This window comes from Corvus cornix, chromosome 5, assembly GCF_000738735.6.
Source record: "Corvus cornix cornix isolate S_Up_H32 chromosome 5, ASM73873v5, whole genome shotgun sequence".
Classification (NCBI taxonomy): domain Eukaryota; kingdom Metazoa; phylum Chordata; class Aves; order Passeriformes; family Corvidae; genus Corvus; species Corvus cornix.
Window position 1 is genome coordinate 34,828,261 of NC_046335.1, and position 223,688 is coordinate 35,051,948.

At 42.1% G+C, this 223,688-nt stretch overlaps 6 protein-coding genes across 9 annotated transcripts; 1 reads left to right on the top strand and 5 right to left on the bottom strand.

Annotated features, from left to right (window-relative positions):
* Window positions 1-2,804: 2,804 nt before the first annotated feature.
* On the bottom strand, window positions 2,805-49,090 carry LOC104683500 (cytochrome c oxidase assembly protein COX16 homolog, mitochondrial). 2 transcript variants are annotated; one of them, XM_039553432.1, is made up of 4 exons: window positions 48,986-49,090; window positions 36,506-36,583; window positions 18,235-18,297; window positions 2,805-4,327 (listed from the first exon to the last, which is right to left on the bottom strand). In XM_039553432.1, the coding sequence occupies exons 1-4, from the start codon at window positions 49,043-49,045 to the stop codon at window positions 4,211-4,213; spliced, it is 318 nt and encodes a 105-aa protein (XP_039409366.1). In that variant the 5' UTR covers window positions 49,046-49,090; the 3' UTR covers window positions 2,805-4,210. The 2 variants fall into 2 exon arrangements, with proteins under 2 accessions (XP_039409366.1, XP_019136846.1); XM_019281301.1 differs by lacking the exon at window positions 48,986-49,090 and adding an exon at window positions 39,269-39,332.
* A 4,069-nt stretch (window positions 49,091-53,159) lies between these two features.
* LOC104683512 (deubiquitinase DESI2-like) lies at window positions 53,160-143,741 on the bottom strand. Of its 3 annotated transcripts, XM_039553430.1 has the most exons (6): window positions 143,656-143,741; window positions 128,543-128,698; window positions 72,835-72,907; window positions 71,416-71,509; window positions 70,350-70,491; window positions 53,160-54,053 (listed from the first exon to the last, which is right to left on the bottom strand). In XM_039553430.1, the coding sequence occupies exons 2-6, from the start codon at window positions 128,657-128,659 to the stop codon at window positions 53,811-53,813; spliced, it is 669 nt and encodes a 222-aa protein (XP_039409364.1). In that variant the 5' UTR covers window positions 128,660-128,698; window positions 143,656-143,741; the 3' UTR covers window positions 53,160-53,810. The 3 variants fall into 3 exon arrangements, with proteins under 3 accessions (XP_039409364.1, XP_010388720.1, XP_019136830.1); XM_010390418.3 differs by lacking the exons at window positions 128,543-128,698; window positions 143,656-143,741 and adding an exon at window positions 105,431-106,966; XM_019281285.3 differs by lacking the exons at window positions 128,543-128,698; window positions 143,656-143,741 and adding an exon at window positions 73,946-79,553.
* On the bottom strand, window positions 135,099-143,831 carry LOC104688303 (synaptojanin 2 binding protein). The gene is made up of 4 exons (XM_039553431.1): window positions 143,656-143,831; window positions 139,589-139,725; window positions 137,962-138,057; window positions 135,099-136,548 (listed from the first exon to the last, which is right to left on the bottom strand). The coding sequence occupies exons 1-4, from the start codon at window positions 143,726-143,728 to the stop codon at window positions 136,408-136,410; spliced, it is 447 nt and encodes a 148-aa protein (XP_039409365.1). The 5' UTR covers window positions 143,729-143,831; the 3' UTR covers window positions 135,099-136,407.
* A 4,461-nt stretch (window positions 143,832-148,292) lies between these two features.
* LOC104688294 (disintegrin and metalloproteinase domain-containing protein 20-like) lies at window positions 148,293-150,911 on the bottom strand. Its single transcript, XM_010397733.4, has one exon. It carries the CDS (start codon window positions 150,909-150,911, stop codon window positions 148,479-148,481), a length of 2,433 nt encoding a protein of 810 aa, XP_010396035.3. The 3' UTR covers window positions 148,293-148,478.
* Window positions 150,912-155,033: 4,122 nt separating this feature from the next.
* On the bottom strand, window positions 155,034-168,767 carry MED6 (mediator complex subunit 6). Its single transcript, XM_010390390.3, has 8 exons — window positions 168,667-168,767; window positions 163,200-163,359; window positions 162,095-162,186; window positions 159,786-159,868; window positions 158,971-159,079; window positions 158,398-158,513; window positions 157,620-157,647; window positions 155,034-157,242 (listed from the first exon to the last, which is right to left on the bottom strand). The coding sequence occupies exons 1-8, from the start codon at window positions 168,686-168,688 to the stop codon at window positions 157,115-157,117; spliced, it is 738 nt and encodes a 245-aa protein (XP_010388692.1). The 5' UTR covers window positions 168,689-168,767; the 3' UTR covers window positions 155,034-157,114.
* Window positions 168,768-185,582: 16,815 nt separating this feature from the next.
* On the top strand, window positions 185,583-214,393 carry TTC9 (tetratricopeptide repeat domain 9). The gene is made up of 3 exons (XM_039552907.1): window positions 185,583-185,955; window positions 207,537-207,719; window positions 213,240-214,393. Exons 1-3 carry the CDS (start codon window positions 185,586-185,588, stop codon window positions 213,317-213,319), a joined length of 633 nt encoding a protein of 210 aa, XP_039408841.1. The 5' UTR covers window positions 185,583-185,585; the 3' UTR covers window positions 213,320-214,393.
* The last annotated feature ends 9,295 nt before the right edge of the window (window positions 214,394-223,688 follow it).

A 223,688-nucleotide genomic window follows, 5' to 3' on the forward strand; every position in this document is an offset into this window, starting at 1 on the left:
AATATAAAATGAAACTTGCCCTGGCTTCAAGCTGGAAATGCAAACACAGCAAGTCAGAGCAAATGCAAGATCATCAAGAATTACAAGGGTGTGTGTAGTTAATTCACAAGGTGAAAACTACTGTTTTGAGTTTCACCTATACACAGGCAAGCACAGTGAAACACGAAATGTCCATGTAAAACATCCAATGAACACTGACCTTTAAATCTCCCTAAGTTACTGTTTCTCTGTGAAGAAATGGATTTCTTCCTCTGCTTTTTGGGACTGGTCCCCAGCTGATGATGCAATAGATTTAAATTGCTTTTCATAAGTTTCTGCATTCTATATTCTGGTCTAAAACTCCCATCACTCATGTCTTATTACACCACAACCTATCTTTTTTGGGGTACTGGACCCTTTTTCAAGACCTTGGAAGATCACTATGAGCAATATTGCTCGTTGCATTCTGATTCTGTAAGTTTTTAACGTCCAACTACCCATCCAGATGTATTTAGGAACTTTGAAATTCAACTGCTGAGCTATTCAGTAGTTTTGAAAGCTTTTTTTGCAACACAGTAGCTACAGCTTTTGCTAAGGCTCTCCTTCATCTGCTACAGCTGAATTGAGGTATTGAGCATTTTGGGTCACCCATGTGTCTGCACATTCAAAGTGCTGTAGGAAAACCACACTCAATAAGCAGGATCCACAGGGCAGATCTCACACAGAGGTCTGGGCAGCATATTGAGCTGCAGACAGCTGCCACTGGAACCATCCAGGCAGACACCCATGTATCTGTGGTGCTGTGCTGACCTCTCCCTGACCCTGGAGACAGGTGCCCCAGATTTCCTCCAATTCTATGTCCTACTGCTTTTCTTGTTATGGAAGAGCCCAAAGGCCAACCTTGCTACAGTTCCTTTGAGAGATAAACGCCTTCTCCTTTTCTGTCAGAACACGGATTTTCAACTGATTTTTCAGCCCACACAGACACCTAGCCAGACTTCCTTCTTTTACTTCTAATTTCAGCAACACTGATTAGAAGATCTGGCTTCTTCAGTTCTCTCTTCTACCTTTGTAATACTGAACACCTCTCACTAAAGCCTTGCGTTCGCTCCCCTCAGACCTGTGTATCCCAGTTACCAAAGAGGATGCAAAAATGTCAATCAGTGTCTCAGACTGACAATTGTATTTAATTACCTCTGACCCCCTCCACTCACAGATGTTTAGAATTATGATTCAGGAGCTGAACAAAGTTGTCTTCAGGAGCCTTAGAGATAACTAGAAGTGCTCTAACTGGTTTTCAAAAGGATAGTTCAAATAAGCAGCCAAACTAAGCAAGAATTCTGAACTAATTAAAGTTCGCCTCTCCTGCTACTGCTATGAACTATAATTCTCCACATTTCAGGAGTGCCTTCTACTTCAGGTTGCATGACAACTTAAGAGACTTAATTGGCTCTCAACACACCTTTCAAAAGTATTATTTCCAATTCAATGGGTAAGAAAAGCACAGCATAAAACATCAAGCCATTGTTCAAATGCATAGCAATAAAGATGAATTGCTGAAATGGCTCTTCCCATTTTATGAAAAGTACAGCTTCTGTATCAGCTATTGTTGGTTCGGGGGTTTTTTTAATTCATAAATGAGTCAACATTAAAAAAATTATTAAAATAAGTCAGCAATAAAAAACATGGTGGGTTTTTATTTTAGTGGACATTCAGTAGATACAGCCTTCTAAGATGGAAATTGAAGAGAAAGGCAAGTTGGAAAGTTTTCCAACTGCACATAATTTTTTCTCAGAGATGCTAAGATAAATCCATTACTTTCCAGAGAGGCCACTTCAGAGGCAGTTACAAATATGGCCTCAGAAACAACAGGATTTAGTGCCTAAGAAAAAGGGAAGGGTGGGGGGACCCCACAACCAGCAAACAATCAACTAAGACTGGGTCCTAAGTTAGGACCCCAGTTATTGCTCCATATAAATAATTATTTACAACTACATTCCAAACCTGCTGAAATAAGATGACCATTCCCAAAACGGTCTTTGCAGAATATCAAATTATTAAAAATACACAGGCTATATCAGTGAGTGTTTTGTTCATCAAGAAAACTGGTAAGCTTAAGGGCTTCATGCAAGAGAAATATCTTTGCTTCTTCCCCTGGGGGAAAGGGCTGCTTCTCCTACACACACTGTTCTTAGAAAGCCATGTGTTTATTTCAGGAGCAGTGCTGGTCCATATTGTGAGCCATCGTGCAAGCCTGGCAGCTGAGCACGCCTCTCCATATGCAAAGCAATGGCAGCTTCCCATGTCCTTCAATCAAAGCAGGGAAAAGGAAGATGTGCATCCTCTCAAAAAGGCAGTGAATTTGCAGAGTCCACACCAGTGGGGAATGTAAAGATACATTTCCAATGCTCTCACTGTAACATCAGCCGTGATGCTGCAAGAGTCCCAACTGAGAGAACACTTGTCAGTGTAGCCAAAGCTCTGATGTCCTTCAAGTGATCAATATTGCAGTCAGTGGAACTGCACCTGAACTCGAATTTAAGAGTTGAAAAGGTGCTTAACAAGTTATGCAGTATTACTTACTCCTTATTTGTCATGTTTATATTTTATTTGCCTAATGACAAAACAAACCAATTTCCTCCTTGTCTAGGTCTAGCACAGTTTAATGCCTCTGTATTCTACTTTTTCACTGGTTTCCCTACAGCATTTATTATTACCTACTCTTGTATTGCTCCTTTTATTTGTCTCCTGGATGGTTTAATTTGTTCATACTTTGATTTAGAAGCAGAGATATCTGTGACATTGAACAGGGAAACACACAAACACACAGCTCCAACTTTGTTCCAGATTTCATCCACCACTTTCTGATGGTTTTCACAACTCGATCAAGAAGAAAACATGCACAAAACATGCCTAAGATATTTCATGTGATGCTTTATGAATTCCTTTATAAGTCCCTAAAAATCAGTGTTAATTCTTCCTGAGTGAAAGACTGGGCCTCACCATTGAGATACTAAAGAAAATTAAGTGCTGAGAGAAGATTTACATGAGGGCAAGGAGGCTGCCCTAAAAAAGTGTCCAAAAGGACATTCAGATTGCATTTGACACATCCTGCAGAGGGAAGTAAGGCCACACCTTTTCCAAAGACAGTTCCAAATAGATTTTATAGGTGTCACTGAGAGTTTTGAAACTAGAATCTACTGTTAATGTGTGCTCTACTGCTCCATCCCTCTGATGAGGAGTTTCACAAGTCTGTTGAAACACCTTATCAAAAGCATCATTTCATTTGAAAAACTGAGTAGATGCTTCTTCTTTGAACTCTCTCGGCAGAAGGGTCCTGAACGTTAGCACAATGTCCTCTAACAGCAAGTGTTTAGCACACAAAGATAAATATAAAAAGAGAAGCATTTCAGAAGAACTGATTGCAACATAAAAAATTTCAGTGCACATGCACAAATATACATGTAGTAATACATGTAAGATGAGCTTTGCCACTATAGTGGTTCAAGAAGATTCTGCTACAATATTTACTCACAGAGAAGCAGCACAGCTCTTTGCAAGAAAGGTTCTTCCAATTTAAACTGAGAGGTTCCAGTGCAGAGGTCCTGCCTGCATGAAGGTATCCATAAACTAATTACAGAAATTTAAACACAGCTAAACAAATGTTATTTGACCAATTATCAGCTGACAGTATATGCCTTTATACAGTCCCTGGAAATGAAACACAAGAGTATTATTAAGCCAAAACTGGAGTCACTGTTCTGAACAGCTCATATGCCTGCAGAGTCCCTTCCAAGCTAAAGAGCCTGAAGTCATGCAGGGGCTCCCTGAAGCAGCATTTATCTGGTCACACACATCTAGATGACAGCACTGTTGTTCTCATTAGGATGACAACTTCTGGTACTGACAAGTGACTCTTAAAATGTTATTCCTTGCTAAAGCAGTTTTGAATGTTAGAGATTGAAAAATAATGGGATATTCTCAATAGAAGAATCAGCTTTTTTAATTGAAAATTAACATATACAGCCTGTGGTACTCTACGCAAATGGATGCAAACAAAGAGCTTCATATAATGCAGCGCCTTCTGGGCTGATCTCACAGTTACTTATATATACAACAGCTGAATTGTTCAGTGCAACTGCTCCCATGTCTGTTCCTGACACTGGATTAAAAATTAAGACAGTCCAGCCTGAGACTTTTTTCCCAGATGCACCAAATTAGGCTTGCTCAGTCACTCTGTCTTGAGACGGAGAGCCTCCCGCCGTTGCTTCTGAACCGTCCTGGAATCTTCCCACAGACTGGGTCCTCTGATGTTCTCCCAGTTATCCAAGTTAGATTTTTCCAGCTTCTGCAGACAAACAGCAAAAATAACAGTGTCACTTTGACAGATCCATGATTTAAAGTATGTATGATTTCAAACTGAATTCTTTTTTCACAACAAACTCAGTATCACCATTGAGTTCATGAACTTTCATCTACCCTGCATGAGAAATTCAACAAGAAGGAAAAAAACCCAGGAGTTACCCATATAGCTGCATAAATGACTAAGATAGGCATTACTGCATGTGCTTGTCAGCAGGTAAGTAACATTTAAGGACAGGAAGCACTGCAGCATCTGAACATGACTGAAGACACCTTGTATTCACTTTTTCTCCTCTCACCTTGTTTTCCAGATCTGTTCTTCAACTGCAAGCCTGCCAAGCACTGAAGTAGTAGGAGTGACAAGCATTGGTATAGCTCAAACAGAAGTATTAGTAATTAGTGACCTGAAGTATCCTGTCAGCACAAATACAAAGCATGTTGGATTCATTATCTAGCACAAGGAGAGACAGCAACGGTGCAAACCCCTTCAATCCATATGGTTTTAACTTGAGAGAGGTATGCAATGCTTTCTGCTGACTAGTTTCCCATGGCACCCAGCCACCACAGATAGGCCTCTTACTAAGTCATACATGAGATATGTTAACTGACTGAACTGTCAGGTAGTGAAAAACTAGATTTAATTACCTTCTTGCCTACTCCTATCATCCCCCCTCAGACCTACCAATGACTGAAATATTTATCTAGACTTAGAGGCAACAAATATGAAGCACAGACACCCTTCTGACCTCACCTACCATGTGCTGCCATCAAAGAACACAAACATGTGTTGCATCTTCACCGTCCTGTTGGCAGAGGCATATCTGTCCCTCCCCAGAACATAGACAAGTCTCACATGCCAGCTGTGGAACAGCACATTGGATATGATGGGGAGACTGAGGAGAGGGTCTGCACCACTGCCAGAATAAGGTCACACTGACTGTTCTAGTAGTCCTAGATGCTACTGAACAGGGCAACACTGCGTACCAGTAATGAATGATATGTACTGCAGTGGGACTTAAACCTGATCTGTGATCAGGGCCTCATCTCAGCAAATGCTGTAAAAATACACCAGAAAATACTTAACCCTGCCCTGAGCCTGTGGCCTAATTTGTCTACTATCAATCATTCAAATAAATGACAAACACCCAGGCACTTGAATAATAGTTGCAGAAAAATTCAACAGCTGTAACAGAATAGACCTGCTGCTATTAGTTCATGTTATGTAAAAGTTTCCTGACTCTTCTACAATTGAGGAAATTGCAATGAGGTTTGTCAGATATCAAAAGAAATTAGGCAACACTCTACAGAAGATATATCAGAACACATGCACAAACATAGACTTTCACAAGGTAGGAGCAACTGAATTTTTTGTACAGTAGAGTTGGCATAGGTCTTTCTGAAGAATTGTCTTTACTACTGTATACGTCTTATGCTTAGCTGGTACTTCATTTCAAACAGAAGGGATTTGAGCTGACATGGAAGGAGAGAGAAGGAGGAAAGGTACTCATCATCCCACACAACACAGACTATCCCCTCTGATTGCAAATTCAGAATTTAACATCTGATTCTAACGGAAGCTTCAAGGAAACTACACTGAAAATAACCTTGTGCTTTAACAGAAAGGATGCGTGCTGATTTAATTAAACACAAAGGTATCACACAGCTGTGAGGATCTCAGCTATTCCCAAAGTTGTTTGGCTCCCAAAGTCTGAACATGAATCAACTTTTAAAATAAGTACAACAAAACTTGTGGTATTTAAAGATAGGCTACATAAAGAAGTCTATCAAAAGAGACATGCATACTGAAGATCTTCACCAAAAAGTTCATATTAATTTGCCCCTGAAACTTCACAAAGGCTTTACAGAGAGGAGGTTTGTCAAAAAGAGGAAGTATTTCAAAACTGTAATACCCAAACAAACCAGTACCACAAAGTATCTTGGCAGTTTCCAATAGAAATCATAAAGGTACCTAGAAAACACACTGTGATACACTGACAAAATAAAACAACCAAGGGTTACACGCAGTGAATGGCACTGCCCAAGATGACAGATAAGATCTGTTGATCAATTAAAATTTAAAGAAATAAGGATTCTAATGCATACATAGGAAGACTGTATTTTTATTTTTTATTGTCATTATAGAGATCATTAACATTTTGTGTCATGTATAAACACCGTGTAGTATCTTACTGCAATTCAAGAAGAAAGCAAATTCCTTAATACCATGGCACAGTATCTGCAAGATTTAGTTTATGGGATAGCTATCAGTCATCAGAAGGCAGAACGATTAAACATTTCAACTTTCTGAACTGATACGATGCATTTTGGAATAAGAGAGCACTCCTGTTGCATGTGGATAGGCATAAAAAGGAGTACCACCACTGAAAGGGGATGTGAAAATCTGTTCTGCAATGCTTTGCTATTGTATAGCTATTTTCACATATATCTGTCCTGGTTCTGGGTGGGGTAGAGTTAAATTTTTTAATAGCAGCCAGTATAGGGCCATGTTTTGGATTTGTGTTAAAAACAGTGTTGGTAACACAGGGACGTTTTCATTACTCTTGAGCAGCTTACACAGTGCCAAGGCCTTCTCTGCTTCCCACACCACCCCACCTGCCAGTGAGCTGAGGGTGCACAGGAGGGGACACGGCTGGGGCAGGTGACCCCAGCTGACCACAGGGATATCCCACACCATATGGCACCATGCTCAGCATGTTAAGCTGGGGGAAGAAGGAGGAACAGGGGGACATTCAGAGAGATGGAGTTTTCTTTCAAACCACCTTTACATGTGATGGCACCCTGCTCTCCTGGGAATGGCTGAACACGTGCTGCCCATGGGAAGTGGTGAATGAATTCTGTGTTTTGCTTTGCTTACACCAGCACCTTATGCTTTAGCTATTAAACAGTTTTTATCTTAATCTGAGTTTCCTCACTTCTACTGTTCCAATTCTCTCCCCCAACCCATCACGGGGTGGCGAGCGAGCGGCTGTGTGGGGCTTGGCTGCTGGGCTTAAACCAGGACAGCACCTCACATACAATTGAGTAAAACCCTACCCTTGTTGCTTGATCACTGACATGAAAATTCTTACAACAGTATCACCCCAGAATAAATGGCTACATTAGATGTAGGCTAAAGACATGCACATAGCTACATTTAAAATTCATCTTAGTGATGAGAATAAGACCAGACTGACAGTCCTTCTCTTAATTAGGTGCAGCACAAGCTGCAAAGTTACACATCTCCTTCAGATTGCCTGAGCTGTACAGTGCGAATTCAGGTAAGCATCTAGTTCTGCTCTCAGATCAAGTTGAAGTCAATATCTTTCATTCCATCTGGCTAGGTCTTCTTAATTTCTTATTTTTTTCATTTTAGCCACTTGGACTCTGCCTACCTAACTTTATGAAGACATCACATCACATGTTAAACTACTTCCAGCTTTTACTAAACTGAAATTCATATGAACTGGAAGGCTAAAAACCAAAAGACTTCTTCTCCCAATTCAAATGTGATAAACAGTCAATCATTGGAGACTACAATGAAATGTAATTAGATCAGATCAGCAGCACTTTTCCTGCTTGTCTAAAATAGCCCAAAGGATATTGAAAATTAGCTGTTTAAAGTAAGATCAGTATAGTCCATTAAATCTACTGATTCACTCCCTAAATCAGCTAAACTGCCTCTTAAGAGTACAGGACTGACAGAAGCTGTAAATTCAAGGAAAAAATTGCAGTTATTCAGACAGGCACAGTGAAAAAGAAAAATATGTTCAACTGTTTGCCACACTTGACTTTTAAGACTTGTTAAACAGCTTGACTGGTGCAAAGGTACCCAAAAGGACATAAAAAGACCTTCTTAAGGTCTAAAAGACTTCTTAATTGCTGGTTCAAATGCCTGGCTTAAGCAGAACTCATAAGCCTCTGTCAGCCTTAAAATAAAATAAAATTTTGAGAAGAGTTTGAATTCTACTCTTGCAGGATAGTCTTCATGCCACAATACACAAACTGAAGTCTGCAGAAATTAATTTAGAGCTATTAATGTTCAGGCTGAGTGAATTCAAGGTGGCCGCTTGCAAAAAATGTTTGGCTTTAGTCTCAGTTTCTCACATGTGAAAGGAGGGATAAGGGAATCCTGTTTACTTTACAGCTTGATGAAATAAATTCTGTGAGGAGCACCACAGAAAGAAATAGCTCTGATACAGAGAGAAAATTATTTCCCATCATTATAGTAAGCAAATCCATTTGCAGACAAAAGATGAGCCAGGGAAAAATATCCTCATGGCTGCAAGAGGCAATGAAAGAATTAAACCAATTGAACAGTCTGTTTTTTAAAGGTGTCAAAAAAGCTTGAAGAGACAAAAGGTACATTGAGGAGCTCTGTAATGACATATAGATGAGGAGGTACAGAATTACAGCTAACACTGAATCTGCTGTCTTGTGCATGACTGAAAATCCTAACTTCATCATCACACTGATACGGCTTTAGCGGGGTTTTTTTATAACTCTTTCCCAGAGCCATCTTTTTGATATCTCATTTTCTTAATATAAACTGGGTGTTACTTACTTTGCTTAGGAATTAGGAATTTAATATCTGCAATTAGTGATTTAATAATCCGGGATTTAATAGCCCATGATTAGTCATTTAATCCTCAGCTTAAAAAAAAGTATTTTTTCCAATTAGAGACTGTTTAGTTTTTATGATATTAGTAAACAAACAAGTTATCAAGCAGCAAACTATGGCCAGAATAAGATTTTTTTGTTGTTCATTAAGGGAAGAATTGGTGTGGGTGAAGGGCAGACTGGCATGTAAGCATCCAGATAGCTGCTTCTCCTTTTGGCTTTGCTGAAGACTGGCAAAAACCAATAGAGGCTTTGTTGCTTACTTCAGTGGCATCCAATAGCATTCATCTATGGCACAATTAATTAACCTATGGTGAACTGGTTTAAGACAGTCTTTCCCCATGTGCTATTTTCCCTTTAATTATGCCAATTCAACTACATGGGGCTGTGCTCTGACCAGAAAAAAAAAATAGTTTAGTAAAATAAACTCATACTGCTTATGAACAAATCCTATCTAAGCATAGGACTATGCAAACACTTGAACTAGCATAGCTGAAGAAAACATTGGGTGGAGAGAGAAGAGAAACATCTTTGAGTGACTATGTGTAAAAGATGTATATTGAGGAACTATACCATCAGTTTGTCTGTGCAACCTTTTCCTGATCCAAAGCATGCAAACAGAACTTGCCTCCACCTCAGAGGTGTCCCAGAGTTTAATTACTGTTCACAGAGTACTCTCATAGTTTTGTGTGAAGGTGTTACAGTGATACAAAGTGCTTAGTAAACTAAACAATTATATCTCTGAGTTAAAACTACATGATTACACAGCCTTGAATTTTTAACATAACAGAAAACAACACGAGACAGACTTGCATCAGGAATTAGGCCTTGCCACAATTTCCTCCTAATTTATAAACAGTTTTCCTTCTTAAAATTCAGAATCTCTTAAAAACCACATTAAATCTGAGAGGATAATGCAGTGCTATTTATGCATTACACCTGTAGCTCACCCAAGATGGACTTCTCAGTCCAAAAGATTTATGATAAAGTCAAGAGAACGCATGCATGGGTCATTTACTTTCAGCGTATCTTCTTTTCTTAAGCAAAAACGAAGCTCAGAAAGGTCCAACATAAATAATAGCATGAGTGCAGCAGTACAACTTCAAGATCAAACATCCCAAATTCAGCAAATTCCACTTTTAATTAAGCAATTAAGTACATTTAGGATAGTTTTCATTTCTCTCGTATAGAAGCTATGGTTATTCTGCCCCAGAAAGAGAGGTGCTGCTTACTAAGATTTATCCCTACATTTACAACTTGGGAGACCTAGCCAAGTCAACAGGACCACGGAATTTCCCAAATCTGACTGCTTGATCTTGCTAACTTTATATCATACTAAACTTCGTAAAGGGATGTCCTAGTTACTGCAGCACAAGTCTCTAAAATAGGAGCAGCCCGGGAGAGACTTTTGGGATGTTTGCAGCAACTTTTTCAGCTAAATAAAGGTGAACTTGACTGAAGGCAGTATGTGATCTTTAACAGTGCAGGAGACCAGTAAGAGTAAAAAACGACAGTTCTGCTGCTGCTAAGAAGAGCAGACAGATTTCTACAGCACGTCCCTATCTGGAGCCCAGAAAGCCCTCCTGACACCACAGAAATGGGTTCTTTCAAACAACTTCCTAAGACTATGAATGCTTGGAAGTGTGGAATATTTTTTCACTTTCTGTATATAAAATCTGGCACAGTCTGTCCTTCTAATAAAGATAAAAAGATACTCTAATAAAAAAAGGATGAGGTGTACCAGGATAAAAAAATATGAGACCCATGAGTCACACATGGTGTTTTTCCTTCTGAAGAGGTATGAAAAACAAGGTTTCTTACGTGAGAGGAAAAAGCTGCAATCAATACCACAGCAAAGGGCTACAAGATTACCACAACAAGAAGTGATCAGTTACCACTATGAAACTAACAGAAGTGTGTGGGCATAAGAAAAGAAACAACTAGAGAAGGTTTACAACAACAGTGTCAAATTAAACTTAAATCCAGGCCGTTAAGTAACTACTTTAAAGTAACCACACTCCTTCAAATCAGCGGTCAACTTTACCAAACAGTCGACTCTTCCGAACTGGTGGGCACAATCTTCTGCCTCTCACATGCTCCTTGTCTATCCTGGTCTCAGTTAGTTCAGGTAACATTCACACAGTTAGTGTAGTTTAGGACTTCTGCTTCTCATCTACAATGCCCTCCTGATTTTCCACTCACTTCTCTTCCAGAACTTGCTTATCAATTCATATGCTGAAACAGAATGCTTTTCTCCGTGGGGAAACTATGATTTGGGCTAAATGTTAACATGACAATTTCAAATCTTTCAGCCATAAATAGTTTTTCAGTAACATCAATAGCTACGGTTGATTTGTGCTGTTGGTCAATTTCTCATAGGGAAAAAAAAATCCTCCTGTTCCTTCTCTGTGGCTAACACCCCCTGTCTAATTGATGTGGACAGTAATAGGAGTGTTATTCCCCCACTATACTGCCAGTGACAGTAAAGCTGCTTCTCAGCAATACTGCTGAGACACACAATGAAGTCATGGGTTAAACTTGGGAACTTTTCTATTCAATTTTTAGAAGTTTGATTATTTAGCTAAGAAATGTGCAAATTCCATGGTCAGCTTCCACCAGAATCTTGCATCTCATTTTTCTGTTTGATCAGTAAGCCTGTTAGGACAAGCTGTGACCCATTCCCTGACAGTAACTTGCTAAAGCAGACTACATTTTTATAGTATAGTTTGAACATTAAATAATAACAATAATTTGAGAAGCAAAGAACATGCAAGAATTGTCTAATAATCTTTTAAAGTATTTCACATTTAGACTTGATTGTCCATGTGGACATCATCTAGAAGTACACCGACAATCACAAAATATTCCAGATAATGTTTTTGAAATTGGCCAAAATAGGAGAAAAAAATCTAAGAAAAACAAACAGGAGGATATTCTTGCAAAAAGTCACTTTGCTGGCTGCTGAGACAGGAACTTCCTTCAAAATTATCTGTTTTGCTGTATCATCTTCAGAAGCAGACAATGAGAGAAACATACACGGCCTCAGCTGTGTAGCTAAATTCCCACACACTACACTAAAGTTACTTCAGAGATATTTCATACCAAAGATCCAACAATTCCCCACTGAGAGCCCATTATTATGGCAGAAGTGCTTAACATTTCCACCTAGCCAGCTGCACAAGAAAGTGTTCCCTATACTGGCTGCCTGGCAGAAGCTAGCAGCATTCCTTAACACAATAAATTAAAGAATTCAGCCATGATGTGTGGATACAACTTTCCCTACCCAAACTTTTGGGGGTTTTTTGTGACTGAGACAACACACAGTGTTGGCCCTAGCATGGTAAGAGTTGGTCAATTCACGTGGCATTAAAAACCAAGGAAACAAGCATGGAATGCAAGCTGGTACTAAGGATTCTATTTTGGAGAGAGGAGAAAGGGTGATGAGATTATTTATAACAGTCCCAACCATGTTTGCTGTCTGACTGTTAATCACTCACCTTGTTTTCCATCTATGAGACATCAGTGTCTTCTTATTGGATAAGGAAAGTGCAAATGCAACATAACTGAAAGAAACAGCTCTCAGTTAAGGAAAATCCTGTGCTAAGAGATGACCAGGAAAGAATTTACAGGACTATTAAATAGAGATGCATTCCAGAAATAACACCAGATAAAAGTGATACCCTATGAACTTTACTCTGCAGGCTGTCCTTCTTCCTGCAAGAGGCTTTTCTACTAGGATTCTTCCTGTGCCATACCCATCACCAAATTCCACCTTCTTGTGTTTCTCTGCAAAAAACTATGAACATAGTTTATAGTTTGAACACATTGAACTATGGTACAGGAAACTACTAAGATGTCAAGAAGAAAAGGTCAAAGCTATAGGTGGCTATGGACTGCACATCCACTCAGAATAAAATGCCTAACACAAACTATTTGAACTAAAATCCTTTCCCATGGCAGTTTCTATTGATGATAAAATAACACAACTTTGTACTTCTCTACAAAACATTGTGTTGAAGACTCATAATGAAATAAAAACATAAAAGACCATTTCACATGTGAAAAAACTGAAATGCAAGAAACTCAACTCGTCCCAGACAACCTGGAGGGCAGTCAGAATCTAATGGCTAGGTTGGACAATGCACTAAGAAAGAAGAGAGCATGGAAGGAACACAGTGATTAAAGGGGTAAGAAAAGTATCTCAACCTCTTTATTTATCTCAACCTATTTACTGTCATAACAGTCACTAAGGGGGGATATTTTCCCAACATCTTTGTCAGCTCTCAAACAGCTCAAGGCATTTAGCCACTAGTATCTTCACAGACACTGAAGCGTATCAATTCAGCACACTGATCTGTTAATTCTTAAACAGCAACAAAATCAGTAATCCTCTGGTACTGATAATGACAGCAACAAGATACTTGCAGATTTCAATGACTGGCATCATCCTGATGTCCACATACTTGGATGCAATTACCATGTTACTACACTGTCACTCCCTGAAAAAAAGTTTCATCCACTCTGCTGGCACCACAATCCCTGAAGTTAAGTCAAATGAGCATTAAGTGGCCTGAATCTTTTTCAGAAGAGCTTATTCAAATTCTTCTTTTAAGACAGTAAATATATAGGTTATATTCCCAAAATGCCTCTCCATATACCTACTCTTAATTTTTGAACTGTCCTCAATATACATTTTAATACTGCAATTACCAGACTTCTGCTGTAATTGTTAGGGCAAACAATTAAAAAACTTCTGTCCAGAGCTAATGTTGACTTTTTGTGATTTATCAAATTATAAGGAACAAAACCTGCTCAATATTCATACTCTTTAAGTCAAGAAAACAGCATTTTCTACTCTGACCATTTGCAGACCAGCATATTACATCAATTATGTCATCCTTGAAAGCAGTTGAAGGAAAACTTTACAAAGTTTTACAGTTGTGATATTCTGAAACACAAAGGACTCATTTTTCTTGCTGTTGTGTTCAAATGATGTTCCCATCTCCTAATAATGGATCTTACTTCTAATTTTACTATATTTTCTGCAATGAAAAAATGTTCAATAGCTATCACCTTCTTCTTATGAAAGTATTTATATGGAAGTAACATTCTTCTCAGTACCTTTAATATTATTTAAATCTTCAAGTTTCTTTTAAGGCATTTTTAGAGCCCTAAGCCGGTATAGTCAGCCTGTTCTGCAACCTAATCCATTCTTAAAGGCCTGTTCAAAATGCAGTTACCAAAAGAAGAATCAGAATTTCAATCCCAGCCTCATCAGTGCCATACTCAGAAGTAAAATCACCTGGTCATCTACCATTCCTGTTTATATTCATACACTGAATTAGCTCTTTGTGCCACAAGATCACACTAGAAGATTCAGCTGAATTATTTATTCACTGACTCCTAAATCTTTTCCAGAATGCAGTCCACTCTGGCCTGCATCTTCAGTTTTTTAAATAAATAACTTTGGCTACTCTAAAAGGTACTTTTCACTTTTAATGGGCCCATCTTCCCAAGTAATATGAACAGCTCTCTGTCCCTGCCTTGCCATGCTTTTACTACTGCAATAGTTTCGTATCACTTGCACATTAGTAATTTCACAATTTCTTCACGTCACTGAAAAAAATACACAACATTGCCTATATGTCCAAAATCTCACAGAACTCTTTCAATAGCATCACCTTCCTGCCCAGTGATGATTCCCAGAGAACCATCAATCCCAGACTGACATTTTCAGCAGCCACTGAAGTCTTCAAAGCCCATTCTTAGAACATGGCTATAAACTACCAGAGTCTAGAAGGTATTAAAAAACATCTCATTTGATTATTAAGGGGTTTGGAAGCACATCTGATTCTAATACAAAGGACTTTTTTCCCTAAAAAAAAATACAGATATGTTTTTCGAATGTTGCTACTTTGCCAACATGGTTAATCATGATTTTACATCCTCATTATTTTATTCTTGGTTTGCTGCAACACCATCCTGTTACTGATATCCTTGTCAGCTTACTTATCAGACAGCTCTGATGCCCTTAGCATCTTTTATCAGTCTTCTCTGCTTTATAAATTACTCATTTACTGTTTCCATAGCAACCCTTCATGTTTTTATTTATTGTGATATTTTTTCCTCTACTTTCAATTGCTATTGATTCCCACTGAATATCACATATTTGATTCAAACTCCAGTGATTTTTTCCATTGCAAAATGTTAGTCAATTCTTAAGAAAGCTTTTATTTGCTAGAAAAACCCTTAACAACAATTCTATATTTTGGGGTCTGATGTAACTGAGGCCAGCTTTTTTAGTGTTTATTAGACCATTAATTTTGCAGAAGTGTAGAAACCAAGTGCTAGAATAAGGAATGTTATTTTTAGACTGCATTAAACACATGAAGAGGAATGTACTATGATTGTTAAACAACCACAAGAATGTTTTTCACTCATCGTAAGAATGAGTTTTTTTATCTTCTTTTTTTAAACAGTATTTTTGTCCTTTCAAATAAAATACTCTAGGCTTTTCTCACAGGTCAAACACTTGACATTTTTTACAGTGTGTTCTACAAGGCCCAGCTCAGCAGCAGAACTACATTCACATTATTAGTACCAGCATCACTAGTGGACAGAGCTGTGATTTATTAGGCTAAGGGGAACAGCAGGGACTAATTGGTCATATGAGGACAAAAAAGTGTGTGAGAGGAATGCATGAACAATGGAGAGTGTAGGCAAAGGTAGCTTGCTCCTTTGGCATGTCCCAAGGCACAAGATAAATGCCATTATTAACAGATCTGAGATACAAGAAATGCAGTATGAATTATACATGTAAATTCTTCCTTCCTCAAAATAGTATCCTGACCAGAAACACTCCTGTATGAAATAAACTTTTTATAGTTTGAGAAGATATAATTTAGTAAATTAGAAGGTAAGAAAAAGTCTTTATGTTAATTTCCTCACAATAAATCAGGTCTGTGATTATAACTTTTTACATCACCACCACCACCACCACCACATCAGAGACAAAATGCAGACTTCAACATGTTTGAAATATTGGAAATGTCTTTATTTTTTGCAATATGTCCATACGGGCATATATGTGTGCTTATAGGAGAAATTATGACATTCTAGAAGAATTCAGTATATATTCAATATGTACATTTCTGTAAGGACAGTAAGATATTTTTAAAAGTCTTGGGGAGGACCAAAGGACATTTGCATGTATCAGGCAGCCACGCTTCAAAAGAGCTGGCATGGTATCCTCAGTAACAGCTGCAGATATAATGCCAATAATATTGTAAAATAAGGCTTCACATATTAAAACAGTAACTTTTTTTTAACTGCCCTTGATCTCTTATCACACCATATTTAGTAACAGCCACCAGTGTAATCCTTCAATGTGACCTATATATTGAATTAGAAGGTGTTCCTAAGAGCTGTATTTTGGACAAGTCAAAAAATAAAGGAAGGAGAAAAATGTCCACCCAAACTCCTCTAGTCTGGAACAGCTGGGGTCCACAGAAAACTACTCTCCTAAATGTCAGCTGTAACTTGGTGATTGGTTAGATTTTGTCCACCAGAATACAGAGGTAACAGTGACTTAAAATTGTCACACACTCAGTGTGGAGCCTGCAAAGTATGTGCATGACTGCTGGTAGTTTCACAAGTTTCACTGAAGCAAGAAATTAATATGTGCTTTCAAGCTGGTGCCCATAGTAAAGTATATATTGATATTAGAGTTCAAAACAACAATCTAAATCTACTTTCATTATGCAAATCCATTTGTTTTGTTGAACTGATCTGCCCTCTATAACACCCAAGCACTACTCTGGAAAAATTTCAGTCTGGGAACTCTCTACAGTTTAGATTAAGAAAACAGTAAGATGGCTTCTGCCATTTCTGTCCATCAGAAAAGAGCCTCATTACCCAAGTAGGCTTGTAATATATTATTATACCAGATGTATTTTATTACCATTGACTTATCCATAAAGATAATGCAGTTATGGCTATTTAAATAATGTCCTTCAACTATTTACTCATCTTCTGAAGAAAAAGTAAGGCATGTCTGAATACAGATTGGTTGATATTGAGGTTTGGTATTGAGTTTGAGATGTGGTTCTTTTCACTGCTTGTGGTTCTTTTTACTTTTTCTTCCACATAAATAAATCAGAGCAGCCTTACAGTATATTGAATGGAAACGGAGAGACAGCAATCCCAGAGGCAATCAGAACTTAATGGATTTGTAAGTTTTGAGTCTCCATTGGAACTTTCCATCTTTTTATTCCCTGCACCAGAAATCACAATTCTTTATAGCAGGGGAGAGCCCAAAACTATTTGCAATAATGTTAAAAACTAGCAGATATTTTGTGAAATTAGGCCTGTGAAAATACAAAAGGTAAGTTTTATTTTTATTTCAAACAAATCACGAAAGAGTAATAGAATAGTAAAGTTTTATTATCAAGACCATGTACTGCCATTTGGACACCTATGAGAGTACGAGAGCAATGGGTGCAATCGAGATTCTTCAAAGGCATGTGAGAGAAATGTGCTATGGGAAGAAAACAAATACCTGTGTTCATTATAAAGGCTGCAAAGACAGATGAAGTATTAGTTGGACATTTGATTCAATTAATTTTAAAACATTAGGAACAATCTTAAATAGCTTTATTCTTTGTTTCTGGTCACAGAGAGACTTTTTCCAGTTTTTCTAACACGGTTTTTTGTAGGCCTGAAAATCTATGAAACTCTGGGTATTAAGCTGGTTAAAACACATTTTAGAGCTCACTAGTATTTGAAGAAAATGCAATGCTGAGGGAAGAGTGAACTATTTCTCTATAAAATTTTCTGAAACCATGTGAAAGGAATGACAGTTGTTTCATAAATTTCAGAAGCAAGAAATAACATAAAAGCACATCATGCACATTGTTCTGTAATTTGGTCTGAAGATCATCAAAACTCATGCAGTAGAAGTGTTGACTTACATTCACACACACTCCATCCAAGGCCAACATCAGCTCTACATTTATAAACTAGGTTTAACCACAGAAATACTGAATTTATTTGTACCACTGTACTTAATGCCTGGACATCAAAGTAAAGCTGTGTTCAGAAAGAAGCACTCTGTGTTCAAAAACCTTTCTTTACATAAAACCTTGTTTTTATTGGACATCAGTGAGTCAAAGGCAGATGGTTGATCTAATTTTAGTTAGGGACAGATACAACCCACCAGCAGCCAGGGTAATCAAGGGTAGCCAAGGTTATGGGCCCCAAGCAACAAATTTATTTTACCTCATATTCAGATTCCAGTGTCACAGTGTTCTGTTTTAACTTTTCTTTCAAAGCTGGATCAACCTGAAAGACAAACAAAAATACAGCAAAAATGTTTGCTTTTAAGACTATTTTTTTATAGAAATCTTAACCTCAAATAAACTAAATATTGGTATATGCAAACCCTTCTTTCCTCTAAATGAGTTTATGTGCCATTTGTTCAGATACCAGGATGATGAACACAGCACGAGAATCAGGCTGAAATGAAACAGGTCAACTGCCAAATTATTAAACTCCAAAGGAAAACACATTTTTAACTATAGCCCTGCACTTGCATTACCTTAGATACTTAAATCTGTCCCTGTTTAGTTTAAAAGTGTTAAACTAAACAAAACTTAAATAAAGGAAACGAGCAAAAAAGGATAAAATTGTGATCATGTAACATATTATACTCCTGAATGCTGAGTTCAGTGAATAGTTATACAATATATCCTGGTTTTCAAAGTCTAAGCATGAGTTGAATTTCCAATTTTCTGGTGAACACATAGCTCTTTCCTAGTTTTGATTCTGTACTGACAGTGCTGGTGTTTCCTGTCACCTTTCAGAGATGCTTATTGAAAGAAAAAATCTAAGAACAGACATGTCAATGAACCACAGCAGACACATTTCACGTTTTAACTTCTGAGCCCGGAAGAAGTGATGTTCATCCCTCCCTCTGCTAAATAACATCTGTCTCCCACAGGTCTAAGAGTAGAAGCAAAGGGGAAAAAGATAATTAGCATTCTTCACGCTTAGAGAAAGCATTTTACCTTCTTCTCAAACAGCCACATATGCAGTATTCAGACATAGTTTTTAGGCAAACTAATTAAAATACCAAATAAATCCACCATGACAGAACAATCTCATTTTTAGAGCTTAAAACCAAAATAGATGTGTAAGGAGACTGGTCGTGTGTGTAGTTACACCCCTGGTACACTAGTCCAACTACAACTAATTCAGTGAAGAAAAGTTGTTATTCTTAATTTGCTGCTTCTTGATCTGAACAAAAAGGGCTCAGTTACCCTCATCACAACCAACATCAAGCATCTAAAACTAGTCTAGAAAACAAAAAGGGAGAATACACGTAACAGAATTTGCCTGGTCAATGCGAAGATCCACCTTCGGATCCTCCCCTAACACAAGTTCCTACTCATCAGAGGTACTTTAAACACACATCTATTATCTGTATTGATGGGAATTTCTCTGAAGAATTTCCCTAGGCCATAATGCTCCCCTTGATTACAGACACTGTCGGTTACTTAGCATGCAGCCTGTGAGACCTCAGTTCCTAAGTACGGATTCTCAGACAGGCAAGTCTAACACCATCTGTGCATGGCCAGAGGTTTGATTTCCCTATCTCATCAGTGATCTGGGCATAGAAACACACACATTTGCAACCTCCAGACTCATTACACTTGGGGACTAAGCCAAAATAATTAAAATGGTTAATGTTTGTACTGGATACAGCTCCCACCTTCTTGGTAATTAAAAAAAAAAAATCGTAAAACAAGATAGTGTCTCTGCACTGGCCCTCTACATCAAATAAAAAAATGAAATGCTCCATCTCTGTCTTGGCATTCAAGGCCTCTGTAGAACTGCCCCTCATTAAAGATGGATTGCCTCTCTCCCGTGACCACGACCTCCAACAACAGCCATGCTTCATTAGAACAACGAACCCATCCATCACATGTGCAGAAATCCAAAGTCTTTGGGCAGCCAGACAGGCTTTGAAGCTTGCTTTCACAGAGAGATGAGTGATTGTGGACCTCACTGTATTCAGAACTAAATGCAAACACTATTTGTTATGCTTTGTGTTCTCACAATACACATATAGACAAGGGGAAATAGAAGCTCCTGTAAGTAAGTAGCAACAGTTTTATTTCATCCTACATTTTCCCTTCATTTAATAATAAGGCAGACAAAGTATCATGGTTGAAACACCATTTTTACCTAATTAACCACAGCCAGAATTTAACTTACAACGACAGTTCAATATCGCCATTATCAAGTTTTATTTTACCAATTTTTAGTGTGTTTGTTTAATGTGTGGTGTTTGCATGGCCACATTTGTGTAAGGCAACGGCAAATAATCAGTTAAGCTACTGCTGCTTCTCCTTCCTTCCAGCCCTTTCTGTCCTGTCTTTCTCCTGTCTTCATTCTCCTCTGCCTGCACAAAGACAGCTAAAACTGAGACAAGGCATTCCAGTTTGATGCTGTAGCTTTAGTATAAAGAAAAATGCAGAAATGAAGCAGCCTAGTTGAAATTTATTTTTAAAAAATACCCTGCAAATGTAAAATGAACAGAGTGCTGCTTCTTAGGAAGCAGAAATTTTATTCGGCAAATTAACTTACCCAAAAAGAGTAGTTAAACCCTGTTTTGAGGGCAAACTATATACACATTTTAAGGTGACTCTGCAAGACATGTTCTTGTGCTCCAAGTTCCACCAAAAAAAAAAGTAAAAAAGAGGAGCAAGTATGCATTTCCTCTTCTCTTTATCTTTTTTGTTCCCTACATACACACTTACTCACATAGACTAATTTAAACATACTTGAGCCTGCACAGCAATTCAGTCACCTGCACATTCTAATGCCTTGACTGCAACCCCTGCGTTTCAGCTACCAAATGAGATGGATGGGCTACAAATTTTTTTAGGAACCCGTATAGGAGTTGAGAAAAAGTGTATTATAAAGTTTTGTTTCCACTGTGTTCGTACGATGCTGCACTATCTTTGAAACACCACAAGAACAACAACAACAAAAAAGGAAAACAGAATGATGCTATTTTCATTCTGAAAAGGCAGATAAACATCAATATGAGCCACAATCACAGATCATAACCAGGGAACACTTCGTATGGGGGCAGAGCCAGCAAAGTGCCCATGCCAAAGCAGTAGCTCCGTTGTATTACACATCTGCCACAAGATCCAAATACAAACATACATTTTGCTTCCATGATGACTACTATGCCAACACATATTGCCAAATGAGCTAGAAGCATTCAGCTATGTACTGGCAAATAAATCTTCAGCTAAATTATGGATACAAATCTGTATTAGTAGATATGATGATGGCAGCAGACAAAGCCCAAATGCCGTAACAGCCAGACAGTATCCTCTCCACCATTATTTAGGAGGCAGGAAGGAACAGAAAAGCTATTCCTTTACACTAGAGGACTCTTCTTGTTTGGCAAACTGTCAGCCGCTCCTTTAAGAACCATTTAAATTCAAACTTTTGTCTCTAAATGTAGAATTCAAAGATGTGTGCATGTATAATTACAGCATAACTTCACATTAAATTCTTACTGAAAGACTACTGAAATACTTGATGTAAGTATTTAGACAACCTTCATGAAATGCTGTCTGCAAGGCTTTGAAACCAATACTATAAATACAATTTTCAAAGGCTTTACTTCTTTTCTTTTTCTGGTGTAGGTTTTTTTTTTCCTTTTTAGCACTTGCAGCAAAAATGAATGAAACATTCTCAGTATTCTGCATTATACAGGCTTATCTCATATTACATCAACTGAAAGGGCAAGGGCCAGTGCAATATAAAAAAATCTCAGAAAAGGTTTAAGAATCCAGGTTTCAAATTAGAATTTTGTCCCATTTCACACTCCCACCATTCCTTCAGACTTACCCTTACTTAACTTCAAAAGGTTCCCAAAGAAACAGACCTGAAAAAGATTCTTAGATGGCTAAAAGTAATAGAGGTTAAGCACAGAAACACTCTTAGAAATCTTAGTCGGCAGCTACTTGAGGCTGTAAGTAACTAAAAACCTTTTAAAAGGTGGCTGATGCTTCTCATTTTAAGGCTGACATTTTGGTTTTTCAATTAGAACCTGGACAGCATGTCTAGGTGTTAAAAATGGTGCACCTCGGGGTGCAGACAAGGGGCTTCATGACATAGCAAAGCAGGAATACCTGGTGCTTGCAGCCCCTGCCAGAACAGGGACTCCTGCAGTGCCCTGTGAAAAATGTACACTCAGTAAAGGGAAATTGTTGTTTGTGACACAAGTATTTCAGGTACAGTTACAAACTTAAAAGTGCGGCTACTAAAATAATTCTTCAGCTAACAATTTTGTATTGATACTCAGTGACCACAGCTCATTTTGGCTCAGAAGCAAATCCTATGGGCAGAGAGTGAATGAGAAATTTGTGAATGTCACTAACTTTAGCTCCAGGATAAGGAAAAGATAGCTCTTCCACAAGGGAGCCCAAAGAACACCATCACTACCCCCTTTGAAGTTTAGAGGCGTGGAACACTTCTCCATATGGGCACAGGCTAAGAGCACTACGATTGTTCACTCTGGAGAAGAGAAGGCTTTGGGGAAACCTGATTGTGGCCTTTCAGTAAGGGGGGCTTACAAAAAAAACACAGACAAACGTTTTAGCAGCCTGTGGCAACAGGACAAGGGCTGACAGTTTTAAACTAAAAGAGGGTAGATTTAGACTAGGTATAAGAAAAGCTTTTTATAATGAGGGGGGTGACACACTGGCCCAAGTTGCCCAGAAAGCTGGTGGACGCCCCCATCCCTGGGAACATTCAAGGTCAGGTTGGATGGGGCTCTGAGCAATCAGATCTACTTGAAGATCTCCCTCCGCCTTGCAGGACTGTTGGACTAAAAGACCTTTGAAAGTCTCTTCCAACCCAAACTGTTACATGATTCTATGAAACACAGGAATACAAAGCAGATTATCAGTGTCACTCCTGTTCAGCATTCAGAGAGGAGGAGCAAGCTGACATTCCAAATTTCAGGGTAACATCCCAACTGTCCACAGTACACATATGCCTGGATCCATAACTCAAATAGCCCATTTTCACAAGCAGTCTTTCTAGGCTATAAACATTACTATTTATTTGTCCATGTACTATTTGTGGCCATGGGGTTTAGAGAAAACCAAGACTTGAATGTATCACATCTTCTAAAATGATGGGCTCAGTTAGTACACAAGGAAACTGTCAGGAGACAGCCATGTCATGAGAAGAGGATTGTGCTTTTAACAGTCTCCTCTCACATAAGTCAGTGCAGTACATTGCATACTTGTGTCCTGGCATGTACTGACCAAATACTTGTATGCCAAAGTCTTACAGAACTTTCCCTCTAGCAAGCATTTCCAAAAAACAGTAGAACATATTTCTATTCTAAAACTAGTTTGTTATTTTTACTAAAACATGAGCTTCTGTTCCTACCCTATCCTCCACAAAATAATATCCCACTGAGAAAGATTTCAGCTTTGGAAATGGGAGAAGACGGTGGCCTGAATTTAATGAACATGAATTAAAATTCAGATTTTTATTTTTCCATTGCCCCTCCCAGCATAAATAGATGGGACACAATTTTCCTGCAGTATCCACAAGACAGATAGTCCACAAAATTACTGTTTAAATGAAATTTTTTAATTTGTTCTCCCCACCCATTTTTTAAACTTAAGAGTAAACCAGAATCACTAACTCTAGCTCTTCCATAGCATATCTTCTTTGAAAACATTTATCATATGGAAAATCAGCAATCTTGAGTAGATCAGTCAACTTTAATATTCCTTGAGAAGACTCCCATAAATTGCTACAAAAGTCTGTGTCATAAATATTCTAAGTTGTGGTTTATGAGCAGAGGGAGAAGCTGTAGACAAGAGAGGCTAAATACCAGGACTCAGGAAATGCAGTGTAAACTACAGCCAAGCTGAGTGCTGTTCTACTTAAGAAATTAAAGGAACAAAGCTTGTAGAGATTGTAAGGTACAACAAGGGTTGTACGTATGCCAAGCTCTTTGGCATACAGTCTTAGGTAACAGAGAAGGGCAAGGCAAAACATACCATTTTTGTGCAACTTCATTCACAACAATCCTTCAACTATATTACTTAAATATTTAATACGCAAAAAACCACTTACGTAAGGCTACTTTCTTCCCTGTGAGGGTGGTGAGGCACTGGAACAGGTTGCCAGAGAAGTAGTGGGTGCCCCATCCCTGTAATTGCTTAAAGCCAGGTTGGATGGAGCTTAGAGCAACCTGGTCTAGCAGAAAGTGCCCCTGCCTGTGGCAGGGGTCTGGAACTAGGTGATCTTTAAGTCCCTTCCAATCCAAATGACTCCATGACTCTGTGATTCTATACTGCATAGGATAGGATCTAAGCATATAGACTGGATAGGAATACTTATGAACAGGGGGGAGACAGCTGAGACTAGATGTAAACCCTAGCTTTGTGTCCTTTGACTTTTTCCTATGATCTGCATAGAATACAGACAGTTAAAAAAAAAACATTTCATCCAGCCTCTGACAGAAATCGATGCAGACATTTCTAAAGGAGCAATATAAATCGTTGTTACAGCAGCAGTTCCCGGAGTTACAGTACACGGTGCACCAGTGATCTCTCAAAATCCAAACCTTGTACTTGCTTCCAAGTGCCTTGTACTTCCTTGACCAAAAAGAGAGACCTACAATCCCAAAAAAAGACCTACAATCCCAAACTCTGGACCATACTTTTTCATGTGATAATGTCATGGGAAATGCAATTAAGTTAAATGATGACCAAACTATCCCATAATACAACAAACACTTAAGCATATCTAGATTTCTCCCATATAAGGTCAATAAAACTAACGAGGATTCTAGAATTTTCCATTCTGAGAAGAAAGTACTCATCATTTAATTAATTTTGGTATGCTTTCACATCCAGTTCGATTTTCAGTTGCACATTTATTTATATGATTTATACCAAATTAGTGCTGTAAACCTTGGCTCTGAATATGCTAGCATAAATTTAATTTCACAGTAAAATTCAGTACAAATATGTTCTTTTTGGCATAAAAAAAAAGGTGTAAATTTGTGGTGCCAGTATATAGGAAAAAAACCCACCCTTTTTGTCTCTAAATAGAATATACTTAACAGCTAGAAACAATCCAAAATACAACTTTGGATGGAACTCCAGCAGAGTTAATTTATTTTGGTCATATTTTTTGAAGATTCCTTTTTAATGGCTATGTACCTACTACGCGAGTTAGAGCTGGAAAACATGTAAATATAGTTTATAGGGGTTTCTTTTTTCCCTTACGGCTTCCTTAGTCATATCCTACCTTTGCACAGAATCAACCACTTTGTGGTAGCTCTGAAAAACATGAAGGTCACTTAAGTTTCTGTTCAAAGCAAATAACTTCAAGAGAGAAATCGTGACTTGGCAGCTGAAGGCAGCATGCAAGCAGTGTGCGCTCATCTCATCTGAATCTCTTCGCTGCTGTGCTATCAGACAGAAGAGGGTTGGAGAGGGTGTCCTCGTTAGCTCTGTACATCAGCAGGAATACCTGTGTTCAGGTGCTCACAGACTGTTCAAGTAGGCTCATCTGTACACTGTTCCTGGCAGCAGCTCACTTGAACAATATTGTGGAACCAAAGGCACTGTACAGTATCTAAACCACTATTTTTCGCTTGGTGTGTCAGTTCAGAAACACAAAGGAATTAATTTAAAGGGAAAAGTCTATCTCATAGGAGACTAAACCTTCAATAAAAGCACTGAAGCTTCAATAAAATTACACCAAAAAGTGCTCAAAAAACCCCAGCTCCCAAAAAACTCCAAACAACCAACCTTCTCATGCAGGAACAGAGTCTGATCCTTCAAATGTAATATAGAAACATAATACAGTTTAAAAAATGCACGAGCACACTTACAGATTAGGAATGCTTTCCTTAATCAGCATTAAACATCTAAAAACATATATGCATTTCTTTTCTTCTCTTAGTGTGTAAGTTAATGCCTAAGCCCTATCTTGAGGCATGTGAAAATACACTTGCTACCCCCATACAAACAACTCGTTTCCAGAAACCAACAGCAAGAAAATATACATTAACATTTTTTCTCACTGAAAATAATCAAGAATATAAAATGAAACAAAAAAGTCTGCAGTTTTTAACCCTAAAAATGGTCTAAATTATGTTTTAAAAATTCATTTTGATTTATACAGTACATATCTGGTTTTTACAGAAATTTATTAAGTACTGAAACAAATTTTGGCTTTTTCATGTCTTTTTGAACAGAAACAATTTTTAGGATCCAGTGTGAACTTATCAAAATTGTTTTCAGTGCTCTGAAAATGCATTTCTACAAATAACTGTCATCTTAAAATTTGCACATGTTGAAGGAATTAACACTTCTCATTCTACAGTTCCCATTGCATTTAAGTAAAAATACTTTCCACACTGACATCTAGTGAAGTTTTACAGTAAGAAGAAAAATCATATTCTAATACTTTGTACTTACAAAAGGCTTTAATATTCCAAATTACTTATACTTTAAATTACTAGAATTTGCAATGCACTTGTACATCACACAGTACTTTCTTTTGAAGGTATTTTGCCACTATTTTTAATAAATAACATGTTTATCTGTCAAAGGGTCAGACATTCTGATGGGTATATTAGAGAAAGTTACAATGGTAAAATCTGGTGTAATTAACATATGAATAGCAAAGTTATTGTTTTCCTTATAAGGGCTTAACATCCAACGTCAACAAAACAATTTAACTAAAATCAGTGGGAATTATGAATACAGAATATTTTAATTCATTCATTTTAAATATTAGTAAGGCAAGTCACCTGTCTTCTCTAAGCAGTATCCAAAAAGCCTGTATTCGTACATTTGCTCTGTAATCAATGAAGAAAGGAAGGTTCCTCTGGGAATACCCAATTAGCCTGCTGCCCTGAATCATCCCAGAGCTTAGCCTTGGTAGGCTGTACAGACAGCACACAGAGTCTTTGAGGGTTCAGAAATGGAGGCACTGTTAAGGAGAGCACATGAATTCCTTGAGCCCAGAGCTGCCCATCTACTCACAACAGGCACAAGATACAACCTCAGATACCTTCTACCCTCCTTGAGCTGTGCTCCAGAGAGGCAAGAATGATGCTCTACCAGCTACAACATTAATTTCAGAACTTACTAAGGTTCTAAAGGCAAAGTCTCATTTTTATGCCTCATCAAAAAAAAAGGCAGTTAATCACTGCCTGACATAACATACAGGAGGCTCAGTGCTGACTCTGGGGAAAATGCATCACCTACTGAATGACAAGCAAACCAATAAATGCTTTCTGCAGTGACAGATACTTGAAGAGAGACAGATAATTCATTCCCCCCCTCTCATTAGTTGGTTTCACTCTAGATACGAGTTTGGGCTCTGCTTGCTCAGACTGCCATATAGCTGCAGTTTGCAACAGCACCATTTGGCTTCAAATGAGGCTTCAAGCCTCAAAACACAAAGGAAAACAAAGGGAAGGTCCATTTAGACAGAAATTGCACTTAAAATGGAAGCATGTCTGGGCAAAAGGTTTTCAACATTTTCTTTGTAAAAACGATAGTGATCTAGAAGTCCAAAAAATCCTTGGGACTGAGAGCCCAGCACTTCCGTTTGAGCTTCAATCTGCTGACATCACGGCTATTGGCTTTTCAAGATGAGTCTGGAAAGCTAGATGTTTTCTGGGGCTTGAGGGAGGTGTTGGGAAAAACAGCTGGATATTAAATTATATTTTGGCTTAAAGCTGCCTGAAGCTATGTTACACACTTGTAATCACTTCAATTGCAAGGCAAAAATACCAGTAATTAATTGCGGCAATGTGACAGGATTTAAATAAACCAAACAGAATTCTTGGTAGTATATAAAATGTAAATATCTGAAAGCTATCAACATTTTATGCACTGAAATTAGTTCCACTTGCAATGGCATCAGAATGAGTTTCTCCAGTTAATAACCTTCTCTTCATCTGAATCTAATCTTGACAACAGAACCACCATCGAGAAGTAAAAAATGGAAAAATTGCTTCTGTTTAAAACAAGGAACTCTTAATACAATACACAGTGCAAGTATTTCATCACAAAGAGGCTCAATAATCTGAAGTAATATCTTAACTCCAAGTCATCCTACAGTGCTGTAAGCTGTCTGTGGTACAATAAGCACTGTGTCTAGGTGGATCCAAGCACTGGAAACCCTTCAGAAGTATACACAGCGTCAGCCTCAGAATGTGGCAACAAAAATCTTACTGAATCCCAGAGTTCACTCTGGTTTTGCTTTTTACAGAAAAATGGTGGTTTATACACTAAACTGAAAGGATGTCTGAAAAAAGAAAACATACATCTCTGTCTGGTATCACAGCAAATTCAGTAAGCAGCTCTTCACAGACAATGTAGAGAAGTCATCTGAGCTCAAGTAAAATGGATTAGCTTTTGCTGAAATCAGTGCAAAAACATGAACCGAACACTAGCAGCTGAACCTCAAATAATCTTCAAGAATAACACGGATAAAGAGTTCATTTCCATACAATCCCTCTGGACTGAACTGAAACGAGAAAAAAAACATCTGAACATCTGGTACCACCACAATACTGGGTATGAAAACCTCTTGCTACCCTTTCATTTTTGTGCCACGTTGCAGGACTGAAATTACTACCTTGGATAGTTCTGAACCATGGTCAAAAAATGCAAAAGTTCCAAATTCCGCCTGCAAACAGAAATGAAGTCACTGTAAGGGTACCTGCTTAGCCATCATTAAGGAGCCAATCTGCCTGACTAAATAAACAATTCGAAACCACTCCACTAAGCAGGCCACGCCTGAAAGCAAAGTCGGCTTTAATTCAGTAAAATATGCTTCATGATATAAAGGTAATTGACTGACAAAGACTTTTTTTTTCTCACCTATAAGCAATCCTAAATGTATGCCTCTCACATTCTCTATAGCACCAAACAACATTTCAGTGTATTATTTTCTTAATTTTTGGAGGACCTAGGGCCAAGCTCAGTAATGAATTTAGTCTTTGAAAATCAACTATACGTACTTACTCAAGGAAATTAGACAGTTTATCATTAGACTTGAGACCCAGGCCAACCTGACCTGCTGAAGGAAAAGAAAAAGAAGAAAAAAAAAATCACCAACATCAATTCCTTGCCATGCAGTGCTTGTGTAATTAGCTTACTGAAACCAATTAAACACATGAAGATGCAGTTATAAATAAATAAATGCTAAAATGCTAGATGAGAAGACTTGATTATTCTGCCAAGTTCAGCGACAGATGCTAAAATGATTCCACATTCCTTGGCTGAGAGGTTTAGAAAGGATACCCATCCCATCCAAAATACCCCGCCAGACACCAACTGAAGATACGATTTTGTTCACACTCAAATCAAGCAGGATGTTTTTAATACAAACTCCTATGGAATCAGATTCTCCAGAATACAGGAATACCTCAGGCACAAACAACTAAATAAGAGTTCCTCTACCTTCAAGCCATCTCCTAGTTTGTCAACAAAGCTCCAGCAAAAGAGCATCTAGGGTGAGCTTCATCTCACCTAATTTTATTCATCTGAACTTTTGACTTGAAGCATGAAGTCTCTATTTAGGCTCTTCCTCCCATCAGCTGTAGATGGGCATTCCTTGAGAAAGTCCCACTTAACGATACACATCCAAAACCTCTAAATTGTCTGCACCTTGAAGTTATGTAGAGGTTTATCTCACCTGTTATTCATATTCATACACTAAAGAAGGTAATTGTCTCACTGCAGTGGGGTAATAATAAAATCTCAAGCTCAATCTCTCGACTTTTCAATCCGTCAAAAGAGAAAAACGTATTTCTCAAGTATCTATTTTAAAATTGAATTAAACCTCTGTTGGGGCATTTCCTCTCAAACCTCTTCTATGGACTGCCTGGATAGCTATCTCAAACCAGGCATTTCATTTAAGACAATGGAAAAATGAGCAAGATGAAACCCTGACTTAGTGCACAGCACCACAAACGTACATTTAGATTTAACTGAGCAAATACTGAAATTTCACTTCCCTATCTTTAATAATACAGATAACCCATTTAGAGTCTTTTGACTATTAACAATGCTAATTTAAATTGACCTTAACATTTGTAGGGGGTGTTTGCACACCAGGAAGCCTAGAGGATGAGGCTAAATTCATCTAAATCCATTTGGAATAAAATAAAGCAGAAAGCCTGCAGAACACACAAGGTAATTGAGTGCATAGGACAATCTGGGCTGAAAGCCTTAAGTTCATTAATTGTCATTAGAACACTGTGGACTTTGCCAGTCCAGTCTAATCACAATGACTTGGCCTATCCACATTACTCCTTGAAATGGTGAAGTCCATCAAGTTTTGGTCAGACTGAGGATCTTGGGGAACACCAAGGTGTAATAGGATTTCAAACACCGATGCTTATCCACTAAGAACTGCAATAAGTATATCTTGCAGTTTTCAGTCAATAGAAGAGTTTGTGGAAGAAAATTAAAAACACACCTTTTCATCATGCTACCTAGTTCCGTTTAATTCTTAGTATCTTTGATTGCCTTTCAAATAGAGCAAATACTTGTTTTTAACACAGAAGCAGGTACTCAAGATAAACAAGTCAGCTTGCAGTAAACCAGCTTCAGCTAGTAGCTCACGGTATGTGTAGTGAAGGAGACAATCTGCTGACATTCCACAAATCTAAGTAAAAAAACCCATTACACAATTTGTGTAATTTTAAACACTACAGACATATTCAGAGGTTTAAGTGATTCTGTGTTAAAATTTTCACCTCATATGAAACACATTATTTAAAGAAAAAAATGATGCCACATATAGAAACATGACATTATTCATAAGCCATACTAAAATTACACTAAACACTGAAGTTACATTTTATTCTGTAATGCTTCTTTTTCTGAAAACAAACAACAGAACAAGCTAAAGAAACAAACCAAACTTCTGCTGGGGCACAGAAATCCTGTCCAGATGGACTTCATAGGCAGGTAAAATAGAAGCAGTGACCAACAGGCAATTTCCACTGCACTGCTTCAGGACATGCCCATACGTGCAACTCCCATAGACATACCTGAGGCAGTATACCTAAGGACAGCAATATGACAGCTAAGGCCAGCCAGCAACAAGGCCCGGCCTTGTCCAGTCACTTGCCGATGTATTCCCTTTTTGGGTGGATGTCGAACCTCATTTAAGCACTGTGCTGCTGCTGCAGTTGCAACCATCTCGAGTCAACAGTGTGAAACTCTTTGCACATAAGTGTGAAACTTATGTGTGTGAACAGAGCAATGTTTTGACAGCAACACAAAAGCATTCTAATAGGCAGATACCACCTCTCAACTATCCACTTATAACAATGAGAAAATGCTGGACTGACTTCCTACACCTGGTCTGAGGCAAATGTCAGGTGTGCTCCTGCTTGACATAAAGGTCTCATGGAAAGTGGTCAATTCTCTGCTGCTATCTCTTCCTAGCTATTTCACCCTGACCCAAACACTTGAATTAGCGGATCTCACCTGAGGAAATTTTTTAATACTAATATGAATTTAAATAATTCCATTTATTTGAATTAATTAACTTTCCTATTTCCTATGTAAAGTAGAGCAGCATTAATTACCTATATTCTACAGACTAAGAGAGTGAGATAGGCAGAGAGGAGCTCTGTGGTACGGGAGGTAACTGAAGAAAGAACCTGAACAAGACGGATACAAAACTTCCAGTGAGATCAGTGGGTGTTACTTAAATCACCTGCTGCTGTGGGTCACCTGGCACCCACTCATGAGATTAAAGACACAATGTTAAAGAACAGCACTAGGGACCAACCAGCAATACTCTAAACCCATAATACCAAGTATAACCAACCACACAGTTAATGCATTTACATCACTGTCAAGCCCCAGTATGAGAACTGCTGTAAACCAGAAAAGTCAGAGTGCCATAAGTGACCATGTTAACCTTCTTTTCTCTTCCACTCCTCATTCTTTTGCTTTTCAAAGGACAGCAAGGTTTCCAGAATAATTTGCACACCACATGTGCTCTTTTTCCCAATTCAAGGTCCAGGATCACAAAATGAAAGCTGAGCTACTCACAGTTACATAATTTCCTGAATTAGGACCTTAAGACAAAGCAAATGTACAATAAATGAAGATTAACAATGGGAACACTAACACTCTACATGTGTCAATAAGCAATGCCTTATGGGTAACTACATGCCAGTCAGCTGGCCAAAAACACTAGCTAAGAAATTTTAAAGGCAATCTTCAGTCTGCATAAAGCAGGCTTTACACTCCTAGTGTGCTTACTGAGTATGCTTCCAACCACCACCACCACTCCTTTAATACTCTTTCTGGGTTTACAGTGTTATTGCTCATAGAGAATGGTGAAAGAACAGGTCAGGAACTTTCATTTTCATCTGGATTTTAACTCCTGGAATGCGATGCAACAGTCATACATATTTAAATGCACAACTGATTCGAGGGTAAAACTCACGGAGGAGAAATTGAAATTCTGTCATTTTGGCTCTTTACTGCCTCTACAGAAAACATTAGTATTATTTCTTAGCATTCTACTTTTGGGGTATGCTCACTTTGCACAGGACAAAGGAAAAGTGAACAGGATCTTCATAGTTTGTAAAGAGAGAAGTATGTAACACTATCATACATAACCCACAGCAGGAAATATCTGCAGACTTCAAATGCTAATTTATGTTTTGTTTCCTAACAAAATCGTATAGAGATTTCAGCTTTCTTAGAAGTGCTTCTGCTACACATTACCCTGGAGGAACTCACCCAGTCCTCTCCCATCCCGAAACTCTGAGAACCTGCCTTGCAATGATACTTCAATAGAGTCATTTTGGAGCTTAAAAACTCTCTTACTCTAAAAGGTTTGCTGATGGGGGGAAAGCATAAACTTTTCCAGGTAGTTAATATGTCGCTTCCCTTCAATTCTCTACTTAGCCAACAGTACAGACTACACCCCATGTTCCAAGATTCTTATATCCAAAACTAAATCTGAATCAGCAAGCCTCTACAACACCTGGAATGACAACAATGAGTACACAGCAAATAAAAATGATTGTTATATAGTTGAAAAAACCATTTTCTGTATATTTAAAAGAAATAAAATTTTCTTTAAAAAACTATAAATAAGCATCACCAATTACATACAGGGGAAGACAAAGAAAGGGCCTAGTCTTCCATTTATGAATAAAGGCATCTGGAACAATGCCTATACAAACCTACTAATTTCTTTGTTAATTCCACCTTGTTTTCCCATAAGCATACCTGGTTTTCTGTAACCAATTTTGATCTGCATAAATTCTTCCCAGAAAGTGAACAATTACCTAACCTAATGATTTCTCCATTAATGGACATTTTGGCAAGAACAGATAATGGAGAAATCCTTGATTAGTTTCAGGAGAATTCTGACTAGCATAAACAGGCATTACATCAGCCAGAGCCTCAGAGCAAGCTTCCTTTAAATGCAGGACATTCATTGTGCTGAGGGAATATGACTGATCTAGGTATCCTGAGAAGATCAAAGTGCAGCCAAAATGTTTTTTTGCTTTTGCAAGAGATGGGCACATCTGAGGCCCTGATACCCAAAGATGTTATTCTAAATGGATGAAATACATCCCCTCTTCAGCTGCAGCTCTAGGCTCTGTCTCTCTCTGTCCTATGCACTGGCTGAGCTGCAGTCCTAGATCCCAAGACACAGCCCAAATGAACAAGAGGACACAATCCTTTTGCAGCCCCTTCTCAGCCCCACTCCATCTACAGCTCTAGGCTGCCTCTCCCAACCCTAACGCTAGCCCCAGCCCAATGCATCGCAACCAAATCATACTCCCTCAAAGGTCCAAACCACCATTTTCTCTTGAATTTTAATTCCTTTATCAGGGAATGTTCTTCAAAACTCAGTTTGACATCAATAACATAGTCATTATTACTAATGCAGCTTTTTTCATTAAGCCACAAGAATCCAAAGTGGCAGCTAGCCCCTCAGTCACTGAAACACAGACTACATAGCTGCAGTTCTACTGTAGTGCTGCCTTTGAATACCACTGTCCACTGAGCAGTTAATGTGGTTTCCCTCTAAGCACAGTGTGAAATTAAGAGTGAAAAAGGAAAAGAACAGGTACTTTTGAATGCAAAGGATCATGGTTTGGCACCTGAAATGTATTAGAGGATTTACCACAAAAGGATTAAGTTCTGTCTTTTTAGCAGTTGAGTTGGCAAGAAAACAAATTCAGGAATCATGCTTACAAAAGGTGACATACTAGAGTTTGCACATCCTTAAAGTATAATCAAAAAAGATAGGCACTCAGGTGTTATGAATCCTAGCCTGCTTTAAGATAGGTTAAATTTGTGCAACCTCCATTTTTTCAGCAGTAAAATGTAAAAAATAATCCTACCTTTTCTGACAGTAGGACTATGAAGCTTAATTCATTTAAATTCTGTGAAAGCCTTTTGAGCTCCTTGTATTGAAATTGTTATTTAATTAAATATTCTCATTATTCTGAAGGAGCAGCTGTAACAAAAAAAAATATCTTATTTCTTTTATTGCACATTGCATTTTGCATGTAACTGTCCAACCCCCCCAAAAGAGCACTAGTCCATCTGTCCCTGTTCTGATAAGGATTTACGATAGTCAAACTATGTTATATGAGAAAAGCATCAGGGTTTTAACAGCACTTTTAAATTCCTTATATTAATTTTCTTTTCCTGAGTTTCATGTACATTTTAAACTAGATTTGTTTATCCATTAAAATACATTCTAGTCTCCTTGACTGTCTTATTTAGTGAATTAGAATGGCTTTCAACTTTATTTTTATGGACATAGAAACAGAAATGAATGGAACACATTGCTTTAATTTCCCCATCTACAAACAAGCCCAAAGTTGGTGTTGCTAGTTCTGAGACAATACTGCACTGTTCTTCACTTAAATGTCATCTACTTCTGAATAAAATCACAAGGAAAAGAAAAAGAAAACATAAAAGAGATGCTGCAGACTTAAGTAATACTGGTTAGAGCATAACTCTGAAGTTCTCTTTCAGCTTTCCAGAGTTTAAGAACTCCACAGTGAAGTAGCTTCCACTCACAGCTCTCGTGTACTACTGACTAGTTCAGTGATGCTTCCCTTGATTATAAATGCTGGGACAAAGAGCCTCATAGATCTGAATTAGTATAACCATTAACACTGTTTTTCCCTGGGTTGTGGTCACAGTGCAGATCATGGGGGTCAAATGCAATACACTGAGTATGAATCTGACCAAAGAACTAACAGAAACACAGCAAGCAAATTCTTGCCCCTGTTGTGATCCCCATCTGGTTGGAGAAAAACTTAAAAGGCCCCAAGTGGTCCTAAAAGACTAGAAAAGATAGAAAAAAGCTACCCAGAAGACAGCACTGGAGAAAAAAATTGTAAGATTACTCTCCCTGGTCCACAGGTTCTGTCATATACACTTCTGAGCAGGAGTGGCCACATGATGCATGGAAGGCCATAGCCAGGTGTGCAACACAGAGAACAATGAGGAATGATTAAAGTAATTTACATGGTCCACAAGTGTCTAAGACAAAACAAGGGGGTCTCCAAACTCAACAGCTCAGGATCTCAAAGATTTTACCACAGTAGAAAGCCACAACACCCAGAGTCATGCACAGTATTTTTCTTGTATATAAAGTGGTCTTTAAAAAAGCTTTGTGCAATCTGCAAGTCAGCAGCTCTGAGACCAGAAAGTCTCTCTGCATTGCAATAGCAGAGCTGCATATTACCAAACTAGGGAAAGCAAGCCAACATTACTTTCTGCTGAACTGACACGCTCCCTTCAGATCATTTCATATGCAATTTGGAATAAGTGCTACACTTGGAGGTGTAAGTAGCACTAGCAAACATGTTATTTCCCTCGGACAGAAGGTTTCAGGTCATTTAAAGAAAAGCTTCTTACATACAGTATATTCTGACACAATGGGTAGAGACTAGCTCCTGTTTCTTTCACAAGGCTTAAAGAACAGGATGTAGCACAATGTCAAAGGTATCTGCTTGTCTCAGTCAATGCAAAGCTGAGCCCCACAAACCATCTAACATTATATACTCACTGCCAGATATTGTTTGAAAACCAAACCTTTTAAAATATCAGTTTTCTTAGTCTAAATTGGACACACTGCCCTTGTAGTAATCTCCTTCTAGATGTGCTACACTTCTTTCTCAGGATTCAGAATTGCCACTTACAATCAACCAAAGGAACAAAATGTTTCTGTTATTTATGTTGATTTTTTCACGGATGGTAAAAGGATTCATCATCATGTCAGCCCCTTTATTGTTACCTACTCTGCCTACTGCCTATGAGACTCAGCTGTAGCTCAGGGCCAAGCAGTGAAAGGCAAATCCCCTACACCAAGTTTGCTTGTCCTATCAATTCTTTAGAAAGCAGCATGTAGGCATAATGAAACGAGAAGCAAAGAAAACCATTTAAACTACCTTGCCATGTAGTTTGTGAACATCATATCTTATCTGAGCAAATTCACGGAGTCCAAAAGATCCTCCAATGAGATAGAGCTGAAAACAAAATGAAAACAGATGTGTTAGGGAAAAGAATGCTTTGCACACCTACAATAAATACTGTGCATACTGACCCAATTCATTTACCGAGGGACTCTACTATTTTTCCAACAGAAACACCAGGAGCTGAAGAAAATAATACACTGGAAGATAAGTATGGGTGCTTTCTTCCACTCTCTGGGCCTGGATTTCACACATTTCCTCCTTCACACAAAGACAGCTGCTACATGACTCAGACTTTCTAGGGACTTCCTCTCCTCTCCTCTTACCCCTTCTTTTCCCTCCCCATGTGGTTTCCTGACATAATGACAGAAAAGAACCTTTACCTCACTGCCACAGGTTTTATTCTCATAAATTTTCAAACTCTATGGGGAAGTAACAATGCCACACTGACTTACTCTGATGTCTGTGGGTAACAGATCTAATTAAGCTTCTGAACAGACGGTGAGTGTAGCTATAGTTCAATAATATATTATCACCCAGGCTAAGAAATTATATCCAGCACACCTACCCTTTTATTACTCCGTAGTTATCCTGCAATTTCCTCTATGCCTGTGAAGCTCAAGAATTATAAATGGAGAAATGGGGGGGCTTCATATCCACATAAGAAATCATTATATTATTCTTTCTTATAACAGACTGATATCACAAAACTGTGTATGTATTTTTACCATTAGAAATGGACAGACTATCCAAAGATCAAGTATTGTTTAAAAAAAGATACTTGAAAATTAGCTTAGAAATCCAGCTACTTTGTGTAAGTCAGGTCCCTTGCTACTGCTCTGACCTGACAGAGTGTCTGCTGTTCTCTGTTAATGCAGATGCACAGGACGCCAAAAAGCGTCACATCTAGAGACGCACATCTAAGGAAGGTGGAAGCATGAGGAAGCTCTAAGGACCTGAGTGAAGGTAAAAAAAATAACCAACCCAAACAAAACCCACCACCACCACCCTCTTTCATCATGCAACTTTGCTTTTACAGCCCTTCATTACAGGCTGTTGCTGAACTGCTGTTTTCTACACACTGCTGGCTGATTTCTTACTACATATTAGGTTTGCAGCAATGGCCTGTGTCCAAGAATTGTTATAATTATGCTGCACAGGTAGTCAAAGTGTGTGTTCTTTCCAAAAAGTAGAAGTTCATGTCACTGTGGCCACAAAGAATTAGAAATTAGAAACAAAACCCCGCCTTCTACAGTTATTCATTCTCAAAGTTGCAGAACTGCATAATTTCCCACCAGGCAGGTAAAACTACTCACAACCATGTGAACACTCTCTCCACACACACTTAGATGGTGGTAAGGTACAGACTGGTACCCCAGAACTGATGTACTCTGTCCAAAGAAGAAGAAACCCTTCACTAATAGCCAGGAGTTAAAAGTTCCAGAGCCTCTTTCTGGCCTTTTCAATAAGCCTTAAAATCTAGCTGATAATTAGAAACAAATAGACACAAATTTTGCAATATGAACACCCAGTTGCAAGGCCACATACCACTGATTTCAGAAACCCAATCAGAAAATCATCATATGGTACCAAGTCCAGCGACTAGAAATATGAATGACCAAAAACTGGATGGCCTCATACTTGTGCCATAACCATTTCAAGGGATTAATGCAGATATTGAATCATCAGAATGCTCAGTAGAAAAAAAAAGAGGAAAGAAAAGTCTTCCTTGTATCAGTATTTTGGTAAGAAAAAATAACAGAAAGCAGAACATAAAGTGTTCAAAATGGTTAAAAAGAACCTGAACATTAGTCAAGATTTATTCAATCAAATCAGAAGATTTTTCAGATGAAGATATGGTAGCACATAATGCTGAAAATCTCAACGATCAGACTGTAATTGAATTTTAACATGGTTGATGCCTCAGCATTAATTTTCATTAGCTGATCTTCTTTAATTCCTAACAAGTATTATGTTAATTAACAGCCACTGTGTTACTAAACTTTAAGTCCTAATAAACACAAATCTGAGATGCTATAGACAAGTTTATGGATGTTACAAACCAGAGTTTATTGCCTTTTTTTCATATTAGTATGTTGTCAAAGAATATCTACGGCAGGGCAAAAGCAACTGCACTAGAAACAGTTCAGTTGTTAAACCAGGCAGAAAGCAGCAATTACTTGTGACATCAATTAAAAATTAATTTGCCCAACAATCAACTTGCATGGAGTATATCCTGTTATGAGATGCAATATGAACAACTGGAAGACTTTGGCTTACAAAGTCATGCTGCAAGCTGAAAAAGAAATAGTACATTCTTTAGCTTTAAAACTCTGTAATGTGCACTGCAACAAAGGAAAATCAAGTTGAAGGTTGTTGCATGAATTAAGTCACGTGCTACTAATTTTGTCTTATCACATCCTATCACATGTTTGCCAGTAACCATCCATGACACGGTGCACTTTACATTTGCAGCTACACACAGTAAAGAAGTTGATACACACACACCCCTCTCATTTCCTGTTTTGGAATTCAGGTTTTGGCCTGACACTGCAGTTTTACTCACAATACCTTGGTACTACCAAGGGGAAAAAACCCACTTGGTTTGTGATGTACTTTTGCTCTTCATACAGCAGGAGCAGCATAACAAGCCTGGCAAACTGGCACATTTGGCTTAGCAGGCATTACCAGTACAGTTGCCTTTACATTTACAATACTGAAATGGCTGACTTATCTTACCATGAAACATCAGTTAAGCTCCATCAGAGACAAAGCACATTGATGCTGTAAGAAAGTAGAAATGCTGCTGAAATATTACACAGTGTAATGCTGGAAGGTTAGGACTAAGATTAAATAATTTTGCGAAGTACAGAATACACACAAAGAATATAAATAATATGTTTACAAGTCCACTTTACCAATGTTCTAAAGAACAAAACATGATGTCTGAATTCATTTCAAAACCAGACCAGAATCAGTCATATTCAGCACTTATTTAATCAACCAACAGCATGTCAATATAGTCAGCTGACAGCCCTGAGCATGAATTGCATTCATCTACACAAGCCAGAGCAGCAATGGACAGCTATTCAGTCAATTACCTTTTTGAAAACTGTGTTCAAAAGCCAATAAAAGAAGGTATAAATGAATTTATGCAACTATAATACCATTAAAGGTAGCACAGGACTCCGTGACTGACAGTGCATTGAGTAGAAATACTAGTCTTGGCTTTAACTGTTTCCTTTGTCTTCTGCTGCATTACGAGGGAAGATGTTCTCACTACCTTAATTTCAGTTAGCTGTATTTACAGACAACAGTGAACCAGCAAGAGTCACCAGTCAAAATAATTAGCAGCAGGGTAAGACTCAAAATTTCCAGCACCATTATCGGCTTGTTGGCTTTGCACAGTCTGTATGTCTCACATACTTTTCTAGTTCCCAAAGCTGTAAAACAGAGATAATCTCTACACTCCTTGCAAAATGCTCTTCAGTTAAAAAAGCACTACAATGGACAAATTTGTCCAGTGTAACCCAAAAGCAACAGTGAAGTCCAGTATGTTCCATCCACTAGTCTAGGCATAAAGAGACAGTAGAAGTTATTCAGGATGCCAAATAAATATAAGTTAGGTTGGCAACATTCTAATGAAGTCAGGATCAAGTTCACTCTCCTGTTAACTGAAGGGGGAAAAGTAATGTCACATATACTAAAAATTAAAATATTTTTTTTCATTACAATTTTAGAATCATACAGATACTTAATGTACATGATAAAATATTAAGGCACTGGCATTTGAAGGATACTCAAGCTGGAAAGTTCATATATACCTGCATTCTTTTATTGTGAGAGAACTATTCATTTTATTTGCTTCACAATGCAGAGAAAAAAACATTATGTAGTGAACATCATCTGTCTAGTTACTTGAATGCTCTCAGCAGATTGATGAAATGATAGTAACTTCTCATTTCTTCCTTTACACCAGAAGTTTAACTTAGGGAGGCAAAAATCATTAACCATACTAGTTAGCCAGCACTTAACACCACAGCAAACAGCTTAACAGCACTGCTAGCACAACCCCCATTAAAGATCCCACATTGGATTATTCCTTTATATTTCAGTGAGTACACAAAAAAATCCCTACAATGTTGTAATGCAATTATGCATGCATGGAAGACTTGCATGTTCCAAAACAAAATGAAAGATAGGATGTGACATAAGAGCACCATCTGTCACATACACTCAGCAACCTCAATAAACATTTTATGTAAAAAAATGACATAAAATTCTCTTTAATAACATTATTTTTAAAATTCTATTTGTTCACATCTCCATTGGGAAGTATGTTATGCAATCAGTTATAGATGGCATCAGACTGATCCCTTGAACTGCATCTTAGGATGGGAAATACTTGTATTTGTCACCAACTAGAGTGGGTGGTCACTGAGTGCTCGTAACAGCAGAACTTGCAGCAGATCCCTTTTTTACCTTCCCGCATAATCTAAAGCGGCCAACTTCACTTCATTGGGCTAACAAAAGAATAAGAAACTGTTTCTCTGGCAGCACCAGCAATCTGCCATATTATAAGGCATCCCTGTTGTTAGAGAAAGCCATTCCTACTACAGTAGCAGTTGTGAAAGAGATTATTACAAAGCCACAAATCCCTAAATTAACCAAATCACAATGTTTAGTGCTGGCAACACAGATCATGTGGTGGTAGATGATGTTATGATACATATACAAAGAAGGAACATGGTAATTTTCTAACCTCTTCTTCAAGACTGCTGCTGCAGAACTCTCCAGCTATTCATCATGAGCTTCAAAACTAGAGCAGTAGTGAATTATTTTAGTTCAGTTTGCAGTGATCACAGCAAAGAGAGTTTTGGGGTTTCTTTTTTAAAAAACTGTCAGATGTGCAGTGCATGACTGGTGAAAGATGGCAATTTGGCAGTCCAGAAGACTGAAATCTCTTTTCTTTTCTCTAAATAAAAGTAGCAGGGCAAATTGCCAGTCCCAGAAAAGACCAAGCAAGTCATCTTAACCTGAAGCGCCCCCCTCTGCCAGCTCTAACTCTGAGAAGTTTATTTCCTACAGCCATTCCTGCACTTGGCTCTAACGCTGAAACTGTGGAGAAGAGAGAAAAACAGCGCAAAGTCTTCTCAGAAACTTACTAAATCCTCTCTTCACCTTCAATGGAAGCAAAAGAGAGCCTACCTTTACTTCTTGTCTGCAAAAAATGGAAATAACTCAGTTTGCACCAGAGGTCTCCTTTGGGGGAAAACAGAAACCAAACCCATGCATCCATCAGGAGTTATTTCATTCAAAGGCACATCAAGGAAGCAAATGGTCTGACTTAATGAATATGCTAGAATCACACATTGTAGAAGGCTGAACTGCATTACATTCAAAAATGGATGACATATAGCAGTAGATGACCACATGGATACCATGCTGGCATTCAGGAAGAGCAGCTGGTATAAACTGGAGCCAATTGTAACTGACTGATAAAGCAGAGTGTAGTTTGCACAGCATGTAGAACACGTGCAGAATATTAAACTTGGCCCAAGGTATCAGGTTAATTGGTTCAGTGTAAGAGCATGTTCAAAGCAATGATTTTAAAGATTGCAAATATGAATGGCTACAGGCCAGAGAACAAAAAAAAATCCTGTCCATAACCTTTCAATCTTACTATTCAATGTCTATGAGAAAACAAAACCTTTGTTTGTTAAAATGTCCAGTTCATGATAGGTTTTAAACCAAAGAAAATGCATGTAACAGAAACCAATCTAAGAATAATACAGAAGAGATAGAAAACCATATGTTCCTCAATGTGAGCATGAGCAAAAAAGGGCATTTTCAGCCACAGCATTGTCATTTTGCATTACACACATTGCTTGGGCTGGTCAGACAGCAAGGGAATTTCACTCTGCAGCTGCAGCTCTTCAAAATCCAAGTCTGCTATGGTGGTTAAGCTGCAGTTTCTGAACACCACCTTCATTTTCTCCATAAGCTTCTAAAAACCAAAATTGCAATTCCTTATTAAAATTATAATTTCCACTACTCACAGATTCATATCTATCCAAGGTAAACTACAATGAGAAGGTGTTTACATCTTGTGGCAAGCTGGTGTCCTTCTGATGTGTTTATTGCTCAAAACTGCAATAAACTGAAACCTGCATGAAAGAACATAAAAAGAAACCACAATAAGTGTTATTTCCCTCTTGCTAATCCTGGACAGGGAATGAAGATTAAATGTTCTGTAGAATAAACATGAATCTTACACTTTTACCATCACAATCCCTTGAAGAAGTTGGAGGCCTAGAGCAGGACTAAACACACAGAGTGAAAACAGGCAAGTTTGTACTTATCTTTCTGTTCTGAGGCTCCACAGAGAACCTCAGTTCCCCCAAGTGCCAGATTAGTCCATTCTAACAGCATTAAACAATGCAAATACACTCTTTATGTGTTGAAATGAAACAGAGGGGAAATCTGAAATATTAAAGAGTGCCTATTTCTTTGTCTCGCGTATCTGGAAAACTGTTCTCGAAGATTAAGAACAAAAAATTTAAGGCATTGATTCGAAAGGAAAACTCAGAAGTTTTAAGACCTAACAGTCAACTGAAAGATGGAAGTCAGCTAATTCAGACTGCACAAACTGGAGTCCACAGAAGCCCATTCAGCCTGAACACTCTGGCTTCCACACCAGCACAAGCAGTTCCAGGGGTGGTTTTGTCTGGAACAGCTCCACACTGTGGATTCAAACACACACAGATGAACAGGAGATGCAGAGCAGAAGCACAGCAGGAGCCAAAGACGTATCTCATCATAGGCCTAGGGACCCAACATGTATAATACAGGCTACTGAAGCATAAAAACAGCACTCTGTTATTCACTGATTGGGAGCAACAACTTTTAAATTCTAAAAACAGTTTTGTATTTATTGCTCTTCTAGGCTGCAAATGTAATACTTGTGACTTTTACAGGCAATCACAATTTATCTACAAATATTAGAATTCAGAATTATCTTCTCATGGGTGAAAGTTAACTTCTATTCATCTCTCAAAAATGTATTAACATCTAAATCAACTGTTCTGCATATGTCAAATTTTATTGTAAAGTTACATGAAGTAATAGATACTAATAAAAGTCCTGCAATTCAGTATTATGAATTGTTCAAGGCAATAATGTGAAAGACGTTAGCAATAACACTGACATATCTAAAAGTGAAAAATGCTGATTACAGTAATCCTTCTTCAAACAGTATCAGAAGATAATATAATAACAGTTTCTACTCATAGACACTGATAGCAACAATAAGATCTCAGAATCGTGATTACTCCCAAGAAAAATTTTCCATATTTCCAGTGTTCATAGCCTTTTTTTACAGGCAGGTCCTCCAGAATCTGTGGGGAAAAGCGTGCCTTGTATTTAGCATACCCCAGGACTCCAAATTCAGCAGTTTTTTATGAAATGAACTAGAAATGTTGAATTTAAAGAAATCTATGAAAATTTAATCCATTAATCCTGTAAACTTTCACTTTAAGTAACTCACAGGATAACAAAATATCATTTTATATATCTGCAAAACATTTCTGGGCATCAGTTCTTGCTCCCAGGTGACCCTGACTTCACACCGGTGAACAAAACTAAGCCATGGACATGTAATTTCATGTCCTGATGTCTGGAAAAGTTGTTTTGGTTTTGTTTGTCAAAACAACTGGCTCATTAATGAGAGCCTGAGATGCCACTGACCTTCTCTAATGGTGCCTGGAAGCACTGACCACATTGCTGCAGCATTGTTAGGGCCTTGTTCTAATCTGACCTTTTTTCTTGTCCTGTACATGACACACATTCTTGGTGCCCCCTGATGAAATGTTTATCAAAGTAAACTTGCACTGTTCAAGGCAGCAGCGTAGATGGCATTGCAGTACAGCCTGTGGTAATGATCACTGGTGGAAATAGATTTTAGGAGCGTATTTATTAATAGAAAAATCTTGCACTACTCCAAGCTACTTGTACCTTCTCCTTTGGCAACACTAGGCATGCCATGTAAAACACCAAAGACAAGATCCAGGAGAAGCAAAGTACGTGTAAAAGCAGTCATTACAGGATGAGGGGGGAAAAAACCCACAAAACTCCAGAAAAATGAAAGGAAGTCAAAATCTAGAGCAGTAGATACGGAGAATGTTGCAATATAGTGTAAATCTGAAAACCTGCATTACTAGATACACAGCGCAATATACTTACGTTAGGAGTGCAATAAAAATCATCAAATGAACCATAAACTCTATTTTCTTTCTGCTATAATGTCACTTCAGATACTCAGAACATAATTTTTCCCCTGTAACATACTGACAGAACTGGAACTGCATCTATACATCCATTTTGCAGCTTAAAGAGTTAGAAAAATCCTTGCCTTGAATCAGATGGAAACACAACCACAGAGGCGAGTCTTGGAAAGTGGTGTGAGCATATGAAACAATACGGGGGTTTTTAACATGTGTTCTACATTTGTTACTACTTTGCAATTTTGAAATCCAAACTTGTTTCCTTAATGATATAGAGCCATTATTTAAACCTGCCAGAAAAAAAACTTCCAGCAGCCTTCAAACATTCCAAGTGTACCAGAGAAGTGACCTTACATGTTCAGTGTCCCATAAGGAAGGTCTGATGCTGGATGCACCAGCTGCAAGACCAAGGAGCCTTGCTCTCTCAGGATCTTACAGAAACATCACTGCAGCAATATGACATTGACAGACACATCCCTTTTGGTCAGGTAGAGTTGGTTGTGGAATACAAAGCAGCAGAGACTGAAGCTCTCCTTTTATAATAGAGCCACATATGCTGAAGACTTGTACATTATGCTCCATGTGATAAGGAAAGAGTTCCCATAATCAAAATAGGAAACAGAGATGTCAATATAGGTGACAAAGACTTTTAAGTTACCACAGAGGTAACTTAAAGCCCTCTACTGCAACAGCAATTTTTAGATAAACCTGTAAGGTTGCTGGAGTTCATCCCAGCATCTCCACAGATGTTACCATCTTCAGAAACGCTTTGGGACTACTCACTTGATCACACTCAAGCTGTTGAGACAATCCATACCAGGTTACATCACTGTCTCCTGCATGCTTACACAGAGATACTGTATCTGCAAAGTTTACAAAGTTACAGGAATTTTCACAAATCAAGGTCTCCTGCAGGTTTAAGTGCTACCCCCTGCAGTTTCGTTGGTGCTCACAAAGAAACACTTTTAGCTACTGAGAAAGTATGACTGAAAACTGTGATTTACACATCTTACTGACTTACACACTTACTGCTGTCAGTGTGAGGTTCAAAGATCAACGAAGAAAATTCCTTCTCCACTGAAATATTTTAACAGCCCAAGACCAAATGAACAAATAAAAAACTATCAAGATAATTTACACTAAAAAGTAATAAATATTGTAAAGATATATTTGCAGGGGGTGGAGGGGGGTGTGTAATGAGACATTCATCTTTCTTTGAATTAGGATCTCTTTAACCTTGGAGCCTTAGCAATTTTGGCACAGGGATTTTTCATTCAAATATGCAATATAAAAAGGCAAAATATGAAAGCCATTTGATTTCTTTTTCTGCCAAAAAGCAAATATGGTACTGATGAAAAGTTCAGCAGTACTGAAGAATAGGCCCGCATCAGTCTAGTGAGAAAAAAATTATGTACAAAATGTAATAATCTAACAGAAACCTTTGGTTTCAGTATTATTAACAAATCCAGCAGAACTTAAAGGACTGCAAAGGCAGGCTCCTTCTCATTCTTTACCTAGATCCACTGTCATTTTTGTTGTAATTGATCTTTTAGCACAATCTGTTCAGCTTCAGAGATGCCTTCAGAGTTCCATAGACAGCTGGGTAACTGACAATTGCATGAATTTTCCTTTTTCTTACTCCGTGGGAAGCCTTTGGGCAGCAAGACAGAAACATTCTGAAGTATTCACAAGGGAGAATAATTTTAAGGCAGGGAGACATGAAACCCTGGAAAGAAATATAATAGAGTATTTCTCTATATAATATTGTGTCTGGAGGAAAGAGCTCTGTCGTAACAGGAAGAGAATGCAATTATGCAGTATAAAGTCAAAGAAACCAGTCTTAAAAATTCCAGCTATGACCTATATGGAAAATCCTGCAGAAACACTGGGGATGGCCAAAAGGCCCGTGATGCTGAAGTCCTGGCTCCAGCACTGAAGCAGAACTGAGACAACCTATGCCACTGCTGCCAGATGATTGTTCAAGCTCGTCTTAAAAACCCTAGTTACATATCAGAGTGCTCTTTCCTAAAAAAGAGCAGTATTTTCCTAACACGTGATCATTTATTTTGGGGGTACTTTCCCAAGTGATGAAGAGAAACCACCACACTCAGTGTATGACATACAGAGCTTTGCAGACTTTTCTAAAATAAACGAAGTCAATTCCTTCAAGCATTCCTTAAAGGTGGAAGGTTGGCTTTACCTTTTATGTTGCTTTCCTCTAGACTTTACAGTTCATCATCTCCAGAATGGCACCACAGAGCTGAAAAATTACTCCAGCTGAGGACTGAGTACACTGGAAGAGTCCTGTTTCATGTTTTACTCTACTTTTGACAAGTTCCTCAGTCTTGTAATGACATTTATGTTTTTTCACAATATTACAGCCCACATTATTGCTGCAGGAGCCACCTTGCCTCCAAAGATACCTTTTAATTCGACAAGCACGTGGTAACTACATTTTATAGTATCTTTTTAATCCTTTAGAGAACATAAATGATAAGAAGTGTATCTTTACCATACTTCTCTGAAATGCAATTCTCACAAGGAAGATAATGTAGAAAGTTTTATCAAAATCAGAATCTTGTGTATCAGTTGAATCTCCTCACTTACTACACCAGTTAATCTCATATATTTATTATTTAAAAGCAGTGGTGATTTTTTTTCCTCCACTAGGTCACCACCTCTAAGTATCTATTATTTAATCACGTAATATTTTCCTCAGGCCTTCCACAGAGTTAAAATTAAACTGAAAAATACTAAACTGTCTGGTCTTCCCTGCTTTTGGAAGAAAAAGAGCAAGCCTCAAATAATTACATAAATAAAAGCACTGTGAGCTAAAACTATATTCAACCTTTAACATCTAAGCACAATGTTAATTAACTGAAGAATACTGTCAGAGCACACAAAAAAAATTACATGAAAAATCCAAAACCAAAATAAATTTGGTCTGAGCATGAAAGCAGCACAGTTCTGGACAGCCTCTCAGGTATACATGCACGCAGCAGGATATCTAAAGAGCTGTAACACTGTGCTTGATCACTTTAAGAAAGGTGTTATAGGCACAGTTTGTGTGCAACAGCAGGGAGTGGAGCTGCTGATGCAAATGATTCGTGTAGTTGTGATATTATCACACTGTTTTGTTGGTTTGTTTGGTTTAACTGTTTCCATTTCTTAAGAATGCCTTCATCAATATTTCGAGAAAAGATACTTCAATGTATTCAATTGCATGAATAACTTCCATGAAAGTCCTTACTCTAGAACCGCTGTAATATCCCTTTAAAACAATGGCCTTAAACTTTTTTAACTAACAAGCGTCAATGTCCTTCTTTGGGTCACTCCATTTTTCCAAGGCATGCTTGAGGAAGATGACACTGATTTCTCTAGTAGCATTATAAAAGTGTTGGAATTATCCTTTGCCTTATTTATCCACTTTGAAATTTGCTTACTTTTTGCAAACCAATTGTATATGCGGATAATGAGACATGAATTGCACAAACAGAAACTACGCTGGCTTTGATACTGCTTTTGTCTTCCTTCCTGAGTTTTTATCCATAAGTGCATCTGAGTTTTTTTATTTTTCCCCTAATGAACACAGGTATTTAGGACAGGGAAGTGCAATCTAATGTGCACTATCTACAGATGTAAAGTGTGTAAGAGAGTCTTATAATTTTCTTTTATTCTTTCGACATTATTGATCTTTCCTAACCTCGACTACTCTAAAAAGTTATGCCTCACTCACCACTTTGAGCACAGCTGCTACCTATAACCCATCAACTCATTTCACTCAAAATCTTTCCACTTATTTAGATGTACAAATTATCACCAACAGTGCCACTACAGTTTAAAACCCATCGAAAAGCTAAAGAAAGTAAGACAAGAAACACAAGTGGTGCTTTACAGAAAGAAAAAAACAAAACAAAACAAAACAAACCACCGGCAGAATGCATTTTCCTAAGCTGCCCGTTAGGAATATCGTTAGGTGTATGCTTTATAACAGCATCCCTTGAGCTCCCAAGGCCTCCGGGCAGAGCAAGCACACGGCTCCCGCGGCCCCGCACAGCTCCTGCCGAGGTGGGACCGGAGAGCGCCCACCCGCGAACACGCCTCTGCCTCCGCCTGCCCGCAGAGCTCCGCCCGCCGCTGTGCGGGCCCGCGCTGCCCCCGCCGCGCCGCTCACCAGCAGGGGCACCCCGAAGGTCATCGTACGGCCCCTCCACAGCCTCCGCAGCTTCTCCATCCCCTGCTCCCGCCCCGCGGGCCCGGCGCCGCCCTCCCGCCTCCGGCCCGGCCCCGGCGCTTCCGGCGGGACGCGGCTCCGCCGCCACGGCGGCAACGCGCGCGGCCACGCTGGTTCCGCTGCGGCCCGGGCGGCGCAGCCGGGCATTCGCCACGGCTCAGGCCTCTTCCTTCACACGCATCGCTCCGACGCTCACATCCCCCACCCTCACACCCTCACGCTTTCCTTCACAGCTCGTTGACGAACGCAGTTGAGAAGGCTTAGCCACGAGCCGTATCTTTCATTCTGTAGCCTGCTTTCCTAAGGAAAGAAGATTGCCATCCGTGATCATCTGTTTTTCTGCATTGTTATTCTTTGTCCCAATCAAAATGAACCAAAAAAAACCTTTTCAAAACAAAGTTGGCTACAACAGTGCTAGTGGACAGCCTTATTCTGATATTTAGAGCCAATAGTCCTTAATACCTTCTATGAGTTAAGTGTGCTGTGTCATCCATCCCAACACGTCTCAGCTACAGCCACATGCATGGTGGTGGAGTGCTGACCTGCTACAGACAAGAGCACCCATTCTTCAGGCATAGGCTGCGATGTTTTTATATATTACTGTAGCCAGAGGTTCTGCCCTGTTCTGGTAGCCTGTGGCAATGGCAGAGTGGAGACAGGAGAATGACAGGTCCTCTTTTACATACTTCTGAGTCACTTCACAGCCCTTTCTTTCACCTTCCAAGTCATTGCTGATGGCAAGCAGGGCAGGGACAAAGTGGAACAAGGCACTGCTGCCTCAACTCAAAGAGTAATTTAAAAACATTTTAAAATGGAATACTGATGATCCCTTCCCTTGGTCTTCTCCATTAATCGAGGAAGTGGTGGGGGTACTTAATAAAGTTTTCTGAATATGTTAGTAAGATAGCACATATATACAAACTAAAATGAGAAGAAAATCAAACACATATAAGAAGAAGATAAGCTAATATTATTGCAATCCAGTGTCCACTAACTTGTTCTGAGAGCCTTACCTGTCTAGAGATGCATAAACAGAACTGAAGAATAAAAAAAATAACATAGCAGGAAATGACTGCTACTTGAGTACCTCAGTAACTCAAAGGCAACATGGGTCTGAATTCCAGAGATAAAAGCTCTCAGCTGGGAGCAGTGAGAGCAGGAGAACAGGTCTGATGGGGATGGGATGAGCTGGGCTGAGCCTGAGGGATGAACTCATCAGAGTCCAGGCTCAGTGCTGGGAAAGCAGCTCACCCAGGGCCTCTGAAAGTACAACTGTCCCTCCTAAAGAGTTTGAGAAAAATAGGCCTCAAATCACAGACTTGTGAAGAGGAAAGCAACTGACCAAAAAGAAATCAGTAAGAATAATGTCATGAAATTCAGGAAGTTGCTACTATAGATAAAGTCATGCTGAGCAAAGAGGTTATTACTTACTCCCCTCCTCTCATGCTTCCCCTGGAAACAGTTTGGTTTGTACCTCTACTATTCCAGTGTTAGGTTAACCTCACCTCCAGCCTTACTGCCCCACCTGAATACTATTAGGTCACTGCTAGAGACATAACTCACAGCTGCTGATGCCCATGTGCAGAATTGGTGCCCTCTCATCCCAACTTTTATAAGAACACCAAAAGTCTTGGCTGTAAGAAGAAGGGTTAAGAGTTTGTTCCACTGCTATGGGGTGCTCTTGTTAAGATTCATAAGGTATTCTTTTGTTTTCATTGATAACTGCTGCTGTTGATATCTAAAATTTTCCACGTGGTCTTATGCAGAGAAAGCAGCAAGAGAAAGCAAATGTGTAACTAAATACAAATATAATCTAATTATATAATAACAATAATTTTGTAATAATTGGAAGGATAATAAAAACGCCTAAAACAAACACACTGTGCCAGAGGTGAACAGTAAATTAGGATTTTAAAATGTCTTCATGTTTAATAATCTAAAATGCTATTAAATTACAGAGGTAAAGCCGTCATCAGTATATATTTTATTTCCACAGTGTCGCTTTGTTCTTTTCATTATTGGTTGATCAGTAACCTTGAACAGAGAAGGGTGAGGAGAAACCGTTTTGAAGATTGGAATATATTATGGGTTTGATTTACGGCAGAGGTTTGATGCCTCCTTGATGTGACCCCTACTGTGATAAACAGATAGACAAACATAAAAGTGGGCAAACAAACATCTGGGGGTTTTATGACATTCACAGCTTGCCCCAAATGTTGTTCCAAATACTTCAAGCATATATTTATGTCCCCAAGTAGGCTAAATGTGGTTTTCTTGTCCAGGTTACTACACAGCCAGTTAAGCATTTTTTACTTTGTGAAGTACTGTGAGAGGGTTTTCTGTGTGAAATGTGCCTGTGGAGCCCTAGTATGTGAAATGTGCCTCTGAAGCCCATCTCCTAGATGTATACATGGTGCTTTATGTGGAGGTCAAGTGCAGAGCAGAAACAAAAGGATGATGGTTGGCTGGCTTTTGTCACAACAACGGGAACTAGGTGTTTCTGACTGCAGGTTCCCTGGCCTGGACAAAAGCTCTGAGAAAGCCTCTTCTCACTTTCCCCCTGAGAAGGACCTTTAAAATTCACTGCACATAATGTGCTGCTGACTGTTGGCAGAAACCCTGGGAACTTCAGACAAATGAAGCTTGCTATGCTGCAATGGTTTAGGCTGCAATGACCACGACTGCAGGGGAATACAGAGTGAAACAGTACATTATGTAACATGGTTTCTGGGCAGTGGCATGGAGATCAGGATGGAAATCTTATTAAACATCCCTGGACAAGCCAGACTAATCAAGATTGGTATTGGACTGGTTACCAGAAGCTGCAGAATTACTCACGATGCAGCATTGGCTGTGGGCAGCCAAGGTTAAGAAGGAACATGACTTTAGTTCAGTACAGAACTTGCAGCGGTTTGTACAGAGGATGAAAATGAGAGGCATATTGTAAAGGTTTTGTTGCCTAAACACACATCACTTCAGGAGGCAGTGGAGTGAGGCCATCCTATGAGTTACATTTCCATCTAGTAGATCTCTCCAGAGCCTCCTGCTTCACTCAGGACATGCACATACAACAAACCATTAAACGTTGTCTATGCAGACATGATGTACATCATAGCCGAGACCCTCAGCACACTCTCCTGTATACCTGAGCTAAAGAAACAGCTGGTTGGACTTAGCACATGTTTATGACCCAAAAAAGGGAAACAACCACCATCTTAAGGGCTTGTAGTTCTCTCTGGGTGCAGGCTGGAAGTCCTGACTTGGTAGTAGCTGTGGAGAACAGCATTTCTGAAATGGCAACTCCCTCTCAACACAGTGCCTGTTCCTTTTTCATACTCCTTTGTGTAGCCAAGAGAAGTTGCAAGGGAGAGAGGGGGCCTGGATTTCCCCTTTGATTCGTTCCTACACCTTCTGACTAGAATTCCTAGTGAGGTGATTGACTGGAAGAGTGTACTTGTCCTTTCCTCATCCTGTGCTTTCTCATCAGCTGTCAGAATTAGCATAAATACATCCAAGGACCAGATTATTGTCAAGAGCCAGCTTGGAGAGGCCAGTGAGCCAGCTGTGCCCATTTTTCATTCAACTGAAATAGCGCACACAGCGGAAGGCACCATGGTGGCCCATGCATTGGAAGGGTCATCTGTTCTTTCCAGATGTGGCCCTAAGTTTCCCCCTTCCACCTCCAGAAAGGGAGGAGAAAGGAACAGGTTGACATTCTTTGGGTTCACCATTTGTTTTTTACCTTCTTGGGTTGGCTCGAAAATAGGCCAGGGAAGGATGGCTCTGAAGCCATATTTTATGTCTGCGAGTGCAGGAGGAAAATCTGCAGGAAATACTGACCTTCCAAACAGATTCACTCTCCTCTTTCTTGTGCTCAGGAAGGCCATTTTCCCAAATACAGCCAGCAAATTCCAGCTAGGAGAGAGATTCCCCCAGGGAATCTGGGGAAAAAAGGAAACCAGGAACACTGCCTAGAATTAGGAGAACTGAGAGGGGTCTGTGCCAAAAAGCACCAATAGGGTCAAGAGTCATCTCTGCATCTACTTAGTAGCTGCCTCTAATCACCATGGCCCCATCCTCTTTTTGACCCCAAAGAAAAGCCACTGTGACAACATTCATTTTCTAGGTTCTTTGTTATTATTTTCAAGAGCAGGACAATCATTCAAGCTCTTAAATTTGAGTACTGAAAACCGGTGGTTGTAGAACAGGAGCACCTTTCATTTGTCCTTCACATGAGTTAGAAACCTGATAATTACAAAAGGGATGGATCTGAGTAGAGTTTGTTGCTGGTCTAAGAGATGAGAAGGTTGAGTTCTGGCTCTGGTTCCTTCACTGGGTGTGGGCAGGTGATTTGTCATAGGGGATGGGAAAACCCAGCCAAAACAGCGAAGAGGCTGCTGGGCTTAAATGGGTAGAGGGAGAGATAAAAAGATAAAACAGTTCCAGAGAAGGAAGATCACAGTATGTGCACTCTGCCCATACACATGCTCTCATGCCTGAGAGAGTCAGCAGTTCTCCATAGATCAAGGATCATGAAGGCCCTGGGAAGAGAATGCAGTTTAGTCGCCACGATCCTCAGTTCCATGTTGGAACTCACAGTCATTTTGCCAAGCAAATGTAGTGGCAGTCCTTGGAAAACCGGCTGAAGTATAAAGGGTCTTCCCTCCCCTGTGTTGTCTGTTGAAGAGAGAAACCAGTGTGTGCAAAAGGGTGTGAGAAATAAACAGAACAAGAGAGCAGGGATATTTGGGGAAAACTGTGCAGTTTAGACCCGGGTATGTCTACAGGTTCGCGATGTGCCTGAGGCTGAGGGGGCTGCAGAGGTGGAGGGGGACTCCTCATCCATTGTGTCCCCTTGTTCCTCCTTGTGGAGGCCAAGGCTGATGTGGCTCTGCAGGGCTGCTGGGGTCAGCCATTCCTTTGGGAGGCAGCTCTGGAGGAAGGGGATGCACGAGCTGAAGTAGGCCAGGCGGTTCACCCAGCGGGGGATCTCTTTCCCACATAATATCTGTGGAGTAAACCAAAAAGGAGCATGGTTAATAGCACCAAAACATGTGTAGAGGCAATGTCATCCCCACCTGCACGACCACCTCAACAGGGTGAATTCCCTGTTGCTCAGAACAGAAAGGAGCATCTCCTACAGTCAGAAACAGCTGTAATTGCCAATGTCCACACAAGTGCCCGACCTGCACAGGGACCCCTGCCAGCCAGAGCCCTTGTCAGCATCATAACAGAGACCAGGAAAGACAGCTCATGGCCCTCAATGGCATTGGTGACTCTGTTCTCCAGGCAGGCCATGGGTAAAAGGATAGGCCTGCTGGGGCTTCTCAACCAAAATAATGACATTCCTTTTCCAAGTAGCTCAAAAAGTTTGGAAAAATATTTAGGCTGTTGCTGGCCAGACCTTGAGGAGCCCAGAAGCTGAGTATGGCTAGGTAGATGGAGATGCCTGAGAAGCTGTTCTTGCTGCTCCTTGGGCTGACAACAGTGGATCAGTCAAATTACAGTAGCTGGGGGTCCTTTTCCTATCCTACTATACCACCCTTTAATTTCTCCTCATATGGTATTTCCTAATATGGGAAAAAAAACCAACAAAAAACTCCCAACCTAGGTTCTCAGTAGCCCTGTTCCATTACAGATGCTCCTGGCACTGATTTGGATTACTCTCTGCTAGCACAGAGAGTTTGTTTTCCAAGGTCATATCAAATTCAGTGCAATGAAACAACTTGCTGCATACTGCAGACCCTTTCTTCTGTAGCATTTTACCACCCAGACATACAGGTGCCAGATTTTAGTAGCTGTATCTGGCTGAGACCACATAAAGAATGCTTCCCTTTACATTTTACTATATCCCTTACCAGATGCAGAAGAGACACACATGGAACTGACCAGCAGGCATGCCTTAAGAGCCTGTCTTTAGTAAATATACTGCCTGTGTGTAGGGCCCTACACCAGTATACTAGAGCCTAAAGTCCATAGCAGGTTCAGTAGTCATAATACCTGAATTCTCCTTCCCTACCTGTGTTGTTTCCCATGGAGCAAGAGAGACAGAGAGGAAACTCCATCCCGCAGACCTTGCCCCACAATTTACATGAATTAGTAGTTCCAGGGTTGTCCATACTGTACCTTTTGCCAATATTAAATTCCTCTGCTCTTCCTCCCACCTTCTTTCTGACTAAAACTACACTTAATTTAATACTAAGTACTGCAAAAACTAAAATGGTGTTTGTCTGGAGTCCACTAAGATGATTTGGTGAGAAGTCTTTTATTGGCAAGGTAATAAGAGGATTTAGAGGGCTTAGAGGTTTCAAGAAGTTTTCAGGGAGAATGGAACATTTTCTAGAGGATGGGCTGTGCCATGTTACAGCTGTTACGGCTGACGAGCAGCTGGTCCTTCATGCATATGGCCTGGGCAGAATGCTCTAAGCCCCAGTCCAACAGTCACCTTGAGCATAAGGGAATTAGCTTGCTCCAGCACTGTGGAGTTTCCAATGAGGTGTGGAGAAGGCAGCAAACCTGTGACTGTGCTAATTTGACTATGGAACTCACTTTATTTTGACACGCATTGTTTAAAAATCAATGTGTGAAATTGGAGACAGAATCATTAGGTATCAGAGAATGAGCAGAGCCATTTAGCTGCTAAAATTACTTGCAAGCATAGACTGTTCTTCACCTAATACACTCCAAGGACTTTTATTTCAGTTCTTACCAATGCTGTATTCCACTTAACCTTAGACACAGCTATATGAATCTGTATTTTTGAAATTTTTAATCTGGGGACAATTACTTTGTTAACAACTTTTTATCTCCATCCAGATTCCCTGGTTTCCATTGCTAGAGCTGTTGTCTGAGTCTATAAGTGGATAACCTCTCCACATATGCTTAAGACTCATTCATAGAAAATTTACTGATCCATTTGGATTTTCTCACCAGACATATCAGACAATTTTCCCAAGAATGCTGTTGAAGTTTAAAATTGTATTCCATGTGTTCTACTCAAACATTTTGACCTACACTACACTACACTACTTTGACCTGAGACAAAGTCACAAATTGCACTACAATTTCCCTCAGATTTTGTAGCATTCCTCTTTCTTCCTTTTCAGGAATTTAGGCAACATATTGCCGGTATAGAAGATGACTCAGTTTAGGCTCCTTGTGACATATGCATGTATGTGAGTTTAGTTCTCAAGCAGTTTAAAGTTTTAATAAAGTCTTCCTCCCAGATATTAATAGAACAACTAAACCAGGGTATGATTCTTTGGAAAATTAGCTGAAACAACAGAACAGCATACAGTAAGATGGCCTGAAATGGAAATGTTTTTAAGAGTTGGGTCTATTTTCTAAGCAGATCCCCTAGCAACTGAAATAGCATTTCCCAATGTGGAAGCAATGCTGAGATGTTTGCCTTTTTTTTATAGGAGCTTCTTCACCCAGAATGAATCAATAAGGCAAGGAAGAGCCAGAAAAAGAATGAAGATGTGTGGGCATCAGGCCATCAAGCTACAAAGAGCAGTTTGTGAAGCTCAAGGATAATGATGAAGGTTTCCCTTACCTCAGTCTTGCTTGTCATGTCACCTCTTGTCCATATAGCCTCGTTACTATTCCACAGCAGAACACAACGTTCAATAGGAGCAAAAGAGCAATGGCAGGGAATGCTACCAACACTACAGTCTGCTTCTGTGTTTTTTACTCCTTGCCATAAAGCATATTGTGCTGGAGCATCCAGCAGTGCTTAGCTAATGGAGAAACATCAAATAAACCTGGCTGCCCTGGGATTAAGCCAATTGAGTTTAAATAAAACAGCACAAGCAAGATGAAGTGGGTGTTTTCCAACTGCATATGAAGTCACAGAAAAATCCATATACTGCAGCTCTTAAGAGAAATTCTCCACTGAAAACCACTCACTGCAACGATAAACTCACTGAATGATGTTACCACCCATTGCTTCCATCAGCAGAACCCTTTTTCAGATGGTTTTAGAGTTCAAGATTTCACATGAGGTTCTTTTGCTTCCTTACCAAACAAGTGGGGTTTTCTCTTTTGAAGGAGATGAATTTTTCTGTGCTAGGTCATGTGCTAACTCTGACAGGAGATGTAAATAAATAATAAACTGTTACAGGTCAGAAATTGCAGCAAGCACAACTTCTGATTGCCTGAGACCAGTTCTCGCTTCAGGCACTTGGGCGAAGGCTGCACATACTTGCAGCTTCCACTGAGCGGCACCTGCTGACAGAAAGCCAAATCTCCCATAGCTGCAGCTTCCTCTGGGGACTCTGAGTAAGAACTCTGAATGACCCGGCCGGCACCTGCAGAGTCAAGTGGAAACAGCCGTTCAGCCATCCATGGCTGAAGCCAAATGGGCAGGAGAAATGGGACCTGACAGTTTGGGTGCTTTTTCTAGGCAACTGTCAAATCCACACCAGGATTTCAACTCATCAAGAAACAACTAATTTGGGATACAAAAATATCCTCACAGCATCTTAAGCTGTATCATTTTGCACTAAAAAGTCACTGGTTAGAATGTACAAACTGCCCTGCACCTTCTCCCCTCCCCTAAGTGTCCTAGGAGCTACATGTCCCTGCTGGGCAAAGCTTCAACACTTCCCTGTAAAGCTTTGTGGTGGGCAGGGGAGCAGCCAGGCAGCTGGGAAACATGGGCTGAAATGCCATCCAACAATGGAAGATGCTGAGTCTCCTGCCTTCTAGAAGACAATGTTATAGATGTGCTGCGTTTTAAGAAGGCTTTGGTTCTATGGGCATATGCCAGACATTATCTGAGATAGTCCAACAGGCTGAGCCCCTTTCAAAAAGAAGACAAGGGCTGATCACTTGTCGATCCTAAGAGAAGGCTCTCAAATGTAATAGGTTCTGTGTTGTGCTGGATGATGCAATTGGGGCAATTCAAGCCATGCACAGAAGTATAACTCAAGGCACTGAAGATATTTTTTTAAGTGAGCCCTCCCAGAGGCACCAATCCATGAAAATCAAGATGAGCAGAGACAACATAACATTCCTCAAACAATACAAGCTAATTACTTCAATTCTTATCTTCAAACTGAGGCTTGGAGAGTTCAGCACTGAACATCTGCTGAACCACCCACTGCCTCTTCCACTTAGCAGCCTTGCTAAAGATGAGGTGGCATCCACATGGGACATGTATGATTTGAGCTACTGTATAGTGTTTCCCTCGGTATTTCTTAGAGAATGCAGAGGGTTTTTATTGGCACCTGAGGAGTCTAACACACACCTCAGAGCAATTTAACAGCAAAGGCCATAGAGCTCAAGGGGAATCATTACAGTATTTGTATAAGATGGTTCCTACAAGGCCTACATAATACAGCATAGATTATGTTTATCAGAATTTCAGAATAAGGCCATTAGATACAAACCAGCACATCTGCCCAGGCAAGAGCAGCCAAAACACATCCATAGAAAGAGAAAATGGCAATTCAATCCATGTAGTTCTTTGACACATCCAGAATAAAACAGTGACCCAATGCAAAGGGACATCTTTTTTGCCACCTCACAAAAACTAACCTGGTAGCATAATTACCCAGTGCTGGCAGAGCTAAGGGAGTTTGAGTGCATCAAGGAACATCCCTACAGCTCTGCACCCCTGATCAGCTGCTGCACATAGTGTGTACACTGAAAATAACATTTCTGAAAGAGAATGGACGTAACCACCTTCACAACACACCTGAAGGTACAGTCTCACCTTGGTGGAGTTGGCATGCTGGCATCAATTGCTTGAAACAGATTTATAGTATACTTATTGTGTAAAAATTACAGTTTCTACTCTGGGGAATTTAACTAGCCTGTGGGGATCAACAGAATAGATGAAGTGCCACTGGGCTGTGAAGCTGCATGCAGCACACGTTCAGCAGAGCCAGGAATGGCCTGTGACTTACAGAGGAAAGGGTATAGCTGAGAAACTGTAGATGAGGATAAATGAGCTCAGTAATGAGGCTGTGTTCTGGGAGGTAGGAACCTGAGTCAAAGGCAGGAAGGTAGCAGCCAAGTCAAAGGAATTCTAAATGATTTTAAGCAACTGCCTGAAATGCCCCCATTCTCCTATGCAATCCTTTTTTTGTTCTGCAAGGGGCAAGACACTGCAACTCCTATGGGTCTTCTCCAGGATTGTGGGTGTTGTAAAGTAGAGGTAGCACCTGCACTGTCTGTCTGAGACTAGCCAGGAGTGAGGGAAAAAGGAAAGCATTGAACGAAGGGACTAATACCCATGGTTTTGCTCCCCTTATGATGCTAGTTGGAAATGTGTCAGTCACCTCTGTGGATGTGTGGCAGAAGGGCAGAGTTGCCTTTCTGCAGCAGTCTGCATGCAGAGATGGTGGGGTAGGCAGCTCTGGGTCAAATGAGACAGATGGCTCATGGCACCTCAGCACTCACAGGACTGTTCCAGCTTCGCTGGCCCAGCCACCAGTGCAAATGTAACACCTTGTTGAACCACATTCAGAGTTGAATTCTGAGTGGCATCACTGATTAGTATGTACCAACACTGGAGCATGGCAATGCCCTCTGAGCATGAAGGTCTTTGTAAGGAGCACTTATAAGCACAGACAACAGCTGCGGGATGATAGGGTAGGTAGCAAGTGGCCTCATAATGGATGACCATTTGGGGAAAATTGAGTATAATTAAGTCTGGGCTTGTTAATGGCATTTAAAATAAAGAATATCCCACCAAATGAATGAACAACTGCAATTTATTCCTATTATCATGATGGCATGAAGAGGAATTGCCTTCTCCTAGCAGATGCTGTTTCAAGACCAGTGGCTGAGAACAGCTGTTGCTTAACAAGGTTGTCCTTTCAAGTGTTATGGACATGCTGAGCATGACCAGGCCAACCCATATGCATAGAGGAGAAGACATTCAGAGTGTCTATTTTTCCTGCATAGCTAACTAGAAAAATCTTGTGTTTCAGTCTCAAGCCTTGTTTCCTAACATTAGTGAGGAGCAGATTGCTGCAGATGGAGATACAATGAGAAGGGAGAATACAAGAACTCGTAGGAATGGGGAAAGACCTTCTGTCTGGCAGTATTGGCACAACTCCTAAGCAAAAGGTTCCAGTCTCAAAGCCTATCAACATAGTCAAACAGTTCATTACACTCGTCACACTTTTCATTTAGCATCAGGCAGTGGTGAAAAGGACAGGGATATTTTTTGCCATCTTCATTTGTGGAAAGGAGGCACTGTTCCCAGGCATTTGCACACACACAGACTCAAAGGCTCCATGAGGGTGTGACCAGGAATGAACTCCCCAGACAGTGTGAACTAACTTAGCTCCAAGATATTATGCTCATTTATAACAGATAAGGAAACAGGGGTTTCAGTTTGGTAAGACAGATGCAAAAAGCAGATAAAATAAAATAGATGGATAAACGCACCACATTTACACCAGCCCCAGAGAGCTCAAGTTATTTTTCTTTTGTTAAATTTCCTCTAAAAATATCTTCACTTATAATCTTTTTTTTTTTTTCTTTGCTATATAGATCACATTATAGTTAAAACCTAAAATAGCTGCAGACAAAATCAGCCCTTTTTCAAAAAATTGAAATGATGTGCTAAAAACTTGCCATTTAGGGGGGGTTGATTTCTGTTTCAAATTACCTGCCAACTCATATTATTCTCCTGCACAAGTAGATATGGGGAAAGAAGATGGACTGAGAGCTGAAAAGTGCATATAAAAAATTATCCCAGTAATAATTTTTGTTGGACTATTCAGGATAGCAAGGCTAGAGAGGTTAACAGTAGGGAAAAAATTATATTTTTATAGAAGCCTTCATTCTAAGGAATTCCCAAAGACTTCATAAATTTCAACTTATATGCAACCTACACCTAAAAACGTCATTTTACCACTGCAGAGACACCATATCAGGAATGCAATACAGCAGTTTATTAACTACATGCAGTCAAAATTGTGCATGCATACAGGCAGAAACAAGAGGTAAAACTACATCCATCTGAAACCATGAGGATAAATTTATGGGTGCAGGGCATCTTAATAAATAAGCTTCTTTTAAACATATGTGGCAGCTAGAAACCAGAAAACAAACACAGCCTGTTCTCCATGGAGCTAACAACATTCAAAGGCTGCTGCACTAAGCCAGTCTTTCTATCAGCTTCACTGAGGACTGGCTCAGGCACCAGGAAATAAAGCTTTACTAATGTTCTTTCATGTCCTGTGCCTGTTCATTTGTTGGTTTCTTCATTTCCTTCTGTCTTTGATGTCTGTTGGGAGCATCGTCTCCCCTGCCATTAACAGAATTGCACGTAGGTTTTCACTCAACAAAACACCTACCTCCTCTGCAACAGAGGCAACTGAAAAGCAGTTGTTGACTAAGGAAGACGTCAGCATTATTTGCCTACTTAGGATTTGCTAAGGATTGGTTTATAAAAACTTCTGCTGCTTTTGACTGTGACTCAAATGCCACCTGAAGCTCCTTTCTCTGGTGTTTAATCCTTTCTCCGTGATAGCTTTCAGGCTAAGGAGAGCTTCCTAGATTTTAATAACTTGATGATAAGAAGTCACATGCGCCTGGGGATGGACCTGAAAAGCTTTAGTCTTGAATTGTTCACTGATGATTAAAAAACTGCCCTCATTTGATCCTTGATTCAGGAAACCTGCCTTATTTCAGAAAATCTGCTGAAAATCAAGCTTCTCTGAAGAAAGCAGGATTCTGAGGTTTGTTATATGCTGTCAGTTTTGCTGTGGCTGAAAAAGGATGGGTGAATATTCAGAGAGAAAATAGGTACTGACTACCATCTCCTGCCACTTCAGCACAGCTCCACACCCTCCACAAGTAAAACACAATCCCCCTGTTCTAGCAAAACTCCAACCACATTGACAAAAGGCAACTGGGACAGCCATACCATCAGGAAAGAATACACCAGACAGAGCTGTACAGCCAATAACAAAGGTATCTTCTGGTGCACTGCAGTCACAAGAGATGCGAATTTCCTGCTATCACACTGACATGCAATGACAGTGCCTCTCTCTGCTATTGTCAATAGGACAGATCTCGACTAATAATACCAAGGAAAGGGTAAATAAGCCCTAGCACCCATTCTAGACCCAGTGATCCACCTGCAAGCAAACTTGATTGCACCAAGATCATCCCCTGCCTCTCAAGGAGATTCAGATGTGTGGCTTTACCAAGTATTTCCATCTGGCATGCAGGTTTAATAATATCCCTGTGGTGTCAACATCAATTGTGGGTATGCTAGATGCCTGCTACAGCCCTCGGTAACCATCAGGATCCACTGTGCAGACTCCATCTGTTAATCTTCAGGGCATTTCCTGTTGGACACCATCCTTTTAGGCTGATTTGAGAGAGTCCTGGTGACTTAAGGAGACTGGAAGCTATTTACATCCCAGGTTGAGTATTGCAGTGCTGCAGCTCTAGGATTCTGGCTGAAAAGTATTTGATTGTGACAGGGTCCAGAATCCTTGCCTTCTAGGAGCCAGCCTCATCTAGGGTGCTAAAGAATTTTCCAAGGCTGACATCAGCCACGTCAAATGCTTAGAAGACTCTCTTCCCCTCCTTCGTCAACAAAGAATAGGCCCAGCTCACTTTGCTACCTCCAGTTATTTTTTCCAAGGCCACTTTAGTACAAGAACAAGATCACCAGTTCTCCAAAATAATTTTCTCTCCCTAGAAACTTCTGAAAATTCTATAACTTCAAAATGAGCTTCTAAAACACGGACAATAATTCTGATTTAGGCCTCTCTTTTGTCCTGCTGAAATGTGTTATCTCCCTGTTTATGTAAATAATTAAGGTAGGACAGTTCCCACAGGAGAGGCTGAGGGATTCCCTGCTTCAGAACATTTTGTGGGTGATATTCAGGAGAACTTTTCCCGAAATGTGGGACAAAAGGTAAATAAATCCTTAGTCCAACTTGCTCTTTGGCACCTCAGCAAGCTTCTCTCTTTCAGTTACTTGTGAATGAGTATGTCTCATCAGCTGGAAGTTTTGTTTGAACCCACAAAATATCCTAGCAATAGTTTTATTAAAACTATCACATCCTTCTAAAAGGCTCTGCTTTTGAATACCTGGTTTACTCCAAAAATCCTAGTTCAACTCTAATAATTAGTTCAAATTTTAACCATCTGTCCAGATGGCATCTTTGAGCCCTGTTCCCTAGATCCAATCATTTGCATCAAGAAATGCTGAGCAATAAGGAAACAGATCTTTTAATATTTAAAGCAATAAAGGGGTGAAAAGGATCAGTAGGCACAAAAGAAAGCTGGATAATGAGATACCAATCAGTTTTCCTTCAGAGTTTTTAACTCCTGAAATCCAAATTACCTTTAAAAGCCTTCTGAAGAATGATCAAATGTGGACACGTTGGGTCTGATCTTTTTTAATAGGTTTAATAGGTATACAAGAAAGATGAGATAATTTGGGAAGCAAATAGGGATTTTTGACTGTGCTTCATCACCCTTCAGTGATGTAATGAGATTCTGCTTTTGAAGACTCTGAAGGGATTCATACAAGACCATTCAGGTGTTTCTCAGGGTATACAGAGGGTTTTGATCTTTTCCAGTACTTAAGATAAATTACTCACACAAATCAAAAAGAAATCATTCCTCTTTCAAGAAGATGAAGGAAAGATGTGATACAAGATTAAAATCTTCTGCCACTGCTGTCCTGAGGTAAAGCTCCAACATGAACAATTTCTTAGGCAAATCAAACCACTGCCTCTCAATTAATTTCTTAATTATAACTTCATATGTTATCAAAAGGTCCCATAAGACCCACTGAGTTCATTGCTTTCCCACCACTAGTGAGGCTATTGGGGATTAAAAGGGGCCACCTTCCCTGATGCTCAGAAGCCACACTTCTTTGATAATCATGTGCTGTATGTCCTGTAGCAAGGTGCTGGAGGGTTTCCTTAAATGGGGATAGTTGCTTGACGATAATCACATTAATGAAAGGAGAAGGAATGGTTTCCTTGAGTCATTTCACTTATCTTCCAGTTATGGTGCTGATTCAGAGGTGTTTTTCTCCCTCCCCATGGTGGTTTGTCCTTTTCTGAGATGTGCTGTAGCAACTGTCATCACTCTGGTAAGACCACAGCTCCACAGCTTATTTAGAAAACTTCAGAAGCATAGAAAATTGCTGGTGAGAAGTCAAATGAGTTGTCTTCTGTTTGTGAATGGGATAAGCAGCAAAAGCTTTTCCAGAGTCTTTAAGATCCAGTGACACTTGTGATCCTTACACTTAACACTGAGGAATATCACCAGAATGGAGAAGAACCTCAAAACTGTAAACCATCCTCCCTCTGATCCTCTAGTTGCTGCTATCTCCTGTGAAGAAGCTGTCCTCAGGCACTGTACACTCACCATATGCCCACCCATCAGCAGGGCTCATATTCTCATATGCCCAAACCTGTCAGTCAACCTTTCACCTTTACGTGTATTTGGAAGTACAAGCTGTGCCAAGTATGCTTTTGCCTCACCCTGGATCTGCCTTTCACCACTCCAGATTCTATTGTAGGCTTGCAGGGAAATCATGAGCCATGCTCTTGCACTGACAAGAGCCTTCTGACAGCAACTTCACAGTTCCCTGTGTCTGCATGCTCCGACCCTTACGCCCAAAGAACAGTCAAACAAGTGTGTAACTGCAAGTCTTTCCTGGCACCTCACAGCACATTTTCTTGTGGCCCACAAGTGTTTCTGCAAAGCAGTGGCAAGGATAGAACCTAAGACCTTCAAGTCCTCACAGGGGGACTTGGAGTACAGGAATTTCTTTGAGTTTGGCTTTTCCCTGCCTTTCTGTCTTCTTAAGAGCAATTTGTAACTTCTGTCCTTTTTCTAACTCACATCTCCATGTTTTAAAAGAATCAGGAAATTCAACAGTTCATCTCATGGAAAGAACTAATTATTTTAGCCTTTCTTTTTTTGTTTTAAAATGTTTTTCTAATGTTCAAAAGCCAATATTTTTTACCATCTGGCAGAGTTTAAATAGCCTTTTCATCAGCCAGGACAACTCATAAAGAACATAAATATTTTGCAATTACTTGAAGGGCCCTTTGAACGTACTGCTGTAAGTATACATTGGAGAGGATTGTAGGGGATTGTTAGGAACAAAGTAACTTAAAACAGATAATCAAACAGAAGGGCTTTTTCCAATCTTGACATAGTCTTAACTGAATTCCCCACACATGCATAACTTCCCCACTGGAGTACTAAAACACAGAATGGTACATGAACTCAGAACAGGATGGGAAGTTTGGGATCTGATGATGATGACTTCAGTGATTTTTCTTTGCACAAACTGTAAGCATAAGTCCTCTAAAGGGACTGCCCATCCTATTGGACATACTTCAGAGAGTATGGTAGAGGTACTACTTGATTTTGGGGACTGTCAGCATAAGCAACATGAAAGGAGAAAGCTTTTTGTAGGCAAGTTGCTAATCCCAGTTGATGGAGCTCTTCGTTTTAATCCACAAACAATTTGCTTAAGAGGTTTATAAATACAGGTATCATGACACCATGTTGCAGGAATCAAGTGGCTGAGGCAACCTTGACTAGATTTTCACTGCTAGAATCAAGGTCCTCTCACATTTCCACACTGACATAGATGGTGAGGGTAAAGGGAGGCTGCAAAGAGGTATTAAGTGGTGTGTATACAGTGAGCTTAAATTGAAGCTGGGCAAATGCACAGGGAATGCATCAGATTTCTTTCTTATGATTATCCATCAGGAAATTCTGCCCTGCTTTACATCAGAACTTCCTTCAAAGCTAATTAAAGTGCTGTGCAGACACTTATGCTTTCTGGTAGTTCTTCACTTCTTGAATAACCCAAAGATCCTGGTGAAGAAGAATCCACAGGAAGAGACTCCTGATCATGCAGCATGTTCACTTACAGAGAGAGCTGCCATAAAATGGCATTGGAGAAGATGAAATCTGAACTGCTGCAGCTGAAATGGCAGCATTCTTTGTTTTCTTTCCAGAGAAGCTGGAAAGCTTTGTGAGTAGACCAATGCCTCTTTGCTCCAATAGCTGCTCATTACATGTCCATAGGGAACTGGCAAAGCAGGGAGAGAACTAAGTCTTGAGCAAGTCAAATATGCTGGACAGTCTGCAGTAGGAAGAAAGGAAATTCAGAGCTAAGTGGCAATGGGAGAGTAAGAAATAAAGCCCCTCGCAGCTTACAAGTGATGTGGGCAGGAAGTTCAGAAGACTCAGAAGAGATGCATGGATTCAGGGAGAGGCTCAATGCCACAACAGCAAACAACAAGGCTGCAATTGCACTGCAAAGTGAGTTTTTTCAGAGGCAGATAGTAGATCAAAGGCATGCCCAGTGGTTAAGTACAGCTTAGCTGCCTGTGCTGGACTTCCTATAGTCCAGGGATTTTTCAAGATGCATGGCCAAAAGGCAGAGTCACAGTCATAGGTCCAGACACGCCTCTAACCATCAGCAGTCAGCCTGCACGTAACTCTTAAAGACTAAGTTACCAGTTATCATGGTGGGACCCAAGGCATCATCATCTTAAATGGGAATTTGACAGAAAAATATTTCCTAAAGAGATGTAGATGGAAGATTTCTGAATGGATGTTCTATTTGTTGAGAAAACACAGGTAAAGGAAAAGAAAACAAAAATATCTGAAAAAAACCTCTGGTTTCAGCAGTCCTTGTGAGGATGAGGAACTTGTCCTACAAGTCCTGGCAATTGGATATGTGACTGTTGTCTCACAGCATGCTCCTGAGGAAGCTGATCCAGGAAGGAGAGCCAATCCTACACCTCTTTTGCCTTCCCTCTGCAGAATTGTAACCCCAGCCAGCAGCACACACAGCTACACTTAACCCTCAGTCTATATGACCACCCACAGCCCTGCCAAAGGGACAACTTCTGCTTGGATACTAATTAGCAAGCCCACAGCCAGCTGAGGAAATTAGGGTGTCTGAACACAGCTGCCTAGCACAGGGCCTACAACCAAACCTCAAGGCCTGCCAGACAGGTCTGTGTGAACACACATTAACTCAGACATCACCACTCGGCTATAAAGCTCTGTCTCTGGTTTCGCATGCTGAAACAGAACAATACAAGCCAAAAACCAGGAACTAACACTGGCAGATGAGAGAGCTGTCATCAAAAGATTTCAGAGCCCTTTTAGAAGGAAGCAAATAAACCCAGTATGCAAGGAGGGGGACACTTTGGCGCAGCACAGGGATGTGACCCGCCTGGTATTACCTGGGAGGCTCAGAACAACCATCTCCTTAACTGTGCACAATGGTTTATGCCTGTGAGCAGAAAAGCCTAAAGGGCTTTTGGGAGCAGAGCTGGTCATCCCCTCTTTCATGCTAAAAAGCATCCTCCACCCCAAGCCCTCTCTGGGGTGAAAGGGCATTGTGATATCTATAGCATCACCTTTCAGATGGGCTACAGCAACAGAAAGATCAAGAATTTACACAAAAAATCCTTGGCTCTTTTTTTTTGTGGCTGGAATTAAATCCCAGTTCCAGTGTTTCATTCTGTTGAGCAAAATTTCTACATCTTTTCTTTTAATTCTTTGGATAATTTTTCCAGTTTACTGTCTTTAACTGTCACAGAACATGAGTGTACATAAATAGGTGCTAAATATTTTTGTTGTTGTTGTTATTATTATTACTTCTTCACAGATGACGAGTCTGAAGAAAAGAGCAGTACAAACACCAAAGAGACTCATCTCATAATTGATTTTTAGGCACAAATATAATTTCTGTTTTCTGCCCTATGTGGTGACACATATCTACACAGGCTTGTTGAGCCAATCATCATGTACCCAGCATGTTCTGTGCACTGTGAGGATGCATCTTGTAGTTCAACATGGAAGGGACTGGAGCTTGCTAATGGGGTGGTTTTTGGTTTGTTTAGTTTTAATGGGAACTACAGCAAGAAGAAGAGGAAAAAATCACTTAGGCTGTAAAGAAAGCATTCAGATGTTGAGAATAGAAACTTTCATTGCTTTCAGTTCAAGCAGGTTCTGCCTTAATAGATTTCAAGCAGTCTTCCTCCAAAAGGTCAGAAGTATCCCAAGATAAGCTATGCTACTTCTCACCCAGCTCCAAATTGCCAGACTTACTGTATTTACAAGAATGGATGGGGATATCTATTGTAAGGCAGCCACACGTATTCCTCATGTTGCTGACTGAGGCATATTGAAATGCTGGGACTTTTGCTTAGTGTCTTACCACCAGCTATTTTTATAAGAATTTCAGCTCCCATTTTCTGTATCCCTGTGCTAGAGACCATCCAGGATATTCTGCTCCTGGGCCTGCTGTCCAGCTCCTCCGGGTTTGCATTTGTAATGCATTAGAGAGGGTTGATAAACACAGGCATATGTGAAGAGCAACAGCAACAAAAAATCCTGCTTGCCTATGAAGGGCTTATTTAAACTGACGTAAATCCCGAGTAAATTCTGCTCCTGGGAGCAGAAGTGTCAGAACCAGCTATTCAGGCTTCTGCTTTACTATCTAGACAGGTTACGGGGCAATGAATGAGCACTCTGAATCCACCAAGAAAGCTCTTGCAGGAAAACTTAACCCTAAATTCCACTCCTATAAAGATGTCCACTGAAGGCATATTGAAAACAAAATTTAAGATACAGTACTAGTTTTTTGTAAGATCTCTTACTTGACTTGTGTTAGGAAGGCTGGACAAGGAAGGAGCAGTGAGGGATACACTGATATGTAGCAATAGAATCAAGGAAGAATGGCTTTGAGCTTATGGCTTGGAGACAAGACAGACATTTTACCTTTCAAAGTACATAGTAAGCAATGACTTTATTTCACTGCTGCAGGTAAAGGATTTTGTTCATCTTTTCTTAATAATCCCACAGCTTTCTCCTGGGTTTCCTTTTTAATTTTTAAAATTCCTATTTTCTGTTTTAGTAATTTGATTATTTGATTCCAAATTAGTAGTGTGGCTAACATTGATTTGCTCACTGTACTTCTTGGAACTTCATTCTCTGTTTGCACCAATTCAATTCCTTCCTGTTTGTTTTAATTTGTTAACATTTACAGAAAGGACTCTATATAATTAATAAGGATGGAACCAATAGAGAATTGGTGTTCCTAAGAGCCTAAGTAGGTCCCTTGTAAATCAATTACTGGTTCTCAGATTCACTATGTATTTTCTTACAAAATCATGCAGTACTTTTTCCACTGACCTCACTTTGGGATCCGTGATGGGCTTGTTTGGGGATGAATGAACACTTGTGGCAAAAGAGGTTATTGGCATAGGACCCTTGCCCCATATGATGAAGAAAGGCAAGAGATGTGTGATTAATTAGGATGGGGATTCCAGAGGGAGAAATTAAAGTTTCACTGTTACAGCAGTCATACCCTATCATGACAAGTTATATTCTCTCCTTGAGTTTGCCATAAAGCAAGTATGGAAAGCACAGAAAGTTTTTATAGAAGGTTACTTCCATTTTGTGCTTTTCCCATCTTTTTCTGACACTGGGTCAAGATCTGGAAATCAGATTTACACAAATGCTGAATAGTCACACCTTAACTGAAACACACTTTAACCATCTCATCTGGGAGGTGAGGAGGAAGGCAACTTCCCCCAAAATAATCACATCTTTGGGAATCAAAAATCAGATACCCCAAATCAGCAGACAGATGGAATAGAATTTGTGTTTCTCTGTGCTTCAGTTGTCTCTGAATAGAAGTAACAGTTCTGTTGTAATTCACAGTGGTTTGAGAACATGAAAATGAATAAGCACTGAAGATGTCTATAAGAAAATCTTTTTTTTTTTTTTAATAGGTTTTGGTTGGTGCAGATTGAGAACATGAAAATGAATAAGCACTGAAGATGTCTATAAGAAAATCTTTTTTTTTTTTTAATAGGTTTTGGTTGGTGCAGATTAAATAAAGAAAAAGAACACCCCCTCTCTGAATACTGCAAATTTTTGTTTCCAGAACACTGATATACCATTTTTATACCTTTGCAGATCATATAGTGTTACTTAGGTTTGTTATAAAAATGATGCATATTTGCATGCTAACCAGGTCTGTCCTTTGAATTCCTGCTCAGTGCCTGTTCAGTGAACCAAATTACAAGCACTCCTAATTTCCCACACAGTTTAGACCAAACGGGATAAACCTGCCACATCTCTACCTCCTGATCCCATCCCTTTCAACAGCAAAGGGCTTCCAGAAATATTAAGGGCAGAGATATTTGGCTATGGGTTCTGACCTGGCAGGGTGTGCTGACCCCAGTTCCCTTTCTGTGAGCATTACTACAGATCTGAAACAGTAAAAAATAAATGAATAAACCCCATTTGTGCCCACCTCAGCCAGAGCAGAAGAAAAGTGATTACAGTTCTTGTGCATCAAGTGGTACGCATTTCCTTTGTATTCCTTGCCCAGCTCTTCCATAATCTTATCCACATCCTCTTCTGTGAAGTCTGTGGTGCCCAAGGCAATAGATTCTCTAGTTAAAAACAAAACATACAACAGGAAAAACAGAAAGATACAGTGAAGAGTGTGATACATACTGAGAGAGAAGGAAATGATCAGACACTGGCAAGAAGGACAGGTTAAAATGTTATGGACATGCACATCTAAGGCTATCAGAGACTCTCACTAACAGAATGGCAGAGTAATATCCACAGCTTTTCCACAAAGCAAGTTATCACACAGGCAACAGCCCTGAGATCTTCTTGCTCACCACCAGGGAAGTCTCAGCTCTGGGGGTTTACTCCCACTCTACCCATCATTCCACAAGAGAAATTTGTATTACAACAGAGAGGGTCGCCTGGGCCAGGAAGGAGCAGACTGAAAACTTTCTGCAGAAGCCTATTGCTTCTCCTGATACTCACTCACTAGCACTTGCTCTAAAATGACCCTCAACATAAACTGGCAGTCTGGGAAGGTCAAGCCCCCCTGCCATGGACATTTCCTTGACCCACAGTCCCACAGTCTGAGCATCTTGAACAACACAAGAATGCAGCATCCTCTCAGACTCCTCTAGCAGCCAGTCTGTCCCTTGTAACAGAGCAGCAATAAACACATGTGATGACTTCAGGTACTCTGTGCAGTATCCACAGATAGGGGGTACTCATAAAAAGAGAAGTTTTATTTTTTTCCCCTGTGCATTGACTCTGTGTAACAGGTGAAACTGGGAGCACAGAAGATGAATAGAATGGGAAAAGAGAACTGCACTCTTTGTAAGTGTGCTTTTTACACACTCTCTTATCCACCTCCAAAATCCCTGCAGGGCTGCCTTTGAATCAGGATCATGTGAAGGATGGCAGTGGGGAGAGTGAAAGGAGGACCCAGAGGACAGGACTTCCCTGCTCCCTCTACACCGATGGCTACCAGGGGCAGAGGGGGAGATGTAGAAAAGGGCCCTTACTTGAATTTAAAGGTCTCGCCAAGTTCTACCGCACTGCCAGGTGTGATCTCGAAAATCCCACTGAAAGGGTAGGGATGCCCTCCATAGGCAAACTCTGACAAGGAAAGAAACAGACTGTGAGTAATTGAATGAACACCATGTCAGGAAAAATTCTATGGCAGCTGTCTACATGGCTCAACATCAGCACCAGGGGCTGGGCTATTGCCAAAATCTGTTCCAGCCAGACTCTGAAAGCTGTTTTCACTGCCTGGTTACCTATTGGACTGAGGATGCCCTCACAGCCTCCCTCCATGCTAAATGTACTGCTTTCCCACAGCACCAGGAAAACTCTCCGAGTCTGTCCCCATCCAGGTGGCTTCCTCTCAGTGGAAAGTTCTGCACTGAAGGCATCTGGATAAACTATGAGAGGCTGCCAGTTACTGAGCTGGAAAAAGTAATTTCTAGAGTAGGGAGAAATCAAATCTTCCAGAGGGATTTACAGGCAGTGAGTGGGAAGTGTTTGCAGAAAGCCAGGCTGATTGTACTCTGCTGCCTCAGCACACAGGTCAGGCCAGGGAGTCCCTGCATGTCATAGAGGCCACCTTGCATGGCCTGTGAAACACAGCCTGTGATCCACCCAGTGTCACACAGGCCATCTCACGGGGCCTGTGAAAGCCTCTGTGCTCAAGATGGAAATGGCACCACAGGGGTTCTGGCTACTGCATGGCACTGGCTAAAAATACCATGAGTGAGCAGACAAGTCATTCCCATTTAATGCTGAAAAAGGAAACAAAGTCTGTGATGCTAGTTCATCCCTCCCAACACTACAGATGTTTTCCAGATCCCTTGACTTTTGAAATGGGTGGCTCTAATCAGCTTCTACCCCTTTCAGACAATTTCAAAAGTCTTACACAACATTTTCCTTTCTTTGTAACTCTACTGTTTCAAATCAATAGTTTCCAATATCTAAAAACCCAGATTCCAAGATTTCTAGACCATATGCACGCATAAGGAATTACTGGAAAACAGATGTATCCTGACAGGGAATTAGCACAAACACATCTGCAGGCCTTAGGGCAACCCTTGATCCACCTCTCTTCCCCCTCCCTCATTTCTCCCACTCTCTATCCCCCTCCTTCACTACAGAATGGCTTTCCAGCATTGCTCCTCCTATCTGCCATCCTGCTACACACCTGCACGACCTTTACAGGCTGCAGTTACATGCTGAATAGCAAGGACTACATGGTTCATAACAGAACTGCATGAGTTCCTCCTATACTCCACAATGGCCTCCGAAAAGAGAATTGGCTGAGTTTTTTGTTTTTCATTCCTCAAAACATTCCTTGCCAAAAGCTGTAAGTTTGGGGTGCTTTTCCATATCAGACTAGCCATACAGTTGTCCCCATGTTCTGCAGGCAGTAAAAGGGAAATACTTCATACCTCTGCCGTAGATCTCGATGCCAGAGTGGAAGACACCAATCCCCAAGGTGGAGGTGTATTCATTTATCCAGTACTACAGTAAGAGAGAAGCCACATTGGGAAGCATTAGTGGAAAAGAAACACATGATCTTGGTCTAGGGTTTATCCCCCATCTCCCAGCTCCTCTTAAGGATCAGAGTGATTTTGAAATTATCTTGAGACAAACAAATTGAGACTCTTACAGACCAACAGAAGTGGGTACTCTGTTTATTCAGCTGGATGGGATTAGTTCTCCGAAAAACGCTCATCTAACCTTTTCACCTAAGGCACTAACCTGTATTAAGATACAACTGGACCTGAACCTGCGTAAACCCAGCTGCTACAGGATGTGTGATTATTTATCTATCTTCTCACCTAAATACCTGACACTGAGTCAGCTTTATCAATTCGCTTGCCTTATTTGATTTTCAAAATCTGGAATAAGAGAATCCCCAGTTATTTTCCACACATCTTTTTACGTCACCTCCCAACACCTACTTATTATTAGCTAGGTTTTAGGCAAAGACATCATAGATATGGAGGTTTGTTGCCCCAATAGGCCAGAGGAGCACCCCTAAGTAATTGACTATCTAACATCCATAAGTGCTTTATAGAAAAAAAAGGAACTCAGAGCTAGTCAACATTTTGCTGAGAAGTACCATATATAATCAAGCACTGAATTCAGAAGAGACAAGGGTCCAAGATGACCAAAATTTCATCCGAATCAAAGACAAATTTTCAAGAGATTTTAACTGACTCCATTGCTCTGGAGCCCAGCACTTCCCTGTGACATTTAGAGCAGAGAAGCACTGCAGTCCGGTGCATGCATGTGATGCTGCTCTGCCAAGCACTGCGCAGGGCCTGTTTCCACCACACCGTGAAGGACAGTGCAGACACCCAAACAAGTCCCAGCTAAGCTAATTCCAGAGCAGGAAGCTGTACAGCCATGCCAGGGCAATGCTGCATTGAGGATTATTAGCCCTGCTCAGCATCAGTGTTTATTAGGTCAGCTGCAGAGCTGTGCTGCTACAGAAATGATGTTTTCAGGCACTGAGGAAACTGCCCATGCCTGGTATATTTACAGTTCACTTACAGCTGCTGTGGAGTGGAGATGCATCTTCTAGTAACTCAGAGCAACTAAATTCTGGTTTTAATCTGCCACTGCAAGGAAAATGAGTATTGTTCACTTGTTCTTGTACAAGGACATGACAGGTTCATTAAACTAAAATTCTCTTTTGAGTCTGGTAGCAGCTTCTTGTGGAACCAGGATAAGCTGCACCTTCCCTGTGTCTGGTGTCACTGAGCTGCCATGGTGTGAATAAGAATCCCTCTGCTGTCAGGCAACCAGAGGTCTGGCATACTCCAGCTACTGTGCTTGCACTACTTGCTTATGTATTTATGATGACTGCAGCAGCTCTGTAAATCACCTGAAAATGCTTTCTGCAAAACCACTGCTACTGTGAAAAAACACAGTAGCTTTGATATGAAAGCCACAATCCCAAGCCTGACTTAGTATATGGCTAATCTTGATATCTTAAACCATGTCCCCAAAAATGCTTGCCTCTGGCAGTACAGCAGTTCCATTTCCCTCCAGAAAAGCCTGTAATGCTTCTTGTTCTTTGTGAGTTTTTTTTAATCACAAATGATGTATTGTTGCAAGAGGGCAGCAAACCACCTGACCCCAGCTGGACCTCTGCCCACTGCTCTCTGCAAACCTTGTGTAACCTCCATTTACTTCTTCACTTGAATTATGCAAACTCCTGTTTTTAGGGTCAGGTAGCTCTCGGCCTCTGCCAGTTGGGACAGCACATCAGCAGTGAACCCTGGGTTGAACACCTGGTATTTAGGTGCCCTTGCCTTCTGCTGCCCTTCCCCACAGTTCTCTGTTGCCTAGTTCTCTGCAGCAGGAATATCCCTACTCTGACTGGGAAAGAAGATAGGGGTGGCAGCCACACATGACACCACGGGACAAAAGCCTGTCTCCCCTCAATTCAGTTCTTTAATCTCCCACACCTCATAGAATCGTGGAATCTTTAAGGTTGGAAAATACCTCTAAGATCATCAAATTCAGCCATCAACCTAGCACCGCCACCATGTTCACCACTAAACCATGTCCTCAAGTGCCATATCCACTCATTTTTTAAATACTTCTAGGGATAGTGAATCCACCACTTCCTTGTACAGTCTGTTCCAAAGCTCGACAACCCTTTCCGTGAGGATATTTTTCCTAATATCTATTCTGAACCTCCCCTGACAGAACTTGAGGTCATTTCCATCCTGTTACTTGTCGCCTGGGAGAAGAGACCAACCCTCACCTCACAACAGCTGCCTGTCAGGTGGTTGTAAAGAGCGATCAGGTCTCCCCTTAGCCTCATTTTTTCCAGGCTAAACACTCCCAGCTCCCTCAGCTGCTCCTCAGACTTGTACTCCAGACCCCTTTACCAGCTCCATTGCCCCTCTCTGGACCCACTCCAGCACATACTTCTTGTAGTGAGGGGCCGAAAACTGGACACAAGATTTGAAGGGTTTCACCAGTGCTGAGTACAGGGGGACAATCACTGCCCTGGTCCTGCTGGCCACACTGTTCCTGATACAGGCCAGGATGCCACTGGCACACACTGGCTCATGTTCAGCTGCTGTTCACCAGCTCTCTCAGGTACCTTTCTGCCAGGCAGCTTTCCAGTCACTCATCCCCCAGCCTGTAGCACTGCATGGGGCTGTTGTGACCCAGGTGCAGGACCTGGCATTTTACCTCACTGCACCTCACATGATTTGCCACAGCCCACTGATCCAGCCTGTCCAGATCCCTCTGGAGAGCCTTCCTCAAGCAGATCACCATTCCTGCCCAACTTGGTGTTGTCTGCAAACTGGCTGAAGGTACACTCATGGGTTAACTCCTCAGACAGTCTCAGGCAGTCTCAGCGAGCTTCAGAGAAACACTGGTTTCTCAAGTCCTACTGAAACAACTCCCACATGATATGGTAAGTAGGTTGTCTTCTTCCCCCAGGCTAAGCTATTGTCTCACGGCAACAATAAAGCAAAACATGCCCAGCTCACGACAGCTGCTTTGCTTAGAGAAGTAACTAATAGGAAGAGAAGGGAGACTTTTTAAATTAGAAATACTCTTGTCAGTTATCAAAATCAGGGCTATCTGGAGAGCCTCATCTGCATCAGGCTTTGCATTTCAAACAAGGAAGCTACACTGAAAGCCACTTGCAGCTACAGCTTTTTCTTCTTCCATGTAAAAGTTTATGTTGGATCCAAACAACAAATAAGAAAACAATCAGGAAAAAAACCCTCTCCTTGATTGATTACTTGTTAGAGTGATGTTCTGAGACCTGATCACCTCATACATGCAGAGCACTCTCAGATCACAAGCCTGCCCTGTCCCCCAAGCACTCTTGTTTGCAGCACAGAATTTCAGCCCCTGCAACCCATCCTGTCCAACTCCAGGAGCAGAGAGCCAGGCTTCAGGACAGGTCTGAAAGCACAAGTGATGAGGAGGCTCCACCATAGATAAAGAAGAGAGGAGCAAAAGTGTTTCTATGGCTGATGCCAGGTGTTGCAATATAATGACCCTCACATGGGCATTTCTTTATTTAACTGGTGTATTTTTTAGTATTAATTCCTTTAAAGGAGGCATGATGGACTGAAGTGCAACAACCTCAGCAATATCTGAGTTGGAACTGAACAGAAGCTATCCTGATTTAGTACTTTCTTTCAAATAATTGCAATCACACAAGGATGTTATTGAAGCAGGGTCTGATTTACATCTTGGTTCTATTGTTACAATACTGATATGTATTGTATCATGTATATGAAAGTGCAAGGCAGCTCTGAATCATGGCTGTACTGTCCTTATCTCACCCCTGTCTCCAGGGTGCTGTAGAATCTGCCTCCAGTGTGTGACTGAACTCACAGTGAACGCCTCACAGCACTTTGGCACAACCCACAGCTCGTCTCAGGAGGAAGCCATGCTAAAGTGAACATGTCAGTCACTTGCTGAGCTGGAAAAGAGAATCCAAGCCAGATTTTAAACCAGGTTTGTACACACATGCACGAGCTGGCCTTGTTTTCCAAGAGGTTTGCAACTCCAAGCATAAGAACAGCAGCAACAGTCAGCAAATACTCATCTCTGGAGTAAATTGGTTATTGCTTAGATTAAAAACAAAAATCTGCAGCCTGTTCAGTCAGATGAAAAGAGCCAGGGAACTGAATACAGCAGTATCTTAAAGGGAGTTGTGATTCATGCTTGCATTGCATACTGCCTGGAAAATTGTGCCCTAAACCTTACACAGAGGGACTTGGAGTATTCTGTCTCATTTCCATCTTCAACAGAGACAGAGAACAGCTCAGACAATAACTGAGGCAGGGAGAAAGGCTAACCAGGCTATAATCACTTCATAACAGCAGCAGATAGCCCAGAACCCAAAATTCAAACCCAGAAAGGAACCTGAGCATTTAGTTTGTAGTGTACAAGTTAATAGCTTTTAATGAAGGTCCCTGATGAAGTAGAATTTGAAAATTTTCAGGTTTTATTTAGGTTTTCTCTGATTTTCTGTTGGTTTGGTTCAGAGATCACAATAACTGGTGAGATAGTTTAGATTCTGGGAGATACTCTGAGTCAGTTTTTGTGTTATTCACTTCATTTATCCATCCCACAGAGATAGAAGTAAAAGCCTTTCCAGAAAGGAAAGAAACTAAAAAGCTTCATTATATTGATATGGGTCTTTTAGGTCTAGAATGGAGAGGCAGATGATGTGATACCAGCAGATTATATCATCCTGGGAGTTTTCAGAGCAGGAGTTCCTAGGAACTCATACCAGAAACATGGGTTTCCAGATAGAAGAGGCCCATCCACGTTACCACAAACTTCTGCCATCAACTAATACTATGCTATAACATTGAAGTTTTCTGCCACTAACTCTCTCTTCCCTACTTCAGACCTACTTCATTATTTTCCACAGTGTGTCAACCAAAATCTTTCCTGCATCAATGTGCTAAGCAGTTTAACTAAACAGCTCCCCAGATGCTGGAGACAAGACCCCTCCTGTGAGTATCTCAGATATTCTGTGCACTTGATACTTTCTCTGAGCAGCCAACACACTAAGCAATATTCCATTTATCACCCCAATACAGACTAGATATTCCACTCCACAATATCTGTTCACTACTGAGCAAATGCTAAGCCTTCCTTCCTTATGATCTGTATGAACACATAGAAAAGAAATGCACCAGGAGTTGTTAATTAAATCTGATTTCAATAAATAGCTGCAAACTCAGAGTACCCAGTGTCATAGATCCTTGCTGAAAGCTCTATTCTTCACCAGGCATCACACACAAGCAATGTCTGAGCCAGGATACCAGGCTAGAGAGAGAGAGCTCAGCTCTGACCTCATCTGCTTCTCTGATGTCCAGGTATGGCCACACACTACTGTGACCAAGACACCTTTACCGAGGACGGGTGCAGATGATGAACCAGTAACTTGTCCATATCTCTTCTCAAAGAACCATCTGCTTGTAATTCAGAAGGATTACTTCCTTTTCCCTGTGAGTTCACTGGCAGATCTTACTTCTAGGAAAAAGGAAAAAACCAGTAAAGGATGATACTTAAATATTGCTAGGAAGCAAGAAGTGTATTAAGGGATTCATGTCAACACAGGTCCAATAAGAGACTGTCTGCCCTACCACCTGAGCTTGATTTTAATCCTTTCCTTTTTGAGGGCCAAGTCACACACTGTACTTGGCCCTTTACAGGGCCTCTTTATAGGATGGGGGATCTGGCTTGCTGAAGAGACCCTTGGCTCAACAATTCCAAGTGGAGAACACCCAGGGCAGTGCTTGGCCCCGGCAGTCAAGTTACCTAAGCAGCCTCATGAAGACAGGCAAAGGATTGTGTGCACTAACAAATACACTGGTCAGTCATATCTCAAACACCAAGAGAATCCTCTGCAATGTTAAATCTCAGCACAAAAGGCAGTCTTTTAAAGGCAAAATCAGATCGATGCAGGAGCCCAGCTAGGGGACATCAAAGTAATACCTCAGCATTATGTTCTGAGATGCATTGATCCAGAAATTTGAGAGCACAAAAGATAAAACTGGAGGGGAAAGCTAGAGAGCAGCATTTCAGGAAACCAGCAAGTAAAATCCCATCTGTTTACAGCATATAGCCAGCAGCTTCAGAAGGGTTTGTTTCCCCCAGTACATCTTGCGAAATCAAGATCCAGAATCTTGGGCGCACAGAGGTGGAAGGAGAGGGCCCAAAACAGATCACAGATTATTCCCCAAGCAATGCTTGCAGGGGTGAAGGAAGCTTTACTTCAACTACAGACGTGCAGGACAGGGAGCTTCCTGCAGATCCAGGGCACTTCAGTCATACTGCAGCAGTGCTCACTTATGTTCCACGGCCCCAGGCATACACACAGTCCTGCAATATGTCCCAGTCCTTCTGCTGTTCACCCCCTCTGCCCTGGAGCTTTAGTGATAAAAACTCACTGTCATGTGGGATGATGTCAAATTATACAGCATGGCTACTATTAGCAAGTTTTTCTTTAGCAATTGGGTGAGACCCAAGCTCATTTCAGTGTAACCCATGTCTCACACCATTCTCCAGGGGTCCAAGGTTTGTATATTCATCAAGTCTAAAATGCTATTTTCCTAATATACTGTGAATACAGATTAAGTGGGAAAGGGTTTAAATACACGTGGGCAGAACAGCAACTAAATAAAGCTTAACAGAGTATTGAGGAGTGATGACGCAGACCTGTCTTTGGTACTTCACACCTGGGAAAAGCTACCTGGGTGGGCCCTCACTCCAGCACACACAGAACATGGTTCTTCCCAGCTGGAGGATCATCCCGTGTCAGGTCCTCCTCACTGTTGGCAAAAGCTATCAGTCTGCACGTCATGGACATGGGTGTGAAAGCACATCAGGTCACTCCAAATCCAACCAGCCAAAAGCACCTGCTTTAGTCAGGTATGTTAACTTTCAACTAAAATTCCAGACAGTGTTAAAGAAACAAAATACTGCAGTAAGCAGGTCTGTGTTTACAAACAGGCACAGCCTCCAGTTGCAATAGGCAATGACTTTCAAGTCTCAAGAAAAACAGTTCCCAGGGTGTAGGCATTGGCCTGCTTGCAAATAACCCAACTGGCAGAACTGAATAAAGCTCAGGAACTACAGGTTTTCTTCCAGGAGAGCATTCAAGTACTGAGAAATCTGCAGCTTCAGTGCAGCCGGAGAGCTTGAGATATCTCTGATGAGGCAGGGATACAGGGTGACACAAGGACGCCTCTCAAGGACCCCACTTCATACTCAGACTGGGACAGGAGAACTGGCTGAAGAACAGACATCTGAGGAGCAGCCACAGAAAGAAGAAAATGACAAGGCATCCTTTGGGATGCAATTGCTTCTGCTCTGCTTCATTTTGAATGAAAGGAGCTTCTGCTAAGAATACTTCTCCACCCTTCGGGTTAACAGACTCTAATAAAACAGGAATTTCCTGGGAAACGACAGCCTGATACTCGAAATTGATGCTGCTAAACATATTCCCTCATTCAAACCCACAGATACTAAGAGAAGAGACCCAAGGCAAGATGCTCCGTTTCAGCCTTGAGAGGAATGAGAGGCCAAGCCTCTGTGGGACTGCAGCAGCCAACTCTTGGCTTAGCAGCTCTTCTATTTCAGCCAAGTTCTGCTCTGCAAAGGATCTTTTCTGCTCAGGTTGGGCTAAATACATTCCTTGGCTGTCTCCTCAGGAGAAATTTCTTCAAAGTTTACTGTGGCTTTCCAGACATTACTGTCATATGCATCTGAATTGCCTGATACATGAGCCAACAATAAAACCTTTACAATCATGAGGCATAAAGAGCTTATTTCAGAGGCTTCTAAAATGCTGTGTGTGGATTAAAAACTGACGCTGCTGCTGAGAGAGATTGGAAATCTACTTATGCTTCAATGTTGTGACGCAATGTGATTTTACTGGAAGAATACAAGGACAGAAGAAAATATTAATCATTCTGCGGAAAGGAAGCAGTGAGCATTTCAGAAGTTAACTTTTGGGTGTATCCAGAATATTTTTAATTAAAAATTGCAAACAAGATTTAGCTGTGACAATGGGATACCTCCAGCGTTTCCACTTACAGCCTCATCCTGTAAATGGCAGGCACAGTTCTATCTCAGTCTACTGGTATTACTTGAAGTCTTCTACAATTTTCTGCTTTCTCCATTACAGTTTACACTTTCTACCCTGCTACAACGCTGGCAGGCATTGTCCTGAGCAGAGCTTCCTTCCTGCAGCTACATCTGTGAGGTGTTTATAAGTTCACTGCTGTGTATCTTTGGCCTCAAGGCATGCATACCTGAAGCTGCTATTCAGAAGGCAGCTGACCCGGTGTGCTCTCTGTTAAATACAGTTCTCTTGTTGAGGAGAGCGAACTCTCACCCAACTCATGTTTCAGTGCTTGAGTGGAACCTGCCTTACCAATGGAGACATAAGGCAACTTGCTGGCTAAAATAAACAACTATTTTCTGTCTCTGCAGAATGACCATTCCTGTCTCTTCTGTTTGTAGGTTCACACAAAGCCAGCCCACCAGCCCAAGGGTTTGTCACACCAGTCATGACACTGATGGCCCATCTTGGCTGTGTACAGAACATGGTATTTATAGCAGACTGTTTACAACATACAAGAAGCAATACGCCATTTTTCCAACCTCCACCTGTTTCCCTAAACTTCATTACTGACTGTGCCTGAAGGAGTCAGCTGAGTGGGCCAGGGTGGGACTGGGGACATCAAACAGAAGTCACTGCGGGGGAGTTGCTGGAGCATGTGCCACTGCCAAGAGCCTGTCCCACACAGTGATCCTATAAGCAGCCCTGAATAAGGATTATCCATGCTGTTGCACACCACTTTACATGCTGTATCCCCCTTAGTTTGGACAACTTTTATGACAATCTTCATCTCAAGTATCTAAAGCCAGAAAAAAAGCACATCCATTTGCAGGATTACACTGAAATGTATTCACTCATGGAATGTGCCTGAGAAACTCACACGTGTGAGAAACTTAAGGAAGTGATAATACCTTTGTCTTAGATGCATTCACAATGACAAATTGAGAGGTATTCAAAAAGAACAGTGGCAAAATGATCAGGGAAGTGGCAAGACTGACATACAAGAATTAATTCAGAAGAGCTAATAGCTTCGCAAAGCAAAGACTGCAAATGACAAATTTGCAAACATTTGAAGGGCTGACATGAATTATGGGAGAATACTTCTTAAGAATGATATAAAAGATTCAAGTAGGAGCAACATACTCAGCTTAAAAAGAAGAGAGACTTTGACTAAGTGCTTAGAAGTTTCCTTGCAGCAAAAAAGAACAAGAAAACATTTGTATGACTGAAAGCCAGATATTGAGAAAGCCTTAGTGGGCCTGTGCAAGACAGAGTATTGAATGGTCTGAAATGTTTTCCTCTGCTAATGTCAAGGAGGCTGTTAACATTCTCGGCTGAGGGTATTTCAGATGCTACACACCTATCTGCATGGTGAGCCCTCAGCCCAGACTGTCAGTAAGTAGGCTTCCCATCAAATAGGATTCAGGCGAGTTGAAAAAAAAAAGCAAGGGAAATAAATACCCAACAGCTTGGTTCATCAGGAGCTATCTGAAGCACAGTGGAGATGCTTTGGCTCTGAAACTAGGTTGGCCTTGACACATCTGGTAGGGTCAGCAATATAGCCTTAGGGCTCTCTGTCCTTCATCTTGCAGAAAGGATGTAACTGAGAACTGTAATAACAAATAGGGCTGTTAAATGATTTTTCAGATGTGAAATAATGCTGTGGACCTGCTCAGAAAGGAAACATTAACCAAGAAACATTAGTATCTCCTTTTGCTTGTTTGTAAGGATCCTTTGCTGTCTTCTGTGGACCTGTGGACCTCCAAAGAAGAGACTAGCCCCATCCTGATGTCCAGCATTACAGAGAGAAGACAGACATTCAGTGCATCCTTTGAAAACACACTGCAATTGATACATCAGTCCTACCTAGGCCAAAGCATCTGCTTTGTTCAGAGTAGTGCAGGTAATGTGCACCCTGAGTCCTCCACAGAGCAGCTGATTGACAAGCAGCTGTAGCATATCTCTGAAGTGCTGAAAAGCACAGTCCATCTCTCTGTTTTGGCAGCTTATTAGCAGGGATTTGAACTTCAGTCTTTCACCTCCAAGATGAACACCCAAATCACCAGCCATAGCTTCTCCATCAAAGTGATGCATGCACATGTAAACAGCAGAGGAGTGAGAGATTCTTGCCACCAAATAAACCACCAGCTGAGACTTTTCTACCTAAGGCTTGTCTAGATCCCTGCTCAGGTTCCTGAATTTCTCTTCCATGATAGCAAAATGCTAATATGACACTGATTCTTCCTTATTGACTTGCCCCCCTTGGGAAAATTCCTGCCTGGGCAAACACAAATACCTACTTTTTGGTTAACCCAGGCACACCAACAGTCCATGCCTGACCACCTGAGGCAGATTTCTTGTGGTCTTTTCTTGGGTTTCTAGTGAAAACAACCAAAATACTAATCTCTTTCAAGCTACAGTATAGTTTGAAACACCCTTCACGGTGCTGTTTCCATTCATAAGTAGTTCAGGAATGAAGTATTACTCATCAGGATCCAATTCATAGCCATAGCCTTCAGAGCCTTTGAGGCAGAAAATGAATACCTATGACAAAAAAGTCTGTCTGCTCGTCCTGTTAACAAGGCTTCATGGCTTGGTGGAATGGAGTGCTCACTCTTTTTCCTGAATGGTGTTTTGTTTTCCATTATCCTCTGACAGTGACTCACACCTGTCAGGTAATCCAGACAAACATACTCAATCTTCATTTCATATCATAAGCCTGCCTTTTCTGGCTTTTCAGATCAGTCTGCCTTTTCTCCTAACCGTATCTAGTCAGTGGTAGAGGAAGGAAGGATCATCTCCAAAATATCCAGGCTATGACCAGCCTGAAGGGATGGGATGCAAGAGACTAACAAAGCCCCTCTTGTGACACATACGACCTTGAAAATTTTGGTCAGCTGCATGCAGGCCACTTACAACTTTCTTTTGTCAGTGATGACTACCAAGTGGAAGGAATACCCGTATTTGCATTGCAATCCAATTTATTAATGCTTTCACCAAGGGCAGCAGCCTCCTAGATACACAAGGCAGGGACATCTCTCTTTATACCAAGGAAGTATAAGAAACTGGTTAAAACAATTTCTGGCTTCTGCCAAGTTTCTACATAGATAACTACTTGGAGAAGACTGAGGTAACAACAAAGTAATTGCAACCACAGCCATCAGAAAGGGATAAGAAGTTCCTTTATGATATCACAGAAGGACCATGAGCACCACAGGCAATGGAATAAATACTTCTTCTTGTTGCATTCCATTAATGCAGAGCACAGTAACATATTGTTTTCAACCTATTGTGTAGAGACCCAAGGTAGACAGGAAACAACTTCAAAGAAATCTGTAGCCTGGCAGGGTTACATTTGTTAGACAAGAGCTGACATCTTCAGTGGAAAAAAAAAATTAAAAATGAGAGGCACACAAACATTAAAGGAAATAAAATTATTGCCCCAAAAAAGGGAGAGAAAAAAAATCTTGGGTTCAAACAGGAGGTGGTAATCTTTGAACATCCACAGAAAAACAGATGAAGGATAGTTCCATAGCTAGGATGTCAAAACAAGGACTGGAGATATATTCCCTGTTCTGCTATGGGCATACCACAGATTTACTCGGGACCAGGCCAAAACTGAAATTTCATCAGCATGATACTACATTCACATTCAAAACTGTGATTGTCCAAATTCTTCTTCAAATTCCCTTTTACCCTGAAGTGTAAACCATCATTATCAGCAATCTGAATGGAAGGCCTTCCTATTCCACTATAGTGTGAGTTCCATACTCAGATAAAGAGAATCCCCAATAGAGATGAAGATCCCATCTCTCCTTTCAAACACTGATTGTTTGCTGCTGGAAGTCCACAAAGTAGGACTCACCCTGGGGTTCCTAATGGCAGCATTAGCACCTCATAGCCAGGAGTTAAACCTACCCAGGGGTGAATCTGGATCCTTACAGAAAAGTAAAAAAAGAATGTGATATTCTCTAGATTTTCTCCCTGTCCAAAGGCTGTGTAAGGTCAAAATTACATGTTGTATAGGCATGTAAATTCTCACTCCCTGTCTCATTCCCATTCACTTGCCAAAACCAGTTGAGCCTGTCCTGTGAGCCAACAGCAGATCAGAAAAGAGCAGGGTAGGACCTGTTTGCACCTAAGGAATCTATACTCCATGCTGGCTTTGGTGGGACATATTCAAATACCTCATAGTGTCCATGAGAGAAACTGACTGTGTACCACTAACATTAGTTTGCTATTGAAAAAAAAAAAAAAAAAAAAAATCGATATTTGTCTCCAAGCTTCTGAGAAGAGAATCTATTCTGCAGCATAGATGGGGGAAACCCTTTCTCAATGTGAGCTGAGATTTTTTCCTGGAGAGATTCCAGGGGCCTTGCCTGGCTGGCAGGGTGCCTAACCAGCTTAGCTTAGAAAAATACTGGGAAATACTGATTCCTGCAGCTAGCAACCTGTCCTTTTGCCCTACAGTGTTTGTCCTGTCTTGGCTAGAACTCTTCAAATACAGTGCCAATTTCATACAATGTCTCATCTCTCTGCACTTCATATAAGTAAATGGATATGTGTGCATTTTTGCCATAACTGTATACTCTCTCTCTGTTCTTCCAGCACAACTACTGAAGAATCGCATTGCAGTGATATCTCCAGATTAGAATTTAAGGGATAAAACAGAAAGCAAGGAACCTGAATATAGCAATGATAAAATGCTGCTGTGCCATGGAGATTCAAATACATCTTCCCTCAAAACCTGCTTTTGCTGGTCTGAAGAAGGAAAAAAAAAAAACAAAACAGTAAAGCAAGGAATGTTTCATTGAGAAGAGCACTGTCTCAAGAAGGGGTAATAATCTAGCTCAATGCCAAACTGGGTTGTTGGAATAATTATCATCTACAAGGCACCAAACTGATATAGAAACACCAATCAGGGAAGTTCAGACAGAAAATCGTTTATAACCCATGACCCAAGGGCTTCTATGCTGAGTGACTGTAGCACTGTTTAAAAAGACCAAAGATACTAAACACAAATAACTTAGGAAATGAGTAAACATTTCTTATTGTTGGCATTTACCTATTGCATGCTGACAAAGTGTTTGAAGGATACTTTTGCTCCCCCCATATGAAGATGCAAACAGAATGATTAACGTGCAGCATGCCACTGTGTCTGGGAACAAATTAAAAAGCTGTGGGAGTATCTTAACTCTGATGTAATGTGCTCTGCTTTGGTTTGGCTGGGGGCTACAGGAGGTTTTTTTTTGTTTGTTTGTTTTTTCCCAAGGATTCCCTCTGTCTTTATTTAATGAGCAACACTGGATGTGCAGCTCCAAAAGCATTTATATAGCCATCCCTTGCTGAAAGACAGAGATGGCTGTTAGGAGCAGTGCCTGGCAACGAATCATCAGCATTTAGTACCATGAAGATACTGTTTTGTGTGCAAACCACTTCAGATTAAAATGCAGGTGTTTGTCCCTTCAAAGGGACAGCCTCTGTGCTTGCTTCTCCCAAGGGTCACACACCACTGCACAGGGAGAGGCACAAACCTAACAATGCAGCTTCCTTAGAAAACACTACATTATCCTTTCTTTCTTCTCCTTACCCCCACCTCATAAACAGCACAGCATATGTTGGACTAGCATTCAGGCTGCCCTAAATATTTCCTTTCTTCTGGGCACAATAATAATTTTACACTTGTGTTAAAGCAAGTCTTCTGTGCTACTCTGCTGTATGTTGTGTACATCTAGAAACAGATCTGAAATGACCCAAGAGATTCAGACAACTGCTTCCTTCATGTACTTGCATCATACAGTATCTCCACATCTGAAATGTACCCAATAAAATCAGGAATCGAAGGGGAAGAGGGAAGATAAGGAAATACTTCAATAAGACCAAAGAGGAGAATTTGCCTTATGTAACAAGCTTCCCTGGGAATATTTCTCCCTCCCTCTCCTCCTCACCACCCCCATTAGTATTTATTTCTATAAAAATCCATTAGATACTGCAACTATATCTTGGCTCCTATTTGCTTCAGTGAAAAGAGAAAGGTTGTATATTTGTACCATGGCGTACAAACGGTGTTGTCTGCCAGATCCCTCAGAGAGCTGCCAAAAAATTCTCCTGCATGCAGAGCAGATATCTAATCTGAGCTGTGGCCAGGCTGATGCAGGAGAAAGAGGTAAGCACTGTGATGCTTCACCTAGCTCACAACATCCTCTAAGATCAAAGACATCTGCTCTCAGATTAAGCAGTCTCCCTAGACGAGCCCTTTTAAGAAGCTTCTAGATGCCCAGATATCTATTGAAGAAAAAGCCTTGTTTGGCCTTAGGAGGTGGGCCATTGTCAGCTTTCTCAAAAGCAGATTGCAACTCATTTCTAGAAGTGAAGAAGCACACTCCAAGCACACCCCCATTTTGATTACTACCTAAAATAAGAGCACGTACTCTTAATAAGACACTATACATGACCCATATTCCATATTGACCCAGAAATTCTTCTCAGAGAACCAGAGACCTAAAAAAATCATCACACTCTTTCCAGAGTGATCCACAGTGCAGAACAAGGGCAAAACCCCATTCAGTTGGTCTCTGCTTTGATACAGACACGACTCACACAAGTGATTAAGGGTGTTGTTCAACAGATGTGGATTTCAGTTCCCTTGAGCGGCTTTTCTTTAAGTTCACTCATGCAAGCTAGGGAATACAAATAGTCATAAAGCCCTAAAATTAAGCTAATTATCCAGTAAACCAAGAGAAAAGAAAGATTTCTATTCCTATATAGCAGGGAAGTAATCTGGGCACTCTAGCAATGAAAGTCATGCAAGTGATGAATGGATAGGTCTGAGACTATTCAGTTCCCACTCCATATATCTGCCTTCTCCCGAGTTAGATGGATGCATGCAAGAGGTAAACAGATTCATCAAACAAATAAGATCAGCAGCCCAGCCTGATATATTTCCTCTTATGTGAAAGTTCCATTTGCTCTATAAAGTACGAGCTCAGTAGCATTTATATAATTCATTTTACTGTGCTTCCCTTTAACACCACAATAATCTTGTTTAACCTCTCTTACTGGAAGAAACCACAAAGGGATAAAATCCCCAAAATAATATAAAACTGGGCATCATGACCAAAGGACTGCTTGCATGAGTTCTCATCTCGGGAGGGGTTAGTGTCACCAGATGGAGTTCTGGTGTTTGCATGCTTCCTATCAGATCTAGATGAGAAGTAGCTCGTAATCTCTTTGGAGCCAGAGCTCTTTCTCTGGTTCCTATTTACAAAGTGTCTTTGTGAAATATGGTGGAATCCCAGTTCATGGCTGAGGCTCACAGTTGGCATCACGAATGAATCATTAACAGCAGGATAAGGCAAACACCAGCATATTGTAAACTGGAGAGTATTACCTCCTACCACAAGAGAACATTGAGAAAACTTCACAAGCAAACAGGACATATTTGCTTGTGCATCACATGTGCAAACATAAATACAGGCTGAATGTGTCCAACAAAGCCTTAGAGAGCAGCAGTGTTTTAACCCTCTGCTTTCCATCAGGTGGCCAGCTAGCAATAAGCAAACATGCCCAAGACTGTGTACAAAGCCGGACGTGGACAGGCTGACAATCAGTCTCCTTTCACATATGCTATTTTAGTAATCAAGCCTAGAAGCAAGCCCAGTATTGCACCAAAGGTGCAGCACTGCAGATTGGTCCTTGGCAAAACTCCTTATAGGAACAATTTTTTCCTAATCATCCTCTTCCAGAACACGGTGACTTCCACAAGCGTGCTGCTGAATCCCTAGGAATGCCTTTGCTTTCTGTGGCAATAATTAGCCTGCTCAGAAGACAGCCTTCTTCAGCAAGTAAACTACAGAAGATGCAAATTTTTAAACTCTCACCTTACTTTATGCTCCAAAGTGCATTTGTACATAGTGAACAACGAGAGTAAACACACAGCTTGGTTTGCTACCCTACAGCAGAAATGTCCAGGTAACCAGGTATGAAAACAGCACTGGATAGAGAAAAAATAGCCACCAATGCATCTTTTTTCCTCTCTATTTGTAAAAAAGGACCACCTATGGTGACATGAGCTTCGTTTCTATTTTGTGTAATTGTGTATCCATGGTTTCTACCTCACTTGAACACTAATACCATGGGGTTTGTGCACCCATGTTTGCAAATACCTTCTTTGCTTTCCCTTCCAACTCAGTTCTAGCAAGGCACATGCTCCTTCTCTCTGTTTGATCAGATGGCACTACACAGCAGATGTGAGCAAGACCAGCCTGGTGCTGAATCTCTGTGCTGGTGCCAGTCCTAAAGAAAAACACTCATGAGAGAAAGAATGCCAATTAGGTTCAGCAGAGAGATGGGATGGAGAATAACGTGATTCATGTCACAAGTGAGCCTTTGGAAGATTGATAAAGTAAACAGGAATCAGTCTTGAGTTTTAAAGCCTTAAGAATAGCCAAGATTTTGGAAGCATTCAGATGCTCTGTTTCTTTGGCATGTGGAACTGCTTGGCATTGTGGCACTCAAATCTCAGTTCAAGTGCAGTCACAATAAAGATTTAGACATCACGAATGCACAGATTAGGGGTGGGAGAACCCCAGAGTGTCCAGCATAGAGCACTGCGGACAGAGAGCACTCTTACTGATCATTCCTCACTCAAATTGTCTCAGGAACCTGTGCTTTCCAAAGTAGACAAAAACATTTTCACTTTTAGCTTCTAGACAAACCTAAAAAAATAGAAGAATAGCCTCTCCAGTAACATTTATTTCTTCAATCCTTCCTCCAACATGTCAGAAGAGAAGTCTTTAGGGCCAAGTGATAGCAAAGCTGTAAAAGGAGAACTTAAACGTGATACCCACTGTTGCAGAAAAAATAAATTCAGTCTTTCCATCAGAGTTTTCTTGTTTCCACCAAAATAAAACTGGTGAGATTCCCATGCTGGAACCTCCCACTTTTATTTTTGTAGAAGGAATAGGAAGAGTGAGGAAATCAGAAGAGGACTTAGCTTTTCACCACTACATAGTCCACCTGCAAACTCCCAGCAAGGGCTGTTAATACAGAAGGTTACATTTACTCAGGAAAATTGAATGGAATAAAGAGCCAGAGAGGACTAGTCAAGAAGCAGAGGTCAAGCTCAGAGAAGCCCCAGAGCTAAATTTGTGTGAAAGTGTTAGAAGGAAGTGTCATATAATGCTTGTGCTGCTCCATCTCCCAACTGTGGCCACAAGCAGGCATTGAGGGAAGAATAATGAAATTGGATTAGATGGATCCTTGGTCTGAACCAGTCTGTCCATTCTTATGTTTGTGTGTTCTTTTCTGTGAATAAGAATGAAAACATGGAAAGGAAACCTTGGAAATATAAGGAAGGAATATGTTTCAAAGATGAGCTTTCACCTGTCTGAAAGACTGGGCAAGCTTATAAACCCCTGGAAGAGAATCTGCCTCACGCTTTGGTAGTCAGGATACAATTTAAGCAAAGGTTTTGAGATTACGCTGTAATTGCCCAATTAGCTCTTGCATGCAAAAGGGATTCTCTTCTATTTATCCATATCCAGCAGGGCAGAAATCCAAAGCTTTCTTCCCACTGTGGATTTGCTCTTCCAATTCATTAGGATTAATTTCTTCACCACCCACACAATTCTCTGAATAGCTTCCTCCCCTCCTGCCCCACTGCCACCTGTTAAAGTTATAAAGATGATTGGTGCTCCTTAAAAGCAGCACAGAACATCTTTATCCATCTATTTACTGGCAGATGCTTTCCCCCCCTGCTCCTTGGCTAGACTATTTCTTTCCAAAAGCCTGCAGTCTGTCAAGCTGTCCCCAGAGCACATATGTGCATGCAGTGTTTAACCACATCACCTCCTGTAACCCCAGTGTGTAATGTGTTCTCATCCCCCCAACATCCTAGGTAGCATTTTATTTTGTCAAGTACCGAGTAAAACAAGAATATTTTCAAATCAAATCAAATTAAATGATAACCTGTGTAAATGGGTCAGCATAAAGACTTCAGGCTTGTCTAGAGCAACTGTTCTTATTTCTAAAGCAGAGGATAAATTTTGGTGGATTAACATGTATGTAATCCTGTTGTCAAGTCATTGGGCAGAACGGGGACTGACTGTTTCTCCTTTACCTCCTCCTATCTCAGTCCAAAGCTTATACAGAGTCATGGGAAAAAAGGGGGGGCATTAATTGCTCATGCTCTGGGTCATTTACCTCTGTGTACTAAGGGACATCTTTTCAGAAAGCCTCTTGAACTGTATTACCAGAGATGCTCTGTAAATTCATCAGTTTGGGAAGAACTGCCTCTGATCCTGTTGGCATCACAGTACAACATGTAATCCTAGGAGTTTTCTTTCAAATTGGAAATAATGATAACAACAGAGGTCTGCACTTTCATTTTGAAAAGACTGAGTGCTGGAAGAGTGTTCTGACCCATAGTTCCCTTCGGTGCTGGAAGCTATCTGAACTCCATCAAAGGAGAGCACAGTTCAACTGGGAAGCCTCAATAAAACACTTTGCTTTGAAACATCTATCACAGTCCTTAAAAAGAAATCAGAGCATTTTCAGCATCCACAGCTGGAGAAGAGTAAGAACAGTCTCACAATCCTAACTCCACATCAAAAACCAAGAGACAGAACAACAAGTTACCGATCATAGAGTCACAGAATATCTCAAATTGGAAGGGGCCCATAAGAGTCATTAAGTCCAACTCCTTGTTTCTCCCAGGACTATCTAAAACTAAACTATAATGACTAAAAATGTTGTCCAGACACTCCTTGAACCATGTGAGACTGGTGCTGTGACTACTTCCCCAAGGAGCCTGTTCCAGTGACCAATCACATTCTCAGTGAAAAACTTTTTCCTAATGTCCAGTTTGAACTTCCCCTGACACAGCTTCATTCAATTCCTCATGTCCTGTCATCAGACAAGTCAGCCTCTCTGCAAGCCATTGTCTCAGCTGCAGATTGGGAATAACAGCCTTTTCCTTCTCCAGGGAAATAATGGGAAGTACCCTAGAGAAGACTGAGAAAGGATCATGCCCTGGAGTGGAAAAGGCTAAGCAGATCCCTTGGGTATCCTGTTCCAGCACCTGCAACAGCAACACAGCATAGAGACACATTTGCTTTAAATTGTCAAGTACCGTCAGCAGGGTCCAGAGCACAGAACTGTTCAGGGGGAGCTAATGTATCCTGTCACAAAGCACAGCACACAGCCCCCTCATGCTGCCTTGTTTTCTTACCCACTGCTTTTGCATCGTCCATCCCTTGAACAATATCCACCATGCTGCAACTTGCGTGTTTGCAATTTGCACACTGTCGTCTTGAGTTGCTTGGGCTTTCCTGACAGAACTAAATGAATAGCAAATTGAAATCTCTCTTTTCCTCCCCCTTACTTCACTCTCCCCTTGCTTTTGTACATGCTGAAGTAAAAAGCTTCCTCTGACTCAGATTTCAGCTGTCACAGATTTCATCAATTTTTTCCTAGGAAGTCTGGATGCTAATGACAAAAATAGCAGCTGTCTCTAAATACTTCATCTGCTGTCTGTGGTCAAAGGGCAGTAAAGGCCAGGAGCAGGTGTGGTGGGTGACTGCTTCAGAAAATCCCCACCCTCGCCAGGCAGGTTCTGGTGAGAAAGAAGTGGGACCACCACCCTCTGATTGATGGGAAGGCCAGGGATAGCTGTCAGGGCACGCAGGAGGGATGGGGCAAGAAGGCATGTGCTCACCTGGACACAGGTCAGGCAGTCAGCAGGATGCAGGGCTGCTGCCCCTCAGCCCACTGCCCAGAAACCCTGCTACTGCCTCCCATTCCTATGGGAATCATGCCCACCCAGGCAGCAACACTCCAGGTGCCAAAAAGCAGTCAGGCTTTTAAACACCCAAGTATCCCACAAATAGGGCATCTTACAGGTGAGATGACTCAAGACGAAGAGGTTGAAATGACTTGCTAGAAATGCAATTGAGATGGGAACTAGGACTAAAGTTTGGGTATTTCTCTTTCTCAACATCCAGTGCTTTACTCAAAATGAAGGTTTGGTTGTTCTCGGCCAGAGTCCAAGGACACACTTTGTTGGCAGCATGACACAATCTGTTTAGAACTTTTTGATCCCCACATGTTCAAAGCACTTGTACTTTCCACAAAACATTGTGGTATCATTGAACACAATGTTATGTTTGAACTGAAAGGAGGAAAAAACATCTCCATCTATTTTACATGTAAATAAGAGCTGGTCTTCTACATAGTATCTTGTAAAGAATGAAGGGTGAGTTTGACCCTTGATGAGCTAATTATTGATAATCTACCATCAGATCCACTATAATTTCTTTCACTTTGCATGAAGATATCCTGGGATAGAAGGAAGGGCAGAGTGGAACACAGAGGTACCTGAGGACCTAGTCATATCCTAGGGATCCTAAAGAGCACAATTTCAGTCATGTGTATCATCCTGCCTTAATGGGTTCACTTACCTGCAGCACCCAAGGCTTCCCACAGTAGGATTTTAAATGGTAGCAGGAAAGTGTAATATTGCCTAAACCAGAAATAAAATGCTGGTGCCATTCCATTTCCACTAGAATTGTCCCAGCTAGAAGTTAGGTTCTCATGTCTGAATACTTCCAATATAAGAAGTGCATTGAGACAAGTTCAGTGGTTTTCTTCTTCTTTCATGCCTACTCTTTGGTCTGTTTCTTCTCAGTCTTTTAGAATAGCGGGTATGAATTAGAACACAGGTAAGTCCTAGAGCTCCATACAACCTCAAGTGTGTCTCTGTTTCTAGAGCAATAGCAAGCGGAAGCATACCACACAGAGGCACAACAGCCACCCCCCAGTCACAGAAAATTAGCTGTGCCACCCAGGATTTAATAGCCTGGCAGGTATCTTTTAGGGAGCTAAATATTGAGGTATTTTCCTAGTAGGTAGGTGTTCATAATGGGCAATATATCTGTAACTGCAGTAGCATTACAGTTCTCATCACATGCAATGGTACAGCACCAGTTCTGTTGCCAGATCCATGAAAGAAGTTTAACTTTCTCTTGTGTTTTCCCAGTTTGCACATGTATTGCCCCTGCTAGTACCAGGTCATCTGGTGTGGGCTCAGATGAGATAACTAGCACTTCTGGGTGCTTAAGTTCTTTGACAGAACAGCAGATTTACAATAATGAGTGGCAGAACACTAAAACCTTTGTGACTCGACTGATAAAACAGTTCTCTGTGCTTCATGGGCCGTTCAGATGCTTGACATGAGGGATATTGAGATGATTAATAATTAACTGGCTGGAGAGACTGAGAGCTCAAGGACAGATGTTTCCCATCTGCAATTTCCTGGAGCTGAGGCTGCACTTTCCAGGAGAGAGGGAGGGGAGCTGGTAGGGTGAGAAGGTGACAAGGTTGGTGTGCCCCTGGAAGTCAGCAGCCTTTTTAAGACACTTTGCTTTTATCTCCCAACACAGAAGAAGGTATTATCCTGCACTTCTCCAGGTGGCTTTCACTATCCCAGGCACTGGGGGACCAGAGCAGCAATGATCCCTGCCAATTCCTGGTGTCAGCTCACCTAAATGAGATGCATCATTAGAAGCTGCATTCATGTATTTAATAGGCTTGAACATCAGCTTTAATGAGACACCTCTGAGATCTCAGGAGAGGTAACAGACAGTTAGAAATATGCTTCAAAGTCCTGTGGGTATGAGAAGTAAAATCCAAGTTCAGAGGTACCAAGTACAGGATTTTTAAGTACCTGATGTGTTAGAGACTATTAAATTGTTCTTTACACTAAGCTTTAAAATTTCCTCTGCATCAATTTCTTTGATCCATGAATGGCTTTAACTGCATTAAAATTAGTCAGAACAGCAGCTGCAATAGGCACTGAACCGCATATCTCAGAGTAATTACACATTACAAAGGGAATCCTTGAAGCATTTCAATAACATGCCATATAACAAACAGCACTTGAAAAGCCCACAGATGGACATGTGAGCCTCCTAGCATAACTTTACTGCAGAGATGGATTTGGATGGTAGGATGTCACTTGTACTCCAGCTTGCTTCCTGCTTCCCTGCCTTTCTCTCAGGAGTAGAGGGCGTTTCAAAGAGTGTTGAAAAAGTTTTGGTTGATCCTGTGCAGTTGAAAACTGTGGAAAAGAGATGTGTAAGGAATCTCTTCCTCCCCATCCCCTCTTCCTTTTACCTCCCAATTCAGCTCTCTGGTGATATGTTCCTTCCTATGAGCTCTGCCTGAATGCAAGGGACAGAAGAGTACACGCTCAGCAGTCAGGGGGATGTATAACCAATCTAATTAACACGGTGCTGGGATGAACTCCTGTCTGTCCTCCCTTGTTCCCCAGGAGTGTCCTGCCTGTTTGCCAAGGCCTCTGGCTACCATGATGCAGAGCATCTCTTGCCAGCAGCACTCTGCCTGGGGGAGGAGTCAGAATTTGACCCAGACAATAAAAACAACTGAAATTTGTGTGGATCCATGTGGTTTGCATTTTTTCATCCTCCCAGAGGCTTTTGCTCAGCAGAAGTCACAGCTCTTGCCTGTGTTATGAGAAACATAAGGGGAAAAAAGGATTTCTAGTACTTCCTTTCTTCTGGTCCCAAGAACACCCAAGCTTGAACTGGATCCATTTAATTTGCCCCTGTTTCTTCTTGGCTTACACTGGAATTCATCTGTTCTGTTTCAATTCAGTACAACCTATTCCTCAATACCCTGTCCCCCAGCATTCCCACAGTAGCCAGCACACAAGGCACAGTGCTTCAGTAGCAGAAAATAGGTCTATTCCACATCCCAAAGAGCTGCCAAGAGAAGATAGCCAGCTGTCTTGGATAAAAAGCAACCAAAAAAATTAGAGTGAATAAAAGTACAGCAAATGGCACTGCAATCAAGAACAATGAATGTTAGAACTGGAGACAGATGGTGGGTGGATTTCAGCTTGGGGATTTCAGCCTGGGACATGCTCTGGCCTCCACAGATTTGGAAAATTTCAGCACTGCCTTCCCCTCTTTCTATAACGTCTCCATCACAGGGTTACTTTAAAGGTACAGTAGTCCTTGTATTCTTAGTGCTGGGACAGAGAAAAAAAGCTCCACAAGTAACTGACTGTGCAGGCTAGGTAGACAGGTAAGGAAGAATGGGCAGAAGAGATCCTCTCAGCACAACAAAGCCTGACATCTGTCTAAAAATGCCCTGATTGAAAACAAACCAGTAGGAGGAGGGATGAGCAAGATTAACCTCTTATTTCCCATGAGGAGGAAGTGCTTTCTGCTCGTACCGAATAACCAGACACTTGTCCAGGAGGGAACAAACCAACTTTCTAACCACCTCAGCCTGCCAGAGGGAATTTGACTCTCCACCCACCTCAGAGAGAAGCAGCCTGGTCACCCTATCATAGTGTATCTGGAGTTCAGCTTTCTCATTCCTTTGTGGTGAAGCAGTTTTAGAATTGTATAAAGTAGAGAATAGATTCCTTTCACATAAAATACATGCTCAGTGTGCCATAGAACAAGTGTGAGTAGCACTATAGCTTGGCTCCAGCCTGGACAACCTGCTGGAACAGCTAGGATTCACTGGAAATATTCACTCTTCTGCTAAGTGAGAATTTCAAACAATACAGAAATATTTTCACACAAGAGATGGACCAAATCCAGAGTTTCCTGCTGTCTGCGTCTCTGGCAGACCTGTGTGAAGGGACAGTTGTGCTTGAGTCCCCCAGGGATTTTAACCTGGTCTCTGTCACCCCAGATGCATCAGCACACTAAATGGTAGAAGCCAAATGCAGAACTAGTACTGCTATTCCCCCAGCATGTAAGCAGCACTCTTCACAGTACCTCTGGGTATGTCATGCCATCTCAAATACCTTAAAACAGTCAAGACATCTCTACAAAGTTGATTGCTATAACAGAGGATCAATAAGGGAAAATACCTCAACCCTTCCTGAGAGAAATCCAGAGGTCAGACAAATACCCTAAAATGTCCTTTTATATTGATGCTTAGCTAGTAGAGCCTTTCGTTTTCTAGATATGTGATTTGCTAAGAAAGCACCTGAGCCTTGCCTGAAAATACCCACAACTTAGACCTCTTCTTATGCAACTAGAGCAGATAGCTGAGGCTCTTGCCCCAGATGCTGCCCAAGAGCAGAGATTAATGACAGAGGTAATGACTTATTGGATCAATCCCATGGTTAACCTCTTGCTCCTCTCTTTCTGCCAGTTCTCACATTCACCAGGCTAGTCCAGAGCTGGGGGAGATGACAAATATAGGGCAATTATAAAATAATCAGCTCCAAGTAATCCCAAACAGAGCAAGACACACAGATGAGCCAAGAACAGATGTCTAGAAGAACACTGTGTTCCTAGGGAAAGGTAACCTATGGTAAAGCCTATAATTCACTCTGGAAGGCTACACTGGGCTCCTCATACACTCTAAACCCCGAGGCAGCAATCAGCATCTAGGAAGCTTATTTTCTTGCATCAGGATCCAGTGTAAGTCACTCACTAGCAGATACTGAAGAGAACAGCAAAGGGGTTGATTGTTCCTTGTGGGTTTAAGTATGACCATATGGAAAGCAGAGTAACAGATCTGTGGCTGAAGGTTCAGCAAACCATGTAATCAACAGAGCTTACATGGGGCCAGGCCCTCCTTTCCCAGAGATGTGGATCTATCAGGAGTCACACAGCATTCGACTCATGTGTTGACACGCACGATGAAGGCACTAAACAGGCTGAAATACTTCCAGCATTTCTAGCATCAGACACTTGCTTCTGCAGATCAGCATTCCTACCTATGAGAGATCATTTATTTCTCCCAGATTTTATTCTTCCCTTATCATTGCTTTTCTAGACACCTTAAGATTATTTGTTTAAAAATTAAGTTACCAATTTTCCAGTCTTAGGATGCAGCCTCATATTTTGCTCTGAGATGAGAAGTCTCACAGATTCACATGCTGATAGATAAAGCTCTGAAGTGAGGAGATACCTACTTTCTCTGCTCTGGATCTTTCACACTCAAAACCAGCCAGTGGTCACCTAGAACAGTAGCAAATATTTTTTCTTTCCTAACAGTTTAAGTCCACTTGTTAGAGAAAGAATCATTAGACCTGTGAATTTTGGTTTTTTTCTTCCCTAGAAGAAATACAGATTTTTTGTATTGATTGGTCTCTGCCTCCCTTCCCAGCTTCAGCTACGTCATCTTGGCATAATGACAGGACCAAGAGAGACTGAAACAAACAGAGAATTACAATAAGGGCAACTCAGGTCACTAACATAGCTTTCAGCCCTAAGACACTCATTTAAATTCAGTTCATTGCACTAATGCACAACTATATACCTGCCGATCACTACACTTAGAAATGGATCTGACAGCTGTTCCAACTTAGTAGCTCACTAATGCTCAGCTCTCCCCTACAGAGGCTCCCACTGCATGTATAACTTAGTCCCTGTGGGCTGCCTGAGTAGGAAGCTGGATGACCAGCTGAGCCATGACACCAGAGCAGTTCAACCTATACACTAGGGATGAGGTAAAAAAGCCAGGAGGGTCTGCTTTGCTACTGCTAGCATAAATTTGTTAGGAGAATGACAGTCTCCAGTACTGTCAACACATCAGCTTTCATCAATAGTAAGAAGGGTTTGTTTGGTCTGGGGGGTTATTTGTTTGTTTTAAGGAATAGCCAAGTAAAATTAGGAACCTTGACAGCCTAATGAGCCAGAAGCTAAATCTTGCTGGCAGAAGTGTCATGTTCTAAAAGGAGTCTGCCTTTCTGTAAGGGGAAAGCCCAAAAAGCACCAGAGAAAAAATCACTGGAAACCAACTTCCATATGGTTTCAAGAAGAAACAGTAATTTCTCTCAGAGCTGCTCAGAGCCAGGCCAGGGGATTGTGACTTTGCCTGTAGATGGGATTAGAGAACAACTTCCAGTAGCAGCAAAAGTAACTCTGGATCTTCCGTATCTCTGGGTTAGAGCTGACCTTACTTGGAGCCCCTGGGCTTACACCTGAAATCCTGCACAGGAGACTCCTGACTCTGCAAGAGTTCAGGCTGCCTTGAAACGAGTGCTTTAGAGACACCAAGTCAGATTGTCACCTGCAGGAATCAACTCAAGAGCACGCATGTGGGAACTGTGGGCTAATGACAGGATCAGTGAGGCTTTGCTCCAGAAGCAGAGTTCACACGTTTTTTTACACTGTGTTAGCTTTCCTAGGTTCTCCTCACTTATAAGGGTTTCTTACATTTGCTGCTGTAAAGCAGAGTATGTTGTGGGGCAGTTTTCCTAAGGCATGCAGGACTAACAGAAGTGGCAACTCCCGTGTTGCCCTAAATGAGTCAGTTCAAGTCAGTCCACTGGGCAACAGAGCACTGGTTCAGTGAGCTTGATGATGAGATAAATGCCATGGGCTGGAGAGACCAATGCCCTGTGTACAGTCAAGAGACAGCTCTTGAAACATCTCATGCACCAGCATACAGTAGCCAGTGACAGGGCTGCAGTGCTGGAGAAGATCTGCAGTAACATGGACAGGTAGCTGGCTTGTCACCCTGACAACATCCAAACAGACTGTTCCCCTGATGGATAACACATCTCCAGGCTGTTGCTAAGACAACAAAAATCCACTTATTATGCATAAATGGGCACACTTCATTGCTGGACTTATTAACCCGGGCCATGCCACTTTCTCTTCTTAATTGATTTAAATCAGATGACATGTTTGGATTCCTTCTTCTTGAAGGAATGGACTCAGCTGCAGCTCAGTGTATTAATCTTTTCTTCCTCCAACTGATTTCCTCTCTCCAAAGATACAAGAGAGGAGGGAAGCCTAGCTGCATTTCATTGTCTTCTCACAGGCTTGAAGCAGGCACTGACCAGAACACAGTGCTCAGCATCACCAAACTGCTTTCCTTGTTCCTCTGCTCCGGCATTCAGGCAGGGCAAGGGAGTAATCCCACCCTATGACTACCCTGCCTGAGGTCAGCATGCTGTCACTCAAATGAAATTGATGCAGTCTAGGAGGAAAAGAGAAGTAGAAACAAAGCCTAGTTTTCCTCACCTGCACACACTGCCAGGCTGCTCAGCCTGATTTATTTGAAACCTCTAATGTTCTGCCATAAAATTTGCCATAACAGCTTTTTAAAAAAAATTATTGACTTTTTATTTTCAAAGTCAAGAGCATTTGCACTGGGAATTGTTGCACCCAAGAAAACTGAAGCAGTCTGGACAGACTTCTCCTATCTTGGGCTCAGGACTCTGCTGTTATCCAGGGAGCAGCTTTTCCTGCCCTCCTCTCTCATTCTCAGCAGTGGTCTGTTTAGTCTCTCTGACCTTAACCAAGAGTCTTCCCAGAGACTTTTTGGGCCCATAATAGAAAGTATCATAGTATGACACAAGAGTGATTACAAACCCTGAACCTATATGCAGCATATGCATAGTTTAATAACCTGAACTCGGTTCTACCAAACAAAGAAACAAACCCAATCAAACCAAACAAAAAACCAGAACAGGAGACCAACTCAAAGCTCTAGGAAGATGCATTCAACAAGCACCTGAGGGCTACCTGATTCCTCGCACTACCACTTTTGAGCAGCACTGACTCCTCCCAGAAACAAAGAGCGTTTAGCACTCCTGTGGGACGTGCTATAGCACTGTGGGGAACCCATTTGCAGACACCAGGCCCCTGTTAGCTCACCATTCTGTTTTGCTATCCAGTACCCTGTGCTTGACATGGTTTGAAGACAGAAGAATGAATACGAATCTGGATAAATGAAGAGTCAGTGATAAAGTAAAATTCCAAGCATAAAGTCTTCCCCTTTTCCTTCAGGAATTTTAGGATTTATCTTTGAGCTTATCTCCACAACAAGCCTATGAAGAAGATTAAAACACCCCAGATTTTCCCTAGCCAGTTCTTATTCATGGAAGAGGGGATTCTTATGAGTTTTGTGACTGGTCACAGAACAAATAAGAATATGGTGCACCTACCACACCCTTCCAGGAACATGGCAAACTTTTGAGTGAACAGTGTGTTTTGGAGAACTGAAATGATTCAGATTTGGCTAATAATTTTGGACAGAAATGACTGGCAAACATTTGAAGGAAAGGAAAATCAAAGAATTTCATTTTTATATATATATCTGTTAGGGGTTGCCAAGGAGTTGCCAGAATTTAAGTAAAATCTCCCAAAGGCAATATTTTGCTTTTTGCTCTCTGTTTGTTAAATACATTCAGTTTGGCCAACACATGAAGTAAGGAAAAAAAAAAAAAGGAAAACCTAGTGACTGTCCATCACTTAATCTTTCAAGACCATGTGTTCTACTATTGACTTAGAGCAACTGTTCAGCTCATCACTGCAAGAAATTTCACAGCTATCAACTTACTTGACAAAAAATCCCTCTTGCTCTCCATGTGGCTTCCTGGAATACCAAATAGAGCCAGGTGATGCTTCTCCTCACACAGCAGCTCACAAACACCTAACAAGTAGCGCAGAGATGGGGCCACCACCTGCACTAGGATTTTTCACTCTTCTGACTAAGCGAGCTAAGAGCATCTGAGACCTTTACCTACAGTAAGCACAAACATGTTCACATTTTTCTAAGTAACTAGATTTATTCTTTCCTCCAGATAATGACACGCTCCATGATCTAGTCAGTGCTTTAAAACAATCACTTCATAGAATGAAGTGCTTTGCTTGCAATCCTGTTCCTGCTTTTGTAATAGACTCAAAGGCTCCTTATATACTAAAGACAGAGGTACAAAACATCTCTCTTCCTTCAGTCCATCCACAGTGACCTGAATATTATTTCCCTCTCATTCACTCCAGAGGGGATGACAAGTAATGTCAGTGGAATCAATGGAATAACTGTGGGACAAGGCTGAGTAAGAGGGTCCCTGTCTTGTTCAAATGGACCCTACATCACTGCTCCCTGGCTCCCTGCTGACCAGGGCTCTCATTCTCCTCTGCAACACATCTCAGGGGCTCATTTTCCCCAGCAGGAGGAGTAATCAAAGATGCCAGTAGATCAAAACAACAGTTTTGTATGTTATCAGCTGCAAACGACAGTGGAAATTCAGGACAACAATAATAAAAATAAAAGAGGGAAAACAGTGATATGAATATCTTTGCCTTTAATATGATAGCGTGAATGTGTTATGCAATAAGCTGAAAATATAATGAGAGCCCCCAAACTTGAATCTCTGCCAAGCAAACTAATTTTAGTGAAATATGTTTAGCTTGTTAAAGATTTAAAACCAGGAAATAAATGCAGTTACTCTTCTGCCTGATTTAAGTAAGCAACATTTATTAATGTACAGTGACTGAGTAAACTATTCCAAAGTAAGCCATAAAGACTTAAAGTGATGAGGGAACAGGATAAAATCCTGACTAAAAAAAGTCAACCCTGTGATCTAAGTAAGATCTGTTCCATGATAAACAGCTTATTGAGGCAGACTGGAGGGAAGAGAACTGCAAGTTATGAAAGGGAATTTGATTTATCCCTCTGAAGGTGAAGTGGTAACTGACTGATCTGAGCAAACTCTGTCACAGACTTTATAGACCTAGTTATTTCTTGCAGGTCTCCAGCCAACAATTGACTTAGGTTAAGTCCATGCAAGAGCTGGATTCAGACTGGGAAAGAGATTCATCCATGATCAACCCCCTGATCCATGTTGTTATTCTGTGTTCACACTTACACATTAAATCAGAGTTCAGTATTCTGCACATCTACTCTTTAAAATGTCCTAATTGAACAGCAAAGCCCACCTGCCCTGTCTGTTTTCCAAGTGTCCAGGTGTGTACAAGCTTCATACAAGCTCTTTGGCAAGAGATAGGACAGGACATAACCACCCTGTGTGCTGGGGGTGATGGAAGGTTGCTTTTGATGACAATATTCAGAACACTTGGAATACCCAGTGATTTTTGCCCCATTATTTCATGCTGAAGAAAACAAGCCTACAAATAGATCTACTTGCTTCAGTAATTTGTGCAAAACACCTCATTAAATAGCAGCACGTTTTTTGTCCTTAAGAAGCCTGCTACATATCCAATGGGTAAAAGGATAAATGGCTATAATCTTTGAATACACAAGACTACACAGAGTGGGTATTTCATAGTTGCACAAAGCCCATAATTGAACTTCTACCCTAGGGATAAGTTTTCCTGCAGTGTAAGTGCTTCCAGTTGCCATACAGGGGTCATGGTTTTTGTCAGGAAAGCAGAGCTTTACATCCAGTTAATTGTGGTTCCCAGCTGTCTTTTCTTTGTTGTTGTTGGGTTTTTTCCATTGAGGCTAGTTTTCCAACAGTCATTCAAGCAAATGTGCTCATTTCCCAGTTCCCCCGCAATTCCCCACCACAGTGTAACAAAGTGCAGATTTTGCATGGCTACATTCCAGGCTTCGTGGTGTTAAAATCATAGCAGCAATGGAAAAGCGTGTAGCCTCAATAGTCATAATGTAGGACTTGAGCTACGGGTGACTCAGTGGTAGTCAAACAGATGCTATATGAAAATAGAATGGTTTCTGTGTACAGACTGGTTAACCCATGGAGTTAGTACTTACACATGAAGATTTTTGTGGTTTGCTAAGCAGCAAAAACTACTCAGTCTGAAGTAAACTGATGACCTCAGTTCAGTTCACTGTGTCTGGGTGTCCACCTCAGAACACAGTGACCATGAACAGCAAGCTCCTTCTGCCTTAATTACTTAAGGCTTCATCTTTGGTATCAATGAATCAATCAAACATAAAAAGGTAAAGACCATGTCCATCCAGTATTTGGATCTCTTCAGCTCAGTTGTGAAATATTCACTGGTTTGGTATGAATCAACAGTGGCTGAGAGAGGAAAGCTTAGGCCATAGTCTGCTGCAGAACAAACTAAAAAAATTGCAAGGAAGTCAGTGGATATTTTAAAAGGACAATGCAACTCCTTTATTTTCCTCAAAGGATTGATGATAAACTCTTGTGCATGCATTTGCAATGTGAGTCCCTTGTTATCAGGCACTAGTTACTACCTATTTGGGTTACCAGACCACCTGTTGGTTGAAGAACATCTTGGGAGAGTTCACACTTCAGGCTGCTAAGCAACTGACCATTAAACACTCAAGACCAAAGTCTTGAGAAGGATTTTACACTAACTTGCTCAGCTTTACCAATGATAGCTCTGGAAGAAGCAGCTTCAGCCCCCTGTACTTGTGCTTTTTGGACTGCTCACCAATGCAGATACAGTCCTACCTAAATAATTCTTACCACTCACTCTTCCCTCAGAAAACAACCCACTTGTTTTAGTTCACAAAAGGTCCCTTGATCCTTGTGATAAAAAGACGTTTGACTTTTACAGCAACCCACTCCTAATCTCTTCACTGTCTATTCTCTGGATTTCCCCAACAGGGAAACCCACACTATTCTGTGGGCTTCCTGGTAAAAGTTGTCACTGCCTGATGATAAAAAGCAAACGTATGCTGTAATCTTAAATGTCTGGAGCTGGATACTTAGAGTTCAGTCAGCACCTGGGCCTTACAAAGTTGTATTTTCCCCAGAAAGTAATTTGTGGAAGATCTGAAGACTACTTTTTAAAAATCATTAGTTGGTAATCAAAAAGCAAAGGTGAAATACATAATCATCAAAACAATCCTCATCTGAACATGCCTCTCCTAAGCTTCTGTCAGACCAGCAAGCAAATAGGTTGTTCCAAGCCTTCTTCTCTTTGGGAGTTTGTGCTAAGACTTGGACCTTCTGATCTGCTAGCACAGAAAACACCCACTCACATTCCCCCTTGCAAGAGGAGGTCAAGGAAAACCACTTGCTACCCGGTAAACTTTCAGGAAATATTGCTGAGCAGCATGTGCCCATGCACCTTTCTGTGCTGAAACTTCACCAGACAATTTCTTATTCTTGTTGTTGCAATTAACCTTCAGAGAAAATTATTAACTACAATCTTACGCATACAAGGAATTGATCCAGATTATTAGCCTAGAAACTATGCCCTTACTGCAACGCTACAGCTATTTCTCCTCAAATGAAATCCTGACCCCCACCCCACAGCCTGGTAATGCTTGCTCACTCAAATTTAAAGGAGAATTATCTCTTACAAAGGCAGAGGTGATCACATTTTCTTCCTTAACTGGGGCACTGGAAATTAAAAAGTCCTCTCCTCACCCAGTGCTGCTCCTGAAAGATTCTGCAGAAAATCTGGGGCAATACCTGTAATCTGGCCCAACATGCTAAACATTAAAAAAAAACAACAAAAAAAGAGCAGGGTCAGCATCATCTTTGACATGATAGGATGACAGGCTTAGATGAGGAGTTTGGAACAGGGAAGACAGGGAGGGGGAGGGCATCAGCCTCTCTGAGGATCTGTGCTTGGCTCCTCTTTGTACAGTGCCTGCCCTCCAAGCATGAACTCCCACCCAGCCCCACTCCCCCTCAGCCAGTAGTGCTTCCTACTCACCATGTCATAAACATTCAGAATCACTGGTTCATTTGCCATTGTTGATTGCAGTAGAGGCTGGATTAAAACCTTTCAGTCCCTGCCAGATGTGTGTTGATGCCCCCAGGGTATGATTTTACCCTGAGCCAGATAGAAGAAAATGCCTCATCCTACAGTCGCTGAAGGAAGGAGCATCGAGGGAGGAGGGAAGGAGGGAATTCTCACGGTTGGGTCTGTGTGTGTGTAAAGTTGGTTGCAGGGAGGCAGGAAGGCCTAGGTTGGGTTTGCTGGTTGGATAGGGTTTATTTTAGCCCTCCACGCCGTGACAGATCCAAGGTTTCTTTCTAACTCTGTAGTGCACCTTGGAGTCTGTAGACTCATACACCACCGTAACCAGGCACCGTCCAAGCTCTAAAATCCCGATCCACAGAAGACAGACTCTGAGCCCCAAATACAAGCTCTCTTCTGGCACCGTGAGCAAGGTGGGTGACAGTAAGTGCGGGGGGATTTCTCGGCAGCACGGAGTGCCGCTACCGCAGCGGGCTGCCAGCAGTACGCAGGAACCCGGGTCACCAAGGCACGGAGCGGGGCTGGAGCGGGCGCCGAGCTCACTCCGTCCCGCCGGCGGAGCCCGGAGGCACCCCGGGATCTGTCCGTGGTGCTGAGGCCGGTCCGCCCGGAGCCGGGATCTGGGCGCGGAGCTGGGGTTGCTCCTCCCGGAGCCGAGATCTGTCCCGCGGTGCTGGGGTCGGTCGGCTCGGAGCCGAGATCTGTCCGTGGTGCTGGGGCCGGTCCCGCTTAGGCACTCGGTTGAGGGTTCTCCGCCCCTGGCAGGACATGGTGAAGAGGCTGTGCCAAAGGGATTCCAGCGCGGGGCTCGGCGGTGGGAGGAAGAGGAGGAGGGGGCTGGCTGCCCCCGGGGCAGAGAGGGGATTCCGCAACCCCCATCCTGCCCACGACGTGCAGGCAGACCTGGCGTCAGCGCCGAAGTTAGAAGGCAGTTCCTCGCGGGAGATGATGCGGGATTACCTGGACTGGGGCTGGAGGGAGGAAGATGCCAAACGGGCGATGCTTCCAGCCAGGGTACGGGGCTGGACACCCCAGCTTTCTGTGCTCTGCTCTCCGCAGGGCCAGTCCTTATTTCGCGATCAGCTCGTCCCGAGCCGGGCAGCTCCTACTGACTGACAGCCGAGGGGACCTACCCCGTCCTCTGCTGGCTGGATGCATCGCTGCACGGCACACGGTGGGAGGGCGGGGAAGCGACCAAGAGACTGGGCAGGGCGAGTAGTTTCACTTCTGGCAGCAGCAGGGTCTGGAGTTTCTTCCGTCCTAGAGCTATTTAACACTCGTATTAGGAGCGTGCACCTCTGCAGTGTCTTGCCAGCAAACACTCCCTTCTGACCTGGATGCAAGAATCAATTATAAAATGCACTGCGGTAAATTCATCTTCCTTTTGCTCCTCCTCTCTCTTTAAAGGGAGAGCAGAGTCTGTGATGGTGCTGGGAAAGAGTGCAGCTGAGAGGGGGAAAAGGGGGTTCCTGCTCCCGGAGATGTGCAGTGGTGGGGAAATTAGCACTCTGACCTTAAACGTTCCTACACAACCGACTTCCAAAGCAGAAAAAAAAAAAAAAAAAAAGCAGGGATGACCTCATCTGAGTTGGAGGCGTATCTGAGGCTGAGGCTCTCTGCCAGCTCACAGCCAACCAGATCTGAATGAAAATTGCAGCGAGGCCGTTACATCAGCAAAGCCCAGCATGCCTCAGCCCTGACTTCAGCCACATGCGAACCGTCCCGTCCGGAGAAGAGCTCACCTCCCTTTGTCAGGAGCGGAAGGACAAGACCGCAGAGCTGCAGCCTTGTAAAAGACTTGTTAAACAGTGTGCAGGAGAATTTCTACTGAAGGCAGGCAGTAGGAAAAGGAAGTGAGTCCATGTCCTGCATAGCTAAGTGCCGGCCCAACAGTCAGACAGAATTTTCCTCCAGACAGTGCCAGAGGAGATGCAGAATTGCTTTGCCCTAATAGGCATTTTGAAAGTGCAAAGCCACAGCTCAGTCTTGGGCACAATGACATGCAATGTGGCAGGGACTCCAGCACTGTAATTTCATCTGGATTTTGGACATGGAATTTCATTCCATGGGTGGGCTGGATAATTCCACACACATGGTACAGGGACTTGACCAGCATCCTGACTTTCCCCCCTCCCTTGCTCTCCAGTCCACCAACTCAAACTGTGCCATGAACCATCTGTCTCAGCAGCCTGGGTCTGAAGGAGCAGTTTGTGCAGGTGGGTAAAGGTGCTTCCTCCTCCTTACCATCTCAGAGTCCAGATAGTCTTCAGAGGATAGACTGAGCCCCCACCGTCATTTTAAAGGCTATGGAGCAATGGAAAGCTTCCTCTGCAAGAAGCTAAGCAGCATCATTCATGCCCTAACTTGTGAGACAAACCGCCTACTGAAACCCAGAGGCTCCTGTTAAACTCTCACATATGCCCTGAGACTGTCACTTTTGGATGTGTCTTGCTCTAGAGATGGTGATGTTTTAAGGAGACTTGAAAGGAGAGGGAATAGCTGATATTAGACCAACTGATGTAACTGGAAAAGAAAAGCAGCATTACAAGGTGTTCCCACACTTGCCCACATGCTTATTTGCTAAATTAACTCCAATGACTGCTGTGCTCAGAGTTCACTAAATTAAAGATTTAAATCAGATACACATTTCAGAGACAGAATCTATAAATACTTAAGATTTGGGAAAAGTTACAGGCAGCCACAAACTTTGATGTTTTGTCCTGTAAACATTTCAAAATTAATCACCTAGGGAAAAAAAAAAAATAACATGACCAGAATTCCACTTCTAAACTTAAGATATAGAAGAGGGGGGAAGATTAAAACCGAAACATGTCTTTAAACTAATCATATTGCTTCAAGAGATCAAAGCCAGTCTAAATGTGCATTTGTTATTTAAAGGACTTTTGCTGTAGGAGAGACAGTAAATGTCACTTGCACATTAAGACCTGGATTCCCTCCCTCTAATGTGAAACAACTGTGAGAGCTACATTACAAATGTCATTGCTTCAGGCTCCCTTTTCTGCCCCTTCACAGAAAGAAGTTGTTCCACGTGGTGAATTAGTCTCATCAGTATTTCAGTGATCCTTTGAAAATTCCTTTTTTTACCCCATTCTATTCTAGACAACTTATTCTAGCTCTGGATAGAAGGGATCAGTCTGAATTCAAAGGGCTCATTAATATGAGTTGTTTTACAGTCACACAAACTCTTCACAAGCCTTAGTTTGCTTTGGGCTGTATTGAAGTGTTTCATCAACAGCTCGGGCTGATACAAGTTGAGAAAGTGAACTGCTCTGTTTCAGGAGCACGAGTACAATCCCACAGATAGCCTCACTGCCTACAGGCACCAGAGCCTGTATCTTGCATTGTAAAAACATTACAACTTAAATTAATTGTAAATACAGAGGAAAGGGAGATTCTTCTTACTACTCGTTAGAGCAGCTGGAACTAGAGCTTTGGGTTGTATTTTGAATTCTTTTTTTAACCACTTATGCTGGTTTTAGGACAAAGCAGACACATTTTTCCACACATACACCTAAAGCTAGACAGCACCTTTATTCACATTTAAGCAGCCTGTTGCAAGCCCGAACTTTCTCAGATTCTCCAACTTCCTAGCACTCCCTTTAAAGGGTATTTATCTGTGGTCATCCCCACTTACTATTATGGTATAAGTATGTGTGCATGTTCAAGGATGGGTGTCTAGAGGAGACAATGTGGTCTTACACATGTTCTTTGATTAAGGAAGAGGTGAAAAGGGTTAAAAGGAAAATAGTGCTGCTATCCAACGTGGACTGAAAAAACAAGAATCAGGTACAACCTTAAGGAATTACCTGGTACATTAACCAAGGCAGTGAGTAGCTGAGAACTTCAGCCACCTCCTCCAGGTCCGAGTCACAAAAGTGGCATTGCTGGGCACTGTAAACAGAGCTGAGACATTCCACTGGGGCAAGAACAAAAGAACAGCCGTGCAACAGAGAAATAATGGCTGCATTAGAAGTGATGGTCTATCTGAGAGCTTGTCTACTTGTCTTGCTAGTCAGGAATTCTAGTTTAAATTAACACCTTTCCTTAATCTACTCTCATGTGCTTTCAAAGGCTCAGAAGCAACCCAGCAGACAATGGGGCTTTCAAGCATGTTTCACAGCAGGGCTGCCCAGTTTAAACTTCAAGACACTTAATGGTCTTCTCTCCACATCAGGTACACTACCCCTGGTTGTCCATTATATTTTCTGACAACTTGTCATTTTGAATTGTATAAAATGCTTCTATGCATGTCAAGTTGTCATTATTATCCCATTCTGAGTACATTAGTCAAGAGTATCCTTTATAAAGAAAGTATAAAATGGCTTTTGAAACACTATTAGAGACAATATTTTTTCAGATCTTTGAGAATGGTGGAAGGTGTTCAAGAATGAAAAGGGAGTTGCAATACCTGTCCTCCATCTACAGCAATAAATCATCATCTGGACAGGTGCTGAAGCTTTGTGACCTTATTCTGGGAGTGTGAGAGGAGGTATTTTGATTAAGGAGTTTGAAGGAGTTTAATCTCACTTCTAACCAAGGCACTTGCACATACCAAGGATCCGACTGATTCTGGTCAGACTTGAGTATGGGCTTATGGGAAAAAATGGGGAGGGAAAATCAACACAGAATGCCAGCAATGTGCTTTTGCGCTGTGTAAGGCAGCATGTGAAATATTTAACTTCTTACTGCACCACAAAGGGAAAGAACAACACTCGAATTTGATTACTTCAATCATTTAAAATATTTCATCCAAGACTGTGGGGATTTGTAGTTCAAAGCTAGATGTGCATTAGTAGAAGGGGGAAACAAAGTTAATATTTGCATTGAATTCCTCATTGAGTCAATCCTGATTTTGCATTTCATCTCCCTTCTCATTGCAGCTACACTTCCCAACGTTTTAATACAAAGCTCTTTGTCAGGAAGCAATGAAGGCTGACAGCTCCTAACATGGCTGACAGGGCAAGGTCTCTGCCCTACCCAGGTCTCTGTCCTACAGGCCATGAGCAAGGTGTGCAGGGCAGGCCTGCAGATGGCCATCACATTCAGCCACAAGTCCAGAGCATCAGGGAAGTTCATAAGAATAAGGCAGGCCTAAGGTCAAGCCAGGACATCAGCCCACATATTGGGCCCAGCAGAGCAGAGCTGGAGACCAGTATCCCATCTATGTCACAGGGGCAGAGACTTATGGCCCCAGGCTGGGCTGAAATGGTGCTCCTGGGCCATGGAGAGGCCCCAGGGGAGCACAGGACTATCTCCTCTGTTTACATAAAGCACCACTGTCAACTGAGAGCCAAGCAATGTACACAGAGACTTTCAACCTGAAAACTGGGATGAAAATGCCAAACATTCCTGTTTGTTCTTATGCTAAGGATTAGGAAAGTAGTTGTTGTTATTATTGCTATTAAAAATTCACAGCATAAACTATCATGAGTCAAAAGCAGCCAATGGATGCAGTTAAAAGTACACGGTAATTTGTTTTGTATTTCTGGGAAGCAAAGCAGGCTTAGTTTCAGAGGGTTTTTCCACAGCAACATCTTCATACTATTTATTTGCATTATGCTATAATAATGCTTAGAAGCTGTGGCGGGGGGCAGGGACCCATGCACTGGACACTATATGAACACAGAGGAGAAGAGTGCACCTACTCAATGAAAAGTGGTAATTAAAGAGATGTGACAGGTGAATGGCAAGAGAAAAGATACATCATTAACCCCATGTCACAGAGGTATGGGGAAGCAAAGTGACCAGACTTCAGCCAAACAGCATAATCTGCTGCATAGTCAGGACCAAAGAGAACTAAGCGAGGTGCAATGCCGCACTTGTAAAGAAGACAGGAATTGATATCATAAGCTGTGATCCAGAAACTCAGAGCCTGCTTAACCCTGACTGTGTCTAAGCTGCCTCCCTCTTGGACCAGGACAATATTTGTTCTTCTGCTGAGTGTGTCCAAAGCTACCCCAGCCAAGGCACTGTTGTCCTTCACTCCTGCTGCAGTCTGACAGACACCCAGGAAACAGCATGGTGGCATGTAATACCCCCAGATCACTTAATCTGCCTGATGTGCTCTGATGCATCCTACTGTGTTGAACACAGAATCTTGAAAAAAAGGCCAAGCTCCTTCAAAAACACCCTGTTGGGGTCATTGAATGCCTTTTGTATAATCACCTGTTAGTTAGATTAGAGGGAACTGGAAGCCTAGTCTTATGTTCTCACAACACCTTACATCCTTCTTGCCCACCGCACAACAAAGGATTCAAGAGGCCTGGGCTCCATTCCCAAAGCAATTTACGCATTTAACACTGGGTGAGGACAACCCACAGAAAAGGAAACAGAAGCTCCAGCACTTGTTCCTAGGCATATTCCCCAGCTACTAAGCTACACTGTTCCAGCACTCTCAAGCTGTCTATTGATTAGTGCCCAAGGTCTCTTTCTCAGTCAAGCTATCATATTCTGCAGAAAAATTATTAAAGCTAGTGGTACAGGATGTTAATTAAAGAGATGCATATACGCATCGCAGCTTATTCACAGAATTTAGGTATTCCTTATTCTGTATCTAAACCTCCCTTTTCAGTCCTTTCATAGAACCTGAACCTTTATAAAGGAAATAAAGAAATCACAAAAAGTATTGAAAAGCGTTTCAAAATTGGTCCTAATATTTAACTTTTCCATTGCTTTTCTAAATGCTATGTTCAAAGAAGGGTAAAATGCAGCTTGCAACAGCTAGTCTTTACAGCTTGTTAATAGTGGTTAGTAATTACAGGTACTCCACTGTTCTCTGATTGTATGAATTCCCTTACAAATCACTGTGGTTGGTTGTTGGGGTTTTTTTCAGAATACTAGAATGTAATTCCCTTTCCTTATTTTACTTGCCACTCATGTTGGATGATTAGCCAGCAGATATAATAGAATGCTGCAGTTCTCTGGGGCTATTATAGCATCCCAACAATACAAGGAACCTTCTAGCTTCCAGAATAACACAAACACCCCACCCAACAGCAGGTGCATCCACAAATGCCTTTTGATCATTTCAGTACTACTATGACCACAATACTACTATGACCAGCTTTAGCCAGTTGATTTTTTTTTACTAGTTTTAACTCCTCACTTAGAAACCCCTGCTATTTTTAAAGAGTGAGCTATCAATCTATGCCTAAGCAAAGATGGTAGCTCTCTTAACTCACCAGGAGTTCCTCATCTCTTGTTTGGTGAGATACAGAGACTGGGCAGCTCATTCCCTCAGAAAAGCAAGAAGGTATGGCTTTAGTATTAGACTTTTAAGCTGATTCACTGGATCTCTGAATCTGGATAGCTTTTTACAGCTTTACAACACTTACTGATGGGTTTTGTTTAACCCAATAAATTCTGTACGACATGCTCTAACAGCCCCCTTTATGAAATCTGTATGAGCAAACAGGCTGTGTCTAACCATTAGACATATGCGCACTTCTCAAATGACTCTTCCAGTCAAGCCAAAACCTACTGCAGTGCATTCTCAAACAAAAGTCATATATAAATGCATTGTTAAACAGTGCAGGAAAGTCTGCTGATAAGAAAATCTAGTAGGATTTGGAGATGAAACTCAGTAGTTTTTTCTTCTCATTACTCCCACCCTCAAATTATCATATAAGCCTTCTGTGGTACCCATTCTAGCTACCAATGTTTTTGAGCACTGTAATAATGTAAGCTGAAATCCATACCAAAGAAAAGCAGGAATGGCATCCCATCCCATCCCACCTACACTCGTTCAGCTTAGTCTCTGGTCTTACTTGGCAATGGCAAATGAGCCTGCTGCACAAAGGCAGCCTGTGGCAGTGCACATTTTCCATTTTCTGCCTATTCTTGTTGGCATCATGAGAGTGGCCCCATGTTTAGTCACCATTTGCAGATTTTCACAAAGGACCTATCTGCTAATTTCTTACTAGTCTAAATGAAGGGAGATTCTGTTTAACTGTGCCAAAGCAAAAAGCTGTGTTTGTTTCTACAGAGCTACTGCAACACAAAGCTTCAGATTAAATACATTTGTTATTTAAGAAGACAGAAGCTAACACAGATGTCTTGGGAATGTATTGGTCAGAAATTAATTATTTTAATAGATTTTCCCCATCGTACATTTATCAGCAATTCTGTAACACAAGAGTCAGATCATCATTGGAACGGCAAAAAAATGTGAACCCAGCCACCCAAAAGGTGAGGAGAAAGAATTCTGTCTTGAAACAGTGATGAAGATGGTTCAACTGACAGGTAGGGCAGAGAGACCAGGAGAAGCACAAAGGCCTCTTTCAAAGTTGGTGGAGTTCATGGATGTAAGGACATGTTTCTCACCCTTCACTAACCTACTTCATCCTGCCAGATTTTGGGATGCTGTTCCCACCCTGTACCCTTGCTAATGTCTCTGTCTCTTCCTGCAGTTTCAGGACCATGGCTTTCCATGAAACACAGCCAAATGGCTATTCTGCAGTAACCACTCTCCTAACCCAAGCACACCAATTTCCTTTCAGGAAAAAAGGAGGAATCAGAAAGAAGTAGTCCTGGCTCCCAAAGGCATACATGGACAGGGTAGGCATCAGTCTTGGTTCCCCTTTCCCAGAGCCATTTCTCTCCCCAACAATCTGCCCTGTGACCCACCCAAGGACAGAAGGCAATTCTACATGACTTCTTCAGGTGGCAGCGATGCTACTATCAGCATTCCAGCAGAACTACACTTGCTGCCTTCATTACCCTGCATATTCTTAAGACACGAATGCTATGAAATGCCACAAAGCACTAGTGGTATGTCACTAACCACTCCAACTTCACCACAGAGATGGCAACTCCTGACAGGACTACTATCAATAGTCTCTGAATCATTTTGAGATGAATCACACTGTTAAGAAATTTAATAGTCATGCACCAGCTTTCTGCTTCCTTACCAAGCTCAAACCTTACAAATTATGAGCAATACTTGCATTGAACAAGGAACTAACATTTTGAAGACAAATAATCTCTAATTCTCCCTGTCTTTTCTGTCACTGGCTAATATCAGGGCAACAATTTTCAGACTGCTGATTAAAATCTTCTGATGAGATGGACTTAAATGAGATGTATCTTTAAATGAAGGGGAGAAAAGATTGTTACAGGTACGTTTTCCAAGTAGTTTTTATCTTTCTAAATATTCGTGCCATACTCCCTGCTCCCCAAAGAATGAAGAGGCTAGGTGGCACTGCAGACTAATGGACTAGCTTATTATTATAGGAATTAATTAAGTGAATTTGGTGATCTTCTCAACAAGCTCCATAGCTAACACAGATTTCTTCAACCCTCAGTCACTGAAGAAATCTAAGGCAATGGGCCTAAGCACATGATTTTGTAAGGTCAGTGCTGAAACGAATAGCCAATGGGAGAAAACCCACTGCTCATCCTCATAACTTCACTTGACATCATGGAGTAAGTACATAAAAATACTGCTTCAGTCAATATCACTTCAGACATATATCAGAGTTTGCTTGTTCTGCCAGTTCCTCACATAAGTATCATGAACACTAAAGAACACACATTCTTGACTACAGCCATAACCTAACTGAGCAGAGACAGTGACATTTGCTTCTTTCTGGTTAAAAAATACATTAATAAAAATTAAATAAAGTTAAAAATAAAATAAAATAATAGAGCGTTTTTCTTCCTATATTGCCTACCTTGCCTAAGCAGTATGCCAGTATCAGAGGACTATCTATATTCCTATTAAGAAAAAATTATTTTATCAGTGAAGGTGTTATGCACGTATGGTCCTGCTGGCTCACAAAAATATACACAATGTTCTATTTCCACCAACAAAGCAAAAATCCCATAGCAGGCTTGCTCCTCCCCTGTGATTTGCTCTGTCAGCATCACTTCCAACACCTTCTCTCTCAGTCTTGCATGCTCCATGCACACACACATCTGCATCTTCAGTTCTCTGCATTTTCAGACTTCCCCAGACCACATACCTCAGCTTTGTTCAAACCCCATCCTAGAATCTACTGCCTGTTGATCCCACCCCCTGACTCTGGTTACTTTATTCCACAAAGATATTTCATTTGCCTTTCTGCATCTTGAAAAAACACACAGTGTGTGCCTTGCCCTTACTGGCATCTTTGCACAGCAGTAATCACATTCCCCTTCTATAACAACAATAATTCTCATGTATAAAATAACAGCAAGGAAGAATCTCCAGCTCTGATTTAGGGTGAAGATCTTAGTTTAAAGGACAGGCGTTTCCAGAATAAAAGCTCCTACAAGATTATTACTTAGAAAATGACTCCTTATGGAAAAGCAAAAAACAGTCTTAGTGGTATTCTAACAGAGGTAAGTACAAGACATAGCACTTCAGGACAATAATAGCTTGAGATAGAAAAAATCTTTCAGCTTCTCAGATTTGACACACCTACTTCTATAGTGTAATTTTTCTTCCCTGCTTTATGACTAGCATTTTGATTGTCAGGTGTTAAATCTAACATTATGACATGCCATACAATGACATGAGGATTGTACCTTTCAGTCTTCAGTAGACCTTGTCTAAAGAACCTGGGAATTTAAATTACGCCATCTGCTCTTTCATCTGCTCCAACAGGATAATGCTGTGGTCCTTAAAGCACATCACACCTGCTACCTTGAGTTCATATGCACTTTTGTTGCAGTGACACTGGAATATTTAGTAAAAACTTAGCATCATCACACTCAAAGAAATAAGCTAAAGCTCCAAAGATACCAGTTATTCCCAGACTGCACTCGTGCCCTTTATATGTCTAACTGGAGCAGAAAGGTGCTAACCTCCTCTTCAGCCCTCTCCCTTTTACCTACCAGAGGGCTGTGAATTCCCAGACCAGCATCTCTTCCTTTCTAACTCCTCATGTCACCCACCAGATGTGGGGAATGGCAGAAAAATGTGACAGTGCTGTGGCATGTAAAAGGCAATGAGCAAACCCCTCTTCTTGCACAGAATTTGCTGAGTAGGAGACAGGCTGACATAGTTTCCCCAGGGTCTGTAACAGAGCCCTGGGGTAAGAAGTGTGCAAGAAGAAATAGTCTCTGCATTTCACCCCTGTGCCATAATCAGCACCATTGTCCTTTCTCCCCAAGAAGATGAGAAAATATCTTGTTTTCTAGTCTTATCCATTTTCCTCCCAGGTTCCTCTTGCCATAGAAGATATCTTTGAGTCCAAGAGGAAATACTGGCCAGAGAGCTCATGCTGACACGATGATTTCATCATCTCTTCTGCAAGGCCAGAGGGCAGCCTTCTGCTTCTGTAACCCTGGAACAGCCAGAAGAGGGAGATGATGTACAGAGAAGCTGATGGGAAAAGGGGAAGGAGAGGGGGGAAAAAGTCAGAGGCAGCAGCTGAAAACTGACCCCTTTTGCACCCATCTTCTCAGAGTCTTGGCACATCTATGTCTCAGATTTTCAGAGGCAAGGACACACCAGACTCAGTTTCTTATCTGTTCCCAATCTCTGTTTTGATTTGCACTACAAACTCTGCTTAGTCCTTACTATCTATTATTTGATGAAGGGTAGGGAACTAACTGGGCTTCTGGCAGAATTTCTTTTTATTTTTAGAAGTGATTAAAAAAAGGGAGGAAAATAAATCAATTGGGTTGCAAATCAATGGAGTTGAATGGGCAGTCCTCGTTGATCTAGAAACCAAATATGTCAAAGTAGCCATGGAAATACCAACTGCTTCTGGTACTCTTCAACAGCTATCAAACTCAGTTATAGCACTACAGCAACACCACCTGTATTCTTTGTGAAACAGACCCAAATGGTGTGTCCTATACATTTTCTGCTCACCATTAAATAAGAAAGATGAAAATACCTGGCAGGAAGCAGCAGCCCAGCACAAACCCTTTTTTGGCTTAGATGTACCAAAGCAGCAGATGAGAACTACACCACCTTAGCACTACCATCAGAGCACCATGGCTGGCAGACCCATCAGCCTGCTAGTGTCTGGGACACAACTCTAAGTGGGAACCAACAGAGACTGCAATTAATCTGTTTATACCAATGGGAAATTTTACTATCTGAGTGAAAAAGAAGAGCGAGTTCTCCCAGTGCCAAAGCAGCAGAACTAAGCTATGCAAGGCTCTGCTGTAACACAAGGGCATGCTTCTGACACTGAAAGAATGACATGCTTCTGACATTGAAAGAGTGACTAAGCCAAGGGTATGGCTTCAGCAGAAGGAAAACAAAGGAAAATGAAAACAATTTTAAAAGATACAGTGTGAAGATATGCTGAAATGGGTGGGTAGAGGGTAATGAAGGAGAAACGTGTGATTAAGATTCATCAGGCCTCCCCTATCCTGTCCTGAAATTACCATCTGTATTGCTCTGGAAGCTCTTCTGGGATGGCAAAGACTGTACCAATTTCAGTACACAAGGATTCAGAGATTATAGGCCCAACACATCATCAGAGAATGAGGGAGAAGGCAATCAGACAATGAATGGGTTTAATACAACATAGAGACTGAAACTAATCAAACTGTAAAGTTACAGGTACAGATTTTGATCATCCCCAAACGAACCTGGATTATTGGAACAGAAAAGGAAAGTCTAATGAAACTGACAATATTGGCAAGGACATTTTTCCACAAAGGTGCTCAGGGTTTCATGAAATATTTATGCAAATAGGTGTATATCCATACGTACATATAGAATCACATACACATAACAAACTTTTGACTAGAGTTCAGTGCACTGTTATTCTCACTTTGCAAGAATCCCTTTGCTCACTGCCCCGAGTCTCTCCCTGGAAAATGGAGAAGGGAATCTGCTTCTTTTGGTAAATCCCACCAAGACTGCATGGGGAAACAATGTTTCCTGGAAAAGGAAAACAAACAAGCAAGCCAAAGATCCCAAACAATGAGCCTTCTGGATGAAAAAGACAGCTTTTACTAAAAACACATAGCAGTAGAACAACTCTTGTCAATATGAAGAAAGGAACTCCTTGCAAAATGGCATTCCAGCAGGAGATCAACCTTTCTCCTTCCCCAGCTTAAAAGCACCCCAGGCTCATCAAGCATTAAGGCCTCAATGAATTAATCCTTAGAAATTCAAGAGTGGAACTCCCCCTTTTAGCTACCAAGTCACACACATCCACATCCAACTCCGAGAGACATCATGCTAATAATGCAGGGGTGTTGGCTGTGTTTTTTATTCTGGGCATACTCCAGAGGGGCTCTTGAAATCTCACTGTGCTGATGGAATTCAGCTTGGCCTCATTTGCAACTGTTACCAAGATCCCAAATGGATCAGATACAGGTCAGTGTTTTCCATTATACCAAAGTGCATTGCTTTTGAAATCTCTATGCTAATCATATCCCTTGTACCTGGTATGAAAAGAGAAATTCAGATGCTAGGTTCTAAAAACTGTTGGTTTTAATGAAATTTCTTAAAATCTGCTTAGTGGCATCTCCTGTCCCTCCCACTCAACTAAACTTATCCAACCCAGAAATGTATCCTGACCCCAGCAGCTGAGGGACAATCGACAATATCCTTTGCACCAGTTCAGCTGTGTTTCCGCCAAGATACAGCTGTATCAACTCAGAACACCTAAACTGTCCATCTATGAAACCCACTGCTAGCAGAAAGGAAACTCTCACATGAGGTCTTTTAGACATCCATAGGGTGTGTAACAACAGAGAAATAATCCTACTTTCAATTCCAGCAGCATTTTCATCAGGGCTACATCCCCATCTCCCTTATACTTACTCCACCACCCATCACTGGTGAAAGATGAGCCTACCTCCCTGGGACTACAGTGCAAGAGGGAATCAATTTCTGTAGGAACTAAAGAATCACAACAGAATGTAATCTGAAGAGCTCCCTGTAAACTGCCTTGTGTTGTCTCATCCCAGCTCTAGAATCTGTGAAGGATGCAGCGTCCAGAAGAAAGCAAGTAGGAAATAGTAGGAAACAGAAAGTAGAAATAGTTCAAAACCACCATCCAGCAGAGTGCCCAAGTTTACAGAAGTTGGCTCAGGACCACAACAGCAGAGAAGTGGCTGTCAGTGGCTGTAAGTAGAACAGGTAGGCAAAAGATGAGGATTTAGGAGAAAGAGACAGAATATAGAGCTACAGGAATCGAGATGCAGCTATCAGAGGCTTGTCTCACATGTGCACAATGGCATCTTCAACCACTCGGGACTGTTAGGAACAATCTTTGTACAAGTGCTTGCCACACCTTGAAGCTCTACTTTTCCTTGATGTATGTTCTACTGGAACAGTTACAGAGTCAAAATTCTTTGGTAATCTCATCTTTAGATGTAATCAACAAGGGTCATACCCTATCCAGTGTCTAACTTGGGCAGGTCAATCTATAAGGAAATGAATACCTTTGCTCTCATTCATACCAACCCCATCCTTCCATCACGCTGGCCCAAACCATACTTTGTTCTTTCCTGCAGACTCAGTAAAACACTAGCAATGCACAAGTCTTAAAGTTATGATGGTCCTTGTATCTGGAGTCTCCCAATCTCACTGAGTTACACTACTTTCTCAGGTGAGGGGAGAACATGCATAGGCTCAGCAGAAAACATTCTGTTTTGGGTTTCTGCTGGATACAACATATTTCCTGGAGGGTGCTCCGCTATCAGTGCTGCAAGCACAATGCTGTTTTCAATCATCTTCCCATTTCCCCTTTGACCAGCTCACATTGACACAGACACTGCCTGGGAAGAACAGCACCCACTTTCGAGCAAAGTTTGCTGACTGCAGCTGTTGCTGGTCAGAAGTAGAGAAGGGGACACTTTGCTCCTCTCTGAAAAGCCAGCACCAAGATAGATTTATCCCCAGAGTAAACTCTCTGCACTGATAGAAATGAGAGGCTAAAAGAGACCAGATGAAAACTCTACAGGTAACCACTTGAGAGCCAGGTCTTCTAGGAAAGCTTTTGCCTCTCTCAGAGAAGCCCTGGAAGATCAGGAGAAATAAGCTTAGCATTAGTCCTTTGCTCAGCCTGAATGTCGGAAGTCTCTTCTGTTTGCTGGAAAAAGGCCAGGCCAGAGGTCTGAGCACTGGTGGGAGAAACCTGCTCCCACTCAGGCAAGAAGACAAAGTAAGCAAGAGGAGAGGACATGGCCACAAACATTTTGCCTTATGGCAACTCAGTTCTAACCCAGCTCCCATTGCACCTCCAAATTGCAGAGGTGACAGACATGTTCTGCTTACTGCTTACTAGAAGAGTGCCAAAGAGAAAGGATTCACTGATATACCCTCTTCCTTCTCCACTATCAAAGAAAATGCTACTTACCTAAATGAGGAGGAGTTTTCAGCTACATGAGACAGCTACAGGATGGGTATTCAAAGAACCAATACACCCAACTGAGCAATGCAGAATATGTATAAAACAGAAGCCGGTTTCCTGAATAAGCCATACCTGCCAAGCAAAATATCTTGTTCTAACACATGGTGCCTTTGACATTTGCCTTCAGTCAAGAGGAGACTTAAAATTCGTAAGTGCCATAACCATATATAATTCATCAGCTGTCTCTATAGGACTGAAAAATAAATCAGATCAAAACCATAATCTGTTTTAAAGATGCTTATTAACATGTTGTTCAATATGCCAAATTCATTTTGCTTTGTGTAGTTAAAGGATTCCTTTTTTTAGGATTTTTCTTTGGTTTTGAAAGCACTTTGCCTTAAAATTAATTACACTTTAAAAGGGCTTTCCTTCTCAGAGTTCATGTTGTTTGCTTTGCTTTTTAAAAACAACGTAGTTTTCCCAATATATTGAAACTATGGACAGAAGCCTCACTGAACTCAGAAGCAACATCAGACCCAAAAGACACAGGGAGTAGAAGAGATTTCAGTGCTGAGAAAACAAGAGCAATCTCATGGGTTTGGGAACCATGGCATGGGGGAAAGAGGAAGTGTCCTACCACGCTCAGAGAGTAAGGCAAGATGTAGGGAAAGAAGGAAAAGCTCATGTGCCAGTTGCACGTGGGTGATGAGGCGCAGCCCAATTCTGCAAAGTGCTGAGGGCTCCTCACGGTGATGAGAACTTGTGGTGCCAAGCCTTTGGTTGCTAAAGCCAAAATGCTCCTATAATATAATGCTTTTAAAAAGGAATTGCCAGTGATTCCTCACAGAAAAAAAAAAGAAAGAATACCACTATTCTCCCTACTACTGGGCCTCCTTACAGTTTTCAGCATATGCCCACTGGCTGATGCCCACTTAGCCTAGCTGAACTCACCATGCTGTTTATAGACAGTAGCAGATTCAGGATGTGGCCATGATTCCGGGGGGCAGGACAGAACAGGCCCTGGGCAGCAGCCTCTGTGTCACACAACCAGGACTGCATCACTGTGCAAATGCTGCTCCATAGAGGAGATCCCTGTCATTGCCTCTACTGATCCCCATGCAAATGGGCTTCCCACAAGGCTTTGATTCACAGGCTCTATGTGAGCAGCACTACTACACTTTCTACAGGAGTTTGTAAAGACTGTAACTCCTTTTCATCCCTGAAAAGCTGGGCACAGTGATAGCTTGCCCTGAACACTGCAGAAAATTAATTCATTACTTTTTCACTGCCACCATCATGGTTCCAGACAGCCCAGGCCCTGCTTCCTCCACCCTTCCAACCCCAGAGCACTGTAATGGCTCCAATTCCTTCTTCTCTGCTTCTAGATGCCTGGGTACCAAGATCCAGGGACCCCAGGTGTCATCAGCATTGGAGGCCATTCCATCATATCGGAGGAATAAGAGATCCCAGGAGTAGAAGCTAGCAGGGGCCAGAGTAAGGCTTTTAGCATCTCAGTGCAAGAGGCAGCAGCTGCAGTATTCTGGGATGCCCCAGCACTAAAAATAGTGGTGACTGTAGAAGAGCTGTTCTATTGACACATACCACCATACAGCTTGATACATGCTGAGCTGGCCATACCCGCTGCTGCCTACAGCAGTTGTGTTTATAGCTGCAACCTGGAAGGTATTTCAGGATTAAATCCAAAGTCTGCTACCAAACACAGACCCAGACACACATTCTCATACCTTACATGTCTAAATGTTGACTTTTGAATAGTTCTCAAACAAATGGATTTTGTAGGTAGTTCATTTATAATACAAACATGCAGAAGTCCGCATATTGAAGATGTACCTTTGCAGGGCATGCTTATAAACATAAAGCTGAGGGCATGAAAATGGAGATGAAGTAGTTCTCAGCCAGAAGTGACAGCCTTCAAATACTATCACTCCTGGTTTAACTTCCATTAAAAATGACAGGTTAAAATGGCTCTCACAACTGTGCTGCTGTGAGAAGAAACCACTGCCAGTGCAGGTATCTCCGAATAGACAGCAGTAGTCTAAAGAGGAACTCAGATTATCAAATTTATGTAGCTCTACTCCACTTAATTAAAACACTTCTAGTAATTAGGGAACCCCACTGGCTTTCCTCCTACCTCCAGATCCTCCTCCTCCTTGAAATTCAAATTTGAACTGCCCTGAAGCATGGAGAGTATTTCAACTCTGGATTGATTTCAAATTAGTAAGCAGATGATGCCAAGCAATGGAGTTTGGATTGACACTTCAATCGAAGTTCAAGAGAGTAAGACTGAGATTGGAAATATGTATTCACCTTTATTCACAGATAACTACGGACATTCAGCCTTTCAATCACATCAAGAATGAATCTGTCACATTAGACCTGGTAAATCTGCATCATTTAAATGTGTGGCTAAATAAAGGTTAGTTACCAAACATTGTCACCTTACTGGCAAATCGATTGTAAAATAACCTTTTTTTGTCCTATAACTGGGAACAGTGTGAGCTAAGGAAACTCTCAGCAGACAAAAAGAAAATGGATTGAAACATAATAGAAATATGTCCAAAAAACAGTCTGCAGAGTAAGGGTCCAACAAAAGACACTGACAGCAGAAGGGATTAGATACAAGTATATTGGAAATCAAACCCTGGAACCCAAGTATTTAATTCCATAGTTGTCAAACTGACTTCCCCACACACACACACTTCCTCTAATTTGTGGAAAACCTGTGAGGCTAAAAGAAGGGCATTGCATTAAAGCCAGATTAAGAGAGGGAACCACAATATCCCTCTTTTTTCCTTCTTGAAGTAGTCCAGAATCAACAAGTAAGCAACTAGGTCAGACCTAGTTTTGCAGCCCAAACCATATTTTACCATTTTGTTCTGAAAAACCAATAAATAGGGAAAGCCATTTTAAAACCATAAACTATGTTTTCTGCATTTGCATGCATCACATTGTTCAGCTTTGGTAGAAGGTTTAGCATGAGCAGTATCTCACCTCATTAAATCCAGCTACCCTGCGAGCTCAAAATGCACTCTGTGCCACTGTTAGCAATGCTACTGCAGTTCTACCACTGTGCTGTTGAATTCAGGAGAGATTCCAGCCTCTGTTTCTGCCCATTAGGAAGACTGCCAGCTGCTTATTTGCCTCCGACCTTCCTGTTGCCATAACAGTTGATGCTTGAAAGAGGGAAAGATAAAGCCAAGGAAAGGAAAGGGCAGTTTGTGGATAAAAGAACCTTATCTGCCAATATCCTTAAGTGATCTTCAATTCTGAACAAGATACAAGAGTGGAAGAAGCTGGGAATGGAAAGCAGCTGTTAGAACACCACTAATTACATGGTTCTTCACAGAAATAAGGTAACTACCTCTAAAGGGTGTATGTATTACTCCCTCAACACTACAGGGTCACTATAGCTTTATTAAATTGTCCCAGAAAACAATGCACTACCTGTTAGGAGATCTTCCACTTGCTTCACTGCAGTATTACTAGATCACTCCTTCCTGAATCTTTCTCAGCGCTATCATCTGTAAAGGACTGGCTCTGAACACTATACAGCTTCAGAGTTTGTGGGAGGCACAACCCAGTCCGTGACTCTTCACTGAGCTGAGCACTGACAGCTTCCCAGAAGAGTCCCTTAAAGAGAAACTCCTTCCAGAGGGAGTCATTTGGGTTGGCACTCTTCTGACCTGCAAAATACCAGCAAAAAGACTAGAGAGTTAGTACAGCTTTCCATTGGCATCTCAACCAAAAATCATACTATCTCTTAAGATCAGCTTCTGCTCTGGAGGACAGGAGCATAGAAAACACTGTATTGTTACAAAAAGGCACAGGAAGTGATCTGGAGAACTGCAAGCAGAAAGAATCTTACTTTCCTTTCTGGTAAATTTGAAAGGCGAAGGAATAGGAAAACCTGAAGTTCATGGAGAAGTGAACAAACAAGAATCTCTATCCACAGCTCACCTGCAGAAGAAGAGACTGCTGCTCTCTCTTTGGAATAATCTTTGCATTCAATGACACATCACCAGACACATCAGGACCCTGAAGCCTATCTCCATGTGTGGAAGTTTAGCTGACTTGCAGTTTGATAACAAAGGTAAGAATCTATCATAACCAACATCGTACATATTGAAACTAACAGAAAACCTATGAATTATTTAGTATGTTCTCTGAAAGACTTTAGCAGTCTGCACTCCAAACATGAGCATACATCACTGTCCAAAACAAGGGCATTTCTGGGGTCACTCATGCACTCTAGAAAAGGGCCAAAGGCTTACATTGCTTTTGGTAGAGGGCTGCACATACAGAGCGGCAGGAGAGTGAGAGATGAGTCAGGAGAAACACCACAAGAACCAGAAGAGTAGAAGAAGAAAGCAAAAAACCTGACAGAACAAGCAGATATGGAGAATAATTCAGGGAGTTTTGGAGTGAGATCTGGGTAACTCCTTGAAAGAGACAAGGAAAAAGCACAAATGCTACCTGCTGTACTAGATGAGAAAAGGACCTTGAATAGTTTTTTGAAATTAGAAGGTAACATCAAAGATTCCTAATTATATAATCACTTTCTCTAGTATTAACAACCCAAAGGGATTTGGGCTGTGTGCAGCAAAGCATGAGGCCTAGATTTTGAACTTTTAAGTGACTAGATACACAGTAAAAACATGCAGCCTTATTAAGAGCGGCAACTCTTCCAGAGAACTGGAAAACAAGCTTGTTTTTTACCTAATTTCAAAAGGTTCAGATAATAATCTGGGCAAGTTAGACCTTGCTCACTTTCTTAATAAATCAGCTGAATGGCTCCTAGAAAGCAGAATCCTGAAGTCATCCTGAAGGATTATGGTACAAAGAAAAAGTATCCTCTACTGTACATCTTTGTAAATCTTTTCTCAATAGAACATTTAGCAGGAGAGAACTAGGGACCAACTCCTATTTTTGGGGGGCATCTAGTGAAGTTCCTCATGGTGGAGTAATGAATAATTTTTATTTGAGTTGCAAGAAGTAAAATTTGACCATTCTGAGCTATGATTGAGGACAGAAAAACAGGAATAAATGAAGAATTTTCCTCAGTGACAGAAGGTAAACAGCAGGATCCATCAACTTTTAACACTTGGAAGTATTTTGTTAAAATTTGAACTGGAGGAGACTAGCAATACAATAACAGTATTTTAAGTGATACCCTCATAGAGATTTTATACAGAGAAGTGATACCTTTTACTTGACTAGTTTAAAATACAAAAATGTCTTAGAAGGTTTTCTAGTTAGTGACTTAATTTTCCCTTCTGCTAAGCCTCTAGTCTAGTAAAGAGTATCACCAATCTAGTTCAACCACTAGCTCTCCCTACTGAAAAATTTTTCAAATATCCAAGAGGCTTGATAAGGCTTTCTCACTAATTTCCAGAAAATGCAAAGAAGTTTTATACTGTTAATAGCAAAGGTTGTAACCAAGAACCATTTGGGAAGCCAAATATACTTCTTCCCGCAGCATTTCCCTGGTAGAAAAGCTAGTAGCCAAATTTTGTTTTCATTTCAGACAAAAATTTTATCCTCCATGGTCAGAAAAACAGAGTTTCATGAAAGGGATACTATGATAGAGTTTGTCTTATGAAGCCACATTCTTGCCTAGAAGACATCAAAAGCTCTAGATCTTCATGGTGTGTTTTTATAGGTTGTGCTACTAATGGGCGAGAGAGAACCTATATATATTTCGTATCGATGACTCTTACATGACATCAGTATTCTAAGGCTGCTATTGTAGCAGGATTTGTGGCCAGACACAGATGCTATGGGACATAGTCAAATCTCTTTCCACTTGGGAGCAGATCTTCATTGTTACTGGGCAGTTGTTCCTTTCCCTGATCTCCCATAACTATCCAAGGCATCTTTTGCAATAGCTGACCAGAGGCAAAGTTATCTGTGTGAAGGTTCCTTCCATTCAGAGAGACGATAGGACTTGAACAGAAGCTCTGCAAACCAAAAAACAGCAGGGATTTGGATAAAGATCAGATTCTAGAAAATAGTTGGTGCCTGTGAACTACTGCTTAGAGAGCTATGGCATTGTCCACTTAGATCAGCTTTTCACAGCTTTTCTCCACTCTAAACAAACACTTGGTCCAGCAATTTGTATGACATTTGGACCCAGTTCCCTTGTTGGGAGTTATCCCTCCTGTGGAAATGTTCATTTCTATCATCCTGAAAGAAGCACAATCAATGCAGCCTCTTCTAAAAGCAGGGAACTGCAGTTTAGGCAGTGAAATAAGGGAAAGGCAAGAACATCCCCTCTCTTTAACCCAGGTAACTCCACTCATGGGCAGATTTTCCTCCTGGCATGTGTAACTAGATATTTCTAGTGTGCCACGTATTATGGGTTGTAAAGCTAAAGATGTGCTGGGTGAAATATTAAAGCTCTCTATTCTCTGCCCTCTTCCTGCTTTTTTAAGGTTATTTCAACAATTGACATGTATCCTCTTAGCCAAGGGATAACAGTACAGCCAGTTCCTGATTCTGGCATAGATCATCTTGCTGGAGAAGATCTCCATGCAGCCATGTGTGCAAGCAGCTGTGAACAAACGGCTACAAGCGCCAGCTCTTGAACAGTCTGTGTTGCTAAAGGCTGGGGATAAACACACAGGCCCCCAAATGATAAACTTAAACCATACTAACAACTGTTTCAGAAAGAGTTCTTTCATCAATAACAGCTATTAGCACATCCAAGTCTGACTCATCCCTTTCACCATCTGCACAATGTGTCATTTGCACTAATCTCACATTTTCTTTGCTCTACATTCTTCTTAGCATTCGTGCTTCCCAACTTGCAGGAACATTTTTCTGACCCTTCCCTATAAAACAAGAACCATCAATGTGTATTTAGATAACAAGAACATTGCACTAATTTGATCCTGCCACCTTGGAAACCAGTGGGTCAAGAATTGCTAATGAATCACTAATGCTCAGTGATTGTACCTTCAACAAGCACTGATTGTACAGATGGGTCACTTCTGTTAACACATTATTATTGCATTCTTTTCACCCATACCTTGCTACACACTTAACGCTATGTTCAGATAGATCAAGTATATCAAGCACTCTCATGGAAAGTATGGGCGCTAAAGCAACTATGCACTGCAAAGCATTTACCAGGGCAGTTGTTAAATGACTGCCATTACTGCTGGTTTCACAAAGCAAGCACTCTACTTTCAGCACCTTAAGAGTTAATCCATATGGGAGATGTACAGAATACCTTTAAAAGGCATGTCAAGCAATTTGAATTTCTGAATCAAAATCTCAGGAGGACAACTTTGTGGCACACTTGGATTTCCCTCCCGCTAGTTCACCCCTGTCCCACGCCTTCCATTTTGGTGCTGTTAAAGTAGATCAGCATTTGACAAGTAACAGCCATTTGACAACTATCTGCCATCCTCCTTCCCCTCCCACCTCTCCCCACTGCCAGAGGAATCACAGCGGGAACACCAGCTTAACACTGGGGGTTTTTTCTCAACGGTAGATGTTGAACCTCTGCATCTTCTGTTGTTTAGCACCGCATCAGAAATGGTTGTCCCTGTTAAAGGGCAGCCTACAATCTCACCTCTAAAATGTTAAATATCATGACTGTCAGAATCTATTTCAGTCAGTTGAAGCCTTTGAGAACAAATCCCTTTACTTTTAACTGCTTCAAAATCAAGGCTTTATGCAAAAAAAAATGCCTGCATTTTGGGCAAGTAGGACCTGCTTTGCAAAGAATCAGCACAGATGCTTCCAAGACATTGACAGAAGCACAAACCTTGTCCTTTGGCAGCAACTGTTGAATCCTCAGGGTTATCCAAACCTTCCTCTCTCTCCAGTCCATCTTCTGTAATTCGGGCCTTTCCCACCAGCCCACATCTCCATACTGCACCATTCACCTTGAACAACAGCATACACGTTCTGACACCAGCATCTGAAACAGCATTTAGAGACAGCAGTAGCAAAGTGCTTTCTCTGAAGCAGCATTTTGACTAAGCTTTCTTGTTTTTTAACCACAGCCACGGAAGTCCACGTGCTGGATTGTGTTTATTTTCTAGCTTCATAGCACAGCTTCAGAGCACATATTCTCATTCAGCTGATCAGTGCTCTTACATTCCCTGTTTAGGATTTTTAGAAGTATTTATGCGCTACAAACAAATTCAGTAGTGAAATGGGACATACCAGCAGTTAAAGGAAAGATTAATTAAGCTTGACAAGCAAGGAGAACTTGAATACAGAATGAAGAAGGCTTTCTCCTCCTCATCCCAGCATGTCTAAATGTCGATGGAAGAACATCTAACATCCTTTTTCAACCTCTGAGCAAAATGCAGTGGAGCCCATAAAACACTGTGTTGTGTAATTTCACTACAGATTCAAACACTCTCCTCTAATTAATATTAGAAGGAAATTATCAGTTTGATCAGATTCCTTGACCATATGCTTGACCTACACAGTGCTCCCCCAGTGTTTTATAGCTAACTGGCAAAAATGGGACCACTGCTAGGAAAAAAAATCAAGCAATTTAAGAAAAAGGGACTCCAGACTGACATTTCTTTGCAGAACTGTGATCTCCAAGTGCTGGCCTGGCAGACAAACTGGCTTTTTGTGGCACTCCTGCCATAATTCAGCCATGTGGCATGTGACAGCTCAGCTGGAAATTGGAAGGCCCACACAGATGCAGGGATTGGGATGAAGGGGCCTAGGAGTTTGGTTTCTGCAGTGTGTCCCACTCCTTGCTTCTGTGCCTTTTCTGGCTTTACTCCATACCCGATTTCTGCTCCCTTCCCATGCAACCCCAACATGGCAAAGCCAAGGATACATGCATACCTCCCATGTCTAAGAGCACTTTGCAGGCAAAGGCATTATCTTTGCTGTCAGTGTGTGACCAGCACACCTTTTTGAGCATCAGCTGACAATAGTCTGTGAAGGAACATAAGCAGAACTGCATAAAGCCTTCTCGACATTCATTAGAGCCCCTTTTGAAAAGTATTATTTACGCAATGAAAGAAGAAAAACATTCATATAATCATGGATTACTACTCACCTTTAATAATTAAATTTCTGAACCATATTCCCAAGCTTTGTATTAACTTGCTATATTTAAAAAGAAGGAAGTGAAAGAAGCCCTAAATATTACAATTATTTTATCCCCTTTCTTATTCTTTTTTATTATTTCATTTATAAGTTTACCAAAACATGCTGAGGAGCAATGACTGAAAAAGACCATTTGGGATAACTGTGAACCCATTATTTCATGTACTGCATCTGGACTCCCATACAGGCTATGTATTTAAGTGGGACAGCAAATATCTCACTAATTAAGCAAGTAATTCTTTCATAGTCTCTAGTTCCCCTGGGAATCTCTATACTAACAACTTAACACCAGATTGCTAGTATCTCAAATATTCTAAATTTTAAAAACATCCTTAAGGATCCAGGCCTTTTTGCATGAATGAATGTTAATAACCACAGAATCATCTAACCTAGACTACTTCCCATTTAACAACTTGATGTCTTTCAATTAATATCAGCCATCTGCCTTGAAAACTGTGAACTATAAATTTCAAGTGATTCAGAGAAACAGAGGTTCTAGCCTATTTGTGTTATTAGCATCCAGAGTAGCTCTGTGGTTCATCAAGTACTTACTATTAGTTAGGTTAGCTGAAGTAGGCAGCTGTGTCAAAGGTGAAAAAACAGCAGCTTATGCCTTACACTGCTATTTCTCCATTCCCAGAAAACAGAGTTCAAATCAGCCAGCCCCAGCTGCATTCCCTGGCTTCCCCCTCCGTGCTCCCCAGCCCTAGCAGTCCTACTGAACCGGCTTCAGCTGTCATTTCTTTTAGATCTCATTTCATTTTCTTTAGGAGCACACTTTCCTCACACATTCACTATGAACAAGGACAAACAGATTTTCTTCAGCCCTTTTTTTTATCCACTTTACCTTTCCAAAAAAACCCCCTTTTCCCAGAGATGTTAGCCACAGATCAACAGACAACCCTGCTCTCAAGCACAAGAACAGCTTTCTTTCTGAAATCTGCATGCCTTTACTGAACTTTCTTTCTCCCTTCTTTCCCTGGAAATAGTCTGTCCCAGCAGAATGACATGCTTAGCATAAACTGCACTTCTGCTGCACTTCCCTAAGTGGTGGATACAGTCATCTGGCAGGTTAACTCTAAGAGCTGTCTATGCTGCATATCCAACCCATAGCAGGAAATGGGATACAGGTCTAATGTCAACTGCCAAGCCCTAACAAATACAAACATCATTTTCCCAGCAGCACCATGATCAGGAACTTGGAAAGGGAAGACAGACATGCGGTAAAGACAAAAAAGGGCAGGCCTGAAGCTGTGAGTTGTCACAACATCAACACAGGTCTTCAGAAGCATTCCCAAAGCTGGAATCCAGCTGTTACTGCTGTAGAATCCAAACAACCCTGCTTAAGATATTGATGCTTAGTAAGATACTTCATTATAGCATCCCTACCCATGGAGCAAACCTCTCAGGGCTTCTTTGGACTCAGTTCAGTGCTGACCAGAACCTCTTATTGCTCCAATTGTACAGCCTCCCCTCCCTCACACACATGCTCATGGCTCCTGTTCTGGTGATCTGTCCTCCTTGACAAACCAGACAGAACAAGGGCAGTCACAGAATTAAGTGCCAACATTCATGTTCCAAATGGAAGAGAAAATGAGTAAGTGATACCAAATCCAATAGCTAGCTCAAAGCAACTAAGGGAACCCAGTTGAATTAACAAGTATCAGTACTTGCTGACACAGAGCAAAAGCAGCAATTTTTCTGTAACAATTGCTTATGTGTCATGGCAAAAAAATGCAAGCCAGGCACAAATGCTAGGCTGCTGAGAGATGGTGAAAAGAGATGAGAACTTTACCAAATGGAAACATGGCTGGAAGACCTGAACACAAACACGAGCATACTGCTTGGTGAACACTCTCAAATCATTCACACGCTGCTTTGAGTAATTATCCTGCATAAACATCACACTTACAATTCCTTACAAAGAGTTTCAGCCTAGAAAAGTTGGTTTGGGCAGCCAGGTAAGAAATACAGTCACTCTACAGCAAAGTTTGCCCGCGATCAGTTACAGCTGCAGCAGCAAGGACAAAAGCTGTCAAATATGACAAGGAAAGCTGTTTTTTGAGTCTGCTCAACACTGCTCTTCGTTAACACCTGTGTACGTTCTCATCGCATGTGGCCCTGTCTTGAAGGAAGCTTTGAAAGGCCTGGAGTGGAGGTGGAAAGAGAACAGAGCTCCAGAGATGACATGTACCACACATTGCAACATGGATGTAGCCTGAGTCTGCCTCAAGTGTCATTAGGAAAACCCTGAGAACAAGGGTATAGTTAAGGCCCTCCTTCAGAATTCTTTGTGTAAGCCTTCCTTTGGGCCCCCAGCCTGTGGAACACTGTCCCATTAGTAAGTTATCTGTTCTTTCCTTCAACGTGGGTAGAGAAAAATAAGTTCCATAAGTAAAGCCCACATCAATAAATTAGGAGAGAGGACAGGGAAAAAGACTGGCTCATAAAGCTCACCTGACCTAATCCTTACCCTTGTATCAGCTTCTGTCAGCAAGAGAACAAATGAAGTTTACTTACCACTCAAACATAATCTACTTAGTACTATGCAACATGCTGATACATGTATTTTAAAAAACTCAATGCCATACGCTATCAAAATGCATCCATTAAACAGACAAAGAATCCGATAATCAAGAGATGCCAACGGCTACTGAAAAATCGTAACCATGGGGGGAAGTTGCCTCTGTACCAAACTCCATTCACTATTTTTGTTGATGATCCAGCAGAAGGCAAAACCAGTACTGCCAATGATAGTGGACTGGTAAATAATACAGCAGACAAGGCAGAGAGACAGTAATCTTGGTTGGTCAGTGCACAGCCAATGCAAACAGGAGGTGCAGTCATTCAACAAAATGCAAAGTCAGACACCTTCCCCCACACCATGAAGGTCACATTGCATATGGACAAGGATTTAGAAGCTGGAATATACAGGCACTTAACACTTGCTTCTGGTGTCACACTAGGACCAAATGGAATCACTCTTTTGACCTACAAACTGAGAGAAGTTACCCCTCATGGGGCAATGGTGTTTTTTTACAGATTCCTTAGGGCAAGAAGGGCAAAGCTGTATGCCACTCCTAACAGACTTGTAGAAGTTAGTTAAGAAAAGCAAGCTCTTGGGAGCTGGCTTAAATGTGCTTTGTACTTATCTGTATCTTAACAACAAAAAAAAAAATCAAAGTTTGCAGATAAAGATGGTATTAAGAACTCCAAGCATGGGGCGCTGGCACTGTCAATAGTGGGACTCCCGTGTGGTTGGAGTGTCTGGATTTTACAAAGCAATACAGAAACTGGAAAGGTACACAGAGCCAGAGAAACTACTAAAAGAGAGAAAGTACCCTACACAGAGAATCTGAAAGGGCTCAGTTGGCCTCATTTCCTAAAAATAATGTGAGAGGTAAGGCAATTACAACACATAAATCCCCTCAAAGGGAGGGACCATCAGTTATTAGAGGCCTCTTTAATCTGGCACTGAATAAGCTAACAAACCAGTTGTTGGAACCTAAAGGCAAATTGAAAGCAAGACACCTCTCCCTCCCACACACTCCTTTCTAGTTTGTGTTAATTAAAAAGCACCAGAAGTAGTGCATCTACCAATCTTCAGATCAAGTTTGGCTGCTTTCTCACTGTTATGCCCTAGCAAAATATGTATTATTAGCACATACAATTCTGAAGACTCTGAAACACGAATGCCTAGAATATACAGAAAGTCAAACTAGACAGATTTGTCTTTCAATTATGGACCTGAAAATCCATTCTTCAGCAGATAAGCAAGTTGACAATACATTTGAGGGAACAGATGAGAATCGGAGAGAAACACAGCTATTTAAGAGTTTCAGCTGCCCTCAGTATTAATGGCAAATGACTTCTTAAACAAAACAAACATAAATTACAGATAGGATGCTTTTTGTCTTCAGGATTTCAACTTACCTTTTTTTAAAAAAAACAGAGATTTAAGTTGTAACAAAAGGTAAAACTCTCTCTGATCACTTGTATTTGCAAGCTGTCCTCACTAGATTTTTTTTTTAATTTGCTTCTTCTGCAGTGATAGAAAATGTATATACAGCATTTAGTGCGAAGATGAAACTCAAGGCTTCAGAAACCACATGGTGGAAAATACTTTGAAAAACATGGAAAGGTTAAGTGAGACAGTCCGGCTTCTGAGACAAAGTAGTATGAGCGACAGTTCACAGGAGAGCTTGGGGCTGAGGTATTTTCCACTTGGGTTGTGTCAATAAATAGGACAAGAGGTAGCTGGGGATTAGAAAAGGGATTGTTTGGTATCAGGCAGATACACAATGGTGTTCCTCACTTATAGACTGGATGGTTTAAATCCTGAGTAAAAACCACTACCCAGACTTCTGAAAAAGCTACTGAGTGGCAGTTCAATAATTGTGAACACTATGCACCAGAAGGGCCTTTTCTTTTTTAATAAGCCATGTCAATTATCTGGGCATTGGATATAAACCTCCCCCTCCTTAATAAACTGCTTGCAATATAAATGGCAATCATGTCTGAACAGTATCAAAGTCCCAAAGCTGAAAGGTTAAACAAACAAACAAACAAACAAATCCCAGAGGTTTTGCTTTCTCTTACTTCAGTGGGAAATGACTAAAACTAACCACTACCTTCCACAAATCCTCATTCTCCTAGCCTGTTCCACATACTCCTTCTCATCACAGAAACTCAACTCAGGCAAAGGCTAACAAGACAGGCCATTTTCTCACTGTCTGCATCTTTATTCTGAAGGCTGTGATACAACAGCATCAATTTCTAACCATCTATCTTAATAAACACATGTGCTCCACATGGACACCACAGCCAAATACTCAGAGCAGGTCACAAACAAGCTGGTTCACGCTGTATCTGCAAAGATCTATCTACACAGCAGCCCTTCTGCTATCAAGCACAACTGGTTTGCAGGCCAAGGCAAGTCACTGCACACATTAGCCCAGGCCAGTCAACATCAATATTGTTCCCAAAGTCCCCTAAGAACATGGAGCAAAATTCCTTCTTACTTCTTCCCCTTACACTAGAGAAGTCTATATAGGCCAAAGCAAGATTTCATGTGGTCTAAGTGCTCTGAAACTCTGTGGTGATTTAGGAGTGCCATGTTCAACAGCATACCACTTCTATCTCCAGCAGACAGCGCTGAGCAAACACAACTATTTCAAATACATCAGCAGTGTCCTACAGAACAATAGAGAATAAAGATAAGTAAAGCACCAAGACACCAGTTTTTTGAAAACATATATTGCATATGTGATCTCTTTTTTGGCATCATACAGACCAGACCATGCATTTTGCTTTTCTTTTACAAAAACAACAAAACACATTGATTTCTTGGAGACAAGAGAAACAGGTCTTACCCCACAGAGCCTCCTATAAGCTGGGGCATTTAAAACTATTCAAATCACAGTGAGGAGATGAGACCCTGCAGGTAAATTCAGTCACATGCTTTCCAGAGGAGGGTCTTTTCCCTCTGGTTTTACTTGCTAAGCTTTACCCCGGCTTAAAGCTGACAGCCTATCTCCTGAACATCACATAACTCTTCAAAAGCAACAGCCAGGACAATCCCAGCCTGCTCTCAGCTTCTCCCTTTCAATCATTGTTAGATTCTCCTGACTGCAGAGAGTAAGTGCAAAAAGTAACCCCCCAAAACAGACCTCTAACCTGAGAGATGCAGACTTCAACCCACTTAATGAATGGAGGAACTATTGCTTCACTACTAATTTAAAGACTCTTCTACAGCTTCAGCAAATGCCCAAATCTCTTGCCACCACTTATCCTTGTGATTCAGTTGTCTGCTTGTCTCTCTCCAGTATGCTAGCATTTTGCGGAAAGCTTTCTCTTACAACCCTGACCCAAAAATGAGCAATTATTTTGACAATCAAAATCTTCTTCTAGCAGCAGGCTATCTTCTATCTTTCCACAACTGGCAAAATACCTCACCAATACTGCATATTACTGTTAAATCAGCAGCTACACTGATGATTTTACCTGTGAAACCACAGATCAGATTTTACACACTTAAGGCATTTATTTAGCAACGACCAACAAAACTTCAATAGGAAAAGTAATATACCCTTTGCATTGTTTCTCTTTATTCATGGTTCAGACAGAATTCATTAGATTCAAAAAAAAATTCTGTGGAAACAAGGCAAAGCCTCTAGTAAATGTTTTTGATTTAAAACCACCCAAACTCCCACTCCCTTTAACCAAAAGTTACATCTTAAAATGTGGAATAGATGAGTGTGTTTGAAAGTTCACGGTGCAAAATAGAGGAGGATGGCAAAACCTCCTCAGATTTGTCAAAAAATACAGCTATCCCACTCTTTACATAAACACAGTCTTCTCCCTTCCCTTTTTTCTCTCTGCTTCTATCCACCCTGCAACAAACTCAATATATAAGAACATCATCAGCAGCTTTGGTGATAGGCAATGATCCTTTCTGGCATCAGTCTGTGACAAGATCGTTGATTCTCTTATCTTTAAATCACATCATAGCTGTGTAAAACACGCAGTGATATCCCAGACGTGACCTCTTCACATCCGCTGTCGATACCTCAGCAAGATCCAGACTGCTGTCACAGCAAGCGCCAGGCCTGGCACAAGAATGGCTGCTAGAGGAAGCCCACCTGATTCTCCATCTCCTCGATGACCCACAGGGCCATTCTGTGGCTGCAACTACAAGGAAAAAAAAATTATTTATGTCAGAGCCCATAACAAAAGAGCCCCCAGTTCTGTGCCTGGACCAGGTGGTTCTGTAAGAACGTTCAAAATTGTTTCCCCAGGTACCTGCAGACTTCACACATGGGAGGGTGAAAACAGCTTTGGATGGACTGAACTTCACTGCAGGGTGCCCAGTCATTACCACGCACCCTCATGTTTCTCTGCCACTTTCTAAACTAGGACTCAAGTGGAGCAGGACACACCTCATACAGCAGAAGCAGTGACACACACATACTATTTCCTGCTCTCTTTACCAGAAAAACGGCATCAGTAATTCTCTCTGTTTTTCTTGCCTGCTTTATACACTGGGTCCAGAAGACTTACTCCTTTGCTAAGGGAGTAGAAAAGGGATCTCAACCCATCTCTCCCCACCAACATGCTTCGGGTAGATCAGTATTTCTTTTGTCCACTTCCATGCTAGGTGGGGATTAAGGATTCATCTCTTTTTTATATCTAAGATGGTGCCAGTATATTTAAACTATAGCAATCCATATTTCCTATTATTGTAAAATCATTTATGTTGGAAAAGACCTCTAAGGTAACCAAGTCCAACCATTAACCCAGTACTGCCAAGTTTACCATTAAACTAAGCACAACATCTGCACCATTTTTAAATGCCTTCAAGGATGGTGACTCAACCACTTCCCTCAGCAGCCTGTTACAGTGCTTGACCACCTTTTCAGTGAAGAAATTCCTAATACCCAATCTAAACTTCCCCCGGTGCAACTTGGGGATGTCTCCACTTGTCCTGCCACTTGTTGCATGGGAGAAGAGGCCAACCTCCACCTGGCTAAGCCTCCTTTCAGGCAGTTGAGAAGAGTGATAAGGTCTTCCCTGAGTCTCCTTTTCTCCAGGCTAAACAGCCCCAACTCCCTCAGCTGATCCTCATCAGACTTGAGCTCCAGATCCTTCACCTGCTTCATTACCCTTCTCTGGACACGTTCCAGCACCTCAGTGTCCGTCTGGTAGCATTGGGCTGCACACACATTTCAACACTAACATGAGTGATGGCCTCTAAAACAAAAGGACATCTCTCTCCAGTAAGATTTTGGCCACTGAAATAAAACTGGACAACTTGAGATTCTGTCTTCACACACAAACCTTTACCCCAGAGAAATGAGATCAGTGAGCAAACACAACATACTCCAGCAAAACAAAGACCTGGGGACTTCTCCAAACTCACCTCTTCACTGATATGGTTGCAGCCGAGGCAACGAGAGAAGGTCATAGGTCAAAGCAAATTTTTATATGCACATATCACACTGAGCACCTGGACACAATACTCTTCTTCCTCATGAAATAGCCACCAAGCATAGAAACCAGTCTAAACTGGGCCAGAAATAACCCTAAGAAACAGGTAAAACATACCCTGCGCTGAATTTTCAGAGACACGTAATAGCCTGCATTCCTGAACAGTTCCACAGCATCCTTGTGCCGCAGATCCTTCAAGTCTTTGCCATTGATCTAGCAAAAAAGGAAAAGGAAAACCAGATGCTGAAGGTAAAAACAAGCAAATTTTTAACAATGCAGGCTAACATAGGAAGGATAAGACATAAAAATCTTCATCTTTCACATAATTCTTCATTTGGGACATGGTACCATAATCAGAAAGATCCAAATTAATTAAATAAATCATTCACTCATCTTATAGATGTATTTTTATATGTTGAGATAGAACATGAGAAACTCCAAGCAAAAACACAGAGGTACTGAAAAAAAACTACCTAGAAGCAAAATAAGAATATAAGACCACAGTTGTGTCAATAGCAGCTTCTGATGTTGTTGCTTTACTGGAAACAAATCAAAGGTGTGATTCTGACAGCTAATGAAAAAAAAAGAGCAGCTACAGCAAAATTATTATTTTAAGTCTCTTCCCTTGTTTCCTCTACTGGTGTACCTTTGAAACCTCTCTGAGAGAGTATTGTAAACACACATTCATAAACATACTGATGTAACAAAACCAACCAAAAAAAAAATTACTTACATACTTATGGGCATCCACTTGCAAGTGTTAGGATTTTTCTTAATTTAAAATAATATATGATGGCACAGGGTTTTATAACCTACTTGATTTCACTCACTACGTGATTGTATTCATCCTAATTTTTTCTTTTCATCCCCATTACCCCTAATTGTATCCCCTAAGATCACATCCAGTGCCTCCTTTCTCTTCATATTTAGACACCCCAAACACAAGTACATAAATATTAAACTGTCAAGGAAAAAGAGAATAATATTCTCTGTTTAACTTAATATCACTTTCTGGATCAATAATAGGCTCCAACTAGTGCAAGGCAGTCTACAGAGGCTAAAAAGATTACATGTGGAACATATTAAGCAAGTGTAAAATAAAATTAGGGAGTATAAAAAGGTTGTGCATCATACAAGGACAGGCTACTTCTTCACCCATCACTTTGTGAAGCTTATTTCTTACATGATTGCCAGCTATCTGAAGAACCAGTGGGTGTGAACATCAGCCACCTGAAAACATTTTTCTAAAAGGAGAAGCAGTCTATGTTATTCTTGAGGAGCTGAAATGAAGAGAATTTTACGGCCTAAAGGTTTTATAGTCTAAAAATCCCCCTGTGCAAAAAGATCAGAAATCGTGGATTGCCAATCAAAAAATGTAAACTGAAGAGGTGGAAAACCTTTAATTACATGTGTGTAAATGATAATCCACTGTGAGCAAGAGAAGGTCTGATGGATTCTAAAACCTTAGGGAGGCAAGTCACAGAGGAAACACAAACACAGCACTACGAAGCACTTCTGTGGCAAATCAAGAAGGTAGAAGAGATAAGCCCATGTGTAGAGGCACTCAGCTCCCTAGTGCTCAAAGCTCTCCCCAGATCCCCAAGACAGCTCCTCCATGGAGTTTGCTTGGCATCACCTAACTCATTCACCACATCCTTCCTCTCTCCGTGCACTGTGATGGAAAACCTGCCTCTCATATCACATCACTGACCAAGAACACGGGGCAACAGAAGAAAGGGCTTACCGCTAAAATTTTATCTCCTTCTTGTAATCGGCCATCAAGGTAAGCTGCCCCATCCTTTTTGATCCGGCTGACATAGATGCTGCTGTCATTGGCAATATACTGCTGATCTGTCCCACCAACAATGTTGAAGCCCAACCCTAAGGTAAGCCAAAGAGAAAGCCAATGAGAAAAAGCTCAAAGCTTCAAACATTCTTGCTGTCTTGCTTGTTGGGGACTGCACCCTCCCACATTGTCTTGCTTTCTCCACCATACAAAAACTCACAGCACACAAATCTGCATCATCCTTGCCAAGCACCTTCGCACTGTCTAGGAAAGTCATTCTCATGAAACTGGTCTTGAAACACTAAATGAGAGACACTAAATGCCTGAGAATCCCAGATGCTTCATTACACAGAACACCTGTGAGCTGTTTTCAGGTGGGTGTTGGGAAGTACTGAGGGGCATGCCATCATTTCTGAGACACCAATTCAGCCCTCAGCAGGAATACACTTCTTCAGCACAGGATGAAAGAAAACAAAAGTATTCTGCATTTCACATGAGGTTATGGTAAATTACTACCTTTGAGCTACAAGAAATCACCTCTGACAAGCATTTTGAGAGATGGGAAACAGGATAAGGAAAGGCAAGGAGGATTAGACCCCATCTAATGAGGAAACAGGCAAGCAGAACTGTGCTACCAGCTTGAGGGCACCTAGAGCTCAGAAGGCTCCCCTTCCACATCTCAGGAGCTAGAACTGGTGTGCTTTGCCTCCAAGAATAAGATTAGGTTACATGAAGCTACTTCAAATCGTATACAATCACTTTGTTCTGTTCCAGGAATTCAAACATGACAGGAAATAAAAACAAAGTTCACAGATTTAAAGCAAAACAAAAAGGAATACACATACATTTAATAGAACTGATGTCCACATTTTTGCATTTTATATTATTCTTTAAAGGAAGCCTCAGTTACAGATATCAAGCTGGATCCAGCTTCTGGATTAAAGTTAAGCCTTCTTGTTTCATCAAAACCCAGAAGAACAAATTGAATTTGAAGTCTGGAAACCCAAAGATTACGAGAGCACATTCCCCATTGCACATGCAGCTAAGTTTCTCTCTAAATGAAAATGCATGACAAGGGACAGGAAAGATTCCCTAAGAGACTTGCAATGAAAAAAGAAAGAAAAGCCAAGGAAAAAGAAAAAAAAAAATCAAATACACAATCAAAGTAAATGGAAAAAAAACAACTTTTTTTTTTTTTTTCTGACATAAACCAGTCATCCAAAAGCTATTGTCAAGAACAGCTAAGGGCAAGTTCTGCCCACGTTCAGCCAGGCTGATTTATTTGTTTTCGCTTTCTTTCTTTCTTATCTTCTCTCAAAACTGGGACTGGAAACCTTGGAAAGGAGAGTTTCAAATGAAAGTAAAACCACCTTGTGCCTGCTGGGAAGCAGCATTTTAAATTAGTCACAGGAGATCAAAGCATTTACAAAATGAGTCATGCTATTTTAAGTGTGCATCTACAGCTGGGAAGTAAAGAAATATTAGCAGCAATTTTGCCACACCTTTTTTTTCCTTCCCTTCCTGGCAGCTTCAGACAAGTGAGGGAAAAAATGAAAGCAAGAGAAAATTGAAGAAATACTGACATTTCAACTAGAATAATATCTGTTCCAAGAAGGGCCAGTTGTGCACAGTAATACACCTTTCAACAGCATTATGAAAAATAAATTAAAAATCCACGCTCCTAAAAATTATTTGCCATAAAGCCAATAACCTAGGAAAAGGGGAAATCAATACTAGAGAAAGTATAAGGTTTAATCAACACTTATTAAAAAGCCAGAAAGAAGGAATCATGGTCTCAGTACACTTTGATTCTCTCTCTCATATATAAAACCCCTCAAATAGGTGTATATATATATGAAAAAAAGTTTACACTTTGCAACTTTTTACCCACAACTGGAAAAATAATCAAGAGTCACAGCTTTCATCAGCAGAGGCAGATCTTCGTGACAAAGAGGCAGCAGTTCATGCTAGACCAAGTTAAGTATTCACAGGGCTTTGTCCTTCTGTCTTTCCTTGCCAGCACTCAGACTTCCACTCTGCCTAAAAATATCTTCCCTATCAATCCTTGAGCTCTTTGCTATTCTCTCCCTTCCAGTTCATGCAGCCACAGAGAGAGATGCAGCACAGCTGGAAGAAAAGGAGTAAGGGGAGGAAGAAAGCACACAGCACTAAATCTCTTGTCTACAAGAGACCAGAAGCAGAATGGCAGAGCTTTAAAAGCAGGCTCTGGGCTAAACTTCTGACCCTCCCTAAGGCTGCAGACCTCCCTATCCCTCACTTACCCTCCCTGGAACTAAAAAAGTCCCTCAAACAGGCCTTTAAAAAAAAAATCATGACTGGCAGGATTAGGAAATGGAGATTGAATACAAGAAAATTTGAAAAAGAGACATACATACACTGTCCTGCCACTGGAAATACATTCACAACCTATGCAAACTTTTGCCAGAAATGTTTAGCATCAGACCTATTTTAAAAGTTGCAGTCGAAACTGCAATTCAAGAGATTACAGTATCCAATTGTACTTCACAGATAACAGTGTTTTGTTCCTACCACAGAAACGAATAATCGTTCACATGGCAAGTGCATCAAGGCCATAAGGAGCTGTAGGACCTTCAACTCAATTAACACAGTTAGAAACCTAACTCTAAAGATGCACAGCCCATCTCAGTGACTACACAAATGCTGCTCATGGTAATCGAGACTGAAATCACAGTGGCCACATTCAAGACCATTTTTAACTCTGCCCTTTAACATTCCCTTACATCTTCCTTAAAGTTTTAGGTCCCCAGATGTACAGAAACAGCCTTCCCACCAGAACCGGCTCCATCTGGCACAGTTTTCACTGACAAGCACAGCTTCATTAGCTTAAGCTCATGGCTATGCTGGTAGGGCTACACAGCTTTCACATCAGAAGCCCACATCAGAAGCAGGGGGAGGCAAAGGACTGCTCCCTGGGCTCACATCCTCTGGTTTCTGATCATCAGCATGAGGGCCAGGACCAACTCCAGCCCTGCGGAGGACTTACCTCCACCCCAGAGAAAGGAAACACGCACACCAACAACGTGGGAGCTGGGGGTCTCTGGGGAGCCCACGGAGCCAAGGCTGGCCAGCAGCCGCACCCAGCAGTTGTGCAAAACAGAAGGGCTGCCACGTTTTCGTTCATGCTCATTTTAATTACAGAGAAAGCCTCACACACCAAAGTACAAGTCTAGCTCCAAAAGCCCCCTGGAGCCTGCCATTCTCTATAGCCAGGATTTTGCTCCAGAGCTGTGCCAACTTCCCTCACTTCTGAAAGTGTGATCTGAATAGCACCGTAAATCCTGTAAAAATACAAGGTTTCCATGAGCGCACCTGCTGTTGTGACATGAAAATCAAAGCCCAAAAAATGCCCCACGAACTGCCCCATTCTCTCTTTCTTCCAGCGTATGCTACTTTCTCTCACCATCCCAAAGCCTCTCAAGGGACGCTGCACGATGAACGCCAAGCTGACAGTACAGGGCATGGCCACTTGGGCATACTATTTTCTAATGGCCCCTGACTCAGGGTATCCAGCGCGGCTGAGGGCTCAGCAGCTGCCGTCTCACTTGGAAGCAACAGGAGCTCCACCGGAGATGGCAACTTCCCGGGAAAACCAGAGGCGAAACCAGAGGCGAAACCAGAGGCGAGTTGTCCGCAGGGACACCAGCCTCTACCGGAGCTCCCGCAGAGGACCGACCCTGACCCAGCCACCGCTCTCTCACGCAGGGCACGAGCTTTTCCCAGGGCAGCGTATCCGCCACGGCCCTTTCCAAGGGCACGCCGCGGCAGGGGAGACCGCTGGGCCCGGCAACTCTGGGCGCTGCGCTTCGATCCTCCCCGCCGGGACCCTCCCTCCGCCGCTTCGGTGCCCGCCGCGGCCGCCCCGCCGGCCGCCGCCACCCCGCGCTTCCGCTCCGGCCTCCCCGGGGGCTGCGCAGGCCTCGGCGCGGCTACCCCGGCCCGGGAGGCGCCGCGGACTCGGCGCGGAGCGGCCGCCCCTGCCTTACCTGAGGGTCTGCGGGTGAGGCTGATGATCTCCTCGGCGTAGCTGCCGCCGCCGCCCGCCACGCTGCCGTTCATGCTGCGGCCTGAAGGAGAACTCGGCTCCCGGGCCAGCCGCTCTCGCCTCCTCGGCCGCCGCTGGGCCGCGCCGCGGAGCGCTGGGAGTTGTAGTCAGCGCGGCGGGAAGCGGTGCCAGCGCGAGTCCCCCGCGGGACGGGGCTGCTCCCGCCGGCGCCCTGGGGCCGCCCGCCACCGGCGCTCACCGCACAGGCGGGAGAGGAGCGGGCCCAGGGGAACCCAGCACGGCGTCCTCCTGCCCCCCGCACCTTGCCTGGCCCCTGCGCGGCATCTGTGCCTGGCCCTGCCTTGCTCCCCAGGCTGGAGCTGGTTTCCTTAGGAAGGTTAAGGAGTAGGCCATAGTTGTCTCGGGTAGGCATAGCGGAGAAGGAGGGAGATGTATGACTTTTTCCCAGCCGTTTTAACTGTCCTCACAGCAAACTGGAAAACAGATCAGACAGTGCTGGGCAGGACCAAAAGCCCAATGCGGGCAAGTAGCACAGAGAGAATCCATGCCAACGCCAGCTACCTTGCAATGCAATAAAGTGATCTAATTCAGAAACACAAATGGTGCACAGAATCACCGTGCCACTGCTGAGTCAAGAAATACTTCACTAGGTCCTGTAGAAGGTGTTTGGTTTGAGATCTGAGAAATTTGCTCAGAACTCTACAGAAGAGAGAATTACCTAGCAATAAAGGGCAAAGTAGAACTACTTGCTATCTAACAGAGGAGCCACTTAAACCTGGGACTCTGTACCTCAGGATTTATTGAACCAATAGATTATCAGGAAATAGCAAAGAAAAATTTATCCTTATCTATTTCAGCACATGGTACAAGTGTGTCAATACAGAGAATGACAACAGGGAGCAATGAAGAGGCCTGATTCAGTTTAACCACCTGACTACTTGGCACTATGAAGACAGCCACATCTACATGCTGCAGGAACTTCTCTGATGAAAATGAGGACCAGCTTATCTGGTCCTCAGTGTTACACTACCATTTTGTTTGTCTGGTACTGCAGTAAAGATAACAAATATTTTTGATTGCATTCCTTCCAGGATTATCTGCACTTTTGGATTCCTGAATTTAATAGGGAGAGACAATCTGGACACTGGATCTCTGAATGCTACAACATTAATGCTTAGTGCTAAACTGAGTGTTAGAACACCTGCCTCAGAGGTGGGAGACAGGCATTCAAGGTCCAATTACACTTGCAATGATGAGCAAAACCATGACTCGTGTGATAGACTTTTTTGTTGTTGCTCAGTAGTGTTTGCCCTAAGTTGAGGACTTTTCAGTGTCTCCATACTCTGCTAGTGAAGAAGTGCACAAAAGCTGGGAGGAAGCATGGCCAGGACAGGTGACCTAAACTGGACAAAGGGATATTCCATACCATAGAATATCATGTCCAGTATATCAGCTAGGTGAGTTACGTGTAAGGGGGTCAAACACATTCTGGGACGGGCTGGGTATCGGGCAGCATGTGGTGAGCAATTGTACTGTGCATCATTTGTTTCTCTTGGGTGCTGTTACTGTCACTCATTATTATCATTATTATAATATTTTAGTTTGTTCCAATTATTAAACTGTTTTTATCTCAACCCACAAGATTCACCTTTTCTTTTTGAATCTCTGTCCCACTGGGAGGGGTGGGAGGAGAGTGAGCAAGCAGCTGCGAGGTACTTGGCAAACTCCTTCAAGATACACAGTGTTCCTCAGCAGCAGTTCAATGTATTTTAGAGATGACAGTCTTGGCTTAAAACAAAATCAATTTTATCTTGATCTAACTGCAATATTAAGTGTTTTTAAAAGTCTTCTTTAGCCAGAAAGAGATTTCAAACAAGAAACATGGATATATTGTTGTAATTTAGTCCTAGGCAGCTCCAGGCTTCACCTACCACAACTGGTCTGCCACGTATTAACAGCTACCTAACACTTAATACCCTTACTGCACTGGCACAGACCATCTCACAGAATCAGAGAATGGTTTGGTCTGGAAGGGACCTTTAAGATCATCTAGGTCGAACCCCCCTGCCATGGGCAGGCACACCTTCCACTAGTCCAGGCTGTGTCTTCTTATTTCCTCCAGCACAATTTCACATACTCCACTGACCCACATCTCTTGGGAGATGGTGCAGCAACATCTGAAGCTGCCTCTTCATGTGTAAGTGACTTACACATTAACCAAGTTCTAGCATCCATTTAAAGCATTTTAAAATGCAGTTAGAACCAGGAGGGGAGAAAAAAAAAAGGGAAACCAGAAAGATTAGGACTGAACTTAGACTTACACCTTCATATCACCTTCAGAGTAGTGGGACATTTCTAACAAACCACCAGAAATACCAAGTTTTCCATTGCTGTGTTGAAATCAGAAACAACAATATTTTCAAGGAGAAAACCTCACCAAGGGAGCTCACACATTTTATAAAACATAGACTAGGTTTGTTGGGACACATGTCTGTCTTGCTTGTATGGCCCAAGAAGAAATGGGAGAAAAGTGTACAGAAATACTTCTATCCAAAGCTCACGGAAAGCCTCCTCCCAATTAAGTCCTGTTTTTTCAGAACAATCTTTAAGCATAGAGAAAAACGGAAACTACAGCATTTTATTACTTTACCTTTCCCAGAAGTGCATTTGCAAGTAAACTTTCTAGCCTAAATTGTGCTTTCATTCACACCTCTGTCTCTTCAGTATGCAGGTCTGTAAATAAGAATTCCCTGACTCTGGTGTTTCTCTGTCTCAGCATAGATCTATACTTGGCAATGTATAGTATCTTATTGATCAACAATGGCAGGCCATCCAGGTGACAACCTGAAACTTCTGCCACTCTTTCTGTATTTAAAAAGCAAAATAAAAAAAGTCTTAGTAGATACTAGTTGTGCATAGATAGTTGGAAGGTGCTGCCTGAAGTACTTTTCTTACTTTATATCTCCATCTTTCTGTTAATCCACATCTGTCTTGTCTGTCACCTATTCCTTGTTTGCAACACCTGAATTGCAGTTGTTATTTCTCAGAGGATAGCCCTCCCACTCCCCCAAACTCTCTGAAGAAGGTCTGTGGTTATGAGGAATAAATCTGGGGTGTCAGTCAAGAGGCAGTTATCTTGCCTTTTGACATAAACACAGGATTAAGTTTTCATCATCTAATCAAAACCATCCATGTTTTATTATGGCAATAAGCACGGCCTGCTAAAGAAACACTGTGTTATCTCGTTTCTGCAGACAAGCATAGATGACTATGTAAGGACCCATTTGCTCTAGACAAAAACCTGTGAAAAACTGTGAATCACATGCTTTGTATTTCACATCCCATCATAATGTAATCAGCCCTTTTTGAATACAGGACACAAAAAAAATTACACATAAAAATACAGGAAAATGCATATTCTAAAAATATAAACTATGTATTTGGGAGGCAGCAAGAGTTGACCATCATAATTCGTAGAGTCACCAACATCTTTTTTCCCAAATGTTCCCAAGTGTTAGGGTACTTATCCCGCCTTTACAGAATGTTTGATGTGTGTGTGTACTTTGCTTTCTAAATACAAATAATTCTTTTGTTAGCAGACAAATGCATTATAGCCCTTTACCCTGAAACACCTTTAAAAAAAAGTTTTTGCTGTGATCTGGACTAGAGACTCCTCTTCATGCTGATCTGATAGAAATGTCTAGTTACTGCTGTAATATTAAAACTTATTGAATGGTATTTCCATGTTCCTCATATTTTTCACAGGTTAGACATATTTTATGTTGTGTTTTAAAAATGAAAACTACAATGCTTCTGTGTGGCACTCCATAGTGCTGCAAGGACACATTCAGCCATAGCTGAAGAAAGAATCACATAGTAAACCAAGAGAAACCCCCTGAGATAGTCAGATAAAGCATCTATCAAATATTGCAGGAATTCTAGGCGGGGTAGACTTGCAGAATAGTTCCAAATACTTTAGAAATTCAGTTAGCTTGGGGAACCCCACAGACAGCTCCTCTTAGCAACAATAAAATACACAGCACTTCTCAGCAGCAGTCAGAAGTCAAGACACTGGAAAATTTCCAGAAAATAAAAACAATTTGTTCTTGTGAAATGACAGATTTGGTGTCATTACACTGCTGGCATATATATTATGGTTCAGAAATGTAATGCTTACTAGTATGATCTGGATAATCCTTCTCTACTCTTTCACAAGAGGAAGACCCTGTTCCCCTATGATCTGCCTCCTTCCTGAAGGGCTGCTCCCTGTAAACAGCTGGAAGCGCTTGTGAAACAGACACCTGCATCTCACTGCAATACCTGTTCCTTGCCTGTTTGGGTGTCACAGATGTGAATTAAATCACAGAAACACAAAATGTTTTGCTTGGAAGGAACCCAGTGGAAACTGCAAGTGCAATTTTTTCTTTTTGGTTGTTAATGAATGACAGAAGATATTCACAAACATCTCTCTCACTGAATTGAAGAAAATATTAGGTAAATAAAGAAATTGAAGCAAAGAATTTATCTACAACTGTTTTAAGAAGTTTGCATTTTTAAACTGTTGGTATGAAGCATAAACACAATACCTGCGGTTTACATCAATTTAAGAGCTCCGGGTACAAAGAAAAGCATGCCTTACTGCCTGCATTTATTAACTTAAAAGAAAATAAACAGAGAAAATAAACATTTACTTTGCATTTAATGATATCACATGAGATTAGAGCTGTTCAGAATCTGTTGAATTATTTTAATGAGTTATCAGATGGCTCCGCTAAAGGGAGATTTCCTCAAGACATTCCAAAGCTACTGCTTTTGATCTTTGGTGGACTTTGACTCACTGACAGGCAAATTTTCTTTAGGAACTTCTGTTTTTTTCAGTCTTTGAAACAACTGCAATGTTCTATGGAATTGGGCTTTTACCTTCATAAGCCATCCCTCTATTTCCTGTTTATAACGGATGGTAAGGGCTACTCCAAGGATACATAAAGAAAAAAAACCAAACAGTGTTAGTCTTACTTTTGCTCTCTGAGAAGTCTTCCTGGCTGGAGGAGGTCCACTGTCAATGCTACCTCCAAATCCTTGCAATTCACAATATGGAGGAGCCCAGCCATACTTGCAGTGACAGTTCTTACGATTGTTACACACTCCTCTGTTATGACACTTTGTCATGTTACAGTCGTAGTTCAGCACTAATACATTCATACATGTCCTGTTGATACAAAGCATATCACTACCACATGGTGTGCCATCTTCCACAGCTCCCACATCTGCTCTTGGCATCCCTATGTGATAGTCAAGACCCCAACAGTTTTTATCTCGAACAGGAGTTTGGATTAGCGTTACATGGTTCTGCAAGAAAGGTAATTTGGCTATGTTTTCACACTGAATCCTACCACATAAGATATTCTCAGTACTGCATTTTGTAAAATGGATATTGTCACGAATACCACAATTCCCAAACCGGTCACCCTGAGTATTCACTGCTTTGAAGCAATCTAAAGGAGCAACCCTGGCTTGTTTGCCAAAGAGATGCCGGCACTGTTTACTGTGGGAAGAACATTTTCCTTGATAGCAATAAATACCATTTTTGCAAGGGGTTCCATCTTGTAGGTATACATCCAATGGGCACTGAGGGGAAATCCCATTGCAATACTCTGGCAGGTCACAGGTGCCAGTACTTGCTCTGCAGAGTGTTCCTGCTGGAAGGACCTTACAGTACTTGCAGCATTTTCCAGACGCACAGACCGAACCTGCAGTAAATGTGCAGTTTGCGTGGCAACAAGGATCCTTTCTGCAGTTTGCTTCTGAACCACAGTCACACTGCTCTCCGCTTTCTACTATCTTATTCCCACAGTATTCACGTGTCTTTGGGTAGAAAGTGCCAGGTGCTGGTGGTTGACGAAGGCACTCAGCACCACTTACAAGCCGGTCAAAGTACTGTTTGTAACTGCAGTCACTGAACGAATCAGTTTCAGCATTGTTTTCATACATAATGCATGTCTTGCGTTTGCATTTACAATCCGGTTTATCGTGGCCCATCCCAAGATTATGGCCCAGCTCATGGACAAATGTGACAAAAATTGCGGACAACTTTTTCTCAGTGAAGGAAATAACAGCCGATGACCAGTGCCTATCACACACTGTCCCTATATATGCCAGTCCCAGGCTGCCTCCAAACCACTGAAATGCAAATAAGTGAGCAACATCGTGGTACATCCGATGGTACAGGTTTGACTTTCTCCAGCTGTTAAAGTCACTAAGTGCCTTGGGAATAGAGTTAGTAATGTTTATAAAGTTGCTTTCAGTCCAGATCTCCAGTCCTATAAGAAACAGCCGGACAGAAAGCTGTTTGTACATAATGTCCCCAACATTGATGATTTGCATGACGTGCTTCAAGACTTCAGATTTGCTCCTGCCTGACTTCACAAACCGCACGTTGTCCACGACCACTACTATCTTCACATACCTGATGTGTGTCCACCAGTCGTTCAGCCTTTCGTTCTCCTCCTCTGCCTTGGGAGCCTTGAACCACGGCAGCACAGCCTTTTGTTGCTGCAGCACCTCTGGCGTCAGTCCGCAGCTGGGTCCCTCGGGGCTGTTGGCCTCCTCCATGCGGTAGAGAAAGTGCCGAAAGGCCGGGTCATTGGGGACGGGCTCGATCTGGTAGGTATCATCCTCCACCCAGAGCACGCCCTGGAGGCCCCTGCCGCAGGTGCTGAGGGCCACCAGGGAGCCGGGGCTCCCCAGCACCTCGCCCTGGTAGAAGCAGTTGTCCCGCACGAAGGGGTGTTCCTCTCGGCGGGCCCCGTCCCGGCCGTAGGTGACCAGGGTGAAGGGGCGGGAGACCAGGCCCCTCCTGGGCTGCAGGCGCAGCACCCGCGGCCGCCCCGCCACGTTCAGCCAGTAGGAAAGGGCCGGGGCGTCGTCGCCGGCCCGGGGGCTCAGCTGCCGCGGCACCGTCACCCACGGGGCGCGCGGCTCCGCGGGCCGGGTCCCCCGGGCCCCGGGGCACCCCGCCACGCCCAGCAGCAGCAGCAGCAGGAGCCCCGGCAGTGCCCCCATCGCGGCCGCCGGCACCGGCCGCCCCCGCCTGAGCGGGGATAGAACCTGGAAGGGGCCAGCCCGGGCGGAACCGCCCCGAGGCTTCAACTGCCGCCGTGCGGGCCGGGCCGGGCTGGGGCCGGCGGGGGAGCGGCGCCCGTTCCCCAGGAAACGGCACCTGCGGCCGCAGCGCATCGCACACAGCCCACCCTGCTCTTTGAGCCGGGACAGGGGCTCTCGTGAGGAGGAGCGAGTAAATTAGCCTCCCCCAAACACGTTCCCAGCTTTTAATAACCTTCAGTTCAAATTAATAGGTACTTCTCCTTCTGAGCAGACATAGCGAGGACAGCCCCCAGTTCAGCTTCACACGCCTTGTCACAGATGTTTGTGTTGAGCAAAGGGTTCATTTGGGTAGACCACAAGTGGGAAATACTGTTTTAAAATCTCAAAAGGTTGGCTTTTGCTTTTTTTTTTCTCTTTTTATTACAGGATCATTTGTGAGTGGACATCAGAAACAGGCTATTTCAGTCCAAGAGAGTATCTGGAAAGGCTTAGAGTCTGCAATGAAAAAGTACAGAAATATTCCCTGTGGTGACCTTAGCATGTACCTTACTATAGCTACTACACCCCCCAAGAAATAAGGTAGAACCAGGGGGGAATTCACTTCCACTACATTCTATAATACAGAGGCAAACTAATAGTACCGAGTATAAAAGCCCCAAGCATAAAAGCCCCAAGCCTATCTACACCACAGCTGCTATGTACCTACAACAGCGCACTTTAATTACAGCACTTAATGCAGCAGCCATTTTCCCACATCATGTCCTTTCTAAAGACTTGTGATTGCATAGCAATGGAAAGAGAACACTTACAGGTACATCTACCACTTGGCTGCCATCCCTGTTTTGGGGTACAGCTTCATCAAAACACAACCGTAAGACAGTGAGTGATCTGGATTGTGGTAAGACAGGATGTCCTGTGCAACACAGCTATACACGCTGGTTTTTTGGCACATGGCACTGGGATTCAGCATAGCCACAGCTGTTACCTTTTGGGAACTTTTCACAACTTTCTTTTCAGCACTACAAGCACATTTGGGATGAAGTCCAACCTGCTATGGCCCTCATCTTTCTCAGCTGCAGGAGCAGTACCCTTCTACCATCCCATCTGGATCTCGGGAATCCTGCCTTTTGGCACCAGCTTCTGTGTGCTGACCATCACCCTGGCACAGGCAGCAACACTTAACATTTCAAACTACCTGAGACAGGCACTGCCCCTCAGGAGGCTGGGCAGTGAAAGAAGCAGCTGACAGAATGCTCAGAGCCTCCTTCTGCTGCCTCACGCCCCAGGGTCCTGAGTGAGCTGGTACCTTACGCTGGGCACATGGCAGGCCTAACTAACAGCTGTGGAGGTTACCAACAATTGTCCAAAGGTGCTTCAGATTCTGTGGTTTGGTACCATGCTCATTCCTTGCAAGCATGGCCAGCATTAGCAGCATACACCTTGTAATACACTACCTCAGATTAAAGGAGTGAATACAGGATGCCTGCTTCTATTAGGATCCATATAGGAGGATCTTTTTAGATATCCATCCTAACTCATAACCTGTTATAGCCTTAGATTAATTTTATTAGTTTTAAAATTACAGAAACTGTTTCTTGTGAAGTCTTTTTTGTGCAGATAGTTGTTGAATGATTGTCCACTACTTTTCAATTATCAGCTTTGCATTTCAGTACTGTGAACTACATCAGATTATGTCTTTTGAAATAAATATAACCCAGACCACAATAATGGAAAAATCCTGTTATATAATCTGTATGCAGTCTGTAGTGCTATTTTTAAATGCATGTTTCTGCTGTATGATCACTCCTTAAATTATACAAAAGACCCTACTAAATCACTCTGCCAATCTGCAAGAGTTGTCTTACCACCCCAACCACCCCCCGACCTGAAGTTGCCTACTACTTTCTTTCTCTTTTAATATAAACATAAAAAATACTCAGGTTCCACAGCTGAACTCATGACAGATTCTTGGGAGGAAGTGTCAATGCAAGTTTGTGACACTGTGTTCAGCACCTAAGCAAGTCCTTCAGCATCGAGCTTACATGAAAAGGGATCACACTGTTGTGTTCAGGTTACCAGTGCCTTGCATTTCTGTATTTTGACCAAGTTAAGATCAAAGGGGAAGGAGGGAAAGATTCCCATTATATGACAATGAACAGGTTGGAAGGAAAAATGACTGACCTTACAGTGGAGCAGGAAAAAATATAATCTGAAGCTACTTCAACTGGCTTTCTCATGAGTGTTTTTCAATTTTCTTTCAACCTTGTAGCTCCCTAGAATTTCAAATGAAGGTACAACTTCTTGTGGAATTGAATCTTACCAGCAAGAGATTTTTCTTACTTGCCTTCCCTTCAGTCTTTAGGAACAGGTCACAAAACACCAGCAGCCTTGTGGACCATAGGTTGAAATTTACTGGCAGAAAGAAATGAAGCTTTCAGACTGCTGAGAGATCAATAATACATCATAACTCATCCCACTGGGAAAATTGGAAAATTTCTCCCCACTACCCATCTACCTATGATCCACATTTTAGGCTACAGGACACATATGAGACCATTTGTTTGTTCTGTGCATGATTGCATGACCAAAGCAACACTTTATCAAAAGTTCACCCTCCTCTCCAAGAAAAAAAAAAACCTATCTTGAACATTGAATGCCTAGTTACCATTTGGTTTGCGATTGAAAAATTATTGAAAACAACCCTGAAGAACTGTATCACATCAGCTTTTGTTCAAAAACCATCTGTTGGTCAGTGAAGCCAGTCTATTTGCATAACACATCTTCACCCTTTTTCTCACAGGGGACCTCCATCTCTCAAAGTGAAGCTGATCTATTCCCTTTGCCTTGTCCCTTCTCTTGCCTACACCCTTCTTGCTCCAAGAACAGCTTGCTCTGGCAAACAAAACATACTAACTGACCAGAAGGCATCTTTCTTTGCTAGGAAAAGGTTACCAAAATATGAATTATGGGGGCAGAGTGGCAAAGAGCAGTGTGTGAGAGCAACATACAGCCTGGTCAGACCTTACTTAGTGAAAAGATGACAAAGACAGTATTTCTGCTGCACCTAAGACACCATTAGCTTTACACAGTAAACTGAGGCAGCTAGAGTGCCCCTCTTCCTACAGTCTGGCTGGATTTTTGCATGCACATGTACATATACACATATGTACATACAAATATGCATAGCTGTTCATGGTTATACAAACATTTACATGTACATTCAGGTTCTGAGGAGAACTATTTGAGTTCCAGGTAGTTTTCAGCTACCCCATGATTTAGGCGAAGAAAAGCCCTTTTGAAGTCTGAATGGTTATTATCTAAGAGCAAAAAGTAGAGATAGTTCTCCTGTACAACCAAATCTCACCTTTATACAGAAGAAAGTGATGCAGAAGCAAAATTGAGAAGTGCTTGCTTCTTTCCCTTTCACCTACAAGCTTTACAAATACTGAATGTCCTTTGGAAGGACTTTGGACTTTGCAGTCAGGCTCTAAACCAAGAGAGAAAAGGTTTAGACTCTCATGCACTGAAAAACATTACTGACTACAAGATATCTGCTTAACATCTTAACAGTAATATTTGACATAATGCCACTTCAGTAAGTTAATGTCATAGCTCACTTAACTAATAAAATTATTTTAGAATATCTGGTCAGCAAGTAAGAAGATCATAAGATATTTCAGTTCCTTCAGCACTGGACAGCTACTAAGAAATCGACACACAGGTAACATCCCTTACTGCTTTAAAATGTAACTCACTCAGCGAAAGATCATTCCCCTGGAAAAGGCTTATCACATTCAAATGCTTGTTTCATGAATGGAAGCCATTTTCCATCCTCTCAATAGCTTAGATGCTGGTGCTTTAACTCAGATGGGACCAGACCAGGAATCCATCCTCTTTAACACCCTTTGACACCAGCCAACACCAGGTATTTCTGCAGAAGGCAAAAAGGCTGCTCAGAGATGTAGAGGTGAAGAGTCTGCCCCTTCAAGTTCCACCCTTATCTCTGATCAGCTCAAATTCTGAACATGGAGTATAATGGTTCAGTCTAAATGTAACTCCAGTTTCATTTACTTGTCCCTCTGTTCTTGTACTACAAGACAGAACAAGTTCTCTCCTTTCCTACTTGTTCCACTATTCAGTTTTATAAAGACTCAATATCTGTCTTTCCAGCGCCATAATAGGAAAACTCTGACTCATTTTATTGCCCTTCTTCCGACCCTTCTACTTTAGGGAAACTCCTTTTCAGACATTGAGTTGTACAACACACTTTATTTCATGTGAAGTCCAGTGACTCAGAATATTTTGGTCATACTATGTTCTAGCATCCATTGTTGGCCACAGCTCTATGTGTCTTCAGCAATAAGCAAGCTACCTTTCTTCTGCTAGTAGTGTTAAATATTTCCTTAGTGCATGAGTAGATAATTTTTCTCCATTAAAAAAAACAAAACTAAACAAACAAAACAAACAAAAAAAACCCCAACCAAACAAAAAACCCTCACCCCCCCCCAAAACAACAACGACAACCCACCAAAAAACCCACCCACAAGCAACGCCCAACACCCTAGATCTTCATTAAGTGCAGTCTGTCATCTTTCTTGCTTAAGTTTTTCCAAATTACATACAGGTTCTGAGGTCCTTTAATGGCCATTTCCAAGGACTTTATTCTGACCACCAACAGCAAGGACTGCTGAGGTTCCTCACCATTCATGTCTCATTTCTGGAAATCCTGGCTTTCCATCATGGGGGTGGATGAGGCAATGGCTTTGGTGCTTCCTCCACTATTTGCTTTCAGAGGCATTTCTTTAATACAAGAAAGAACCAACATCCTTTTTTTCTAAGTATATTCACACCACATTGTCTTGTTTTGAGCATCCCAGAATAACTGCTTTCTATATTTTCTCTTGATTTAATAGTTCCCACTAGCTTATTATCTACTTTCATAAGAATTTTGAGAAACGGCTGTTCAAACCTGATCCAGGGATGAAATAAACCTAATACAGACTCAAGTGAATTTCAGATGTACCTGCATCAACTGAGAACAGCTATTGGTGTATCTACATCTTTTACCATTACAGCTTTGGATTACAGGACAAATATTACATGGAACTTTCTATCAGTCTGTAATAAACAGCTCTGACTGGAGAGCTAAATTACTGAAAAAGTGTCTTGTAACCTGAGAATAAATTTGACTATCTAAGCATACTTTAGTCTTTCTTACTATCTACATTTTGGTTGCTATGTACAAACCTTTTTCTTGCTTACTACAGTTTACTGTATGAACACGATTAACAGTTGTGGAAAGAAAACAAGCTGTTTCAAGGTTCACTCCGCTATTTCAATGAAAAAACACAACCAAAGTAACAGTAATTTCTTTTCAATAGATGATTTCTAATTTTTCTGAGAGAAAAAAAAAGATTTATGTAAGCAATATGCTTAAAAAAGTGTATAGCTGTCAGTGATGTTTCTCTTCCACTGTCCCACTTCCAGAAGTCTAAAAGGCACATGTCTAATGAAGGAGCAATGAAGTGCTAGGAGCACAGAGGAAGAGATGTAATTGATATATTTGAGTTACAGTGAAAAATTAGAAATATAAACAGCTTCACTGAGTGTGCAACATCAAGAAATTTTAGCCTGTTTTATGTCATAAATCTCTCTCTGAAAACACAAGCTTCTATAATAAACTATTAGCTTAACCACTAAGTAAAATCAGTGTCCAAGAACATCTAGAAACCAGATAGCATTCTGACATCTAGCTACATGGATTTGAGGGTCCATTTATCAAATCTTTTATCTTCATCCCAAGCACACTAAAGGCACGGAAATTTGTGGCAGGGAACCTAACTTTTCCTCCTCAAAATAGAACACAATATCTTCCAATGTCCAAGCAAAAAATAAATGCAGCCAGCACACATGACATATTTGCTACTAACAAAGTATACATTTAAGAAAGGCATTCCAGCAGTCAGGAGTTTTATTTGCCAGGAATTCCAATTCCTTTTTATATATAAAAGTTTCTTCTTTTTACATAGGAAGCCTAGACACAAAGGATGCAAGAGTTTGTAAAGATTTCAGGAGGCTGCTGAACATGTCCATGTAAAAACCATTCTCAGAAGCCAATATTCAAAATAAGATGAAGACTGAAAACACCTCCTTTGAGGCAGCTCACATCCTGACATTAACACCTGCATGAGAAGTTTCTACAGAAAAAGCTGTTACAGGGATCTCAGTCCCTGAACTGTCAGTCTCAGTGGAAGAGCTTAAATATAAAGAAAAGGGAGCAAGAATCTCCTGTTTTCCAGGTACTGACTAATCCAGACATGTAATAGCTTCTCCCTTCACTGGAGTCTCATTCGTTTTTCAGGTGGTCCTTTAGCACCAGCACTCTGAGTATTCTTTACAGTCTCTTTTTCCTCTGGCTTGACAGCTTCAGGGGCCGGTTCTGGCTCCTTCTTGACTTGATCCACTAAAGATGTAACAGCAAAAGAAAGTTAAACCTCTGATTTTCACTCCTGAAGTACTCTTCAGAGTATTTAGAAAATATTGCTAATGTCAAAAGGGCAACATTAATTTCAAAGGTGTAAGAATAAGCAGGGAGTAAATTCATACTTATATGGGTTAAAAGGTGGAATAGATTGAAGTGATACAGTTCATGCCTTTCCTGTTTGAAGGTTGCCTATGATCAACTCAAACTCTTCACTCTTATCCATTACTTTGCACAATTAGGCAATGCCAGAATTCCAAACCATCTCACAGTAGCAGCAGCAAGAGCTTACATGGCAACTGAAAGATACTGCATACAGGGCCTATTTTTAAAGTCTTGTGAGAATATTACAGTTTTACCTGGGATAGGCTTTTCTCCGGGCTTTTGCTGTGGGGGAAGAAAAGAAAAAAACCAACACATCAGTGGAACCAAAGTTGAAATTCTCAACCCTTCCTGCTATTCATTTAGGAAGAAAATGCAAGCAATGCACTCTTACACACAAGAGGTGAGGGTAGAATGGGTCACTCAATACACTTTAAACAAAATCCAGTTAACATTTTATAACATTCAGCTTTTCCTCTGACAACTGAAAAACACTAAAGCAAAAAATATGCAGTTAGCCAGTCTTTCCCGCATCTCAGCAGCACTTTTGTGGGATGCTGTAAACATAATTTCCTTTACTCCCAAGCAGAAGTCCTGGTGGAACAAATGGCTACCAAGAACAGAGGTAATCACAACAACTTCACAGAATGCCAAGAATTTCCATGCTAACTAATGAGTCTCCAGAACAATGGAGTAACTAAAACAAAATACTGTGATGGCTTGATTGAGTTCACAAAAGAGGAAACTGGAAGCAGCAGCAACATCTGATAGCTGAGAACAAACCCTCTGTGATCAGATAAGGAAGGTGTATAATAAAATTCACTCTCATCCTTTCGCCAAGGTCTTAATGACTCCTGCGATTACAAAGGGAGATCCTACACTCCAATATGAGCCTTCATGTCAAATTTATTATCAAATCTGTGTTACTATTGCAGGAATACATGAAATTCCCATTCGGTTTCAGCTGTTCAAATACTTATGACTGTCTTTTAAGTTCTAAGTTACAGCAAAAGTTGCGGCTTTTGAGTGTCATACCTGAACAAATCTGGGTGGAAACTTTTGTCTTAGGTCTAAAAGCAAAGCATCTACCCGTTGTCTTTGGAAAATAGAGCTTGGTTCTTCTTTCTTCTTGGCTTTTGGTTTAGTTTTCTCTGCAAGTCACAGATATATTAGAGAAAGATGTATTAAAATTTATTTTCTCTTAGCAGCTCTTTGTTGTATGACAAGTTGGTATTTGTCTCTCCTCTGAACTTCACCTGTATTTTCTCACTGATACTGGTTTTTTCTTTTTTTTGTGGAAGACAGATTAAGGATGATTCTTACCTCCTGACAAACTGGTTTGGCTTCTGAAGATGTGTTTTGGTCCCCAGTGGGTTGAAGAGTTGCCCACTTTGTTGACACACAGCTCACCATTTTCATCTCCCACCCATGCCTCGATGTTCATTCCCACCAGCACAGAAGGGCAAGATTCCTTTCATCTGGTAGAGAGCCGTAACTTACCCTTCAGACACTTCATCTCACCTCTCCACCATCACTGTGCATTGCATCAAGCTTTTCCCTACATTCCTTTCCTCTCCCTAAGTATGCAGGAGAAACTAGGAATCATACCTCGTTCTTCTTGATCTTTGAAGTGCCACCAGTAGCCCTTGGATGGGTGATAGCGACAGTAGGACATAGCTTCTTCAAAAGCAGACTGAATTCCATGCACTGCAGTGAGCTTTCAGAACAAAAATGTAAGGCAGTGTTCAGAATTTAAGGAGAAAATACAACATAAATTTTTGAAACTAGGTATTTTAAAATTAGTATTCGATATTCATTTTTGTTCTGGGAAGGGAACTTGGAACATCCAGTTTTGGACTGAGAATGTTATTTCTTTAACTGGTTCTCACAAGGCTCTTCTGAAGTGCTTTTCTAAACTGACAGAGAAAAACTTGCAAAAGCAGTAGTTTACGAGAACAGAAGGAATCAAACTTGAGCATCCAATTTAAAAAGAACTACCACATCAACTTAAAAAAATAAGCCTCATTTAAAAATAAATATTACATTAGCTTAACATTAATGTTCCAAAGCAAGCTTCACTGATTATGTATTTAATTACTATTTCATATGTATTTGTCAAATAATTTTTCTTTTGATTATTCAAACTTCATGCTGTTTTGCCAGCTGTGTAGCTTCAGTTACTCTGGTCCTTCATCCTTAAACAATGTATCCTAGTGTTTGGGCAATACTGCAGTCTCCAAGATCTTGCATTTTCATGTGGGACGCACATGATATTAACCAGTGGCATTTGGTTTAAGTTACTGCACCGTCACTACACAAGATCTTTCCTCAAAATAGTGAAGGAGAGATTTAAACAGCCTGGGGGACAACCAAAAGTAAAAGGAGATATAAACCAGTATACATCAAATGCACAGAACACTTACAACTCTGGAGTTAATGACAGACCCTAAGTCAGGTGCTTGATAAATCACTCCAGCTATAATATAGTAGTCAGCCAGTGGCATAACTGTGGGAAGGAAAAGAAGAAAAATGCAGGATCAATTTAAAGCTCTGGCTGCAGACTGTGTATTTGTTGCTGAATTTCAGTCGTAGCAGGAGAAATTGCAATACTCCTCTTACCACAAAATTTTCTCTTCTTCATCTTTTCCTTCAAGGTGCTTTATTTGCACCTTAGGCACAGACTGATAAGGAGAGAAAAACCAAGGTCTGCTTTACAGATAGAAAAGCAAGAGCTTTAAAGTCCTGTCCTACTGCAAGCAAATGACTGGCCTCACAGAACTAGGCTTTTCAGAGCTACACTAGAGCTACTACCAGTCAAGTGAACTGCTCTGGAAGTAATTCCACTAGCCTTGGCTACCAGTAGAAACCCACAATAATGTAAGATCTCATTCTTCTGGACTCAGCTTTCTCTAACTTGTACAGTCCTCTCAGCTAGATTTCCCAGACCAAATGGAGTTAAGCACACACAGAGCATGCTTTTCTAAATTAGCAACGTTCTGCCAAGAAAAGACTACCTTCCAAAGGCATTTGCTAAATCAGATTTGGAACCTCTACTGACCAATCAAAAATTCTTGTTCATTAGAGCTGCAGTGTAGAGAACATGACAGTTGCCTCTGTAACTCTGCCAAACATTGTTCAATTGAGAAACCATAGCAATGCTCTAAGCTTCACATTCCTAAGGATCTTACCTGTGCACACATGTGTTCCAGTTCCTCCATCTGTACTAACAATTCAACCAGTACTTGCATTTTATGAAGCTTGGACACCTGCCTAAATTAGCAGTCCCAGACAGCTGGGTGCATATTACAGCCAGTACCCACTTCTCCTCTAAAGAAAAAGGATGCTTAGCACTTCCTTGCAAATGGAGCAAGACACAGAACAGCAGTTTTACTGTCTCACAGCTCTGTACCAGGGCCTACCTTCCTAGACAGGTAACTCTCCCTAATCAAAGATTTTTCTAATATCACTTCAAACAGGCAAAAAGTTGTCTTAAAGAATTTCAAACAGAAATACATCTGTTTTAAAACCACACAGAAGTCATAAGACACGCCTGCATCAGTTGTGTTTAAGTGTTCTACGCTAGCTATGAACTCATTAAATTTCAGTTTTATATCCCCATTCCTATGTCTCAAATACACTAATATTTGTACCCTGATAAAATAAAACACATGGTAACATCTGAGCTAGGGAACTATGCAACTCAATCAAGGTACCCAGCACAAACTTTACAGTCACAGTGGGAAAAATGTTACCAAACAAGTCTCAGTTAGGTTCCACCAAACATACATCTGCCTTACAGCATAAGTCTAAACACACATACTGTGGAAGCTCCAACTCCAGTCTTGATCTGAAAGGTGTCAAAACCAGAAATTAAGGGCTGCATGATTATTCCATACTCACTTTTAGAAGCTATTTTCAAAATCTCTAATAAAGAAATAATTCAAAAAACGTATTAAAGAATCAATCATGTATGTTTTCTCAATATGGAACTGCAATATAAAGGGACCATTATCTGATATAAGCAAATAAGATACATTACCAGACAAGACAAATTCCTGCACAAGACCAAAATGCATATGCAGAGCCTAAATCCCTAAAAAAAAGTTAAGAAATAACTAGCACTAACCCTCCCTTTCTTTCCTACAAAGCTTACTCTGAAATAACCTAAATTATTTTATATGAACATGCAGTAAACAGGTAAGACAGTCCAGTAACTATTGAAACGTGGCTACATATTTGTTTAATCACACACACATAAACAAATTCAAGGTTAGAAAGGAATAATGAAGCCAATTGCATGCAGATGGGGAAAAAAAGCTAAGGTATTTGATTTAAAAACTGGAAAGGTGATCAGTGACACTCTAAGAAGGAGTGGTGCTGTTATCACAAGATTCCATCGCAACAAGAAATGGACACTCTTGCATAGCCTAACAGATAAATATGACACGGAATGAACGCTATTAGCAATTTCCTGCAGGAAAATGTAGCACAGGGCATCACTTTCTCATCTGCTGTTCCCAATTCCCCACAAGATGGCACTCCCTGCTGCTGGCACACTGCAGGGAGCTGCTGGAGACAGGATCTCCCCACCACAAGGCCTCATACCCTCCCAGTTAGACTGGAGATAAAGACAGAAAAAGGGAAACAGAAGTGCTTAGACACAAATTAGGAACTGCTAAAAACAACTGACTGATCAGGCTTCTCAACAGGGGGAAGAACTGAGTGATTATACCTTGTGTTGGAGATTGCCTTTGCTGCTTTCGGATAATGAACAGAATGGGCTCTTGAGCATGAAGAAGGATGTACTCCACTCCAACCATCTGGCTGAAAAAGAAGCAACCAGAGTAAGTTATCTTCCTTGAAGTAACATCTGCAGGATGTGAAGAGCGACCAAAGGGGCCGGCAGTAAAGCAACAAAGTTCTGATGCTTTGAAAGCTCTTCTTTATAATGTGCAGTAAATAAAGGCAAAGGATTTCCTGAGCTAACTATCAAACCCTAGGTGCATAGACAAAGGGAGTTATAACAACCTGACACAAGTAGAACATATTAGCAACAGATAAATAGCAAGAAAGGTAACAATCTATCATCATGTCATTTAAATACAGCAACAAAGAACTGGTGTATGATGTGATCATCTGTGTGTCTGATGTAAAAGTCTCTCTGCAACCACATCTGAGCACAAATTACTTTATCAATGAACTTCTAGCTCTGCTTCAAACTCCCTATCATATTGTAGAGTCTTTAAATAGTTCTCAAACAACTCACTTGTGCTCAGTGTAGCAGATGGGGAACTGAAAAGAAAGTTGACTTGCACATGCAATCTCATTACACAACCATATGTGATCAGTTTATCTACAACACTCACTACTCTTATTATCCATACTAAAAAGCCAGCTCTTCGGAAGAATTATGTACTAATTATGGCACATAGCCAGCAGTACATGGAAACACAAACTACTTACGAACTCAAAGTATCCCCTAACGTATCCCCTATTCACCGCAGAAAAAAACATTTAACTACATTATGTTACTCAGGTTCTGTTGAGCTGGGAGGATGAGAGAAGACAGCTTTTCTATTTCAGAGAAATATCTAAAGGGTGATTTACTGGAATCTCAAAAGATACACAGAATCCTTCATGCTTAAAGCTTCCTTGAGATGGCATACGAAGAAGTAGAAAACATCCAAATACCAAAAAAGCTGGGCTTTTCCAAAGTGGTGGGACTAAAAAGCACCAAAGAGAACGAGGTTTCCAGCATGCTTCCATTTAATCGCCAAAGCCTCTGAATGGAGGGACAAGGGATACTGCACAGGAACCAGCTGCAAATTACAACTTACTTCAAATGGTCCAGGGTCATCCGCTGCATTTTGACAACTTCATTGTTACATGTTCGGTCATAGAACGGGTTACTTCGCTCTGAGAAATAGTCCAACACGCTCCCATTGTTTAATATTGGAATCCAGGAGCTGTCAACCCAGGAAATTCCCAACAGATTATCTGGGAAAATAAATCTACACTGAGTACCAACGCAGTCAAAAACACTACAAATACATAAGAGAGTAAATTGCCACCAGTTAATGATTATAGCAGAGAAAGGAGGTGGAACACAGAGTCAAACACACCAGTTAAAATTAAAGAAGTATTTCACAGAGTTCAAATAATAATTGATAACCTTTAACCTTCTGCAGTTCTCTTAGCAGTACACAAGAAAAAAAAAAAAAAGACCCAAGAAACAACACCACAAAGATGCTATTTTTGGGCAGATGTTTCCCAGTAGTCTTGAACAAGAGATTCTATTCCAGACTATAAAATTAATCTGCCAAATTGCCTCCAGCAAATTACTTGTTCCATAACTCAGTGGATATTACAGAAATCTAACTACCGAACACTAACAATTATATTTAAAAAGTAAGCTTTTTAAATTAAACACACTTTATAACCTACAAGTCATTATAGGCCAGTTAAATTCTTATAGATTTAGGGAAATATGAATTAAAGTCCCTGCATTTTATTATCACACTGCAGCAAAATGATGTTCCTCAGGCACAGCGTCAACAACCAGTTCCATAGTCAACAAATTTGCTAACACTGGAGATCCAGGAGGAACCTTGAAAAACACCCTGAAATTCATCCATTTTAAATCGCAGGAGCAGCAAACAGAATTTCCAAGACACAAGAAAGCAGGAAGAGACATGCATTGTTTAAATTAAAAAAAACCATAAGTGATGAGAAGTCATTGAAGACTGAAGAACTGAAATTCCCTCCTCACGGGAACCACTCCCTAAAGTTCACGCATTATATACATACCCAGAACTCCCACTTATCATTCCACTGAGAATATTTTACTTCCGTGACAATTCAGCATGCTCAAGGATCACTGCATCAGTTTCAAAAATGTGAGCTCATATACTATTAGCAGCCCCTCTGAGGAAGTGTAATAAAGTAACACTACCGGCTTAGCAAACCAGGAAAAATGCAACAGAAATAGTTGCACGTAAACCATTTTTCCTTGCTAATCTCAGAATTTCCAGCCTAACTGTTTCAGGCGGGGCAGGGAAAGGGAGGGAGAACTCTAGAGATATTCACGTTATCTCACATAGACTATCCTCTCTCCTCACTATAAGAAAAGGAAATTTCAGAAACACTGCACTAAGATCCATTATTAAGCACCTAAGTCATGGTAGAGCTGTTTATTCCAAATGCCATTCAAACCCCTAAGAGCTCTCCTTTCAAAAGAATCTTAAAATCTTAAGGGTTTGCATTCTTCTCATAATAAACTCTCACTTTATATTTCAAATACAAACTTTCCTTGTTTGTATGATTAATAATATCTGCATTCTCAGAAGAATGTCAGACAAGCTTTAGAAAGATAATATAGCTATCGTGCTGTTATATAGACTGATAAATGTATCATAAAATGGAATATAAAGTTGGACTCTAAGACTCAATTATCCACAGCTGCTTAGTGCCAGTATTTATAATAGCCTTTATAACTAGCAAGATTGTTCTCTTAACTATTCTTGGAAAAAAGGGGAGGAAGAATAAAACAAACCATGAACCTGACATGCCTGTTACATTGAAGGGTGTACTGTTTATTTTGGGAATGAGAAAGCAAGGATGGTGTTCCTGCTCCCTGTTCCTTTCAAAAATAGGACATCTTGTGCAAAGCATTTCTTGTGGAATTTGCATCACAGATGCAAAAGTAAAGTGCTTGTGACAATACTGCCAATCTGTCATGATTTTCAAGACAATTTGGAAGACAAGCCAGCAAGCCATGGCAAAAAAAGGAGTAATTCACACGTGTTGAACCTGGCCTTGTCGTCCAGGTAGCCCAGCACTAGGCTTTGACAAACCAAACAGTAAAGTAGCCTAACAGGGTATTGGGTTTGGTAGAGGGGGTTACAGGAGTGGCTTCTGTGAGAAGCTGCTGGAAGCTTCCCCATGTCCTACAGAGCCAAGCACAGACCACAGTAAGGAGGCTGTGCCCCTGCAGCCCTTGGAGATCCACAATGGAGCAGAGATCCGCCTGCAGCTCCTGGAGGACCCCACACTGGAGCAGGTGGATGCCCAAAGGAGGCTGTGACCAGTGGGAAGCCACGCTGATGCAGGCTCCTGACAGGACTTCTGGTCCCTTGGACAGAGGAACCCAAGCTGGAGCACGTTTGCTGGCAGGACTTGTGACCCTGCAGGGGACCCACGCTGGAGCGTTTTGTTCGCATTTCTCCCAATGCCGAGAGCAATACAAGCCATGCCAAGCAGCCCCATGAGTTGCCAGGCCCTGCAGAGCTGCCAGGTCATGTTCACCTGGGCAAAGTAGTGCCAAAGTTGGCCCAGAGGGTAGGCAGGTCAGAGGCCATGCTCTCTGTGACAATGGGCACTTGTCCATCCTGACCCAGCTCTGGGGGCTGCAAAGATCTCAGTCATTCTGGAAAAGTGAGGAATTGCCTGTGTGACCAAGCTAACCATCCTGCGCAGAAGGTACCCAAAAATTGTGAGCAGGTTGGTTTAAGTGCAGAATACTAATCTGCATTATTAATTCTGCCAATTTCAGAGACCAAGATGGATTAAACAGAATTTCTTCATGACCTGTACTTTAGAACACACATTTCCAAAATTTGTGGAGAAAAAATATTCTAATACTCTTGGATTGGTGAAAACGCAGTTGTTTTAGTTTCAGTATATCTATTTTGAATTTAAATGACAGACCCACATTATGGTAGGCCCAAAGGGATACACAGTACAATTACACCAACAATTCATTTTTCAGAGGTGCAAAATTTTGGATTTTTCACTACTGGTTTTGATGTGTCATGCAGAGAAATCTGGGATGCCTTTTTATAGGTGGACCCATTGACCATCCAGCGTTCTACCTTAATTTCTAACCCTTCTGTTCCCCAAATTCAGGGAATATTATTATCAGCTTCACCCTTATCTGAGTCCCATTCATTTTTAAAATATATAACTGAAGTGGCTCGGCTTAAATCTGTTTTACTGGAACATATCAGCTTTTGGAAACTATCATGTTGACTAATAACCCTAATTGGGGGAGTTATGCAGGCTATAATGAATACATTTTTACTGTGAAGAAGACGAGAATGGTACTAAAGAAGGTGAAAGCAGAGCAATAGGCAGGGGGGGCTGGAGTCTGAAAGGGCTCCCACCCTTTGGCCTGAATCAATGTGCTCTTTGTAGGCAGGAAGGGACAATTAGGTGTAAACATTATTTCTGACAATGAGAAGAGGGGACTGGTGGAAAACATCCCAGCATCCCTAGCGGACTTCCTAGCTCCAGTACAACCAGAGAATGAAACAATAAACTTCTGATCAACAGCAGAGCCACACATTCAGTAATAACCAGATGCAAGGGCCTGCTTAGTAAAGTTATGATACTGATTGTTGGGGCAATGGGAAAAAGGGTTTTATGGCCATTCCTGTAACTCATGGAGTGTCCAAACTGGACATACTAAACCAACGCATGAGCTTCTATATGCCAGAATGCCCCCTTCCATCATTAGGATAAGACTTACCCTGCAAGCCAAAAGCTCAAGAAACTTCTTTTGAAAACTGTGTACAGCTATGCATCTCACAGAAAAAGCCATGGAAAGATCAGATCTGCTTACCAATGAACCAGACCTCAGAGAAACCTGAAAATGACATCCTGGAAGTAGTACTTATTGCTGCTTAGGGTTTCAATAGGAATTTAATACCTGTAAAGAAGCCTTGTTCTTAGGACTATAGGCTGGTACAGGATTTAAGAGCAATAAATCAGACACCTCAACTCTGTTGTGTGTATGGGCTTCTTGTACCAGGTGAAAAAACCTGTTTTGGGACAACAGCATTGGAGAAATTCATGGAGGACTGTCTCCTGTGGGAGGGATCCCACTGTGGAGCAGTGGAAGACTGTGAAGAGTCCTCCTGCTGAGGAGGACAGAGTGGCAGTGCCAACACATGTGAACTGATCACAACCCCATTCCCTGTCCACCTTTGCTGCTTGGGGGAGAGAAGGTAGAGAATTCTGGAGTGAAGTTAAGCCCAGGAAGAAGGGAATGGTGGAGAAGAGGTGTTTTTAAGATTTGGTTTTATTTCTCATTATCCTCCTCTGATACAATTGGTTATAAATTCAATTAATTTCCCCAAGTTGAGTCTGTTTTGCCCATGACAGCAACTGGTGAGTGATCTCATCTCTGTCCTGATCTCAACCCACAAGCCTTTCATTATATTCTCTCTCCCCTGTCCGGTTGAGGAAGGGGGTGATTGAGTGGCTTTAGTGGGCACCTGGCATCCAGCCAGGGTTAACCCACTGACAGTAGATGAAAAATAGAAGTATACCTCAAAATCTACTTAATATATTGAACTGTATTAGATAAACGACTTCGAGGGAGCTTAAAAGACCTGGAGTAAGACAGAAGGTTCTCGCATCAGCTAATAACTCAATACAGCACTCCTCCATTAATTGTTCACATAGTTCCTTCATGTAATCTCAAAAAAGGCAGTCAAAAAAACACACAGGACTACACATGATCATTAAGAATTTGAAGACAAAAAAAGCAGGAAACCTCTGTGGCATTATCAAAATTGACCCTTCGTGAAGTTTCCTTAAATATCTGCTCTTGTTCATTCTCTGAGACTCTACCACACAGGCTTCTGATGTTAGTCTCTTCAGACACTCTCATGGAGAAAAATAACCTCCTTTCCTGTGGCCTCTGAGCCCCCACTTCCTCTCTCAAAGTCCCAATTCTTCACAGCAATTTAACTTCTACTTTGTTTACAACATAAGTCTTCTTTAATACTTTTTTCAAATATCACTTCTTCTTCAAAACATAATCTCCTTTTATTCATATCCCTTACTTCTCACCCAAATGTTTCTTGTTTTTTGTTACTTCAGCTTTCTTTTCCCGGCTTTCCTAACACCTGGCCTGCCTCACCACATCCACCTGAACTGCTCTTAAGATTACCAGCCTCACTCGCTGCGCTGGTCCTGTGCAAGTCCCACACACACGCCAGCGCTTCCCACTTTCCCCCACACTTCAGAGCTGGAACTCTCTCTTTTAGCTGTTTCCTTACGTCGCCATCTCACCGCAGGACCTCCCTATCCACCCTGAAAAGGCAGAGTCTACCAGAAGGAAGCTTGTTTTCCCCCCGGCCGTTCCAGCTTCCAAGGACCAGCACACCACCACACCGACCCCCTCCTGCGGCCGCCCCGCGGAGGACTCTGCGCCGCGGGCGGAGCCGAGCCCAGGCCGGCGGGCAGGGCCCCGGAGCCGCGGGGAGCGAGCCCCGAGAGCCGCCCCCGCCCCGGGCCTACCTCGGATGTCCACAGCCGCCATGGCCGCGCCGTGCACGTCCTGGGCGGGGCGGGGCGGCGCGCAGGAAGCCCAGGAAGCGGTCCTGGAGCGGGGAGGCGGAGCGGGGAGGCGGAACGGGCGGGACGGGCCGGAGCGGTGCGGGGGGAGAACGCCCCTCGTTCCAACACGCAGTCGCTGATGAGGGAAACAAATGCGTGGAGGGTTGTGCTGCCCCAGCCTCTCGCCAGAAGCCAAGGTGATCTGCGCTTCACTCGCGTGCTGCATGACCAGAACGACGGCGCCAGTGGCGAAAATAAACGTGCTCATCCTGAGCTGTTGGCTCGAAAGGGGAAATTACGAGGGTTTTGCTGTCGTTTTCACTTGACCTTGGCCCGCTGGTATTTGGCGGTCATTTTCAAAGTGAAAGAGGTGTGGACTGCAGGTTGCTGCTCAGCATCACACCCATTCATCTTGAGCTGGCTGGGGCAGCCCTGATTTAGTTTGCCATGTGGGAATAATAGATATTTTGAGGTCACATCATCAAAACACTCTCTGGTTCCTGTCCTGAGCTATGGTCCCTGGCATTTCGGCTCTTAAGTGAAATCGTCGGTCATCAGTCATTTACAGAGCGAAGAACAACATTCAGTGGAAGAATATACGTACACTGAAGATTAAGAAGCTCCTTATTTAGATTAACAACTGCAGTCTGCCAGTCTGCCGTACAGAGTGTCCAATACCCTGTGTCATGCTAGCTGTACTTCCAGGCACTCACCGTGCCTGAGCCTTTCCTGCGGAGATCGGCCATTCCCTTGCTGACAGTAGCAGAGTCTAAAAGAGCCTGGAGTTACCACCTTGCTGATGACACGAGATCTTAATTGGTGATGGACTCTCTTCCCCTTCCATTAGAGACCTGTGTGAAAAAAGTATAGGAAGTACTTTACTGTGTATGAAGTACAGAAAAGGGATGTTATTGTATGAGAGCAATCAAAAAGAGCAAAAGAGAGCTGATGCTGCTTATTTGCTCTTTGTTCCGTCCTCTCATACCAATGCATTAGGAGACAGACTGTAATTGCAAAGCCACATACCCTTTTATTTATTTCTTCCCATGATTCCCATCCCATTCAATATGTTAATGTCACTATATCACTTGCGAATATTCTGGGCTTGTTTTCTGTGAAGAAGAGGTGCCTGCAGAACACTTGCTTTACATGTTTTGGGTGTTGAAAGATGTGAAGGTATCAAGCGAAGGTTACAGAAAGTGACAAGGTCAGGCAGAAAAATGCTGGTTTGGAAAACTGGACTCTAGTCTTGCCAGTGGTATAGTCATACATTAGATTAATGAAGTTTTTTCAACCTCTGATATATAGATGTGCTGAGCCCTTGATGCAAATAAAGTAATGCTGGTCATGCTTTGTGTGTTTTGTAATTCTCTGCACACTGAGAAGTTAAGTTCTCTAAAATCTCTCACAGTTTAATTACTCAAAATAAGACTTTTGTAATCTCAGTGCCTTGCGACTGCATCTCTAAAAGGGAGGTGATAACAGGCCACTTGGCTCTGAGTGGTTCATGAAAATAGATTTAATAATATCTGCAAAAATATGAGGCTGGGATGGTAAGCGTTCTGAGAAAATTAATCTTCTCTTCAAAAGAATATTTGCTTAATGTGGAAAAAAAAGTAAAAAAGATTGAACAGTGGAAGAAAACAAAGTACTGAACAGAAGAGCACTGTCCAACTGTAATATTGAATTCAGAAAAAAGCCATGAAAACTCAGTACTTGGTACCATTTAATAGCACAACTGCATTAAAAACTGAATCAACCTTAATTTTTCAATTTCATTATTCCTGAGTGCTTGTCTTTGTCACTGAGAGAATATTTTGTGGAATGTGTGCTTTTCCGTGGGATAATTCTCAGGTGTGCACACTGCAGATCCCCATTCATTAGTTAGCTGCTACTCGTTAGCAGTTTCTACCTTTGCCAAACACATCTCTCTAGTGTTACCTGCACCAGAATGTTTCCAAGTAGTGCTATGATAGGTTGCCATTCTAAACCAAATACCTCTATATCCCTGTCATGAACAATCCTCCTGGAGGGCAAAAATGCCACCAGACATTACAGCCATCCTTCTGGAGCATCTCTGATGCCCTGTTTCATTCTATTTTTGTGCAAACTATTTCTTTTCAGTAGCAAATGGAAACTCAACCTGTATTTTAATTATTCATGTTGTCCATCTTTCCTGCTGACTCTGCACCTCTCCTCAGCAAGGATGTCTTTGGATGAGCGAGAAGCTGAAAAGTAAAGATTCCTGGGTGGGAAATAATGGGGCTTGATTGCTTACAATGCATTTTCAATTACATGGTGAGACTAGCCAAAGCACTGCTGGAAAGAATTGTTCATCTGGTAACATTTTCACCTTCTGCTGTAGCATAAAAGACTAGGGCTTTTTCACCTGGCTTCCTCTAAAGAGAGAGTCCTAATGAGCATTGCGGTTCTGTCCCTCTTAGCAGGAGGTGTGGATTACAGATGGAGAGATAATGAAATCTATCATGTAAAATGAGGAATTTATGCACACTGCTTTTGATATCAAAGAAAGGCACCTTAAGCAATAAATATTTAGACATATTCATTCAATTTGTGTGCTTTAAAAATGCATAAAATACTTGGATAAAGACTGACACTTTTTCATGCCCTGGTGTTTGGATGTCATTTAGCATCACTCTCCCCACAGTGGAATTATTTTTCTGTATTTCTATGGTCAGCGCTAATGAGGAATCTCATCCTACTATGCTCCCCTATATGTAACAGAAGAGACTGTCCCTAATTTACGTTTGTTAGCTCCAGTGGATGCAGGATTGGTAGCGGTGAGAGCTCCAAACCACATTATGGGTACAGCAAGGAGACTGCCAAAGAGTCCCTTTATAGTTTCAAATAAGCAGAGCTAAATTGAGAGGACTAGATCTAAAAAAGGATGGAAAACCACCTCTGTGCACATCTCCAACAGTCTGCAGAGACTGAACAAATAAGCTAGATATACGCCGTCAGGTGAAAAGTATTGTTTATGTATCCTTATCATTAAACTCTGGGCGGTTTCCAAAACATAATAGAGGCTCATTAACAAGGATATCATCACAGCACCTCAGATTCTGCCAACCTGCATTTGAACTCACAGATTAATAGTAAATATCTCCAAGTCCCATTCTGTGCTCTAGTAAATCTAGTTCTGCAATGAAGAACAAGGGAAATTTAAATTCTTATGCTAATGAAAAATTGCTGATCTTGAATTACATATGAAATGAGCAATTTGCTACTGGTTTATAATAAATAGGAATGGGAAAATATTATTTTAAATTCTTATCTTATGGTTTGAGGGAAAGACATATAAACAAACCAGAGGGAGAAACGTATGGGCAGTACAAAGAAAATGATGAAATCACAAAATTTGTAAGAGGGAAAAGAGAATGTTTGGTACCATGAGTTCATCCCCCATATTCTCTTTTAACATTTTTGCTGGTGACATTTTTCTTTCCACCCTGAAAACACTCATGTTGCTGGTATCTTCCGATGGCATTACACATGTAGTCATTTACAAAATAGCTTCCAGTGGGCCTCAAAAGCCATCAATGAATTGTGCTTTAGAAACCCATAGCACAGCCAAATTGCAAAATTCTGATTTTTAAATCCTTAATCAGGCACTTTTGCTGACTTCAAAGTCTGTTAATTTGTCCTTTCGCTCAGTGCATCTGCGTGTTCTTTTCCTTTTCCTGAGATGCTGTTTTCTGCACAGTTTTTATAAATACTGCTAATCACATGCATTGACTATAAAAAAAATAGCCAGGCTTGTAAGCTCTTATTTTTTTCCTGGAAAAATGCCACTGGGAAAATCTAACTGAAGTGACTGCAATGATGGCTGCAGCTGGTGCCCTGATCAAAACTGAGTCCCCCCTACCTTGTTACTCTCAGCTCTGGAGCTGCTCAGCAAAGAGCAGAGAAGCTGGGGGACACTACAAGTGATGTTCCTGGCATCCTCAGAGCATTTTAATACATCTCATAGTGCTTTATTAGAGTGTCCTGTTTGAAAGAATAGGAGGAAAAAAAAAGATGAAACCCTGCTAACAGCCTAAAAGCTTCCTGAAAACAATTAATCTCCCAGTAAACCCCAAAAGGCTATCTGTCAAGAAGTTAATAAAGATGAAATGTCAGGATGCCACATGGCTGCTAACAACTGCAGGCAGGAGGGGAAATGAGCTTCCAAGCAAAGAAGCACAAACTGTGTCATCTTGCATATGATCATGTATTAAAACCAGCAACTGCAGATGCTGACTTTTGTGTCTCTGCAGACATCTCTGACCTTCACATCTCTGCTGCTGCATTGGCTTTGTCAATGCAAAAGCCCATGACAAAGAAGGATGCAGCAAGTATCCCTCCTACAGGTGTTGGATCACCCAGAGGGGACTGGTGGGAGAAGCAGAAACTGCCCCATGTCCCTATAGCTGCACAGGTCACATACAGGCCAATGTCCAGCAAGAGGCAGATGAAGTTGTCAGGCAACCCTGGAGCACAGCCTCCATTCCATACAGCTCTACTTGTCTGCATTTTTTTGCTGGATTGGGAGTCAACCAATGTTTTATTTCCCCCCAGTTTCCAAAGGGCAGATCAGAGCCCTGGAGTAGAGCCCTGGCCCACTCACTGCCAACAAGCAAACAGTGTCTGCTGACAACGAAGGCTTGCCCAGGACAGGGAAGGGGAGAAAAGCAAAGCAATCTTCTCCCCATACACCCTTTTTATTGCACATGTCTAATAATCTAATATTCCCAGTCTCTGGACTGCACCACAGCCTTAGCGTCTGGCAGGTACCTCTCAGTAAGCTTTGAATGCCATCATTTTACTGAGCATTGTAACCCCCAATATGACCAAATTGCAAAGTCCTTGATTTTTATGCCTTTAAGTCAGGCACTTGGCTGATCTGAAAGAGGGCTTTAATAAAAGAGTCTCTCTAGTCTGATGAAGAAATCAAGATTTGTTTTCCTGATTTACTGTATTTTCTATTAAAAAACAGAGTGCTTCAGTTTGGCATTAAGCCCTGTGCTTCCCAGTGGGAGGATGCAAAACAGGGACAGGCTGACCAGATCAGGAAGTGAAATGAAACACTTAATTTCTATGTTTCAAGATTGGAGAGAGCTACAAAATCCAGCAAGCAGCCATGGTGGCAGAACATTAATGAAACTGTCGAGCAATATCTCTGCTTCAACAACTGCAGGCAGGGCCTCATAATGCTAAAAGGGGTCTATTTCACTTCAGTGAAGAATTTTCATTTCTGCTCTGTCCATTGAGTCACAAATGTTTTTTCTCTGCACCTTCCATCTATCTAAAACAGGTATCCTCACCTACCATGAAATCTTACTGTGCACACTTCATCACTTGTCTCAAGTACCCAGTGGGCCAGGCAGGTCCTTAATTGGAGCCCTTTTTCCCTGCTCTCCCTTTGCGTTATTTTTTACTGGCATTGGTTGCCTGGTAACTCTAACACCTTTGCTTCCTTCACACGAATTTCACATGTCCCTGCCCAGTAAGTACTGAAAACACCACATTATTTCCATCCTGGCTGCAATGCTCTTCTTCATTTGTGCCTCCAGACTACACAGAGTTGAAGGCAGGCAAGTGGCCCAAGTGTTCACCCCAGGAAATGGCTGCATAGCCAGGGCTGCTCATCCCTGAGTCCAGAGTGAGCTGGAATTTAACACCAATGTCTGAGCTGAGCTAAGGTGGGGAAACTGGCCTATTTGCTGGGCCTGTGAAAAATGATCTATAACAAAGTGTTCCTTCCCTGCTGGGTAATACTGCATATATCAAAGGTTATATCAAAGGTAATTGGACACTGTTTTGGAGAGAGGAAAGGTCCAGTTTGGTTGAGGTGGCATGAGTTTATGGGGGCCTTTCATCTCAACGGCTATATGGGATTTTCACTGCTTAGTCTGATCAAGGTATTTTCAGAGAGGGGATTTCCTTGGTCACAGCAAATGTGGCTGAGAAGGTGTGTGTTTCTCTTCCTTTCCGTTCAGAAGTGGCTGCAGAAAGTGTCATTATAGGCTTCACTTTGTTGCCCTATTGCCTCTAAGCTGCAAGGTCCCCTATGGGGTAGGAAATTACTAGTGAATTGGTGCTCAGCATGGGCTCTGGGATCTGCAATTTATAGAGAAATCCCACTCTCAGGAGCATCTATCCCTTCTTCTGCAGGACTAACAAAATTCCTATCACAGGCTACCTTAAAAAATTACAGGTTTCCCTACCCAAATACAGGTTATTGTATGCTTTGCTTCAGTAGGGTCCCAAAGAAGCAAGGTAGATCCCTTGGATATCAGAACAGTATCAGCTCATCATGCTGGTGCTGCACTGTCCATCATCAGAGACTGAGATCGGAGCTGCTATGCCACTTCACAGAAACTTCCAGAGGCTGTACTTGTGACCCCGAGCTCAGGATGTACAAAGCTGGGACAAAGCAGCTTAGCAGGAGGGCACTGTCCAGTACATTTTTGCACATGAGAGAACCCTCCGTCTGGGATATTCTCTCAACCACATCAGCCAAGAGTGGACCAGTTATAAATATTTTACACCAGGCTTTGATAGAAAAGAGTAGGCTAAATTAATTAAGCTCACATCACAGAGATTCAGCATTTGCTCCAAACAAGTGATGAACCCGCACTGATACCAGAGCCTCATCTGTATAATGGAAAGAGCCACAGCACCCCTTTGCTTTGCAGATCATACTGAAGCCAGTAGGTATGTGGCAACTTACAGAACATGCTAGGATATTTGCACATCCAGCAAAGAACTAGTTATGTTTTTCTATCAGTGCAATAGAGAGTGGGGCAAGGACACTTACAGATTAAAAACCAAATGATCTTATTTGATCACTTCCCCCAGTCTCTTCTCCCCAGTGTTTTAAACATCCCATTTGTTGAGCAGGAAAAAATTAGAATAGCAAGGCAGGAGATACATGAATATAACTGATCTACTGGAGTGAAGCCAAACTAGCAAAGCCAGGCATGTGTTTCTATAGTACCTAGCACAGTGGGGCTCCACTGGGACTCAGAAGCTATCGAGATGCAGTGATAAGTAATGATAATAGGAACATCAGGAGATGAATACAGACAAGCTATATGTCCTACAAATCTGTCAAAAATTAACATTTACCATCAGCATACACCACATGACTAACCTTCACAGCTTGATTCAGTGCCATAAGTGTAGACTGTGGTTTGAGGGGAAAAAAAAGTGAGGCAGGGCAATGATCACCCTTCATCAGTAGGGCTGTTTTTCCAGGATGGGTTCCCCAGTACGGGACAAATCAGCAGCAAAGTGTTTCATTCACATATAGAGTGCTGCATCTGTAAAAAATTGCATCTGTGAGAAATTGCATTTCTGTCCAGCAGGAAATGTCCTTACATAATCAGCTGGGGCTCTGTACTGAAAAAGGACAGCTTGAGCCTTACTGAGCTATGCAGTCTTATGCAGCTGTACTGCCCCAAAACAATCCTTGTTTAGTGTCTGACACTTTACCAAGTCTCTCAATCATGTTAATTTTTTTTTTTTTTATTTTATTCCTAGTCATAACAAGATTTGGATTTAAAGAAGGGTCGGTTAAATGAGTTTTCTTGCCTTTGTAATCCACTATCAGGCCTGTGGTGAAATCAATATCTCTCAGATTTTAGCTCCAGGATTACTGAAGTATCTTTTCCATCCATATTATCCGTCTATTCAACTCACTGTTGTTGTTCCTTCCTAAAAAGGAAAGGTGCATGGAGAGGAACATTATATGGCTAATGACTTACTAGCCTTTGAGATGAAACCTTGGACTCTATTCTAGCCAGAATAATTGATTGTTTCAAACTGATTCTCAGGTGAGTATCAAGAATACAGAAGCAGTAGCCTGACTTTTTGTATTGCTCATGGGTTTTCGACTTTCTCATCCATACTGGCTTTTATGGCAGATCAAATGTCTCCTTTGTCTTTGAACATTTATAAAAGTGGACATGGGAAGCTGCATTCATCCCATATTTCTCTTTCTATGTGAATTTCATTTCTTAAATGCATATGTTTATCTGTTTCATAGTCCTCTTTAATCAGATTTATTCAGCACAATTTACAAAATCTCCAAAGCCTCCCAGCACAGAATAAGCAATCTTGCTAATAAGGTCAAGCATTGCTTATTCTTCTAACTGCTCTGCATTTTTTAGTACTGGTATTTCTAAGCCTAGAACTGTGATGAAAACAGTCAAATAATTGTACAACTTCATGAAGGAAGGAAAGAAACAGCCCAATGAGAGATTTATCTAGGCTGATCCTCATAAGCAAACCATACTTACTTGAAAACCAATGCGTTAAGAATTAAATGAAGTGTGGATACTGCAGTCATTGGGTAGTTAGTTGACAGGACATGCAATCAGAGAAGCAAATAGAGGCATGGTCAATGAATAATTTAAAAAATCTTTATTAATACAGATTTTTTCATTTTGGAGGAAAATAGTCCATTTTGTTTCTATTCAGTCTCCTCAACACCAGGAAATCTTTATTTCCTGAGCTGCCAGGACACTCCTGCTCAGGGCTAAGAAATTATTGTGACAGGTGTGCACAGACAAGTAGGTCCATAAGGACTGCTCATCTGACTCTCCTCAGGGCAGTATTGTTAATGTAAGCTGTGCATGACAGCTTATGGGGAAAGAAATACCTTTCAAATAGTCTATCAATGCAATAACAGTGTGCTGTGGGAACCACTAAATAAATTTTCTGCAGTGAAATCCTCAGTGAGCTTCGATTAAATAGGGATAGTACATGTCCACATTTGAAACCTTACTTACATTGACAATGTCAGGTGGACCCACTAAATGAGTTCAAAAGTCTTTCATACATCAAGGTCCATTAGAATTTCTCTTCTCTTTGCAGGATGAAGCAATGATGTTTCCTCATTCAAAGTTAATTTAAGCTCTCAGTATACACACAGCTATACTGATACCACACAATGCTGGCCACCTTCCATCACTGCAGTGTCCTGAGAGATGAGGCCTAGCCTGGAAAGCTGTCTGGGTGGGGGACAGAACCATTTTTGCAACAAAATTAGAAAGATGAGAACCTCACATGTGAACTGCAGGGCTGGTGCTACTGAGATCACACACAGATGGTAAGTCTGTGACCACACTGCCTGGGGCTTTGTGCTCACCAGACCTCACAAATTTGTTTGTAGCAAATCTGGGAATGCATGTCCTCAGGAAAACCCAAAAAGCTGCATGATGAATGTTGGAGATACAGCAAGAAGTGTTCCTCTTTCATAGTTTTTCTTCCTTTTTCTTGTAAGGCTTCTTGTAAGAAAATCACCCATCTATGTGGTAAATGAGCTTAATGATCTCCATGCAGCTTTTACTCAAATGGTTTCACTTGAGCACTTCTTTAGATACGAGAATCCCTGTGCTCAGAAATGGATCTGTCTCTAGGATGAAGTGAGCCATCTGCTTAGCTGTGCACTGCAGCACCCTCAGCATATTAGGAGAGAGAGAGAAAAGCAAGCAGAATAACTACATCCCACTAAAAAAGCAAGTACAAATGCATTTACACTGAAATTTGACCCAGGCCCTGCAGTTTACCCTTCAAACAGCACAGGCATGTTAAAGGTCAGGACCATAAAACACCTTCATCTCACCTCTCTTCCAAAGATAGCACAGCTAACTGAGCTGCAGGGCCTGCCAGTCTGCCGACAGAGTGGCTAAGTGCTCTCTTAGGGGACAGTACCATTTACTGTATCATCAGCCACACTTCCTGAAATAGCCTGTTTCTCCTCAGAGGCCACTCTGATCACCATCAACAACTTGCAGGGACTTTTGAGACCAGACAGGAAAACAGCACAAACCCTCCCTTTGACATCAGCCCAGTTAGGTCTGTCTAGCACAGCCAGAGCCTTTCCAGAGGCCAGGGTTTGGTACCCCTCAGGCATGACAAAGTTAGTAGGCATTGAACCTTTACCTTAGCGAAGATTGTCCCATGACATAAGACAATGAAAATGGATGGGATATGCAAGATAATTCATGTAAGCCCTGGTTTTCAAAGACATTGCCCAACCAGGAACTTTCCAAACACCTCTGCTTGTTGCACACTGCCAGACCAGATATTAAAAAGGCAGACACTTCTCTAGCAGGTCTGCTTGCTTTGTAAAATTACTGCTCATAGTTTTCTCTTGCAGTTCAGCTGAAGTTGGGAATATCTGTGCCTCACACAAAGCAGGCAATTAGAAGCACAAGAATTTCCATTTGCTCCCATGTGTCATTTTTAATCTCAGAAGCAAAGACTAAGCCACAAAACTGAGAGAGAGATGGTTTTTCAAGCTTAGAGGTAGTTAGATGCACTTTTGATGTGTGCCTATATGATACCATGGAAGAAATTTAGCTGTACGAGTTACAGCTGTATGTGTGGGTTGAACCCAAGGGTGCTGGTGTGAGCTCTTTAGGTAATGGGCAAGTAATGATAAATATGCACTTACCCTGGAGTGCAGTTGCAATCACTGCTTGATCCTGAAGGTGTAAGCATGGTGTAAAGACTAGGCAACAGTCCTAATGTGGACACACAAACTGAGCAGGCTTTACTGCTGGTGACCATTGGATGGCGTTTCTCTTCAGAGTACCAGCAATTCAAAGTTCATGGGGAGTCAGTGCATTTCAGGATTCTTTTTGTATTGTTCAGAAATTCAGTTTCCAGTTACACTCACATACTGTCTCATTAGAGTTAAACCCAAGTGACTTATTCTGCACTCCTGTACAGATCTGAGCACCAAGTGTCACCTGGTCACTCTTGGAGTTAAAGTGATCTTTACTAACATTGAACTCCTTGCCATTTACCTGGGCAGAAGGAGGATGCCAGACACGAGCAGACCTGCAATAACTGCTTCTATGCAGTCTCTTATTCCCCACTAATGCTGAACAATATGCAGTCTTTCAGCATTACGGGAATGAGTGCCTTCACCTTCATGGAGGGTTGGAATAGGCACCCTGCCAGTCTGGTGGAACATCTGATGCGCAGTAACTCAAGCCCATAATGCTGTGGTATAGCATTAGGCAGTTCTGTAGGTCTCCCTGGGGCAGTAGCAACTGACAGTGGAGCGAGGGTCTGCTTCCTTAGGGTCTCAGAAAAAGCATTGTTCTCAAGTCAGATCTAGGTCACTGCTAACTCAAAAACCTCACACCATTCTCCTTTGCCTGGCATAGATGTGCCTTCAGAATTAGGACAGCTTTGGATGCTGGAAGATAAGATAGAAGAAAAATGAGGGCTGGAAGATATAGGAGAGCCTATTTTGTGGTTCCCAATATCTGTCTGATAAGCAAGATGTGGGTGTGATTTTTTCCAGATCTGCTCTTTTCATGCACAACAGAGGAATCAACTTTGCTGCTCTTTAGTCCAGCCTGAGTAAAGTGCAAGAGCTACCCAGAACAATGGCATTCGCTTGAGAGATTATAGCTGCCAACAGCTGATTTTAAAAGGTTAAAAGTGTTTTTCAAACTTTTTTTGGCAGCATTCCCTTCCAGTGCGACTGTTCTGCAAATCAGAGTACTCATTTTTAATTAAAGTGCAAAAAGAAACACTGGGAATGCTGCTAAATTGTTTTGATGTGACCTGTCCTGAGTTCATGGGTAAGCCTCTTAGTTAGCAATTTGTTACCGCACATATGAAAAAGAAAGAAAGAATCCAGAATGCTAAAACCAGAATTTGGAAGAGTTGTTTTAATTCTGAACAGCTGCTCTGTTTAACCATCCACCTCTTAGTATTGTCAGCAGGCATTTTTTGTGACAAAGATGCTGCTCATATATGCACACAAGCAATGGCTTGTCACAGAGACTCTCTTATTTGCCTGCAAACATTTCTGTGGGCTATTCTTCCTTGATTGTGTATTATTCCTGGGAGATTTACTGTAGTCCTGATTAACCATTCTCAACTAGGCAGTCAGCAGGCATCAAACAGCCTGCCGGATCAACTGACCCATCACAGAATGCAGACTGTGGAAGAAGACATGCACAATACTCTCCAAGTGTGTTGCATTTGATGGACACTTGTAAACAAAGGATCTTGTGTTCTAAAAAAGGAATTTTTGACTGCAACAAATGAGATGGAGAGATCAAAGAAATTTGTACCAAGGTTGCACCTTCTGTTAAATGTGATTTTATTTCCCTTTCCTCTCTTCCTTGGATATAACTACATAAGGCAATCTCCCCAACAAAGGATTTCAGAGGCTTCTCTGATTTTGTTCTCCTGGCCTTTCAAAAGTTCTTTCTCTTCTTTTCCCTGTATATGGACATAAATGGCTATGCTGCAGAGCTTTACATACAGTTTGGAAATAAATAATGGATGATTGACTAAGCTGGTGACAGACTGTAGCAGCAGCAGCTGTGTATGCTGGAAGCTTGCTGCTGTTTGGGAATTCTGCAGCTGAATGGAGGCAATGAGGGATCTCTTCTCCTGTTCACAAGGGATTGACACTGTTTTCATCACAACTGGAAATAGGTGAGGCTTTGGCATGAAGGATTTGATGAAACAACTCTCACATGGTCAACAGTCCCATCAACATGAATGAATGCACAAGAACTGGACTGAGGCCTTACATGCTATACTGCTTTCCAAATTGATATCTGGTTTTCAATATAGATAGACTTGCTTCCTCATAGCAGCCTTTAGAGTTCCAATTTATAAAAAGCTCACCTAACAGCAAAAATGCTACAGTGGATTCACTTCCATCTAGAAGAATCATAGAATGGTTTGGGTTGGAAGGAACTTTAAAGATCATCTTGTTCAAACCTACCTGCCATGGGCAGGGACACCTTTTGCTAGCCCAAGTTGCTCAAAGTCCCATCCAGTCTGGCCTTGAACACTCCTAGGGATGTGTTCTCTAGAAGCTTCTCTGGGCAACCTGTTCTAGTGCCTCACCCCCCTCATCATAGACACATCACCGTCATCATAGACAAATGTCTTCTTTATGTCCAATAAATCTACCCTCTTTCAGTTTAAAGCCATTCCCCCTTGTCATAACTACCTGCCCTTGTTAAAAGCCCCTCTCCAACTCTCCTGTAGCTCCCTTTACGTACTGAAAGGCTGCAATAAGGTCACCCCAAGCCTTCTTTTCTCCAGGCTGAACAACCCCAACTCTCTCAGCCTATCTTCATAGGAAAGATTCTCCAGACCTTCAGTGCCCCACCAGAGCCCAGCTGCCCAGCCTCCTCAATTGTCTCAGGAGCCTTTCTAGTTTCCTTACAGCACTATCCTGAAATGCAGGGAATCTGTTCCATATGCCTGTAAATTAATCATCTTACGTGCAGGCAGAAACAATTGCACCTGGAGGAAGGCTAGGACAGCTCACAGATATGTGAGATCCAGTATTTTTCTCAATATTTACCATTTCCCCTAAGAACATACCTTCCAACCATGAACAGGACTCCACAAAGACAATTTTCTTCAGGTAACCTGTGAACAGGAAATTATGGTTTAGTGAGTCACAGATCCTAAAATATCCTATGAAGCATGTGACCTCTGCATAATACTACTATTAATAATAATTAAACAATGCAAGTGTATGCTTTTGGAACATGCTAAGGAAAGCTCAGTGTGGAGGAGGAGAGACAGGCACACTCAGGCAGTTTTAGACACTCACAGCACCTGGGGGCATCCAGACAGACAGGCACACCCCACCTATTACAGAATGGGATAGATAAGCATGTTCTGCTTCTATGGACAGAAAACCCCTCACCGTTGGACAAAAGACAGGCATGACAGCTAATACTGACCAATATCATGACCTCCTCTCAGGGCACACAGGTAATGACTGCAAACTGGCTTAATTTTATCTGAATGAATGAAAATCTATGCTTTATTTCACAGTTCAGTGCATCAATAAAATATATAAACTTTTTCTGATTCTTTCAGATTCCTGTCATGTTTACAAGCTGGATATCAGTAGAGGTATTGACCACTGGCAAGCCTGTATGAGAAGACTAGTGGGCCCAAGGCACCTGAAATCTTGACCTGAACATCACGTCATATGTTAAATGAAATGTGAGGTGTCTCTCAAGCACAAATCTTGTCTGACTCGGAAAGGTGACAGCTTCTCATATTTTCCTCCAAGCACCACATTCCTCTTGAAAAACAAACAAACAAACAAACAAACCAACAGTCCCTTATGCTGTGGTCAATGTGGTGACCCTGTGACTGGTGTGATGTTTCCTAAATATTTTAGTAAAGCCAACACTACTTAACTCCTCTCCAGGAAGAAGGATCTGGTGGACTAAATTGACCTTTGCCAGTCATCCTGCACATCTTATGGCAGCTTTGAATTCTCTGGCTGAGAGATCCATCTCTCAGCTGAGGGATACTGCTTGCTGTCAACAAAGAGTCTAAGTTGGCCAATAAGCAGCAATCATTCAGACATTTCTGTTATGGTCTGCTTTGGGACTTACATGGTTGTGGCATTCATCTTCATAGGTACCAGCAATGTCAGGAAGAGAGTTTGGATATTTCTGGAAGAACTACAAGGGAGAAAACTTATTTAGGTGCTTAGGCAACTTTTGGGACTAAGCTACAGTTTGGTATATTCAGGATAGTTCATAATGCAAGGATCACCCAGTTTTGTCACTATCTTGTGACCATTTCTGACCACATCTGCACCCATAATACCAGTGGCCACTGCCAAACTCTTCTGTAAAAAAACTTACACTTTTCATAGCTTGTTTCAGAGTACCACTGTTGATCAGTAACCAAAAGAAGAAATCTCAAAGATTCCTTAAGCAGGGGGCGTGGGAGAGGAGAAAAAGTCACTTATGTCTCAGTGCCCCCTATGCCATGTAAGTACATGGGCTCAGGCAAACTCTGAAAAACGGAAGCAACTATTCCCAGTGTCATTTTGCTACATCACCCTCCAAGAAAACAGTCCCTTCTTCGATTGCTTCTGCAGCTGCTCAGATCTGAGCAATTAATCCTCTGTGGCAATCTCCTTTCTTCTGGCAAAGTCAGCGTTCCAGCACAAGAGATATGCGTTGTCCTTGTGAATTCTCCCAAGCAGCAATCAATAATGGTACAATGAAACCTCTGAAATTACTTAAACCTACTTTGTGCAATATGACTAGCAGACAGATTAAAAAAACATCCCAACAGGAATTTTCCTTCCTTAATATTTAGGTTCCACACATCAGTTCCACTCTAGCTACTGTGACTAATATCCACCACCGCCACACCCGCCCCCCAGGATTTCCTGATTTTAGATCACATATACTTTGAGCAAGACTTGTAAGTAATTTATCTCACTCTTGGTTTGAGGTACCTGAAAATGCTGAGCATCCATTTTCATAAAGTAAGATTTCTTGAGGATGTATCTAGTAGGGCACCTGGAAATGAAAGCACTTGAAATCATGTAATCACTGCTGAATATCTTAGCTATAATTTCTCTTGTGAAAGCATTTTCAAAATTGTACTTCTATCACACCAAGTATGATGCTATTTGCTTCTCCTTGTGGCTCAGGCTTTTGGATTCAAGCGAGTAGATGTGTGTCTGTCCCACACTGTGACCACAACCTCAATAGGGTCCAGAAACAGCAGCAGGGACTGACACTACCAATGCATAAAGCCCAATTATCCAGGTACCGGTCCCAGACATGCATTAATACCTTTACATGGAGCTATGCCACATGGCTATCCAAGTTTGCCCTGCACTGCAACACCCCATGCCACCACAGCAGGCTGTCCATATGCAAAGAGAAACTCAAGTCTCCATTTTAAAATGTCCTCATGGTTGCAGAGAGAAGCTTGAACACATTGCACCAGTTGCAGCCTTACCAGGTAAGAGTTGCATGGGTAATGAAAAGATGCATCCCAATATATTATTGAGAAAAAAAATCTCACTGTGTTTTTTTCATCCATCCTCTAGTTTTTAAGCATGAGGCAAGACCTACAAAATATCTCGGCACAACAATGCATCCAAAATACATTCAGTTGTTCTAATATTCAATGTGGACATGGTGTTAGGCCTAACAAAACAATGCCTGGTGCTGTGCACAGTTTTTCTGCTGTTTTTCTGCAGGAGGAGAGTCACTCCCCACTGATACCCCCCAAACCAGGACATGTTCCAGGCATCAGTGAGCATCCACCCATTTTTCAGCCTCTCATGGGAAAGTCTGTTTCAGGAAAATCAAAGCCCCTGACTGGCTGGTACCAGCACAGTTACTGGGCCTTGGCTTCTGCTGCCCTGATGCAGAGGACACAGGAGACTTCACGGTCTGGCACTTGTTCGCCCAGTGATATGGAGTACACACACCAGAACACTTCGAGGGACCATGAACAGGTGTTAATGCTGGATAGCCACTGGTGGGATCTGGGAGAGGGGATGGAGCCGGGAAACTAGGGTGAAGAGGGTAATGGAGGAGGTGGGATCCCAACCCACAGAAAGGGAGGTGAGACCCTCAGGTACGGGAGGCCAAGGCACAGGAGAGCAGAAGGGACCCGGCTGTGGGGCCTGGAGGGAGCCCAGTGAGGGAGAGCAGGACGGTGGGCGGGGGGTCTATAGGGTCGGCCAGTCCGGAGAGCTGAGGGTCCGGGCATAGGCTCGCCCCTTGCCGGGCCAGCGCGGAGAGCGGGGAGCGGAGTCGGCCCATCCCCACGCCCGGGGCTCGCCCCGCCGCCCCGCGCTGCGCCGGGCGGGGGTCGCAGCAGAGCGGGGGGCGGCGGTGCCCGCGGCGGGCGGCGGGGGCGGGCGGAGGCGGGCGCCCCGCGGGCGGCGGGGCGAGGGAGGAGGAGCGGCGGCCGCCGGAGGATGGGAGCGAGCGGTGGAGCCGCGGAGCGGCGCGGGGGCAAGGCCGGGAGCGCGGCGGCGGGCGCCGCGGCATCGCCCGCGTAGGGCGGCGCGGGAGCCGGGCGGCGCCGCGGCCATGGAGAGGGCGAGCCCGGCGGCGGGCAAGCTGAACGCCGGCGGCCGCGGGGCGGGCGATGGGCACGGCCCCGCCAGCGGTGCCCAGCCGCGGGCGGCGGCAGCGGGCAGCGCTGAGCCGGGCGAGCTCATCGGACGGGCGCTGGATTTCAAGAGCGAAGGGGCGCAGTGCTACAAGGACAAGAAATTCCGGGAGGCCATCGGCAAGTATCACCGCGCCCTGCTGGAGCTGAAGGCGCTGCTGCTGCTGCTGAGCCAGGAGCCGGCCGGGCAGCGCCCTCCCGCCGCCGCCGCCGCCGCGGCGGGGCTGAGCGAGGAGCAGCGGCAGGCGGTGGAGGCTATCGAGGTCGACTGCTACAACAGCCTGGCAGGTCAGCGGGGCCGCGGGCGGGGGGCGGAGGGTCCCCACCTGCGCCGCGCACACCTCCCTCCCCCTCCGCAGAGCAGCGCTGCCGCCCTGCTCCGCTCACCGCATCCCCTTCCCCTCCGCTGGCTTCCATTTTCGCGTTCGCGCTCCCGCTGGGCACAGCGATGCTGCCTCGGGCAGCACTGGGGACGGGGCGCACGGCCCTCAGCCCTTCCCCCGGGCGGCTCCATCCGCCCCCGATGAGTCCGTGCCCTCCTCCCCCGGGAGACAGGTGGCAGGGCGGCGATGCGTGCGTGGGGCGCTCCGGCTGACAAAAATCGTGACTCGTGAAATGGCCAAGATTGCCTGCTGCGGTGTACCCTCAGCCCGAGACGTCCTTCAGTCCCTTAGCCACAGCTTCGGCTCTGGAGCCTGTAATTAACGGTATTACAGAGACGGACTCCTACCATGTTTGATATAAGGAAGGGGACAGGTTTGGGCGCAGCTGCAGTAGCTCCAAATAGTTGTACCAGATATAAAAAGGATTTTTTGGCTTCGTAACACTTAAAGTTGAAAGCAAATACAGTCCTGGCTTTTTGCTAGCTGCCAGTCACCACTGTGGTCAGTAGACATTTGATCATGCCTCCCTTTGCTCCCTGCCATCTGTTTAGAAGTGCTGCAGGAAGATGGAGAGGAGTGGTGTGGGGTTTAACTACTTTGTAGTCTGATTCTGAAGTCCTTACAGAAACAACTCCTGTTGACTTCAAGAAGCTTTATCCAAACAACTGCAGAATCAGAGGTTATTTTTGGTCCCCAGCAGCACACGTTTTTTTTCATTCCAAGCCTGAAAGCATCTCTACAATAAAAACTTGTGCCTAGGTACGTACAGGGAAGAGACCATTCATAACTTGGACAAGGTGCACAAAATAACATTTAAAAAACTCTGTTGTTTTCCAGAAGGATGAATGGTCGCTCATCACGCTTTATATTCTTGGGGGTAAAAAATGGCACAAATCAGGACATTAGCTTTTGGCTTTCTAGACAGAGTTGGTCAGCTTTGTTTCCTGTTCTCTAGTCCTAAAAAGGATGCAGTATAAAGTGAATGGTTTGAAACACCAAGCCAGCATCCTCTCTTGTCACAATGCATGCCAATCTCTTATAATCAACATGCCTTTTGGGATGTAATGGGGAGCACAATTTAGCTCCTTTTCATCATGTTTCCAAATACTCTTCCTTCAAAAGCCTATTGAAATCTCATAGATGGAGAAGCAAGTAAGATTTCAGAGCGATATCATAATTGCACAGGTGTAATTTCGTCTCTTTACAAATTTCTGTTCACAGGTTTATTAAAATCCATTGTATTTGGCAAGGATCATTTAGATTGGCAGGGTTATACAAAGAGCCCATAATACTCTGAACAATACAGCTTGGTGAGTTCATGGGCTTGGAAAAGGGCTCACAGACAGCATTTCTGCTAGATACAAATGAGACGTGGTAGGTAGAAGGTAAATGAAGGTAAATGAAAATTTGCTTCTGAGGCACTTTCTGCCAGTACACAAGTTCCACTTGCTAGAAATGTCTTGACTCCTGCTGATGGAGTTGTCCTGTGTCATTGTCCATCTCATTTATTTACAGTTTCTGGTTTGTGCAAGGAATTTTTGTCACTGTTGGTTGTATTTGATCTTGTCAGCAGTAGCAATTGGTGTGAGAAACATCCTCTGTCTTTAACCTAGATATGAACAGATTTTTTCCTAAATTTAACCAGTATGAACACAGGAGGAGGTGAGTATAATTAACCCTGGACTTACAAGCAGTGCTTTTCCTGGGATAACCTCATAGTGGGTCAAGCTGTCATTTTGCACAGGCGGTTGTCACATGTTTTCAGTAGATGGCACGCACAGAGCAGAAAACAGCATTTGTCTCAGAAATGAATAGCTTCGTGTGTGTCTGCTGAGCTATCTGAAAGCAATTTTAAAGAAATGCCCTGCATACTGGAGAGGGGAGTGTGCAGTTAAACTGGAATCGCAGTGTTTGTACTCCTAGCCCAGTCACAGAGCTCCCATTCTAGCAGGAGAATCAGTGAATTCATGTCGGAAGAGAAAGGAAGAGGGGACAGGGAGTTTCCCCAGAAATGTAACAATAACTAGTATACCTTTCTAATAGCAGCTTCAAGACGTGCAGCAGTGGGACTTCATTTTCTAAGTGTGATGCAGCAGAAGACACCAGTTTCTTTACACAGTGGGCTCTAGCAGAGGCACCAGCACGTACTGTTACAGCTGAAGGCAGTGTTACTTGACATGGGGAGGATATGAGATGCAGGGAGTTTTGCTTCTGAGCACTACTGGCTGCCTAGAGCTGTTTCTAAAATAAATAAATCTGTATAGTGCAGAAAGCATAACAGCAGTAAATGTTAACTCTGGAGAAGACAGTTTTTCACTTAGCTCTGAAGTAGAGCCAGTAGCATTACCAGCTGTCATCTGTGTCCTTATTATCAAGTTCTTTTAGCACCTCCGCTTACTCTCTAAGCCTGGCATTTGAGAAGCCCACCTTGCTTTTGCACTGTCATTTTTCATGTGGCCACCACACATCCACCTGTCAGAGATGCTTTGCATCACAGCTACAGATGCACTCACACATTGACTTGTTTAGATGCAGCATGAGAGTCAGAGGAGAGCATCAGCTACAGGTAAATATGCACATAGGTGAGGAATACACCCAAAGGGGATTTTGTGCGATCTCATGGGTAAAGGCTGGGGTTGTTTGTTTGGTTTTTTTTAAATCTGACCGATTACATGAGTAGGCACGTGTGGGCAAATACTAAACTGTTGTCAATGCCTGTCATTGCCTGCAGAAGGTAAATTTAGGCACAGATGTGCACACAGATTCTTGTTTAGATCCAATTGTTTTGTAGAGCACCTGCTGTGAGGTGTGATGTGGGGGGGCCAGCTCTCATATTTATTCAAAGCTCCCCAATATTTGGTGTGTTTTCCAAGGTCTGCTGTTGTGGAGCTGTGTGGCACACCCACAACCTCAACCATTTAGCCCATTTCAAAGGATCCCAGACCTGCTGGGTTTTAAATTCTTGTGATTTAAAAAAAAATATTATTTTAAATCAGCCTAAGAATGTCAGAACTTGCCATTGGCAGAGCTGCTCATGTTTTTTTCACTAAGCTGCTAGCTGGGCTTCATTTTAAGCTCCAAGAGTTTTGCCTTAAAGGGACTGCCCTTCACATCTGTGCTGCTGTGTTCTTGCGTGGGTCTGCCAATACCCCACCATTTTACCACAAGTCATTCTGATGAATGTCACCAGAGGCAAGAGCAGCAGCATGGCCAAGGCTCCCAGAAATCACTAGGGTAGGCAAAGACAAAAGCCTATCAGCAGCATAGAGACGTGCAGAATGAATGCAGGGTTGTAAGGCAAACAGTCCTTTCTTTCTTTATGACTCATTGACGGTCTCTGACCTTGAGGAAGTCACTTGACCTCTTTTTGCCTCTCTCAGCCCTGTCGAAAAATAAAGAACAAGAACCACGATCTCATCCTGATGGTGCTTTCAGTTGAGTTTTCTCCAAGTTAGTGGTTTATGTTCTTTTAAAAAACAGATGGATGTACAAAGAATGCTTGCGGAAAAGCAAACTGGCCAAATACACCTCAGGTCTTGATCTCGCTTCCACTCGTACAGCATCTTTGATCTAGAAGAAGCTCAAATGCTTTATCTACTGCATGCAGATGGGGGTCATTTACCAACTACAAATGCAACCATTAAACTCAATGATTATTTTATTCCACCATTACTGCCTAAAAGTTTACAAGATTAAAAGCACTATGTAAGCTCTGCAGAGAGAAACAAGTCCTAGTCATTCCAAAGCAGTGAACTACTAAGGGTAAGCACAGTTTTAAGCTTTTCTGGTGAGGGAATGTTGCAGAGTGATAACCAAACCTTTGTTGATTTTCCTAAGCATGCAGAAATTCTAGTGCTAATTCTGGCAGGAGAAACAGAACCAGAGAGAGATCTGGGGATGACAACTGGCACTGGGGGATCTGGTTGCTAATCCTCCCTCTCTATGCTAACCAGCTGTATTATCTTCACCAAATCTTTCCTCAACTTCAGTTTATCCATCTGCACTTATGACCTCCTGGGACTACTGTAAAACTGTTAGTTACATGAATTTAAAATAAATGTAGCATGTTTATATTCCCATTCAGGTACCCATAGTTTACTATAGGAGTCTTGCCAGAAGGGCACAAATACCTCCACAGAGTATTAAAAATTTAGCTCTCCAAGATACATCTCAGTCTGGAAAATGACATTTGGCTTCCTACACTGGCAGAAATGTGCACTGGTACCATTCCAATGACTGTGTGAAGATCATAGTGATAGTCCCACAGAACATGACACTTCCAGCAGCATAGGAACCTTCTAGCACCCTCAGGCTGGGGTGTAGGTACTACTTCCAATTATTGCCAGTTGCATGGACTTCCATGAGTAGTTCCATGGAAAAATCCAAATAAAACCACTTATCCAAGTGAACACTAATCCAAGTAAAAATGTAACTAAACACCAGAAAAGCTGGTAAAACTTTCCGCTGACCACCCACTAGGACACGTCACAAAGAGTCTCTGCTAAAAGCCCATCCCAGTATATAGCCATTAGCAAGTACAGATTCTACCAGGACACATGGTGCCGTGGGTGTTAAAGCAGTCTTGGATTGTTGCTTGATGTGATTTTTTTTTTAATGTGCTGCATCAACAAAAACACCGTCTGTAAGGATGCCATGCAGTGGGAAAGAGGAGCAGCAGCAAACAGAGCAGCAGGATGTGGTCTGCATTTTCACTGAGTGACAGGGAGCGTTTCCTGGCACTCTTGTTTTAGATACATCTGACCAGCCCGGAGTGCTTGGAAACTCTTTGATTTACAGGACTGATGCATTTACTGCTCCAGGGAGGTGCAACTGCAGAAGAGAATAAACACCAATGACTGTGTGTGGTTTTTTAGTGATAGGCCCAAACTCTGACACGTATTTAAGAAAGATATGGAATTTAAAGCCACTGTCATGAATTGCTCTTTAGAAATACTCAGTATTTACCTATTCCCTTTTATTTAGCATAACAAAAATCTCCCCTGTTCAAGGAGTTGCTTGTGCATTGAAAGGGTGGGATGGAAATACCTCCAGATGCCAGGGGGGCGGGAGGGAGGGAAGAGAAAGGATAGCAAGCTGCCACCAACCTTGGTTTAAGTGATACATTTCTGAGAGCGTCTCTTGCTGAGGCAGGAGATGTGTTTTCCTCCATATATATCACTGTTCATCCTAAGCCTTTTCAAAACTTGAGGCTCTGTGGGTTGGGTTTTGGTTTTTTCTGCAAGCACTTCTACCATATGTTTAATTCCCTTTGCAAGAGGAGAAGCCTATTCCAGCTGACCTTGTCAGCATTTGCCTGAAACAGAGAATTGAGAAGGTACAGATCCCCTGGCCAGACTGTCCTGAGGAGCTGCAGTTTTGGTGACCTGAGATCCCTCAAAGTTTAGCTACAGCTTACTATGAGAGATGAAGCAGGAGATACCAAAAATCACAAAGCTTCTCCAAGAACAGAGTGATTAATGTGTTTAACTAAAGAGTACTGCTTGTTTTCCACCTTGAGAACACTGCTGTTTTCTCAGAGTTCTGTAGTAGCACATCCTTCCAGCTTTGCTCCATCCTCTGCTGAAATGTTGTCTGAAGAGTTTCCTCCAGCAGAAGTTACGCAATGAGTCACAGCCTCTTGCACCTCCACAGGTTTCCATCAGTGCTGTGCTGAAGATGGTTCAGCTGGTTCAGTAAAACCTAGTGTTAAAATCAAAGCTGGGTCCCAGTCAATTGGTAAATACACCCATGAGCTCCACAGTTACCACCTTATCTGGGAGCTGGGCCACTTTTGAATGGTTCAGCACGTGGAGCATCCTTCTCTTCTTGTTGCTCACTTGGGCTCAGGCCCAGAAATTTCTAACCCAGCTCCAGACCTCTTTCTCCAGCCTTTCTCTTAGAACTGCTTATCAGTTCAGCAGTACATCCCAAGTTCCTTGTCAGTGTCCTCTAGCATCGCAACAGATGCTCCAAGAATGGAGGACCATCAGGAGTTCTTACATTAGGAGTTTAGGAATGTAAAGGAGCTGCTGTGAGGAAAGGAACAGTAAAAGTAAACTGTGTAAATAAAAGGAGAGGTCTAAATTGCCTGCTTCTTGATGTTGTGCCGTGTCACAGGAAGTAACATAAAAAGGACTATGAAATAGAGGAAACAAAATGAAGAAAGGGAGAAAATAGTTAATAAACTTCTGAGAAAAATTACTGGCCATTTATTGTCTTCTTTATTCTCTCACTTCATGGATGAGAAACTGATACAGAAGGAAGACAACTGTTTATTAATTCTGTTTTCAGCTTACTCAGATGACCATACCAGTGACTAATACTGAGGGTTAAAAATGCTTTGAAAAAGAGTCAAAATTAACTATCATTAAGTAGAAAGGTGTTACTAATGGCTGCTCAGGAATATCTCTCCTTTTGTTCATTTCTGCACTGCATCTTGGATGGGAAACAGTAGGCTCAGGACATTGATGGATGAATGCAGGTAAATCTTCTTGTGGTAGCTGGAAGTGCTACTATTATGTTCTCTTTAATACATTGTAGAGTCAGTGCAGTTTCTGGAAGCTTTGCTGGAATTGCTGAAGGTAACTTCACCTGGGGCATGCTTGCTTGAGTGAAGCTGAGAGGTGGTAGTAGTGATTTTATACACTTCCCTAGGCAGCTGCAAATGGCAACCATTGAATGTGGGGCTGGAGCAGAACAATCAGTCTCAGTATAGCCATGTGGAGTTCAGGACACTGCTAGAAACAGCACTAAGTTCATGAAAATGGTTTAGTCACAGTCATGGTTTTTCTCTGATAACCTATGGCAAAAGTGACAGCTGGGAGCAATGGTCTTTAGCTGTCATAGCTTGACATGTCAGAACGCATCTATTACTATGCATAGGCAGTAGCTGATGTCATGATATTTACTTCAAAATCTGCTCCATTTTCCCCACTTTCCAAAATTCTTGACATGCCATTGCCCCGAGGCTCGTAGTCTGGATAGCACCATCTGCTTCTCCTTGTCTTTGTCCTGTGTACCCAGTTCTCCCATCATATGTCTCAGCACAGAAGTCGGGGCTGCTTGCGCAGTCCATGGCTCTACCCTTTCAATTCCTTTACTTGCTGTCCCAGTTGCAATACAGCTATGTCTGACTTTTTGACCTCCCACACAAAGCGTCATCACCTCCCAGATGCCCCCCATCTCTGTTCTGCCAGTGAGGTCCTCTCATCCCCTCAAGTGGGTGATGTGACACTTACAGGAAGCCAGTCAGTTGATGCTGGTTGCCTGTTGTTGTGTGACCTCTCTGCAACAGACTGTATGTGTGCAAGCATGAGACTCTAATCCCTATCTTTACAAGCTGTGTCACTCACCTTGATAAAATTACCAACTCTTCCAATCAGGGCCATGAATTCTGACATTCTTGTCCTGTGTGGCCACGACCACAACTCTGCCCATCACTGTAGTACATACTTAACTTGAAAGCCTTAGGCAGTATAAGTCACCATCACTGCGTAGTTCTGCAATAGCCTCTCAACAGAAGTCTGGGGGAAAAAAGCAATCTTAACGCTGTTTGCATCCCTAGTAGTTGTGGGTATTTGCCAGAAAAACTGTAATTGCCTGCAAGTCCTGTGTCTCAGGGTCACAACTGTGGTGACATCTCAGTCCTTTTCACTCACATGTACCATCAACAAGGCAGGAACTGCAACCCTGTACATTTCCCTGGGTGCAGAGAACAACCATCCTTACATTTCTGCATAAGCCTTTCAGGACCCAGGACACTGATTGTTGCTTGCAAGGCTACAGCATTTTTCCTCTTCCAGCACATCCATGTTTGACAGGTCAAATCTCTATCCTACTAAAGCAACTACTTTTGTAGCCACTGCTCAGTATTCTCTTTCTTTCTTTAGTAGGAACACTGCTCACTGCATTTACTTGCTGCCAGTTTATGGGGCTGTCACGTAGATTGTTCTGCATCGATGGCAATAGCAACTCCTTTCATATCAGAGTGGCAGACAGCAAAACTCTGATAATCTAGCTGTCGATCCAGTTGCCTGGGAGCTGCTGGAAAGAAACAGCTGGGTCAGTCAGCAAAGAGCCACCAAACTGGTGTTCCTCAAATTTTGATTCCAAAGCTCCTTTGATGCCCTGATTACAACTGTCAGTTTCCACGCCCCTGGCATTGTTCTGGCCTGGCCACATCAGAGACATCTGACAAAAAGCTCATTTCCTACACGATGAAACTCAAATGACTTACCTTGAGTATAAGTCACCTTATTCTTGCTATAAGTCACCTTATGCTGTAAAGCAAGGGGGTTCAGGGCCCACTTGGTAGAACTCAATCAGGCAATGGTGAAAATTTGCTGTCCATCTGATGTGTCTGTAAGGTTTAGCCTAACATGTAAAGACTAATTTCAGATCAGCCCAGTTGGATGCTGCTTATCTTCAGCCTTTTCCAAAAGACCCCACTCTAGACAGCAAAGCTGATTACTGCTGCCTGAAGCAGAAGGAGAGGAGAATACAAAACAAGTACTGGGGTATCCTTGCCCCGCACATTCCCCAGTGTACGGGAGACGAACTTTATTCCAGGAAGTAAATTAAAAGCAGAGGAAGTGTCTGGGACTTGAAAATTTACATCAGACCTTTAGTGCTTCCTTTGTCTACTCCGGGACTGATGTAACTAACAAACATCTACCCCCCCATGTGCTGTGTTATCCCTGCAGTCACCATATAATGCAGAAATGTACCATGATATCAAAGGCATCTTTATGATATAAAGGACAATCTAAGAATCTTTCAACCAGCTGTAGGGAAGAAGCTGTGAAAATTCAGATTCCTCTGCTCCACTCTTGCTCCCAGAGAGGAAGAGGGCAGAAAGACTTTATTTCATCCACACTTTCAGAGAATAAATCCAAGCAATGGCCAAAGCCTCTCCCAGACAGGAGCTGCCCAGGGAGGTCACCACCCCACCCAGTTGATCGTGAAGAAGCAGAACTGCAAGATCAGCTGAAAGAATGAGAGAAGAAGTCTCTTAGGGTACTCTGGAAAATCATTTTAAGTCAGCCCTAGCTGTTGTTCTGCATAGGCACCTTTTTTGTTGTCTAGTGATTCAAAAAGGATCAAATCAGAATCTCTGTACCATGCCTGAAGCAATGATTCTCTCATCAAACAATGTGGTGGAAAGTTAAGCCTCAACTCCTTTAGTCACCATATATTTTTAATACTAGCATAATTCAAATCCTAGATTACTGTCCTCTTAAATGCTTTGCAATGATTAATTGTGTATGACACAGTAGTGTGTTCATGTTGCAAGGAAACCAGAGCAACATAAGATCCTCACCTATACTGGAAGTACAAAGCAAATGGATTCATTTTCCTTTTTACACTTCCTAACTACTGTGATGGAGCTCAAACTGAGACAGCTGAGGAGCTTTGCTCATGGGGTGGGGTGGTAAATTAAATTAATAGATTAATACAAAATAATTTTTAAACCACAGGTCTGATTAACTTGGAGTACAGTGCCAGAAGGTATCATGGAGTTAAAGAACCTAATAAGGTTAGAAAAGAAGGCTTAGACATATAGCTAATCAGAACGTTCACTGCCCTATTAAATAGAATAAAAATTGGAAAGCAAATATTACATTTTCATGCTTGAACACCACTGCTAACTGGTTTGAATTTTTGAATAAACTTCTCTAAGATTTTAATTTCCCTGTCCATGGCCATGTCACATAAGTGACTCAGTCATTCTTTGGTCAGCTGTGTATTCACATCCTTTTCCTCTTCGTTTTTTTCCAGCTCATGAGCTGACAAATTCTAGCAAAAATTCTTAGTAGTCCTATAGAGCATGGTCTTAAATTTTGTATCACCAAATTCTATTCCAAATAAATCTACTTCTGTGTACCAGGTCATATAGTTCTTTATATATCACATTGTCATCCTCATGTCATCCCTTTTGACAGTATCTTTGAACTTTGCAGTCAGTAGGCCGCTCTGACTTTTGCATAGGGCTATTAATAAAGCACTAAACAAGCTCCATTCTGAAATTAATTAATGAGATATTCTACTAGTGATCTCTTTTCAGACCAATATCCTTCTCAGCAGAACCTATTTCATCACATAATTGTTACACTGTATCTTCCCATTCCTCAGCTTAATCAAAAAGGCACAGTCAAGACAGAGAATTATACTGATTTAGTACAATGATTTTGGTGTTCCTGGTGCCTGAATATGGCCTCTCTGTTGGGGTGGAAGTTAGCCCCAGTCAGACATACACTCCTACCTCTTCCACTGCCAGCAATTCATTGCACAGGTGTGGTTTATAAAAGCTTTGGTAGTGATCTGAGACTTTTACCTGAAGAACTTTGCCACAGCTTATATTAAAGAGCAGACATCTTATTAGGGGACTGGTTTATGCTTCTGCATAGTTCAAACCCTGACTTTTTCAAGCAAATAATATTCTGAATCATCCCTCTGGTCTTTAGTTTATTCGTTTTCAGCCTGATTTCCAAAGGAAATGAGTCATAAGTACATATGTTTTCTGCTGTCTGCCTGTCAGTCCCCTCTCAGTAACTTTCAAACCTGTTGGCCAGCTTGATTTGATAGGAAGACAGATGTATCAATGATACTAAATTATTGTGGTATAAATGGAGGGCAGGGAAGAAGCAGGGCCATCACCAGAGGCCCAGCTGCATGACAGGGTGACACCTAAACTGCCCTTACGTGGTCTGTCAAAGCTCAGGCAGGTGACAGCCTGGCACAGGCAGGGTTAGTTCGCTGTTGCTGACAAACCACTCTTCTCTGTAAGTTTATATAATGCATTTTAAGGAAAATAAGGTTGAGAACTTTATTTTACACCTCTCTTCAGTTAGTTAGAAAACAGCTGACTTGGGCATCCTCTGCCTCATTGATTGTCAGTTGTTCTCCTCTCCATCCCTCCCACAAAAGCCATAAAGGTTTCTCTCTGTTTCAAAACATCATCAAAATGGAAAGGCTTTGGGCTACACTGGACCTGGATAGAACATATGAGTGAGTAGTTAATTTAATGAAGGAAATATTCCTCCTAGTTTGACATCTCCATCTTGCCACATAAATCTTTTCAGCTAGGGTTCAAGGAAAATGTAAAAGCATTTCAGTCCCTATCAGTTTTACATGGTAATCCTGCTTTCCACCCCTCAGCAGACTCTGCAATGGTCAGCTCTTTCACGTGCCCTGGGAGGTGAACTGTGAGCCACCACAGGGCACAACACACAGATGTTATCCAGCCACGTCATCACAGCTTGTTTGTGGTACAGGATAAAGTGCTAGCTTTCATCTCAAACTCAGCATGCTGCAGTAAGCCAGGCTTGAGGCCATCATGGCCTGCACAATTGTTGGTGACTTCATTGGAAAGCCTTCAAGCTGCATTTCACAGTACTGCTGTCAATTGTTTGAACCACCATGAGCAAAGGATGCTTTTCAGCAGAGAAGGGAGCCTGAAATCCCCCATGTCCTCCAGAGTGCTTCCCTATTTACAGAAGTCCCTCTTTGTCTCATATGGGTTTTGAAAAAATACCATCATTCCATTAAGACCTTAATTTCAGTGTTTAATACATTCCACTAAGAATTATAAATATTTGATAGCACTTGTTGGAGTTGACTGTTGCTGAACACCAGATATTTACTAGATGGTTGTCTGGTGTTGCTGATCTCTGATAAAATTCCGTGTACTGTTTCCTTTTGAAAACAAGTCAAAAGACAAGATCCTTTCAGTGGGTGTCAATAGCAACAAGGGGCCAGAGGAGGAAAGGCTGCAATGTAGAGAAGGTGCAAGAGTGAGAGAGAGAGTAAAGCAACACAAGGTGAGCAAAAGCAAACAGCAAAGAAGAGGCAGTGGAATAAAATAGCAACTGGAACAGATCTGAAGGCCAAACATGTCTAGTTAACTGGACTAGACTGGATTAGATGAGCACTGATTCTAAAAGATACAGACAGGTCAAAGATTACTACGTAGTCACAGAGAAGGAAACCTCCAGGGTGTTTAACCTGGCAGATCAACAATAACAGCCTTGGCAAAAACAAACAGAAGGAACTTCCATCTCGTCTAATGTGGCTGCAGTAGGAGCTAGTATTTATAGAATCAAAATGATGTAGTAGTTAAAACCTGACTGAAGCTCTTGCTCTACCAGTGCATTGATAGGACTTTGCTCCTTCCTCTCCTGGCTGAGAAAAACAAAGCCATGTAGATTAGAAGATCCAGTATGAAGATCATCTCCATGTGAAGCTCTTTATTATGGTAAAATAAAAATTTGCCGGTACACAGCTGGAGGCAGATTTTGGCTACAGACAATTCTTTTTTGCTTGACATCTAGATTTTAACTACTGCTTTAATATTACCACAGCCAAGAATTTTCAGTAAGCCTCTGGTTTTGCTTTGAAGGACTGGTAACTACAGGAAGTGGTAGGTCAAAATACTCTTACAAAACAGAAGCTATGGGGATCATATGAAAAGTTGGCTGAAATTCCTTGCTTCTCAAGGCCTTGGCCCTGTGAAGGGAAACTGCAGTATTACATCACCGGATTTGTGCCAGAAAAGAAGCACAAATCACCACAAACTTACCTTAAAGTAGCTTAAGAATCATCTTACAGAAATAATGAACACTTCTAAATAACTGGGATCTTCAAAACTACAGAAGTCTGAGATAGGGGAACATAAACACATAGCAAAGGCTTGCAGTCATGCCAGCTGTTCTTAAATGCTTACCTGTTCCCATGTCTGGCTAGGATGTTGCTCTAACATCCTCCAGCAGGACCTGCTGATAGGAATTAGCACTAAATGGCAGTTGTTAAGGACAACCCAGGATTGTTCATGTTCTGAGTGCTACAGGACAATCAAGAATGGGACTGAAGAGCTGTCAAGAGTCTTCTGTCCATACCCATGAGTGGTAAAAGTGTACAGATAAGACACATCCCAGGTAACATTTACTTAAGCTGTTCTTAAGTATTTGAAAAGCTAGGAACCTTCACATCTTTCCCAAGCAGTCTCTTTCAAAGCTTCACTCTTCACTGCTATAAAGTTCTTCCTAGCTGAAATGTAAGCCCTCTTCTTACTTTCTGAGTACAAGGAGAACAGATGATTTCCTGGTTATACCCTTCTTTCCATTTGAGTTGCTTTTTTTCTTTTTATGTAGATGAATAGGGTTAGCCTCTCTTCCCTCACTGTCTTGGTGAGGCCCTGTCCTCTCTGGACCACTTGTTATTGTCAAGGTCCTCCTGTGGATTTTCAGCAGAATTGCTTTCCAACTACCTGTTCCCCTGCTGTACCTAAACAGTGGGGTTTTTTCCTGCATATCTGTAGGACCTTTAACTTGCCCCTGTCGAATTGCATCCTGTTTTTATCAGAACACCACCACCAATTTGTGGGGATCCTTTGGAATTCTATCCCTACCTTCCAACAGATTCCAGCTTCTCACATCTAGGAGTTACCTGCGAATTGACAAGACAGTCTGCAGTCTGTCATTTAGGTCTATATTGACAATACCAAATACCATGGGGCCTAGGACAGATCAGTGCAAACTCTACTTAATGTTGCCTTTCATTTTGTTAACAGAATTAAGTCTATTCATTTAGACTGTGCTCCTTCAACTTGCTTAAAAAAATGTCACTAAAATTTGTGATTTGACTAGCGTAAAAGCCAAGATATCTACTGTTTTTCCTTTGTCTTCAAGATTGATCACCCTTTCACAGACTGAAGTTAAACTGATCTGTTCTGACAGCTCATATTAGTCCTAGGGTGGGCTGCCAGCCACAAAAAGCCTGACACACAGGCTCAGCAGCTCCTTTGAGACCTACTAAATACATTTTAATGTGTACCATGGTGGAAGCATCAGCATGCTTCAGTCACTACTACTGCCTCTCTCTCTCCTAGAAGAGCTAATTGGAATGATGAAGTCAGAATCTTTATTTTGGAAGAGGTATGGAGGACTAAGGAGCAGCAGGGAACTGAAAGAGACCATGCTATGTATTGGAAGGAAAGCACGGCCAGGATGGCAGGAGGGGGAGGAACAGTTGGTATCTGTTCACAAATTGAGTCAGGCTGAGGAGAAGGGGAAGGCTGTTTGGAAGAGGTGGCTCACTTTGGGCTCTACAAACATTTGTGGATCCACACTTCATTTAGCATTAATCCCTCCCTACGGAGAGAGGCAACCTGTCATACAGTTTGGATTTTAATCTTCCACACATTTCCCTGCAAGCAGAAACATACGGGCATGTTTAGGTCTTTTTTGGTACCTGGAGAGGAATAAATGAGAGCCACTGGCTGGAAAGTTGTACTGTCATTGTGATATTCCCTATTCATCCCATTAAGGTTGTCTGGGAACTAGGAGTCAGCTGATGAGATTATTGCCAGACATTATCAAGCTGTCTATAATTAGCTTTTTATTGGTGAGAAGCCAGAAAATCCTCTTTGTTTGCAAGCTTGGACTATAGAGAAAGAAGAGAAATATTTAATGGAAGATTGTTTGGAAACTGTAGATCCTAATTAGTGTCTCAGTCTAGTAGGGAAACTGCATGCAGCATATCTCTGAAAAAAAAAAAAGATACTTTAAGCATCCTCTTTTGAGGAATGCTGGTTTGCATTCTTGAAAGGCACAGAACACATGGAGCTCTGTGGAGGTATGGATGCTTTTCTCGGTTCCTCTAGTACAGGATTCTTACATTCACACATTATATGGCTCCTTTTAGTGCAAATCTATTGAAAATTTAACACAAGTTAAAACACAGCTTAAAACTTGGGCTGTGCCTTCTACATGTAACCTGTGCAGTTTGCAAATTTGGGATCAATAAATCCAGAGAAATTTGGATAAGCATTCCAGTAGCCAGTTCTTTTTATGCTGTATATTAAAATACAGTATTTAAGTCCAAGGTGACTTTAAATCTAAAATAACCCTCTACATTTTCAACATCACCTTATGAGTCACATGTTACCTGATTTATTTTAGAAGTTAATTATATTCAAATTACTAACACATGACTGACATTTTCAGTCTCATATAGTAATGGTATCCCTTTTAATTCTTCCAGTGGACATTGTAAACTCCATGTGCTTTTTGTCAACACCATCTACACAGTCTGCAGCAAACAGAGATTAATTATGCATCCATTAGTGGCATGGTTAGAAGGTTGCTGTCTATTCCAAGACACATATTTTTTTCTTTTCACACCCCCCATCCCTCCCGGTGCCTCCGGTTTGATTTGGGTTTTGTTATTGTTGTTGTGATATTCCAATAATTTCTCTTCCCAGATGCTTAAACCAGAACTTGTCACTAGCGTGTTTTCTCTTTTCTGAGGGAGAGCATCACCATGAAGGATACTAAGCCTTCTGAAATACAGGACTCTCTTAGTCTGCCCTGTTATTTTGAGTCTTAAAGAGATGTGAGAACAAAGTCTATTCAATGACATATGAAGGTCTTAATCGAATGTCCGAATAAAACCCTGAAGCAGTTATATTAAAGTATCAATCATGTTTCCTAAAGTAGAGCCCCTGAGCAAGAATAGGAACCATCTTCCTGCAATTAAACAGATTTTAAGTGAACTGCTGGCTGCTATTCTTAGGGTGAGATCATATCTGAAAGCAAAGTATTTTGCAGAGTTTAATTGTGGTTATATCTGGGAATGACACTGTCAGTTTGGGAAATGCAGGTTGAGCTTGTAGTGGTTAGAGTACCTAGCACTTGTTAAAGAGGAACAATCCACAGAAGTTGTTAAACTCTAGTGGTGGAGTCAAGAATAAATACCACAAAGAGGGAAGATGCACTTCAGGTTTAAGCAGTAATTAGTTTAGCTACTTCTCTCTGCATTGCAACTAAACAAATCAATACAGGCTGGTTTTTTCCTTCTAAGAGTTGAAAATAAAGGTCATTTGGATTCAGACCTTTTTGCACAGGTATATAAGAGGGGTTCAACCACATGACTTACCATTAACTCCTGTATAGAACACCTACTCCAGTCTCCAGGGAGTATTTGCAAGGGCAACCTTTCAGCACTGCAGCTTAGTGTTCCTTGGTGATATCCCAGCATAGAAAAAGGTGATTCAGAGCCAGGATGTGACTGTGGTTAAGTGATCTGCTAGACATGCTGCTGCCATACACAGCTAGGGAGGCTGGTTTCTTCTGCCTGGATTTTGCTGCTATAAATGCTCCTCTTGGTCTCCAGGCTGGCTGCAATGTGTACTATGTCCTTAGCACATTGTCCCAAACTCTTAACTTCCCATCTCCACCCAGACTTCACCTCCACAATAGACCTCAGCTCTCAGTCATACACCCCTTCCACCAGACACCCCTTTCTGTGCCTCTACCCCCCAGCTTTCTGTCATAATGGAAGCAACACCTCTTAGCTTGGTTTCCACTTTCTGCTCTTTATTCCTGTGACCAGGATTTCTGTGGTCTCAAAAAGAGGATTTCTGTGATCTCAAAAGTTTTCAAATCACAACTTTTTTCTAGATCAGATTATGTCCAGGGTCAACTGAATATTCAAAGGATTTGGGTACCAGATTCTAAAGTATATCGCTACAGAGTACTATATGCACTACCATACTGGGTTTTATTTTCAGAAGGTTATCAGTTGGCCAGCTAAAGATTACCTTGGGGACAACAGAAGGCACTTGCTTGACACAAAGGATATCTGCCAGATTTCCATTTGCAAAGCCAAACGATGAGGGCATGAGATGCATCCAAAGAGGCAGTCACTAGAGATCTTTAACAAAGGAAAAATAAGCTATGTTCGCCTAGCCTGTTTTTCAAAAATACCTGAACAGTCTTGTCCGACATTTCCAAAAGAAGACATCAAGGGCAGATACTGCACATAGAATATTTTAGCCCATAAACTTAAGAGACCAGCAAAGATATAAGCAGTTGACTGTCTTACAGTGAAATTCACAAGAAAATCTTAAAATTAGGCAGTGCAACCAGCTTACCTGAGTGATAGCAAACAGGACAGGAGCTTCTGAAACATGAGTTTGCCGCCCAAGATTTTCCTGTAAGGCAAAGGCATTTTCGTCTCAGAGTGCTGAGCCCAAGGAACATGCCACAGGGTAGGGATGCTTGCACAGCCCTAATGCTGCTTGCACAGAAATTTGGTCCATTCTCTTGAGTGTTCTGTAACATGGATAGGCCTTGAGCCTTGCCTACAATGGGAATTTAGTCACTGGTATAAAAAGTGTCTGGACGATTGTTCTGGAATGAAGATTTGCCCTTTGGTGAAAATTGCCAGCTAAGCAAGTCTCTTGATACTGTTGTTCAAAATCTCCATGTTAAAACCTGGACATGCTACTCCCAGACTTAGTTCTTAGCCAAAATTAGAAGCCAAAAATTAGGGCCAAACTGAGTTTTTTGCATAACCTGCAGGGGTATTCTCACAGAAGAGGTTTCTGTGGTAAATGCTGACTGACAGCACTTTCAGTTGAACTTCATTTTGAGGATTCAGAGAACAGCTATAAAAGTAAGGAAAGCTGAAAAATAAGGTGGTTTTTTAGTAAGAGATTCCAGATGCCACTTTATACAAGCTAATAAAGAGGAGATGAAGGACTTGATCAGAGTCTCAGAGTACCTACGCAACAAGGATGTACAGGCTTTGCAGGGTAACGTGTGGCTAGTAAATTGAAGCTAAACAAAAAATCAGTATAGAAATGTAGTGATGTTTCCTAAACAATTTAAGTTATTAGCCTTTGGAATAAAAAAGCTGCCATGGATCCCTTCTCACTGGTACCTGTCAAGGCTTGGTAGCTTCCTGAAGGATACTCTGAAATTCAAAATTATTTCAGGGTGGAATAAAGTAGAATCCAAACCTGTCAACTTCCAGGATTTTAGTTACAACTTCCCATCCCAGCTAACCACAGCTGCTGGTAAAGGTTAAACGTGTGATGTATTTTGGCTCTACAGGTGCTTTAATCTTTGTTTTGCTCAACCTTGTGCTGAACAGGGCTATACAAATTAGCTCACTTATCTACTGGAACCAGATCCGTACTGCACCTCTCAAATGGAGCTGGCTGGCGTAGATTTGAATGCACAAATTAAAATGTACAAATCTAGACTTAACATTCCTCTTGTGAAGAAAAACAGCCAAATTTCCTATTCCCTTGCTTAAACATCAGCAGTCAGTTGGGAAGCATGATAGACAGGGCCCCTCCTCTGGAGCTAATAGCATTAACCTTCTCCCTGTTCCCATGGCACATTTCACCCAGTAATTTCAAGATGGATTTTATTTTATTTTATTTTATTTTATTTTATTTTATTTTTCAACAGATGGGGACTCTTCATCACTATGAGACATACATGGGCTTAAAAGTTAAGAATTACTTATTGCTTAAGCTGACACAATAAATCAGCTGCCAAATTGAGAACGATAACCAAATACGATGGATAACCATTGCATGCTGCTGGAAGCAGGGCAAGCAACATTTCTCAGTGGGGGAGATGTAATCACCAGATGCTGTATTACAATGACAACGAGACCTGCAGGGAATGGGCAACTATAGTTTGCATCTGCAAGTAAAGGGCACCCTTCTAATCATCAGAGAGTCACTAGAGCTGGTGCTGTGCAGGATCAAGCCCATCCAGTTTCAAGAAGGCAGGAGGATGATCTAGGGATAAACCCCTAGATTTGGTCTTTCTGGGTGAGCTCTGTTCCTCAGAGGGATTCACTGGGGGCCTATTATGAACATAGAAGGAGAGTGATAAGGTGTTTGATGTGGTAAACACACACTGCCAGCCAGAGTTGCACATCTGTTTAGGAAAACACGTTTTCAAAACAATTCTGCCCATACAACAATTCTCTCCTCAAAACAATTGTCCCCTTCAAAACAATCCTCTTACCTTACTGAATTAGGTAAGAAGTACAAAGATTCCATGTCTCTTCCATTTCTGAAAGCTGAATTACTTACAGCCTCAATATTTTCATTGGATCACAGTCGATTTAGATAATTTCAGGCCACCAAGAACTGGAAGCACGCATGTCTAAATATTTATAAGGGAGATACTCCCTCCAGGTTCATTTCCAACAGCCGCTTCCAACACTGGGTCTCCAAATGGCCAACTCTTCCAGCAGAACTGCTTCCTGCACATCCATCTGCTCAGTTTGTTCAGATAAACACACATCTCTCCTGCTGGCCATGTGGTGCTGACTTCTCCCCGCCACGTGCATGCACGGTTAGCGGGGATGCCCTGCAGAAGCTTTACTGTGAGTATGAGTCATAGAAAGAACCCAGCTGGATATCTGGAAACCCATTTGGATTTAATGAATTAGCAGGATGTGGGAGAGTTTTTCTTTTCTTTTAAACCAATACATGAAGCAAGTCCCGTATGGAATTACTGAGTTAATACACATGAACAGACTGCCTGTCATTTTTCCAGAGTAATTTCTGTGACTTTCACTGGAAATACCAAGTAGCAAATGAACAGAGAGACTGAAATCCACCCCCTAGTTGCTCTGAAAGGCAGTTCCACAGAACGTGAAAGGCTGGCTCAGATTGGCAGCGTGCAGAAAGCTACTGCCACTGCTGTACATGCTACTGGTCAGCAGATAAACAAAGCAATCCTGTTTCCAGGGCAGTGAAGCCAGCAGTAAATTTACACAGCCATCTTTTCAATAGCTTTTAAAAATAAAGAAAAACAAGGCACAGTCATTTCAAGCTCCATTAGAAACAGAGTGAGAAAAATCAATGTGTGACAAATAGGAAAGGACTAACTCTGGATAAGGAAATGCCATTAAGGTTTTAGAAACATACGTGTTTTTTAACTGGGAGTCAAATAGCAAATTATCAGAATCTTTCAAAATACCTATGCACATTAATGGCAGGAGCTGTTAGAATATATTGACCTTCCATTATTAAAGCAAATGGGACAAAGCTCTAATTGGTAATGGTTGTGTCACTTAAACAATGTACAAGCAGTGGGACTAGTTCTGCAGTCCTTGTTCAATACATTTCTAGCATCAGTGCTCTGATGGTAAAAGCCTGTTTGTGATTGTTCCCAGTAAGCTATTTAAGCTTTGAAGGTGTACTTGGGTTAGAAATATATTCTGTCCACATTAAGTGATCATGAATTTGAACTAATTTAGATTGGAAGGAATCTCTGGAGGTCACCTAGCCAATCTCCTTCTCATGAAGTAAAGTGTGATACAGAGAGGGTTGTAGGGCTTACTCTAGGGGTGTGGGGAAAGGGGATGAAGAACTGCATCATATTCCCGATCCAGCACCATATCCTCTCAGCTGCAGTTACCATGCAAAAAATGAAGTCTGGCTGTTCATTGGTGACACCTGACCTGTGATGACTTGGGTTTCCAGGAGTACTGAGTCTCCTCCTTGCCAGAGACACACTGAGTAACACCACCTGCTATGGGAAATTTCTCTCCATGCCCTGGCACTAGATGCTGCCAGCCTCTGAACTGATCCTTGTAGTGGCATTCTGCCTTCCTTCCCCAAATTGTGTCATTCCCAAAGTTGCCTTGGATTGCAGCACTAGATGGGCTTGTGTTGCAGCCCAACTTATTTCCTCAGAGACTGTGACTGCACCATGTCCTATTCTTGTTGGTGGTCTCCAAGCCATTCCTAATGCCCAGGTCACCTGTATGAAGTTTAGCCCACTGGAGTAAGCATGACAGAAAGCCATGAGCATGGCTGTAAAGCATGGCTTGGGGATCTTCCCCTTTCCCCTTTATTTCACTCCTAGTTGTGGGAAACTCACAATGGGAATTTTCTTCAGCTCCCAGAGATTTATGTAACAATTGTCCTTCAGCACACAGAACCCTCAACATGTTATTTACTGTTTGCCTTTTCCTTTAGGAAGTTGGCAGAACTCACCTCTGGGAATGAAATTGTATTGCAGTGCTTTTCAGGAAGCAGGCAGCATAGCACATTTGTTCCCTGTACTACAGCTCCAGGTGTCTCTGGTTTGCTGACAGCACATTCCAACAGGGCAGAGCCCCTTGTTGTTTCCTACAGCAAAACTCCATACAGGATCTCCTGGATAAAAGGCAATTACATATTCTTTTTAAACCTAAGAGCCTTGGATTAAGCCAAATACCAAATCTGATCCAATTTATCCCCCTTTTTCCTTGTTGGATAACTGTTAGTCTGCCTTTTAGTACTTTTCAGAGCTCCAGCCCTCAGTCCAAGAAGCGATTTCATTACAAATGAAGCCAGCCACTGCCAGTAGACTGTGTGGCATTCCAGAGTTGTGGAGGGGTGTTTATGTTCTCCCTCTCCCCCAGTGTTTCGTGGGCCTGTGTGTCTCCCCAGAGTAAAGACAATCCCTTTGCTTTGCAATGCCAAAAATAGAAGCATTAGTATTTAAATTGCGAACAATTGGGTTTGGCAAACAATCCATATGACTGCACCCTTTCTGAATCACGAGGCTGAGTCATTTCCCTCACCTAAGCTGCTCTCTTCTCCCGTGCAGATTGCAGGGAGCAGGGGGAAATCCAGCACTAATGTTCTCCTGTCTGTCTGTCTACTGTCATCCCCATGCCCTGCAGCCTGCCTGCTCCAGGCTGAGCTGGTGAATTATGAGCGGGTCAAGGAGTACTGCCTCAAAGTGCTGCAGAAGGAAGGCGAGAACTTCAAGGCGCTCTATCGATCAGGAGTGGCATTTTATCACCTGGGTGACTTCAACAAGGCCCTCTACTACCTGAAAGAGGCAAGATCCCGCCAGCCGACAGGTATGGGGAAGGGGGGCAGGGATGTGGCTTGGCACTGAGTGCTTTTGTATTTTTTTCCATGACTTTTTTTTTTTTATTTCTGTCCCTGACTTGATTGTCTTGATTTCCACAGGAATGAGCATGACTCACTGTGTGTCCTTTGCTGGACTCCCCTTCAAGCACTTGTGGGTACTGCAGCAAGGTTGCAGTGCCCAAAGATTAACCGCTGCCAAGGCTGCAGCATGACCTGGAAGATGACAGTATTGCTGGAGTGCTGTCAGTGTGGAGGGGATTCTGCCTCTCTTTCCCTCCCTAACTTATTTTTGAAGAGGAAAGCAGGATGGGGAAGGAGTGTACTCCAAACATTACATTTTCTGACTCTCTGAGAAAAAGCTTTTTCCCCTTAGCAATGCCAGGAAACTATCTGTCATCCTCAATAGCCTTCCACCATCTCAGTAAAGGGTTAGTATTCTGCTTTGATCAAGGAGACAGACATTTACCCACAAAGCATTCATCAGGATGCTTCAACTTTTGCTGTGAAATCAGCCAATTGCTTGTTAAGTATCTGTCATCCATCTGTCAAAACCATACAGTTCATTTGGGGACAGCAATGAAATTATACATCCAAACAACTTAGCCTTGCCAGAGCAACCATCTTCATGCTAAACTGCCCAGCCTCAGAAGGCAGGTGAAAGAGCTGTGGAGGTGGTGAAAGAGATGAAAGGTGAAAGGCCAGAGATCAGGGTGAGGCAGAGATGGTGCTTTTATTTTTCAGAAATAATAGGGAGATAAAACAACACTGTGGTGTTAAACAGAAAGGAATTTTGTAGAACTCAAAGGATCTCAAGAAAGTAAAATGAAAGCCACGTGCAAAGAAAATCTGCTACAGAGCAGCTCTTCAGATGAATCTGAGAGGAAAGAGTGAGAACTGGGTGTAAAACAGGAGCAAGCCTGGGTCCCGGCGGAGCATGGTGGAGCTGATGTTCATTGAACTAGAGGAGGGAAGGGAGGCTGTTGGAGCTGACTGTGCTTGATGTCCTACAGGCATTGGCCCTGCAGGGCTCCTGCAGTGTCTGTGTCCTGGAGGACCATCAGGGAGGATGTGCTTGGGAGTGTGCTGGGATCTCCTTCCTCTTCCACTTCCCCTAAGGGTGCTTGATCCCATCTGCTCTGCTTGGCCATGGGCTCCAGGCAGTCTGACAGCACAGCTGTGCACCCCACACTCCCAGAGCAAATGTGTTTAAAAGCTCAGTGTAGCCTATTTTAGTTTACACTGTGCCCTTCTGCTTTCAGCCCTTGCCAGAACTAGGAAATGGAGAAGCATATGCAAGAGAAAAATAGTCAGTGGAAAATAAGTTATCCTAACCTTGAAGTTTTGACTAGGCTCAGATGTGAAAAATTTCTTTTAGCTGAACCACTTAGCTTCCATTTTTAAAATATGTGTTTCTGTGCTCCCTTACCACCCCCCTCCTTGTGATACTATTTATTTGGTATTCCTGATTGCTTCTTGAAATAAATACTAATTTATTCAACAGCAACAACTTCAAATACCACTTGCTACAAAAACATACCAGAAAGTGTCCCTAAAGGCCCTTAATGTATACAAAATCCAGTTCTGGCCTTCAGCTTTGCATCAGAGACTCTTTCCTGTTATTTGTAGACCATTCAAGGCTGTTGTTCCACTGTTTTATTTATGATTATGGAAAACTTGAAGGGCATTCAGGGGGAAAGAATATGTACAGTAAGAAAGGATGTCACTGTTAAAATGCAGAAATAGGAATCAAGTAACACTATCAAGAATTATTATGTGACCTGGAATAAGTCAGTGTCTCGACTTTCAATGTCTCCATCTGCAAAGTGTGATTGTTTTCTTTCATCTGAGGTTTCACCAGGCTCACTGGTTATTATTGCAGTCATGTTCTGTGTGTTCTTTTTTTTTCTAATAAGGAATGGTTTTGGCACAAATCACTGGCAGTTATTCTCTTTGGTGGGAGAGATTTTGAATGGTAAAGAGGAATTAGTTAGCAAAGGGGTTTAGTGTTCTAAAGGGGTGGCAGCACAGCAGATCCCTTATGGCTATTCACTATCTGCCCAGGGTGAAGGAAGGTTGGATTTGGCCTGATTTCCTGTGCCACCTCCAAAAAAAATCACAAAAGCAGATGGAAATAACACAAGATAGTTGTATAACCCTCTTACTGAGGGAGAAGGCAGCTGCTGTTAAGTCGTGTAAAGCATGCATGGAGCCCTCCATGGCTCTGTGTCCAGAGGTTGGTGCAGCAATGGGCAGCCAAACAGACACCTTGCAGCAAAGTCTTGTTCAGCCCTCTCCTACTGGGGCTGCATTGTCAGGGCAGGGACCGACTGGGATTGAGACCAGACCATCAGCTGGCAATGGCCTGGTAATGTCAAGCAGTGGTCCCTGGTGTCCCTGTGCTGGGAACCCACGTTCAGACATCCTGTGGGCTGCCCAGACCAGATGGTTTTTGTGCTGTGTGGGGCAGGCTCATGGCTGCACTCAGGCACTGCCTTCCTGCACCCCTGTGACTCAGAAGTCCTGGGAACAAAACCCAGGCCACGATGTCTAAACAGCAGATAAGCAACTGGGCTCTGAAGCTACAGGGGAAGCAGAAATTATCTTTAATATGGCATTAGGCCACTCCGCACAGGGACACAGGCACAGTCCTAAGAGCCAGGAAACATGTTCCCATTGCAGCTCTACTGGTACCTCTTTGCATGGGTCTGACCCGTCATCTGTGTTGTTCTTACTTTTTATTTCCACATCAGCCGAAGGGGATAATTTCTTCTCCACTGAGAGATGAGAGTCTTCTCATTAACATTTACACACAGCTTTGAAATATTTCTGAAGGCAGAGCTAGTATGGTGCAATACCATTAGGTAGAAAAAACTTGACAGGGCTCTACTCCTGTAAACAGAGAGCTGCTCTCATTATTTTTCCTTGGTAAAATAATGGTCCTCACAAAGACAGCAAAACGTGCCAAAGCCAGCCTAAGAGATTTATAAGTAGCTTGCAATGGGAGTGTCTCCCACCCTCTATCAGGTTACATACATATTATTTTGCCCCTGGCTTCCTAGGCATGTGGAAATCTCCCAGGTGAGGGAAGCTGTGCCATTAGCAGCCACTACCTTACCCAAAAGCCAAAGGGGGCTGGCAGCCTTTCCTTTCCGAATTATGAGCCCACCTCTGCCCCCTCAGTGAGGTGCTGAGTCCCTGCGGGCTCAGGCAGGTGGATTTCCTGACATGCCCATGCAGTTATCCCTTCTTACCTGCACCAAGCAGGCACTGTAAGCATGCACCTCAGTGGCAGGGATGAGCACAGCCCATCAGAGCCTAGGCGGGCACAGAGCAGAGGTCACAGTGAAGGCAGAACAGCAAGACTCTGCTCAGGCTGAGTGCCCTGCCTTTACACTGCTGGGAGTGAGTCAGCCACCTGCACCAATTTTATTTTAAGCCTAAAATTCAGGGCTACCCCCTCAACTGAATTTCTTCATTACAGGAGGCTGCACAACTTAAATAATTCTGTTTTTTAAAAAGCTGTTTTAAAATTTGCTGGGCTGGTAAGAAATGTGAATGCATAAACAGCCGAGGATGCTGGTGCATCTTGCTTGACAGAAGCAACGGCAGAACTTCTTAACTCATGAAAAATGTCCCAAACAGGTCAAGTAACTTAGTCATCAAATCCCACCCTCTGGAGTGCCTACGATAATGCAACTGAACCTGCAGAACACTCAGCAGGGAGACCCACCTCACCAGAGATAACTTGAGAAGTCACAACAGCATGGCCACAGCCCACAGATGCCACATGGCATGTTTGTGGATAGCTCTGGGTAGCAGGAAACTGATCCGTCTCGCACTGATTCAGCACTGGCAGAGGGCACAACAGAGACATCCTCATCTTTAAAGGAAGCTTTGCACCCTCAACTGCTTTGGGGGGTGCAGTACTCACACTCACTAGTGCTGGACATGTTGCTAGTAATTTGTTCATCACTTTGAAAGCTGAAGCACTTCTCATTTCCCTAGCTGGTGTGGAACACATTGCAGTTTGGATGAGGAGGAGGCGAGATTGCCCTCTGATTGGATTGCATTGCATTTCCGATTGGTTTCTGAGGATCTAATAACTTCAGTGGACCAAGCTTATTACTGTATCCCGCAGCCGTAGGGAGGAGAGGAGAGAGATCCAGCAGGCAGGAATTGTGCAGCAAGATTGATTTATTTAATTATTTTACAAACTCTTTTATAGACTTTTTTCTTCATAGTCTAATTGGTCAAAGGATCAGCCACCCCCTGGGGTGATCGGCTAGAATTCTAAAACATTCATTGTAAAAATATTTTTCTACTGTACTATAAACATAGTTCTACAAGGTCGCAGGTGTTCATAGTTTATAGAACTCTGCTAATATCTTCATGAGAGAGAAAAGTATCTCACAGGCTTAGAAAGAAGCAGGAAAATTTCTTGCTAACAGCATTTTTGTATCCACACAAGCTGGCCCTGGCTGGCTGTTAGAGCAAGGCTCTGAGCAAAGAACCATTTTTCAATCAATACAGAAGTGAAAGTGGCTATGTTTTTACTTGCTTGCTTCTGGTACTACATGGCTTTTGCAACTTTGTGGGTGCCATGTGTGTGTGAAGCTACCCTCATGATAGAAATCAACATGATTTAAAAGAGGATTGACCATGACTGCACAATCATTAGCTCTGTCTGGAGACACATACTCATTTAGATCAACCTGTGATTCAGGGTGAACAGGTTCCCTTAGGGCTGAGGCCAGGAGATGAAGCATAGTGTGTGTGGTGGGTTGATGCTCTGAAATTCTGGAAGGAAAAAGAAGGCTCAGTTTACCACCTGCACAATGCTGGAATATCACAGAGGTCTACTAGGATGAATCAGTGGTTCTGTGCCCCTAGGAACTTCATTAGACAGGACAGACAAGGCAGTATGCAGCATATAGCATATGACAAAACTGCAGATAGTGTGTCATGGTGGAAGGACATCCAAGCAGAAACTTTAAGGGAAGAAAGGGTACAAAGACAGTGTGAAGGATGCTCTTCCCAATTCTACTCATCATCGAAAAGCGTGAAAAGAGTGGAATAGACAGTAAATAGAGTAGGAGAGTGAAAAGGCAGAGCATAACTGTACACAAAATGCCTGCAGGGGTTTGCATGCAGGCACTGCAGGAAGAGAAGCCAGTGGAGGTGTCGTTCCACAAGTACAGGCAAGGATGACCTGGATAGTTTCAGCTGTGTGAGTTCAACTGTGCTGACCAAGAGTAATCAGAGACGAAGTAAAAACTAGCTGAGGCAAGACTGAGCAACAGGGATGGTGAGTGCAACTCAGACCAGGCTCTCCAAAACCAGAGATTCCTGGTTTGGTTTGGAGCCCCTTCCAAATGATGCTGTTCCAGAACACAGCACTGGAACCGTGCTGCTCCTCTGTGATGTACTAGGGATGGAGGTGCATTCTCTCTGTCTGCCACAGGGAGTTGTGTAACCACCATACCTGTGTGTGTGTTCTTTCCCTGCAGATACCAATGTCATACGATACATCCAGCTGACAGAGATGAAGCTCAGCAGATGTTCCCAGAGAGAGAAGGAAACCTTGTGAAAATGAAGCCACTTCAGCTGAAGTGCCCAAGGGGGAACATTTCCTTCCTAGAAGCTCATTTGATGGATTTTCCCGTTTGCTCTGCCTCATCCTCATCTCCTCATCCATCCACTCACCCTTGCTCTTCATTGAATACCAGTTTTGAAATGAAAGACACTTGGACGCTGGATATGGCTGCTTGCCAACTATGGTAATACCCCTTCCCCGTGGCAAAAGAGCACAACAACTACAGCCAGCCTTGTTCCCAGACAGTGTCACACACCTGGAGTAGGCAATGCTGGAGGACCTGTCTGGTCCTGAACTGACTGCCTATTACCTATTAGGGAAGCAACCCCCAGAACAACGACTTCCTGACCAGGCAAGCTGGAGATAGAGGGTTTCTGCTCTGAGTGATCACTGGAGCTTGAAGAGCTAAGAAACCAAGAGAGCCGCTGGTCATTCCACAAGGCACAGCAAATGCCTTTTTACCATCAGTTTCCTCTGCCTGCTTCTCCAGTGTGTGTTATTGGTCTCCAGTGAGAGCTCACATGCTCCCAGTCTAATGTCAATGAAAACTGTTTCTAAACATCCTCTTGATGAAAGCACAGAGCACCCTATGTACCCCCTGCAGAGCTGTCCCAGTGCCAGAGGAGAAGGCTGTGGGCTACCACAGAGCGCTGAACGGACTGTGAAAGCATGGTGTACAGTGTGAGGGAAAAACTGTGAAATAATTCATTAAAGGCAAATAAAAATTATTCATAGGCAACAAGTCCAGGCATTGCTTTTCAAAGGAGCCTCTTGGGTTCCCTGTGTCCAGACAGACAACATTATCTAGTAGGGGGGCAGCATGGAGTGGGGAACAAGGGATGTCTCTTTGCTTACCTTGGCTCTGCCAATGCCTTGCTGTGTGATCTTGGGCAAGTCACTTAGCCTCTCGGTGCCTCGGTTTCCCTATCTGTACACTAGGGATAATAATACTTCCCTACCTCGCAGGGGTGTTGTGAGGATGTATTAGTTAATGTTTGTAAGTAACAGTACAGTGATGTTCAGTGCTAAGTATTATTAGTACATTGGATTGAGGTCTTGATTCTCCCACCTTGTGTTGGTGCTTCCTGTGTCCTGTTTTTTTCTTTTGTAGGAGAGTGTGGTGCTGACAACAGGGCAGGACCAACAGCTTTGGAGCCTATTTTGGCAGCCCAGAGGGCCTGTTTAGACCTTCTCCAGCAGTGTGACCTTTTCTAAGAGCTCTGTCTCCTTGGCTCAAAGGTCCTTTCTGAAACTGCCAGTAATGGGATCAGTAAGTGCCACAAACACATTCTCAGTGTGACTTGCCCCAGCAGCGGCCCACAGGGACATGTTCCCAGATGCAGGATATATATGTATAGTCTCATCCCATGGTGGTCAGTGTCAAGTGAGTGTAGCCAGAGTTACTTCACTTGGCCGTCAGCTGAAACACAGAAACTGAAACAGCTGAACAGACAAAAGTTTGGCCAAGTGCTGTGTGCTTTGGTCCCAGCAGACATGGTATCTACAGACAGTTGGCTATGGCATCCCACATTCCAGCTGTGGTATCTAGCCACATTTTTCTCCAGCCAAAATTTAAGAGAGTTGTTAGAGAAACATCAAGAGAAAAGGCAAATTGAATATAAGCCAACAGTGTGCCCTGGCAGCCAGGAGGGCCAGCCATGTCCTGGGGGGCATTGGGCACAGCATCGTCAGCCAGGCAAGGGAGGGGATCGTCCCACTCTGCTCTGCACTGGGATAACCTCACCTCGAGTGCTGGGGGCAGTTTTGGGTGCCACAATAAAAAAAAAGATAAAAAGCTCTAAGAAAGTGTCCAAAGGACAGCTACAAAGATGGTGAAGGGCCTTGAGGGGAAGCTCTGTAAGGAGTAGTTGAGGTCACTTTGTCTGTTCAGCCTGGAGTAGAGGAGACTGCGGGGAGACCTCACTGTAGTCTTCAACATCCTCACGAGAGGAAGGAGAGAGGCAGGCACTGATCTCTTTTCTCTGGTGACCAGTGACAGGACCCAAGGCAACAGCATGAAGCTGTGCCAGGAGAGGTTTAAGTTGGATATTAGGAAAAGGTTCTTCACCCAGAGAGGGTGGTTGAACACTGGAACAGGCTCAACTGGAACAGGGAAGTGGTGACAGCACCATCCTGACAGAGTTTAAGAAGTGTTTGGACAATGTTCTCAGGTACCTGCTGTGTCTCTTGGGGTGTCCCTGTGCAGGGCCAGGAGTTGGACTTGATGATCTTTGTGGGTGCCTTCCAGCTCAGGATATTTATGATTCTGTGATTTTATGAAATCTCTGTAATTGTCTCTGAAAAAACTTCAGTCATATTCTTTAGTACAGGAACACATCCAGCTCACATTGGGGCTGGGGAAGAGACCATCTAAAAGTCACATATAAGTCTCTGAAATAAGGCAGACCTACCTCAATTGTGTAAAACTTAGATCAGCTGGGATGGCACCAGAATGTTCCTCAGGTGGGTGGTAGAGAGCAGCTGCTTCCCAAAATTGGGAACACAGTGTGCGGCTGCTGTAAAGGAAAGAGCTGCTGGAGGCAGCATAGTCACCTTCTTCAGATGGCCCTTGGTTCACACAGCTGGGTCAGAAATAGGAAGCACCCCTGCCCATCACTGCAGATATCTAAGTGATAAATGGAACTACAGCTGCTAGGAAGACGATTTAAAGACAGGGAGGACAAATGAGGGAAATTCTGTAAGTGGCTGTTAACCAGACCAGAAAATAAGGTTCGGCAGAGGTGTGCTTGGGTGCATGTAAGGTGTACCTAGTACTGCATAAAAGACAGAGTTAATAAGGTTCTGGTTCTCAGGCGCATGCAGTCCTTTATATCCTAAATATATCACAGCACAAAAAATTCAAATAGAGGTGACTCTCCCCTTCTTCATATTGCTCATGACAGTTCATCCCACAGCCACATGTGTCTGTTCACTAGGAATGAAATGAGGATTCATCCTGCAGGCAATGCACGAGAAGAGGACACCACCCATGCAAACAGTCTCTGCCCCAGGAAAGCTCAGGCCAGCAGAGACAGGCTTGTTACTCATGACCTTAATGTAAGAGAAAGGGCATTCTCCAGCCACTGGAGATGTAGGGCCATGACTGTCATTTTGTCTGGGAACAATTTTAGCCCTCACAATGGCTTCACTAACGTACTGTCACTGCATCAGTGCCATGTATATATTAATACAAAAAGGGCACAGCAGACTCCAGTCTCCTCAGTTTTCAGCATCTTTCCCTCCAGGAGCACTGCAGAAGGTGGGGGAGAGGGAAGGTTTTGAATGTGCATAAGAAAAAGATCTCAGAGAGCCTTCGGGTGCTACACAACAACCTATTTTCTTCAGAAAACTGTTGTCCTTACATACACTGACAGCCAGAGCACCTGTAAGCAGTGACACACACCAGAGGCTGGAAGAAGGAAGCCACCAAAGAGAAAACAGAGTTGAGGACTGTTTCGTGCAGTGACACTGAGTTTGAGAGAATTATGGACAAAAGTCCAGGTTAGGGGCCCTCCACATGCAAGGAAAGACACAGCAGCAATGCCACAAGGCCACCAGAATTTCTGTGGACTGCACTCTCCAAGTAGTAGGCAGTTCTGCTATGCAGTCTAATTGGAAGGATGTGCAGACACATCACCTCTACTGTGTGTGTGTCAGGGGCATACGAAAGAGCCTTTGAAACATTCTAAAATGCTTTGTCTTCTGCAAAAAGAAAGAAGGCATATTTGACATCCAGCACATCAAGGAGCTCTTCAGCTCTAGAGAAGCAAGGCCCTAAAAGACTACAGGCAAGTTTATCTCATGATCACTGTTGAATTTAACATCTAAGGGAGAAACTTGTAGTTTTGTCCAAGAACTGTCTTAACAGGAAGTGGAAGAGTGGAAGACTGAAATAAAAATCAGGTGGAGAGGGGAGAATCTAGTATCAAGCCCCCAATAAAGAGGTCTACATATACAACAAGGCCTTCAGAATCCATAGCAAAATAGAGTATACACCTTTTCCAGTGAGTGGTCCTTAGCAGCCAAGATGTGGAGGTGTGGGGAGAGGCCACCCAATTCCACCCAAGTTACATGGACCTTGTTGTAGGGAGTTGGAGACACACTACTGGAGGTAGCCATGTCCACTACAAGTCAATGGTATGTTTCTGCAGAGCAGTCAAGTAGCAATGTTAAGATACACATCCTGGAACCCCAAAAAAGCAAACAAAGCTTTAGCTCAACCAGGTGATGTATCTGTATGTCAACAACCAGTACACAGGGGAATGAATACAGGCCCCTGCCTGTACCCAGCAGGGCTAAAATGTCCTCAGTGCAATGAGAAGTGAGCCCATTCATCCATCACATGGTAAAACAGCAGGAACAAAATGGCAGGTGCCAGACAGAGCAGTAGGACAGCAAGCAGGAACTGAGGATGAAAGAGGAGAGGGATGAGATGATCATGGGATGCAAAATATGAGCCAAACCCAGGTTCATAGGCAGAATGATAATTGAACTAGAAAAAAAACTGACCAAAGGCTTAGACACACTATTTGCAGTTCATAACAACACCCAGTTTTGGCAGGATACACAGCAGGGAAAAAAGGCAGCAAGATTAGATGTGATTTTTCCAGTTGGAGGGGGCAAAAGAGGGGCAGGCTTCCTTCCTGCAGCACAATCATTTTTAAAAGTGCGCGGAGAGGACAAACAGATGCTCGCTGTGGAATTTTTCCAAATATGTGTTAACAGTTGCTGTTGGCAAAAGTGGCTTGAACAGGGTGGAGAAGTCTTTGTTTAAATTAGGGAGAAGGTATGACTAGTTTCCGGGAACTGATGGGAAGGCAAAGGTCTGGATATTCTTGCTTGCTAGTGAAATCCAGGAGCCTCTAAGATGAAAAGGAGGGTCTTGAATGCAGAGCAACCCCTTTAGCTGAGCATCTCCATTTAGCTGAGCATCTCCATTCCCCAGCATTCCTCTGCAAGCCTCATCTGTGTAAATGTTGTCCCCAAAATACAGCCAGCCCAGGAGTGGCTGTATTCTCATGCTTCACATAACATCTCCAGAGGGCTTGTCTGCACTGTTTTCTTTATGCTCAGTCCCTTGATGATACCCTTTTGATTTGCTTTTTCTTAGGAGCAGGAGAAGGGAAGGGGGAGGGTATGCGCTGGGTGAAGGTGAAATCAAACCAAATTCACACAGGACCTGCTGACTATCCCTCTTCTCTGGTTGTTTATTCACCTTTCCTCCTGCACCCTGAAGGACACCGATGTTCTTCCCAAGTTTCTATGGTGAAACTTCTTATCTTCACAGTAGTTTAGAGGCTTGAGCAGGAGTTACTTAAACAAGGAGGAACAGTGGTGGGCTAATGTGCCCCCCAGGTGGGATGCCTGGGAGGGTGCAGTAAATGAACAGTTTTCTTAATACTATATTTGCATAATTATAATTGCATAATTATATTTGCATAACCAATTACTAAGATCACTGCAGCTGGTAAGAGGTGGGTTCCAGAGATTGTTCTTTAGGAGTTCCTTGGTTACTAAGGTGCCACAGGGTGTACCATCCCCCCAACAACAGCCTCAATGCTGCCTCAAGTGAGGGTGATGAAAAGACAAGGCACTGTCCTGGCCCCTCCCACAACTGCAACTGAAGGAAGGTAAATTCATGGATATATAAGAACATGAGAAGAAACCTCTGGCAATATGTAACTTTTGAGGCAGTTAGCAGCTTGTGAGATGGAAGGGCATGTAAGTGGTCCCACAGATGTAGGGAGGGGAAAACCTTCCCTCTCCTTTGCTTCCCATAGACAGATGCTGCCTCTTGTCACAGCACGGGTCAGCTCAAACTCTGTTCAACCCAGAGAACTGTGCCTACAGCAATTCTTTCCAGTAGCAGTTATGGTCTGGAATCAGGAAATAAACAGACTGTGTAGTACCCAGGAAAGTACCTTCTTACTGTACCTTCATGCTCACTCCTTATCCTTAGGAAAGCACCTGTTGTTACATGACAGACAAGGGGGCACATATGGCACTATTCAGCCATGGCCATGGTGAATGAAGCTGCTCTCCCAGAGAAGCTTCACAGGCCCTACCACAGCCTCCTTTCTTCCTTTATTACCAGCCAAGTCTTATACACAGCAGCAGCTCTGCAAAACCAACTTCCACAGCTTTTCCTTCCAGAGGGCTCCCCTTCACCGCATTTTGCCTGCAGGGAACATGAGCCTGTGCCAGCTGGTAGCTACCTCTGGCAACTCCCCATCACTGGTTAGGAAATAATTTGTAATACAGCCAGGTGGAACTGTAAGGGCATCATGAAATAAAAAGAGGAATCTGGCTAGGGCTTTGGGGCCAACACAGATTCTCATACAAGTAGTGCCACCAGATCTTCAGTGATTCCATGTGCCCAGGTGCAGAATGCCCAGGACCACTGTATACCCATACAAAGGGCACTCAGAGAGCTCCCTGTCGTGCTCCACAGCCTACAGGGGAGATGGCAAATGAGCTCAGAGGAAGGGTGAATCACGCATGTACTCTCTGCGTTGGACTATTTTCTCCTCAGAGCTGAGCTAACAGAAGCAAATGAGCATATGTTCTCTTGTCTATTGTCAGAGCTTCAAATCAAAACTGTGATTAATCTGAAACTGTACATTTTTGGCATTAGACCCCAGCTTACCTCAGTACTGTAAAGATTTGGTGTTAACTTTGTGTTATGTTGACATCTAAAATCCAAAATATGAGCACTGAAGATGACAGAACAGCTTTCTATAAAGAATTCTGCCAAGAAAAAAATCACTTCAAAACAAAAGGAAAAATACCTGGTTACTAATAACAGAACTGGTATTTAATATTAAATCATCTCGACCAGTGATTTTTTTCCCAGCATTTAGGGAGGCACTCCTCAGTCTATGCATATGTGAATGTGCGTGTGGGTGGGCACACAAGGGGATCATGGGGTGCAGCCCTAGGGGCAGAAGTGTACAAGACAGAGCTGGACCTGACCACATCCTGCTTCCCAGTCCATGCCACAGTAGGACCTGCTCCACCTCAGCCAGTCCTGACACATTCTTCCCAACTACTTTACTCTCTTGAAATGAGAGCAGGGCAAATGCTTGGTTGTCAATTACTGCTGTTACCAGTTCCCAGTTCTGCAGACTTTTCTCTGGCCATGAATCTGCTGTGAACATAACAGCTTACACATGCTCCCCATGGAGAGAGAGGAAGGAGAAGGTATTCCAAGGGAAGCAAGAGCTTCATTGAATGTGAAAGCCAGCCTAAGTGAAAACTCTCATGACAAATCAATAAAAGCACATGCAATTCGGAGTCTGGGATTCTGTTTGAGCAAGAAAGCAGAATGAGAGTATTTCAAAGGACAGTTTAGGTGGGAAAAGGAACAAAGGAGAAAGAGACATAGATATCCTTACCTGAAAGTCTGGAGGACCTGGCAGGAGCTCTTACTCCAGGGCAGAGGAGGAGTTTTTGGAATGGGAGACACAAGGGGTGAAATGCAAGAGGAAATAGAAAAATGGAATGTAGAAGAAAAATTTAAAGATAGAGCTGATAGCAAGTCTTCCCATCCCAGTAGGACTTGGGCGTCTGGGTAACCAGACCCTACAATAGCTCTGACTCTGGAGACAAAGGGAGGAAGATTGAGGCCAGTATCATCCTGAGGACACAAGAAGGAGACCTCAGGAGTGGCTGTCTGCTGGATCTTTAAATGCTGATCCCTTTCTTTTGCCTTTGTATTGCTTTCAGTATCATGAGCCAAGAGACAGCCCAAATGCCTTATCCTGATGTATTTCTTAACACATGACAGCAGCATCACGGCTGGGGGGACAGGGAAAACAGGGTCATCATTTTAGGACCTATATTAGCTGGAAGTGGTAAGCCACCTTCAATATGTTTTTTAGGGACAGAGTTATTCTGAGCCCTGAAACAAAGCAAATGACAGGTTTTTTCCAAGGCCGGTATTTTCTTGATAACTTCAAATTCCAGCCCTTACGCCAAAGTTGTCCATAAAAGCAGGCTGCTCTCCCAGTTTGGTGCGGGGAGCTTTTGCTGTCAGTGCTTCTACTTAAGCAGTGGTCCAAACTCAGATGTAGTTGCACCTGGTTCCTCCTGCAGCAGCATCTTTAACTCATGTTGTAAATAGAAACTGTTGTTGAGCATGTGATACTAAAATTAAAATGTGTTTTAATGGCCACTAGAGAAAAGTACATATTCAGATTATCCAGGATAAAACAGATTGACTGTTTCTCTGATTTTGCTTAGAAAAGACAGCTGGAGAATTTACAGTTGGGAACAAAGGATTTTCACTTTCTTAACCAACAATGGATGGTTGGCAGCCAATCTGGCTGCCAGTGTTATTCTCATTTTGTGATGGCAGCCCCAAGAAAGCTTAGCATGGCCTGGAACAGCCTCAGGGGAAAGTCATGTGCAGGATGGACTGTCTTTTTTGGCTCCCTGAAAACAGCAGGTGATAGAGCTACAGCCTCTGCAGGCTTCCTCCACTTCACACAGCAGCAGTACTGGGTTGCAGCAGAACTTTTGGCCGCAGATAAACCCCCAGCTGTTTCATATTACCTCCTACAAACTTCTGGTTAGAGAAATGGCCATATACAAATGCCATATTCCTCACTCAGAGGTGGTCTCCCGCATTTTGCTGGGGCTGAATTAGATCCAAACTAACAGCTTGCTGAATTCAGTAGGTTGTCTTTGAGGCTCAGCTGCCTCTTGGCAGGCTCTGAGCATTGACTCAGGGAGAGCATATGAGCCCAAGGACACAAGCCAAGATGCCAGCCCTTTCATGGGGTCCTTTTGGATGGCCTCGAGATATGGGGGCTGAGCCTGGCTGCTCACAAAAAGCCAGGTCTTGGCATCAGCTGAGCAGAACAGATGTGTGACCCTTTCCTGGTCCAGAGGCCAGGCCCTCACATCAGCTCCCCAAGCTGCAGAGGGGGTGTCACAGAGCCAGGGCTGATGGCTGACTGGCTTATCCCCACTGCTAACAACCCTCACGGGTTTTGACTATTCCAGTCTTTGGTGCTGGGACTGCACTGTCACCCTGAGGTAGAGGTAGGTCTTGGTTTCTAAAAGCCCTTTAAAACCTCAGGAGTAAGGACTCTAAACAATCAGCAAATAAACGGTAAAAATCCATTAGGTGTTTTTGGAGCTCAGAAGGGCTCAGTTTATCACTTCTTAATGTTTGTGGCAGACAAGCCTGCCTGCTGTTGTGCCACACAGGCCTCGGCTTCCATATAAACACAGAAAAATAGTTACTTAGTCAGTGGCCCAGCAAAATGGGAGGGGCTGAGCAAGAGAAAAGCTTGCCTTGAGCATCACCAAACCAACATGTCACAGCAACCCAAACTCAAGTTATCACCTCAACCTGGCAAGCTCAAGGTGCAGTTCAACACCAGCACCAGACTGTCAGTCTGGGAGATTTGACTGAAGTCTGGAAAATTATTTCCACATGAGAGAAGATGAAAAGCTGTACACAGGAAGAGGGCCTGAATCTGCATTTTACAGGTAACTAGCATAGCTTGACTCTCAGATCAGTGGTTGGGAATACAACACTCTCAGTTAGGAAAATCCTGTAACTTACAGCATAGACAGTGTGCTGGTTTTAGCTGGGGTAGAGTTAATTTTCTTCATAGTGGCTGGTATGGGGACATGTTTTGGATTTGTGCTGAACACAGGGGTTGATGGTATAGAGATGGTTTTGTTATTGCTGAGCAGGGCTTGCACAGAGCCAAGGCCTTTTCTGCTTTTTGTACAGCCATGCTGGTGAGGAAGCTGGGAGGGGTCACAGCCAGGACCGGTGACCCCAACTGACCAAAGGGACATTCCAGACCATATGGCATCATGCTCAGTATACAAAGTTGGGGGAAGAAGGGGGGACATTACAAGTGATGGTGTTTGTCTTCCCAAGTCACTGTTGTGTGTGATGGGGCTCTGCTCTCCTGGAGATGGCTGAACACCTGTCTGCCCATGGGAAGTGCTGAGTTAATTCCCTGTTTTGCTCTGCTTGTGTGAACAGCTTCTGCTTTCCCTGTTAAACTGTCTTTATCTCAACCCACGAGTTTTCTACCTTTTACCCTTCCAATTCTCTCCCCGATCCACTGGTGGGGGAGTGAGCGAGCGGCTGCCTCAGGCTTGGCTGCTGGCTGGGGTTAAACCACGACACACAGTCAAAATTCAAATCAACAGAAAAAGGAAGAACCCCACAGTATCATCAATACTGGTTCCCATTATAAAATGAGTTCCACTTCTCAAGCAATGAATCTTCTAAGACATATGCTGTCTTTGAGAGACATCCCTCTTATTTTCAGTGTCCTGGGACAGCCATGTCCCACTCCACCTGTTATTAGTCTACAGACTGATGTGGAGCTCT

Excerpts from the sequence above, each read along its gene's own strand:
- LOC104683500 (XM_039553432.1), bottom strand. The coding sequence starts at position 49,045 with ATGGAGAAGCTGCGGAGGCTGTGGAGGGGCCGTACGATGACCTTCGGG. Across the intron at positions 18,298-36,505 it reads TTCACAAACTACATGGCAAG|GTTGATCCAGCTTTGAAAGA; the intron begins GTAGTTTAAATG and ends TTTGTCTTTCAG. Across the intron at positions 4,328-18,234 it reads CACTGGAATCTGAATATGAG|AAGCTGGAAAAATCTAACTT; the intron begins GTAAAATAAATT and ends GTTTGTCTGCAG.
- LOC104683512 (XM_039553430.1), bottom strand. The coding sequence starts at position 128,659 with ATGGTGCAGTATGGAGATGTGGGCTGGTGGGAAAGGCCCGAATTACAG. Across the intron at positions 72,908-128,542 it reads AGTTGCTGCCAAAGGACAAG|TACTGGATAAATGAATACAC; the intron begins GTTTGTGCTTCT and ends CTCTTACTGTAG. Across the intron at positions 54,054-70,349 it reads TTTCTTCTGCTCTGGCTGAG|ATATTATGTGGGAAAGAGAT; the intron begins GTGGGCACAAAT and ends TTTACTCCACAG.
- LOC104688303 (XM_039553431.1), bottom strand. The coding sequence starts at position 143,728 with ATGAACGGCAGCGTGGCGGGCGGCGGCGGCAGCTACGCCGAGGAGATC. Across the intron at positions 138,058-139,588 it reads AAGGAGATAAAATTTTAGCG|ATCAATGGCAAAGACTTGAA; the intron begins GTAAGCCCTTTC and ends CTTTTTTGCTAG. Across the intron at positions 136,549-137,961 it reads CTCTGAAAATTCAGCGCAGG|TTGCAGCCACAGAATGGCCC; the intron begins GTATGTTTTACC and ends TTTTCCTTGTAG.
- LOC104688294 (XM_010397733.4), bottom strand. The coding sequence starts at position 150,911 with ATGCGCTGCGGCCGCAGGTGCCGTTTCCTGGGGAACGGGCGCCGCTCC.
- MED6 (XM_010390390.3), bottom strand. The coding sequence starts at position 168,688 with ATGGCGGCTGTGGACATCCGAG. Across the intron at positions 162,187-163,199 it reads ATGACCCTGGACCATTTGAA|CCAGATGGTTGGAGTGGAGT; the intron begins GTAAGTTGTAAT and ends CTTCTTTTTCAG. Across the intron at positions 157,243-157,619 it reads CGGAGAAAAGCCTATCCCAG|TGGATCAAGTCAAGAAGGAG; the intron begins GTAAAACTGTAA and ends TTACATCTTTAG.
- TTC9 (XM_039552907.1), top strand. The coding sequence starts at position 185,586 with ATGGAGAGGGCGAGCCCGGCGGCGGGCAAGCTGAACGCCGGCGGCCGC. Across the intron at positions 185,956-207,536 it reads CTGCTACAACAGCCTGGCAG|CCTGCCTGCTCCAGGCTGAG; the intron begins GTCAGCGGGGCC and ends CATGCCCTGCAG. Across the intron at positions 207,720-213,239 it reads AAGATCCCGCCAGCCGACAG|ATACCAATGTCATACGATAC; the intron begins GTATGGGGAAGG and ends CTTTCCCTGCAG.